The sequence below is a fragment of the Aplidium turbinatum genome, chromosome 14, assembly GCF_918807975.1.
Source record: "Aplidium turbinatum chromosome 14, kaAplTurb1.1, whole genome shotgun sequence".
NCBI classification, from domain to species: Eukaryota; Metazoa; Chordata; class Ascidiacea; order Aplousobranchia; family Polyclinidae; genus Aplidium; species Aplidium turbinatum.
Window position 1 is genome coordinate 2,834,780 of NC_137485.1, and position 288,358 is coordinate 3,123,137.

Consider the following 288,358-nt stretch of genomic DNA (forward strand, 5'->3'; position numbering starts at 1 on the left):
TCAATATCCTAAAGTTAAAAGATCTGTACAACTTTGAAATTGCTAAATTTATGTAGGCTACTGTCACGATTTCTTTCTATCTCTTACCAGGAAAAAGACTTGGAAAGATTCAATGACGTAGTTTTAATGGGTCAACCGAAAAGCAGTCAATTAAATGTCGAATAATTCTACTAGTGAAATGATAATCTGACTTCTTGAAGAACTTTAACGAACGGCTTCTCAAATAACTCTAATTTCTGCATCAACTATACCAATTCACAACTCATAGCACAACTCTCATAATCAACTCGTAACAATCACCATAATAATAATCTCAGAATCTCAGAATAAACATTACACAAACTACACCACTATTTATAGTTGGCTGTTCAGTCCAATAACTTCGAGAAGATTACATCATAAAGAACCATCGTTCGGTCACGTAGCATTTAAATGTAAACAACCGAAGTGTCTAGAAGGTCACGTTCGCAAGAAGATTCTTACATAATAACGATTTCGTAATCAGAGGTCCATTCGTAAACAACCTTGTGACATCATGACAAACGATATTGGCAATTGTGAAAACAACAGAACGTTCCAGATACAGAATAATCTAGAATTACGTTGCAGAACAACGACTTCACAATTGGAGGTTACTACTGGTCATTGACCGATAATAACATACCGCTCAAGAATTCCATAATGAAAACAACACGCTTGTTGAAGTAACAAAGCAAGCCATCGCGAGGCATTTGCACCTTGATTGTGACATACGCCCCCCCTTAGAATATTGTTGCAAACAATATAACAACACAATCAATACAAAACACACCATAAAACAATTAATTACTCAATAATCAGTTCTCATAAGTCTATCGTTGCATGATCTACCAACGATAGCTTTTCTCAAAACAATAGTCACGTTTTCTGCGAAAGTCTCCAACGTCCTCAACATCTTCAGTGCATCGGCGAGCGAGATGACCCATCTTCCTACATCGGAAACATCTCCTCTCCGGACAGTCCTTGGCGAGATGACCTTCTTTATGACAATTATAGCAAGCCTTTTCATCAAAAGAGCAGCTCCTGGCTATGTGTCCAATCTCCCCACATCGGTAGCAGTGGTTGTCACGGCAACGTCTATTTTCCGAATGTCCGCCGTCAGCAACGCACTCCCTGGCGAAGTGTCCGCGTCTACCGCATCTATAGCAAACTCCAAATGGTCGTCGCCTGCCTCTTCTCCTCGGTTCATGGCGCTCGTAATATCCGTCATCGTGAAATCGTTGCTGATTATCTACAGAACAATCTCGAGCAAAGTGCCCATTCTTGCCACAAGAATAACAAGTAACTTCAGAATTTCTCTCAAAAACATTTCCGATTATCAGATCAACTAAAGAGTTTTGTAAACATAACGCTTTCACAGTCCCACTACAATACGGAGTTTCGATAGATATCATCGCTAACGGTCCTTGGATTGAAGTGGTATCTATTTTTGTCACATGGCCAGTTTTTCCCGTTAATTGACTGTCTTTAACCAAATCTCTCCTCACTATTATACCAGTAGAACCAGAATCACGTAAAACTTTTACCTTTTTGTCTCCAACTTTCCCATCCACTACTGGCAGGTGATCTTCAGGTATTATTTTTCCGCAAACATCTTCATCCGGATTCTCCTCGTCAAGCGTTGGTTTAGGAATCATTAACGCACAACCGCATCGATAAACGTCCGTGTCTTCATCTTTTCTAGACTGATTGGATCGGGACAACGACTTGTCCTTGCATTCCTTCGCTTCGTGTCCTTGCCTATTGCAACGATTGCACCACTTCCTCGATTCCTGATGATTTCTGTTAGTCTTCTTCCGGCAGTTAACAGACTTGTGACCTAAGCCATTACAATTAAAACAACGTACTTCTCTTGGAACAGCACTTCCTTTAAAATTATTTGTTTTCTCTTCGTCATTATCGCATGACAACGTTTCTTCAGTCGACAACTTCTCATCATGAGCAACTAAATACTGTTCTGCCACACTGGCTATTTCTTCTAGATTCTTTGGACTTCTCTCCATTAAATAAACAGACAGATCTTTTGAACATGAATCTGTGAATTGTTCCTTAACTATAAGGTTTGCCAATCCGTCCAATGATTGATCGGCCCCCGAAAGCTCAAACCACTTTAACAAAAGGTTTCTTAAACGTTCAATAAATTGACCTGGGCTTTCGTGTTTTTCAGGCTTTGCCTCACGGAATCTTTGACGGTATCCATGCTCGGTAAAGTTGTATCGCTTTAACAGAGCTAACTTCAATCTGTCGTAGTTCATGGCTTCTTCTTGCGAAAGTCTTGAATATACATCAAGAGCTTGTCCCGATAATAACATGCTTAGCTGGGTAGCCCACGTCGACTTCTCCAATTTGGCTATTGTAGCATATCTTTCAAATCTTAACAAATAACTATCCAACTCATCTTTTTCTTCAACAAATGATGGCAAATCTGGACGTCTAACTTGCGCCACAATAACATCTCGAGCATTATCATTAGTAGAATTAGATCGCTCACCAATGTCCAGCTTTTGTCTTTCTAATTCAAGTTTTAACTTTTCCAATTCATATTGCGCTCTTCTTTCTTCAGCTTCTACTTCGCGCTGCGCTTGTTTTTCTTCAGCTTCGCGCTGCGCCCGCTTCTCCTCTGCTTCAGCTTCAAGTTGTGCTCGCTTTTCCTCAGCTTCAAGTTGTGCAGCTTCAGCTTCACGCTGTGCTCGTTTTTCTTCAGCTTCAAGTTCTGCTTTCCTTATTTCACGAGCAGCTCTTCTATCTTCTCTTTCGTCAGCTTCTCGCTGAGCTTTTTGATCCATTATCTTGTGATACTCTTCCATCACAAACTGAGACTTCTCATTACCAGTCAGCCCCATTCGTTCAGCCATGCTCCCTAAGTCTTCAATCATCTCATGTTTGACAGTATCCGCCATCTTGACATTAATTTATTATTCTTTCAATAAATCTTCGGTATTCTTCGGTTTTTCGGTTAAATCTTTTCGGTTTGATCCCGGACGAGCCCCCAGAATGTCACGATTTCTTTCTATCTCTTACCAGGAAAAAGACTTGGAAAGATTCAATGACGTAGTTTTAATGGGTCAACCGAAAAGCAGTCAATTAAATGTCGAATAATTCTACTAGTGAAATGATAATCTGACTTCTTGAAGAACTTTAACGAACGGCTTCTCAAATAACTCTAATTTCTGCATCAACTATACCAATTCACAACTCATAGCACAACTCTCATAATCAACTCGTAACAATCACCATAATAATAATCTCAGAATCTCAGAATAAACATTACACAAACTACACCACTATTTATAGTTGGCTGTTCAGTCCAATAACTTCGAGAAGATTACATCATAAAGAACCATCGTTCGGTCACGTAGCATTTAAATGTAAACAACCGAAGTGTCTAGAAGGTCACGTTCGCAAGAAGATTCTTACATAATAACGATTTCGTAATCAGAGGTCCATTCGTAAACAACCTTGTGACATCATGACAAACGATATTGGCAATTGTGAAAACAACAGAACGTTCCAGATACAGAATAATCTAGAATTACGTTGCAGAACAACGACTTCACAATTGGAGGTTACTACTGGTCATTGACCGATAATAACATACCGCTCAAGAATTCCATAATGAAAACAACACGCTTGTTGAAGTAACAAAGCAAGCCATCGCGAGGCATTTGCACCTTGATTGTGACAGCTACCAGTTTAGTTTTAATTTATTAGCCGGCACTTTTCAAAACTACTTTTAGAAAATGCTAAGAAATTCACAACTTTACTACTCGGAACTCGACCAACCTAAACTACTACAGGGTGACGAAAAAAAAACGGGCCCCAACTCTAATTAGGCCCCGTTTCTTAGTGTTTTGTCCGAATGAAATGAAACTTTGGTTATAACTAGTTTATTATGTTCTATTCTAACCTACGGATGTGAATGCTGGACAATAAGTAAAGATATGAAGAAAAGACTAGAGGCTGCTGAGATGTGGTTTCTCAGAAGGATGTTGAGGATATCTTGGACTGAAAAGAAGAGTAATGACGAAGTTATGAAATTGGCAAATGCAGAAAGGAGATTAATAACAACAGTTAGAAGGCGTCAGATGCAATTTGTAGGTCATATTCACAGACAGTAGCGTAGCCAGAAATTTTGAAAGGGGGGGTTTGACGACCCAGCGGCGGGGGATCTGGGGGGCCTCCCCCAGAAAATTTTGAAAAATTACTTTGAATTTGGTGCATTCTGAGAGCCTTTCAACAAAAATGTGGGTATGAATATTCCTGTAAAATGGTGCTGTCTGGTGGCATAGCAAAAGGATAAGATCATGCTTTCTTCGGCATTTTTCGGAAATAAAGCTAAGTCTCTATGTTTTCTTGTTGGTAATTCCTGGCTGATATGTTTGGTATTGGCAAAACTCGCTCTTTTAATGCAGTTTTGTTTAAATCAGCAATTTTTTTTAGACTGAAAGCATCATTCTCAATATCGTGACGTCACACGCGTGCCAAAGGGGGGGTTGTAACCCCCAAAACCCCCCCCCTTGGCTACGCCACTGTTCACAGACATGGAGATTTGGAAAAATTAGTTCTATTGGGGATGATACAGGAAAAAAGAAGCAGAGGTCGACAAAGATTAACTTATTTAAACAGCTTGAATCAATGGGCCACAAACACAACAGTTAAAACGAACGATTTTATACGAATGGCTAATGACAGAGAAGTTTGGAAGACCATGATCGCCAACGTCTGTATCAGATCAGGCACATAATCATCATCATTATGTTAAAAACATCACATCAAAACACTAGGGTCTTTGGCCTTTTTTTCTCCGTTCTACAGCATTGTTCTAGATGGCCTCCATTTACCTCCGTGCATTTCTTGAAGAGCAGCATGAGCAGGGGAGACGTTAAAACCAATTCCGTGACCGGTTACAACGTCGTATGCAACAGTTACAACGTTAAATTGGGATTCTCATGAATTCGACAAACACAAACTGAATGGGTTCCGGAAGCTCCTACCAAAACGCACCATTTTGGCCTTAATGTGCAAAATTTTGACAAACCAGTTTTCATATCTGGTTGTCTCTTTTTAAACTTCTGATACAACTCATTTAGTGTCACCAAAACCAATCTTTTTTGTTGATAGCATTTTTTGACACAGACACTTTATCTTTTTGACTTGGAAGTAACCTACTAAATTCATCATCTTCATAGAACTTCAAAACAGAACCAATAATCTCTTGAGGGAAAGCCCTTTATTGACGTGGTTGAGGTTTTGGAAGATTGGTTTTGGTGACAATAAATGAGTTGTATCAGGAGTAAGAAACAACCAGATATGGAGATTGGTTTGTCAAAATTTTGCACATTAAGGCCAAAATGGTGCGTTTTGGTAGGAGCTTCCGGAACCCATTCAGTTTGTGTTTGTCCAATGCATGAGAATCCCAATTTAACGATGTAACTGTTGCATACGACGTTGTAACCGGTCACGGAATTGGTTTTAACGTCTCCCCTCAGTCAGTTGTATAAACTGTGCTACCCTTCACTTTAAAAAATACATGATACACTTACTACAGCAAACTACCTCATTTCTACTCAAATATCCCACTTCATATTTGTAAGCTAGAAAGCCAAGAAAATTACCTTTCATTTAAGCCAAGTTGCAGAAAAATCGAAGTAGAGTGTTTTTTGCTATAAGCGATCAAAGTTTCGTCATGCATGACTGATTACAAATAGTCATGTGTGAAACTAGCCACTTGGTGGCCCGTAGTGATATAAAAACAAACAAACAATATATCTTTTTAGAATCTCCTTACTTTGGATAATTCATATGCAGTGGAATTTTCAAGTTACCATTTGAAACACCTTCATAATAGGTCAAACAAAATTTGCAGTTAATGTTTACGCATGAGCGATCACGAAAAGGGCAAATTTTCAATCGCCGATATCTCAAAAAGTACTTTGCCGATTTTGGTAAAATTAGTATCACTTTTCTCAGAATTGCACGGAGGTTCTACATATAAAATTTCATAAAAAATCTACGACATGTAGTTCTACAACTGTACCAGTAGCCATGGAATGACCCCAAAATAACACAAAATGACATAATTTAATCCAATTGTGGTACCCCTAGATGTTAATGAATTCTTCTGAAAAGTTGCACATCTTCAACAATAATAAAAAGGAACATTTTAATCCACTGCAGAAAATCAAACAAAAAAATGAGGGGCAGATGATGCACCCTAGTGCAGGGGCTTGGTGGCTACTTCAGTGGGTCTGGAGGACCCCCAGAAAACATTTGTTTTGGAGTTCGCCTTTCCGTCAAGATGGAAGTGGGCTTCATCTGAGGTCCAAAGGAGGTTAAGGAAACCTGGTGTCCCCTCGATCTTCTCGAGCATTTTGACTGCCATAGCGCTCCTCTGCTTCTTGTCTGAGGCTGTAAGGGTCTGCATCGTCTGTATTCTGTATAGGTGGCAAGCCCTGATATCGTTCACCAGCACACTCCTGCAAGTCTCACGGGACATACCGAGAGACTGGCTTCGTTTACGCACAGAGCGTTTCGGACTCTGCTGGAGAGACTCCCTCACACTTTCGACCAGCTCGGCTGTCCGCTTGTTGGGATGTCCCGAGTGGCCTGGACGGTTCTCACTGGCAGCGTTGAGGTTCTTCACGGTCCCATACTTCTCGAAGTGGTCCACCCAGTTCTGAATTTTGCGTTTGGATGGAGCCTTTTCACATTCGAACTGATGCATGAAACTGTGCTGGGTTTTCTTGAACGAGCTTGTTTTGTAGTAAAACTTAACACGGTGTATTCTTTGTCCCAGCTCCCACTGGGGTCTTGGTGTACTTACGGTCGTTGATTCTGCCATGTCCTATAAGATAAGGGCAATCGGTGAAGAAATAAAGGAGATATGACATAAAGTGTACGCGGGCCCGTTTTTTTGGGTCACCCTGTATTATTATCGATACACAACCACTAAACTACAACGCTCTATAAAATACTCTTGTGCAAAAATTTAGAATAATATACCAAATGAAACTCGCAAATCCTCCTTCACAACTTTTAAAAGAATGTAGGCTACAAAAAGAAAATTATTGAAATGCTAAATTAACCTACTATTCAGACTTACAATTGTAACAAAGGCTAGGTTGGCCTACCTAAACTGTTTTTTTTTTATTTCTTATCATCTTGGATACTTGGACAGCTTCACCGTTATTTATTTATTATTATTTTTTTGCCTCAATTATCCAATTATAATTATCATTGATGAGTTAATGGTGGCTGCTTGACTTGAACACCTTGAATGGTCACTTCGCAGCCTCCCGCTGCTGTGATGCTATCATCATTTTTATTCGTTTTTTTATTGTAATCTTTTCAACAGTTTTACTGTACATTGTGTTTTGATTTGTTGTAGGCTACATTTTTTTTGCAGCGGCCAATAAACAATTAGGCTATCTATCTATCTGGTCACAGCGGTAAACCATAATCTCTTCGTGGGAAAATTGTAACATAAGATTCCCGAATCCGTTCGTCTGTATGTAATGACCGAAAGAAACACTCCTTTGAAACCGTCTATTCAAAATTGTATTTCTGTAAAATTAGCCACCTGGCTGTCGAAATTGGGATGCAACACCGTACACCACTAAAACTTGTCACTACAACAAACTACTTAGATAAAAGACGGAAATTTTATATAGCTGGCAAGCACTAAGGAAACAGTTAAATATGCCTCCAACTTTCAAGCAACCATTTTACGAATGACTAGAATAATTTGCGATATCTCAAACTCACGTAAACAGTAACTGTGACGCAATAATGAAAGACATTGTCACGCAATTCAAACAGGTGTTCAAAGGTGGTGATGCAATGTTTCATCAGGTCTTACGAACGATGGTGCAATATTTGGACATTTTCTAGCAATTTCCATGACGTAAGATGCCAGCTAGGTTAAGTAGACCATAACGGTTTTTATATGACGTTTGATTTGGTGAAAATTGTCTGTAACATAGCGGCCCCTACTTATGACAGTCTAACATGGCATAACTAAAAAAGAATTTAAGAACAATTTTGAGCCAATGAATAAAAACACACGATATATACACAAATTGTTTGAATCACTCACGTATACGTTAATATGCAAATACAAAGGGCATGCAAAGAATGAACAACAATAAGAATAATACACGACGATACATGAAATTGGTACCATAGGTACACGCTAAATGACGCTACCGTATATACAATGGTTGCGATAATAACCGACTGTTCTGGTCTCAGACAAGTGTCGGCCACCGCAGACAAAACCAGGCTCAAACTAGGGATTGTAGATCATAGGGATGCGAAACTTCATCCGCTTTTGGCTTATCCGCAACACTAGAAGGGTTACGTTTTTTTGTAATTTACAAAATATTTTACTTTTTATGGGTTATATAAGAAGAGTGAAGTTGGTTTTAAAGTAATTTAAGGTTTTTAGTTGAAAGCAAGCCAGCAGTAAAGCGTAAAAAAAATGTCAAATTGACAATTGACCCTTCAGTTCAGTTTTCAGTTGTTTTTTTTATTTCTGACCATCATATCAAAACAATACACGTCAACATAGCAAAGGTCGAGAAAAAGGTAGAAGCGACAAAACGCGAACGTTAAAAACGTGCTTGTGACCGAAGTAAGTTATTGAGTTGAAAAAAAATTTGGCACGGTCGCAACACCTTCTAATGTTGAAGGAACAACGGAGTTGCGCGTCTCGTAATATACCGTCCCTAGCTCAAACCCTAACACTAAGGTGTTCGTTCCCTTTATTGTCCGGAGCATTCCGCTCTTTGCAAACATTCTATAAATTCAGACCATAAAATTACTTGGACCAACGCTACCATTCTTAAAACTGAAAAGGATTACACAAAAAGATTATTTACAGAAAAGTGGTACATAAACCAGAAAGCACAACATGCTCTCAACCAGAAAGATGGTCAGAATTTTCCCTCTGTGTACAAAAAATTACTTTAACTTTAACTTCACCTTTTCCATTCTCAGTGCGTCTTCTCTATCATTGTTATTGCCAATTCCCTTGGTTTCTGTCTTGTCTGATGACTTTTCAATGTTTCTTGACGGTGGCCCAATAGATAGATAAATTTACGCTGTTGGAAAGCAGCCTACTGGTTTTAGGCATTCACTGCATTCAGTTTAACCTCTAGGTATCTTGTTGCGTGTTTTAATTCTGATTCTTGCTGCTTACTTTATTCATTTTATCAGTACGTTTTTGTGTTGTGCCATCGTTGCTGAACAGGTTGTGTTAACCTGTTTTAGCCACCTTGATAAAGTCAGTCGTGCTGACTGACGAAACGTCGGAAATACAAAAGCTAGTTATCATCTTTAACATCAGGAGGTAACCTAGTAAATAGTCACCAGAAGAACGCAAATTACTTTTATTATAAAATGCCTGGTGAACAGTCTCTCTCTGTTTTTACTAAGGTGTTCTTTACGGGGGCGAGGCACGAAATATCCCTCAACACGTAGACAAGGCATACGAAAATAGTGGTATGGTAGAAAAATACGTTTCACACTCATTGTTTGTTTTGAAATTGCAAAGATTTTTTTTCATGTCTTTTGCGCTGTGTGGTGAAATAATTAATTTGCGATGTTCTTCAACTGAACTGCACAAATGAAATAGACCTTTTGCACATTCAAAATCACCAGAGCGTGACGTTTGAGTTACGCGGAGTCTGAGGGTTGAGAATCGCTTGTTTACTACGGTTTATGAAGGCGTTTCGGTGCTGGTTAAGCATCGGCCGCCTTGGTCAGTGACGTCATGAAAATGTTTGACGTCATGCAAAAAACGCAACTACTTTTAGGAAGGGTGCAAAAACGCGGAATAGAAGTAAAAGCGGAAAGGCTATTGATTTTTAAATACTTGTAGTGAATAGTGTGATTTGGTATTTTTATTGTAAAAAATGAATTGCGGAGAATTGGTACAAAATAGTAAAGTTTAAGTTAGCGCTACATAAATGTATTGCCCACTTTAGACTGGCAATTAATCCATTCGGGTAAATGAGGCATCATGCTTTCCAACGATAGGAAAATTGTTAAAATCCGAGCAGAAATGAGAAAGCTAGGAGGCACTATTCACTATAAATATTTAAAAATCAATAGCCTTTCCGCTTTTACTTCTATACCACGTTTTTGCACCCTTCCTAAAAGTAGTTGCGTTTTTTTGCATGACGTCACACATTTTCATGACGTCACTTACCAAGGCGGCGGATGCTTAACCAGCACCGGCGTTTCTTGCAGGGTTGTCAGATTGGAATAATTGATTCCAGATCTGGAATCAAAACGAACTGTCTAGTAGAGAAAAAAAATGTCTGGAATCTGGAATAATTTTTAGAAGCAAATTGGGATTGTTTAGACAAGTCTAGATTGTTTCGGTAATTGTCTTTTTTTCATGGCATTTAGTACCGGTAGCTGCAACGCGTGCGCGTAACTTTCTGCCCTAGTTCCGTCTCTTTGATTGAAACTTTGTTGCTGAATTGCACGCTCTCTGGCACGAAAGCCTGTCTGTGAGAAGTGTGACGCAACCTAGTTAGCTGACAGGACTTTCCGCACACTTAACACTGGGTTGTATTTCCACGTATGTTAAGTTTACTTTTAATCTGTTATGTTTTTAGGTTGTTACAGAATGCAGTACCATAGTTATTGTTAAGTACCGCTACGATATTTTGTTGCATCAAAGCAGTTGGATAAGAAGTTCAAAAATCCAAGCGTATGTGAAGTTTACTGTAGGAAGAATATGGCTTTACGCAGTGGCGTATCCTGGTGGGTTGAGCAAGGGATTGAAGGGAAGCAATAAAACTCGTGGGGGGTAAGAACGTTCCGAAGGCACGCGTATTCTAGGGGGTCCGAGGGCATGCCCCCTGGAAAAATTTTGCAAAATTACACTCAAATAATGGATTATATGTATTGCTTTTTGGAAACACTTTTAGGGTAGGCTAATATTTGTAGGTACATACGGTATGAAATTTTTTAGCAGATATACAGCGATTAACTTATTAAAGGTAGCTTTTACACAAACGGGCAAAAACTGGGCAAGGCTTCTCAGCAGGAGGCAACCCTACGTACATTTTTCAAGAATTTTAATGATATAAAAAAAAAGCAGTTGCTCTTTCGCTTGCTGTGTTCATTTGTCAGCATACATCGTTTACACTGCCAATCATTTGACAAACTTTTTCAACAAGCACGCAGGCACAGACATAAAATTGGGGTGAACAAAGGCTACAAAACTTGATAAAAAATGTGCTGGCATCATCTTACCTTAGGGATATTTTCATTTCAACATGAAGATTCTCACCACTACTTATTGTAAGTAATGTCATATTTACAATATACACTGCGTATTTAATGGTATTTTGTTTTAGACTTGAAATGAAATGTCTAGAATAAATTTAGAATAATTTAGAATCAAACTGGCATGCAATCTGGAAGGGAAGGCTACAACTAATCTGACAACCCTGGTTTCTTGTTATTGCAAGCAAGCGTGAGGTCGGTGGCAGGTGAAAGTAAATTTTTTGTGTTTATGAATTGTTGTAGATTATCGGCACACTTCAATTCTTGTTCGTTTTAATCATAGTGTTGGCTAACAGACTAGGAAAGGCAATTTAGGACGCCATTGTGAAGCATGTGCATTTTGACCGGGAATTATGGACCACGATAGTGGCATCTTGTCTTGCAACATTTTATTTTCATTCTGCATAACATAATATGCAACAAACCAACCACATTTTATTGATGATGCCAAGCATAGTCACTGGTATTTTCCTGTCGAAGATGTGAAATTGACGAATTTTTTTATGGTCCTCTCTACATGAATGCGATGGCGTGCAATACTTCGTTTATTCAACACTTCGTCCTCACTCGTTTGAGGCCTTCTACCTAGGAACGGTGAGATAGTCAAATGTAGACCAATACCATGTAGGCTAAGTCTTTTTCTATAAGAAACCCTTTATCGGCCATAACAGCATCATGAAGTGCAGTTCATTAGCAGCTATTTTCTGCTTCAAAAGGTGAAAAAATCCACTCCTCTGATATATTTCTTTGTCACTCACATTACCAGTGTACAACTGAAATACAAACATATTACCCCCATTTGGATCAACTCCCACTAATGACTAATGCCTTTGCAGTGTTCGTACTTTTATAGTTCGAGTACGTTTGTGACTGACGGTGAAGTGAGGACAGTGTTTCGAGACATAGGCCTACTTCAGTGCAGTCGATGATGATCATGGTGCTTGGGTAATGGGTAGTCCTTTTTGAAGTCTGGCTTCATGGTTGCTATGATAACGTCACGATGAGGGAATCTGTTCAAACCAATCAACCTTAAATACATGAGGTGCATTCATGAATGAAAAATACGGTGTACAGTACCTACAGTACGAATGCAGAACTAATACCAAACCTTGTGCTTTAAGTCTGTATAAAACAAACTCAGGCGAAGCTTCAACACCAGCAAAAATTCAATCTTCCACCGCTAATCTATGTAGATGCAGTGCTCCTGTAGCATTTTGAGGTATTTCAAAAACTAGCCTCGTCATTAAGTTCTGCATCAATATTTTGATTTGCATGCTTAGCTTTTGAAGCTGTATAATACAAGAAATTCTTCCTATCTTTGCCTGGCAAGATCGCTTACAATACAGCAAAGAACTGGTCGAAGGTTTACACTTCTGTAGCCTAAGTTTACAACTTAATTTTATTTTCTGGCTAATTATACTGAAACACTGATACACGCCTGTAAAGACCACAAAACAACAGCTCAAGCAAACGTTAAACAATTTATTCGCCTGCAAACTACGCCACTAACCCTATCGCACAGCATTGTGAACAGCGGCTAGTCGTTCACGACTCCAACGTCACGCTCTGTTGGTTTGTTATGCAAAAGGTCTATTACGCACTGCGTTTCACAACAGTGTGCTACTTTTTTTCAGCTATTTTAAAAAAATTCTCCAAAGTTTTCTGGTTTAAACTTTTCGACATGCTTTTCAACACTTCCCTCTCAAGCCGAAGTTATTTGTCCACGTCCATTCCTTGGAAGGTCAGTCGCCGACGGATGACATCAAAAGCATTTAAACTTCTTTATTGGGAAGTGTGATTATTCCTTTTGTCTGCTCTTTTGTTTTAATGAAGCCCAGCTGTGCGAAAATTGGTTGTTTGTAGTGCGCTGTCTAGCACATAAGATTATGGCCTGGGATCACAGACACGTCTTTGTCATCGCATGCATCTGTCTCACCTTTGCTTCATTTCGCCTTTAAACATTGCAGACAATTATGCGTAGCAAAAAAGAGACATTCTCTTTTCGCTTGCTGGTACAATTGTACAATTAAATGAATGAAGTATGTAAACGAGAAGCAAGTCCTGATGCTTTTATCCGACTTATTCTTTTAAGCGGTATACGTTTAACCGATGTTTTTACTTAACATTAGATTGGATTTGGTTTGAGATTTCAGGTTTTGATTCAAATAAACGATTGATATGTTTAAGCAGTATAGACATTCCCCCAACCGCGAATTTTTGGTAAAATTACCCCAATCACGAATTTCAAAATAAACAGGCTAATATTTGTTCAAACTCAAAAACTGAAATAGCACAGGCAAGAAGATTGCTATCCCTATTTCTGCACTAAAAATTAGGCCAAAACCGCTTTTCAGATTTTAGCAATCAGCAAATGTTTGGCCTAGTCCCAAAACCCTTTCCCTAAAAAAATTAAAACTTTCTGACCGTCTGCACTAACTTTGCTGTTAAATCTCTTCTAGTGAACCTACAATGACCATTGAAAGATTAATGAAATCAGAAAAGAATACTCTACCACCTTGCGGCAAATAAAGTTCGAAACAGCAACCACTACATAGCGATAGCAAGAAGCGCGGTTAGAGCAATTTTACCACTGCGCAATAGCGACCATGCTTTTTTCCAGGGATGCCAGGTTGGCATTTGTAATGCCAAATTTCATAAATTTGAAATTTTTTTATGTTGTTTGGCATGAAAAAAATCCTGTTAGGCATTTTTTCAAAATTGTTTTTCTGAAGAATACGGTACTCTCAAGAATGAAGATAGCTAGGTTGTGCAATAGCAGCAAGTGTAGGCTGAGCTTTTTTGCAGTTTTACCCATTTTTTACCAATTCCATTATTTATTAATGAAGAAACCTTTGATTTTGCTCCGATTTGCCTATTTGGCATTTTTTTTAGGTCATTTGGCATTTTTTGTTTAGTTGTTTGGCATTTTTTCCATAAGTGGACCTGGCAACCCTGCTTTTGTCATATCCGTTTTCTTCTTCGTCGTATGAGCTGTTCTTCCTGACTATATAAATATATCCGTTTTGATCAGGTCATAGAAAAAGTGAGGAAGTTGCATGCATGCACGAATAAATGCTTTGGGAAGAATTGTTTTACAAAGAATTAACTTTACGAAGAATTGTTTTACGAAAAGTTGCTTACGAACAATTGCTTTACGAAGAACTGTTTACGAAGAAAACGTCGGACACCGTTTTTGATTGATTGCTTGATTTTGATTGATTGTTTTTGATTGATTGATTTTGATTGATTGTTTTTCTTATGCTGTGTTGTTCATTTTAATTTCTTTAATAAATTTCTTTTTTCCACTGTTGCGTTGTGTAGTGGCGTCCGCCCGATAGCTCTGTTGGTTAGCGCGTGACTTCTGGAACGAAGAAGCTTCAAGATCAAGCGGTGCTGGTTCGACTCTCGGGATGTGCGCTTGAGCAACGCACGTTCACGACTTCTCTCCATTCAGCGGCAACTACTGGATGGAATAATTCCCAGCAACATGACTTCAACAATCGGAAACTTCTCTCTGCCAATCTCGGTGACCGGGCCTGTGTCAGTGATTCAAAGCCTCTGCAAGTATGCGAAACTGCCAGGATTAAGCTCTGCAAGAAGCTTTCCCAGTCCGAGGATAAACATTCAATCAATCAATTGATGAGTAATGTTAACTCTGCTATTGTGTTCTCAAGTCTTTAAAATCTTTGGATTGATATTTTTTCACTAAATAAATAAAAATTAGGAAAATTGCGGATCCGAGGAAATTTATGCATATTTTCCTACCGACCAACATCGTTTTCGGGATCCATTACGCCAAGGTTTGTTCTTTTTTTCAAATGAAACTATGTGAAAATAATCAGTAGGTATGCAGGAGCTAACCATGTCAAATGGAAGCAAATTTATTACGAAATAAACGTGCAATTGAAAAAAACTTATTATCCACGAATTTCCCCAAGTGCGCATTTACGCATTAAGAATTCTTCCTCTTCCTCGAAAATGCTTCCCCCAAGTGACGCTTTTGTTCCGTCTATCCGAAGTTGATGGAGTTTTCGCCTGAAATAAATTGTTTTGTAAGGTAGACGCAACTAGCTACAAGTGGATTACCACCAAAAAAATATATCTTCAGAATTAAAGAGTGGGTGATGAAAAACATTTCGTGCTTCAAAAAAAAAATTCGCGGTTGGGGGATTCACCATATACTATTAACCGATTTCGTCTGTATAATTATTATAATACTTAAAATTTAAGATTTCACTTTTGTGCGCGTTGTTTGTGTTTTTATGAATGCCTATACAAGTATACAGTTGAACTTGCGATATTTTTGGAGATAAGTATTCCACTATTCCTACTGTTCGCAAATATTGAATTTTTCACAGCTTGTTACCTATGTTTCAGGTTATAGGCTGTGTATCCTGCAATATTTTTCATAAGTTAACTTATTTTCCTTGGTCAACTATGGCTAATGCATCACTAATTCAAAGCAATTATTTACTTCACCTTTAACATGAATCAAAGTTAAGCTATTCCAGTAGAGCTTGAAGTACTTGAAGATTGTTAACCATATGGAATCAACAATCAAGAACAAGTGGTGAAATTGAAAATTCATGACAGAAGTGACACTGAAGGAAAACCATATAAATGTGACTTGTGTCAGATGTCATTTGCACTAGGGTGTGGCTGGTGCCTACCAAAAATTAAATATTTTACTAAATCAGCTCTTCTTTTGGTATTCGGTACTCTGTGGATGGGTGATACAAACTCACCTGCAAAATTTCAGCTGATTTTGACAACATTTAGGTGTAGCACACGGGATTTAAAGATTGCGCAATCATACGGCCCAAAAATAGTCAAAAATTGCTTATTTTTTAGCATTTTTCAATAATACAAGCATAATTCTCAACTATAAAATGTATTACCGGTATTGGCCTATGTCAAAGTAAGTATTGTTTGCATTATAATATTTGGGTAATATTGTGATAATTTATTTGCTTTTTCTCCTAATTTTCATAAATTTTTAGTATTTTTTTTCGTCAAAACAACGAAAAACTTTGATTTTTGAAAATTTGTCATTTTATACAGACACAATAGGCCTACTACACAAACACAGTTAAAACCAATATTAAATATAATACACATTAGCACAGCAACAATGTTTATGATGTATACAGAAACCAGGTTTTTAAACTGTCCCCAGAGGAACGTTCCTCGTTCACGCTGGTTAGGAAGAACCTTTCGATCATTTTCAACAACTTGGAGAATCAAAGAGAAATAAAACAAAGTAACTTCAGCGGGTTAATCATGATGTATTGCATACACAAATATAATTATAATTAAAAATAAACTCTAACGTTTTCGACACATCATGTTAAACTTGCTGAAGTTACTTTGTTTTATTTCTTTATGGTTCAACAAAGCAAACTCTCTACCAAAGCTTTAGCTTGGAGAATGTTCTGATACTTTTCTTCAGTTTTGGAGTGATGTAAGAAATCAGAAGCAAGCTTCACCCCTCTTTCAGCAGTACCATTTGAAACATTCACTATTGATAATAGCTTTATACTTTGTTGATAAGAAGCATCAGACTCCCAACTTTCAACGGGTAGTTCAAGGAATGCTGTATCAATTTTAAACAAATCAAAAAACATCCATGAATCAGCGCCGACAAATTGATCTAAAGAAGATGACGATGATACCTCCTTCAGAAACTGGGGTTTTCCATGACCTTTTTCAGCAGCGAAACCTATTCGGTTGATGAATTTTATACCTTTGTCAAAGCTCTTAAAGTTTTGTTGCAATTTTTTCCTTTGAAGACAAGTTAACCTTTGAACTAAACAGGGAAAATGGTATCAAATCTTCTGTAAGGTACCAGTGATGCTTTGCAAATGACACAATTGCGATAGTGGAAATTTCTTCATCAACGTCTTTATATTACATTTTTTTGGCTCGGGTTCCAAATAGCGACTGTCAGAACAGCGACTGTCAATAGAGCGACCACACGACAGCGATTCATTTAAAACAGCGACTGTCAATAGAGCGACTACACGACAGCGATTCATCAAAAACAGCGACTGCCACAACAGCGACCTCACTTCTTTTATTAAATCCAAGGCTTACGCGCACATGCACTCTTTCACCCCCTCCACACATACCTTCCATCCCCCACACCTCTCTACACACGTATGCACGCACAAATAGGCAAACACTGCGTAGTGAAAGATTGAAACCAAAAGGGACTTTAAAACAACATTTTATTTGGGCTATCTATAGAAGTCACATGATTTAAAAAGAAATAGGCTAGTCAAGCCAAACAACAGAAAGTCGTCAAGCCTTGCAATAAAATTCAGGGTCTAGAAAAAGATTGAAACCAAAAGGGACTTTAAAACAACCAAAAGTCTTGCAATAAAAATCAAGCCACGTTTATTTCTAAATTGTGAGCAAGGGCTCGAAGGAACTGCCGCAGATTATACTGGCCTCGATTTTGCTGTACAACAGTGATTCGTGTGTTCATTGTCACGTATCTTTTCATTCGCTGAGTCAGGTCTCTGCCTTGTAGTAGCTAGGTTCGGTTTGCCCGTTGAAGGGCTTCCTCCCGTCTTAAAGCTTCGATGAATCGAAAGATGGATGGATGATGAGTTTCCGTCGATCCCTGAAACGCATTGTGCCAACTCTCTAGCTGGTTGTTGGTTCGTGGCAGTCCCGCATCTTGTCTGGCTTTCACACTCCACATATGTAGATCAACTAGACTACACAGATCAACTAGACTAGGCAATCATTGTCAAGCTGGTGCCATACAGAACCACCCAATTTGGCCTCCAAGTCAAAACCTGCTGACTGGCATGATATAAATCCAAAAACTTCTCGCTATAGCTAAATTGAAAACTAGTTGTGTTCAAATTTGGCGCCTACAATAAGTAAAATTCAAAAATATGCCACATAGGTGCCAGATGGGGCATTTTTATGGCACTTAAAGTGTTAAGTCGCTATCATAACAGTCGCTGTTTTAATGCAGTCGGCATTTATACAATCGCTGTTTGGAATGTCGCTCACGTCATTACGTCGCTATTATGAAGTCGCTGTTTTGACAGTCGCTATCCGGCCTGGATGCCATTTTTTTCAATTCAGTTCTAATCTTGTTTTCAAAAAGAACAATCTTAATTGTATACAAAACTCGTGCCCCATCCACCATGCCTGATAAAGTGCACCAGGCTTCAGCATCGTGTAATTATCAAGTTCCACTAAGTTTGAGCCAGCGTTTATCAATGAAGATGCAACATCTCTCTGTAGTCATCCCTGCACCAAAATCTCGTATTCGCAGCCATCATAGAGGTAGCTGTTTCAATTGGTTGTGCTTTACACAGTCGTATAAAAACTCTGCATTATTAACATCTTTCCAATTGAAAACATTCAATTCTGCAAAATCCTGATTTGTAATACTGTCCCAGTTTGTTCTAAAGCGATTAAATAAAGTTTAATTTGGTCCTCTGGATGCTTCTGATTGCTGCTTTAGCCTTTTCTGAACCCATGGAGACTTCATCAGCTCCTGATGTTCTCTTGTTCAAGCGCTTCAAAACAAGATGGCAGTTTATTGACCAGACTGCATTTGAAGACTTGTCAACTGATGATTATACAGCCAATGCTGTGGTTGACATCAATAATGAGATGGTGAAGGTCTTGGAGACGGCTGTGAAAGTCACTCAGCCAAGAGATGACTACATTGAACTACTGGAGCTGGTAATTATTTTTCTTTGAGCTGTCCCTCCTCAAGGCATCCACTTTGTAGCTCCCGGAGCCATGCACCAATGGATGGCAAAAGTGATCTACACTTTCAAAGTCTGGATTATTCTTTCACAGTTTAAATTGACAGCATGCCAGCGTCGAGGATTGCAGAAACTCTGCATATTTTCCCATATCTACGTTGAAGCATGGGCAACAGCGAGCATTGCTGTAAAAAGGCCCCAAGAAAGGACCTAAAGCTGCTGAAGCAATTGCAGAAGTATCAAGTGATTAATGCCGACATATCCAACGCTACAGTGAAAAAGATTGCAGGTCAACTGTGGTTACTTTCTGAGCAGTTGGTTGCCTTGGCGTTGTTTGATGACGTTTTGGACAATGGCTTGGACAAGATGGTTGTGGCTCAGAAAGAGAAAAAAGGGGAAGAAGAGCCATTTAAGCGTGCAACTATTGACATAAAACTCATTCAAGAGAAGACTGTAATCGACTTCATGATGATGAGGAACTCAACACTTCTTTTCAAGAACTTGCGTCTTTTGGTTGGTTTCCTTGAATATCCGGCAGCTCAGTGGAAGGATCAGCCTAGCTTCAAAAAGCTTCATCAGCACATTGGGGAGCAAGTCTTTTAGGCGCTGACAGTTAGGCGCTGACAGTTAGGCGCTGGTCTAATAGGCGCGCACACTGTGGCGTCTGGATATTTAGGTGCGGAGCACTGTGGCGCCCGGTCATTTAGGTGCTATTCCTAGTAAAGTCTGTAGATTGTATCAGCTTGGCAGCTTGCCAGAAAATTATATCATGGCTTCAGTGAGTGAAGCTGCTAAAACCGGCAATGCTTTTTGTCGTGAAGTTCTGTTCTGTTGCTTAAAGCTTTGTGTTGATTGCAGCGGCGCCGCTGACGTGTAAGGTCGCGTCTTTCTTTACACCTTTGTTGAGTTACCATTAACACACTGCTTGGGTTGAAGTAGGGTGGTGCTAGTATAGTTTTCTGTTGCTGTTACGTGAAGGTATATTTATGTTCTGCTATGTTTTTCAGACGCAGTGCCTATTTAGTGTATTAAAGCCATTAAATGGTGTGACAAGTCGTTCTCACGTTTTAGTTGCCTGAAAGATCATATGCGAATTCACACTGGTGAAACGCCATTTGAATGTGACATATGTGAGAAATCGTTTTCACAAATCAGTAGCCTGAAACGTCATATGCGAATTCACACTGGTGAAAAGCCATATAAATGTAACGTGTGTAAGAAATCGTTTGCAGGCGTCAGTAGCCTGAAGCGTCATATGCGAATTCACACTGGTGAAAAACCATATAAATGTGATGTGTGTATGAAATCGTTTTCACAGGTCAGTAACCTGAAAGGTCATATGCGAACTCACACTGGTGAAAAGCCATATAAATGTGCTGTGTGTGAGAAATCGTTTGCATTCGTTGGTAGCGTGAAAGATCATATGCGAATTCACACTGGTGAAAAGCCATAAAATTTCGGTACACGAAATCTGGGCGGTACCAACTGGGCAATACCAACTGGGTGATATCCACTTGGGCGAGACCAAGTGGGCGACGAACCAAGTGGGCGACGGATCAAGTGGGCAACAGACCAAGTGGGAGACGTACCAAGTGGGCAACGAGCCAAGTGGGTGACTGTAACGAAAGTTTAGCTATTCGGAATGGTGGTGACATATATAATTTATTTAGTTGCTTTGCGGCGTCACGGTTTATCGTGAAGCTTAAAATAAACCCCTCAGAAAAGAGACAAACGTATGGCCCAAGAGTGGTTGAAGTCAGTTATGAACGCTGCCTAACCGTTATCGAAATTTGTCAGTCATAATACCGATGCTGATAATGCAAGTAAAAGTCTTTAAAGTCATATTTTTTGGGTAGTGCAGAAAGTTGTCAAACTGATGACAGTGAACAACGACGTTGCTACGGGGTCAATTTAAGAAGTTATGAAGTCATATTTCTTGTTTTAGATCTTAAAATATGACTTTTCATTTTTACTTTAAAATACAAGGATTGAACCCTAGTAACTTCGTAAATGCAGTTCAAACAGCTCCTGTAGACATTGAAATTTGATAATTTGTGGAAGGGAGGCAATGAGAGTTCTCACGCTGAGTTTCACGAAGCATTGCAAGCAAATTTTCATTATTTTTTGTAGACTAGTAATTGCGCTTGCTGTTTGATGTTAGTTTGCATTGTGACATCATCTTGACAAGTTGACACATTATTTCGCAACACACAATCCAGTCTGAATATTATAAACACTTGCGGTAGGTCACCATATTTCGTATCGAAGTATTTTTCTGACTTGTTTGTTAAGTACCAGTAGCTGACTATCGTTCGAAACTCGAAAGACGCTTTCGATTGTAATGACAACTACAACTTGCCTTGCATGTTTTATACCAAGTATTCAGATCGTTTCAATTCGTGAGCACGCTTTTCCAGGGTGTACGGTCGTTTGGTCGACAGACATTTGGTCGACAGTCATTTGGTCGACAGACATTTGGTCGACAGGACGTTTGGTCGACAGACATTTGGTCGACAAGACATTTGGTCGACAGGACATTTGGTCGACAGGACGTTAGGTCGACAGAACAATTCATTTTAGGGTTAGAGTTAGGGTTAAGGTTAGTTAACTAATCCTAAAATGAATCGTTCTGTCGACCTAAAGTCCTGCCGACCAAATGTCTGTCGACCAAATATCCTGTCGACCAAATGTCTTGTCGACCAAATGTCTGTCGACCAAACGTCCTTTCGACCAAATGACCAGGTACCCTTCTCCAGAATGTCAGAGCACAATGTCAGTAGCCTGAAACGTCATATTCGAATTCATTCTAGTTAAAGGCCATGTAAATGTCATGTGTAAGAAATCGTTTGCACAGGACGGTCACCTGAAAGATCACATGCGAATTTATTCTGGTGAAAAGCCTTATATAAATAATTAAATATGATTTGTGTGAGAAATGGTTTGCAAACTGTTCACAATTTGTTGCCTTAATTTTTGCATCTATTGTGTTTTCAGGTTGTATCATACGTTGTTTACCCTGTAATATATTCCATATTTGTAACAACTGATTTTGTTTGGTCAACTAATGCATTACCGATTCAAATCAATTATTTACTTCACCTTTTAACATGAATCAAAGTGAAGCATATCCAGTAAAGCTTGAAGTACTTGAAGATTGTGATGGAAACAATAACCAAGAACAAGTGGTGAAATTGAAAATTCATGAGAGAAGTCACACTGGTGAAAAGACATACAAGTGTGATTTATGTGAAAAATCATTTCTACAACGTAGTAATTTAAATCGGCATAAGATGATTCACACTGGTGAAAAGCCATATAAATGTGACATGTGTCATAAATCGTTTGCTCAGGTCAGTAACCTGAAGTGTCATATGCGAATTCACACTGGTGAAAAGCCATATAAATGTGACATGTGTGACAAATCGTTTTCTCAATTCGGTACCCTGAAAGGGCATATGCGAATTCACAGTGGTGAAAAGCCTTATAAATGTGGCATGTGTAAGAAATCGTTTTCACAAGACAGTCACCTGAAGGGTCATGTGCGAATTCACACTGGTGCAAAGCCTTATAAATGTGACATGTGTGAGAAATCGTTTTCACAGCTCAGTCACCTGAAAGGTCATATGCGGATTCACACTGGTGAAAAGCCATATAAATGTGATGTGTGTGAGAAATCGTTTTCATTGGTCGGTGGCCTGAAAGGTCATATGCGAATTCACACTGGTGAAAAGCCTTATAAATGTGGCATGTGTAAGAAATCGTTTTCACAGGTCAGTCACCTGAAAGGTCATATGCGAATTCACAGTGGTGAAAAGCCTTATAAATGTGGCATATGTAAAAAATCGTTTGCACTGGTCAGTCACTTGAAAGGTCATATACAAATTCACACTGGTGAAAAGCCATATAAAACTTGTGTTGGTGTGATAAGCCACTGAAAGATTACACTGTATTTCTTTTGTATTGTACTAGTTGGTGGGTCATGGAAATGCAAGATCATGCTTTCGCTTTTAAAAATTTGTGAAATAATATTATGTTTGGCATAGTCGCCGACTTTTCAAAAAACCTTGGGGGGCAAGAAAGGTGGAGACGTCATAACCATAACGCTTTTTTACTGAATTAAAATAGTTTGATTAAGCTTACTGTCTTGTTTATATTGACACCTAGATTGCAAACCGAATTTATTAGAACCGCTGCTTGAAACGATGATTTTTACGCATGCAATATGCCAAGTCGTAAAAATTTTGATAGGCCTACTGTTAGCTCATAATTGGAGCAGTTGGAAAACAATCCGATTCTTTTCGTGTGAGTGAATAGCAACCAGGGCTTTGAAACTGGAGACCCAGAGCCATGCATTTTCAATGGAGCAGGAACTGGAGTCAGTTATTTGTAAAATAGCTCCGGCTCCGATGTATTTCATAAGATGCTACTATTATTGGCTGAATTCACATAATTTAACAGCAACCCTTCACTAAATTAATAAATTATCGGTGTAGTCAGACGTCGAATTAAGGAATATGTTTTGAAACGCAGTTCCGCATGATATTTTGATGTAAATACCCTAAATTTCATGAAGTTGTGCCATTTTTTAGCAACAGTTGACTGCAGGCAATTTTAAGCTTTAGAAATTAAATTGATTGTCGTCATTATTTTAATGAAAGCACTTTTCGGAGCCTAGAGCCAGAGGCGGAATTTTTTTCCACAAACTTTTTGTTACTTTGCATGAAGTTTGTATTAATACCGCATGAAGGCGAACATTTTTTGTTGCGTGTTTGGTTAAGTGGTTTCGTCTTTTGCTTTATATTCGTGAGGACATCGGTTCGACGCCCATCAAAGTCAATTTTGTTTCTTTACCTTAATTTTGCGATGCACAAAAGCTTTTCAAAAAAAGTAAGGTTAGGGTTAATTCTTAGGGTTAGGGTTAAGTCTTAACCAATTTGGAAAATCTTACTTTCAGACTAGTGACCAGTATCAATTTCTTTTCTCAACTTTTTTATACATGATTAGACTAGGTGTGTCTCCAGGCTACGTTTTTCTTCCAAAAGTGTATGAGATGAGTGTGTGTAGATGAGTAGTATGAGATGTAGCCTACATATTTTCACAATATATACATCAATACAGTGCTTATTGCAAAACAAAACATGGGTGACAGTTTTGAAAAATGCATTTTTTCTTTAAGCTGTATTCATGTAATTGTTCATTGTGTTGTAGTTTCAACTCGTTAAAGTTTGCTAAAATGATTTCATGTTTGAAGGCACAAAAAATCTAAACTTTGAACGGACATATTTGTGAAATGGATAATTTGTAAAATGAGAATAAACATTCAACCTCGCATTCGCTTTTTCGCTACCACCACACGTTTTGACTTTGAAGTTGCTCCTCACTTGCGGGAAGATGAGCAGTGTGTGACTGTAAGCATGCAGCGTGCGCATCTCAATAGTAATTAATGTTACAGAGAAAGCCATGCGATCAGCTGCTGTTTTGCAGACAAGAGCAACATAGGCTGTTTTTCGCTTTCGGCATTCTTTCATGCAAGTCCGTTTAAATGATCTATATCTTTCGTGAAGTATTTTATCTTCAAAATTTACTTTTAATAGCCATTTTTGTTGCCCCTCAACCATACATCTACAGGGGGCACTGGCCCCCCGGAAGTTGGCGCGTATGATGTTAGGATTATATTTTTGTGTGTTTTCTTTGTGCTATCATAGATATAAAATGTTAAGCTGTGTTGTTTTTGAATATGAATGTTCCTATTCTTTACCATTATTAAACTTTTCACAGTTTATTGCCTTAATTTTTGCAGCTATTGTATTTCAGGTTGTACGTTGTTTACCTTGTAATATATTCCATATTTTTAACAACTGATTTTGTTTGGTCAACTGCATTACTAATTGAGATCAATTACTGATTTCACCTTTTAACATGAATCAGAGTGAAGCAATTCCGGTAAAGCTTGAAGTACTTGAAGATTGTGAACCATATGGAATCCATAATCAAGAACAAGTAGTGAAATTCAAAAGTCATGAGAGAAGTCACACTAGTGAAAAGCCATATAACTGTGACATGTGTGAGAAATCGTTTGCACGGGTCGGTGGCCTGAAAGATCATATGCGAATTCACACTGGTGAAAAGCCATATAAATGTGACATGTGTGAGAAATCGTTTTCACAGGTCAGTAATCTGAAATGTCATATGCGAATTCACACTGGTGAAAGACCATATAAATGTGACTTGTGTGAAAAATCGTTTGTACGGGTCAGTAACCTGAAAGGTCATATGCGAATCCACACTGGTGAAAAGCCATATAAATGTGACGTGTGTGAGAAATCGTTTGCACGGACCGGTAACCTGAAAGGTCATATGCGAATTCACACTGGTGAAAAGCCATATAAATGTGACAAATGTAAAAAATCGTTCTCATTAATTGGTCACCTGAAAGATCATATGCGAATTCACACTGGTGAAAGGCCATATAAATGTGACGTGTGTGAGAAATCGTTTGCACGGGTCGGTCACCTGAAAGATCATATGCGAATTCACACTGGTGAAAGGCCGTATAAATGTGACGTGTGTAAGAAATCGTTCTCATTAATCGGTCACCTGAAAGATCATATGCGAATTCACACTGGTGAAAGGCCATATAAATGTGACGTGTGTGAAAAGTCGTTTGCACGGGTCGGTCACCTGAAAGATCATATGCGAATTCACACTGGTGAAAGGCCATATGAATGTGACGTGTGTAAGAAATCGTTCTCAAGGGTCAGTCACCTGAGAGGTCATATTCGAATTCACACTGGTGAAAGGCCATTTAAACGTCTCTTGTGTAAGAAATTGTTTGAACAGGTTGATAGTCTGAAAAAGCAAGTGCTCATTCATTCTGGTGAAAAGCCATTTAGTTGACGCATGTGAGAAATCGTTTTGACGGATCGGTTACCTGAAAGTGCATGTGGTAATTTACATTGGTATGAAGCCATATAAATGTGATGGATATGAGAAAGCGTTTTCGCATCTTGCCTAGTTGAAACATCATAGATATAATTTATAGAAAGGTAAAGTCATAAAATGCGATTTATTTGTTATTATTGCGAATCATGTGGCCAAAATATTTCAATTTTCTTTGATTTAATTGTTTGTAGAATTTCCATGTTGGTTTGTATTCCAGGTACATCTTTGTTTGTGATTTTATCCTTCCATGAAATTTTAAGCATTCTTCTATAAATCCATATTTCAAATGCCTCAGCCCTCAAGTCGTTTAACCATTTGTGATAATAGTGTCCCTAGTAACTCTAACCCATGTTTCTGCATTGTAAAGTAACGTAGTCCATTAATAGCATTTCATAATTCGTTTTCGAGTGTTGATGTTAATGTTGCGTGTTGTTAAGGCCTTTTTCTTTTTCACAAAGTTGTTTCTTGCTGTTTCTATTCGTCTCAATATTTTCATGTCACATCTGCCATTTTCAGTTGTTGTGTGTCCCAGATAGGTAAAGCTTTTGACTTGCTCGACCAGCATTCCGTCAATAGTAATATTTACACATTTTGTTCATTTTCTTTTCTTGTAATAATCTTCGTTTTCGTCTTGTTTGTGTTGATTTACATATTATATTCCTTTCCAGTATTGTTCACTTTTTGTATTATTGTTTGAAGAGCTTCTGCTGATTCTGCCAACAAAACAGTATCATCTCCATACCGTAGGTTGGATATATTCATACCACCAATCAAGGCTGCAATTTTTGTCTTTTGCGGCGGCATTGCCGCTCGACACACGCTGTCACTATTCGACAATGTCACGATTTCTTTCTATCTTCTACCAGAAAAAAGACTTGGAAAGGTTCAATGACGTAGTTTAATGGGATAAACCGAAAAGCAGTCAATTAAATGTCGAAAGGTGCACTAGTGAAATGATAATCTAACTTCTTGAAGGACTTTAACGAACGGCTTCTCAAATAACTTTAATTTCGAACACAATTTATATCAGCACCAATTCTCATCTATTTGTATTCGATTTCTTCAACTCTCAATCAACAATAATTTCTGCACCAACTACCAATCCACAACTCATAACACAACTCTCACAATCAACTTGTCATAATACAACTCCCATAATAATAAATGATTTCGCAAATTACACCACTATTTATAGAAGGTTGTTTCGGTCTAGTAACTTCGAGAAGGGTCATTCCATGTCAATTCAACCAAAAAAAAGCAAAATGTTAACCCAAAGTCTCGGATTTGGCTAAAATTAAGCTGAAAAGAAAAACTATGTAATTCTGAGCAAAATAAAGTTTGTTTTAGCAAAATCGGAATAGAGGTCGCGGAGTTGTAGCATTTAAAAAAACAACACTTTTTGTGCTCATTCAACCATGACATGTATTGATTTTGACACCAGTGACATTGAAACAGTCATAACTTTGCTTAGGTGGGAAAATAAGACTTGAAACCAAGTTCTATAGACAGATTATTGATTGATCTTCATGTTAAGCTAAACTTTTATTTATTTATTTTGGAGGTCAAAGGTCAAATATGGCAACAAAATCATCAACTTTTTGAAATCAGTCAAGCGTAACAGAAGTTTGAAGTCGAATAACTTAAATCTAGTTAAACGAATTTTTTTAAGCAAGGTATCATATGAAAGGTCTGTTCATGTAGAATCTATTTAAACTATTGTCATAAGTGATATTAACTGATATCATGTTCATAAGAGGGCGACAAGCAAAAGAACTGAAAAACATAATATTCTAAATTTTGTCAATAAATGATTACGGCTTCAAAGTTATAAGCATCATATCCATACTTGCTGCAAGTTTATCATTGGCATTAGAATAATACAGTACTGAGCATGGCATAGGACATGCATAGTACCAAGGCAAAAGAAATGAACCACTGAACAATAACAAAATGACACAAAGCAAATGAATCACAAAGCATAAACATGGGAATCTAATAACAAGTGAGTTAAACTGGAAGAAGCACCCATAGCAGTACAGCTTGATACCATAACTGAACTTATCAATACTCAGTTTGATGTAGGCTATAATATATACATAGATCACTACAGAGTGGGATCTTAGATATTTGGGTTCGGACCAGTATTGGCAAAGTTATCGCAATTTGAAATTTCTAGTGTTTTCATTGAATTTTGCATAGTATTTTTTGCATATAACATTTCTTAATTACTCAAACTCTTGTAACTTGCAAACCTGTCAACATTTTTTTCTAATATTTTGCAAGGTCACATTTATAAGTAAATGTGCTGAATGAGATTTATAAGTAGTAATCATGAAGTTTGACCTTTAAACCTTGAAAATTGCGGCCAAAGTTATCTCACTTTTTTATGTGCAGTCATGCGTGACAACATTTCAAATGTCTATAACTCAAAATGGATAACTTGGATTTCAAAATTTTTTTTTTGATCGAAATTTCTTGATGACGAGATTACTGATTACTTACACCTATCAATGGTATTGTTTTTTAGAGATGCAAAAATAACAAGATTCAAAATTTTGGTGAAAATATGAAAATTCACATCTCTTGCTGAGGGAATCTATCTTGGTCTTTATGTTAGTCTCTTAAATAAAACATGAAACTTTAAAACTATTTGGTTTTACAAAATGTTAAGGTTAATCACATTAAGAGCTTTTAAGAAAACACAAATAGTTGAGGTTCACATTCTGGGTAACTTAGTGAAAAGCTTGGACACCAACGTCCAACGTCAAGGTGTACCCATTATCCAGGTTTCCTTATTTCATATCCCAGAAAGGAAGCCCTTTCACATCAAATGTGTCAGTGTTGTGTGAAAAGGGAAATGAAACTGGATCCATACAAAAGTCAAAAAGATTATTGGTGTACATTCTCTGCTAAAACATTCCAGGATGAAGCTTTTTCCAAACCATTCTGTATTTTCTTCATGGATGCTGCATCGATGCGATAAAATCCTCTTGTTGTTGCTAATGAAGGCACCTCGGTGATGCAGATAATATGCTGGAATGGTATCCAACAGAAATCATCTTTTTCAGGCCAGAAAAATGACGAAGATGGGCCATTTGGATGCATAAACTTTATAAAACAATCTTCTTGCTCTTGATCAATGCTCTGCACTATACCAATGTACCACTTCCTATCATAAATAGCTGCAATGAAAGAGCCGCTGGAAATTGCTGGTGAAGAAGTTGGTGCCAAAGTTGTTGTTGAAATTAAAGAATAAGCCGAAGCAAGACTAAATCGTTTCATTCCAATTTTATTTGGAGAAATAGGCTGGAAATAGTGGAAACTTCTTGTGCCTTTGATGGTAGAGGCATGATTAAATCGTGTCTGCAATTCTGTCCTAAGTTTTGAGAGAGTTTGACATGAAAGTTCAACAAAATGGATGGCTGGAATCTTGGTTATGCAGTGAGTCATCATATCTTTTACTGTTAAAATCTGGTTTGCATAGGGGCGGCGTAAACTTTCCAGGGCAGTTGAACGCTTGACAGTGCCACCAATCCCATCACAAGGTGACTTGCCATGGCTGGTGGCAAAAAATGACCAAGATGCCTTGATGCCAAAGTCCACTTCATGATGGCAAAGATTGTAGAAGCTCTTGCAGTTTTTGTATTGGGCTGCGCATCCATCAGTGAAATACTCTACTTCCTCTAAGTAAGGAACATAATTTTTCAAAAACTTTATAGTTTCTTGCTGAATACTATAAACCATTGATACATCATGTTCAAGATCTTCTGAAAGAAAGCAAATGCTTTGATGGGACAATGCATCACCAGCACGGTTAAAATAACAGACCACAGGATGTACAGTGCAACCTCTGTGTGTCCAGTGATAACCCTGTGCTTCATCCTGTATGTGAAAGGAGTAGTTTTCACTGAAATCCATAAGAATTATTGCAGATTTTCCATTTATTTCCTCTTTCCTCTTCTTCAGGTATTGGGATTGTAATTTCGAAATGAAGTGATGAGGCACAAGCTTTTGCATCTTTTCAATCAGGAATGAAATATACTCTCGGATAGGCATCTGTTGTGTTATCAAATCAGTCCTGTCTACAGATACCCACTGCTTAATTTCAATGGTTTCATACAAATCTTCAAATTTTGCTTGCAAGAGGTTTTCCACTGTGGCAATATTAGGACAGTTGCTGCATCTCTGAAGCATACAGTCTTGATTCTCAGAAGAACATACCATCATCTCTATTATATCCTTGTAAGTCTCCTCTAGCTGTGCTGCATGCAAGAGCAAATTTACATTCTGGTGAATTGTGCAGACACACACAGAATGAGTACCATTAGATCCAGCAAGGACACACCATTTTGGCCTTAATGTTGCAAATGTAGAAAATCCAACTTTAATATCTGGATATTTCTCTTTAAACGATAGGTAAAGTTCCTTCAATGTACACAAGATCAGCCTTTTTTGTTCATAAACATTAGGAGCAATGCTGACTTTGTCACGAGCACCAGGCATGATTCTTGTATTTTCATTATCACAATAAAAATCAATCATAATCTTTTTTATTTCAGTACTCAAAGTTTTCCCTTTTCTTGCTGGTGGCTTGCTGCAAATTCCATGTGTTGTTGCTAATGATCTAGCAGCCCTGACCATATAATGAGTTACATGGAAGTATTCCACAACAGTATTCCGTGACCATGAGTCTGGAACAAGTGTTAATAACTGTATCTTTTCTGAACGTGTTGTTTCTTTTTTGCTTATTTTTTCTTTTATCTTTTCCATTAAAATGTCAAGGTCTCTAGCCTTACGTTTGCTTTCATAGTCTACCGATTTCTTCTCTCTTGTAACTTCATGCAGGGGCACTTTCAGGGCAATTGCTACTCTTTTTGTCATTTCGTTGTTAATTGAAACAAGTTTACGCTTTCCATAACGAGATCGGCTCCTCGAAGGGACACTGTGCAACTTCATTGGAGACTGCCCAATTTCAGATAAACTTGTATTTAGCTGACTATTCAATAAATCAGCAGCAGCAGTACTTTCTTCACTGTCAGTACTCTGTCCTGTTACGTCAGTATCTGAAGTTGAACTTAATGTTCCCTCACAAAGTTTGTTCAATCTTGTTTTACAGTTTCCACAAACTTTTTTTCCAGGAATTACTACAAATTGTTTTTCTTGCAATTCTAAAGCAAATTTTAAACTAATTACTTGTAAATTTTTTTTGATGTCTTTTTTGTGAATTTTAAAAGGGTTACAACAATTCTTTTGCAGGACTTCATATCTGTCAATTATCAAGGCTTTGTGGTGTGCACAGACAGTTAGAACTTCATCTTTTTCTTCAACTAAATCAGTTCTGTATAAAAGTTTCTTTTTATCTTCTTCTGTAAGTGATGCAAATGATATTAGTGCTTTGGACCTAACTACTGTAAGTTTGTGACACTGTGTTTCTTTATTCTTAAGGATTCCAATGCTACAAAACTGGATTTCTTCAATCATACTCATAATGTCAAAATACTTAACAACATACCTACTCCTGAAAATAGTGGTATTTTAACAAGCTGTGATACTAAAACACACAAACATTAACACATTACAAACACTTACTTGTGTTGTTTAAAAATAGTAGCACACTGAACAAATGCAAAACCATGATTATTTCAACAATTTTGTTTGTTTCTGTTGTTACCCTCTTATGAATATGATATCAGTTAATATCACTTATGACAATAGTTTAAATAGATTCTACATGAACAGAGCTTTCATATGATACCTTACTTAAAAAAACTCGTTCAACTAGATTTGAGTTATTCGACTTCAAACTTCTGTTACGCTTGACTGATTTCAAAAACTTGATGATTTATGTTGCCATATTTGACCTTTGACCTCCAAAATAAATAAATAAAAGTTTAGCTTAACACGAAGATCAATCAATAATCTGTCTATAGAACTTGGTTTCAAGTCTTATTTTCCCACCTAAGCAAAGTTATGACTGTTTCAATGTCACTGGTGTCAAAATCGATACATGTCATGGTTGAATGAGCACAAAAAGTGTTGTTTTTTTAAATGCTATAACTCCGCGACCTCTATTCCGATTTTGCTAAAACAAACTTTATTTTGCTCAGAATTACATAGTTTTTCTTTTAAGCTTAATTTTAGTCTAATCTGAGACTTTGGGTTAACTGGCCTGGTTGAATTGACATGGAATGACCCAGAAGGTTACGTAATGTCACAATGTTCTGTCAAGTTGCATTAATGTAAACAAGCAGAAGCCCAAAGAAGTTTAAAGAATGTCACGTAGGAGTAGAAGATTCTTACATAATAAATATTTCGCAATCGGACATCTACTGGTAAACATCCTTATGACGTCATGACAAACGACGCTCAGAAATTATGAAAAACAATAGAACATTCCAGATTTGCATGCTTACAGACGATTCTGGAAATGCGTTACATAATACAGATTTCTCATTCAAAGGTTACTTCAGGTCAATACCCGATAATAACGCATCGCTCAAAATTCCATAATGAAAACAGCACATTCTGTCAAGACACAAAGCAGCCCGACGCGAGGCCTTGCACATTGATTGTGACATACAAGCTCCGTGCAACTATTCGACAAACTTATGGAAAAAAACAGAGAGAGGACGTCAAGTCAGGTCGAGGAACAATCGGGGAGAGCATCACTTTACGTAATCATAAGAGTGCCGATTTACTTAAATTTCCTTCCGACAGGTAGTTCAAGGCAACGCCTAAAAGCGACGCTTCACATGAGAAATTCCCAAGCCGTCCGCACCGTTATTTTGAATACTGCGGGAAAATGCTTTGATTGAAGTCCTAACGCCTGACATCAAACATTTTGCCACACATGTTTCGTGCTATTTGACACAACAGGTTTCTTTTATCAGTTATCAACGTCTATGCCAATTAGAATTTCGCCGTATGAGCCAATTAACAAAATTACCTCTTTGAGATACTTATTGCAATAGCAGCACACTCTTCAACACCCACAAGTGATGACTGATGAGCTATCTGGTTTTTGCCATCGAGTCCGCGGGTGCGGATGTTAACCAGGACCACCTCATTTCGCTGCACCACACACTCCATCACCGCCTAGCATCTGAAGAACCGTTTCTTTCGATTCAATTATTCAGTTCAGTTGAATTATTCAATTCAGTTCAATTATTTTTGATATTAGTTTGTGTTGTATGGAAATAAAAGACTGCTTTTGTTGAAAGTCTGTGTAATATCTAATATAATTATTACATTTCAAGATTTCATTTTTGTGCTCATTGTTTGTGCTTTTATGGATATAGAATTTCATTTGGGACATTTTGGAGATCAGTATTCAACTATTCAAATATTCGTATTGTTTACCAATATTGAATTTTTCACAGTTTGTTACTTATGTTTCAGGTTATAGGCTGTTTAGTGTTTATCCTGCAATATTTTCTATGCTTTGTAAGTTAACTGATTTTGTTTGGTCAACTATAGCTAATGCATCACTAATTCAAATCAATTATTCACTTCACCTTTAACATGAATCAAAGCGAAGCAATTCCAGTAGAGCTTGAAGTACTTGAAGATTGTGAACCATATGGAATCAATAACCAAGAACAAATGGTGCAATTGAAAATTCATGAAAGAGGTCAGACTGGTGAAAAGCCATACAAGTGTGATTTATGTGAAAAGTAGGGTGGTCCCGAGAGTTTTTTTTTAGAATTTTGTTACAACCACCTTACCTTTTTTTTACATTGCCTAAAAGAAGTTAACGTGCAAAATTTGGTTAAAATTGAACAATGTTTAAAGGTGCCACAAAGCCATTTAATTTTTCTCTCAAGACACAATATAAAATAATGTGGCTTATTAACTGATGCTAAACCCTTCTGTACTATGTTATACTGTAATGTCATCACGACCTGAACAAATGTTTATTCCATGGGCCTTGGGCCAGCTTTAACCAAGGTTTTTAGCCCAGCAACAACAGTTCTTTTTGTTGCATCTGGAAAGTTCTTGCGGTGATCTGCCACCACTTGAAGGAGGCGTTGTCTTTGTTTCTCATCCTTTGTCAGAACATGGATATACTCCTGAATTAGAGCCACTCCTCTCTCAGCTGTGTCGTTAAGCACTCAAAACTGTGCTGCTTTCGTTTTTCCTGCAATGTAACTATCATTTGACAGCCACAGTGACGGTGGCAATGACAGGAAATCTGTCGACAAATTCAGAGCTTTGATGAACTGCATAGATTTTACTGAAACAAAGTCTTCTATCTCACTTGCTTCAATTTCATCCATCTTCAAGCTGGCTTTCACGGCACGACTACTCTTTCCAGGCTTTTTAAGGTTCTTAACCATTCTTTGCTTCCTCTCTTCAGCAACACCATCATCAAAGAATGCAAATGCCACAACTTCTTCACTCAGGTACCAAAGATGGTTGAGGAATTTTCTGCATTTCACTTTGGAGACACTGCTGTTGATGGAGGCATAAGCTTTCAAATTCTTCAAGAAGGCCAGGTCATTGGCTGGTGCTGAAACTGCTACCGGTGCATCAAACCAGGCTCTGAAATACACCAACACTGCGAACAGAACAACTTCTGCAATCCCTTTCTTTTGCTTTGCTGTCAGCTTTACTTGTGCCCGGAACATCCAAATCTTGAGAGAATAAAGGACCTTGCTCATCCACCGTGCTTTGTGGAAAGCTCCGGGCTTTCTGATAACCAAAACACCCTGATCTGGTAATTCACCAAGGAAGAGGATGATCAGGTCCATAAATTCTCTGTAATCTTCTCTTGGTTGTTGTTTGCATAGATATTTCTTTGCAGACATCAACAAGGAATCACGTTCTGGTGCGATATAAATCTCCACTGAAGGTTCACTTGCTGCAGTTTCATAATCATCTTGCTTGAGATGTGGCCAGCGCGCTTCAAACTGCTTGAAAATCTCGATGTCAGGCCCTGATGACGGTCCCATTGCATTGTTGAATACTGCACCTATCACTAGTTCAAATATATGGTGAGTTCCTTCTCTAGCTAGACCTTAGGAAGATGACAATCATGCTCCATTCCTTTTTCCTGTGTTGCTGCTAGTTGTATCAAAACTCATTGCTACAACATCGTCTTCTAGTACCCAATCATTTAGGACTTCTTTGACTGCCAAAGCCATCAATTGTCTAAATTCACTTGTCAACTTTGGTACAGCAAGCAACTTTTCTGTACCATCATACGATACAATTACTGATAACCTATCGTATTTGTAATGACACCCTGCTGTGTCTGGGGTTAGCTTTCCATCCCAATGCACAACAACCTTAACTCCCGGGTCAAGAATGTCAAGACTGAAATTGTCCTTACTGGAAATAGCAGCTTCTTGTCTTAGTGACCTTCTTGACTGACAGATAGTTTTTCGATTAATGGCCAATTCATCCACGTTGTGGCCTAAACTTTGAGCTGTTGCAGCAATGATATGAACAGCTGCTCTGTCACTGACTTTGGTTCGGTTCAGAGCTTGTGCTAGTCCTGGAGAGATCACATTTTGCTCTAGCTGTAATTGTACATTTCCGTTTTTTTGGTGTCTGCACTTCTGAAGCACTGGACTGTTCACACTGTTCAGTATTTTCAGAATCTGATGACGATGTTGAGATATCTTCTTGATAACATGCTTGCACTGCAGAAGATGATACTTTTGCCTTTTCAGCTCGAGCTTGCTCCTCTTGTTTCCGCTTAACAGTTCGTGCTTCTTTTGCAGTAAGTTCGTGATCAACTGAACCTAGGAAACCTCTTCGTCCATCTCTTTGTGCCATAGAAAAGCACGGTCTTCTTCAATAGTAGTCAGATCCAGTGCTTTCGCGTGTGCTATGTCAAACAGTTTGTCAAGATCAGCACTAAACTTTTCTTCTTTCTTCATCTGTGTATCTGTTCTCCTTAAAGCCGCCTTCTGGAGTCCTTTCCATTGCAGAAATAACTTTTCCAGTCTTTCTCTTGCATGTATTTTTGTGCATGTTATAATCCTGAATGGAATCTCCCAGAATGGAATGCACAATTTGATAACTTCTTTGCAACTTTCTTTGATGGTTACCTTTTCAATCTTGTGGAGATGGAAAAACACGCTAAGGACTTCCCTAGCAGAAGCTTTCTCTCAGACAGTTCTTTGGAAGTGGGACCAATCAACCAAACATAATTGTCCTTTCTGGTTTTGGGCTTTGCACCACTGATAGGCCTACTACTATTATTACTGTTGCTAGCCATCTGAAAAACATAGAAAGAAAAACGTTCACAACTTCATCAGTACACTACGATCAGTGCTCAACTGCTCATCATTTAAGTGCATGAAAGTTAACCTTCTGTCAGTCTATAAACTCCTCCTGCCTCTTCTTTTTCATAGAAGTAGCCTATTCAATTTAGAACTGCAACTTGTTCGCTATACTTGCTATCTTGCAAGTTCTTGGCTTCGCTTTCAAATTCTAGCCATCGAAGAAATTACGCAATACTCATTGATTTGGGTGTAAGAAGAATTTGCTTGAAGAGAAAAATTCTGCACTGGGGAATTTTTATTTCGAATCGGCAGTACCAAAAAAAAGATTTCGAATCATTACGGAATCGTATCAAATCGAAATACTGAAATAAGCACCCTTAACCCGATTTTGCAACCTCGTGTGGCACCTCTAAATAGTAACCAATTTTTCTTAAATTTAGCTTGTTACCTTCTTTTAGCCTATGTAAAAAAATTGTAGGGTGGTTGGAATGTTTCGAATAAAAAAAAAAATTTTCCCAGTGAAAAGTCATTTCCACAAAGTAGTAGTTTAAATCGGCATCAAATGATTCACACTGGTGAAAAGCCACATAAATGTGACATGTGTAAGAAATCGTTTTTACAGGTCGCTCACCTGAAAGGTCATATGCGAATTCACACTGGTGAAAAACCATATATATAAATGTGACGTGTCTGAAAAATGGTTTGCACACGTCGGTCACCTGAAATGTCATATGCAAAATCATTCTGGTGAAAAGCCCTATAAATGTAACTTTTGTGAGAAATCATTTTCACTCGCTGATAGCCTGAAACGTCATATGCGAATTCACACTGGTGAAAAGCCATATAAATGTGACATGTGTGAGAAATCATTTGCACAAGTCGGTAACCTGAAACGTCATATGCGAATTCACACTGGTGTAAGGCCATGTGAATGTGACTTGTGTGAGAAATCGTTTGCACAAGTCGGTAGCCTAAAAGATCATATTCAAATTCACACTGGTGAAAAGCCCCATAAATGTGACTTATGTGTGAAATCGTTTGCTTTCGTCGGCAACCTGAAACGTCATATATATATGCGAATTCACACTGGCGAATAGCCATGTATAAATGTGATGTGTGTGAGAATTCGCTTGCACACGTGCATCATCTGAAAGGTCATATGCAAATTGATTTTGGTGAAAACCCACATAAATGTGACGTTTGTAAGAAATCGTTTGCACATGTCAGTAACCTGAAAGATTATATGTGAAAGCATTCTGGTGAAAAACCATATTAATGTGATGTGTGTGAAAAAGAGTTTTCGCGTGTTGCCTATTTGAAACGTCAAAAATAAAATACGATATTGGGGACTTCGCAATACTTTACGAAGTAATAATGCGACGAAAAATGCTGAAGTTGCCAAATAAAGTAGGCTAACCACTGTGACGCAAGTTGCAATAACATAATTACCTTTTTAACGGGTCGAAGTAGCTGATGCCCAGTGCCCACCTCTGATTATAAATACTATTTTCACCTTTTGTTATTAGAGGAAGCCATTAATGATTCATTCTAGTTAAACGTTATGCAAATGTGAATTGTGTGAAAGATATCTTTTGTTATTTCGCATTGAAGATGCTGTTTATTTACTTACGTGAAGAGAACGCATCAGTATAAATGATGAAACAACTTAATTTACAAATGAAAGCCTTTGTAGCCACACATTACTTGTATTGGTGTGATAGGGTCTGCTACTATTTGGTGAGTCCGATTCGGTGAGTTCCTAACTTCTAACCCCTAACCTTAACCCCTAATCCCTAACCCTAAAACGGCAATGATAATTAGGCTACGGTACCCAATAATTTAAAAAAAATTGAAAAAATCCCCCGCTAGGGGATCGGACTCACCGAATCGGACTAACCGAATCGGACTCACCGAAACGGGCCATTTCGGTGTGATAAGCCACTGAAAGATTATATAGTCAGTATATACTGTTTTTCTTTTACTGCATATTATATTAGTTGGTGCATTATGGAAATGAAAAATCGTGCTTTCTCTTTTGAAAATTTTTGAAATAATGTTTGTTAGGATTATATTTTTGTGTGTGTTGTTTGTGCTTTGTTCTGTATGATGTACAATGTACATTGTACAGAATACATGTTGTAAATCATCTCCACATTATTTTAAGTTGAGGTTTCATTCTTGTGAAATAGCTTTTGTCTGTGATGTGTGTAAAATCTTTTCATAAGTAAATTATTTAAAGCGCCATCAGCTAGTTCAATTATGTTTTATATTAGCTTGTGTAACATGGAAATAAAAGACTGTGCTTTACTGTAATATACTTATAATATAATTATTACTTTTCAAGATTTCACTTTTGTGCTGAGTTGAGTCACGTGACTGCATTGAGCTGATTTGTGAGGAATCGTAAATTATGTCACGCATGATTGCGTTATTATGTTGGGAAAATGAAATATGTTAAAGTGCCTACCGATTATTAGTTTTCAAGATTTAACTTTTGTGTGCATTGTTTGTGCTTTTTTGGATATAAAATTAAATTTGGGATATTTTTTGAGATAAATATTTGACTATTCGTATTGTTCACCAATGTTGAATTTTTCACAGTTTGTTACCTATGTTTCAGGTTATAGGCTGTTTATCCTGCAATATTTTTCATACTTTGCAAGTTAATTGATTTTGTTTGATCAACTATGGCTAATGCATCACTAATTCAAATCAATTATTCACTTCACCTCATGAATCAAAGTGAGACAATTCCAATAAAGTTTGAAGTACCGGTACTTAAAGATTGTGAACCATATGGAATCAACAATCAAGAACAAGTGGTGAAATTGAAAATTCATGAAAGAAGTCCAAGGTTGCCAAGAAACGCATCTACTTTGACGCTTGGTCTCCTTGGTGGACGTTCTGCTGTTTCATCTAACATGGTTGCCACTGTTTCTCGGCAGCCGATTTGTAGCAAGAATTGACAGCGATAGACATCGTGTTTCGCCCATCACGGCCATGAGCCATTCACCCATGTTTCGCCCTCATGGGCGATAGACACCATGTTTCGCCCTCATGGGCGAAACACGGTGTCTATCGCTGTCAATTCTTGCTACAAATCGGCTGCCGAGAAACATATCGTTGATTGGAAAGTCTGAATGGCTTGCGTGGAAGCTACACCGTTATGGTTAGCAAATCGCAGCTGCTCGCTGTACTAGCGAGTGCTCAGCCTTGTGCTGATAGCTTGGAAGAACGCCCCTCTCTTCACATGGTTGCCACTGTTAGCTTTTTTACATTCCACAGACAATCGAGAGTCAAACAAGGCTAGTCCAACCATTTTTTCAGACAGATACCATAAATGCAAACCAAGCTTTTTGCTAATTGCAACACAAATAGTTGTATGCGGATAATTAAGAAGTTGATCCATGAGTTCGAAATCATATGGTTCTTCTGTAACATTGGATGATGCAGGCCTCGAAATTCGTTTTTGTTGACGGCGGACAAACGTGTCCGGTCTGAGCAGCTATCTCGGCGGACAAATTAAGTCTCACGGCGGACACACCAGTTTTAACGTCGATCGTCATGTTTAATCGCTATATTTCGATAATTCTTCCCCATTTGAGTACTATAGCTACGGTTTGAAAAGCTTTTTAAAATTTCAGAGAAGTCACTCTGAAAGACTTTCCTCTGACCAATGACGTGCGCTTGAAGAGTCAAAGCGCCGTGTGGCTGCTTAATACGCCGCATAACTGACTAACTTTCACCGAACGAGGTCGTGTGGCTTCTTGCGTCACAATGCTCTGGACACGAGTTGGAAAACTCCCACACTAACTCTACTCTTTTCTGCCGTGCAAAGTTTCACTAGGTTTCTTTTTTTATTAGGTTTATTTTTGCGTGTCATGTGAGTGAAAGTCTCAAAGAGCGAGTAGGTTCATCGCCCTCATTCTCACTTTTAGAATTTTCCAGGTTTTTTCTCTTTCTTACATTAGTACCAAAAGTTAACAAATTTTTTTGCATCTTGCTGTAATAGCGTACTCGTGTAATCTAATTGTGTAACCAACCTTGCCATCAATATTACTCGTTCAAAGCCAGACGTTGTGACGTAAGACCTGAGCTAAGTTGCGCGTGATTAGTGTAAAAGTACGGTACTCCCATCGATTCTTAGCGAAGGATTCACCTTTGTTACGCTGATTCAATGTCATTCATCGTTAAAGCAACGTAAAAATCGAAAGTCTTCCTGCTTGAACGGAAGATAAGGGATACAATATTAACATTTTCTAGATGCGCGGGAAATTATATTCTTGCAGTAATTGTTTGTGCTATACAATGACGATTTGTATCGCTAGTTCCTGTGTTACGGTATTTCTCGGCGGACAAATATGACCGATCTAGATGGTACTTCCCGCGGTCATCACATGCTGTGATGGCGGACATGTCCGCGGTGTCCGCCGTGAATTTCAAGGCCTGATGATGTTATCCATGCTTTCACATGAATCGCAACAGAAAAGGTGGCTAATTCTCAAACGCCTTGTGCTACTTTCTTTAACATATTAAACTGATGATGAAACATTCAAATTTTGATGGCATAAATCGCCTTCGCCATCCAACAAACTCGATGCATGTCACCTGGAGCTTGAAAGCGGATTCCACACTCAGGAGTTTCTCCAAGGAATATGACAAAAAACAGGGACATTTTAGCTATGTATGATTGAATGAATGTAAAAAAGTTGAACACTGGAACACTTATTTCGTTTATTGCTTTACCAGATTTACACGTTAGTTTATGAACTTTGTGAAATGAATACCTTGGGCCACAAGCCCACAATACTAATTCAGCGCTGTTTTGTGCTGGAATACCCAGGTTTTTTCAATAGCTGCTACTCAAGATAGGCACAATCACTGTTCAGAAAGTAGATAGGAAATCATGTTTTCTGCATCTTTTGACACAACAACCGTATCTCTAGCTTATGCAATTTTTTTTAGGTATGCAGATTTAGTATTTTGGAGAGGGTGCAGAACTTTAGGGGGGGCACCCCTAAATTAATTTCAAATTCAAAAAAAATTTTGCACTAGTTTTTTTTTCTGACAACCTCACCATTTAAAAGGGTGTCCTCAGCAAAATTTAAAAAAAAATTATTTTTTGCCAAATAAGAGCCACCCTATTATTTTTGTATGCGTTGTTTGTGCTTGTGCTCTAGGTTATTGTCTTAATTTTTGCAGCTAATGTGTTTCAGGTTCTACGTTTACCCTGTAACCTATTGCAGATTTGTAACAACTGGTTTTGTTTGGTCAACTAATGCATTACTATTTCAAATTAATTATTTACCTCACCTTTTATCATGAATCAAATTGAAGCAATTCCAGTAAAGCTTGAAGTACTTGAAGATTGTGAACCATATGGAATCAGCAACCAAGAACAAGTGGTGAAATTGACATTTCTTGAGAGAAGTCACACATGTGAAAAGCCATACAAGTGTGATTTATGTGAAAAGTCATTTCCACAACGTAGTAGTTTAAATCGGCATAAGATGATTCACACCGGTGAAAATATGGTCATATGAATGTGACCTGTGTGAAAAATCGTTTGCATATGTCAATAACCTGAAAGGTCATATTCGAATTCACACTGGTGAAAAGCCATATACATGTGACGTGTGTAAGAAATCGTTTTCATTGCCCGGTCCCCTAAAACGTCACATGCGAAGTCACACTGCTGAAAAGCCATATGAATGTGATGTGTGTGAGAAATCGTTTGCAAAGGTCAGTAACCTGAAAGATCATATGCGAATTCACACTGGTGAAAAGCCATATGAATGTGATGTGTGTGAGAAATCGTTTGCACGGATTAGTAACCTGAAAGGTCATATGCGAATTCACACTGGTGAAAAGCCATATAAATGTGACTTGTGTGAGAAACCGTTTGCACAGGTCATTAGCCTGAAACGTCATATGCGAATTCACACTGGTGAAAAACCATATAAATGTGACGTGTGTGAAAAATCTTTTGCACAATTCAGTAACTTGAAAGGTCATATGCAAATTCACACTAGTGAAAAGCCATATAAATGTAACTTGTGTGAGAAATCGTTTTCACAGGTTGGTACCCTGAGACGTCATATGCGAATTCACACTGGTGAAAACCATATAAATGTGATGTGTATGAGAAATCGTTTGCACAGGTCAGTAACCTGAAAAAGCATGTGCTCATTCATTCTGGTGAAAAGTCATTTTGTTGTGACGCATGTGAAAAATCGTTTTCACAGATCGGTAGCCTGAAAGATCATATGCGAATTCACACTCGTGAAAAGCCATAAAATTTGTGATGTGTGTGAGAAATCGTTTGCACAGATCGATAACCTGGAAAAGCATGTGTTCATTCATTCTGCTGAAAAGTCATTTAGTTGTGACGCATGTGAGAAATCGTTTTCACGTATCGTGTCGCTACTGATAGGATTAATATTGTGGGTCTGCTACTATTCGGTGAGTCCGATTCGGTGAGTCCGATTCGGTGAGTCTGGTTCGGTGAGTTCCTAACCTCTAACCCCTAACCCTAACTCCTAACCCCTAACCCTAAAATGGCAATGATAATTAGGCCACGGTACCCGATAATTAAAAAAAAAAATTGAAAAAATCCCCCGTTAAGGGATCAAACTCACCGAATCGGACTCACCGAATCGGACTCACCAAAACGGACTCACCGAAACGGGCCATTCCGTAATATTGTACTAGTTAGTGCGTCATAGAAATAAAAGATCGTGATTTCGCTTTTAAAAATTTGTGAAATGTGTGTGAGAAGTCGTTTGCTAAGGTCATTGACCTGAAAGCTCAAATGCGAATTCACACTGGTGAAAAGCCATATAAATGTGATGTGTGTAAGAAATCGTTTGCACGGGTCAGTGATCTGAAAGATCATAATATGAGAATTCACACTGGTGAAAAGCCATATAAATGTTATGTGTGTGAGAAGTCGTTTGCACGGGTCAGTAACCTGAAAGGTCATATGCGAATTCACACTGGTGAAAAGCCATATATATGTGATGTGTGTAAGAAATGAGCATGTGCTCGTTGGTGTGATAAGCGGTAAGCCACTGAAAGATTACACTGTATTTCTTTTATGTTAGGATTATATTTTTGTGTGCGTTCTTTCTGCTTTCATGATTATAGAATGTTATGCTGTGTTGTTTTTGAATATGAGTGTTCCTATTCTTTACCATTATTAAACTTTTCACAGTGTATTGCCTTAATTCTTGCAGCTAATGTATTTCAGGTGATACGTTGTTTACCCTGTAATATATTACATATTAGTAACAACTGATTTTGTTTGATCAACTACTGCATTACTAATTCAAATTAATTACTCACTTGCTTTACAAATTTGAAATCAACTACTGATTTCACCTTTTAACATGAATCAAAGTGAAGCAATTCCAGTAAAGCTTGAAGTACTTGAAGATTGTGAACCATATGGAATCAATAATCAAGAACAAGTCATGAAATTGAAAATTCATGAGAGAAATAACATTGATGAAACGAACTACAACTGTGATTTATGTGAAAAATCATTTCCACAACGTAGTAGTTTGAATCGGCATGATGATTCACACTCAGGGCTGCGATTTTTGCCTTTTTCAGTGACGAGGTCACTCGACACTAGGGTGGAGTAAAAAAAAAATGTTTTTTCAAGTCAAAAAGTCAGATTAACCAAAAGTGGTTTATGGACGTAAAACCAACTTCTGAGAAGGTTTTGGGTTTGTGCCACCGTCCTACACCCAGGTGGCCCATAATTTTTCAAGGTCAACCGAGAATCAAATTTCATGAAAATTCCATAACTTAGAAACCGGTTAAGCTAGAATGTTGGTTTTTGGCTTGGAATTTCCAGAAGGTCCATGTTTCTATATGTTCTAATGCAACTTTTGTCTCTATTTTGACTACATAAGCTGATAATAATAAAAAATGACGTTTTAGTTTAAAAGCTATATAACGTGAAGAAGTGAAAATGCTATATTTGAACTATTTGCACCCATAGTTATGTGTTAAGGCATAATAGGTACAAACTGACTAAGTACTGCTTAAAATACTTTCTAACTAGTTAGTACAAAGGATATGCAAGCAACAATCATGGATATGTGACAAAAAACTAAATCCCAAAAATAAGTAGCAAAGACTCATATGCAATAATGTTACAATGTTATATGACATTAAGTTTCAAAATTTACATCTTTGGTTTCCATGAAATTTATAAGAAACTACTTACAATCAGGGTCGCATTATAAAAATTATCATGTGGTGAAAAAATATTGAAAACCTTCAACCTGAAAACATCAGGATTATCAAAGTCAGAAAAAATATATTTCGACTCTCATCCATTGCAAATTTGGGCAAGGCTGACTGGGCTTTGGTAAAGACCCTTGCCAACTTTAATCCACCACTGTTTGCAATGAGTGTTACAGAAACCATGACATCAACTCATTTATAATTACACGTATCCAATAGCAATACACAGCCAGGGGCTACGAGAGGGGGGAAGTCGGGCAACTTTTCCCCCTAGCATAACATTGTAAAGGAAAAACGAGTAGTTTTTCGTTTTTTCCACGTTTGAGGGGGGGCCATTTTTGCCACTAAAATGATAGTGTACCGACTTAAAAAAAATAAATTTTTGAATGAAATAGGCAGTTCCAAGTATTTTTGATCATAGTATACATAGGCGTCGAAATAGGATGGGCCGGGTGGGCGACGCCCACCCTGCTGTGAAACGAGGGTGGGCAAAATATGTTTCGCCCACCCTGTTTCCATGACACTTGTGAAGGTGTTCGTTACAATTATTTCTGTTTTTCTTAAACGCTGAATTATCCAACCAACTGCAGCGCAACTTCTTGTTTTACGCCATGTCTCTCGCTAGGTATCCGACAGAACAAAGCGATTCCGCAACAATGCTACTTACTGCATTGTTGTTGCTATGGCAACTGCCACAGCTGGCAATTCCTGGTGAGAGAAACCACATTTGAACTTTTCCCGAATGGTTTCGTTACGTCACTATCAAACTTCAGCTCCGGGTCAGCGTAATGGAATGTGAATATGACATCATAATGAACATGACAATAAAATAACCGATACAAACTAAAGACGTACTGAAACAATCGCTTTTTACAAATCAAAATGCGGCAAGTCCGAAGGCGCCACTAGATAACAGGTCACGAGTCACACGCTTTTTAGGTCGCAAAGGAAAACATAAAAGAAGTTTGTCTAGTTTAGCAGCGCTCATAAGATTGCAAGGTGCAAGAAAGAAAACATCCAACCTATTGAAGCAGCGTTTCTCAAAGTGGGCGAAATCGCCCCCCTGAGGGCGATTTTGACCGCCAGGGGGCGAAAAAATCAAAGGGGGCGATTGGGGGACAAAAACACTCAAAGGGTGCAAGTTTCACAAACCACCAATAACAGTCCCATGCGCAAACCCCTTTTCAACCATATATGAAGTAGGAAACGACAAAATCCACATTCTGGCTTCTTTCCAGAGAAGCTTATATTTACCAGAAACCTGGCACCAAAACAAATCGTAGTGATCATTTCTGAATTTCACTCTTGACTTATCATCTGTTTGCATAACAATGAACTGCTCTTGAAGTTCCACTTTTACAGTATGCCTGTAGGTTCGGTAGAAAATGGTTGTACCACCCAGTTTGGAACATGGAGGTCCACGAGATCTGCAAAGCGAAGTTTCATGTCTTTATGAAGCATGTCTAAAAGTGAGCAGTATTTTTGCCGTTGTTCTTCTGTAATAACATTCTCACTCAAATTGGAAAACTGAGTTAAGACATTTTGACCTGCGCTTTTATCTTGTTGACGCATTTTATCACAATATTCAGTGATTCATGCACTTCAGGACTGAGCTTACGGGCAACCAAATGCTGACGGTGAATTACACAATGTATTGCAATAAGTCCAGGAATTGCTCTTTTCATCAGTGCAATAACCCTCGATGCTTTCCAACCATTGCCGGATAGGGTGGAGTGAAAAATATAAAAATCACTAATTCAAAAAACGTCCCCTCTCAATAGTTGCCTTTGGTCCCAAAACTAAGTTTAAAAGTGGTTTTGGGGAGTTGCCTCGAATACTCAGGTGACAACCTTGACATAAAGGTCATGCGGGGGTCAAATCCCATAAAAATGCCATAACTCTGTGAGCGGTGATGTTAGAGAGCTAATTTTTATGCCAAAAGAAGCAGAATGTGCACTTTCCTATCTGTCTCAAAAAAAGTTTTTTTCGAAATTTCGCTAGATATATGGTTATTTTCACAAAATGTAATTTTCAGGTCAAATATGAATAACACATAGCATTATGCACAGTTTAACATCACCATAACATAATCACTCCACAAGAAATCAGCATAATGAGTATGATATATCTCTAACCAATGAAACACACATTTGAGTGGTTTTAGAGCAAGCACAAGCACAGGATGGTAACAACAAACAAATATGAAATTGGGTTTCATAATATTACAATAGCCTAGACGACAGACGTTAAATGCCAGTTTTATGCAGGGGGAAATGGTATGGGCAGGAAGACCTAAGATTGAAATTGCTTTTTGGTATTGTATTGCTTCATCAGTTTTCGTGACCGAATCTTTAGCCTGATCAGACCGTCACGTCTGTTGAAGCCAGCTACTGCTGATGAAGCTTCGGTTACAAGTTTTATGTGGCGCTCCACAGCTTAATTGTGACATGGGTGGCGCATAATGAGCTTTTCTTTTCTGATTTTTTCGATGTCGCAGTTACTCTGGTGTGGAATTGCTGGTGATTCGTTGGTTTGGTCAGAATTTAAGTTCACAAGTTTGTAGTAAGATTTAGCATGATTGAATTTTCTCACATGGACAGAAGCTACGGATTCTTCCCCATCGGATGGCTCATTTTGGACTGGTGCAGCTTCGCTTTGGCTCATTGTAGCTACTGTAGCTTGAGTCATTTTCAAGTGTAACCAGGCCACATAGGAAATTCAAAATAAAGCTGCTTCATTCAAAAAGTCGGCAGTGGCCGAGTGGTTAGCGCGTTGGGCTCGCAGTCGAGCCTGCATGTTCGACTCCAGCCACCCGCACTTGCTGTTGTTTCTCTGGGCAAGAAACTTTACGATAATTGCCTCTAGCCAGTGATCGATTTCGAGTAATGGGTAGTACCAAATTTAAGTCATAAGTAAAGTAGACAACCGGAAACAGACATTGCCGTCGGCTGCAGCGTGGGTCAGGTGTACGTCGGAAGGCGTACACCGATGCATAGCGCTCAAGTCCGCTTTCTCGCAATGCAGGATAAAGATATAACAAACAAACAAAAAGCCTACTTGAGCAGTTTCAAACCCATGCTTCTCTGCATTTTGTGGATTACCGGTACAGGCCTTAAAACTCGTGTTTTTTTCCGGCAGCCATCTTGGCCTACCGGGAGCTCTTTCTCGGCGGCCAAATTTGCGCGCTTGGAGGCCAAAATACAAATAACGATAGCACAAGTAAATAGAATTAAACTTGCAACAATGCTAAAATGATCACTTAGCGTTGTTGAAGTCTGGGCGATGTTTTGCAATAGAATCGTTGTACCATGCAATGACTACTTTATCGGGATTGTAATCCAGTATTGCGGGACCATCTAACGACACTAAATTGTTTCAACTGCATACTGCCTTTCATAAAACCTGACCATTTATACCGATATGATGTCACCATTGAGGTTGTGAAGTCACTAGCCCATAGCGTGAACATTTCTCAACTATGAAGACACGTGTTTTTCCTTTCGATGTCAACTAACCTAGTTCTCCTTTTTACCAACGATTCAATGTCCGACAACATTGAATCAACATAAAAACGACAATATTGTCAGCCGATGTAAATTAGCACTTCGGATTAAGACTTTGTTAAAATAAACGTCGGGAATTACAAACAAGACGTACAGCGCTGGTGATCACAGCTGGATATTCCATACAATAGCAAATGTTCCCGCACAATACAACAGTGGTGATTATGACGTGCTGACTTAATTCTGCGTCACTCTTTGATACTACATATTTTCGACAGTTAATCCACGATCATTCTATTGCGAAATTAAATAATTGGCTAGAAGAAACCGGCGGCCAAACTTGGCCGACCGAGGAGGTAGTACCGGCAGTCATTCAAGCACTACTTAGCGGCCATGGCCGCGATGGCCGCCGGCTGCTTTAAGGCTTGCGGTACAATCCTACATTACAAGCTTCAGTAGATCAATTACTCCAAAAATGATATGACCCCAGAGTCAAACCAGCGCTGTGTGATCTTGAGCCGGGCTCGTAACCACTGAGCTAACAGGGCGGACTTACGCCTGGCCAATGCAGTTTTTGAAGTCAAGGTTCCGTCGGTCAAGCAAAAATAGTAGGCTACACGCTTAGCCAAACGCAGCAGCACCAGTTTTCAAGTTAAAACAATAGAAAATTGATGATGCAGAAATCAGTAGGCTTAAAAGCATCAAATTTTACGTCTTGAAGCAGTTAAACATTGCCTACCTTAATACGAGAATGATTCATTCTTGATGCGATACATTTGAAGTTACATATACTATGATCAAAAAATACTTGGAACTGCCTATTTCATTCAAAAATTTGTTTTTTTTAAGTTGGTACACTATCATTTTAGTGGCAAAAATGGCCCCCTCTCAAACATGGAAAAAACGAAAAACTTGTCTGACGCAAATAAATAATAATAATAATTATGTGAGCAAACATTTTAATTTAATAGTTCAAACATTTTTCGCTAAATTTCATTTTAATTTATTTTTTTTGTCGGAATGGAAAAGAAACGATATTGTAGAATAAAATACAAAATTCTCTAAATAAGCGGAAGGCATCGTTGGATTTGGAATTTTCTAATAGTTGAGGATTCGAATATCAATTGGCTCTCGCCGAATAGGGAACTCGTCAAATCGGACTTGCCGAAACGGGCCATTCCGGAATTCACACATTGGTGAAAAGCCATATAAATGTGACATGTTTAAATCGTTTTAATTTTTCGGTCACCTGAAACGTCATATGTATACTCTGGTGAAAAGCCATATAAAGGGGACGTGTGTGAGAAATTGTTTGCACAGGTTGGTAACCTGAAAGGTCATATGCGAAATCTTTCTGGTGAAAAGCTATATATTTAAATGTGACGTTTGTGAAAAAGCATTTTTGCATGTTGCTTGTGTGAAACGCCATAAGATACTTCTTTAGAGGGTAAACTCATAAAATGCAATTTATTTGTTATTTTGTGATTTCCACTGTACTTGGTGAATGAACAATAAAAGATGTTTTTGTCTGATTGAAATTATTTTGTATGCAACCGGGCATCCTTTTTTTTCCTTTGAAATTTATACTGATCATATGTTAGTTTTGAATGTTTCTTTTTTATTGCTTTTAATATTAATAACTCCTTATCATTTGAAATGGCGACTTTCACAAAGACTGACAAGAAGAAATACTTCTAATTTCTGGTGACGTTTTATAGCACATTACAAAGAACAAGAAACAATACTTTGGACACAAATCACAAATCTTATTGTTCATCGTTTTGTATCAAGTCAGTGTCGGCCTTCTTTTGAGCACTACGACTCCAGATATGCCAAAATCTTTCCAAGTATGATTCCACAGCCCTGCTTAACACCGCCATAGGCGCCGAGTTTTCAAAATAGCTGGGCAGGCGAACACATACTGTCAACTCATAAAGGTTATTTTGTGCGTTTTTCAAAAGGTCGATTTTGCTAGGTTGTTGGGCTAGCCTAGTTTTACATTTAGGTTTATGTCTCCTCTAACACGATTTGGAAACAAGTATATAATAAATATAATTGGTACGCAACAACGTCTGGTCCTGGTAATTCAGTTCCGCATATTTTTAGTGATTGGTATGTGCGGGTTGCAGGACGAAAACTGCAATACTGTACCGATACTAGTTCCATAATTACATTACTATTGTTGATACAACACGATAACACACACACAATACATCGGTGGGTTCATACTATAAATCGCTCCTAGCGGGCGCACAGATAAGAAACAAGATGCTGTAATGCAACGCAGAAGTGATTTTACGACAATTCAGCTCCCGAGAAGCCATCTAGCGATAAACTGCGCTATTGAACCGAGCTTACATTGAATCTACAATCAGAACAGTTATATAACGAAGGAGCTGAATTGCAACTAATGACAACCAACGGTTTCATCCCGCCAAACCAACAGGTGTGCACAGTTTAATATCAGTGACGTAACATACGCAACTGTGATGATTGGAGACGACAAAATAGAGCATTTTGGCAGCAGAGTTAATTGATAACGTCGTTTGAGAGAAAATTACCCTTTTGAGGAACAATGCTACAGTTTTTAAACCGATTTAACATCTGGCGATGTTAAAACGATGTAAAAGCAGTGGAAATTGCGGTCAGACTTTTGCCGCGAATGAAGTTCCTCGCAGGTTTGCGCAATATACTTGATTATAGCACTGGGCAGAGTGGAGACAAACGACGCGGCCGGACACTTTTGCTTGTTTAACGGCGAATCAACGTTGTTTAACGTTGCATGAATGTAACAATGGCAATAATTGACGAAAACTAATCGCTTAATTAGTAGGCCTATCATATGGCGAAAAAACCCTGCGAATAAGGTAAGTAGGCTAGTATTAGAAGGTGGCAGATGGTTACAGAAATTTTGGGACTTTAAATTGCATTAAATTTTTTTTTAAATTCTTGAAATGTTCGGCAGGCGCGGCCCGCCCGCCCGGGACTCGGCGTCGGTGAACACCGCTATGAAGAAATCAAGGAACATTGTTTCCAGGAACATTGTATTCCTATTCTTAACCATTATTAAACTTTTCTCAATTTAGTACCCTAATTTTGCAGCTAATGTGTTTCAGGTTATACTTTTTCCCATTGATATGTTCCATCTTTGTAACAACTAATTTTGTTTGGTCAACTAATGCATTATCAAATCAATTATTCATTTGACCTTGTAACATGAATCAAAGTGAACTAATTCCAGTAAAGCTTGAAGTACTTGAAGATTGTGAACCACATGGAATCAGTAACCAAGAACAAGTGGTGAAATTGAAAATTCATGAGAGAAGTCACACTGGTGAAAAGCCATACAAGTGTGACGTGTGTAAGAAATCGTTTGCACGCGTCAGTAACCTGAAATGTCACATGCGAATTCACACTGGTGAAAAGCCATATAAATGTGACGTGTGTAAGAAATCGTTTGCACGAGTCAGTGACCTGAAATGTCATATGCGAAATCATACTGGTGAAAAACCATATAAATGTGACGTGTGTGAGAAATCGTTTGCACGAGTCAGTCACCTAAAGGATCATATGCAAATTCACACTGGTGAAAAGCCATATAAATGTGACGTGTGTAAGCAATCGTTTGCACGGGACAGTCACCTGAAATGTCATATGCGAATTCACACTGGTGAAAAGCCATATAAATGTGACATGTGTGAGAAATCGTTTGCACAAGTCGGTAACCTGAAAGATCATATGCAAATTCACACTGGTGAAAAGCCATATAAATGTGACATGTGTAAGAAATCGTTTGCACGGGGCAGTCAACTGAAATGTCATATGCGAATTCATACTGGTGAAAAGCCATATAAATGTGATGTGTGTGAGAAATCGTTTGCACGAGTCTGTGACCTGAAATGTCATATGCGAAATCATACTGGTGAAAAGCCATATAAATGTGACATGTGTGAGAAATCGTTTGCACAGGTCAGTCCCCTGAAACGTCATATGCGAATTCACACTGGTGAAAAGCCATATAAATGTGACGTGTGTGAGAAATCGTTTGCACGAGTCAGTCACCTGAAGGATCATGTGCAAATTCACACTGGTGAAAAGCCATATAAATGTGACGCGTGTAAGCAATCGTTTGCACGGGGCAGTCACCTGAAATGTCATATGCGAATTCACACTGGTGAAAGGCCATATAAATGTGACATGTGTGAGAAATCGTTTACACAAGTCGGTAACCTGAAAAATCATATGCAAATTCACACTGGTGAAAAGCCATATAAATGTGACATGTGTAAGCAATCGTTTGCACGGGGCAGTCAACTGAAATGTCATATACGAATTCATACTGGTGAAAGGCCATATAAATGTAACATGTCTGAGAAATCGTATGCAGGGCTCTGTAACTTGACATAGGCGAACTCACACTGGTGAAAAGCCATATATATTTAAATATGATCATGGCCTATGAAAAAAATGTATATATACTGCGTTGTTAGTATGCTTATACTGTAGATTGTGATTTTGTGATGTTTTTATGTTTCTTTTGTACAGTATTGCCAATCGTTGTATAACTTTACGTGATTTGTTTCCTGTGTTTTTGGCAGTAACACAATCATGCGTGACATATGCCATCATTGATGTTTGAAACCACCTCATCGCAGGAAAAAATCGTTTTGCACGTTTAGTGACAGAAGAAAAAAGAATAAAGGCAGGAGGTGCGAGTCGAACCCAAGCAATCAAGATGACTATATTTCTTGCCCAAACTCTAATCCACTAGGCTACGCTGGTGACGGCAATTCGTTCACTCAATGTAGTTTGTATCAAAAAAATTTCGAGAAGAACGTTGACAATATCACATGCTGAATCACATGACTTCATTGAGCTGATTTGCGAGGAATCGTACATTATGTCATGCATGATTGCATTATTGTTTTTGGAAAGTGAAATACGTTAAAGTGCCTACCGATTATTTGCACAGGACGGTCACCTGAAAGATCATATGCGAATTCATTCTGGTAAAAAGCCTTGTAAATATGATTTGTGTGAGAAATAGTTTGCAAACTGTTCACAGTTTGTTGCCTTAATTTTTGCATCTATTGTGTTTCAGATTATACGTTGTTTACCCTGTAATATAAATATGCTAAATTTGTAACAACTGATTTTGTTCGGTCAACTAATGCATTTCCAATTCAAATCAATTATTCACTTCATCTTTTACCATGAATCAAAGTGCGGCATACCCAGTAAAGCTTGAAGTACTTGAAGATTGTGATGGAATCAATAACCAAGAGCAAGTGGTGAAATTGAAAATTCGAGAGAAGTCATACTGGTGAAAAGCCATACAAGTGTGTTTTATGTGAAAAATCATTTCTACAACGTAGTAATTTAAATCGGCATAAGATGATTCACACTGGTGAAAAGCCATATAAATGTGACTTGTGTGATAAATCGTTTGCGGAGGTCAGTAACCTGAAATGTCATATGCGAATTCACACTGGTGAAAGGCCATATAAATGTGACTTGTGTAACAAATCGTTTTCTCAATTCGGTACCCTCAAAGGGCATATGCGAATTCACAGTGGTGAAAAGCCTTATAAATGTGGCATGTGTAAGAAATCGTTTTCACAGGTCAGTCACCTGAAAGGTCATATGCGAATTCACACTGGTGAAAAGCCTTATAAATGTGACATGTGTAAGAAATTGTTTTCACAGATCAGTCACCTGAAAGGTCATATGCGAATTCACACTGGTGAAAAGCCATATAAATGTGATGTGTGTGAGAAATCGTTTTCATTGGTCGGTGGCCTGAAAGGTCATATGCGAATTCACACTGGTGAAAGGCCTTATAAATGTGGCATGTGTAAGAAATCGTTTTCCCAGGTCAGTCACCTGAAAGGTCATATGCGAATTCACCCTGGTGAAAAGCCATGTAATGATGACACCATGACCATTGGAGTGACCGATCTATTTTCAGAAGGAACACTTGTCAGAAGGCCCCCTACCTAGACCTTCTGGCTAGTGGACCATCTGTTTATTGTAGACCATCCAACTTATGTACCTTCTGAGAACTGTCCATAAACCACCCCTTCCGGCAGGGGTTTACATTCACTTTTGCCTCAATATTTAGTACCAGTCCACTTTTTGATATATAACATCGGTTTTATATTTTTCGTTTTGTGAACAGTTTACCATAGCTACTGCTGAATGTGGAGTTTTAAGCGTATTTGAAACTTGTCTACATACGCGCCGACTCCCGGGGGGTGGCGGGGGCGGCGCCTCCCGTAAATTTATAGTTGAGGGGCAACAAAAATGGTTAATTACAAGTGGTGTTTCAAAGATAAAACACTTTGCGAAAGAGATTTAGGTAATGTAAACGGACTGAAATAATACCGAAAGCAAATTGCGGTAAGCACGTCTCTCTTGCCAGCAAAACAGCAGCTGATCGCATGGCTTTTTCATACGGTATGGAAATTTCAAAGTAGATGGTAAAGTATGGTAACTTACGCTGCTGGAATAGTCACGTAACTATTCACTGCAATATTCAGTAAACCAGCTGAATTAGACGCGCTATTTTCAACGAGGTCTTCCCGCTGTGAGAGAATTATGATTCAACAGAACGCATTGTTTTCTTTGCAATGTGTGAGAATTAAATCGAAAACGTTGAAAGAAAAGGTGTTCAATGGTCTTGGTCGCAGATATTGCCTGCATTAACAATGTCTCTTACTGCTATTATCACCTAGCTAACTCATCTGACATCATTGTTTTATGTGGCTGCTAAGGTTTAACATCGACTTTAACAATGGAGTATTACATAATAAGAACGATTACAACCTACACACATAAATTAAAAAAATGGTGTCTTGAAACAGCTCTTTCTGCTGTTTTGTCTCGTAAGCTTTGCATATTTCTCAACAAATGCATAAAGTTAGAATTGACAAACATCATTAAATTTGAAAATTAAGTTTGAATCACTGCAAATAAACGTATTCAAAACTTTTACTTAGGCCGACGCCATTTCACACTCCGTAGGCCGACGCCATTTCACGAAAACCAGCCAGAAAACCGATGCTTACACCAGCGATGAAGAAGAAGGGCCTCCTGTTTGCATTTCAGCACAAAGAGTGGACTTCTGCTGAAAAGTCTAAAAATTAATTTTCGGGCAAATCAAGTGTCCAACAGTTTGGTGCTAGAAAAATAAATGTCCGTCGACTGTCAGGAACACAATTTGATGAAAAGTATACCCGGCAAACGATGAAGAAGGTGTGATGATATGGTGAGCCATTTCGACCAAAGGTTAGGGATGGGCAAAATAGAATAATTAGCTATTCTAGAATATTCTAGAATACTGAAACCGAATATAGAATACAGATATCTATTCTAGAATAATTGACAGTTTTTACCATGACACATTTTAATGATTTTTATGACTTTACAAAAACAATGAACATCACAAAAATGCTTATCGCAGTGTAACAAATTTAGGCTTTCTAAATTTTCACCAGTCAAACGAGATCTCAACTTAGTGGCAGTTAAACCTGCACTTGAAAAACATCTCTGAAGAAGCAGATGTAGCAGGTACCGTACACAAAAATATTTTGAAACTAACTGACCTAAACAAGAAAATTGGTTTTTGTTTGCTTTCCACCAAACAAGGGCATTTTGAAGAGATATAGTCGATGCTTTCAACAACGTGAGATAGGTATCTATTTCTAAAGGTGGTGAAACCAAATTTGCTGATTCATCTTTACTACTGCATGTAGCATCTTCAATCCCACCGCTCAACAAGTCGTCCATGTCACTGTACTGGCATACCAGTAGTAAAAGCTAAGACAAAGTCAGCTACCCGTACGTACTTCTGCGGGGAGGGTCGCTAATCCTCACACCCTGTGGTCGGCGTTGCCCTACATATGTTTTTTTTTTTTTTTTCGCGCAACATTTTTTTACGCCCTACATATGAGAGTGGGAGCTTCCGATGTTGGGTTGCTCAGCGAAGGCAAGTCGACCCTTGTGTTCTACCACAAACAACTTATGTTTGTGGTGCCGAAACAGAGCAAAATCCTGAAAGCGGATTAAGCTGTTTCGTGCCACATAACACCCCACCACCACCAGTGTCTCAGGGCTGGGTTTTCCCGAGACACGCAAAGGTAGAGTGCCCTGCATAGTTCTGAGCGTTACGCAGGGTTACCAGATGTAAATTTGGCAAGAAGCCAACTGCACGTTTAAAAAGGGCCAAAAAAGAGCCAACTTCTAAAACAAGGTGCCAAAAATAGGGCCAGCTCAATTTTCAAGTACTAAGAAGCAATTTCACTAAATTAACAACACATTCTTAGCAATACAGACATTTCAGCACTGAAACATAACATATACAGACCATGCAGCATGTTAGATCATGCTTCTGGAGAGACACAACAATAACAAATAAACAATTTAAAAAAAGGCATGCAGAAAATGTGACCCCAATAAATTCCCCCTAGCAAGTTATCCAACAGTCAAATAAACATTTCCACATTCAATTCACTATCATCCTCCAATTCGAAGTTTCTCCAATTACCACAGGCCTACTATTGTATTTCCTACCGGTACCGCTCTCATATCCTGCTTTCTACTTCTTTGGCATCCTAGTCTTCCTGGATCAAGTCCAAAAGCACAATTGAAATAAAATAGTACACCTGTACTGGTATTACACTGCCACAGTATCCTTACTAGTGTTCTGTTACCACCTTCTCCAGAAGACAAGGCAAAAAGAATCACTTGCAAAAAACATTCCACAATCCCTCACATTTTGAAAACGGCCAAACAAGGCCCAAAAAAGCTAAAGGGCTAAATTAAAACTTAAGAAACCAACTGGTTTTCAAAAAGGGCCAATAAGCCAACCAAAATTGGAGAGCTAACCCTTCAACTCACTAAAAAAAGGTCATGCTGATGTCGAGCCGGGTGTGAAAAGAAAACAGGGTGAAAAATCAGAAAGTCAAGAGTTGCCAAAAAGCACGTTTTGATTGCCATATTGCTGAAGCTTACATTAAAATCTAGAAAATAATTCTCAGCCTGCTTATAAAGAGCCAACCCAAAATTTGGGGGCCAAACAGCCAGATTTCTGAAAGTTTGCCCCAAATAGGCCAACCTGGCAACCCTGGCGTTAGGGGGTCCCCAGTGGGGGGAGGTTGCCTTACATGCGAGAATGGGAGCTCGCGATGTTGAGTTGCTGAGCGAAGGCTAGTCGACCCTTCTATTCTACCAGAAACAAGTTAGGTTTGTGGTACCGAAATAGAGAAAAATCCTGAAAGCGGATTAAGCTGTTTCGTGCCACACTTCCGCAAGATTGTGAGGACTACAAAGCGCTTGACAAGAAAGATCTCTTTAATGCGAACAATGAAACTCGTGCGTTTTTCCTACGCCGCATCGCACTAAATCGATAAACAATTGTACTTTCGCTGTAGCGAATTCGTTGCGATCAAACGGACTTGAACGAAGTCGATCGTTAAAGCGGTTTCAATTATCCGATTTCATATGCATTTTGAAACCGGTTTGGCTCTACAACCGGTTATTCTATATTCGGTATTCTATTTTGCCCATCCCTACCAAAGGTACAGCGGAACTCTTTTTTCTAAAACCAGGAACTACGATGAACTGCCAAAAATACTTAAACTTAATGAAGGAAAGCTACAACTGCACAGTAATGCACATGTCGGTGCATGAGTGCACGATTTTTGTGCAAGATGGAGCCCTATGCAATCGTTTAAAGATGGTTTGTTTGTTTTTTAAAATATGTGAAATTATCTGGATTATACTTTTTTGCACATTCTGTGTGATTTCATAAAGATAAAATGCAACCTGTGACGTTTTTAAATATGAGAATTTCTACTGTTAATCATTATGTGTTTCCATAGGCGTCGATTTTTTCTTAGAACAGAGGAATTCTGGGTGGGCAAGAGTTTTCAAACAGGTTTCATTGAATGTGTGTTTGCAAATTCGCAATGGTTCAGTCTTCGAAATTAGCATATTTTTACTTCGGCAAAAACGTTGCCGAGGCCAAATGGCAAAATTTGAAATTGCCTCGGCAATTACTGTGAATATTTATTAGGAAAAGATTGTACTAAAACATGTAAAACGAAAAGCGAAAAATATACTAGAGTAGTCTATTACGAACGCATTGTTTGATTTATTGTGGTGTAATAATACCAAAAGTAGTGATAAAACGAGCAACGCGATACGCACGCTGTTACGGTAATTCACTTTAAAAAACTCACCGGGAGGGGAAAGTAAGTTAATTTTGGGTTGATTCAACGTTCGAGTCAGCACAAATCGATTTAATTTTTCCGGCGGGTTATATTGCGTAACAACAATGCCCAATACGAAATTTACGTTTGTTTTACATTAATTCGACATCTAGCGATGTTGAGTTATCATAAAATAACGTGAATTACTCAACCAGGTACAGGTAACATATTAATAGCTCCCTGCGAGAAGATCGCCTCGATTTACGTAAGCTTATAAGCCAACATAATTTCGGCACAATTGGGACACTGCGAGCAACACAAAGTCTGTTTGATGAACTAGTCAGAATCGGTATCATCAGATGCTGTATCAGCTGGACGAGATAACGGAAAGCGAGGCGCAACAAGGAGTAGATGCTTACAATAATTTGACGTCTACTGGAGTTAAATCAATGCAAATAGCAGGCCTTGAAACAACTTTTTTTTCCGGCGGCCAAACGTGTCCGACTGAAGCAAGCTGTTCGGCGACCAATCACAAGCACATGGCGGCCATCGGAACTTCGACACACATTTTTACTTCGGCAGAAGCGAAAAATATACTAGAGTAGTCTATCACGACCGCACTGTTTGATTTGTTGTGATGTAATAATGCCAAAAGTAGCGATAAAGCGAGCTACAAGATACGCACGTGGCACGCTGTTGCAGGAATTCACGTTAAATAACTCACGGGGAAAAGTAGGCTAAGTTAATTTTGGGTTGATTCAACGTTCGAGTCAGCACAAATCGATTTAATTTTTCCGCTCGGTTATATTGCGTAACAACAATGCCCAATAAGAAAGTTACGTTTGTTTTACATTAATTCGACATCTAGCAACGTTGAATTATCATAAAATAACGTCAATTGCTCAACCAGATACAGGTAACAAATTAATAGCTCCCTGCGAGAAGATTGCCTCGATTTACGTATACACTAACATAATTTCGGCACAATTGGGATACTGCGAACAACACAAAGTCTGTTTGATAAAGAACTAGCTGTCAGAATCGGAATCATCAGATGCTGTATCGGAGCACGAGGTTGTCGCGTCATCACTGGAATCAGACACATCAAGAGGCTTATCGCTTGGCTGTAAATCTATACCGTCTTTGCCGTTCGTAATGAAGCGTCCACGTTTTGCGGCTTTCGGGCTTTGATACCACTCCACAGGCCTCTTTTTTTTTCATAAAGATCCATCAGGGTGTTGACTAGGGAATAAATCTATGCTGTGCCATAACGACTGGGAGGAATGTTTAACCCTAACATTACAAGCGCTCGTGTGGCCTCGGCATTTTCATTGCCGACGCTAATTTTGAAAACTGAATTTATCGCATTAATAAAGTGTATTGTGGTGTCACTTGCATCCAGCTTATCGTCAGACATCAGCTGCTTGATCACTCAATAATGTTAACAATTCAAGCATAATACAGGGTGTATTGTGATTTATCGAGTGCTTTAACTCTTTTCTAGTCCTTTGTGATTATAAGTGGCAAAGTACTACTACTTTATTTACAAGGCCGCTTGTGTAAAATTTTCTCGGAACTTCATGGCGGATAAATGCGGCCGACGGAAGGGCGAGACCCGGCGGACAAAATGTCGGTTTTTGTAGGTTAATCGCGGCGATGGCCGCCTTCAGTTTCGAGGCCTGAATTATAGGGTGATATTAGTATAAAAGATTCTCCAAGCTGGGCATGTGTCTAAGCGCCGGCGAAGTAGGAAGTAACCCAAATAAACCATCCAGCAATAGTAAGATTGAATCAACATTCTAGTCTGGTGTAGTCTAAGAAAATTAGTTTTTTCTTGTAATCTTGTTGTCCTTACAATCACCTCGGCAATTGCCGACGCTAATTTCGAAAAGTGTGGTTAGTCTTTCTCACAAAGACTGCGTTTAGCGTCGCTGCAGCAATTAAGCTTTAATAGGTTGGATGTTTTCTTTCTTGCATCTTGCGATCTTATGAGCGCTGCTAAACTAAACAAACTTATTTTATGTTTTCCTTTGCGACCTAAAAAGCGCGTGACTCGTGACCTGTTATCTTTAAAGTGGCGCCTTCGGATTTGCCGCATTTGTAAAAGCGATTGTTTTTAGTACGTCTTTAGTTTGTATCGGTTATTTTATTGTCATGTTCATTATGATGTCATATTCACATTCCATTACGCTGACCGGGAACTGAAGTTTGATTGTGACGTAATGAAAGTGAGACCATTCGGAGAAAAGATCAAATTGCCGACGCAAATAATTGTAACGAACACTTCATAAGTGGCATGAAAACAGGGTGGGCGAAACATATTTTGCCCACCCTCGTTTCACGGCAGGGTGGGCGTCGCCCACCCTGCCCACCCTATTTCGACGCCTATGTGTGTTTCAGTATTTCTTGAATTCGTTGAATGATTCATGATGAATGATTCCGGCAGTTATTCGCCTGTGGCTCATCATTCCTTTTGTGTGTGTTTTAATTGTTTGTCAAATGCCTATAGTTTACACCTCATGTGATCTGTTTCCCACCGCAAAATTTACTTGTAATCATTCTTGTATCATTTTTTCAGTTTGTGCTTTTCCGTCCAGAGTGTCGTTACAGTTTAGTGCAAAATCAAAGTTATCTTACGATTTTTTATTTTATTTATATTGCAAATTTAATTCCTGATGAGGACACACATACAATCATACATGTCGAAAACGTTTGAGTTTATTTTAATTATGTTATATTTTTTGTGCGTGATAAAGTATGTTCATTGTTAAACCCGCTAAATTCGTCTGACAGTGAGATATATGACATTACATCTACTGTTAAAGCAAACAAATCTTTCAGCAAGCTTACTGAAAGTTTACAGAGCGTTTAGGAATCACTTGTGAAGTTGCATAGTATGCCTTCAAACAGTGAAATTTTATATGGAAAAAGAAAATTACATCACATTTATGGTAATCTTTCGCGCAAAGATATGCAATGTTCTTAATGTCAGTGATGTGGACCTTCAGCAAGACCAACCTGACACTAAAGATGAAGACAAAATGAAAATAAAATCTTTTGACAACATTATCTCAAAAATGAAAGAAAAAATTAACAACAGTTGACAGTACGAGAGCAGAAAAAATACAAGTCCTCACAATGGCACCGAGCAACTGGTCAAGAGAAAAGACTATGGATGAATTTTCTGTTACTGAAAGAATAGTCAGAGTTGCTCAAGCACTTGAAATTTCAAGTGGCTTATGTTCCTTGCCATTACCTCGAAAGGGAAAATCACTTCAAGAAAATAAAATCGACAAGTTTAAACGCTTTTACCAAAACAATGAAAATACCACAATAATGCCAGAAATGAAAGATCGTGTTAGCATCAAGAAAAATCAATATGAACAAAAAAAGTTGCTTTTGTGCACATTAAAAGAGCTCTACATCAAATATACTGTAGTTATTACTCTCTAAAACCTCTACAGCCTGTTTCACCCTGATATGGAGATCATCAGAAGATCCTTATTCAAATAAAATAAATAATTTTGCAGAGTAATAACTATATATATTTGATGTAATTCGCTCTGCATGGCTTTTTGCTTGGCATTGAGCACTTTTTGTTAATAGTATTAGTAATAATACTTTAATTGCACTTTTCAATACTTTAATTGCATCTTTAATTGCACTTTTAGTTGTTAGGTTTGGTTTTAAGTGCTAAAGTAGGTTTGGGTTTAAGTGCAAAAGTGCAATTAAAGATCACATCGCCTCTTGTGAAACGTGCACTGACAATCTCTCGATCAACCAATTTAAAATCATCTCTCGAGGCAGATCTGATTTTCAGACTAAGATCATGGACGCGTTAAGAATCAAACGTAACGATCCATCTCTCAACTGGCAGTTATTCGCCTGTGGCTCATCGTTCCTTTTGTGTGTGTTCTAATTGTTTTGTCCAATGCCTGTAGTCTACACCTCACGTGATCTGTTTCCCACCGCATAATTTACTCACAATCATTCTCATATCATTTGTTCAGTTTGTGCTTTGAGTCCAGAGTGTCGTTATAGTTACAGTGCATAGTCAAATTTATCTTACGATTTTTCATTTTATGTATTGCAGATTTAATTCCTGATGAGGACACATGTACGTGTCGAAAACGTTAGAGTTTGAGTTTATTTTATTTTAATTATGTTATATTTTGTGTGAAATAAAGTATGTTAAACCCGCTAAAGTTACTATGTTTTATTTCTCTATGGTTCAACAAAGCAAACTCTCTACCAAAGCTTTATCATATTACGGTGTACAAGCCTTAAAGCAGCCGGTGGCCATCGCGGCCATGGCCGCTAAGTAGTGCTTGAATGACCGCCGGTGCTACCTCCTCCATCGGCCAAGTTTGGCCGCCGGTTACTTATAGCCAATTATTTAATTTCGCAATAGAATGATCGTGGATTAAATGTCGAAAATATGTAGTATCAAAGAGTGACGCAGAATTAGGTCAGCACATCATAGTCACTACTGTTGTATTGAATATATCCAGCTGCGATCACCAGCGCTGTAAGTCTTGTTTGCAATTCCCGATGTTTATTTTAACGAAGTCTTAATCCGAAGTTCTAATTTACATCGCCTGGCAATATTGTCGTTTTTATATCGATTCAATGTTGTCGGACATTGAATCGTTGTTAAAAAGGAGAACTAGGTTAGTTGACATTCGAGGGGAAAACACGTGTCTTCATAGTTGAGAACGCTGTGGGTTAGTGACTTCACACCCTTAATGTTGACATCATAACGGAATAAATGGTCAGGTTTTATGAAAGGCGGTATGCAGTTAAAACAATTTAGGGTCGTTAGATGGTCCCGCAATACCGGATTACAATCCCGATAAAGCATTTAATGCGTGGTACAACGATTCTATTGCAGGACCTCGCCCAGACTTCAACAACGCTAAGTGATCATTTTAACATTGTTGCAAGTTTAATGCTATTTACTTGTGCTATCATTATTGTATTTTGGCCTCCAAGCACGCAGATTTGGCCGCCGAGAAGGAGCTCTAGGTAGGCCACGATGGCTGCTGGAAAAAAACACGAGTTTTAAGGCCTGGTATATTAGTTGGTGCATTATGGAAATGAAAAATCGTGCTTTCACTTTTGAAAATTTGTGAAATAATGTTTGTTAGGATTATATTTTTTTGTGTGTTCTTTGTGCTTTGTTCTGTGTGATGTACAGTATATGTTGTAAATCATCTCCACATCATTTTAAGTTGAGGTTTCATTCTTGTGAAAAAACTTGTGTCTGCGATGTGTGTAAAACTTTTTCTTAAGTTAATTATTTGAAGCGCCCTAAGCTAATTCAATTATGTTTTATATTAGTTTGTGTAACATGGAAATAAAAGACTGTGGTTTTGTTAAAAGTTTGCATAATATAGTTATTACTTTTCAAGATTTCACTTTTGTGCCCATTTTTTGTGCTTTTATGAATACACAATTCAATTTGCTGTATTTTTGGAGATAAGTATTCGACTATTTATACTGTTCGCCAATATTGAATTTTTCACAGTCTGTTACCTATGTTTTAATTTATAGGCTGTTTATCCTGCAATATTTTTGTTACTTTGTAAGTTAATTGATTTTGTTTGATCAACGATGGCTAATGCATCACTAATTCAAATCAATTATTTACTTCACCTTTAACATGAATCAAAGTGAGACAATTCCAGTAGAGCTTGAAGTACTTGAAGATTGTGAACCATATTGAATCAACAATCAAAAACAAGTCGTGACATTGAAAATTCATGAGAGAAGTGACACTGATGAAAAGCCATATAAATGTAACTTGTGTGAGAAATTGTTTGCACGGGTCGATCACCTGAAACGTCATATGCAAATTCACACTGGTGAAAAGCCATATAAATGTGACGTGTGTAAGAAATGGTTTGCACAGGTCGGTAGCCTGAAAGATCATATACGAATTCACACTGGCGAAAAGCCATATAAATGTGATTTGTGTGAGAAATCGTTTGTACGGGTCGGTCACTTGAAAGGTCCAATGCGAATTCACACTGGCAAAAAGCCATGTAAATGTGATGGGTAAGAAATCGTTTGCACTGGTCAGTCACTTGAAAGATCATATAGGAATTCACACTGGTGAAAACCATATAAATGTGATGTGTGTAAGAAATCGTTTGCACGGGTCGGTAGCCTGAAAGATCATATGCGAATTCACACTGTTGAAAAGCCATATAAATGTGTCGTATGTAAGAAGTCGTTTGCACAGGTCGGTAGCCTGAATGATCATATGCACATTCACACTGGTAAAAAGCAATATAAATGTGTCTTGTGTAAGAAATCGTTTGCACAGGTCGGTAGTCGGTAACCTGAAAAAGCAAGTGCTCATTCGTTCTGATGAAAAGCCATTTAGTTGTGACGCATACCAGAAATTGTTTTCACGGATCAGTAGCGTGAAAGTGCATGTGACAATTCATTTTATTGAAAAGCGATATAAATGTGATGTATATGAAATATATATGAAAAAGCGTTTTCCCACATTGCCTATTTGAAACGTCATAAGATAGTTTACTGGAATGTAAAGTCATGAAATGCAATTTATTTGTTATTTTGTGATTTCCACTGCACTCAGTGAATGAATATTAAAAGATGGTTTTGTTTGATCATGATTATTTTGTATGCAACGGTGCATCCTTTTTTCACTATGAAATTTCGACTGTTTATTAGTTAGTTTTGAATTTCATTTCATTTGAATATTTTTTTTTACTTTTTTTAATAACTCTTCAGTCTTCATCTTTAGTTCCATTATTCCACTGCACCAAAGCAGTAAGCAATCATATGTGACATATGACATCACTGATGTTTGAAACCACCTGATTGCAGGCAAAGATTCGTTTTGCACTCAGTTCAGTTACAGAAGAAAAAAAAAGACAGGAGGTGCGAATCCGACTTTGTGCACGTAGAAACAGTAAATTAACACGATTCAGTTACAGAAGAAAAAAGATTAAATACAGGAGGTGCGAATCGAACCCAAGCAATCGAAATGACTATATCTCTTGCCCAAACTTTAATCCACTAGGCTACGCTGGTGACGGCAATTCGTTCACTCGGTTTAGTTTGTATAAAAAACTTTTGATAACAACGCTGACAATATTACATGCCGAGTCACAATACTGCATTGAGCTGATTTGTGAGGAATCGTAGATGATGCCAAGCATAATTACGTTATTGTGTTGGATTGGAAAGTGAAATATGTTTAAATGCCTACTGATTATAGACGAATACTTATCTTCAAAAATATCCCAAATTAAATTTTATATCCAAAAAAGCACAAACAATGCTCACAAAAGTGAAGTCCTAATTATAATTTAATCTTAATTATTACTTTTCAAGTTTTCACTTTTGTGCGCATTGTTTGTGCTTTTTTCGATATAAAATTTAATTTGGGATATTTTTGAACATCAGTATTCCACTATTCGTACTGTTCACCAATGTTAAATTTTTCACAGTTTGTTACCTATGTTTCAGGTTATAGGCTGTTTAGTGTATATCCTGCAATAACTTTCACACTTTCTAAGTTAACTGATTTTGTTTGGTCAACCATCGCTGATGCATCACTAATTCAAATCAATTATTTACTTCACCTTTTAACATGGATCAAAATAAAGTAGTTCCAGTAAAGCTTGATGTACTTGAAGATTGTGAACCATATGGAATCAATAACCAAGAACAAGTGATGAAATTAAAAATTTATGAGAGAAGTCACACTGGTGAAAAGCCCTACAAGTGTGATTTATGTGAAAAATCTTTTCCACAACGTAGTAATTTAAATCGGCATAAAATGATTCACACAGGTGAAAACTGAAAAGCCATATAAATGTGACATGTGTGATAAATCGTTTGTGCAGGTCAGTAACCTGTAACGTCATATGCGAATTCATTATTCGTACTGTTTGCCAATATTGAATTTTTCACAGTTTGTTAGCTATGCTTCAGGTTATAGGCAGTTTACCCCAGGGTTGTTGGTATTTTACCCGACCCAAAAAAACCCGGGTGGGTTTTTTTAATAAAACCCACTTAAAAAAACCCAAAAAAACCCATAAAAACACCCAGAGCATCATATTTGTCCAGTTTTCATTGGAAAATTAAAAAAATTCACAAAAACACTATAAGGCACTTACAACAAACTTTAAATTAGGACTTAAGGATGTGATTGTGAAGTAATTTCCAAGAATAAACTGAAAACGCAGTGGATATTGCACAGTACACAAAAATCAAGTAATGTCACTTTGTGTATACGTACTAGTACTACACTAAAACTCATTTATGCAAGAAGGCCTTATAGTTAAATTGGTGAAAGTACTACTCTACTGTAGTCTGTATATATGATGTGAAATGCAATTTAGGAGGCTATTTACCAATTACAGATTCCGAATTCTAACGCATGGCTGTTTCAGAGCATTTGCCTAATTGGCCACGCAATCGCTCAATTGCTCATCCATTACTATATATAATATATATATAAATGATAAAAAATATTTAAACATGATGGCATAAATGCTCCTTGCCTTCAAATTTAAACAAATGATGCAATAATGTGATTTTTACCACAGTAGCATCAACTTGGTATAGAAATCAGTGGATGATGCAACATTCAAGCAACAACAGCCCTAGTGCATTATTTTATTGAGTTATGCAAGCATGTATTATACTGTGAGTGAAAGGCACTTCACTCGTAAAAAGTAGTTTTGAGGTGAAATAAGCACGAATCTACCTTTTCTTGCATCTTTTTTAAAAAAACCCAAAAAAACCCGGGTTTTTTTAAAAAAACCCAGGCGGGTTGGGCTTTTTTAAAAAAACCCGGGTTTTTCTCAACCCTGGTTTACCCTGCAATATTTTTCATACTTTGTAAGTTAACTGATTTTGTTTGATCAACCATTGCTAATGCATCACTAATTCAAATCAATTGTTTACTTCACCTTTTAACCTGAATCAAAGTGAAACAATTCCAGTAAAGCTTGAAGTACTTGAAGATTGTGAACCACATGGAATCAGTAACCAAGAACAAGTGGTGAAATTGAAAATTCATGAGAGAAGTCACACTGGTGAAAAGCCATACAAGTGTGATTTATGTGAGAAATCATTTGCACGGGTTGATAATCTGAAACGTCATATGCGAATTCACACTGGTGAAAAGCCATATAAATGTGATGTGTGTGAGAAATCGTTTGCACAGGTCGGTAACCTGAAAGGTCATATGCGAATTCACACTGGTGAAAAGCCGTATAAATGTGACATGTGTGAGAAATCGTTTGCACTGGTCGGTAGCCTGAAACGTCATATGCGAATTCACACTGGTGAAAAGCCATATATATGTGATGTGTCTGAGAAATCGTTTACACTGGTCAGTAACCTGAAAGATCATATGCGAATTCACACTGGTGAAAAGCCATATAAATGTGACGTGTGTAAGAAATCGTTTGCACGGGGCAGTCACCTGAAACGTCATATGCGAATTCACACTGGTGAAAAGCCATATAAATGTGATGTGTGTGAAAAATCGTTTGCACGGGTCTTTAACCTGAAAGATCATATGCGAATTCACACGTTTTTACTTCATAATAATTAATCTTTGATTGAAATTCAAGCTATATGCTATCAAAACTTTTATTATGAATCAACATAAATCAATTCCTGTGAAGCTGATAAAATAGAAGTATTGTGCAGTTTTTAGCCAGCAAAGATAGCTTGCTTTCATGCGCTCTGATTGGCTGAACGTTGCTAGGCGATGGATCGGTCTATTCCAATGACATTTGATGGAAATACTGCAGTGATAATGTGATGACATTAGAAAACAATAATCCAATATTGTCTTCTCCGGAATAATCATGACAACAATTAAGCAAAATACGATACTAGGGACTTCCCAATTGTTTACGAAGTGATAATGCGACACAAAATGCTGGAGTTGCTAAGTGAAGTACATAAGTTTTGTAACGCAAGTTGTAAAAACACAATCACCCACTTAAGGGGTTAAAGTAGCGGATGCCAACATCTAACTATAAAATATTATTTTCACATTTTTATTATTCGAGGAAGCCATTGATGAATCATTCTAGTTAAACGTCATGCAAGTGTGAAATGTGTAAAAGATATGTTTTTGTTATAACTCATTTGAGATGCTGTTAATTCACTTACCTGAAGAGAATGCATCAATGTGAATGATGAAACAGCTTAATTTACAAATGAAAGCCTTTGTAGCCAGTTGTACTGGTTTGATAAGCCACTGAACGATTATACTGCATTTCTTTTATATTGTGCTAGTTGGTGCGTCATGGAAATGAAAGATCGTGCTTTCGCATTTGCAAATTTGTGAAATAATGTTTGTTGGAATTATATTTTTGTGTGCGTTCTTTCATGCTTTCATGAATATAGAATGTTATGCTGTGTTGTTTTTGAATGTGTGTGTTCCTACTCTTAACCATTAATAAACTTTTCACAGTTTATTCCCTTAATTTTTGCAGCTAATGTGTTTCAGATTATACGTTGTTTACACTGTAATATATTTCCTATTTGTAACAACTGAATTTGTTCAGTCAACTAATGCATCTGTAATTAAACTCAATTACTCACTTCACCTTTTAACATGAATGAAAGTGAAGCAATTCCAGTAAAGCTTGAAGTACTTGAAGATTGTGAACCACATGGAATCAGTAACCAAGAACAAGTGGTGAAATTGAAAATTCATGAGAGAAGTCACACTGGTGAAAAGCCATACAAGTGTGATTTATGTGAAAAATCATTTCAACAACATAGTAGTTTAAATCAGCATAACATGATTCACACTGGTGAAAAACCATACAATTGTGACGTATGTAAGAAATCGTTTGCACGGGTCAGTAACCTGAAACGTCATATGCCAATTCACACTGGTGAAAAGCCATATAAATGTGACGTGTGTAAGAAATCGTTTGCACGAGTCAGTGACCTGAAATGTCATATGCGAAACCATACTGGTGAAAAGCCATATAAATGTGACGTGTGTGAGAAATCGTTTTCACAGGTCAGTAACCTGAAACGTCATATGCAAATTCACACAGGTGAAAAGCCATATAAATGTGACGTGTGTGAGAAATCGTTTGCACGGGTCGGTCACCTGAAGGATCATATGCAAATTCACACTGGTGAAAAGCCATATAAATGTGACGTGTGTAAGCAATCGTTTGCACTGGGCAGTCACCTGAAATGTCATATGCGAATTCACACTGGTGAAAGGCCATATAAATGTGACATGTGTGAGAAATCGTTTGCACAAGTCGGTAACCTAAAAGATCATATGCAAATTCACACTGGTGAAAAGCCATATAAATGTGACGTGTGTAAGAAATCGTTTGCACGGGGCAGTCAGCTGAAATGTCATATGCGAATTCACACTGGTGATAGGCCATATAAATGTGACGTGTCTGAGAAATCGTATGCAGGGCTGTTTAACTTGACATATGCGAATTCACACTGGTGAAAAGCCATATAAATATGATCTTGGTCTATAGAAAAAATGTATCTGACGTTGTTAGTATGATTATACTGTAGATTGTGATTTTGTGATGTTTTTATGTTCCTTTTGTATTGCCAATCGTTGCATAACTTTATGTGATTTGTTTCATGTGTTTTTGGCAGTAAAAGCAGTAACGCAATCAGCGGGACACATGACATCATTGATGTTTAAAATCACCTCATCGCAGGAAAAGAATTGTTTTGCACTCAGTTCAGTAACAGAAGAAAAAAGAATAAAGGCAGGAGATGCGACTCGAACCCAAGCAATCGAAACGACTATATTTCTTGCCCAAACTCTAATCCACTAGGCTACGCTGGTGACGGCAATTCGTTCACTCAATGTAGTTTGTATCAAAAAAGTTTCGAGAAGAACGCTGACAATATCACATGCTAAGTCACATGACTACATTGAGTTGATTTGCGAGGAATCGTACTCTATGTCACACATGAAATCTTGCATTACTGTTTGTGGAAAGTGAAATACGTTAAAGTGCCTACCGATTATTACTTTTCAAGATTTTACTTTTGTGCGTATTGTTTATGCTTTTATGAATATACAATTTAACTTGCGATATTTTTGTATGTTCCGTATGTTTCAGGTTATAGGCTGTTTATCCTGCAATGTATTTCTTACTTTGTAAGTTAACTGATTTTGTTTGATCAACCATCGCTAATGCATCACTAATTCAAATCAATTATTCACTTCAGTTTTTAACATGAATCAAAGTGAAGTAATTCCAATTCAGCTTGAAATACTTGAAGATTGTGAACCATATGGAATCAGCAACCAAGACCCTCAAGCCACTGTTTTAAGTTGTCGTTGTTTGAGGCAAGAAGATGAAGCGTTTGTATTATATTTGAATTTTCGTCATCGTGACCACGCAATGCCAGCCCATGTCGAGCAAGAAAAATTATCACTTTAAAAATCCACTCAATGAGAGAGCAATTCCGTTTCATGTTTCTCAAAGTCGAATGAGATACAATTTTTGATGTTTCTGTGGCTTCTGCTTCTACCAGTCTACCTGTGTGCGGTACTAATATCATGCTTTTTAATGCATCTTTCCCTTGTTTCAATTTGCTGAAACCTTCGATCCAAACCTTCTGTTGTCCTGAAGACAAAACAGATTTTGTCCGTGGCGAGACTTATCTTTATCCACAACCCATTTGTACGATGTGCAATAAGCTATTCCTTTCACGGAGTTGAAGGTTATCCAAGGATGTTCCTTTACCCATGAACACTGGTGCTTTCGACCTTTAGACTGAACATTCAAACCACTCTCTCCCACTTCGTACGAAGTGGTAACTTTCACACTTTCCCGTCTTTCTTCACACACATCTTCACTTGGTTGATATTCACTACTGCCGCTACTTTGTTTAGAAAAAAATGAAAGCATTGATGTTTGTTTGCATCTATCTGCCATTGTATGTCGCCAAGTTTTATAATGTAGGCTACTTCGAATTATATGCTGGTCACTTTAAGCTTTAGCTCTTAATACGCATAGATACTAAACTGAACGAACAGCAAACCACACCTCGTTATTGACACCAAGAAAATACAAAGCAGAAGAAATCAAGAAAAACATTTTTAATCATTGTTACTATGCTTCAACGGCACCATGCTGGCGTTTATCAGCTACCGTACTTCTGTTTTTATTGTTATCTTAGGAGCAGCGCTCTTGTTGCAACAAGTAGATCTTTTAATTGAGATCGATCTGCAGTGAATGTCAAACCAACGCAAATTTGAACTTAGAAACATTTAATTTTAGATTTTTTTTTAAATAATTTGCTGGGGGCCGCCACCCCGAGCTAAATTCGCAGCGTTGCACCGCCCCCCCGGAGTTGGTGCCTATGCTTGAAAGGTCATATGGTTGAAATAGTGGACGCCCACCTCTGATTGCAACATTATATTTTCATTTTTTGTTGATCAAGGAAGCCATTTCTTGCCATCATTTTGATAAATCGTTTGCTCAGGTCAGTAACATGAAGTGTCATATGCGAATTCACACTGGTGAAAAGCCATATGAATGTGACATGTGTGACAAATCGTTTTCTCAATTCGGTACCCTGAAAGGGCATATGCGAATTCACACTGGTGAAAAGCCTTGTAAATGTGGCATGTGTAAGAAATCGTTTTCACAGGACAGTCACCTGAAGGGTCATATAATTTAACAGCAACCGTTCAAGTAGCCTACTGTTGTTAAATGCAGTGCGTAATTTCATTTGTGCAGTTTCGTTCAGTTGAAGAACATTGCAAATTAATTATTTTACCAGACAGCGCAAAGGACTTGACAAAAAAACCTTTGCGATTCCAAAACAAACAATGAGTGTGAGCCGTGTTTTTCTACCATACCACAATTTTCGTAGGCCACGTTCCATACTCAAAACTACACAGCCGGTACGGAGCTAAAAATAACCCGCTTGAATCAAAAACTTCAACGTCGAAGTTCGCGTTGTGACGTCACAGAGATCGGTGATATGAAAGATTGCCGATTTGCAGTCCGATTGCTGCAGTTTGCAGAAAAATGCTTTGATCGTACATGCTCTCCCAGTCAGCAAAGCTGATCTTTTTTACATTGTTTCAACGTCTGCAGACGATAAATCAATGTAAAAAGGACCAGTTTTGCTGGCTGGAACATACAACATAGTGTTATGTAGCATACAACTAGTAAACTCTTTAAATCACAAGGTAGATTTAAACGATCTGTCTTAGCCTGATGCTGCGAGTTTGCTGTGGCAATCAGGCTAAGACAGATCGTTTAAATCTACCTTGTGAAGTAAGCAACGATCATGCTGCTAAAAGCGAAACTCAATCAATTGCAAACTCTTTAAAGTTTAACCAGAATTGTAAACAGTTGTAGGAAGCATCAGTTGTAATGTGCGTTGCCAGTGTAGCGGACGCGTCGGTTAGTGCGCGTGCTCATATGCTGCCGTCCGTGCTGACGGCGACATTCCTGGGCAGAACGAGATTGGGGCTGGCAAGGAATGACCAGGACACGATGGTCTTCACACTGTTTATTTCTTAACTGGCTTGACAGCTAACACTTGACTACAAGATTGAATTCTCCAAGACTCCGTTGTTTATTAACTCGACTTTCAAAGAACAGAAATCCAAAATATAGAGAAATAAGAACACCAAACTAAAAGAACTTCAACTTGCAGAAATCGAGTAACCAGCTTGGTTGCAAACAGAAATAATAGCGAACCTTCTTGAATCGTCTCGAATAGTATAGTAAAGTAAAGGTAAAGTCTAGTACAGTCTAGTAAAGTTGAATAGTAAAGGTCTAGTTGAATAGTAAAGATCATGGTTGCCGTTACTTAAGAAGCACTCTAGCTTAATTGGAAAGACGCAATCTACAGGCATTGCCAATTCTACATGCGATTATTTAACATTATATAACGGTGGATCCACTTATCGATGAAATACAGTGGTACTATGATTCAGGCACGGTACAAAGATTGATTACAGGATTGCATTCCGAACGTCTGCGGTATTTGTTGATTGGAAACGAAGGTGCTAGAATTCCATATGACGTCAGTATGTGACGTGCGTTACGTCAGAGCTCTCGGGCGCCACATACACACCCGCAAGAAGGCAAACGGGGTGAACCGTTTGGCTTCTGATGAAGGTGCGTGAAGCAAACCATGTGAGGCGGAAGAAACGTGCAAGTACGAGCCACAGTATATATATATAATTATATATATAACAAGGTGATGTCTAAATTGAAGCGATAACACTGTGTAAACTGAAAACAAGAACGGGGTCGGATCCCCTCCGCACGGCGCGAGCGCTAACAGTTCCTCTGATTCCAGGGAGCGGCTGGTCGGCTCTTGATTGGTTGAAGCAGAGATCTCGTGCGGTGGACATCCGGCCAGTGACAAGACTATTCTGTGCAACAAAAATGCGGTTAGTGAGGGCGATAACAATCATGAATTACAATTACACAGGTTACAACTACAACAAGGTTACAACTACAACAAGGTTACAACTACAACAAGGTTACAACTACAACGAGGTTACAATCTAAACGTGATAGATAGACTGAAAGCATGGTAGCTATGCGAAGCGATTGCGCGGAGAACCGGTCCAACAGGGCAGGAAGCAGTGGACAGATGAATGCGAGTAGCTGCGACGAAACAAGGCCAATGAGGCAGAAAGCGACGGGCAAGCTAGTCGCAAGCAACATGTCGGCTTATATCTATGACAGCTGGGCAACAAGAGCAGGACAATGCCTATAGAGCAGAAAGCGACGGGCAAGCTAGCCGCAAGCAACATGTCGGCTTACATCTATGATATCACCTTAACAAGCAAGTACCTAACAACAGTGACTACAAGGGTGAACAACGAGGCGCTACGTGAACAAAACAACGGTGAACAGACAAGGATTATAACAAGTAACATATACAGGAAATGTGCTGCGTCGCACGCTTAGATGGGAGAAGCGCATCTCCTAAAGACAACTACAGAGCAGGGAACTACTAAACGAGAGAGTGATTAACTGAGGAAATGTATGCAGTTTCAAGTCTTACCCAGGACTAAGAGGTGGTTAAGAGCTACTGTAATGATTCGATAACTGTATGCAAGAGCGGCACCTAACTGATGAAAGATGGGATGAATGGATGCAGTTTTACGTCATGCCCATGACGGCGAACTAAACAGTGAACGTGTAACAAAGCCTAAGATACCTACAGGCACCACAGTCCAGACGGGGGCGAAACACATTGTCATCGCTGCTGTCAAGACGCCCCGATCGCGAGCCACGAGTGGGGCAACGACCAAGGACGACAACGGCGAGAGAGATTAAAAAGCTTACGGCTACTACGATAATGTAAAAAGCATATTCAATCATCATTAATTAGTGTCACTTAACTTGAGTTCCACGGCATCGTCGTTGAAGGAGCGTCCGATGAAAGGCAGGCTTGTTGTAATCCGTGATGTACTCCAGAATAATCCAGTGCAACCAATGATCAATTCACAGTCAGTCAGTTCACAGTTAAATTAATTCACAGTTTAACAAAAATCACGTCGGAAAGATCACGTCGGGAAGATCACGTCGGGAAGATCACGTCGGGGTCACCATAAATATGTAGCGGACGCGTCGGTTAGTGCGCGCGCTCATATGCTGCCGTCCGTGCTGACGGCGACATTCCTGGGCAGAACGAGATTGGGGCTGGCAAGGAATGACCAGGACACGATGGTCTTCACACTGTTTATTTCTTAACTGGCTTGACAGCTAACACTTGACTACAAGATTGAATTCTCCAAGACTCCGTTGTTTATTAACTCGACTTTCAAAGAACAGAAATCCAAAATATAGAGAAATAAGAACACCAAACTAAAAGAACTTCAACTTGCAGAAATCGAGTAACCAGCTTGGTTGCAAACAGAAATAATAGCGAACCTTCTTGAATCGTCTCGAATAGTATAGTAAAGTAAAGGTAAAGTCTAGTACAGTCTAGTAAAGTTGAATAGTAAAGGTCTAGTTGAATAGTAAAGATCATGGTTGCCGTTACTTAAGAAGCACTCTAGCTTAATTGGAAAGACGCAATCTACAGGCATTGCCAATTCTACATGCGATTATTTAACATTATATAACGGTGGATCCACTTATCGATGAAATACAGTGGTACTATGATTCAGGCACGGTACAAAGATTGATTACAGGATTGCATTCCGAACGTCTGCGGTATTTGTTGATTGGAAACGAAGGTGCTAGAATTCCATATGACGTCAGTATGTGACGTGCGTTACGTCAGAGCTCTCGGGCGCCACACCAGCCTAGTCAGCACAGACATCTTCTCAACAATTACGCCCATTCACAATAAACCTTTTTTAGTAAATTGGTTAAACAAATCAATCGTATAATCGTGTCAAAACGTCTGGCAAATAGGTGATTCGATTAACCGATTTTGTCTGTACTTCCAATTTTCATTTTTTAAAAAGAGTCTTTCTTGCATTGAAAAAAAGCTAAAGGTTTACTTTGGTGGTCAAGGTGTTTTTTTCAAGATGAAGCTGCGAACGAGTTGGTCTCAAACCGTCGTTTCTCAGATTTTAGAAACATATGATGCATTGTGATATAATTTGGTCATTTACTATGGCATCTATAAAGCCAAATTTCAGATAATTTTTGTAATACTTTCTCTTTTTCGCCACTCTTTTTATGTCAATAGAACTGATTAATTAAAAATAAACCTAATTAAATCAATGCTAAAATTAATGAAATAGTTTACGCATGGTACTTTTGTAGTTGGGAATACTGTTGTACTTATATAGTTGTTATAGTTATATAGTTGTTGTACTTTAGCTCTGTCACTTGTTGGTCAATGGTCAGTTGTTGCCATTAGTATTACAACTAAAGCTCGAGGCTGCTGTGTCAGAAAGCCGTTGTGTTACGAGAGTTAAGGTGTCGCGCAAACATTTAGCAACGTCTAAAACATTACAAAGAATGCGAGATGTGACAACAACATGCTCTACGAACACTGTGCCACTGTAACACAAAATTTCAACTTCAACAATCCACTATCCAGCGTAGTTGTGAAGACATGTTTAGTCATAATTCATGCAGAGTTTTTCAATTTCTTGCGCCCCCCTTGTGAGTCTCACACGCCCCCCAAGGGGAGCGTGCCCCGCAGTTTAAGAACCACTGTTCCAGATCATTTAATACGCGGAAAATTCGTCTTGTTTTTGTTCAGTTATGTTCGTCTAGTACTGCTTTATAATCATGCAAAAATTGCAAACCTGCGACTTGTGGTTTCGCGTCACGGTAATTATCGCTATTACTCGCGCATTCACGCACTTTTGATTAATGCCCGTCGTGCGTGGGCTTAATGCGCGGGCCGTGATAAAACTAGTGAATTACGTTTTTAAACAACAGCGAATAAATCTGCCACTTATTGCCACACGTGTTTTAACTCTAGATTTGACAATTCATACTCTAGTTTTGCACAAAAAATACGTTTCTTTAACACAGAAGTTTAATCACGTTACCTCATTGTTGATTGGATTATCTCGTTGTAGGTACAAACAGTAAACAACAATACAGCAATAATAGTAAGAATTCCCAGCAACATGGATCTGCAAAGAGACTATGAGTCTTCGAGTCAAGCAGATACCCTTATTTCTAATAAAAATCTTTATTTGCGATAGCAGTTAATTAACTAAACAGTACGGTACTGTTTTTTTTTTCACTGAGACTTTTCGGTCATTTGTCCGAAATGACTTGAAAAAATTCGGTCATTTTTTATTTATTTTGGTCATTTTTTCTGATGAAAATATTTCCTTTCAAGTTGCTGATACAAACAAAAATTTGTACTTCCTGACTAGCTACAACATGAAGTTTCGCTGAGAAACGTTGTTATGTTATATTTGAGAAAAGTTAGAACAGACAAACGTTTCTTCAACGTTCATCAGCGAAACTCAACCTTGCAACACTCGACTGCAGACATCTTTTATTGCACAACGGAAAGGAATAAAAACAAGGAAGAATGACCAAATAAAAAAAACACGTTACGCTCTAATGGTTCGCAATTACAAAGTGATTTAACTTAACAATTTCACCGCTCACGTTGTAGCGTGCTCGCTTCGCGTTGCTGTGCGAGTGCGCGTATGCCGCGTCATAATTGAATGTTTGGTATGATGCAGCATTTAACCTCAAACGCATAAGTTTGTCTGCAGTTGAACAATGCAAGCGATTTCTTGTTGGAGTTCGCAACCGAGAAAGCAAACTGAATCCACGTTCTGCGGTTGCGTTCTCTTCATTAAAAGTCAGCAAAGCATTAGCAATGCTGCCAAACTTGGTCAATCTATGTCATGCTTCGCAGCTATTGTTAAAACTTTCCGCCAATTGTCACCTGGTTTGCAATTACGCATTACTTCAAATTAAAAATTTTTAATGGAGTGGAGTACGACGTTGCAAAAACCATCACACAAAATCACTACCGTATCTATCGATGTGGAGTCAAACATTTCACAGAGGTTATCACCAGCTCAAAATGCTGGGATATCTTCCCGACTGACAGATCAATATTTTCCACGACTCGAAGGAAAGATTTGAAAACACAGTGGCATTTCTAGAAAGTTGAAGTCTTTGAGTGTGTTACTTTCATGTTTGCATTTATCACAAGCAATGAGACATTGGATCAACGTACAAAGCGATACTTCTTTGTTTATCGAGGTCTGGTCAATAACATTTTGAAAGGGTTGACAACCAGCTCAAAAATTGATAATATATGCAACATACTGAGAAAATGTCCCGATTGACAGAACGGACCGATCAATCTCTACCAAGCGGTTTGACCTTTCCAAGGCAACGCAACATTGCGTCACACTTGAAAGCACCAGGTCAGTCACGTTTGGGAAATGTTACTTTTGTATTTGCGTTATCACATACAATAAGACGTTGGATCAACGTTCAAACATTAAGTCTATGTTTTGTATTTCCGATTGACAAAAAATCGTAGACTGGCGCAAGAAGCTTCTTTGCAATCACTGAAATCGATTTGCATACGTTGACTACATACGGTATTTTTTCGGACATTTTGACCGAATCGACTATATTTTTTTCGGACATTTTGCTAAAAAATCGGTCAGTGACCGACAAATGACCGAAAAAAAACCCCAACCTTTTAAAAAGAAAATCACAACCTCTTTTGTTTAGTGTTTTCACCTATTTAACTGAGCCATGTGATAAATTAATTCCTTCAGTTGCGTCATAATGAATTGTGTAATTCCAACTCCTCGACTGAGGAGCAAGAATACGCGGGGAATAATCATTTTTTTAAACTTTATTGGCCCAGCAGTCAATTTTACTTTTAAAGCTGTCAATTTTACCAACATGGGAAAATACATCTGATCTTTTCCCTTGAAGGATGTTGTTGAATGTGGATAACACATCAAATATTCACGTCGACTGCATAGCCGACTGGTAAGAGCCCTGGAACAACAATCGAAAGGGCGCTGGTTCGACACTGCTCAAGAGCATGCAACCTGTCTTTTTGAGGTGAAAATCACTTGCGAACATCTCGACCTATAACTCGAGTATATCGGAATGGCCCGTTTCGGTGAGTCCGATTCGGTGAGTTCGATCCCTTAACGGGGGACTTTTTCAATTTTTTTTTTAAATTATTGGGTACCGTAACCTAATTATCATTGCGGTTTTGGGGTTAGGAGTTAGGGTTAGAAGTTAGGAACTCACCGAATCGGACTCACCGAATCGGACTCACCGAATCGGACTCCCCGAATAGTAGCAGACCCTGAGTATAGTAGCAGACCCTGAGCCTTTGCAGTTGGCTAGATGTAAAGCAAGTATACGAGTAGTTGAATTAACAAGCAACCATGAGCATGCAGTGAGTATCCAGGCCTGATGCTAATAGCGCAATGCAGATTATCATAACAAGATTTATTAAACTACTATCGGTGCCAATTGTCATTTTAGGGTAAACAGAGATAATTTACGATAAACAGAAGCCCTTCTACTGTCAGATATATTAAAAACCTTCATATCCCCTTCTCTAGATATCCCTGTCTTAACCATTATTAAACTTTTCACAGTTTATTGCCTTCATTTTTGCAGCTATTGTGTTTCAGGTCATACGTTATTTATCCTGCAATATATTCCATATTTGTAACAACTGATTTTGTTTGGTCAACTAATGCATCTGTAATTCAAATCAATGATTTCACGTTTTAACATGAATCAAAGTGAAGCAATTCCAGTGAAGCTTGAAGTACTTGAAGATTGTGAACCATATGGAATCAATAACCAAGAACAAGTGGTGAAATTGACATTTCTTGAGAGAAGTCACACATGTGAAAAGCCATACAAGTGTGATTTATGTGAAAAGTCATTTCCACAACATAGTAGTTTAAATCGGCATCAACTGATTCACACTGGTGAAAAGCCCTACAAATGTAACTTTTGTGAGAAATCATATTCCCTCTCTGATAGCCTGAAGCATCATATGCGAATTCACACTGGTGAAAAGCCATATAAATGTGATGTGTGTGAGAAATCATTTTCACAGGTTTGTGGCCTGAAAGATCATATGCGAACTCACACTGGTGCAAAACCATATAAATGTGACATGTGTGCGAAATCGTTTGCACAGGTCAGTAACCTGAAACGTCATATGCGAATTCACACTGGTGAAAGGCCATATGAATGTGACTTGTGTGAGAAATCGTTTGCACGAGTCGGTAGCCTGAAAGATCATATGCAAATTCATACTGGTGAAAAGCCATATAAATGTGACTTGTGTAAGAAATCGTTTTCACTGGTCGGTCACCTGAATAATCATATGCGAATTCACACTGGTGAAAAGCCATGTAAATGTAACATCTGTGAGAAGTCGTTTGCACGGGTCAGTTACCTGAAACGTCATATGCAAATTCACACTGGTGAAAAACCATATAAATGTGACGTCTCTGAAAAATGGTTTGCACACGTCAGTAGCCTGAAATGTCATATGCGAAATCATTCTGGTGAAAAGCCCTATAAATGTGACATGTGTGAGAAATTGTTTGCACGAGTCAGTTACTTGACACGTCATATGCGAATTCACACTGGTGAAAAACCATATAAATGTGACGTCTGTGAAAAATGGTTTGCAAACGTCAGTAGCCTGAAATGTCATATGCGAAATCATTCTAGTGAAAAGCCCTATAAATGTAACTTTTGTGAGAAATCATTTTCACTCGCCGATAGGCTGAAACATCATATGCGAATTCACACTGGTGAAAAGCCATACAAATGTGATGTGTGTGAGAAATCATTTTCACAGGTTTGTGGCCTGAAAGATCATATGCGAACTCACACTGGTGCAAAACCATATAAATGTGACATGTGTGCGAAATCGTTTGCACATGTCAGTAACCTGAAACGTCATATGCGAATTCACACTGGTGAAAGACCATATAAATGCGACGTGAGAAATCGTTTGCACAAGTCGGTAGCCTGAAAGATCATCTGCAAATTCATACTGGTGAAAAGCGATATAAATGTGACTTGTGTAAGAAATCGTTTGTACGGGTCAGTCACCTGAAATGTCATATGCAAATTCACACTGGTAAATAGTTATATAATTGTGACATGTGTGAGAAATCGTTTTCACAGGTTGGTCACCTGAAATATCATATTATGCGAAATCATTCTGGTGAAAAGCCATATAAATGTGACTTGTGTAAGGTAACCTGAAAACTCTAATGCGAATTCACACTGTTGAAAAGCCATATAAATGTGACGTGTGTTAAAAATTGTTTGCACTCGTTGGTAGCCTGAGATGTCAAATGTGAAAACATTCTGAAAGTTAAATTAAAGCAGTCACAAAAACGTGTTGATGAATGATAGTTTGTATAAAGCCTTCGAAAAAGCATAGAAAATCGTGTGGAGTGCTGCCAATACACAGCTTTGAAACATTTAAGTTTGGTAGCACCACTTTTTTGGTAGCAATGGTTATGAGGTCCGGATGAAATCATTGACCTTGTTAATCGCTAATATTCTCAAGTGTTTTTTAAAAACTTATAAAAATGGCTTGAGGAAATGGAGTTTGATGCTAATGTTGTACTCAAGGTTGCAAAAAGCTAGTTCAGTATATATGGTAGTAACCAGAACTACGGTAGTTATCTGCTTTTTGTTGTCAAGAAAGTTTTTTGCAAAATTTTTGTAAATCTTTGTTTTCATGTTTTGAATTTAACAAGAAACAATACTTTGAGAAAAGATTGGAATAATTTTAATAATGTAGAATTTCATTGTTCATCGTTTTGTATCAAGTCGTAATCGGCCTTTTTTGAGCACTCCAACTCCAGATATGTCAAAATCCTTCCAATTACAATTCTACAGCCCTGCTTAACAGCACTATGAGGAAACAAAGAAACATTGTTTCCAATGACAATTTCTATCTGATGGAAATAATGCAGTGATAATGCGATTACATTAGAAAACAATAGGACAATATTGTCTTCTCCGGAATAATCAAAACAACAAATAAGCAAAATACAATACTGCAGACTTCCCAATTCTCTACGAAGTATTAATGCGACGAAAAATGCTGAGGTCGCCAGATGAAATACCCTAGTTTTGTAACGCAAGTTGCATCAACTTAATTACCCACTAAACGTGTTGAAGTAGCGGATGCCCACCTCTGATTATAGAATATTGTTTTCACATTTTTGTTATTCGAGGAAGCCATTAATGAATCATTCTAGTTAAACGTCATGCAAGTGTGACAGAATGGCCCGTTTCGGTGAGTCCGTTTCGGTGAGTCCGTTTCGGTGAGTCCGATTCGGAGAGTCCGATTCGGAGAGTTCCCTATTCGGAGACAGCCTTTTTCGGAGAGTTTCCTATTCGGAGATTTTTGAATTTTTTTTTTAAATTATTGGGTACCGTAGCCTAATTATCATTGCCGCTTTTGCATCGTTTCAACGTTGCTAAACGTTCAAATCGTGCAGAAAAAAATAGAAATAAAATGTTTGAACAATTAAATGAAAATTCGTCGGTACCGTAGCCTAATCATCATTGCCGCTTTTACATCGTTTTAACATTGCTAAACGTTGCATTTGTGCAGAAAAAAACAGTCGAAGCTTTAGATGAGTGGGGTTTAGGCCTAACCATTGAGATCTTAAGATTAAAAAGCGAATTAAATTTATTTTTGAACTAATAATGTTTGCTCAGATAAAATTGACATGTATCCTGCGTCGCCTTCTGCATGCAAACTTAGAATATATTAGAATCCTCAACTATTACAAAATTCTAAATCCAACGACGCCTTCTGTTTATTTACACTAGAGAATTTTGTATTTTATTCCACAATATCGTTTCTTTTATAGTTGAAATTCTCGATGTAAAAGCGGCAATGATAATTAGGCTACGGTTCCTGATAATTTTCAAAAAAAATTTCAAAAAATCTCCTAGTAGGGAACTCTCCGAAAAAGGCTGTCTCCGAATAGGGAACTCTCCGAATCGGACTCTACGAATCGGACTCACCGAATAGTAGCAGACCCCAAGTGTGAAGTGTGTGAAAGATTGATATGTTTTTGTAATTTCTCTTTTGAGATACTGTTATTTCACTTACGTGAAGAGAACGCATCAATGTAAATGATGAAACAACTTAATTTACAAATGAAAGCCTTTGTAGCTTCACATAACTTGTGTTGGTGTGATAAGCCACTGGAAGATTATACTGTATTTCCTTTATATTGCACTAGTTGGTGCGTCATGGAAATGAAAGATCGTGCTTTTGCCTTTGAAAATTTGTGAAATAAGATATGTTGGGATTATATTTTTGTGTGCATTCCTTGTGCTTTCATGAATATAGGATGTTAAGCTGTGTTATTGTTGAATATGAGTGTTCCTACTCTTAACAATTATTAAACTTTTCTCAGTTTATTGCATTAATTTTTGCAACTAATGTGTTTCAGGTTATATGTTTACCCTGTAATATATTCCATATTTGTAACAGCTGATTTTGTTTGGTCAACTAATGCATTACTAATTTAAATCAATTATTCACTTCACCTTTTAACATGAATCAAAGTGAAGTAATTCCAGTAAAGCTTGAAGTACTTGAAGATTGTTAACCATATGGAATCAATAATCAAGAACAAGTGGTGAAATTGAAAATTCATGAGAGAAGTCACACTGGTGAAAAACCACACAAGTGTGATTTATGTGAAAAGTCATTTCCACAACGTAGTAGTTTAAATCGGCATAAGATTATTCACAATGGTGAAAAGCCATATAAATGTGACGTGTGTAAGAACTTGTTTGCACGGGTCGGTGACCTGAAAGGTCATATTCGAATTCACACTGGTGAAAAGCCATATAAATGTAACGTATGCGAAAAATCGTTTGCACTGGTCTGTAACTTGAATCGTCATATGCGAAATCACACTGGTGATAAACCATATTAATGTGACGTGTGTGAGAAATCGTTTTCACAGGTCAGTCACCTGAAACGTCATATGCGAATTCACACTAGTGAAAAGCCATATAAATGTGATGTTTGTAAGAACTCGTTTTCACAGGTTAGTAACCTGAAACGTCATATGCGAATTCACACTGGTCAAAGCTGTATGAATGTGACATGTGCATGAAATCATTTTCACAGATCGATCTCCTGAAAGATCATTTGCGAATTCACACTGGTGAAAAGTTGTATAAATGTGACTTATTTGAGAAATCGTTTGCACGGTTCAGTAACTTGAAAGGTCATATGCGAATTCACACTGGTGAAGAGCCATAGAAATGTAACTTTTGTGTGAGAAATCGTTTGCTCATCGGTAGCCTGAAACGTCGTATGCGAATTTACACTGGTGAAAGGCCATATAAATATGACTTGTGTGAGGAATGGTTTGCACAGATCGGAAGGCTGAAACGTCATGCGAATTTACACTGGTGAAAGGCCATATAAATATGACTTGTGTGAGGAATAGTTTGCACAGATCGGAAGGCTGAAACATCATATGGAAAAAAATGTGTCCGTATGTTAGCAATTTAAATCGTGATCAGATAATTAACTCTGGAGAAAAGTCATAGGAAGTAATTTATTTGTTGTTATTTTTTTATTATTATGATATATACTTTCCTTTGTTTTTGGTAAATGTAACAAATAATGAAAAAATTATGTGACAAAAATGCTAGAGTCGCCAAATGAAATATCCAAGGTTTGCAACACAAGTTGCAAAAACATAATTACCCACTTAACGGGTTGAAGTAGCGGATGGCCACCTCTGATTATAAAATACTATTTTCACATTTTTGTTGTTCGAGGAAACCATTGATGAATCATTCTAATTAAACGTCATGCAAGTGTGAAGTTTGTGAAAGATGTGTTTTTGTTATTTCTCATTTGAGATGCTGTTAATTCGCCCCAACATGAAGAGAACGCATCAGTGTGAATGATTAAACAACTTAATTTACAAAAGAAAGCCTTTGTAGTCACACATAACCTGTGTTGTTGTGATAAGCCACTGGAAGTTTATACTGCATTTCTTTTATATTGTACTAGTTGGTGCGTCTTGGAAATAAAAGATCGTGCTTTCTCTTTTGATAATTTGTGAAATAATATATATTGGGATTATATTTTTGTGTGCGTTCTTTATGGTTTCATTAAGATAGAATATTAAGCTGTGTTGTTTTTGAATATGACTGTTCCTACTCTTTACCATTATTCAACTTTTCACAGTTTATAAATTTTTGCAGCTAATGTGTTTCAGTTTATACGTTTACACTGTAATATATATATTCCGTATTTTAACAACTGATTTTGTTTGGTCAACTAATGCATTATTAATTCAAATCACTTATTCACTTCACCTTTTAACATGAATCGAAATCAAAGGATTCCATTGAAGCTTGAAGTACTTGAAGATTGTGAACAATATGAAATCAATAACCAAGAACAAGTGGTGAAATTGAAGTATTATGAGAGAAGTCACACTGGTGAAAAGCCATACAAGTGTGATTTATGTGAAAAATCATTTTCACAATGCAGTATTTTAAATCGGCATAAGATGATTCACACTGGTGAAAAGCCATATAATTGTGACGTGTGTGAAAAATCGTTTTTACAGGTCAGTCACCTGAAAAAGCATGTGCTTATTCATTCTGGTACAAAGCCATATAAATGGGTCGTGTGTGAGAAATCGTTTGCTCTCGACGGTAGCCTGAAACGCCATATGTGAAGAAATTCTGGTGAATAGCTATAAATGTAATGTATTAGAAAAAGCGTTTTCGTGTGTTGCCCATTTGAAACGCCATACAATAATTCACTTAAATGTAAACTGATAAATTGCGATTAATTTGTTGTGTTTTCCACTGTTTTTGGTGAATGAATATTAAGAGATGTTTTTGTTTGATCTTGATTACTTTGTATGCAACTCTGCATCAATTTTTTTATTATGAAATTTCGACTGTTCATTTGTTAGTTTTTTTCATTTGAATGTTCCTTTTTTTTGTTTTTAATACCGTTTAATAACTCTTAATCATTTGTCTTTTGTTGTTCAGGCAGGGGTTGTTCATAGTTGCGGTATTTTCTGAAGTTGAAAACACGTTTTAATCTCACAATAATTAATCTTTGATTGAAATTCAAATTATACAGCATATACGATACTATGATAGTGTAGTAAGCAATTTTCAATTTGATGTGATCACCTATTGATACTTGTTTGTTACTTAATTGCATATGATAATTCATTCTGGTGAAAGGCTATATGAATGTTGAGTTGAGAACACGTTTTAACCTCATAATAATTAATCTTTGATTGAAATTCAAACTATATCAAATCCTTTGATATAGTTTGACTTCAATGTGAATTCTTGTGAAGCTTATAAAATCAATAACCAAGATAATTATTTGGTTAATTATTTAAATGGTGATATCAATATATCTGATATATAATTACCAGATCAAGAAGAACCAGATGCTAATATCAGTTTGTGTTCCAAGGATATTGAAACAAATTGTCTGCAGCGAACAACCAATAAACACTTGCAGGAAATGCCAGAGCCATGTACTGGAGTATCTTGTCTCAAATTAGACAAAATGTTTAAGTTATTACTAAAACTCTCAAGAAAAATCTGATAAATAGTCGATCATAAGCTACTAATTACACAATGTTTTGTTTCCATGGAGGCTTATCATCCAAACCCAACAACCAACCCTTGCACACACACAGCCTCATATGCAAGCATTAGCTGCACAGCATACTGAAACCTTGTTCATTTGGCGTCCAACTGTAATTCCTGTGGGTCGATTTAGCCGACAAAACCATATATGCTTGGCGAGCTGCATCCCAAGCCTTTGATGGGCCATGCGTTTACTAGTCAATATGTTGTTTGCAAAGCAGTCGCAAAAACGTGTTGATGAATGATAGTTTGCAAAAAAACATTGAAAAGGCATAGAAAGTCGTGTGGAAGTGCCGCCAATACACACTACACAGCTATGAAATATTTAACAAATACCGTCAACCAGGGCTACTTTGAACTGTAGTCTAACTTTGAACACTAATTTAAAAATCCGACAACCCATTGTATTAAGGCCTGTAAAAGGCACAATTTAAATTGCATTTCTCGGAAAACTTCATCAAATGATCGTTATGAATTGTCCTTTCCGAAAATGGCAAAATAATTGTATTGTTGATAGTAAAAACTGCTTTGAGAGTATTTTCTGAAAACTTCAATTTTTTCCACAGTTTTAAGTAGGCTTGAAACTTTTATGCCGATCTTTGAAAGTAAAAGAGCTTTTAAACCAGTTTTTTTAGAAAAAGGTTGCAATTTCATTAGCATGTCGAAGATAATTGAAAACTGGATTTGAGTTGAGGATATCGATCGTAATTACGAAAGTTTTAGATAGCATAGCCTGTTTAGTTTAGGTTTCACAGTGTTCAAAGTAGCCCGCACATTTTCTTTGGGCTACACCACTGTGATTTAGTGATGTTTAAAGTAGCCCTAAATATGTTGCTGTATTGAGGTTGTTCGTTTGCGCCATGTTTCGAATGCACATGGCATGAACTGTTGTGTGTGTTGTCATTTCAGTTCACTCTTTTTACATTTTGTACATCACGATTGAGTGGGCTGGTGTTTTGATCGCTGTATACAACTGCTTTTTCACGTGATTAAATTTAATACCACTTGCCCCGTAATTTATTAAACCTTGCAAGAAAAGTTATTACTCTCTAATATAGTTATTACTCTCTAAAACCTTTACAGCCTGTTTCACCCTGATATGGAGATCATCAGAAGATCCTTATTCAAATAAAGTAAATAATTTTGCAGAGTAATAACTATATTTCGAGGGCTAAATGACAGAACGAGCTAAGTCCATTTTTGCATTTTTTGTGGTTAGATACTATAATGTTCTGCCTTTACTCACTAGTACACTTTGCTTGCTTGCAGTTTCTTTTTAATAATTCTGAAATCCGTTTACATGTGCGAAGTAACATAAATACACAACGGTTCATGCAATATCAATATGAGAATATAAATGAAAGGGACTCATGAATACTACAATCCTCCCCAAGTTGTAGATTTGGATTAAGGGGTATGCTTTTTATATAACGAGTGCGATAAATTATAGTTGTCACAAATTTTCAGTCTGATGATAACAAAACGTTGCTTACTCGAATTACAGTTTTACACAGAACAAGAATTAATCAAACATACTTGTCATCAATCTATACAAAGATCATTTGTGACTGGTTTGAAGAATGAAGAGTTTCTTGTGACCACATGAGAACCTTTTTTTGCAGTGATCATCGAACCATTTATGTTGGTCACTTTGTAAGGACGCAATCCATAAGGGAGTGACAGTTTACTTTCTCTTTTAACTTTCAACAAAACCAAGTCACCAATTGAAATATCACAATTTTTAGCATGTGTACGTTTGTCTGCATATTTTTTCATTTTACATTTTGCACGAGTGTCTTTCTCTCTCAACGATTGGTCATTTACAGTAGTGAGAGCTTGAGGAATAGTAATATTAGCTTTCCTCCCAAACAAGAGTTCGGCGGGACTTGTTCTGGTCGTGCAGTGTGGCGTAGCTCGATAATTTCTCAAAAAGTTATTCAAGTCAGATTGCCATGAATTGTGCTGAACATTTGAAATGCGAACAGATTTGTTAAGTGTTTTCATGAAGCGTTCAGCTTCGCTGTTGCTTTTCGGCCACAACGGAGTTATCTTTCGATGTTTGAAACCTAAACGTTGGGCAAATTGCTTAAAATCGTAACTATTGAATGGCGGGCCATTATCTGATTTAAGCACAAGTGGAATTCCAAACATTGAGAATATTTTGTCAACTACCGGTATCACAGATGAAGCTTTGGTAGAATTGACAATTTCTACAACAGGAAATCGCGAGTACTCATCGACAATTACTAGCAAGTATTTACCAGTGTTATACGGTCCAGAAAAATCAATACACAGTTCAGTCCATGGTGCGTTAGGCAATGGTGACATTTTTAATGGTTCAACAGTGTTTTTAACGGTTGCAGCTTGGCAATAAATGCAATTTTTAACAGCGTTTTCAACAGTTTTGTCAATGCCAGGAAACCAAACTTTTTCTCGAATCAAAGCTTTTGTTTTCACGATGCCTTGATGTCCTTGATGTGCAAGAGTTACGGCTTGTTTTTCTAACACTCGCGGCATAACGATTTTGTTCTGTTTAAGAATCAAATCAGAGTTTGTTAATGTCAGCTCGTTCCTGATAGGAATGTATGGCTTGATGTCTTGATCTGGGTTCTGCATAGCAGATTTCCATGCGTTGCTTTTGATGATGTTGATGATTTTCTGCATTGTGTCGTCACCTTTGACAGCATTTCTGACATCATCAATTGTCATTGCTAGTGGAATTGCTGATTGAGAAATAAAGTTCACATATTGTTCAGTGGCATCACACAATGAAGTGCAATGTGTGCTTCCCACGGGATGTCGAGACATGTAATCAGCAGGGTTGTCTTTTCCTGGTTTATACGTCACAATGAAATTGTAGGGTTGCAATCTTAGATTCCAACGCTCAATTCTTGCTGGAGGCTTGGATGATGCATTTCTGAATATGAGTTCTAATGGCTTGTGATCTGTAATCAAATTGAAGGGTTTTTGCATGCCATGTAGATACAGATGAAAATGTTCACAGCCCCAAACAATTGCTAGTGCTTCTCTTTCAGTTTGAGAATATCTTTGTTCGACAGGGGTGAGAACTTTACTTGCGTATGCAACAATCCGTGCCGGTTCGTTAACATTGCTTCGTTGAGTGAGAATGGCCCCAAGTCCTACGGGACTGGCATCTACAATAAGCTCTGTTTCTTTGTTCAGGTCAAAGTATGTTAAGACTTCATTCCCTGTCAGGCTGTCTTTGAGAGCTTGTATTGCGTCATCATGCACAGCAGTCCATTTCCACTCTGTGTTCTGATGTGTTAACTCTCGCAACGGTTGAGTGATTGTTGAAAAGTTTCTGATTGTTCTTGCACAATAGTTTGCTAATCCCAGTAGACTTCGCACTTCACCGACTGATTTTGGCGTTGCAGCATTCTTTATAGCATTTATTTTGGTGTCTTGTGCAGAAATGCCTTTGTCAGAAAATGTGTATCGATAAAATTCCAATTTTGTTTTGTTAAATTCACATTTTCTTTTGTTCAGAGTGAGATTCTTTTCTCGCAATCGTTGCAATAAAGCATCAAGATTCTTGTTGTGGTCTGCTTCAGTCTTTCCATAGACAATGATGTCATCGCTAATGTTGAGTGTACCGGGTAAGCCATCGAGTGCTTGCTGAATGGTTTTTTGAAAAAGTTCGGCTGCTGAACTCACGCCAAAGTTTAAACGTTTGTAGCGATATAACCCATTATGAGTTGAGAATGTTGTTATGTATCTGCTGTCATCATCCAACTCAATTTGGTGATATCCTTTGTTCAGATCTAGCTTTGAAAACATTTTGGCTCCATTTAGTGCATGAATAAGGTCATCCACAGTTGGGCAGATGTGTCTTTCACGATGTATAGCCTTGTTTGGCATTCTCATGTCCACACAGATTCTTACTTCTTCTGGGTTGTTTGGTTTTGGTGGTGTGACAATGGGGGATACCCAAGGTGTTGGACCATTGACTTTTTCAATTATATCATGGTCTTCCAAGTATTTCAGTTCTGTGTTGACTTTTTTTCGAATGTGAAATGGTATTCGCCTGTGTGGGATAGCTGTAGGTATCACTGATTTGTCAATGTGGAGTTTGGCTTTGAAGTCTTTGAGTTTGCCTATGCCTTGAAAACGGTCAGCATATTTGTTAATGATGCTAGAATTGGTACCAGTGATAGTTTGATTGATTATGTGTAGCAGGTTTAGATTAACAGCACTGTTGTAGCTCAACAAACAGCCATGTGTTCCTTCCACTACATAAAATGTGGCATAAGTTGATTTATTTTTTGTCTTTATGTCAGCATGACATTTGCCAAGTAGTTTCATTGGCTTGCAAGAACCATATGTAAAAATTTTAACATTGGTTTTGAAAAGTTTGCATTGTATTTTGTTGAAGTTTTCTTCATCAATGAGATTAGCTGATGATCCAGAATCAAGCAAAATTTGATGTTTTTTCCATTGATGTTTAGATTTGTAGTAGGATTCTTTGCTGAATTTACTCTACATACATAAGCAATTTCTTCATTAGAATCTGATGTGTCACTACTGCTTTGCTGTTCAGATGTAGCTCTAACATTTCTTTGATATTGTTTTTGCTTAGTTAAACAGCATTTTTCAAAATGATTTAGTTTTCCACAATTTCTGCAAGTCTTTCCAAATGCAGGGCATGACTGCCTTCCCTTAGCATGAGGATAACTGCCACTGCAAAAATAGCACTTGCTGATGCTTGTTGACTGTCTGAGTTGTGTTGGCCTAGTAGGTTTTGGCTTGAATGAATGCTGTTTATTTGTTGAGAGTTTGTGCATTTTGTTGATCGATTGTGATTGACTGTGAGCCTGTTGTTCAAGATGTTCTGTTTGCTGTCGTGAAGTTTCAAGGGTTTTTCCTATTTCAAGCAAATTTGTTAGATTCAGATTTTTTGCTTCTAGAGCTCTGGTGCGTAGCTTTTTGTCAGAAGTTTTGCTGATGATTTGCCTTTTAATTTCTTTGTCAATTTCGCCACCAAAATCACAAGTTTGAGCCTTTTTTCTAAGTCTGGCGTAAAACTGATTGATGGTTTCATCTGGCAACTGTGCCATTTCACGAAATTGCAGCACTTCATAGTCAATGTTTATCTGAGGCTTGAAGTAGTTACTGATGGCTTGTTTGGCAGCCTCATAATCATTTTCATTACCAGTGTTTGGCTGTTCGACATCTTTATAACTTTACCTAACACTAGCATAGTGCAGTAGAGATGCTCGTTTGATTTTATCTTCTTTAATTTTATTGACAATAAAGAAGTTTTCTAAGCGACAAACCCACTTGTTCCACCGTTGTCCAGTTGATGAAGGATCACCCTCTTCAAAAGATGGAAATGCTTGCGAAAGACCAGTCATCTTGCTGTCTTACGTTGATGTGTTTACGTGGTTTCTGATACTCTACTCGTCGCCAGTTATAATGTTCTGCCTTTACTCACTAGTACACTTTGCTTGCTTGCAGTTTCTTTTTAATAATTCTGAAATCCGTTTACATGTGCGAAGTAACATAAATACACAACGGTTCATGCAATATCAATATGAGAATATAAATGAAAGGGACTCATGAATACTACAGATACTAGAAAGTGTTTCTCAAGCCCCGTATTTTTACTGACAGAAAGAGCTAAGTTCTAGCCTGAACAGGTTTCTCAGAACTGACTGCTCATTTTAAACTAAGTCCAGAGGGCTATACGACACAATGAGCTATTGCTACATAGCTCATTGTGCCGCTTCTGCTTCTATACCATCTCTATTGACAAAATGAGCTAATGTGACATAGCTCATTTTGTCATCATTGCCGACTTGCCGTCACAGGTCCAAAATATAGTCACACAGTAAAAAAGAGTGGTTTGACTTCAAATTTAAAATTAAAATTTTTAAATTTTAAAATGCCATTTTCTCAAAACTACTTTTGGGTGACTTGGCTCGTTCTGTCATTTAATCCTCGATTTGATGTAATTCGCTCTGCATGGCTTTTTGCTTGGCATTGAGCACTTTTTGTTAATAGTATTAGTAATAATACTTTAATTGCACTTTTCAATACTTTAATTGCACTTTTAGTTGTTAGGTTTGGGTTTAAGTGCTAAAGTAGGTTTGGGTTTAAGTAAAAAAGTGCAATTAAAGATCACATCGCCTCTTGTGAAACGTGCACTGACAATCTCTCGGTCGACCAATTTAAAATCATCTCTCGAGGCAGATCTGATTTTCAGACTAAGATCATGGACGCCTTAAGAATCAAACATAACAATCCATCTCTCAACTGGCAGTTATTCGCCTGTGGCTCATCGTTCCTTTTGTGTGTGTTCTAATTGTTTTGTTCAATGCCTGTAGTCTACACCTAACGTGATCTGTTTCCCACCGCATAATTTACTCACAATCATTCTCATATCATTTGTTCAGTTTGTGCTTTGAGTCCAGAGTGTCGTTACAGTTACAGTGCATAGTCAAATTTATCTTATGATTTTTCATTTTATGTATTGCAGATTTAATTCCTGATGAGGACACACGCACGTGTCGAAAACGTTAGAGTTTGAGTTTATTTTTTTTTAATTATGTTATATTTTGTGTGAAATAAAGTATGTTAAATCCGCTAAAGTTACTATGTTTTATTTCTCTATGGTTCAACAAAGCAAACTCTCTACCAAAGCTTTATCATATTACGGTATATTAGTTGGTGCATTATGGAAATGAAAAATCGTGCTTTCGCTTTTGAAAATTTGTGAAATAATGTTTGTTAGGATTATATTTTTGTGTGTGTTCTTTGTGCTTTGTTCTGTGTGATGTACAGTATATGTTGTAAATCATCTCCACATCATTTAAGTTGAGGTTTCATTCTTGTGAAAAAAATGTTGTCTGCGATGTGTGTAAAACCATTTCTTAAATTAATTATTTGAAGCGCCATAAGCTAATTCAATTATGTTTCATATTAGTTTGTGTAACATGGAAATAAAAGACTGTGGTTTTGTTAAAAGTTTGCATAATATAGTTATTACTTTTCAAGATTTCACTTTTGTGCGCATTTTTTGTGCTTTTATGAATATACAACTTAATTTGCTGTATTTTTGGAAATAAGTATTCGACTATTTATACTGTTTGCCAATATTGAATTTTTCACAGTTTGTTACCTATGTTTTAGGTTATAGGCTATTTATCCTGCAATATTTTTGTTACTTTGTAAGTTAATTGATTTTGTTTGATCAACTATGGCTAATGCATCACTAATTCAAATCAATTATTTACTTCACCTTTAACATGAATCAAAGTGAGACAATTCCACTAAAGCTTGAAGTACTTGAAGATTGTGAACCATATGGAATCAACAATCAAAAACAAGTCGTGAAATTGAAAATTCATGAGAGAAGTGACACTGATGAAAAGCCATATAAATGTAACTTGTGTGAGAAATCGTTTGCACGGGTTGATCACCTGAAACGTCATAGGCGAATTCACACTGGTGTAAAGCCATACCAATGTGACATATGTGAGAAATCATTTGCACAGGTCGGTAGCCTGAAAGATCATATACGAATTCACAGTGGCGAAAAGCCATACAAATGTGACGTATGTGAGAAATCGTTTGCACGTGTCAGTTACCTGAAAGGTCATATGCGAATTCACACTGGCGAAAAGCCATATAAATGTGATGTGTGTGAGAAATCGTTTGCACTCCTCGGTAACCTGCAGCGTCATATGCGAATTCACACTGGTGTAAAGCCATATGAATGTGATGTGTGTAAGAAATCGTTTGCACAGGTCAGTCACTTGAAATGTCATATGCGAATTCACACTGGTGAAAAGCCATATAAATGTGACGTGTGTAAGAAATCGTTTGCACGGGTCGATAGCCTGAAAGATCATATGCAAATTCACACTGGCGAAAAGCCATACAAATGTGACGTGTGTAAGAAATCGTTTTCATTTGTCGGTCACCTGAAAGATCATATGCGAATTCACACTGGTGAAAAGCCGTATAAATGTGACATGTGTGAAAAATCGTTTACACTGGTCAGTAACTTGAAAGATCATATGCGAATTCACACTGGTGAAAAGCCATATAAATGTGATGTGTGTAAGAAATCGTTTGCACTTGTCAGTAACCTGAAACGTCATATGCGAATTCACACTGGTGAAAAGCCATATAAATGTGATGTGTGTGAAAAATCGTTTGCACGGGTCGGTAACCTGAAAGATCATATGCGAATTCACACGTTTTTACTTCACAATAATTAATCTTTGATTAAAATTCAAGCTATATGCTATTAAAACATTTATTATGAATCAACATAAATCAATTCCTGTGAAGCTGGAAGTTGGTGAAGCTGATAAAATAGAAGTATTGTGCAGTTTATAGAAGTCAGAAGTACTGTGCAGTTTTTGTTTTTTCCTGTTTATAGGTTTAGTTAACCATTGTATTTTATTCAGATGTAGTTAAGTTGTATGTATATTATTCCTGAAGAGGACATCTTGTGATGTCGAAAACGTTCGATATTTAACTGTTGCGTAGTTTTGTGTTTTTTGTAAATATAATAATCGGCTTCGTAATAATCGGCTTCGTTGCTTGGCTTCGTATGCCTATGGTTCAACTGATAAAATCAATAACCAAGATTATTATTTGGTGGATTATTTAATTTGTTATTCAGATTTCAATAAATCTGATACATATTTGCATCATAATAAAAGAACCAGATGCTAATATTAGTTTGTGTTCAAATATATTGAATCAAATTGTTTGCAAAGAACAACCAATAAACAGTTGCAGGAAATTCCAGTGCATTGTAATGGAAAATCTTATCTCAAATCAGACAAATATGCTTAAGTTATTACTGCAACTATCTAGGAAAATCTGATAAATAGCTTAATATAAGCTAGTAATTACACAATGATTTGTTCCAAGGAGGCTTAACATCTAAACCCAACCACCAACGCTTGCACACACACAGCCTCATATGCAAGCATTTGCTGCACAGCATATGGAAACGTTGTTCAATCAACTGTAGTTTCTGTGGTTCTGAAGGCATTGTCACGAATGCCGCACGATTAGAGTTGTAAATGCAAAAAAAAAAAAAAATTGGGCCAAAAAAAACACGCGTTTTTTTGTTTTTTTTCATATTTTTCTGGAAAAGTTGCAAATTTTTTACAATTTGCAGCTTAGTTTCATTATAGTGCTCTTGAAAAACACTAAACTAGTAAAAATGGTTTATTGGTGTGCTGAAATTCCTAAGTGTTTGTGCTTGTCAGCAGCATATATTTTCTGCATAGCCCTTTGTTGTTTCACTTTCTTCTTCATTCTCAGGCATGTGTTGTGAGCTGTGGCAGTAGACCTGACAAACATTGAATTAATGCAAACCATTGAATAATTGAAACCCCCAAAAACCCCCCTTGGCTACGCTGCTAGATGGCAGTATTCAGAACACACATTACCTTGTTTGTGGTAATTCACTAATGCAAGCTACTGATAGCTTAGCAACGATGTATAAGCTTTATAAATGTTGAAACAGAAGTATTCCTTTCGTGTGTTGTAAGCTCTTTAGAAACACTGACACATTAGAAACACTGACAATGCGATTACTTCCTGATTCGTTGACTGCGGCCCACACCATCACTGATGCCGGCCCTTGTCTCCAAGTAACCACCCCGGACATCAAATTTCTTCTCATCACTTAACACAAGGTTTCGCAGCGTGCCTCGTGCGATTACAAAACATGCGATTACAAAACAGCGTGCCATTACAAAACATCTGATGCATGTCACAGTTGTCATACATGTCATTTTTTGCTCATTGTTTGTGCTTTCATGAATATAGAATTTCACTTGTGATATTTTGGAGATCATTATTCGACTATTCATACTGTTCAGCAATGTTGAATTTTTCACTTTTTGTTTCCTATGTTTCAGATTATAGGCTGTTTTACCTGCAATATTGTTTATACTTTGTAAGTTAACTGATTTTGTTTGGTCAACTAATGCATTACTAATTCAAATCATTTATTTATTTCACCTTTTAGCATGAATCAAAGTGAAGCAATTCCGGTAAAGCTTGAAGTACTTGAAGATTGTGAACCATATGGAATCAATAACCAAGAACAAGTGGTGCAATTGAAAATTCATGAGAAATGTCACACTGGTGAAAAACCATACAAGGGTGATTTATGTAAAAAATCGTTTCCACAACGTAGTGGATTAAATTGGCATGAGAAGATTCACACTGGTGAAAAGACATATAAATGTAACATGTGTGAGAAATCGTTTACACTCGTCGGTAGCCTGAAACGTCATATGCGAATTCACACTGGTGAAAGGCCATATAAATGTGACGTGTGTGAGAAATCGTTCGCACTCCTCGGTAACCTGCAGCGTCATATGCGAATTCACACTGGTGTAAAGCCATATGAATGTGATGTGTGTAAGAAATCGTTTGCACAGGTCAGTCACGTGAAAGGTCATATGCGATTTCACACTGGCGAAAGGCCATATAAATGTGACGTGTGTAAGAAATCGTTTTCATATGTCGGTCACCTAAAAGATCATATGCGAATGCACACTGGTGAAAAGCCATATAAATGTGACACATGTGAGAAATCGTTTCCACGTATCGGTAGCCTGAAACGTCATATTATGTTAATTCACACTGGTGAAAAGCCATATAAATGTGATGTGTGTGAGAAATCGTTTGCAGAAGTTGGTAGCCTGACACGTCATATGCGATTTCACACTGGTGAAATGTCATGTAAATGTGACATGTGTGAGAAATCGTTTTCACAAGTCGGTAGCCTGAAACGTTATATGCGAATTCACACTGGTGAAAAGCCATATAAATGTGACGTGTGTGAGAAGTCGTTTGCACAGGTCAGTAACTTGAAAGGTCATATGCGAATTCACACTGGCGAAAAGCCATGTAAATGTGATCTGTGTGAGAAATCGTTTGCAGAAGTCGGTAGCCTGACACGTCATATGCGAGTTCACACTGATGAAAAGCCATGCAAATGTGACGTGTGAGAAATCGTTTGCAAAAGTTGGTACCCTGAAAAGTCATATGCGAATTCACACTGGTGAAAACCATATAAATGTTTCTTTTATGAGAAATCGTTTGCACAGGTCTGCAACCTGAAACGTCATATGCGAATTTACACTTTTAAAAAGCCATATAAATGTGATGTGTGTGAGAAATCGTTTGCATACGTTGGTAGCTTGAAATGTCAGGTTGAAGTGGTGAATACCCACCTCTGATTATAAAATACTATTTTCACCTTTTGTTGATTGAGAAAGTCATTGATGAATCATTTTAGTTAAACGTCATGCAAGTGTGCAATGTGTGAAAGATATGTTTTTGTTATTTTTCATTTGAGATGCTGTTAATTCACTTATGTGAAAAGAACTCATCAATAGAAATGATTTATTTGAACTTGTACTTCAACTGGACTATGATCAGAGTTTATCAGCTACTTGATACGTTTTGGCTTGTTTTATTGAGTTCTTGAGTCTTGCATGCATTGCAATATTTCATGACATATTAAATTCCAGCAGTTTTTTGCAATTATGGGAAGTAGACGTATTCTTAATAGTATCAGTTTTTCTAGTGTCTCCCTATTTACGTTCTTCTGTAAGTTTCGGAAGCATATAATTTTTCGCAAAAACACTTTGCAAATTAATATCAATTCCAATACGGTCGTCCCCACTTATTAAGGCCACATCGGGACCGGACGATTTTGGCTGCGGGAGACAATTTTCTACCACTCTTATACCTTCAGTAATTCCGGAGTGGACCAAATTGGGCTTAATAAGCGGGTGGACCTATTAACCGTGCGCTTCGTCGTCGTGCAAGCCTCTGGGGCCGAGGGTCTAGGCTACTCTATCCTTTCATCAGCCCAGACTCAAGATGTTCCCAGACTACACTAGAAGGCTACTAGAGAGTAGCCAGTATTTAGTTTCATCATCCATGACACGCAGACTTTCCACTCCGTTAGGTGGCTTGAAGATGGTACAGTTATTGTTGATGTGGTCTGCAGTCTGTTCCTCGGCACCACATTCACAGGAGGAGGAAGAGGCCAATTCCCCAAGGTTGAGCGGAAAAGCCCGACGCCGTACGAAGACGGTTAAGGCGCACCCATGCTTGTCTTTGTAGTGTCAGGCCGATGGGGCATGTGTCGGTGTTGGGGATGAACGAATGAAGTCCAGTGGTACTTGACTTCCTTTCAGAATTCCATTTATAGTCCGCCCAAGTAGCCGCAGAGATGAAGTTCATCTGCTGCGTTGATCAGAAGTTGAGCGGCTGGCACGAATGGTTGTCTTGACTTCAGTCGACTGGGGTGCTGGTTTGGGGAAGCAGAGATCTTGTGGTGGAGAAGATGGTTAGGCTTTAGTGCCCGTCGGCCAAGAAACAGAGTGGTTTCTTCGCGACGAAGCTCAGAAGGTTGGATGCCAGCGAGAATGGCAAAATTATCCAATGGTGTGGGACGCAGGCATCCGGGAACTGTGCGCAGGGCGCTGTTTATGGCAGTGCCAATGTTATGGCAGTGTGCACTGCAGCACCAAACAGGTGTACAGTACTTTGCTGAAGAGTAGATGAGGGCTAAGGCTGCTATACTCAAAGTGTCAGCCCTCGCCCCCAGCTGTGGCCTGCCAGGCGCTTGAGTAGTGCAGCGTGGGATGTCATTTTCTTGCGCAGTGACACCTAATGGTGGCGGTATGTGTACGATCTGTCTAGTGTCACCCCAAGATATTCTGGTTCGGGGCAGAAGGTCAGAGGTTTTCCATTGTTCTAAACATGTAGCTCACGATCAGCTTCCCGATTGTATAGGTGGAAAGCTGCCGTCAAAGTTTTGTTTTCACTAAGTTTCAGTCGCCAGTTCTGGAGATAAGCTGAGATAGTTTTCATGCCCTGGCTCAAGCTGTCTTCCAGGCTATATATATAACCGTGGGCTTAACTACTGTAGCCTACTACAATCGAAAGTATAAATTTTCTTGTAGCCTACCAAATTGTACGAAACTCAGCACATCAAAGACTATATGATTGTATTTATTTTTGCCATACAAGTTATATTTATGGTAATTTTAAACCGTTTTGCGACCCACTGTGAATGGTCTCGCGACCCAGACCCACTATTTGCGGACCCCTGCTCTAGAGCAGGGGTTCCCAACCTGTGGTACGCGAAGGTTTTTCAGGTGGTTACACGGGTTGCTTTCGTTTTTTTCGCTTTATATTTTGTTTATCTGGTTTTGTTTACAAAAACAAATTTTCCCGAAGCCTATTCGTATTGTTAAGTTATTGTTTAAACTTATTGTTATTGTTGCATAGCTATTCCTGTTGTTTCGTATCATTACGATCTTCAAAATGCAGGTAATGTCAATTGTCAACAAGGAGCACAGTTGCTTTGAAAAGTCGTACAACGCTGCGAGACAGTGGGCGTTAATTATGTCAAATGATTGCTCTTGATAGATATCATCCACTGTTTTATAGCTTAAGCTACAAATAGCGTTGTTTGTTTGTTTGTCGTATCCAGGCTTTCACCTGGTGATTGAAGATTTAGATTAAGTGGACGGGAAGGCAAGGAAGCCAATCTTCGTGTCCACCTTCAGGCATGCCTTTAAGTGTCCTGCCACAGACACAGCCGCATGCTCTTGAGCGGTGTCGAACCGGCGCCCTTTCGATTGCCGTTCTAGTGTTCTCACCACTCGACTATGCATGCCGAATAATGCTAGTTGTAAGCTAAAAATAGATCAGAATAAAGTGTTCAATTACAGTTACAAGGAATGCTTCCAATAAACTTCTGGCTCAGTATGGCATCTTCATATTCAACGCTAGCTTCCCATGCTGTTCCACAGCTATTGATTTTCCCTTCCTCATGGGAATGCGAGCAGGGATTTTCAGTGATGATGAACATCAAGTCAAAAAATCGAAACCGACTAGGTGCGCCCGGAAATGACTTTCAATGCGCTGTTGGCAAATTTACTCCGCTCATCGACCAATTGGTGGACAGTAAACAAAAATCTCATTAAATTTTGTTGTGGTGCTTTAGTGTTATTTTAGTAGGCCAATATTATTCTTCTGAATAAAATATGATTCAATCAAGTAAGTTGTTCTGCAAGAAGTGGTACGCTTGGCAGTACAGAACGTGCAAGTGGTACGAGATCGTAAAAAGGTTGGAAACCCCTGCTCTAGAGGGTAAATTCATAAAATGCAATTTATTTGTTATTTTGTGATTTCCACTGTACTTGGTGAATGAACAATAAAAGATGTTTTTGTCTGATTGAAATTATTTTGTTTGCAACCGGGCATCTTTTTTTACTTTGAAATTTATACTGATCATTTGTTAGTATTGAATGTTTCTTTTTTATTGCTTTTAATGTTAATAACTCCTTATCATTTGAAATGGCGACTTTCACAAAAACTGACAAGAAGAAATACTTCTAATTTCTGGTGACGTTTTATAGCACATTACAAAGAACAAGAAACAATACTTTGAAAAAAGATTGCGAACACAAATCACAAATCTTATTCTTCATCGTTTTGTATCAAGTCAGAGTCGGCCTTCTTTTGAGCACTACGAATCCAGATATGCCAAAATCTTTCCAAGTATGATTCCAAAGCCCTGCTTAACAACGCTACGAAGAAACCAAGGAACATTGTATTCCTACTCTTAACCATTATTAACCTTTTCTCAATTTAATACCCTAATTTTGCAGCTAATGTGTTTCACTCATCAAACTTCACAACCTACAGCAGATCTACTCATCAGAATAAGAAAAGTCATTTTATTACACACCATAATCTTCATCAGTTGATTATATCTTCATCTTCAGTTGCTTTGGCCATGTTCGAAAACATGGATTTGCTAGGATTGCACAATGGAACTAGCTATTGACCTAATGGCATCATGAGTTAGTTAGTTAGTTAACATTAGTTAGTTAGCATTATCCATCATGACGTTGATGGCCTCTCTTTTTTGTCCAGCTATAGGCCCGCCAATGCATTAAAATTTTTTTAGTTGATGGGACTGCAAGTCCAACAGACCCACCTGTGAATGGTAATCGGAAAGACAATCACATTGTTTGTGATTGAAAAATAGAGAAATTACTGGGAGGCTGAGTAAGTAATTAAGTCACTCAGTAATGAAAAGTAACTAGCCTAAATGCAATTATTTTGAAAGGTTTTATTATGAATATAGCTTGCTAGTTGACACTTGGCTGCGTCATTGATAACGAAACCTATGTGAGAGGTTTTTAGCTGCGCTGCTATGTGTCAGTTCACCAAGATATCTTGTAGGGTAAGATATTTTAAAAGTCGAACAACATCATCATTGGTCAATAAACACATCGAATCAAGATTGCAGCCTCTCCACTAAAATTGATTATATCAAGCAGCCACTGGTGTATATGCTAAATTAATTTACCAATATCATACCAGGAACAAAAACAAAATGATCCATTTTGCTATCTGAGACATCAGAAATAATTGAAATAAAAGACTTTGCTTTCGTTAAAAGTGTGTGTGATATGATTATTGCGGCAGGCACTTCAACGTATTCCTCTGCGCCAAAGCAGTAACGCCATCATGAGTGACATATGATATCACTGATGTTTGAAACCATTTGATTGCAGGCAAAGATTCGTTTTGCACTCTGTTCAGTTACGAAAAATAAAGAATAAATACAGGATGTGCGAATCGAACCCAAGCAATCGAAATGACTATCTCTTGCCCAAACTTTAATCCACTAGCCTACGCTGGTGACAGCAATTCATTCATTCAGTTTAGTTTCTATCAAAAAACTTTCAATAAGAACGCTGACAATATCACATACTGAGTCGCATGACTGCATTGAGTTGATTTGCGAGGAATCGTAGACTATGTCATGCATGATTGCATTACTGTTTTAGGAGAGTGAAATACGTTAAAGTGCCTACCGATTATTATTACTTTTCAAGATTTCACTTTTGTGCGCATTATTTGTGCTTTTATGAATAGAGAATTTAACTTGCGATATTTTTGAGATGAGTATTGGACTATTCATACTGTTCACGAATATTGAATTTTTCTCAATTTGTTACCTATGTTTCAGGTTATAGGCTGTTTATCCTGCAATATTTTTCATAGTTTGTAAGTGAACTGATTTTGTTTAGTCAACCATCACTAATTCAAATCAACCTTTCAACATGAATCAAAGTGAAGTAATTCCAATAAAGCTTGAAGTACTTGAAGATTGTGAACTATGTGGAATCAATAATAACCAAGAACAAGTGGTGAAATTGAAAATTCATGAGAGAAGTCACACTGGTGAAAAGCCATACAAGTGTGATTTATGTGAAAAATCATTTCCACAACGTAGTAGTTTAAATCGGCACAAGATGATTCACACTGGTGAGAAGCCATATAGTTGTGACATGTGTGAGAAATCATTTGCGCGGGTCAGTGACCTGAGAGGTCATATGCGAATTCACACTGGTGAAAAGCCATACAAATGTGATGTGTGTGAGAAATCGTTTGCACAGGTCGGTACCCTGAATGGTCATATGCGAATTCACACTGGTGAAAAGCCATATAAATGTGATGTGTGTGAGAAATCGTTTGCACGGGCCAGTCACCTGAAAGATCATATGCTAATTCACACTGGTGAAAAGCCATATAAATGTGATGTGTGTGAGAAATTGTTTGCGCGGGTCAGTGACCTGAGAGGTCATATGCGAATTCACACTGGTGAAAAGCCATATAAATGTGATGTGTGTGAGAAATCGTTTGCACGGATCAGTCAACTGAAAGGTCATATGCCAATTCACACTGGTAAAAAGCCATATAAATGTGACATGTGTAAGAAATCGTTTTCATGTGTCGGTCACCTAAAAGATCATATGCGAATGCACATTCGTGAAAGGCCATATAAATGTGATGTGTGTGAGAAATCGTTTGTACGACTCAGTAACCTGAAAGATCATATGCGAATTCACACTGGTGAAAAGCCATATAAATGTGACACGTGTGAGAAATCGTTTGCAGAAGTTGGTAGCCTGACACGTCATATGCGAATTCACACTGGTGAAATGTCATGTAAATGTGACATTTGTAAGAAATCGTTTTCACAAGTCGGTAACCTGAGAGGTCATATGCGAGTTCACACTGGTGAAAAGCCATATAAATGTGACACATGTGAAAAATTGTTTGCACATATCGGTAGCCTGAAACGTCATATTATGCTAATTCACACTGGTGAAAAGCTATGTAAATGTGACGTGTAAGAAATCGTTTGCAGAAGTTGGTACCCTGAAAAGTCATATGCGAATTCACACTGGTGAAATGTCATGTAAATGTGACATGTGTGAGAAATCGTTTTCACAGGTCTGCAACCTGAACCGTCATATGCGAATTTACACATTTAAAAATCCATATAAATGTGATGTGTGTGAGAAATCGTTTGCACGCGTTGGTAGCTTGAAATGTCAGGTTGAAGTGGTGAATGCCCACCTCTGATTATGAAATACCATTTTCACCTTTTGTTGATCGAGGAAGCCATTGATGAATCATTTCAGTTAAACGTCATGCAAGTGTGAAATGTGTGAAAGATGTTTTTGTTGTTTTTCATTTGAGATGCTGTTAATTCACTTATGTGAAAAGAACTCATCAATAGAAATGATTTATTTGAACCTGTACATCAACTGGATTATGATCAGAGTTTATCAGCTCCTTGATACGTTTTGGCTTGTTTTATTGAGTTTTTGAGTCTTGCATGCATTGCAATATTGCATGACATATTAAATTCCAGCAGTTTTTTTCAATTATGGGAAGTAGACCTATTCTTAATAGTATCAGTTTTTCTAGTGTCTCCCTATTTACGTTCCTCTGTAACTAACACTACCGTAATGCTAATAAGCAAAAATGTAAACTACTAATTGGTTTATTGCGCAACACTTACCAATGCGTAATTTCACAACATATAGGCGTGTTTACACTGTCGTCACTATTGCCATGTAGGCTGCTTTTGACTATTCCATGACGCCAGACACTCATCGACTTTTCACACTGCCTTTTTTACTCCACACTGCCGTTCTGCTTGTGTGCTGTTTTAAAACAGCACTTCGTTTTACTATTTGTCTGTATTGGCAATTCAAGAAAAACTCGCGGCTCTACGACGTCACAATCGAGTGTCTCTTTAGTTGTAACCTTGCGCAAAATAATTTACAGCACGCAGGTTTTCCCAATATATTTACACTTACAACAGTCAGCGATTCTGTGAACAGACAACATAAAATACACTTTGGGCAGAAGAAATGCTAAGATATTAGAGAAATTTTTCGTAAAAGCTTTCATGGGAGTGCTGCAGCGCCACAGCACACATTAGCGAGCCGCCCCTGCTGTCTTCTCCGGAATAATCAAAACAACAAATAAGCCAAATGCGATACTGGGGACTGCAATTTAATTTCTAAAAAATTGCACAACTTTGTAAAATTTAAGGTACTTTCTCCAAAATGTGATGCGGAACTGCATTTCAAAACATATTTGTTAATTCGCCGTTTGATGACGCAAACAAATTCTTAATTTTGTGAAGGGTTGCTGTTAAATTATGTGAAATAAGCCAATGGTAGTAGCATCTTATGAAATACATCGGAGTCAGAGCTATTTTTCAAACAACTGGCTTCAGCTCCACTTGAATTTCACGTGGTGCATAAAGTCTTCGAGCATAATATACATACAAATTAACTACATCTGAAAAAAATACAATGGTTAACTAAATCTATAAACAGGAAAAGACAAAAACTGCACAGTACTTCTGACTAGCTCAAACTGAACGATAGGCTCCACTAGAATCAAAGTTAACTGCATCAAAAGGTGTTAAACAGATCGCATGACCCTAACCCTAGTTCAAACTAGTCAGAAGTACTGTGCAGTTTTTTGTCCTTTTCTGTTTATAGATTTAGTTAACCATTGTATTTTTTTCAGATGTAGTTAATTTGTATGTATATTATTCCTGAAGAGGACATCTTGTGATGTCGAAAACGTTCGATACTTAATTTGTTGCGTAGTTTTATGTTTATGTAAATGTAATAAACTTGAAGATGCTAAACTTGATCACGTTGCTCGGCTTCGTATGCCTATGATTCAACAAGACAAACTCTCTACCGAAGCTCTATCAATGTATATTTTATAGGTTATATAAGAAGAATGAAGTTGGTTTTAAAGTAATTTAAGGTTTTTAGTTGAAAACAAGCAAGCATCAAAGCGTTAAAAAAATGTCAAATTGGCAATTGACCCTTCTAATGTTGGCAGAACAACGGAGTTGCGCGTCCCGGTATCTACCGTCCCTAGGGTGGTAGGCTTGAATGAAGAGTAACTTAGATTTCCGTCAAAACCCTGACTAGGTTTATTAACGAGCAAAGTCACGCCATTATGCTTGCAACTTGTAGCCATGCTCTATAGAAGTGTATTCATGTATTAGAGCGTTGTCTCACACGTACTCGCAAGAATTGCCCTACCTGCCAAGCTGATACAATCTGCAGACTTTACTAGGAATAGCACCTAAATGAAAGGGTGCCACACTGCTTCGCACCTAAATATCCTGACGCCACAGTATGCATGCTTATTTGACCGGTACCTAACTGTCTGCGCCTAAAGGACTTGCTCCCATTTTTTCGGGGGTAGAAAATTTGAAAATCAATTAAAAAGATAAAACAGATATGAACAATGATACTACGACATATACGGTATGTTATAAAATAGACATTAAAACAGTCATTTTCATCAATTGTGAATGTTTAAAAAATAAATTTTGCTTGAATAAAAATTGCTAAGCATGCAAAGTAAACTTAAAATCTGGCTTAAAGCCCTGTATGCAATACTACTGTCCATGACCAATTGGATATTTGTATGTTTGCAGGCATATACGCCGCACGCACACTGTAGTGTCAGGACATTTACGTGCGGAGCACTGTGGTGCCCTGGAATGGTCCGTTTCGGATAATCTGATTCTGAGAAATCCCTAATCGGAAACAGCCTTTTTCGGAGAAAGCCTATTTCGGAGATTTTTTGAAAATCCAACCATGCCTTCTGTAAATCCAATGACGCTTTCTGTTTGTTTAGAGAATTTCGTATTTTATTCCACAATATCGTTTCTTTTGCATTCCGACAAAGAAAAATAAATTGAATAGGAATTTAGCGAAAAATAAAAAGCGAAATAAATTTATTTTTGAACTACGCTACTACAGTATCATAGCCGATGCGGCCTTTGATGAACTAGATGCTCAGTTCGTAAATTCTTCTAATTTTCCCATTGTTGTGCAGTGTCCCAAAGTGTTCTCGGTTGGCGGATTGATTTTTGAACTATTAAATTAAAATGGTTGCTCACATAAAATTGACATGTATCCTGCATTGCCGTCTGTATGCAAACTTAGAATATATTCGAATCCTCAACTATCAGAAAATTCCAATCCCTAGTTTAACAAGTCAATACAAAGACGCCGGAGATGATTCAATCGATGTCAAATAGCAAAACAAACAAAAATTATCAGTTCATGCGTCCATTTGGAATTAATGACTGATACAACATAGGAAATCCCACGTGGACTAAGGTGGAACATTGCTATGCCCATCGAAGCAAACGACAAGTTTCTTGATGCGGTCGTCAGCATCTCAATATTTTTGCAACTTTTGTGGTGGACTATGGTCGGCTAGCATGTGGGCTTGCTCTATGTCTCTTGATTTATGGATCGCTTTGAACCCGTCAATCAACTTCCTGAGAGTTGGTTGCTCCATGCCCAATTCGCATTTGAGACGTCGATGAGCTACCCTGCCTCACTTTTTGTTATTCGTGGAAGCCATCAATGAATCATTCTAGTTAAACGTCATGCAAGTGTGAAAGATATGCTTTTGTTATTTTTTATTTGAGATGCTGTTAATTTACTTAAATAATGTATAAGGAAACCACTTAATTTACAAATGAAAGCCTTTGTAGGCGTGGATGACTTGCATTGGTGTTAAAACCACTGAAAAAATATATGTATTTTATATTGCACTATTTGGTGTGTCTTCAAAATAAAAGATCATGCTTTCGCTTTTGAAAATTTGTGAAATAATGTTTGTTAGCATTATACTTTTGTGTGCGTTCTTTGTGCTTTCATGAATATAGAATGTTAAGCTGTGTTGTTTTTGAATATGAGTGTTTCTACTCATAACCTACACAGTTTATCGCCTTAATTTTTGCAGCTATTGTGTTTCAGGTTATACGTTTACTCTGTAATATATTGCATATTTGTAACAACTGATTTTGTTTGGTCAACTAATGCATTATAAATTGAAATCAATTGCTGATTTCACCTTTTAAAATGAATCAAAGTGAAGCAATTCCAGTAAAGCTTGAAGTACTTGAAGATTGTGAACCATATGTAATCAAGAATCAAGAACAAGTGGTAAAATTCAAAATTCATGAGAGACGTCACATTGGTAAAAAGCCATATAACTGTGACATGTGTAAGAAATCGTTTGCACGTGTCAGTGGCCTGAAAGATCATATGCGAATTCACACTGGTGAAAAGCCATATAAATGTGAGATATGTGAGAAATCGTTTTCACAGGTCAGTCATCTGAAAGGTCATATGCGAATTCACACTGGTGAAAGGCCATATAAATGTAATGTGTGTGAAAAATCGTTTGTACGAGTCAGTAACCTGAAAGGTCATATGCGAATTCACACTGGTGAAAAGCCGTATAAATGTGCTGTGTGTGAGAAATCGTTTGCACGGACCGGTAACCTGAAAGATCATATGCGAATTCACACTGGTGAAAAGCCATATAAATGTGACATATGTAAAAAATCGTTCTCAATAATCGGTCACCTGAAAGATCATATGCGAATTCACACTGGTGAAAGGCCATATAAATGTGACGTGTGTGAGAAATCATTTGCACGGGTCGGTCACCTGAAAGAACATATGCGAATTCACACTGGTGAAAAGCCATATAAATGTGACGTATGTAAGAAATTGTTCTCACAGGTCAGTCACTTGAGAGGTCATATTCGAATTCACACTGGTGAAAAGCCATATAAATGTGATGTGTTTACGAAATCGTTTTCACTCGTCAATAGCCTGAAAGGTCATATGCGAATTCACACTGGTGAAAAGCCATATAAATGTAAAGTGTAAGAAGTCTTTTGCACAGTTCAGTCACTTGAGAGATCATATGCGAATTCACGCTTGTTAAAAGCCATATAATTGTTTCATGTTTAAGAAATTGTTTGCATAGGTTGGTAGTTGGTCGCCTGAAAAAGCAAGTGCTCATTCATTTTGGTGAAAAGCCATTTAGTTGACGCATGTGAGAAATCGTTTTCACGGATCGGTAGCCTGAAAGTGCATGTTGCAATTTATATTGGTATGAAGCCATATAAATGTGATGTATATGAAAAAGCGTTTTCGCATGTTGCCTATTTGAACCGTCATAGATAACACTGGTCTACAAATTTCAACTTTTTTTTTCAGGTTTGGGTTTTGACAACTGATTTTGGCTAACTTTGGGGCGCTGAATCCGAAAATGAACTCAGATTTTGTACAGAAAATCGTGTGGAAGTGCCGCCAATACACAGCTTTGCAACATTTAACAAATATGAATGTCCAGTTGTCCACAGTAGCAGTCTGCTTTGGTTTAGCATTGCAAATAGGTCTTGAATGCAATCTAATTTGGCATTGCCGAATTTTCGAAGAAAATACTACTGATACTGTTCCAACAAATTTGACAAAAGATCGATAAGCAGAGACTTAAAATGTTTGATTTCACATCATTGTTACCAAAAAACACCACATATGCTGTAAATAATTTCTACATTACTTTAAGTTAAATATTTGAAGCGCCATACGCGAATTCAGTTATGTTTTATATTAGTTTGTGTAACATGGAACTAAAAGTCTGTGCTTTCGTTAAAAGTTTGTTTGAAATGATTATTACTTTTCAAAATTTCATTTTTTGCGCATTGTTTGTGCTTTCATGAATATAGAATTTCACTGGTGATATTTTGGAGATCATTATTCGACTATTCATACTGTTCAGCAATGTTGAATTCTTCACTGTTTGTTTCCTATGTTTCAGATTATAGGCTGTTTTTCCTGCAATATTGTTCATACTTTGTAAGTTAACTGATTTTGCTTTGTCAACTAGTGCATTACTAATTCAAATCAATTATTTACTTCACCTTTTAACATGAATCAAAGTGAAGCAATTCCAGTAAAGCTTGAAGTACTTGAAGATTGTGAACCACATGGAATCAGTAACCAAGAACAAGTGGTGGAATTGAAAATTCATGAGAAAAGTCACACTAGTGAAAAACCATACAAGGGTGATTTTTGTAAAAAATCGTTTCCACAACGTAGTAGATTAAATCGGCATGAGATGATTCACACTGGTGAAAAGACATATAAATGCAACATGTGTGAGAAATTGTTTGCACTCGTCGGTAGCCTGACACGTCATATGCGAATTCACACCGGTGAAAGGCCATATAAATGTGACATGTGTGAGAAATCGTTTTCACATGTTAGTAACCTGAAATATCATATGCGATGTCACACTGGTGAAAAAGCATATAAATGTGATGTGTGTGAGAAGTCGTTTGCACTCCTCGGTAACCTGCAGCGTCATATGCGAATTCACACTGGTGTAAAGCCATATGAATGTGATGTGTGTAAGAAATCGTTTGCACAAGTCAGTCACCTGAAAGGTCATATGCGAATTCACACTGGCGAAAGGCCATATAAATGTGACGTGTGTAAGAAATCGTTTTCGTATGTCGGTCACCTAAACGATCATATGCGAATGCACACTGGTGAAAGGCCATATAAATGTGATGTGTGTGAGAAATCGTTTGCACGACTCAGTAACCTGAAAGATCATATGCGAATTCACACTGGTGAAAGGCCATATAAATGTGATGTGTGTGAGAAATCGTTTGTACTGGGAGGTCACTTGAAAGGTCATATGCGAATTCACACTGGTGAAAAGCCATATAAATGTGACACGTGTGAGAAATCGTTTACAGAACTCGGTAGCCTGACACGTCATATGAGAATTCACACTGGTGAAATGTCATGTAAATGTAACATGTGTGAGAAATCGTTTTCACAAGTCGGTAACCTGAGAGGTCATATGCGAGTTCACACTGGTGAAAAGCCATATAAATGTGACACATGTGAGAAATCGTTTCCACGTATCGGTAGCCTGAAACGTCATATTATGCTAATTCACACTGGTGAAAAGCCATGTAAATGTGATGTGTGAGAAATCGTTTGCAGAAGTTGGTACCCTGAAAAGTCATATGCGAATTCACACTGGTGAAGACTATATAAATGTTACTTTTGTGAGAAATCGTTTGCACAAGTCTGCAACCTGAAACGTCATATGCGAATTTACACTTTTAAAAAGCCATATAAATGTGATGTGTGTGAGAAATCGTTTGCACACTTTGGTAGCTTGAAATGTTAGGTTGAAGTGGTGAATGCCCACCTCTGACTGTCAAATACTATTTTCACTTTTTGTTGATCGAGGAAGCCATTGATGAATCATTTTAGTTAAACGTCATGCAGATGTGAAATGTGTGAAAGATATGTTTTTGTTATTTTTTTTACGTGAATAGAACTCATCAATAGAAATGATTTATTTGAACTTGTACTTCAACTGGATTATGATCAGAGTTTATCAGCTCCTTGATACGTTTTGGCTTGTTTTATTGAGTTTTTGAGTATTTCATAAGCTAATTCAATTATGTTTTATATTAGTTTGTGTAACATGGAAATAAAAGACTGTGGTTTCGTTAAAAGTTTGCATAATATAGTTATTACTTTTCAAGATTTAACTTTTGTGCGCTTTTTTTGTGCTTTTATGAATATACAATTTAACTTGCGATATTTTTGGAGATAAGTATTCGACTATTCATACTATTCGCCAATATTCAATGTTACACAGTTTGTTACCTATGTTTTAGGTTATAAGCTGTTTATCCTGCAATAATTTTTATATTTTGTAAGTTAATTGATTTTGTTTGATCAACTATGGCTAATGCATCACTAATTCAAATCAATTATTCACTTTACCTTTAACATGAATCAAAGTGAGACAATTCCAGTAAAGCTTGAAGTACTTGAAGATTGTGAACCATATGGAATCAACAATCAAAAACAAGTCGTGAAATTGAAAATTCATGAGAGAAGTGACACTGATGAAAAGCCATATAAATGTAACTTGTGTGAGAAATCGTTTGCACGGGTCGATCACCTGAAACGTCATATGCAAATTCACACTTGTGAAAAGCCATACAAATGTGACATATGTGTGAGATCATTTGCACAGGTCAGTAGCCTGAAAGATCATATGCGAATTCACACTGGCGAAAAGCCATACAAATGTGACGTGACGTATGTGAGAAATCGTTTGCACGTGTCAGTTACCTGAAAGGTCATATGCGAATTCACTCTGGCGAAAAGCCATATAAATGTGATGTGTGTGAGAAATCGTTTGCACTCCTCGGTAACCTGCAGCGTCATATACGAATTCACACTGGTGTAAAGCCATATGAATGTGATGTGTGTAAAAAATCGTTTGCACAGGTCAGTCACTTGAATTGTCATATGCGAATTCTCACTGGCGAAAAGCCATATAAATGTGACGTGTGTAAGAAATCGTTTGCACGGGTCGATAGCCTGAAAGATCATATGGTAATTCACACTGGTGAAAACCATATAAATGTGATGTGTGTGAGAAATCGTTTGTACGGGTTGGTCACTTGAAAGGTCCAATGCGAATTCACACTGGCAGAAAGCCATGTAAATGTGACGGGTAAGAAATCGTTTGCACTGGTCAGTCACCTAAAAGATCATATGGGAATTCACACTCGTGAAAACCATATAAATGTGATGTGTGTGAGAAATCGTTTGTACAAGTTGGTCACTTGAAAGGTCATATGCGAATTCACACTGGTGAAAAGCCATATAAATGTGACGTTTAAGAACTCTGAAAGGTGATATGCGAATGCGAATTCACACTGGCGAAAAGCCATATACATGTGACGTGTGTAAGAAATCGTTTTCATTTGTCGGTCACCTGAAAGATCATATACGAATTCACACTGTTGAAAAGCCATATAAATGTGTCGTATGTAAGAAATCGTTTGCACAGGTCGGTAGCTTGAATGATCATATGCGCATTTACACTGGTAAAAAGCAATATAAATGTGTCTTGTGTAAGAAATCGTTTGCACAGGTCGGTTATCGGTAACCTGAAAAAGCAAGTGCTCATTCGTTCTGATGAAAAGCCATTTAGTTGTGACGCATACCAGAAATTGTTTTCACGGATCAGTAGCGTGAAAGTGCATGTGATTATTCATTTTATTGAAAAGCCATATAAATGTGATGTATATGAAATATATATGAAAAAGCGTTTTCCCACGTTGCCTATTTGAAACGTCATAAGATAATTTACTGGAATGTAAAGTCATGAAATGCGATTTATTTGTTATTTTGTGATTTCCACTGCACTTAGTGAATGAATATTAAAAGATGGTTTTGTTTGATCATGATTATTTTGTATACAACGGTGCATCCTTTTTCCACTATGAAATTTCGACTGTTCATTAGTTAGTTTTGAATTTCATTTCATTTGAATGTTTCTTTTTACTTCTTTTAATATCTTTTCAGTCTTCATTTTTTGTTCCATTATTCCACTGCACCAAAGCAGTAAGCAATCATATGTGACATATGGCATCACTGATGTTTGAAACCACCTGATTGCAGGCAAAGATTCGTTTTGCACTCAGTTCAGTTACAGAAGAAAAAAAAAGACAGGTGCGAATCCGACTTTGTGCACGTAGAAACAGTAAATTAACACGATTCAGTTACAGAAGAAAAAAGATTAAATACAGGATGTGCGAATCGAACTCAAGCAATCGAAATGACTATAGGTCTTCCGGTCTTCCCCAAACTTTAATCCACTAGGCTACGCTGGTGACGGCAATTCGTTCACTCAGTTTAGTTTGTATAAAATACTTTTGATTACAACGCTGACAATATTACATGCTGAGTCACAATACTGCATTGAGCTGATTTGTGAGGAATCGTAGATTATGCCAAGCATAATTACGTTATTGTGTTGGATTGGAAAGTGAAATATGTTTAAATGCCTACCGATTATAGACGAATACTTACCTTCAAAAATATCCCAAATTAAATTTTATATCCAAAAAAGCACAAACAATGTGCACAAAAGTGAAATCCTAATTATAATTTAATCTTAATCTTAATTATTACTTTTGAAGATTTCACTTTTGTCCGCATTGTTTGTGCTTTTTTGGATATAAAATTTAATTTGGGATATTTTTGAACATCAGTATTCCACTATTCGTACTGTTCACCAATGTTAAATTTTTCACAGTTTGTTACCTATGTTTCAGGTTATAGGCTGTTTAGTGTTTATCCTGCAATAATTTTCATACTTTCTAAGTTAGCTGATTTTGTTTGGTCAACCATCGCTGATGCATCACCAATTCAAATCAATTATTTACTTCACCTTTTAACATGGATCAAAGTGAAGTAGTTCCAGTAAAGCTTGATGTACTTGAAGATTGTGAACCATATGGAATCAATAACCAAGAACAAGTGATGAAATTAAAAATTCATGAGAGAAGCCACACTGGTGAAAAGCCATACAAGTGTGATTTATGTGAAAAATCTTTTCCACAACGTAGTAATTTAAATCGGCATAAAATGATTCACACAGGTGAAAACTGAAAAGCCATATAAATGTGACATGTGTGATAAATCGTTTGTGCAGGTCAGTAACCTGTAACGTCATATGCGAATTCACTATTCGTACTGTTCGCCAATATTGATTTTTTCATACTTTGTTAGCTATGCTTCAGGTTATAGGCAGTTTACCCTGCAATATTTTTCAGACTTTGTAAGTTAACTAATTTTGTTTGATCAAGTATGGCTCATGCATCACTAATTCACATCAATTATTCATTTGACCTTGTAACATGAATCAAAGTAAAACAATTCCAGTAAAGCTTGAAGTACTTGAAGATTGTGAACCACATGGAATCAATAATCAAGAACAAGTGGTGAAATTGAAAATTCATGAGAGAAGTGACACTGAAGGAAAACCATATAAATGTGATTTATGTGAGAAATCATTTGCACGGGTTGATAATCTGAAACGTCATATGCGAATTCACACTGGTGAAAAGCCATATAAATGTGATGTGTGTGAGAAATCGTTTGCACTGGTCAGTAACCTGAAAGGTCATATGCGAATTCACACTGGTGAAAAGCCGTATAAATGTGACATGTGTGAGAAATCGTTTGCACTGGTCGGTAGCCTGAAACGTCATATGCGAATTCACACTGGTGAAAAGCCATATATATGTGATGTGTGTGAGAAATCGTTTACACTGGTCAGTAACCTGAAAGACCATATGCGAATTCACACTGGTGAAAAGCCATATAAATGTGACGTGTGTAAGAAATCGTTTGCACTTGTCAGTAACCTGAAACGTCATATGCGAATTCACACTGGTGAAAAGCCATATAAATGTGATGTGTGTGAAAAATCGTTTGCACGGGTCTTTAACCTGAAAGATCATATGCGAATTCACACGTTTTTACTTCACAATAATTAATCTTTGGTTGAAATTCAAGCTATATGCTATCAAAACTTTTATTATGAATCAACATAAGTCAATTCCTGTAAAGCTGGAAGTTAGTGAAGCTGATAAAATAGAAGTATTGTGCAATTTTTAGCCAGCGAAGATAGCTTGCTCTCATGCGCTCTGATTGGCTGAATGTTGCTAGGCGATGGATCGGTCTATTCCAATGGCATTTGATGGAAATACTGCAGTAATAATGTGATGACATTAGAAAACTATAATCCAATATTGTCTTCTCCAGAATAATCATGACAACATCATCATCATCATCATAATCCATTGTCGGTTTGTTCCCCACTAGTGGGAGTGGCCGATTGTTTCCGCGCAGCAATTGTTTTAATCCCTTTTCTCCATTTCACCCTGTCCCTGTCCAAACAATTAAGCAAAATACGATGCTAGGGACTTCCCAATTGTTTACGAAGTGATAATGCGACACAAAATGCTGGAGTTGCTAAGTGAAGTACATAAGTTTTGTAACGCAAGTTGTAAAAACACAATCACCCACTTAAGGGGTTAAAGTAGCGGATGCCAACATCTAATTATAAAATATTATTTTCACATTTTTGTTATTCGAGGAAGCCATTGATGAATCATTCTAGTTAAACGTCATGCAAGTGTGAAATGTGTAAAAGATATGTTTTTGTTATAACTCATTTGAGATGCTGTTAATTCTATTACGTGAAGAGAATGCATCAATGTGAATGATGAAACAGCTTAATTTACAAATGAAAGCCTTTGTAGCCAGACATAACTTGTACTGGTTTGATAAGACACTGAACGATTATACTGCATTTCTTTATATTGTGCTAGTTGGTGCGTCATGGAAATGAAAGATCGTGCTTTCGCATTTGCAAATTTGTGAAATAATGTTTGTTGGAATTATATTTTGTGTGCGTTCTTTCATGCTTTCATGAATATAGAATGTTAAGCTGTGTTGTTTTTGAATGTGTGTGTTCCTACTCTTAACCATTAATAAACTTTTCACAGTTTATTCCCTTAATTTTTGCAGCTAATGTGTTTCAGATTATACGTTGTTTACACTGTAATATATTTCCTATTTGTAACAACTGAATTTGTTCAGTCAACTAATGCATCTCTAATTCAAATCAATTACTCACTTCACCTTTTAACATGAATGAAAGTGAAGCAATTCCAGTAAAGCTTGAAGTACTTGAAGATTGTGAACCATATGGAATCAATAACCAAGAACAAGTGGTGAAACTGAAAATTCATGAGAGCAGTCACCCGGATGAAAATCCATACAAGTGTGATTCATGTGAAAAGTCATTTCCACAACATAGTAGTTTAAATCGGCACAAGACGATTCACACTGGTGAAAAGCCATACAAATGTGACGTGTGTAAGAAATCGTTTGCATGGCTCAGTAACCTCAAAGGTCATATGCGAATTCACACTGGTGAAAAGCCATATAAATGTGACTTATGTCAGAAATCGTTTGCCCACGTCAGCAACCTGAAAGATCATATGCGAATTCTCACTGGTGAAAAGCCATATAAATGTGACATTTGCAAGAAATCGTTTGCACGGGCCAGGAGCCTGAAAGATCATTTGCGAAATCATTCTGGTGCAAACCCTTATAAATGTGACATGTGTGAGAAATCATTTTCACAGCTCAGTCACCTGAAAAATCATATGCGAATTCACACTGGTGAAAAGCCATATAAATGTGACATATGTGAGAAGTCGTTTGCACAGGTCAGTAACCTGAAAGGTCATATGCGAATTCACACTGGTGAAAAGCCATATAAATGTGACGTTTGTGAGAAATCGTTTGCACGGGTTGATATACTGAAATGTCATATGCAAATTCACACTGGTGAAAAGCCATATAAATGTGACGTGTGTGAAAAATCGTTTGCACGTTTCAGTATGCTGAAACGTCATATGCAAATTCACACTGGTGAAAAGCCATATCAATGTGACGTGTGTGAGAAATCATTTGCACGGGTCGGTATACTGAAATGTCATATGCAAATTCACACTGGTGAAAAGCCATATAAAGTGACGTGTGTGAAAAATCGTTTGCACGTTTCAGTATGCTGAAACGTCATATGCAAATTCATACTGGTGGACGGTATCCTGAAACGTCATATGCAAATTCACACTGGTGAAAAGCCATATAAGTGTGACATGTGTGAGAAATCTTTTGCATGGTTCAGTAACCTGAAAGGTCATTTGCGAATTTACACTGGTGAAATCATTGACTTTGTTAATCGCTAATATTCCCAAAAGTTATTTGTAAGTTCATAAAAATGACTTGAGGAAATGGAGTTTGATGCTCATGTTGCAGTTGTTGCACTCTAGGCTGCAAAAGGCTAGCAGTATTGTGGTAACCAGAACTTGGTAGTTATCTGCTTTCTGTTACCCAGAAAGTGTTTTTCCAAAGTTTTTTTGATAGTTGTTTTATTGTTAGTGTTTTATTTGATAGTTATTTCATTTTTTAAATTCAATTTCACGTAAGTTTAGATCGATATTGAAATGGCCACTTTCACAAAAACTGACAAGAAGAAACACTTCCAATTTCTGATAGCGTTTTATAGCGTAATTCAAAGAATAAGAAACAATGCTTTGAAAAACACACCCATTTTATTATTTATCGTTTTGTATCAAGTTGGAGTCGGCCTTCTTTTGATCACTCCGAGTACAGATATGCCAAAATCCTTCCAAGTATAATTCCACACTCCTGCTGTACAGCGCTATGAAGAAACCAAGAAACATTGTTTCCAATGACAATAGACCGATCCATCGCCTAGCAACGTTCAGCCAATCAGAGCGCATGAGAGCAAGCTATCTTTGCTGGCCAATTATGTAGCATTGATTTTATGCAGTTTCTGTCACATTTATGCTGTGATTTTTTCGAAGTAGAATTTTCTTCTGCGGTACTTGCAGGTTTGACAGCAAATACCTATTTGAGATGTCTTAAAAAACTTAAAATGGGAAACTTGCTGCAAATAGTGCTTTCTAAGGCACGATTTAACTGGGTTGTTAGAGCCATAGCCATGCAGTGTTATCAATGTTTTGAATAGTTGATCATATTTTTATAGAAGTTACATAGCCTGGATGGTGTGCTGTGCTGCAACTGCTACCTTGTTTGTTTGATTTGTTACAATTCACTGCCAGAGTGAAAAATTAAATCTATAGGCCAAATCTTTTAAATGAAACCCATTTCTTAGCCTGCAAAGTCAAAAGTGGCTGATTTTAGGCTACAAAGACAATTTCAAACATTTTTCTTTGCATTCTTTGTATTTAATGGCACTTGTGGCATTTTGCGTCAAAAAATCCAACAGGGTTTTAAATTGCACGTGACTTAAACCAGTACAATATGCAAACAATTCATTAACAGGAGAATTTAAAATGGAACTTACACTAAAAAATGACCCTTCTTGCAATTGTAGCAAAAGAAGAGATTGCGCTTCATATTGCATTGTTAGAGCACAAAGTTATTTTTTCAAAGCTTGATTTTCAATTACCAGCTTGCATGATTCTGCAATGAATAGCATAGCCTGGCTGTAAACTATGGTTGTTTAAATTTAATGGTTACATAAGATAAATAAAGGAACCGAAACATAGCCTATAATACCAATAGCCTAGCCCTACCGTAAGCTACTAGTGATTAATTCATACAAATCAAGAAATAAACCAGTTAGCCTAACCCATTGCAAAATGACTAATTGAGATGTGATGGATAATCATAACCTATCATTGTTTTGTGCTTCTGAAATACTTTTTTGCTTCTTTTGTACATGGTCATCTTGTTCACTGTTCATTGCATCATTGTCATGAGACATATCTGGCAGAACTCTTTTTCGGCTTGTTCGAGTTGTTCGTACTTTCATTCCATCAGCTGAAATTGGGTGTGGATGTAGGCTATGTCAGAAGGTTTTCCATCCACAAAATGCTAAAAAGGGTAACACTTCATGTATTTATTGTATTTTAATACATTGCAAAACCACCACTACAAATACACATTAAAATCAGTCTATCAGTAGCCTACCTCCCAGCAGAGCTAATACATTGTTTAGGCAGTTGATGCAGCATTCTAAGACGGTTTCTGTTTTGATAAGATCGCAAACAATTTCAGATTCTAGATAGTTACCACCTACCTTTGAACAAACGTATGAATGAAGGTTAATTCTTGACACGTTTAGCAGCCATGAAGCCGACCATTTATGCTTTGATCCAACGTAAACAGTCTTCCAATCTTGTTTTTGGTTTAGGAAAGCAAATGAAAGTGATATCTTTGCATTTCTCTGGATATTTGTCGTCAAAATTGCAAGTGCCATAACTAAATCTCTTATTTACCATCACAAAAACAGCATAAACGTGACCGAAACTGCACAAAATCAATCCTACATAATTGGCAAGCAAAGATAGCTTGCTCTCATGCGCTCTGATTGGCTGAACGTTGCTAGGCGATGGATCGGTCTATTCCAACGACATTTGATGGAAATACCGCAGTGATAATGTGATGACATTAGAAAACAATAATCCAATATTGTCTTCTCCAGAATAATCATGACAACAATTAAGCAAAATACGATACTAGGGACTTCCCAATTGTTTACGAAGTGATAATGCGACACAAAATGCTGGAGTTGCTAAGTGAAGTACATAAGTTTTGTAACGCAAGTTGTAAAAACACAATCACCCACTTAAGGGGTTAAAGTAGCGGATGCCAACATCTAATCATAAAATATTATTTTCACAGTTTTGTTATTCGAGGAAGCCAGTGATGAATCATTCTAGTTAAACGTCATGCAAGTGTGAAATGTGTAAAAGATATGTTTTTGTTATAACTCATTTGAGATGCTGTTAATTCACTTACGTAAAGAGAATGCATCAATGTGAATGATGAAACAGCTTAATTTACAAATGAAAGCTTTTGTAGCCAGACATAACATGTACTGGTTTGATAAGCCACTGAACGATTATACTGCATTTCTTTTATATTGTGCTAGTTGGTGCGTCATGGAAATGAAAGATCGTGCTTTCGCATTTGCAAATTTGTGAAATAATGTTTGTTGGAATTATATTTTGTGTGCGTTCTTGCATGCTTTCATGAATATAGAATGTTAAGCTGTGTTGTTTTTGAATGTGTGTGTTCCTACTTTTAACTATTAATAAACTTTTCACAGTTTATTCCCTTAATTTTTGCAGCTAATGTGTTTCAGATTATACGTTGTTTACACTGTAATATATTTCCTATTTGTAACAACTGAATTTGTTCAGTCAACTAATGCATCTCTAATTCAAATCAATTACTCACTTCACCTTTTAACATGAATGAAAGTGAAGCAATTCCAGTAAAGCTTGAAGTACTTGAAGATTGTGAACCATATGGAATCAATAACCAAGAACAAGTGGTGAAACTGAAAATTCATGAGAGCAGTCACCCGGATAAAAAGCCATACAAGTGTGATTTATGTAAAAAAATCATTTCCACAACACTTAGTTCAAATCGGCACAAGACGATTCACACTGGTGAAAAGCCATACAAATGTGACGTGTGTAAGAAATCGTTTGCATGGTTCAGTAACCTCAAAGGTCATATGCGAATTTACACTGGTGAAAAGCCGTATAAATGTGACATATGTGAGAAGTCGTTTGCACAGGTCAGTAACCTGAAAGGTCATATGCGAATTCACACTGGTGAAAAGCCGTATAAATGTGACATATGTGAGAAGTCGTTTGCACAGGTCAGTAACCTGAAAGGTCATATGCGAATTCACACTGGTGAAAAGTCATATAAATGTGACGTGTGTGAGAAATGTTTTGCTCGGGTCGGTATAGCCTACTGAAACGTCATATGCAAATTCACACAGGTGAAAAGCCATATCAATGTGACGTGTGTGAAAAATCGTTTGCACGTTTCAGTATGCTGAAACGTCATATGCAAATTTATACTGGTGGACGGTATCCTGAAACGTCATATGCGAATTTACATTGGTGAAAAGCCATATAAGTGTGACATGTGTGAGAAATCTTTTGCATGGTTCAGTAACCTGAAAGGTCATATGCGTATTCACACTGGTGACATCATTGACTTTGTTAATCGCTAATATTCCCAAAAGTTATTCGCAAGTTCATAAAAATGACTTGAGGAAATGGAGTTTGATGCTGATGTTGCAGTTGTTGCACTCTAGGCTGCAAAAGGCTAACAGTATTGTGGTAACCAGAACTTGGTAGTTATCTGCTTTCTGTTGCCCAGAAAGTTTTTTTCCAAAGTTTTTTTGATAGTGGTTTTTCATTTTTAAATTCAATTTCATGTAAGTTTAGATCGATATTGAAATGGCCACTTTTACAAAAACTGACAAGAAGAATCACTTCTAATTTCTGATGACGTTTTATAGCGTAATACAAAGAATAAGGAACAATGCTTTGAAAAACACACCCATTTCATTATTTATTGTTTTGTATCAAGTTGGAGTTGGCCTTCTTTTGATCACTCCGAGTACAGATATGCCAAAATCCTTCCAAGTATAAATTCACACTCCTGCTTTACAGCGCTATGAGGAAACCAAGAAACATTGTTTCCAATGACAATTCCAATGACAACTGATGGAAATACTGCAGTGATAATGTGATGACATTGGAAAACAATAATCCAATATTGTCTTCTCCGGAATAATCATGACAACAATTAAGCAAAATACGATACTGGGGACTTTCCAATTGTTTACGAAGTGATAATGCGACACAAAATGCTGGAGTTGCTAAGTGAAGTGCATAAGTTTTGTAACGCAAGTTGTAAAAACACAATCACCCACTTAAGGGGATGAAGTAGCGGATGCCCACATCTAATTATAAAATATTATTTTCACAGTTTTGTTATTCGAGGAAGCCATTGATGAATCATTCTAGTTAAACGTCATGCAAGTGTGAAATGTGTAAAAGATATGTTTTTGTTATAACTCATTTGAGATGATGTTGCTGATGCATCAATGTGAATGATGAAACAGCTTAATTTACAAATGAAAGCTTTTGTAGCCAGACATAACTTGTACTGGTTTGATAAGCCACTGAACAATTATACTGCATTTCTTTTTAGACTAGTCAATATACGGAAAAAAGGCACCTAACCCCAAAAAATTGATACAAAAGGTTTTTCAACGGATTCTATTACCAATAGGCATACTAAATAACATACTAAAAGTTTACCAAAATCGGACCCCCAGAAAGGGGTCACTTTCAAGGAAATATACGGCATATTTCTAAATAATTTTGCGTATTGGGTAGATGGTGGTATTCAAGTTGTTATTGTTCTTGTGTTTGTGACATCATAATCACATGAATGCGTGCATAGTCGCATGACAATGCAAGCGAAATTATCGTTGTTAAAATCAAAAAGGTTTACTCAGGCAAAGTCACTCAGGGCTGCCAGAGCTTGTTGTTTTAATGCACTTCTGTGGTTTTATTTTTAAGTCTGCGGTTTTTGGACCACAATTTATAGGATTTCATTTTGCTATTTTTAGGATATTTTAAGTGCTAAAACGCTAATAGTGTTAAGAAAGTTAGTTATGAAAAAAAGCAACATTTTTTCACGCCATCGACGCAATATTTGCTGCATAGTTTTATTTTGACCCTCCTGGAGCAACATGCTAGTTGCAAGAGTTTTTCCAGGCGTGCTATTTTCCCCCGACTTTGGCTAGTTTGGCGTTTTTTGTACACAATTAAGCGGTACTTTCGGTGTTTTTAAAAGCTGGGGCTTTTTGTTTGGATCTGGAGTTTTTGTAGGTCTCCCAAGCTGGACATCTATCACTGGAGGAAGTTATGTGTTACGAGCTTAGTCCTTTCCCTCCTGCTCTCTTTGAATCGAGACATGTATTCTGAAAAGCTGATAAGCCACAGTTAGCACACGCGATCTGTGATCACACAAGTAATGCAATCCTACATTCTGTGCCAAAAACGGAGTGCCACGTACTTGATGGCGGTTCACTCCTTCACCACATACCATGCTGGCAGCGTGGACAAAGCTATGGTGAAATAGCACGGTCATATGCTGATTTCACCATCCGGCAATATGGATCCGGTACGACCATTGTGTTTGACGGCTATGAAAAAGGGCGACCATTAAAGACAACATGCATCAAACAAGAGGACGGAATCTTCATCCCGTTGTCAACTTTACAGCTGACACTATGTTCACAGGCAGGAAGGAGGAGTTTCTTCCACAAGATGCCAATAAACAAAATTTGATTTGGATGATAAGTGGTAAACTTCGGAAACAAAATTGCACCTTGGTAAATGCATTTGGGGATGCTGATGTAGAAATTGGGACGGCCGCAGTGGAGACATCTCTTCTTCAGACAACAACGCTGATTGGAGAAGATACCGATCTCCTTGTGTTAATTGTTTACTATGCACAAGAAGATAGTAAGGGCCTTTATTTCAGGTCAGACAAGTTCAAAGCTGATGGCAGTACCAAAGTATACAACATAAACCGTTTGAAAAAAATCTTTGGACATGACAGGTGTTCTGAGTTGATATTTATCCATGCCATGACTGGTTGTGACACTACGTCTCGGATATTCGGTGTTGGCAAGAAGACTGTTTTTCGGAAACTTGTGCATGGAGATCCTGTTCATCGGTCTTGTGCTAAAGCATTCACTGCCCCAAACCAGACCACAGAGATAATCGATGACCTTGGGTGCCAAGTAATGGCTGTCTTTTTTGATGGCCAGAGCACAGATTCCCTGCTACAATGCGATACAACACCTTCAGCAAGAAAGTTGTCTCTGTTTCATCATTTGTAACGCCCGAGCGTCTGCCACCAACTGAATCTGCTACCCAATTTCACTGTCGTCGAGTTTACTACCAGATAATGGTCTGGATGGGAAAAGCAGAGAGTATGGATGTCATAAATTGGGGGTGGAACCTGCAAAAGAATCGGCTCATCCCACTTATGTCAAAAATGAAGGCTGCTCCAAACAGTCTCAAAAGGTCATTCATTACAACTGCTCCACTGCCTGTAAGACACTCCGCTGCTCCTGTAGAGCAGTGGTTCCCAACACATGGGTCACGACCCAAAGTTGGGTCGCCTGATTATATTTTTGGGTCGCTTGTTTTTCAGGCATATTGTATCTTGGGCGAAAAATAACAATAAAAAATTTTTAGAGATCGATCACAAAACTGGAAAATACAACCACAAGTCATGAAGTGTTTCATGTCGAGACATCGGAAAGCTTTGTGGCATGATCGTAGTGCAAGAAGTTTTAACAGTTTTCGTTTTTACTATTGTTATTATTATTATTAAATGTAAAACCAACAAAACTTTCAGTCTCAAACATAAATTAACTTGCCAAAGTTACGGGATATACATTGTAACATGCACTATATGTCACGAACACTATGTAAGACAAACCATGACAAATTTTTCCACACGTTGGGCCACACATAGTCTGATGTGGTAAAATGCATCAAAGACAAAGCCCCAAGTGCTGTATGGACTCATTGCTTTCTTCACAGAGAGGCCTTTCCTGCAAAAAAACCTGTCTCAAGAGCTGCACGAAGTGTTGAATGATGTTGTGAAGTGTGTAAACTTCATCAAAGCAAGTCCACCAAATCGGCGTTTATTTTCGTCTTCGTGCACTGACATGGATTCTGATTATTACCAAGCATTGCTGCTGCACACAGAAGTGCGATGGTTGTCACGAGGTCGTGTCCTGAAGCGAGTGTTTAATTTGCGGGAGGAGTTTGCTTCCTGAGGTAACAGAACTGTGTGAGATTAGCCGAGAAGTTTTTGCAAGAAGATTTCAACGCAAAAGTTGCTTACCTTGCCGATATATTTGACTCTCTGAATTCTCTAAATTTATCTACGCAAGGCAACGACTTTACGGTGATTGATCGTGCCGCAAAAGTTTCTGCTTACTACAAAAAACTCATATTCTGGAAAAGTTATGCCACCAGAGATGAGTACGATATATTTCCTCAGCTAACGCAATATATTTGTGGCAAGGAAGTTGATGTTAAGCAAACCATAATTCGACACCTGAAACAGTTTGCCAAAAAGTTTGTGCACTACCATGAAAAATCTCTAACACCTAGTAGCAAAATGATTAGATAATTGATCCATTTGTTGGAAAAGATCTGCCTCGACTTCCCATCCATGTTGCAGAACAGTTTATGGACATAACGACAAAAGCAGCAAATCGTATTTCTTTTGCGTCCTTCAAAGACAAACACTCCAAAGATTTTGCAAACATCCACTTTTGGGCTTCCATGTACAAAGTGTATCCCACAGTTTCAAATTTAGTGCTTCAAAAACAGATTCCATTTGCAACAACTTGGCTTTGTGAGACTGGATTTAGCGCCATGTGTGTATTGAAAATTAAATGGCGAAACCGGCTGGAAGTTGAAGCCGACATGCGGCTATGCCTAAGCAAAATAACGCCTCGATTTCAAAAACTCACTGACAGCAAGCCAGTACAGCAGCTATCTGATTAGTGATTTGATAAACATATTATTTTTGGAAAAAGTTACTGCTTTTGTAGTGCTGTTTGTTTGCATCGCAATCTTGTATGGCTTGTAAAATACTACGACAATTTGCTTGGGTCGCAAGATTTTACCGAACTGAATTTTTTTGTAAAATGGGTTGCCTTAAAATGAGTTGGGAACCACTGCTGTAGAGGATACGGACTACCGTGTACCGCTGCATGTGGACCATGCCAACTGCAAGAATGTGACAATCCACATAACAAGTTTCTTCTAGACGAGTCGGAAGATGATGAATAGAGACAGCCCTAGGCAATAAGACAACAAACGGGCTGATCACCCTGGTTTACGATTTACCTTTGTAGCCTACCGTTGTAATTCCGATGATTTTCTGAATTTGTCTGTGTCCAGACTTTAATGGTACGCCATTATTTAGAACAGATTAATCCCCTGTATTCATCTACTGTAGGAGGCCAAGTATGAGCCTCCTGTTGGTTGCAGTTTTTCTTAGATGCCTGTATTGATAGTACCTGTTATGCGGCATGTAATATGCTCTTATGATAATTCCATCTTATTAGGGGAGATTGGGGATACTACGGACGGATTTTCGAGTGTTTTGTTTTCGAAAAAATGTTTTATTTTAAAGTGTGCTGGAAACCATTTTGCACCAATACATATGGAATTTATTCAGATGAAAAGTGAGGAGTTGTCTCAAAATTTTACCACTATTCGGCTTATCAAGCTGCCAAAAGTATAGAAACTGAAATGTTGGAAAACCACTTTTCTCAAGCTCGTGTTACATCATGGAAGTCAAGATGATTTTGTTTGCAGTATATCTCAAGCTTCAAGGGAATTTGCTAATATCGTGATCTGCTCTGTCTGATGTTGGCCTATCGCTGCGTCTGAAATGTCCCCGGGCTCTCCCAAGTCGTATATTATATACAAATCATACGTATCTCAGTAGATAATCAGCCTATCGTAATTTAACCTATTTAATTCGATTCATTGACCCCGAAAACTTAGGGATAGACACCTAAACCGTACTTTCGACCTTTAGACTGAACAACAGTTGATAGCCTATTTAGGGAGATTTTAAACTGATGACATCCAAGGTGGCTCTCTATGACCTTTGTGTATTTGCAGTTTGTGTATTTTTTTGTTGTTTTGTTTTGGGTATAGACAGCCTTGTTTCACGCTAATAAATAATAATAATAACTATGTGAGCAAACATTTTAATTTAATAGTTCAAACATTTTTCGCTAAATTTCATTTTAATTTATTTTTATTTTTCGGAATGCAAAAGAAAAGATATTGTAGAATAAAATACAAAATTCTCTTAGTAAGCAGAAGGCGTCGTTGGATAATTTTCTAATAGTTGAGGATTCGAATATCAATTGGCTCTCGCCGAATAGGGAACTCGCCAAATCGGACTCGCTGAATCAGACTCGTCAAAGCGGGCCATTCCGGAATTCACACTGGTGAAAAGCCATATTAATGTGCTGTGTGTGAGAAATTGTTTTCACAGGTCAGTAGAAGGTCAGTATGAAGGGTCATATGCAAATTCACAATGGTGAAAAGTCATATAAATGTGACATGTTTTAAATCGTTTTAATTTTTCAGTCACCTGAAACGTCATATGTATATTCACTCTGGTAAAAAGTCATATAAATGGGACGTGTGTGAGAAATCGTTTGCACAGGTTGGTAACCTGAAAGGTCATATGCGAAATCTATCTGGTGAATAGCTATATATTTAAATGTGACGTTTGTGAAAAAGCGTTTTTGCATGTTGCTTGTGTGAAACGGCGTAAGATACGTCTCTAGAAGGTAAATTCATAAAATGCAATTTATTTGTTATTTTGTGATTTCCACTGTACTTGGTGAATGAACAATAAAATATGTTTTTGTCTGATTGAAATTATTTTGTATGCAACCTGGCATCCTTTTTTTACTTTGAAATTTATACTGATCATTTGTTAGTTTTGAATGTTTCTTTTTTATTGCTTTTAATATTAACAACTCCTCATCATTTGAAATGGCGACTTTCACAAAAACTGACAAGAACAAATATTTCTAATTTCTGGTGACGTTTTATAGCACATTACAAAGAACAAGAAGCAATACTTTGAAAAAAGATTGAGAACACAAATCACAAATCTTGTTCTTCATCGTTTTGTCATCAAGTCGGCCTTCTTTTGAGCACTACGACTCCAGATATGCCAAAATCTTTCCAAGTATGATTCCAAAGCCCTGCTTAACAACGCTACGAAGAAACCAAGGAACATTGTTTCCAGGAACATTGTATTCCTACTCTTAACCATTATTAAACTTTTCTCAATTTAATACCCTAATTTTGCAGCTATAGTGTTTCAGGTTATACGTTTTCCCATTAATATATTCCATCTTTGTAACAACTAATTTTGTTTGGTCAACTAATGCATCACCAAATCAAATCAATTATTCATTTCACCTTGTAACATGAATCAAAGTGAACTAATTCCAGTAAAGCTTGAAGTACTTGAAGATTGTGAACCACATGGAATCAGTAACCAAGAACAAGTGGTGCAATTGAAAATTCATGAGAGAAATCACACTGGTGAAAAGCCATACAAGTGTGATTCATGTGAAAAATCATTTCAACAACGTAGTAGTTTAAATCAGCATAACATGATTCACACTGGTGAAAAACCATACAATTGTGACGTATGTAAGAAATCGTTTGCACGGGTCAGTAACCTGAAACGTCATATGCCAATTCACACTGGTGAAAAGCCATATAAATGTGACGTGTGTAAGAAATCGTTTGCACGAGTCAGTGACCTGAAATGTCATATGCGAAATCATACTGGTGAAAAGCCATATAAATGTGACGTGTGTGAGAAATCGTTTTCACAGGTCAGTAACCTGAAACGTCATATGCAAATTCACACTGGTGAAAAGCCATATAAATGTGACATATGTGAGAAATCGTTTGCACGGGTCGGTCACCTGAAGGATCATATGCAAATTCACACTGGTGAAAAGCCATATAAATGTGACGTGTGTAAGCAATCGTTTGCACGGGGCAGTCACCTGAAATGTCATATGCGAATTCACACTGGTGAAAGGCCATATAAATGTGACATGTGTGAGAAATCGTTTGCACAAGTCGGTAACCTAAAAGATCATATGCAAATTCACACTGGTGAAAAGCCATATAAATGTGACGTGTGTAGGAAATCGTTTGCACGGGGCAGTCAGCTGAAATGTCATATGCGAATTCACACTGGTGATAGGCCATATAAATGTGACGTGTCTGAGAAATCGTATGCAGGGCTCTGTAATTTGACATATGCGAATTCACACTTGTGAAAAGCCATATGAATATGATCTTGGCTTATAGAAAAAATGTATACGACGTTGTTAGTATGATTATACTGTAGATTGTGATTTTGTGATGTTTTTTATGTTCCTTTTGTATTGCCAATCGTTGCATAACTTTATGTGATTTGTTTCATGTGTTTTTGGCAGTAAAAGCAGTAACGCAATCAGCGAGACACATGCCATCATTGATGTTTGAAATCACCTCATCGCAGGAAAAGAATTGTTTTGCACTCAGTTCAGTAACAGAAGAAAAAAGAATAAAGGCAGGAGATGCGACTCGAACCCAAGCAATCGAAACGACTATATTTCTTGCCCAAACTCTAATCCACTAGGTTACGCTGGTGACGGTAATTCGTTCACTCAGTGTAGTTTGTATCAAAGAAGTTTCGAGAAGAACGTTGACAATATCACATGCTGAGTCACATGACTTCATTGAGCTGATTTACGAGGAATCGTACAATATGTCATGCATGATTGCATTATTGTTTTTGGAAAGTGAAATACGTTAAAGTGCCTACCGATTATTACTTTTCAAGATTTTACTTTTGTGCGCATTGTTTATGCTTTTATGAATATACAATTTAAGTTGCGATATTTTTGTATGTTTCAGGTTATAGGCTGTTTATCCTGCAATGTATTTCTTACTTTGTAAGTTAACTGATTTTGTTTGGTCAACCATCGCTAATGCATCACTAATTCAAATCAATTATTCACTTCAGTTTTTAACATGAATCAAAGTGAAGTAATTCCAGTTCAGTTTGAAATACTTGAAGATTGTGAACCATATGGAATCAGCAACCAAGACCCTCAAGCCACTGTTTTAAGTTATCGTTGTTTGAGGCAAGAAGATGAAGCGTTTGCATTATATTTGAATTTTCATCATCGTGACCACGCAATGCCAACCCTTGTCGAGCAAAAAAAATTATTACTTTAAAAATCCACTCAATGACAGAGCAATTCCGTTTCATGTTTCTCAAAGTCGAATGAGATACAATTTTTGATGTTTCTGTGGCTTCTGCTTCTACCAGTCTACCTTCACTGCATTCCCTGTGTGCGGTACTAATATCATGCTTTTTAATGCATCTTTTCCTTTTTTCCATTTGCTGAAACCTTCGATCCAAACCTTCTGTTGTCCTGAAGACAAAACAGATTTTGTACGTGACGAGACTTATTGTTATCCACAACCAGGGTTTTTTTTAAGGTTTGGTTTGGGTGACCGCTAAGTAGTTTTAAGAGACCGCAAGTGTTTCATTTAAATACCAAAAAATAGCCATAACTAGGCCTACATACAATCAACGCAACATAAAATGAATTATTCGACAAGGCACATCTTAAATGATTGTAACAGCGACCAAACAGCCTGCCCAACACGGCCGCCAAACAAGTTTTCTGCACAATCAAACAAAGTGTGCTTGTTGGCTTCTGCTTGTTATGTTTCCACACGTAAAAACTGATCATTATGCGCCATAAATCAGAAATAAACATTGACGAGTATCAAAGGTGCACTTCTTTTGTGAATAACTCTTTGAATCAGCTGTTCGCTGTACCTCCACTTAGGCCTATTTCGTATATTCGTATTTTCGGCTATATTCGTATTATCGACAAGACATAGCGAGAAACAACCATTACTTTTCTACTGTAGTTGCAAGTCCAAATTTTGGGAAACCGCAGGAGAAATTTAGGGGACCGTTTCGGTCCCCCAAAACACCTTAAAAAAAACACTGTCCACAACCCATTTGCAGGATGTCCATTAAGCTATTCCTTTCACGGAGTCGAAGGTTATCCAAGGATATTCCTTTTTCCATGATTGTATGTACTATAATTGTGATTTGTGTAAGAAATCGTTTGCACTGGTCAATAACCTGATAGGTCATATGCGAATTCACACTGGTAAAAAGCCATATAAATGTGACGTTTGTGAGAAGTCGTTTGCAAGACTCAGTATCCTGAAACGGCATGCACCAATTCGTAGCGGTAATAAGCCATATAAATGTGATGTAGGTAAGAAATTGTTTACAGGGCTTTGTAACCTGAAAGATCGTATGCGAATTCACACTGGTGAAAAGCCATATAAATGTGACGTTTGTGAGAAATCGTTTGCACTGGTCAGTCACCTGAAAGGTCATATGCGAATTCACACTGGTAAAAAGCCATATAAATGTAATGTGTGGAAGAAGTCGTTTGCAGGGCTCTGTAACCTAAAAGATCATGTACGAATTCACACTGGTGAAAAGCCATATAAATGTGATACATGTGAGAAATCGTTTGCACAGGTCGGTAACCTGAAAAAACATGTGCTCATTCGTTCTGGTTCAAAGCCATATAAATGTGACGTATGTGAGAAATCGTTTGCACAGGTCAGTCACCTGAAAGGTCACTTGCAAATTCACACTGGTGAAAAGCCATATAAATGTGACGTGTGTGAGAAATCGTTTGCAAGGGTCAGTATCCTGAAACGTCATATTCGAATTTACACTGGTGAAAAGCCATATAATTGTGATCTATGTGACAAATCGTTTAGAAGGGTCGATGCCCAACATGCAATACACAGAAAGTATATACATCTAAGCTACACAACAAATGGTGACTATCCTTATATAACAGCGCAAGGCACTGGAACACCTTGGCCACAAAGACCTGGTGAATACTTACACGATTAATTAATATATACGTCAGTATCATGAGACACACAGTAGTCAAATCAAACGCACTACACAGTAACTAGCCAGCTACTTATAATGACGCAAATTACTGAGATCGTTGGCGAATATTTACATGATTAATATCTACATCATTTGCATGAAACACACAGTAGTAAACAAATCAAAGGCACTAAACAGTAACTAGCCAGCTACGTATAATGACACAAATCACTGAGATCGCTGTAGCATACACTACTTGAACATGTTGACGAGTTACACATATTGGGGCCCTGCGGATGACACATACACAGGCCCGTAGCCAGCTGGTCCTGTGTAACGATTAATATATACTAACGATTAATATAATAACGATTAATATATGTTAACGATTAATATATACGTTGGTATCATGAGACACACAGTAGCCAAATCAAACGCACTACAAAGTAACTAATAGACAGCCTACTTATAATGACGCAAATCACTGAGATCGCTAGTGAATACTTGCACGATTAATATCTACATCATTTGCATGAAACACACAGTAGTAAACAAATCAAAAGCACTAAACAGTAACTAGCCAGCTACGTATAATGACACAAATTACTGAGATCGCTGTAGCATACCATACACTACTTGAACATTATGCATATTGGGGCACTGCAGATGACACATAGAAAGACGAAGGTTAAAACAGATTTGCGCGATACATATCCACAATACAGTAGCCTACACTACTAATTTAGATGAAAGGCAATGGTGGCACAGATGCCTCAACGACACCCGCTAACAATAGACCAGGGGGGTCGGGTCCTGAATGCAGTCAAGCATTCCCCACAGGCGCAACCCATGATATACCTCTTAGGACCAGTTCCACTTTGACCTCACCCGATGCCTCATCCCACCGCTGAGACTGCCACCCTAATGCGCCTGACAATCGGTTTTCGTTTTTAGAGGATGATCTCATGGACTCTCCCCAACCAGTACCTCCCTCTCTTAGTTATATCTTCGGAGAACCAATCACCACTAATTGCCCAGGCTTTAGGTTCTCCCCTAAACTGGCCCACTCATTTCTACCCTGCAGAGAATGTAAATAGAAAGAGATCCATTTCTCCCAGAAACTGTGAGATAGAGCCAGGTTATACCTATAGTCTCTCCGTAACTCATCTCGGTCATGCGGGTTGCCAACTGATGAAAATGGGCTCAAGAATGGATTAAGGAGTGCGGCTGGGGTGATAACAGTAGAATCCTTAGGGTCATCACAGATAGGGACTAAAGGTCTTTCGTTGACTGTTATGGCACTACCCATAAATGTAAGAAGTTCAACAAAGTTGAGTTTATGAGCTGAGTTCCCAATAACGTTGGAAAAGGCAATTTTGAATTGTTTGACTATTGCTTCCCAAGCCCCTCTCTGAGCCGGGTCATACGGAGGGATGAACGCCCAGTTAATTCCCTTTTTTCTCAGAGAAGTTTGAATTTCAGAAGACTCCAAAATTTCTGGTAGTCTTTTAGCTGCCGCTTGAAATGTGGTCCCGTTATCTAAGAGCATGTTACGTATAGATCCACACAAGTCTACAAATCTGGTAAATGCTAAAACAAATTCACTGTAAGATAGTGACGTCACTAGTTCCACATGGATTGCTCTACTCGTAAGGCAGGTAAATAACAATCCCCATGCTTTTTTTTGGCTTCTTTCTTCCACAAACGTCATTGGACCAAAAAAATCTACACCACTGTTAAAGAAAGATTTGTTATAGGTCGTGGTTTTTGGTAATGGTAAATCAGGCATAAGTTGCCTGATGGGCTTTGCTTTCTCTAAGGCACATGGAGCGCAGTCATGCAAATAATGTTTCACCGAAGAATTACCATTTGCAATCCAAAAACGTTGACGAGTAGATAACAGCGTCTGTTGCACACCAAAGTGATAGCTATCACAATGAGCGTCAAGGACAACTAGCCGTGTCAATGCGTTCCTCGAAGGCAAAATAAGAGGATGCTTTGCATCGGCAGTTATTTCGGGAGACTTACTCAGACGACCTTCAATACGAAGTCTACCCTGTTTGTCCACACAAGGACGATACTTTTTTTAGAGAGAGCAACTCCTTCAGGCACTGTTTATCCACTCCAGCTTTGCTCGAAGCAAGACGTTTTGTTACAACATCAATCGACTCTGGCAGACCTTCACAACTTAACAAATCTGTATACACTATTTTCTGCACGTAGACAACCACCATAGTTAAAGCGTCCTCAAGGTAAGAAGCATTTAACTTTGCTTTTGCATACTCATTACTCATGTTTCTTGCATTTAGATGCAATGAACTCTGTGAAACCTACAAGATAGGCAACTTTCTTTTTTTTCGTACAGCGTAGGTGCTGTTTCGATCTTCATGCTAATGGAGCCAGTTGTGTTTTTCTCTCACCGTTATCTCCGGCGACAGTTCAATTTTACGAATAGCCACATCGTTTCCCTTCACTGTTGGGACCTCATTCTCCTGCATGAGAAAGGATGGACCGCTCAACCACATTTTCTTGGAACCTGTTTTGGTGATGGCATTCGGTCTGGTGCCAACGCCTGCCAAGTTGAGATGCGTCGGACAGAAATGCCATTCGCTCACTTCTGACAAGAGTAAAATGCGATTTAACCTACGAGTAACAAACTTGTATAATCGTAGGTCAGGGTTCCTGATCCACTGAAGGACAGTATTCGATTCACACCAGAAATGTTTTCTATGATCATGCAGGTGTAGTGCATTAGCTGCCTGGTTTAACAGTTCCATAGTATTGACCACTTAACGTCGGCTTTATCGCTTACGTCATGATGCCGTACCACCGGCGTTTGTTTTGCGAACAATTTTGCCGGCGTTTTGGCTGTCATATGGGCTTATAAACTGATATAAAACTACATTAAATGGCAAATCTTGTTCTTTAAACCATAAATCAGCCTCTTTTACATAGATTCAACATATTTAGGCCTTCAAGCAATGTAAAATGACTTGTTCAAAAACTATTTTGACGAAACAAGTCTTTGCCTGCATTTGAAACTTCTTCAAAAGCAAGTGAAATGTGAAACGTATTCAGCTCGGCAATCAGCTGGCGTGGAGTAATCAGCAGATTTTTCATGGATATAACGTGTCCAGGCCTTGAATTAACGTGAAAAGACTCATTGAATAGCCAGTTTGAACTGGCTTTTCTTAAACCTCCTTGTAAACAGATCTACTTTTCGCTGAGAAAGCAGCGCCATAACCATGCTTTATTGAAGCCAAACTATTTCTGGTAGATAACAGAAGCTTTAGGGAATTCACCGTTAAGCGATACAAGCTGCATACGACCATAAACGCTGTTCCAACGTTAAGCAACAAAAATTAGCAAAGTGGTTAATGAAACATTCTAGTTAAGCGTCATGCAAGTGTGAAAGATATGGTTTTGTTATTTCTCATTTGAGATGCTGTTAATTCATTTACGTGAATAGCCACTGGATGACTTTACTGTATTTATTTATATTGTTCTAGTTGGTGCGTCATGGAAATGAAAGATCGTGGTTTTGCTTTTGAAAATCTGTGAAATAATATTATGTTACGATTATCTTTTTGTTTGCATTCTTTGTGCTTTCATGAGTATAGAATAAAGCTGTGTTGTTTGTGAATATAAGTGTTCCTACTCTTAACCATTATTAAGCTGTTCACAGTGTATTGGCTTAATTTTTGCAGATAATGTTTTTCAGGTTATATTTCAACCCTGTAATATATTCCATATTTGTAACAACTGATTTTGTTTGGTCAACTAATGCGTTACTAATTCAAATCAATTATTCACTTCACCTCTTAACATGAATCAAAGTGAAGTCATTCCGGTAAAGCTTGAAGTACTTGAATATTGTAAACATTATGGAATCAATAACCAAGAACAAGTGGTGCAATTGAAAATTCATGAGAGAAGTCACACTGGTGAAAAGCCACACGAGTGTGATCTGTGTGAAAACTCATTTCCACAATGTAGTAGTTCAAGTCGATATAAGATGATTCACACTGGTGAAAAGCCATATAAATGTGATGTGTGTAAGAAATTGTTTGCACGTGTCGGTGACCTGAAAGGTCATATGCGAATTCACACTGGTGAAAAACCATATAAATGTGACCTGTGTAAGAAATCGTTTTCACAGGTCAGTCACCTGAAACGTCATATGCAAATTCACACTGGTGAAAAACCATATAAATGTGATATTTGTAAGAAATCGTTTGCACAGGTCAGTAACCTGAAACGTCATATGCAAATTCACACTTGTGAAAAGCCATACAAATGTGACGTGCGTAAGAAATCATTTGCACTTGTCGGTAACCTTACAGATCATATGCGAATTCACACTGGTGAAAAGCCATATAAATGTGACGTGTAACAAATCGTTTGCACTGGTCTGTAACCCGAAAGATCATTTTCGAATTCACACCTAAAAAGCCATATAAACGTGACTTCTGTGTGAGAAATCGTTTGTATCGGTAGCCTGAAACGTGGTATGCGAATCTACACTGGTGAAAGGCCTTATAAATGTGACTTGTGTGAGGAATCGTTTGCAAGGGTCAATAACCTGAAAAGTAATATACAAATTCACACTGGGGCAAGGCCATATAAATGTGACTTTTGTGTGAGGAATAGTTTGCACGGATCGGAAGGCTGAAACGTCGTAGGCTATGGGAAAAAAATATTTCCGTATGTTAGCAATTTAAATCGTCACAACAACTCTGGAGCTAACTCTGGAGAAAAGTCATAGGACGTGATTTATTATTATTTGTTTCATCATCATCAACCAATTTTGATTATACAGGCCATGAATTAATCCTCACGTCGAGGGTGTGGCCTGTCTGTCTGTCGAGAACGAAGTCTTCCCCTCCAAACCTCACGATTGATTGGGTTGGCCGAGTCCATGTTCAGGGCTACAAGGTCACGTTTTATAAATTCTTCCCAAGAGCGTTTTGGTCTACCTTGATCCTGCTGTGCTGCTATGTTGACACATCTGACCTGCGAGATCCAGCTTGAGCTGCGCTCAACGTGACCAAGCCATCTCAGTCTGCCTAATTGGAGGACTTCACTGATGTCTTTTATTTTGAGCTTTGATAGAAGTGTCTCAAACTGGTGTTGTCTTCAGGCTTGACTAGGCAGGTCCATCTTACCATCGCTCTGTCATTACGTTGGAGGCGCGTAACGCTGCTTGCTAAAGTAGCCCATCTTTCAGAGCCATAGAGCATGGCACTCCTCACACAACTGGAGTAAACTTGAACTCTGGTTGCAGCAGGAAGTTGCTTGCTTGTGAGTATAGGGAGGAGTTCTCTAAATTTATTTATTATGATATTAACTTGATTATTATGATATCTATCTTCCTTTGTTTTTGGTAAATGTAACAAATAATGAAGAAATAATGCGACAAAAATGCTAGAGTTGCCAAATGAAATATCCAAGTTTTGTAACGCAAGTTGCAAAAACATAATTACCCACTTACCAGGTTGAAGTGGCAGATAGCCACCTACATTTTTGTTGTTCGAGGAAGCCATTGATGAATCATTCTAATTAAACGTCATGCAAGTGTGAAGTGTGTAAGATATGTTTTTGTTACTTCTCATTTGAGATGCTGTTAATTTGCCCCAACATGAAGAGATCCCGTCAGTGTGAATGATGAAACAACTTAATTTACAAAAGAAAGCCTTTGTAGTCGCACTTAAGTGACATAACTTGTGTTGTTATGATAAGCCACTGGAAGATTATATGTTATTTCTTTTTTATTGTACCAGTTGATGCGTCATGGAAATGAGAGATCGTGCGTTAGCTTTTGAAAATTGTGAAGTAATATATATTGAATATTAAGCTGTGTTGTTTTTGAATATGAGTGTTCCTACTCTTAACCATTATTCAACTTTTCACAGATTATTAATTTTTGCGGCTAATGTGTTTCAGTTTAACGACTATACTGATCAACTATGGCTAATATCAATTATTTACTTATTTACTTCACCTTTTAACATGAATCAAAGTGAGATAATTCCAGTAAAGCTTGAAGTACTTGAACATTGTGAACCATATGGAATGAATAATCAAGAACAAGGGGTGAAATTGAAATTATAAGAAAAATCACACTGGTGAAAGGCCCAACAAGTGTGATTTATGTGAAAAATCATTTCCACGACGTAGTAGTTTAAATCGGCATAAGATGATTCACACTGGTGAAAAGCCATACAATTGTGACGTGTGTAAGAAATCGTTTGCACTTGTCAATAACCTGATAGGTCATATGCGAATTCACACTGGTAAAAAACCATATAAATGTGACATTTGTGAGAAATCGTTTGCAAGAGTCAGTATCCTGAAACGACACTTGCCAATTCATACTGGTGAAAAGCCATATAAATGTGACGTATGTAAGAAATCGTTTACAGGGCTCTGTAACCTGAAAGATCATATGCAAATTCACACTGGTGAAAAGCCATATAAATGTGACCTGTGTGAGAAATCGTTTGCACGGGTCAGTCACCTGAAAGGTCATATTCGAATTCACACTGGTAAAAAGCCATATAAATGTGACGTGTGTAAGAAATCGTTTGCAGGGCTCTGCAACCTGAAAGATCATATACGAATTCACACTGGTGAAAAGCCATATAAATGTGATGTGTGTGAGAAATCGTTTGCACAGGTCGGTAACCTGAAAAAGCATGTGCTCATTCATTCTGGTTCAAAGCCCTATAAATGTGACGTGTGTGAGAAATCGTTTGCACAGGTCAGTCACCTGAAAGGTCACTTGCGAATTCACACTGGTGAAAAGCCATATAAATGTGATGTATGTGAGAAATCGTTTGCAAGGGTCAGTATCCTGAAACGTCATATGCGAATTCACACTGGTGAAAAGCCATATAATTGTGATATTTGTGACAAATCGTTTGCAGGGCTATGCAACCTGAAAAATCATATACGAATTCACACTGGTGAAAAGCCATATAAATGTGATGTTTGTGAGAAATCGTTTGCACAAGTCAGTCACCTGAAAGGTCATATGCGAATTCATACTGGAAAGAAAGCCATTCAAATGTGACATGTGTGAGATATCGTTTGTACTCGTCGGTATCCTGAAACGTCATATGCTAATTCACATTGGTGAAAGCCATATAAATGTTTGAGCAGGATTACTTTGTATGCTGCCTTGTTACTAGGAATATAGATTATGTCTTGTGATATTTTTGAATGTTTTGTATTGCTATTCGTCATATAACTTTTCGTGGATTTGTTTCCTGTGTTTTTGGACGGGAGTTGTTCCTAGTAATTTGTGGTATTTTGTGAACTTAATGAGGACATGTTTTAACGTGACAATAATTAATCTTTCATTGAATTTCAAACTACGCCATGACTTGATATTGCTTTCTTTTGTCTGATTGTTTTATTGTCACATTGCCTTAGGTTTGTTTTAAGTTTCCTTGCTGGTTTGATTCTGTTATTTAGTTTAGTTTGCAAGATTGCTCACTTCTTAGCAAATTGCTTAAGTTTCGACAAAGCTATCGAACAGCTGATAAAATAAATAAGAATGGATTTTTGAATAAAAATAATATATTTAAACTGAATAAGATTTTTTTGATTTAAAAGATTGTTTCAACTTTAACAATATGCCAACAACTTCATTAGCGGCTGGTGTGTCCTAGAAATGGGGGTGCTGCGGAGGGACGAAGCCTGGCCGCGTGTCCGCCGAAAGCGAATGCAACAGCGGGGTGTCTCCCTCAGAAAACTTACATTTGATTTGGTGCATTCTGAGCATATTTTAGCTTTAAATTGTGATAAAGTTTAAATGAAACTTGGCTTATTTAAGAGTTTCGTAAATGTGTAATATTTTGGAGGGGACGATCAACAAACATAATTATATGAATAGCATGTTCTAAATGATAAAGAAGAAAACACTTTTTTTTCATTACCTACTCCACAAAAAATTTCCCGTGGCCTATGTCACTTTACATTTTGGATGTAGATAGATGCATTGCTTATTGCATGACCATATTAAATTCAAGCAGTTTTTTCCAAGGATGGGAAGTAGACCAATCCTAAAAAGTATCAGTTGTGCTAGTGCCTCCTTATTTGCGTTCTTCTGAAACTAATACTACCGCAATACTAATCAACGAAAATGCAAACTACTAATTGGTTTATTGTGTAGCACTTAACAATGCGTAATTTCATAACGTAAATTTCGCTATTGCGACCTAAGCTTCTTTTGACGTTACCGGATGCCAGACACTCAATGACTTATGACAGTATGACACTGCTTTTTTCTCAACACTTGCCGTCCTGCTTGTGTTTTGGTTTAAAACAGCACATCGTTCTGCTATTCGTTTGTATTGCCAATTCAAGAAAACTCGCGGCTCTACGACGTCACAGTCAACTGTCTCTTTAGTTGTAACCTTGCGCAAAATCTTTCACAGCACCCAAAGTTTCCAAATATAGTTTACACTTAGGCCTATAACAGTCAGCAATTCTGTAAACAGAGAACATAAAATACATTTGGGCAGTAGAAACGCTAAGATATTTGAGAAACTTTTTGTGAAAACTTTCATTGGAATGCTGAAGCACCGCAGCATACATTAGCGAGCCGCCCCTGAACAAACTTGCTTTCTTGCATGCGGAATGCAGCCTGTGATTTTTTGTGAATATTCTCATTGTTAACCAATTATTGAGCCTTTCCTATATCAGTTTGGTAGACTTGTATTTCAGGTTTGTTTGTGTTTTTATCTTGCAACATGTCGCAAAGAGACAACTATATGTAACATTGAAACGAAGTATGATTCGTTTGTGTTTTAAAATATGTGAAATTTTCAGGATTATGCTTTTGTGCACATTCTGTGTAATTTCATCAAGATAGAATCCAACCTGTGACGTTTTTGAATAAGTTTTAAGAATTCCTACTGTTAATCATTATGTGTTTCAGTTCTTTAAACTCGTTGAATGAATCATGTACGCTATTGTGAGATGTCATAATATTGACGTGAGGCACACTCATGCATTGTTCATCTTGTTTTGCAATGATTTTCTCGTTACAAGTAACTTGTCCTTTTTGATAACACAGTATTTTGTTTATCTTCAAACAATTCAGACTTTTTCCACTTTCTTGTTCCGGAATAAGATCGTGATCTCGAGTAAGACTGTCTGTGGAAGGGTAAGCTACTAATCAAATCATAACCCACAAATCATTGCAAAAATCTTGAGATAAGCATGTTTTGGAGATGACACCTTGCAGTTTTGAATGCAAGATTGCTCCAATGGGAAAGGGCAGGGCAACGTGTTCGCAATCAAGCATGCAATTTTTCAAATGCATAGATACATGTATGATTCTTTAGTATGTATTTTAAAGTTGTAGGGACTTTGGCTCATTGGGATGCGAAACTACATCCATCGTTGGCAGTGGCGGTTGGTGAGTTGTAAAAATAGCCAGGAGTGCTGCGTGTACGCCGATAGCGAATCCAACAGTGGGAGGGCCTCCCCCAGATATTTTTAAAATTACATTTGATTTGGTGCATTCTGAGCGTATTTTCAGCTCTAAATTGTGATGAAAGTTTAAGATAAAACTGGTTTATTTAAGCTGTTCCGAGCTTTCAATAAAATGTGAAATCTCCTTAACAAATCCTAATTTCTTGCAGCAACCATCGCTGTGAAATTTCACAAGTATCCTGGTCTATTGTGCTGTTTGTACACAGCACAAGCTTTTGCTATTTGTTTGTATTGCAAATCAAGAAAACTTGCGGCTCTTTGACGTCACAATTGAGTGTGTTCTTTTATTGTAACCTTGCGCAAAATATTTCACAGCACGAAGTTTCCAAATATAATTTACAATTTATAGCAGTCAGCAATTCTGTGAACAGAGAACATAACTACATTTTGGGCAAAAGAAACGCTAAGATGTTTGAGAAACTTTTGTGGGAGTGCTGCAGCACACACTAGCGAGCCGCTCTTGTAGCAGTGGCGTAGCCAGAAAAAAATTGGGGGGGGCAAATATTTGATGAAATGATGAGAACAATAAATAGGGGGGGACTTAGACCAAAAGTTCTGCTCTAACCCCCTGAAAATATGGAGAAACATGTAAAAACACCAACCAGCTTACTTTTAACGCGTAAAAATAACGTTTACCCCCTTGAACATAGGGGTTGAAAGTTTTGGAATTTTTTAAAAATTTTACTGTTTGTGGTACGTAAACAGTGACTAAACACTACTTTTTTGATTCAGTCACAATTGTTGTGATTGCTTCACTGAAGTCTTCCATTGTCACATCAGTCTTTGATACAATATTTTCAAAGTATAGTTTCAAGTTTGTTATGTATGTGTGAAGTGGAAGCTTCTTGTGTCCTTTTTTCAGCTTAAAAATATCGCTAGTTTTGGGAATGGATAACGATGTGTCCCTGGCGTAACGTATCCTGTACAATCTGTCTGTCTTGGTCCTTTCTGCTTGAATTGAATTTGCGTAATTGTCGAGCTCCATTGGTGAAGTGAACGGTCCACCTAAGGATTTGAGAGCTGCAAGATCTTTGTGGCGTCTTTGGTCTAGTGCAATATTAGCGGACATTTTGTTTTCTGATATCGTTTTCTGCAAGTTATCTTGAAGTTTTCTCCACTCTAGCTGCAATTCGGGAATAAGGATGGTTTTTTTGGTATAACTTTTGAAAGATCCAGAAGGCATACTTTCAATTAGATCTTGGGATTTATTTTTTACTTGTGATGAAGAGGCTGCTGGCAGTTCTCTGGCCCCTCTGCGAGATAGTTCATAGTTAATGAAGCCAACACTTCTCTCAGAGTCAATGTTGTGGATAGGCACTTTTTCCAGTTTTTCCTCATCCATGTGGGCGAAGGATATATTTGCCTTTGGGTTATGATCTCCGAAGAAGAACTTGTAACATGCTTTTAAGTTGTGCTTTGTATGTGGATGTCACTTGTGCAATGCTTGCACATATTTCTGGGCTGTACTTTGTGGCATGAAAACGATCGGATGACACGAATTGGAATGCAGGGTTATCAAGATCGAATAGCTTTTCAGGATTTGTGTTGTTTAGATCCTCATAAAGTTGGTGAAATGTAGGTGTTAGTTTAGAGTATGTGGTAGTTTGGGACAGAGTGAGTGACAAAAAAGGTTCAACCAGATGTAAACCCAGAAGAGCTCCAATACAAAACATAACCTCTAAAAATTCGATGTCAAGGAAAGACCTAACAATGCATGCTAGCTGATTTGAAACATGACAAAATTTACGCAAAAAATCAGCTACGTCTTCCATATGATACAATACAATAGCGCAGGACAAAGTCAAACGATTAAATCTTTCATCTTTGAGGCTTACTGATAGATTTTTTCTTGGGGCAATGTGAAGGTCGAAGTCTCTGGCTTTATTCCATGGTTTGTGATCAAAATCATGATTAATTAGCCTTGTTATGCAATTAAGAGCTTGTTCAGTGACACTTCGTGCTGATGAAGTTGCATTAACAAGAAAGTTTGCATAAATTTTGTCTCTTCCAATTGCGTTTTCCAAACTTGCCCAGTGCTTACTTATTTCACGATTGAACATCAAGCTTGGATGAACATTGCAGAAGACATGATCTGGTAGTTTTTTTGTTTGAAACTTTTCAGCCACTGTGTGGTCCACTTGAAAATTATGTGAAGTTTGATCAGTCAACACAAAGTCAATCTTTTCATATATATCTTTAGCCTCCACATCACTAGCCACAAAGAGGATCCGTAGTGTATTCATTTTCAAGTCTGCCAAATTAGCTCTGCTTTCTGAAACAATAGACAAGGTAGGCAGTGCTCTATATTTTCCATTTATTATTATTCCCTGTACAATGAAAGAACCAGCTCCTTGTTTTTTTGATCCGTCATTAGCATATGTAATGGCTGCATTATTCTCAGAAAACATAATTTCTTGAACAATGGAATCAAGAGCCATTGTTTCGATGCTTTTGCCGGTTTTCCTTATAATATGTCTGTCCGGCAAAGTGTCCAAATCGAGTTGATCCGGGTCACTACCATGAAACTTCCAAGTTCTTCCAAACATCTTGTTTGCTGTTTCCACGATAGCTGCCTCTGCTTGGAGCTGAGACATATGATAAACACTTTTTAGTTTGTCCAAGGTTTCATAAAATTCACTGCGAACATTTCGCAAAGTAAGTCGAGCATGCTGGTATTGCTTTGCCATAGTGTCATCAACCACATGATTAATAGCTACTTTCCTCCTCTTTGGCTTAGGCTCTTCATCATCAGTTGGAGTGTCGTCTGAAGTGACCTCAACAGCACTAGATTGTTCAGAGTCTGAAAGCATCTCATTTAATTCAGTTAAACCTTCATTATATTCTTCCGTGATTCTTTTTTCGGAGCACCTCAATCGTTCAAGAGCATGAAGATCTTGCTTTCGCCTTTCCATTGTTTTACACCACTGTTTATCAATGTAATCCTCACAATACATTTTTCGTTCTGAGCGTTGATCTTTCAGAAAGTCCCATTCCATACTGGTCATCGTTACTCCATGGAGAGCTTCAAGTTTTTTTCTTTGTACGTTATTTTCACAAAATATATCAAAAACACCACTGGACCTGTCATTAAAGTCATTCACTCGTTTCTGATGCCGATTGTTTTGACGAGATTTTCTTATTCTCAAAAGATACATCAATTCATCATAAATCTTAACAACACGATGTTTAATTGCAATAGTGGAAACTGTATACAAATTGCAGAACAACCAATGTTCTTGCAACATCATTGCTATCATACCAGCAGCATCCAATTTACTTCTCTCATTTGCACCTGCTCTCTTAGGCTGAAACTGCCCAAAGGGTATAATAGTACACTTTCAGATTTCTGTATCTTCAATATGATATAGGTTTATAGTACAGTACATCTGAAAAACAATAAAAATCAATGCTTGCTCTGCGTCTGTTTTGGTTATGGTATACTTGACTGCAATATTAGAACACACCATCAAGGTGTCGGCCAAACAAAAGTTGTTTCAAAGAGCAAATTAAAACTTATCCTCAAAATAAATCAAAAAATCCAAATAAGGTTAAGGGGCAGTGGCCCCTGCTCCATCCCTCTCTACACCATAGTAAAACTCTGTAGATTTAAAACTGAACCAAAATAATCATTTTATTGCAACTATTGTACTGATAGTCACCAATGGCTAGGTTGGTTTCGCCACAAGCTATAGCCTAGTCTTCTACAAGATTGTAGGCTAAAAACTGTCAGGCATTAGGCTAATATGGCCTACTACAACTTTGAATTGTATCTAAATCAGTACTCTCTTTTCAATTGGAAAGGCTTTATACTCATTGATCAGGCAATATTCCAATGTAAAGTAGCCTAGTTGCCTTGCACTATCACCCATACTAACGTGTACAAACAATCAAAAGGCACACGCTTTTATGACATAGTCTCCAAAGCAGAACACATGTTGCCATTCACAAAAAAAATACTATTTTTTAACTTAAATTCAATAAAGTGTGTCACTAAACAACTAAAATATCTTTCTACATACTGGTAAATTATCAAAAACTGCTTAAAACTACAAAGGAACAAGTTTTGCGAGATAAAATGTGTTAAGACTTGATCGTATTGTTTTATATGGCAACACTGCAAGAAAATATCCAAAATCTCAAAGTGGTCATCTTCAAGGGGTATGTTCAAGGGGGTAAACGATCTTCCAGAGGCATAAATTTGGGCTTGTTGGAGTTTTTATATCTCGGTCCATATTTTCAGCCCATTAGAGAACCGTTTTTCGCCAAAAAGCGTTCTAAGTCCCCCCCCCTACAATAAAGTGTTTGATTAAGTCATCGCCATCTGATGTGCAGTGGTGTATCCTGGTGGGTTAAGCAAGGGAAGCAATAAAAGTGGTGGGGGGTTAGAGCGTGCCGAAGGCACGCGTATTCTAGGAGGGTCCAGGGGCATGCTCCCCCGGAAAATTTTTGCAAATTTACACTAAAATAATGGATTATAGCGCTTTCTGGAAACACTTTTAGGGTAATATTTGTATGAAATTTATTAGCAGAAAAACAGCTATTAACTTATTAAAGGTAGCTCTTACACAAACGGGCAAAAACTGCGGCTAAAATTAGAGAACACCAAAAACTCAATAACTACACAAAAACCCAACAGAGTAAGCCATTCTGAAATTGATCCACAAATTAATTAAAAGAAACGTAAATCGCGTAAATTTTTGCGCGATTTACGATTTGCAAAATTTATTGGTGTCTTTCTGTGTGTCTAAACAAATCCTTGGGGGTGTTAATAGCCAGATGTCTTGGAAAATTTATACAAATTTTATTATATTTTCAACAAAGGGCTCAACTTGGGAATCCAATCTTTGAAAATTAAGGGGGCCATAGCCCCTTTCGCCCCCCCCCCCCCCCAGCTACGCCTATGTCCTGCAGTAGGGCAACGTCTTCGTAAGCATAGGCTGCACGTTCAGTTTCTCAAATACATAGATGCTGCGATACTGTAGGCTATGATTCTTTCGTACCGTATTCCTTTAAGATATTTTTTCTTATAGGCTGGAAAAGGGCTGTGTGACTAGCCGAAAACGTTTGTTTATTGTTTTTATAATGTTAAATGTAGTCTTGTTTCTGAGTTATGTCTGCTTATGATGAAAAAACTTAAACTCTTACGTTGTGCGCTTGAGCAACGCATTTCAGGACTGCTCTCCATTCAGCGGCACCTAGTGAAAGAATAATTTTCCGGCAACAAGACTTCAACAATCGGAAACTTCACTCTGCCAATCTCGGTAACCGGCCCTGCGTCAAAAGCTTCTACAAGTATGCAGGAGCGCCGGAAGCAGGGGGGCGATCGCCCCCCCTGCCCTCAAATTTTCTCTGGATGGGGGGGCAATGGCGCCTATTAAAGTCATGTGAGCTACTGCACATTTTTCAATACCGGTATAACAATTTCTGCTGTTCGCTTTTGTCCTAATTACAATCTTTCATTTTTGCCTCAAAATAATACTCACACACAAAATTCTATATCACAGTAGGTTACAATATGCCCTTCCATGCCATTGTTCTATGTATACCGGTATGTAGTTCTTGTATCATTACGGTACTCGAAATGAGCTAATTGTGTAGACCACAAACATAATTTATTGAAATTTTAGCACTCCTATGCTTCTTCAAAGACGGTTTTGTCACAAATATGTTTGATGTTACCACCAGCTGTAAAAATCAAACGCCAATGATTCGAGGCACCACTAACAACCGTTTTGCATTGCATAGGACCAACCAAAAGTAGGGCCGAATGGCCAGATATTGTTGATGGTTGACTTATGAGACAAGAAAATGTTTCTCGTGGTCTTGGTTTTAGTTATAAAAAAGATCTGAGTGATACAGAATTGTAGGAAAGTGAATGATAACCTATAAACGTCTTAGCATAGCAAAGAGTGTGAGAAACTGGAAGTCACAATTTTTTAGATTGAAAAGTGTAAGTAAGCCGTTATGGTATAGGGTCAAATTGGGAAAGATGAATGCTGAACCCCATGGGCTCTATCCAAGGGGGGGTGAGGGGGGTGATCACCCCCCCACTAATTGGAGTGGGGGGGTGATCAATGCAAAATCACCCCCCCACTCATTTGGCTTTGAAAAGGTTTTGTGATATTTTATTGATCAAATTTTGAAAAATATATTTTCGCTGTTGGCACATTTTGAATTTTTTATCAATATGAATATATATTTCATTTCAATATGATTTTTTGGTTTGGCAACCCTGAACTACGAGCCAGGCGTTTACACTGTGTTTTAACTTAGCTTGCTTGGTAGCCACTTTAACAAGAAAAAATTCTGCCACTGCAAATGACTAGAATGACACCGCCAACCAATCAGAACATGTTATAAGAGGCTACCGTCCAATTGTGACTTTCTCGCACTTAGCCAGAGAGTTAATCTTTGCTTTGAACTTTATTTGGTAATTACAGAAGAAAAAAGAGCAATAGCAGTTGTGAGAATCGAACCCACGTCAATGAAATGACTACTTTCTAACCCTAACCCCTAAAAAGCCAACCAGCTGCCAACTTAGTCGGCAGCAGTGGCCGAGTGGTTAGCGTGTTGGGCTCGCAGTCGAGAGCCTGCATGTTCGACTCCACCCCCCCGCACTTGCTGTTGTTTCTCTGGGGAAGAAACTTCACTATGAGTATAATTGCCTCTACTCAGTGATCGATTTCGAGTAATGGGTAGTACCAAATTTAAGTCATAAGTAGAGTAGACAACCGGAAACAGACATTGCCGTCCGCTGCAGCGTGGGTCAGGTGTACGTCAGAAGGCGTACACCGATGCATAGCGCTCAAGTCCGCTTTCTCGCCATGCAGGGTAAAAATATGAAAAACAAACAAACAAACAGCTGGTAGAAAATCCAGCACTTGATTTGCTTTGTATCATCTTCTTTTCGCCCTTTTTCACGTCACGAAAAACGTAGTTTATGATTGGTTCGAGTTTTCATTTGCACTGCCAGAAATATTTCTTGTTAAGTGACTACCAGTTTGCTTACCCAAAAATGCCCTTTCCGAAACATACTTTGTGAAACGACTTGGAAACCCTATGCTTCGATCAGAAAGAAGCTGATGCTGCAATGGGGGGTCTGGGGGGCGCAGCCCCCCAGAAGTTGAAATGACTATGACGATTTTAGCCCACTGTCCAAAAATCACCCCCCCGAATTCTAAAAGTGGATAGAGCCCCTGCTGAACCCAGTTTTAGCGCCATGAAACGAGTAAAAATGTGCCTTCGTACCACAATGACAGACAACAATTTAAATAACTGAATGTTTGCGACTATTCACAAACAGGTGAATGTTTGCGACTATTCACCATTGACTTAGAAGCTGTTGCAAATGAGCTCATTCGAGCAACCGACGCGCGTAAAATGTAGGCTCCTTTGGATTGGTTTGAACTATATTACTGTATACAAATTATCCCGCGGACAGGTTTTATACTTTGCAGCAGATTGTGACGCTATAAACGCGAAATTTATCTTTCGTTTCTATACTTGTTCAAGCTATTTCATTCATTTATTTTCATCTGTCTCACATTTATATGGCTAATAGGAAAAAAACGATTAATAAACTGTCCAGCATTGTCGCTATATCTTATCTTAACACTGTAAAAAAAGGGTGTACGGTCGATTGGTCGACAGGACGTTAGGTCGACAAAACGATTCATTTTAGGGTTAAGGTTAGTTAACTAACCCTAAAATGAATCTTTCTGTCGATTTAACGTCCTGTCGACCAACTGACCGGGTACCAAAAAAAGTGCCCTTTTTTCATAATCCTGCCCCCCCAGTCAAAAATCGTTTCGGCGCCCCTGCAAGTATGCGAAACTACCAGGAATAACCAATCAAGGCTTTGTCAGACCGAGGATAAAGATTCAAAAACCAAACCTTTCTACCCAAACTGCTACGCAGCAAAAAACCAAAAGGCTACGCAGGATTATCATTTTATTGAGGAATGTATTCTTTTTTCTTAGAAAAAAAGCTATCAGCCAACACAGAGTTACCATACTCAGCATACGTCCGTCCAGTTAGCTCAGTGGTTAAACTACGCGTCTGGCGTAAAATCCCGCAAGGCTGGTTCGACTCTTGGGTATGCGCTAGACGGCTAGAGCAACGCATTTCAGGACTGCTCTCCATTCAGTGGCACCTAGTGAATGGATTAATTCTCTTACTAATTTTTTCCAAACTTGATATAAAAAACGTGGCGGCTTCTTGGTCAACCAAATTTTTTTGATGACAGGCCGCTGATGAAGAAAAATGGTGGCCAAATTTTTGACTGAGGGATTTAGAAATTTAATTTTTTTGGAAAGTGGTGCTGGGAGAATTCCTGTAGAAAAATGCTTTTTAACCCCATTCGGACTAGGCGATTTTTGTGAGGTAATGGCCTGACGTGTGGACTTATTCCATCTACATTTCCATTTTCTAATAACTTTTGATATAAAAACGTTATGAGGTTTCTTTTTTCTCAAAGTTAGAGCAAAATTAGGCTATTTGCAAACTGGTTAAAATTTTAAGTAGACACACATACTCTACCAGTTTTTTGCTAAAAGTAGTCATTATTTTTTTAATTTGTCTGATGTCTCCGCCATAGTCTCCTTGAAATTGCTAATCTCTTCGTCAAAGGCACGCACGGTCCAGCCATGCATGTAATCCGAAATGGTCAGTAGTCATATAGGTCACGCAGTAAATCTTGGAACGCACAACACAACAGAAATGTTTGCGAACTTGCTTGTACAAGATGATAAAATTTTCCAGACAACCAGCACAAAACTTCTCACCAACCAATATTATGCTTCGAAAAACATTTATTGTTTAGTATAAAACATTAATCATTACGCTGCATTTACAAGTAATATTTCAGCTAATGCTTACCGCACAACAACGTGTCGTTGGTCCAACGTTAGACCATCGGAAACGTCCCGTGGGCCCTCCGTTGGTTTCCGACGTTGGCGCGTAACAAATTTGGCCAGCGGGCCACCTTGGGCGAATCGTCAGTCACAAAAATCGGTTGGTTAAACGTCTATCCCCCGGTGGCACACTGTTGGCCAACCCTTTCCCAACCATTTGCCACCTGCGACCAAACGCTTTCGTTGGTTCGACGTGGGATCCACGACGCAATTTACAACTATCCTCACTGTGGCGAAAAAAGGCTTGGCTATTCGTAGACCCAACGTTGATGCACTGTTGGCCAACCCTTTCCCGACCATTTGCCACCTGCGACCAACCTGACGACCAAACGCTTTCGTCGGTTCGACGTGGAATCCACGACGCAATTTACAACTATCCTCACTGTGTCGAAAAAAGGCTTGGCTAACCGTAGACCCAACGTTGATGCACTGTTGGCCAACCCTTTCCCGACCATTTGCCACCTACGATCAAACGCTTTCGTCGGTTCGATGTGGAATCCATGACGCAATTTACAACTATCCTCACTGTGGCAAAAAAAATGCTTGGCTAATCGTAGAACCAACTTTGGTGCAGTGTTGGCCAACCTGACGAGCAAACGCTTTCGTTGGTTCGACGTGGGATCCACGACGCAATTTAGCCTACAACTATCCTCACTGTGGCAAAAAAGAGTTGTTTAATCGTAGAACCAACGTTAGTGCACTGTTGGCCAACCTACGACCAAACGCTTTCGTTGGGTCGACGTGGAAGACGCAATTTACAATCATCCCCTCTGGCGAAAACGATTTGGTTACTCGTGGGCCTAGCGTTGGCCATCATTTGCTAATCTACGACCAAACGCTCACGTTTTGCTCTGACAAGGGTTAGACATTACGACCTCACCAAACCGAAAACGTTTCTTAACTTTGACCACATGGTGGCGTGTTGTTAACTCACTTTTTTCAAGTTAATCTGTGCTGAAAATGATGACCACGAAGACGTGGGATCGAGGCCTCAATTCGCAGTAAACCTTATCACCTATCATACTAGCATTCCACTCGGTACAACATTGCTAGAAAAGGCACTCATACAAGCAAAAAGTAGGACAGATGGCAGTTAAGTTTGTTTTTATTTCTAACCATCACAGCAAAAACAAAGAACATGCTAAATATAACAACGGTCTAGAAAAGGGCATGAGGCAAATTAAAATCAAATTTCCTGTCTTCCTCTTCTCAAACTTCTCAATCCTCATCTCTTGCGTATTTCAGCCAGTCTGAAATAGCGGCATGGATATTTCAATTTGTTGCTGTGGACAAGTTATGGGTTCTTCGTACTCCATCTAAAGATAATAATGTCATTGGGATAAATTGCCAATAGCCGGTCCAAACCAATATGTCTAGTGAAAAAGGTTGGTTGCTGAAGCCACGTAACTAACTCTAACAAGCAACTTTTTCCCATAAAGCAATGAACTAATCACACTGAAAAAGCTCTGAAAGTATCTCCCATGGATAAACTCAGAATTACATTGATTACAACAGTCTGGAAAAGAAAATGAGAATTATCCTGCTACAAATAAACTTTGAAATCATTTCTTCAAAGATTTTGCGAATTATTTCTATTACAAATACAAATTATGATTTTTCGTCACTGTAATAAACACCTTTTTCATGCAACCTTGCATTAAATTAACTACAGAAGCTTTGTCGGTTGTTATTATTCATTAAAAATTGAGAGTTTGTTGAAAAAGAAACATAAGGTAAAGGGATAAATGCTTAAGCTGATGAAAAAGGATTATCGAAATCTGATGTAGCCTCATCATCATCCGTCATCATCCATCATCATCAGCCTATTCCTCACAAATAGAGCAAGTTTTCATCGACCTGAATATTCAAAACAATTTACTTTAAAATGTGAAAATGACCTTAATGACCTAACAAAAACTTGACCAAATAATTTAGTGATTTTTTAGATTTTATGTTAAAACTAATTGCTTTTAATCAATTAGATCGTACCAAAATTGCGATACAAGACAGTAGTCTGAGCCACAAAACTGGCGACATAAAAATAAACAAATTATTGAGGGTGAGCTTTTTTTATCAATGTAGGAGGAAACACTTTGCTTACCAGTGTCCATTTAAAACAAACTGACTTGAAATAAGTAATGGTATTGAATTGACTTTTCATTGATCTATTAAACAAGCATTTGGAATCTTTTCGTTACTTTCAGAATCCTTACAAAAAACGCACCGCGCAAGCTTGCTACAAAAAGTTGACTTCATTGAAAAAACAGGAGATAAGCTATTGGTCACAGCGGTAAACCATAATTTCTTCGTGGGAAAATTGTAACTTAAAGTTCCCGGATCCTTTCGTCTGCATATAATGACCGAAGAAACACACACTTGAACTTCTTTTCAAACAGTGTATTTCTGTAAAAATTAGCCCACGGCTACCAAAAACGAGGGGGTGCAACGCGTACACCACTTAAACTGTCACTACACAACAGATTACTTGGTTAAAAGACGGAACCTTTGTCCAGCTAGCAAGCACTAAGCCAACAGTTAAATGTGCGGCCAACTTTCAAACAATCATTTTACGAATGACCAGAATAGATATCAATATCTCAAATTCACGTAGAAAGTAACTGTGACGCAATAAATGAAAGACAATTATGAAGTCATTCCAACAGGTGTTTAAAGCTGATGTAATATTTCCTGTTTAAACAGGCCCAAACAAGTCCAAACAAGTTTGACACAAGTCTATGAACGATGGTGCAATTTTGGCACATTTTCTAGCAACTTCCATGACGTAATATTCAGTAGACTTGAACGGTTTTATATGACGTTTGATTTGTACAGAGATTGGCCGTAACAGCTATTTAGTATTATCGAAACTAACACAAAAATCAATGCACTGCACAGTACACACCCAGGTGTGTCCTAAAATCTAAATTTATGAATAATTATGTATCGGTATTACATTATAATTAATTATAGTAGGCTACTAGGCTACATTGAACTAATTGAACCATCTCATGCTTTATCAAAAATGCTAACAACAATAAAAACAGCGATATGCAGTATTTATGCACTCACCAATGCTTTTCCAGGTGACTAATGATATTATTCGAGGCTGGAGCTTGTAGGCTTAAAATCTTTCGCAATTTGATTGGTTGGACCTTGCTGACATACCAAAGCACCGCAATATTATCTTTGTAATTCGTACAAGCCCTCAAGCCGTCACAACTCACTGTGAATAAATTTGAAAGCAGGGCAGCATGTGAAAAAAATGAAAAAAGAAGAGGATGACCTAATTAACACCAATGCATGACCTAATTAACAAAGAGCTGTTTATTGCCAGCAAGCAAAGCATGCTTTTGTATCAACATCTGTCAACGTTGAATCAATGAAAATCAATTTCTGCTCTGTTGTCCGGGTGAATCTAGTAGTTAAACTTAATTCAATTCAATCAAACTTTGGATTTAATTAAACCACAATTCTATTTGGGTTAAATCACTGGCGAACAAAATCAGGCATTTTACATTAATTCAACATCTTCAAACATTGGATGAATGTGAAAAAATTGGACTTTGCTTTTCAAAAGAAACTTTTAGGTCGAAACGAAATACTTCGAAAATTCGAAGCAAACGAGATGAGAACAACAAGTTTTGTGGCTAAAGGAAGTAATTTGTATTGAACACTCGAAAGTCTGAATGGTTGAGAAATAGTTTTTGCCCACCACAAACATTCATATGATCATTTGTAGGCTACTTTATGGGGGATATTTGCGGTTATTGCAAAAACATAATGAAATCATTTTTTTGGTCCAAATTAAATTATTTTATTTTGATGTAGTTAATTCTAGTCAAACGTTAAATACGGCAGATGTAGGCTAATGAAAATCCTTATCCTCAAACAAGACAAAACTTTTGCATTTTGAGTTTCTTGGTTGTATTTTCAACAAAATATTATTTTTATATGAATTTTTGGCGACGGCTTATATTTCATTTCCAAAAATTTCCGATATCCAACCGATTTAATGACTTATAAACTATTGAAAAGCTGTAAAAACGTTTATCAAAAGATGAATTTCTTTAATCTAATTTATGCAGCATTTGGTCATGCAACATTTTAATATAGGCTATTTGTATGAGTGACTGTAACACTTTGTTTCGTGAGACTTGTGTTTTCTCTAATTGAAAACTATTTGATTCAATTGCGTAGGCTAAGCATTTTGAATTCTATGGACTTTGAGTCTGATTGCAAATAAATAAATAAAATAAAATTAGGATTTTTTGGCAAAAGGTTTGCTCACAACCGAATGCCCACGGCAACGAACGCGCTGTGGGGCCCACCATTGGCTCAACGTCGCGTCAACAAACTATTTTTATATTGCGGTTTTGTTAGAATAAACCTTTGTTCACTTTAATTTCGTCAAATTGTAGCATATACTGGGCTAATGCTTCGAATTATTTTGTTGTGAATACGAAAAATGATACTTGTTGTAGAAAGGTTGCTTCACAACCGAATGCCCACGGCGACGAACGCGCTGTGGGGCCCACCATTGGCTCAACGTCGCGTCAACAAACTATTTTTTACATAGCGTTTTTGTTAGAATAAACCTTTAATTTCGTCAAATTGTAACATATAGCCTACTGGCCAATGCTTTGAATTATTTTGTTGTGAATACGAAAAATGATATTTGTTGTAGAAAGGTTGATTCACAACCGAATGCCCACGGCGACGAGCGCGCTGTGGGGCCCACCATTGGCTCAACGTCGCTTCAACAAAATATTTTTTATATAGCGTTTTTGTTAGAATAAACCTTTGTTCACTTTAATTTCGTCAAATTGTAACATATAGGCCTACTGGCCAATACTTCGAATTATTTTGTTGTGAATACGAAAAATGATATTTGTTGTAGAAAGGTTGATTCACAACCGAATGCCCACGGCGACGAACGCGCTGTGGGGCCCACCATTGGCTCAACGTCGCGTCAACAAAATATTTTTTATATAGCGTTTTTGTTAGAATAAACCTTTGTTCACTTTAATTTCGTCAAATTGTAACATATAGGCCTACTGGCCAATACTTCGAATTATTTTTTTGTGAATACGAAAAATGATATTTGTTGTAGAAAGGTTGGTTCACAACCGAATGCCCACGGCGACGAACGCGCTGTGGGGCCCACCATTGGCTCAACGTCGCGTCAACAAACTATTTTTTACATAGCGTTTTTGTTAGAATAAACCTTTGTTCACTTTAATTTCGTCAAATTGTAACATATACTGGCCAATGCTTTGAATTATTTTGTTGTAAATACGAAAAATGATATTTGTTGTAGAAAGGTTGATTCACAACCGAATGCCCACGGCGACGAACGCGCTGTGGTGTCCACCATTGGCACAACGTCGCGTCAACAACTATATTAGTCATATTAAATTTTTGTTGAAATGAACTTTAAAAATTCTTCATTTCACAGAATTATAATACATACTTGCCATATCTCTTAATTCGTTTGCTAGAAACACCAAAATTGAGATTTATTCTCAAAAGGTTGGCTGACAACCGAATGCCCACGGTGACGTATGTGACGTTGGTTCTTCGTTGGTTCAACGTTGTGTTAACAACCTATTTAGGATATTGACATTTGTTGAAATAAAAATTTATAAAAGCTTCAATTCACAGAATTGTAATGGGTACTTTTCATTATGTGAGATTATTTCACCCGGAATATCAAAATAAACAATCGGTGGCTGGAGGTTGGTTTTCAACTGAATGCCCACGACGATAAATGCGACGTTGGCCCACCATTGTTTTAGCATTGTGTCCACAACCAAGTTTTACACAATATATATTTGGTAAAAAAAATGTTTCATGTGGTTTATATCACCAAATTATAACATGTTGTACCCTTTTTTACTGATTCTTTGTCCAGTTAAATAATGTTAGTTTGCAAATGGTTGTTTTGCGGCGAAAAGCCGACCGCGACGTTCGCGACCGTTGGCCAACGATCAGCCGACACTGTTTGCTGTGCGGGTAGTTATTGCGTTGGCTATTGATTTCCTAGTGACTTCAATCTACTTGTCACTTTGTGAGGAATAAGTTACTTGAAATGTAATTGTTTTAGACTTGCGTTGGAACATGTATGAATTATGAAGAGAGTCGTCAGGAATTACAGCGCAAGCAAACAAACAAACGTCTCGATAATTATTCAACTTAATTATTATTTTTAATTTAATTGATATGGTAGGCACTTTAACATCACACACTCGTCGAAAAAACGTCACGCGATTCAGCTGATTTCAGTCATGTGACTCGACACGTGATATTCTGATCGAAAGATTTTGATACAAAGAAATTTAACTGAATGCCTTGCCACAACCAGCGTTGCCTAATGGTTAGGGCAGAGGAGTAGTAATTTCGATTTCGTGGGTTCGATTCCCACCCTTTGCTAATACTATTTTTCTTCTGCAACTGAACTGAGTGCAAGAAGGATCTTAATAACTGCTATCAACGGAGTTTATAAGGAAAATTGCGACTAAAACACAAAGCAATTTCGCATTGAAAAGCAGGCACTCTTCTACAAGTGATATACGTTAAAGTGCCTACCTGGTTTCATAGTAAATTGTTGATTTTTAGGGTTTCCGTAAGTAATTATCAGTTTCTGCGTTCATACTAAAATTCTCATTCAGTTTACTATGCTCTAGTACACTCCCACCTAATGTATGGTATCATCTGTTGGGGTCGTGCTTCTGAAACGGAACTGTATCCTTTAAATCTGGTACACAATCGCGTCATTCGCTGTTTAAACTTCACCAAGATTAAGGACAGAATTTCCACCAAATCTCTTTTCAATAAAAGCAACTTGCTACAAGTCGAAGACATGTTTTTAATAGAAGTATGCATGGCCACCTAAAGATACGGCCTGATTTGTCACATTTTGCATAAATTTCCAGGTTTTTCTAACTTTGGGCAAACGTTTAAATAAATTTTTCTAAAAATTTGAGTTTTACGCTTTCTTTATTCTTTTCCCCAGACGACACAATAGGTTTTAACATCCTCACATGTTGAAAAACAAAGAAAATTTGATTTCGAAGATTTTAGTCAGACTGTTAATTTTCAATAACAGTCTGATTTTGCGTTTTTCAACTTACTTTTTCTCATTTGCTACTGCTTCCCCAAGGCAACAAAAAAGTTTTATGTCATTAGGAAACCGCAAAAAGTAAAAACATCTCAAAAAATGTCAGTCAAGCACTAGCAGTAGCTGTAATCAAAATGTGACAAATCAGGCCGCATCTCCAGGTGGCCATGAAGTATGTAAGTTTGTTTATAAAAGCAATAAAGGACATCTACCAGCAATTTTTTTTTAATACTTTCGTCCTAGTAATGATACTCATAATTATAATACCAGAGGTGCTAAGAAAGATTTACACAAAGCTTGGCCAACGCTCAATTAAATTTCTCGGAACAAACACTTGGAACAAATTACCGGAACAGATAAGAAAAGTTCAAACAATTAGTATGTTTTGTAAAAAATTAAAACTGCACTTAATGTCTGGGTATAAGTAACTGGTATAGTAGCCTACCATCAAACTGTTTCTACTTATTCTCACCGTATCTCGCTAATTACTGTATATTCGCTTTTGTCTTACCAGTAGCCTGCTGTGTTGTATGTATTGTATATGTCATTTTGTATTTCTGCATCATTTCTGTATTCCTGTTTTCATACTGTACTGTTAAATTTCGTATGTATATTGTTTTTTATGTTGTATATAATATATATTTGCGTTCAACTCCGACACCGTTCTATGTCAAATAGGCTATGACACCACACGGGTGTGGCAGACTTGATGACCAGTTCGGTGCTTCTGCCACTCCCATCATCATCAGCAAACAACCTAACTCACATTGTAATCTTGTACTGTTTTTTTTTGTTTTTTTTCACATGTGCTGATGATGCAAAATAAAAGATCTTCTTCTTCTCCATTGTTTATACGATGGCCAATGTCTCAAGCACAATCATGAAAACTATAAGGGTGTTTCGGTTGACTGAATACTGTGAAAGGGTGCAGTCTAAAATCGCTCAAAGGACTTTTCGAGCAGGACAGTTCAATCCATGCTTCACAATGAAACTTACTTCAAATTTGAAGTGTAAATTTGTGTGGTAACAAATTACGTAACATTTCCACAGCCTGAAGCAATCAGTAGCCTACCACAACAGTTTGAGACGGTCTTTCAACGTAAAACAATGCTACTTTAGCAAAAATATTAATCAAAAAGAGTTTGGTTCCATCGATGCAAATTTGTTTAGTTTTGGATCCATATTTTTAATCTTTTTCTGCATTATCACTAAATGGAAAAAATAAAAATAAACGTATTTGTTAGAAAGTTTACTTCATGTTGATTCAGCGTTGCTAAATTTGATTCAGCACAAAAATTTTTAAACTTGTCTGAATTTGGGTTTTTACTAGTTTGAAAATTGTAGAAATAACGTCGAAAATGTCATTGGTATTTCAAATATTTGCTCTTCAAAGATACAAGACTTGTGAAGTTGTTTTTAATAATTGTGCAAAACTGTCTATACCGTTAGTTGCGTTATATGTTCTGCAACTCAGTTTTACAATCCAATCTTTTTTTGTGCATCAGCTTCCTCTCTACTATAATCAGTAGACGTGTAACTTTGTTTTTCGCAAAAGTTCAAAACAAGTCGGCTGCATACTTGTAAACCTGGTAATGTGCTCTGTCCCATTATAGATTGTCGAACAAAACAAAGTCGAAAGCTGGTTTATCGCACTTTTTAAAAATATAACTTCATATAAAAAAAATATAAAAAAATATAACTTTTGCTTTGATGTGGTAAGGAGAAGTGATTTTATCAGCTTCCGAATGTTGCTGCTTTCATCGCATTGTTTATCGCGCAATTTTTTACGGATTATATTTTTAGGCGGATCGCGCAAAACTATTCTGCCAGAATGACCACCGTCATTCTGGCAGAATAATTTTGCGCGATCCGTCTAAAAAAATGATCCGTAAAAAATTGCGCGGTTAACAATGCGATGAAAGCAGCAACATTCGGAAGCTGATAAAATCACTTCTCCTTACCACATCAAAGCAAATGTTATATTTTTTCCAGAGCCAAATGAACAGTGAACACAGAAATTTAAATAAAAAACTCAACTTGTCAAAAATAAAGCAACTGCAATTGCAAAAAGTTAGACATAAAATCGTATCTATTAAGACTGCGATATGTGATATGGCAAGAAAAGTAAGCATCACAAAAACGACTATAAAAATATTTTCCCGAAATATTTTTCGGAATTTTATTTTTGAATCGTGTTCAGAATTAAATTTGCTTTCCAGGGATGGCAAGCTCGTGGTGGGGCAGACAAAGGAAACGCGAGCAGAATGGTTTAAAAATGGGGTAAATGTCTTACGTATTTAAAAATAAATAGAGATTTTAACGTTTATAGACGCCTTCAATCAAGCGCCTATAAAAATATTTTCCCGAAATATTTTTCGGAATTTTATTTTTGAATCGTGTTCAGAATTAAATTTGCTTTCCAGGGATGGCAAGCTCGTGGTGGGGCAGACGAAGGAAACGCGAGCAGAATGGTTTAAAAATGGGGTAAATGTCTTACGTATTTAAAAATAAATAGAGTTTTTAACGTATATACACGCCTTCAATTAAGCGTCTATAAAAATATTTTCCCAAAATATTTTTCGGAATTTTATTTTTGAATCGTGTTCAGAATTAAATTTGCTTTCCAGGGATGGCAAGCTCGTGGTGGGGCAGACGAAGGAAACGCGAGCAGAATGGTTTAAAAATGGGGGGAATGTCTTACGTATTTAAAAATAAATAGAGTTTTTAACGTATATACACGCCTTCAATTAAGCGTCTATAAAAATATTTTCCCGAAATATTTTTCGGAATTTTATTTTTGAATCGTGTTCAGAATTAAATTTCCTTTCCAGGGATGGCAAGCTCGTGGTGGGCAGACGAAGGAAACACAAGCAGAATGGTTCAAAAATGGGGGAAATGTCTTACGTATTTAAAAATAAATAGAGATTTTAACGTTTATAGACGCCTTCAATTAGGCGCCTATAAAAATATTTTCCCGAAATATTTTTGGGAATTTTATTTTTGAATCGTGTTCAGAATTAAATTTGCTTTCCAGGGGTGGCAAGCTCGTGGTGGGGCAGACGAAGGAAACGCGAGCAGAATGGTTTAAAAATGGGGGAAATGTCTTACGTATTTAAAAATAAATAGAGATTTTAACGTTTATAGACGCCTTCAATCAAGCGCCTATAAAAATATTTTCCCGAAATATTTTTCGGAATTTCGTCATGCCAACAGGCTAACATGCCAACAAATGGATATCGTCATGCCAACAGGCATCGTCATCATCGATTTCCATTGATAGGTAATGAGAACGAGATAAATTGCGAGATACATGATCTAAGATGGAGTTGGCAATGGGAACTCGCAAAGAAGAGTCACCCCACTGCGGTAAAATGCTGCAAACTATCACCTGCAGTAACAAGTTTGGATTTAATTTGCTAAGTAATCGTTCAGTTCAGTTGTTTTTATTTCTGATCATCATATTAAAACAATACACGTCAACATAGCAAAGGTAGAGAATTGGGTAGAAGCGACAAAGCGCGAACGTTAAAACGTGCTTGTGACCAAAGTAAGTTATTGAGTAGAAAGAAATTTGGCACGGTTGAACACCTCTGATCTACACTCTACAGTGATGAAAAAAGTTGTTTTCATTCTTGAAAAATTAAATGTCCCACTCGCAATAATAAAACTCTTACCGGTAGGTTATAGTCTTACTTACACTAAATGTTAGTCAAATATTAGGTACCGTATTGTATATTGCCTGGAAATATTAAGGAACGAGTGTCCTTTTGGACCCCTGACACAAATACCACTTCATCAAAAAGAATATTTCATCGGATCGAGAGGTTTGACGTTAGTTTTATCTAAAGCGATTCCAGTTAACTTACCTTTGCTAAAGGGTAGATGGTTTGAGCCGCTTCTACCAATTCCACAACATCTCGCTGGAAAGCGTCTTTGTCAAAGCTGCCAAAGGAGAGGACATCGTTTGTACCTAACGCCAACATCACAACTGATACATTCCGGAATACATTTCCTTGCAGAATCTCCCTTGTTCCATCACACAATCTCCCACCAGGCAATGACATAGCCGATAGAACAAACGGGCTTGAAGCTGATGGACGAACGACCTGTTGTTGAAAAACATGCTTTACTTTTGGAAGGTCAAAATAAGACGTAGCCCATCTACGGCAATAAATCAATCACGTATTGTCGAATAACGTATAGCTTCTCGTGTAACGTCAACCGAAATGATGTTAATATGCAATTAAACTGATATGTTGAAACGATTTCATACTTTTCAAAACGCGATTTGTGATGAAACGAAAGTCTTATGAAACGAAAGAAAATCGATCGAAACGACGTCAAGACAGAATTTATCTTTGTTGTAAGGCACATGCTCGACAGGCAACTCAAGATTTAGATTAGCCTAAATGGAAAGAAAGGCACAAAATATGATTATATCCAACTGCAGACGTGCCGTTGTGTCATTCGAAACGAATTTGTTTGGTTTCGAATAGACTCTTTTCTTCATCAAACTGCTCGAATATTATTGCCTATATACAAGCGATTGCGATGGTGTGCCACGAAAACAAGTACAATTTTTTTTGGTAGAAACGTTGCAAACATGTTGAACACTATATTCTTACCTGGGGCCGCACGATGTTCCTTGCATTGCTGTCACCAATCAGTAACATGCAAGGTTTACGAGCCGACAACTTGCCATGGAGGGTCGCAACCTTTCGACCTCCAATCCCACAATTATAATGAAGGGGCTTCGTTCTCCGACCATAAGAAGCTCTTCCATGACGTGAATTACGGGGTTGACGCATATCTTATCAAGGAAAGGGAAGTAGTTAACTTTCAAATTTAAATACACTTGACTATAACCTGAGTGATTTCTCTGAAACACTGGATGCAGCTGTTTTAATGTTGCTTAACACAGCCTATTTAGACAAGGAAGCTATATATTTAAAATTTATATGATTTTGTTCGAAATGCCAGTGAATCGATCAGTAGGTTATAGCCTACATACTATGATGCATTTGTAAAATAAAACATAAAGGTATAGTTTTCTTGGTCTAATTAAACGAGAAAAAATGTCTGTTCTTCACTGACAACTGCACTTCATCTTTAATTAAAACTTTAATAAACAATACTTTCAAAGCACGTTCTCACAAATAGCCCACACAAATAATTTCTCGAATGATCCAACGCAAAAGTTCCCAATCAAGTTTGTGAAGTCTACCTGTTTAATTGCGTTGAGTTACAACAAGCAAATTTACTTGCAAGTCACAACTTAGCGCAAAGCTTTTAAACTAAACGAACGAAAGGCCAGTTCATTGGCGAAAAGCATCCTGCATCAGAGGTGCGAAAAGCGCACCAATTAGAAATCTAGGATGAGTTTTCGTATATTTTAACAACAATCCAATAAACACTTCAAAGTCTACAGTAGTAACAAGATGAATCAAAAATAAAATTCCGAAAATTATTTCGGAAAAGTATTTTGACAGACGTTTAATTGAAGGCGTCTATAAACGTTAAAATCTCTATTTATTTTTAAATACGTAAGACATTTACCTCATATTTAAACCTTTCTGCTCGCGTTTCCTTCGTCTGCCCCACTACGAGTTTGCCATCCCTGGAAAGCAAATTTAATTCTGAACACGATTCAAAAATAAAATTCCGAAAAATATTTCGGGAAAATATTTTTATAGACGCTTAATTGAAGGCGTGTATATACGTTAAAAACTCTATTTATTTTTAAATACGTAAGACATTCCCCCCATTTTTAAACCATTCTGCTTGCGTTTCATTCGTCTGCCCCACCACGAGCTTGCCATCCCTGGAAAGCAAATTTAATTCTGAACACGATTCAAAAATAAAATTCCGAAAAATATTTCGGGAAAATATTTTTATAGACGTTTAATTGAAGGCGTGTATAAACGTTACAAACTCTATTTATTTTTAAATACGTAAGACATTTCCCCATTTTTAAACCATTCTGCTTGCGTTTCTTTCGTCTGCCCCACCACGAGCTTGCCATCCCTGGAAAGCAAATTTAATTCTGAACACGATTCAAAAATAAAATTCCGAAAAATATTTCGGGAAAGTATTTTTATAGACGCTTGATTGAAGGCGTCTATAAACGTTGAAATCTCTATTTATTTTTAAATACGTAAGGTATTTACCCCATTTTTAAACCATTCTGCTTGCGTTTCCTTCGTCTGCCGCACCACGAGAGTAACACCCCCCGAAAGGAAATTTAATTCTGAACACGATTCAAAAATAAAATTCCGAAAAATATTTCGGCAAAATGTTTTTATAGTCGTTTTTGTGATGCTTATTTTTCTTGCCATATCACATATCGCAATCTTAATAGATACGATTTTATGTCTAACTTTTCGCAATTGCAGTTGCTTTATCTTTGACAAGTTGAGTTTTTTGTTTAAATTTCTGTGTTCACTGTTCATTTGGCTATGGAAAAAATATAACATTTGCTTTGATGTGGTAAGGAGAAGTGATTTTATCAGCTTCCGAGTGTTGCTACTGTCATCGCATTCTTTATCGCGCAATTTTTTACGGATCATTTTTTTTAGGCGGATCGCGCAGAATTATTCTGCCAGAATAACACCACCGTCATTCTGGCAGAATAGTTTTTCCGCTTTCCGCCTAAAAAAGTTATCCATGAATAAGTGCGAGGCATAAAGTGCGACGTGATATACCTTCAAAAAATCTTAAATAAAACTATATTCCGCAACACGTGCCACTTAAATTGTGCATGCATCGGATTCAGTATTAAAGTACCTTTCCAGGGATGTGCATCAATAGGTGGGCATTTGGGAGGAACGTCCAGCAGAACGGTTCAAAGATGGAGGATATTTTTACGATATTCAAGAAAATAATACGACTTTTTCATAAAAAACACATCTCCAAACATCTTCGAATAGAATTATATTCCGCAACACGTGCCACTTAAATTTTGCATGCATCGGATTCAGTATTAAAGTACCTTTCCAGGGATGTGCATTAATAGGTGGGCAATTGGGAGGAACGTCCAGCAGAACGGTTCAAAGATGGAGGATATTTTTACGATATTCAAGAAAATAATACGACTTTTTCATAAAAAACACATCTCCAAACATCTTCGAATAGAACTATATTCCGCAACACGTGCCACTTAAATTTTGCATGCATCGGATTCAGTATTAAATTACCTTTCCAGGGATGTGCATCAATAGGTGGGCATTTGGGAGGAACGTCCAGCAGAACGGTTCAAAGATGGAGGATATTTTTACGATATTGAAGAAAACAATACGACTTTTTCATAAAAAACACATCTCCAAACATCTTCAAATAGAACTATATTCCGCAACACGTGCCACTTAAGTTTTGCATGCATCGGATTCAGTATTAAAGTACCTTTTCAGGGATGTGCATCAATAGGTGGGCATTTGGGAGGAACGTCCAGCAGAACGGTTCAAAGATGGAGGATATTTTTACGATATTCAACAAAATAATAGACTTTGCATAAAAAACACATCTCCAAACATCTTCGAATAGAACTATATTCCGCAACACGTGCCACTTAAATTTTGCATGCATCGGATTCAGTATTAAGTTACCTTTCCAGGGATGTGCATCAATAGGTGGGCATTTGGGAGGAACGTCCAGCAGAACGGTTCAAAGATGGAGGATATTTTTACGATATTCAAGAAAATAATAGATTTTGCATAAAAAACACATCTCCAAACATCTTCGAATAGAACTATATTCCGCAACACGTGCCACTTAAATTTTGCATGCATCCGATTCAGTATTAAATTACCTTTTCAGGGATGTGCATCAATAGGTGGGCATTTGGGAGGAACGTCCAGCAGAACGGTTCAAAGATGGAGGATATTTTTACGATATTTAAGAAAATAATAGATTTTGCATAAAAAACACATCTCCAAACATCTTCGAATAGAACTATATTCCGCAACACGTGCCACTTAAATTTTGCATGCATCGGATTCAGTATTAAATTACCTTTCCAGGGATGTGCATCAATAGGTGGGCATTTGGGAGGAACATCCAGCAGAACGGTTCAAAGATGGAGGATATTTTTACGATATTCAAGAAAATAATACGACTTTTTCATAAAAAACACATCTCCAAACATCTTCGAATAGAACTATATTCCGCAACACGTGCCACTTAAATTTTGCATGCATCGGATTTAGTATTAAATTACCTTTCCAGGGATGTGCATTAATAGGTGGGCATTTGGGAGGAACGTCCAGCAAAACGGTTCAAAGATGGAGGATATTTTTACGATATTCAAGAAAATAATACGACTTTTTCATAAAAAACACATCTCCAAACATCTTCGAATAGAATATATTCCGCAACACGTGCCACACTTAAATTTTGCATGCATCGGATTCAGTATTAAAGTACCTTTCCAGGGATGTGCATCAATAGGTGGGCATTTGGGAGGAACGTCCAGCAGAACGGTTCAAAGATGGAGGATATTTTTATGATATTCAAGAAAATAATAGATTTTGTATAAAAAGCACATCTCCAAACATCTTCGAATAGAACTATATTCCGCAACACGTGCCACTTAAATTGTGCATGCATCGGATTCAGTATTAAAGTACCTTTCCAGGGATGTGCATCAATAGGTGGGCATTTGGGAGGAACGTCCAGCAGAACGGTTCAAAGATGGAGGATATTTTTACGATATTCAAGAAAATAATACGACTTTTTCATAAAAAACACATCTCCAAACATCTTCGAATAGAATTATATTCCGCAACACGTGCCACTTAAATTTTGCATGCATCGGATTCAGTATTAAAGTACCTTTCCAGGGATGTGCATCAATAGGTGGGCAATTGGGAGGAACGTCCAGCAGAACGGTTCAAAGATGGAGGATATTTTTACGATATTCAAGAAAATAATACGACTTTTTCATAAAAAACACATCTCCAAACATCTTCGAATAGAACTATATTCCGCAACACGTGCCACTTAAATTTTGCATGCATCGGATTCAGTATTAAATTACCTTTCCAGGGATGTGCATCAATAGGTGGGCATTTGGGAGGAACGTCCAGCAGAACGGTTCAAAGATGGAGGATATTTTTACGATATTGAAGAAAACAATACGACTTTTTCATAAAAAACACATCTCCAAACATCTTCAAATAGAACTATATTCCGCAACACGTGCCACTTAAATTTTGCATGCATCGGATTCAGTATTAAAGTACCTTTTCAGGGATGTGCATCAATAGGTGGGCATTTGGGAGGAACGTCCAGCAGAACGGTTCAAAGATGGAGGATATTTTTACGATATTCAAGAAAATAATAGACTTTGCATAAAAAACACATCTCCAAACATCTTCGAATAGAACTATATTCCGCAACACGTGCCACTTAAATTTTGCATGCATCGGATTCAGTATTAAGTTACCTTTCCAGGGATGTGCATCAATAGGTGGGCATTTGGGAGGAACGTCCAGCAGAACGGTTCAAAGATGGAGGATATTTTTATGATATTCAAGAAAATAATAGATTTTGCATAAAAAATACATCTCCAAACATCTTCGAATAGAACTATATTCCGCAACACGTGCCACTTAAATTTTGCATGCATCGGATTCAGTATTAAAGTACCTTTTCAGGGATGTGCATCAATAGGTGGGCATTTGGGAGGAACGTCCAGCAGAACGGTTCAAAGATGGAGGATATTTTTACGATATTCAAGAAAATAATAGATTTTGCATAAAAAACACATCTCCAAACATCTTCGAATAGAACTATATTCCGCAACACGTGCCACTTAAATTTTGCATGCATCGGATTCAGTATTAAATTACCTTTCCAGGGATGTGCATCAATAGGTGGGCATTTGGGAGGAACATCCAGCAGAACGGTTCAAAGATGGAGGATATTTTTACGATATTCAAGAAAATAATACGACTTTTTCATAAAAAACACATCTCCAAACATCTTCGAATAGAACTATATTCCGCAACACGTGCCACTTAAATTTTGCATGCATCGGATTTAGTATTAAAGTACCTTTCCAGGGATGTGCATCAATAGGTGGGCATTTGGGAGGAACGTCCAGCAGAACGGTTCAAAGATGGAGGATATTTTTACGATATTCAAGAAAATAATACGACTTTTTCATAAAAAACACATCTCCAAACATCTTCAAATAGAACTATATTTCGCAACACGTGCCACTTAAATTTTGCATGCATCGGATTTAGTATTAAATTACCTTTCCAAGGATGTGCATTAATAGGTGGGCATTTGGGAGGAACGTCCAGCAAAACGGTTCAAAGATGGAGGATATTTTTACGATATTCAAGAAGATAATACGACTTTTTCATAAAAAACACATCTCCAAACATCTTCGAATAGAATATATTCCGCAACACGTGCCACACTTAAATTTTGCATGCATCGGATTCAGTATTAAAGTACCTTTCCAGGGATGTGCATCAATAGGTGGGCATTTGGGAGGAACGTCCAGCAGAACGGTTCAAAGATGGAGGATATTTTTACGATATTCAAGAAAATAATAGATTTTGTATAAAAAGCACATCTCCAAACATCTTCGAATAGAACTATATTCCGCAACACGTGCCACTTAAATTTTACATGCCTCGGATTTAGTATTAAATTACCTTTCCAGAGATGTGCATCAATAGGTGGGTATTTGGGAGGAACGTCCAGCAGAACGGTTCAAAAATGGAGGATATTTTTCAAATAATGCGATTTTGCATAAAAAACACATCTCCAAACATCTTCGAATAGAATTATATTCCGCAATACGTGCCACTTAAATTTTACATGCATCGGATTCAGTTTATACTCGCAACAATGCTAAAATGATCACTTAGCGTTGTTGAAGTCTGGGGCTGGGCGACGTCCTACAATAAAATCGTTGCACCACGTAATAACTGCTTTATCGGGATTGTATAATCCAGTAGGCTACTGCGGGACCATCTAACGCAGGGGTTCCCAACCTTTTTACGATCTCGTAACACTTGGACGCTCTGTAGCTTACTGCTAAGCGTACCAATTCTTGCAGAACAACTAATTTGGTCGAATCATATTTTATTCAGAAGAATAATATTGGCGTACTAAAATAACACTAAAGCACCACAACTAAATTTAATGAGATTTTTATTTACTGTCCACCAGTTGGTCGATTCGCGGTGTAAATTTGCTAACAGCGCATCGAAAGTCATTTCCGGGCGCACCTAGTCGGTTTCGATTTTTTGACTTGATGTTCATCATCACTGAAAATCCCTGCTGGCCATTCCACGTGGAAGGGAAAATGAGTACCGGTAGCTGTGGAACAGCATGGGAAGCTAGCGGTGAATATGAAGAGGCCATACTGAGCAAGAAGTTTATTGGAGAACATTCCTTGGAACTGTTAATGAACATTTTATTCCGATCTATTTTTAGCTTACAACTATAGCATTATTCAAAGCTATTTGTAGCTTAAGCTATAAAATAGTAGATGATATTTATCGAGAACAATCATTTGACATAATTAATGCCCAGCACTGTCCCACAGCGTTGTACGGCTTTCCAAAGCAACTGTGCTCTGTGTTGACAATTGACATGACCTGTATTTTGCAACAAGAATAGTTACGTACGTACGTACAAACAACGTACGTACAAACAACAAGAATAGTTACGTAACAATAAGTATAGGCCTCGTGGAAAAAAAATTATAAACAAAACCAGATAAACAAAATATAAAGTTGTGAATACAGGTTTTAGTGAAAAAAATGGAAGCTACCCGCGTACCACCTGAAAAACCTTCGCGTACCACTAGTGGTACGCGTACCACACTACCACAGGTTGGGAACCCCTGATCTAACGACACTCGCACGAGTGTCTCCAATGTGGCTAATTTTAAAGAAGTTCGTCACTCCCCTAGAATCCTTTTAAAGAAGTTCGTCACTCCCCTAGAAAAACGACAATATTGCCAGCCCACGTAAATTAGCACTTCGGAAGACTTTGTTAAAATAAACGTCGGGAATTACAAACAAAGACTTACAGCGCTGGTGATCGCAAATGGATATATTCCATCAATAACAAATATTCCCGCACAATGCAACAGTGGCAATTATGACGCGCTGACCTAATTTTGCGTCACTCTTTGATACTACATATTACGACAGTTAATCCACGATCATTCTATTGCGAAATTAAATAATTAGCTAGAAGAGACCGGCGGCCAAACTTGGCCGATTGAAGAGGTAGCACCGGCGGTCATTCAAGCACTACTTAGCGGCCATGGCCGCAGGCTGCTTTAAGGCTTGACAGTAGGTTACATCATTATAACACAGCATGATGCCCTTCTTTGTATAACGGACATTTGTAGGCTATCATTACTCAATACAAAGTGAGCAGATAGATTAGCATTATCGCTATATCTTATCTGAAAACTTGAAAAAAAATTGGTCTTTTAGTAAACAAAAGTGCCCTTTTTCCGTAATCTTTCCCCCCAATCAAAAATTGTTCCGGCACCCCTGCGTGTTGCGGAATATAGTTCTATTCGAAGATGTTTGGAGATGTGTTTTTTATGAAAAAGTCGTATTATTTTCTTGAATATCGTAAAAATATCCTCCATCTTTGAACCGTTCTGCTGGACGTTCCTCCCAAATGCCCACCTATTGATGCACATCCCTGGAAAGGTACTTTAATACTGAATCCGATGCATGCAAAATTTAAGTGGCACGTGTTGCGGAATATAGTTCTATTTGAAGATGTTTGGAGATGTGTTTTTTTGCAACATCTATTATTTTCTTGAATATCGTAAAAATATCCTCCATCTTTGAACCGTTCTGCTGGACGTTCCTCCCAAATGCCCACTTATTGATGCACATCCCTGGAAAGGTAATTTAATACTAAAGCTGATGCATGCACAATTTAAGTGGCACGTGTTGCGGAATATAGTTCTATTCGACGATGTTTGGAGATGTGTTTTTTATGCAAAATCTATTATTTTCTTGAATATCGTAAAAATATCCTCCATCTTTGAACCGTTCTGCTGGACGTTCCTCCCAAATGCCCACCTATTGATGCACATCCCTGGAAAGGTAATTTAATACTAAATCTGATGCATGCAAAATTTAAGTGGCACGTGTTGCGGAATATAGTTCTATTCGACGATGTTTGGAGAGGTGTTTTTTATGAAAAAGTAATATTATTTTCTTGAATATCGTAAAAATATCCTCCATCTTTGAACCGTTCTGCTGGACGTTCCTCCCAAATGCCCACCTATTGATGCACATCCCTGGAAAGGTAATTTAATACTGAATCCGGTGCATGCAAAATTTAAGTGGCACTTGTTGCGGAATATAGTTCTATTCGAAGATGTTTGGAGATGTGTTTTTTTTTGCAACATCTATTATTTTCTTGAATATCGTAAAAATATCCTCCATCTTTGAACCGTTCTGCTGGACGTTCCTCCCAAATGCCCACCTATTGATGCACATCCCTGGAAAGGTAATTTAATACTAAATCTGATGCATGCAAAATTTAAGTAGCACGTGTTGCAAAATATAGTTCTATTTGAAGATGTTTGGAGATGTGTTTTTTATGAAAAAGTTGTATTATTTTCTTGAATATCGTAAAAATATCCTCCATCTTTGAACCGTTCTGCTGGACGTTCCTCCCAAATGCCCACCTATTGATGCACATCCCTGGAAAGGTAATTTAATACTAAATCGGATGCATGCAAAATTTAAGTGGCACGTGTTGCGGAATATAGTTCTATTCGAAGATGTTTGGAGATGTGTTTTTTATGAAAAAGTCGTATTATTTTCTTGAATATCGTAAAAATATCCTCCATCTTTGAACCGTTCTGCTGAACGTTCCTCCCAAATGCCCACCTATTGAGGCACATCCCTGGAATGAATCCGATGCATGCAAAATTTAAGTGGCACGTGTTGCGGAATATAGTTTTATTTAAGATTTTTCGAAAGTAGGCTATGTCACGTCGCACTTTACGCCTCGCACTTATTCACGGATAACTTTTTTAGGCGGAAAGCTGAAAAACTATTCTGCCAGAATGACGGTGGGCAGAATGACGGTGGTGCCAGAATGACGGTGGTACTAAAAACATTGTGATTATAATTTGTAAACAAAACACTGTGAAGTGTTTTGAAGATCAATTATTTTTATTCTAAATTATTTCATTCCAAGGCAAAGCTTTCATTATTTTATGCAGACATTCAAGTTAATTAAGTTTTTAGGGTATGGTTGCTTAGGTTAGTAGCAAGAATAAACAGGTCACTTGTGATAAGAATGATTTTTGTTTTGGATCAAAGCAATTTCAGTAGGCCACCGTACAACATGTAATATGCCAAGTTGATAAGGTATTTGAAGATAAGAGCAATTTCATGTGCATATGTTTAAAAAAAAGTAAATATAGAAGAAGGTTTCTGCTAAAAGTACCCAGCATTCAATAAATAGCAACTCAGATGAGCTATAAAATGTGGATAATAAGTGCTGCAAGTTGCTCAATCGCCTAAATAGGCCCTAAATTTTTTCTAAAATTGGTTTTCGATTAATAAATTCCCTTGCATTTGCTCTGCACTTGTGCAAGTGCACTCTTATTTTTTGTGGTGCAGGGGCAGCGTGCGGGGAGACATGTGCTGTGTGGCAGCAGACAGGTTTTCCTGCTTGCGTCATCACTAGTCAAAGATATTTAAAATTACAGTATTGTAAATGTTATAAATGAAATGATAATTAAACTATCAGAAATGTTATTTTGACTACACCTAACAATTTTATTGATGAAAATAAATTGAATATAGGCTAGGCTATATGTGAATTCACAAAGGGCCCAACTCCACTTTTTTCATTTCACTTTTTGATTTCTTTAGATGAAAACAAATTGAATATGTGAATTCAAAAAGAGGCCTCCAGTTTTTTTTCATTTCATTATTTGTGCTTTCCGATTTCTTCCAATGTCTTCTAATGATACTTTTAAAAAATGGCCAAATGTTTCAAACATATCAGTAAACACATAAAAAATACCCTACCAATATTTCCATTGATTTTGAAATGGGCCCAACTACAGCAATTGCACTTCAACTTCTCCATAGTTTCTCCACAGAATCTTCACCAAGTGAACTTTTTACGTATGATGCTTCTTATCAGTATGCTTAAGCATGTAATCATTATCGAAGTTTCACCACAAAAGTAAATGACCAAAATAATTAAAACAGATGTGCAAACACACTTTGTGGCAATTGGGCCCTTCTTGGATTCGCATCACTTCTGCAGATCATGTTACTAACGTTATCGCATTTTAACTTTCTTTTAAGATAGTAATGGTGTTTTAGAGATGTTTCAGTGTAGTAAGCTAAGGGCCCAAATTTGAGATGTTTTAGTATAAGTAGACCTAAATCATCTTCCTAATTGACAAGTACACGCAGTAAACTTTAGCAACTCAAAAGAAAACTTTACTGAAACGCAAAAGTCTATTATTTGTGGGCCGCCTGAGATAGTGGGCCCGGAGGCCGGGCCCCCCTGGGCCCCCCCCCCTTAACACAGCACTGCTAACAACATCTTAAATTTTTCTGAAGGTGTTGCAACCGTGCCAAATTTTTTTCAACTCAATAACTTACTTCGGTCACAAGCACGTTTTAACGTTCGCATTTTGTCGCTTCTACCCTTTTATCAACCTTTGCTGTGTTGACGTGTATTGTTTTGATATGATGGTCAAAAATAAAAACAACTGAACTGAACAATGCGTTACAAAAACAAGGCATTGATTTCAGATTCTTTCAACACAACAAACAGCTCTGCTCCAAATGACATAAACGTCCATATTTTTTGAGAAAAATATATAGGCCTACACCGTTTTGAGGTAAGCTTTTGTGAAAATAAGCTTTTGAAGACCAACATCTGTATAAAAAGTTTGAATTTATTGAGCTGGTCCTAATAGTGTTTCTGCTGAGATATACCAAAACTTTTGAATCCTTGTGTGCTGATACAATACAGTATGTGCAATGTTTGTCATAAAGCACAATAATGTAGCTGCGCGTGTTTTTTCACAAAAGCAAAGCAGTTAGATAGCCGATATCAAGTTTTCTTCATTATTCTTCAATCTTTATGGCACGTATTGAAAATCCGAAAAGCATCTGGCACTGGCAACACTGGTATGGAGTAGATTTGTTATTGTTGTTTTGAATAGAAAATTATGGCAGTGGTTCGAGATTTAATGATCATATTGGCAATTTAGATTTTCAAAGCTATCATTTAAAACAAATATAAAACACATTTAGGCTAGAGTCATGTCAGGGATATTAATATAGCTCATTTCTTGTTTATTCATGTAACTTTTTGAGCAATTTAAATATTAATAATAATAAATAGGCTGTGGCTATATTTACACTATTTTATAGTGTAATCTGTTTTTTTTTTTCCGGTCATTTATCGGTCATTGACCGATTTTTTAGCAAAATGTCTGAAAAAAATACAGTCAATTTGGTCAAAATGTCCGAAAACAATAATGTTTTAGCTAGTCAGGATGTGCAAATTTTGGTTTGTATCAGCTACTTGAAAGGAAATATTTTCGTCAGAAAAAATGACTGAAATAAATAAAAAATGACCAACTTTTTTGAAGTCATTTCGGACAAATGACCGAAAAATCTCAGCAAAAAAACTCTGAGCGTAATAATAGCCTCAATAGTGTTGCCAGATAAGGAATTCTGCCCTAATTTGAGAAAAGTTTAAAGCTGTTAAAAACAAAAACTTGTATTTTGGAATTTTTTTTAGTCCTGGGCAAAGATCAAAACCCTAACCTTATTCCTAACTCTAACCCTTACCTTAACCCTTCCTAACTTCAATCCTATCTCTGGCAACACTTGATTGTAACCATGGCATTAAGTGTGGTAAAATAGCCACTTCCTAATAAATATTGTGTTGTACAGTATGCGGATTTCGAAAAGATTTTCAATTTAAATGTTTCAAAAATATTGCTTTGAGATTGCAGAAAAATTAATACAATTAAATTGTAAAAACGTGTGTAGGTTAATTTGGGCTTGATATAAAAATATATGTCATAAGTTGCAATGCTGTCAGTTTTTACATTGCTATGTCATTATACGCTGTAGATTGAGTTTTATCATGGTGAATTAGGGTGGAGTGAAATTTTTTTTTTCTTTCAAATCAAAAAGTATAGTTTACCAAAATTCGGAGTTGACCCCAAAAACACCTTCAAACACAATTTTGGGTCCCCCAGGGTGCCCTCCGTGGGGTGCAGGCACACTGTCCCTAAAGTTCGAAAAACCCCAATTTTATAAAAAAAATCAATATCTCATTAACCACAGACGATAGAAAGTCGGTTGATGGCTCAAAATCATCAGAAGGTACAAGTTCATATTACTTTTAAGAGAAGTGTTTTTACTAAAAGCACTACCGTCAACCGAGTGACTTTGTTCACCGGGGTGACTTTGATCAGCACTGTTTTAGCTTTGTAATTGGCAATTTGAGTAACTGGACTTCGCTCAAGTACTTTAGACCCCATCCTTGGAATTTGAGCGAAGTCCAGTTACTCAAATTGGCGATTACAAAGCTAATACAGTGCTGATCAAAGTCACCCCGGTTGACGATACAAAGTGGTCATTTTTGCAATAATGTAATTTTAGTCATAAATTTACGTCAAATTTGGTCGATTTTGTAAATTAAGTTAATCTTTGTGCTTAGTATGTGTCAGCAGATTCATTGTCATTTAACAATATGAATATCCTAAAATGGTAACTGTAATGCAGTGTTCGCTCTAAGGTGCAAAGTTGAGAAATTATTTGAGCAATTTTTTCCTTGATTTGAAAAATGTGAAGATAGATTTGTGTGAAATTTTGGCATATTACTTGAAAAATTCGTGTGTTGACAGGGGTCGATCTTAACGTTTTTTTTCACTAGCCCACCGGACTAGTTGCTTCCGTTTTCACTAGCCCGCACGATTTTTCACTAGTCCGACCAGTTTACTGACTTTTCACTTGTCTGATGACGTATTAAGATAAGTGTTTTGGCTTAGACTGAAACTAACTAAAGGCTTTCGGATTTCAGTACGCACAAGAGAGCAACAATACGCACAAAAACACCTTCTAGGTCACGGAGGCACACGAGCTCTTCAACTATGACAAGGTAGCAATCCAAAAAAGCCTCAATAGCAATAACTACCCAGCTAACACTGAGCGTTAGACACTTTGTAGTAACGTTGAGTCAGCATTTGATCACGATATATCAACAAAAAAACGTTAATTTCGCTAACTGCTGCTTGCTGCAGTTGCTGGGATGCTGACTTCTCGTGCTGACCAGGGTTGCCAACCTGTCTTCACCAAAAAAGCCAGACCTAGTCACAAAAAAAGCCAGAATAAAATAGCTGAAAAAGCCAAGAAAAAGCCAATTAGTATTCATTAACCATACACATATAAAAAGTGCACTACCAAATAGTGTCCCACCGAACTTTGACTTCAGCGACAACGCGGGAAACGAAATGAAAAGACAAGCAACTAGAAAATTTTCTAGTTTCGGCTTCAAAACGACATTCGGTCGGACACTACAACCAAATATAAGGTAGAAATTAACTGCTCCGATTGACGCAGACTGAATTGTTTTTTCTAAAAAAAATCAGGAAAGATAAAATTAAGCCAAAAAAAGCCAAAATTATGTTGGCTTTTTATTAATTTGACAAAAAATCGATGAAACATGAAAAAAAGCCAGAAAAAGCCTAATTTTTAGGCTTTTTTTATTTAAAAAAAATTAAGTCAAGGGAATTAAAAAACAGCCAGATTCTCAAAATCTGGCTTTAAAAAAGCCAAATTGGCAACTCTGGTGCTGACTACTACCACGCGTCGTGTCTAGCGAAAATGCGAAAAAAAAGTAGTCACGTGCTCAGTCGACCAACTTTGCCGCCTTCTTCGTTTGCAGTATTTCAGAGTGACGTCGCCGATCGCCATTTTGTAAACCAAAACTTTTCACCGGCGAATATTTTCACTAGCCAATTGGACTAGTACTGCAAAATGTCTACTAGTCTGCACAAATTTTCGCTAGCCATTGACTAGCGGACTACCGCTAAGATCGAACCCTGGTTGAAGTAAAAGTATGGGCAAAATTTTTCTACAGCAGAAAAAAATACGTTGGGCAAACTTGTATATACTTTAATCTACTTTGGGCAAATACTTACTTTACAATTTTCTTAGCGAAGAAAACTGCTGTAAGAAATGCACTTAACTACAGTGAGCTGATGTAAAAATGTTCAATTACGTGTAAGTTATACAACCAAGTTCAAATTTATCATAAATCAAATTTCAGCAAATTGTTCATCAGACATTAAATTGATTTTTGGTATTGAAGCACAGCATTAGCACACGAGACTTAATTTTTTGTCTAATCATGCCATCTCGTCTGTGAAAACCTTCAACGCTTGCAGCAGCTTCAGTTACCAAGTGCACATGCCTTTCCACTGCCTGGCTATGGCAAGGATGGTTTAGCTCAAGTTTATCTGTGATAATTTGTTGCACAGCTTTATGCGTCATGTTCCTGACTGCAGGCAGCTCGTGAAAATCGGAAAGGTCCAAACTTGACATTACGTAATAGGCTTTGGCTCCCGCATCTAACTTCGGAAGAATGAACATTCGTATCTTAGCAGAACCACTTTCTTGATGGATGCTTTGACTTCTGCTTTGAAGAATTTTTGTTTATTGCAGTGATACGAACGCTTCGGTCATCATCTCGCAGCATTGCCAAAATTATGTTTTCATGGTGGGCAAAAAGGGCATTGTTTTGCAAAACTTTAAGTCCAACGTTGTTTACCAGTACATTTGGAAAATGAGAAATCGGTTTAACAGCATAAAGAAAAAAATTTTGGACCCGTCTGTAATTTTATGATGATATTTCATGAGGAACCAACAGGGAAAATAGACTCGAACAAGGTATTCAGTCAAAGTGCGCGAATTCTTTGAAGGCCTCTTTTTTGAAACGTAATAACGTAGGATTCGACATCCTAAGGTCAACCAACGGGAATGGCATTATCCACCAACTTCAAGGTATTTCAAATCCTGTGTAACAACGCCTGTCATAACAGCTTGACACATTTGCATAGCATAATACTTCTTCTTCTATCGAGTCTTCTAAAGTTTGTTGATACACCACAGATTGACACATTCTTCCGCAACGGAGTTGTACACTGACAGGTCCCACATACTGCACCGGGTGGCAAGCCGAGGGCAAACAAGAAGGTGGTCCGCTGTTTGGGGCTCGGTGCCACAGATACATACAGCAGGGCCCGTTTCGTAGCCCCACTCCACCATTGCAGACTTAGTACGTCCAACACCGGTTCGGAGTCGATTTAATGTTTTCCACTTTGCCCAAGGAGCGTTTGCTCCTGGGGGGAGGGACTCTGATGGTGGGATCTTCATTTCAGTGTATGATGGGTCGTTTTCGAATTGTTGTTTCCATTGCTTAAGTCTTGTTTCTTCTTTTGTTGAGGTTAGTGGCTGAACGTCTGTTAGGAAGCTTTTTCTTGATCAGCCTAATACATGACGCTAAACAGCCCCACTCATTCAATAGCAGAAGATGGAAATCTGGTTACAACCCCGATATTGCATTTTCAAGCCATAGAATTGCAGGAATGTGTAAGAAAACAGTCTTGAATGCTATCCCAAGAACACAACACCGTCCAATCAGCATAAGCATCTCTGCCGCAATCTCACCAACAAGTGTTCCTTTTCAACGACGTTTCAACTTTCAAAAGGCAAACTGGGCATGTTTCACAGAAGAACTTGAAAACAAAATAAAATCAGTTGACCCAGCGCCAGAAAATTATGAATCCTTTGCCAGTCTTGTGCGCCACATAGCCAAGAGAAACATCCCACGTGGATGCAGCTCAAAATATATTCCCGGTCTAAACTGTGAAAGTGCCAAACTGTTGCAAAAGTACCAACAACTGTTTGAAGAAGACCCTTTTGCGGAAGCTACCATCCTTACCGGCGAACTTCTGATGATCTCCATCTCTGAAGAACGGCAACGAAAATGGCAAAACACCATCGAAGCAACGGATATGTCGAGAAATAGCAAGAAGGCATGGAGTCTAATACGAAAATTAAGTAACGATCCATCAGAATCAAAACAGCAACACTATCCTGTCACGGCTAATAAAGTTGCCCACCAGCTGCTAGAAAATGGTAAACCAACAAAGAAAATCCCCAGACCGAAAATCAAGAATGTGGAATATACTGAAAATACTGGTTTAACAAAACCCTTCTCACCAAACGAACTTAAGGCAGGTATTGATACTCTCAAAAATGGCAAAGCTATTGGACTAGACGGCATTTTCACTGAAGAAATAAAACATTTTGGTCCTTTGGCTAGAAAGTGGCTTCTAAAATTGTTTAATTGTTGCATGGCAAAGAAACACATCCCAAAGATCTGGTTGAAAGCACGGATCATTGCTCTTCTGAAACCTGGAAAAGATCCATCTCTAGCATAATACTGATTACTGCTGAGACTTTCAATTACTTCATCAGGAAGAATAGGAAATTTGTCATTTAAGATAGGCAGGAAATTCGCCACAGCCCAAGCTGACACTTTTCCATTCAATTGCTTGCCAATTGTTCCAGAAAACGATTCTGGACCACTTGTTGAGCCATCTAATTCTTGAAATATATGCCTTAGAGGGAGCTCATTGAGATGCAACAAGCACACCACCCATTGCAATGGACGTTGGACGCCCAAGCTTTTTATGAAGGGAAGTAATGAAAACAGATTTTTTCCCTGTCATAGTTGCTGTTCCGTCTGTCCCAATGATGTTTAGCTTGCTTTCCATTGCTGTGCCTTCAATTGCACCATACACGGCTTGAGCAATTTGTTGACCAGTTTCATTTTTTGGTGTGATATGAGTGATGTAAAATTCAAAGGGTTCACCGACAACTACATAGTGCTCTTCAATGATTCTGGTTCGATGATAGTTGCTCCCTTGTTTCACACTGGTAATGGTGGCATCCTTTCACCCATCAACATAAAGTCCATCCACAATATCGAACTGCAATTCTTCTTCCTTCTGAATTACTTCTCTGTACTTTTGTCGTTCTCTCCTTAATTTACTTCGGTCAATAACATGTGATTTATCAATGTCAGTTACTATACCAAATGCTTTGAGAGTGGCAGTAGCAATAGCAGCACCTGCTCTATCCGAAATTCCAAATCTTTCACAAGTTATTGCTACTTCTTATAGAGATGATCGGTTTTGTGTGGTAGATTTGGTTGGCAATATTGACAAAGCTGAAGAACCTCGAGCACGTAATTAATCTGAACAAGTGAACATAGATTGAAATAAATTTACAACTATTGAAGCTACATCCGTGCCTAATCATAACAGATTAGGACTAAGGGAGTCATTAACAATGCGGTTTTGTAGCCAAGCGCCACTGTATGCATTTACACCGTACTAAGCATAAAATATCAACTATCGTAATTAAAACAATGAAAACTAGTAATACTACAAAAAGTGCTCAATGCCAAGCAAAAAGGCAAAGCAGAGCGAATTAAATCAAATATAGTTATTACTATCTGAAGCCTTTACAAATTGTTTCACCTAACGGATCATCAGAAGGTCTTATTCAAATAGAATCAAATAGAATTCAAATAGATTCTATTTGAATAAGACCTTCTGATGATCCGTTAGGTGAAACAATTTGTAAAGGCTTCAGATAGTAATAACTATATTTGATTTAACTATCGTAATTATATACAAAAATCAACCAAATTTGACGTAAATTTACGACTAAAATTACATTATTGCAAAAATGACCACTTTGTAGTGCTTTTAGTAAAAATACTTCTCTTAAAGGTAATGTAAACTTGTACCTTCTGATGATTTTGAGCCATCAACCAACTTTCTATCGTCTGTGGTTAATGAGATATTAATTTTTTTTATAAAATTGGGGTTTTTCGAACTTTAGGGGCGGTGTGCTTGCACCCCCTGGGGGCACCGACCCAAAATTGTGTTTGAAGGTGTTTTTGGCGTCAACTCCAAATTTTGGTTAACTAGACTTTTTGATTTGAAAGAAAAAAAATTTTTCACTCCAACCTAAATTGGTGATCTATACTACTGGCTTTCCCAATCGAGATTTCTGATGACATAATTCTGTCAGCAGATAAGTCGTTAAATGATTCTTGTATTGTGTGATCTCGTTTAATAGGCTGTGGCTATATTTACACTATGTAGTGTAATAATAGCCTCAATAGTGTTGCCAGATAAGAAATTCTGCCCTAATTTGAGCAAACTTTAAAGCTGTTGAAAACAAAAACTTGAATTTGTAATTTTTTTTAGTCCTGGTCAAAGATCAAAACCTTAAACTTATTCCTAACTCCAGCCCTTACCTTAACCCTTCCTAGCTTTAATCCTAACTCTGGCAACACCTCAATGTGTAAAAGTAGCCACTTTCCATTTATAATAACTTGAGGCGTTCTCACGTATTGTTCATCTTGTTTTGCACAGATTTTCTGAAGTTAACTTGTCCTCGTCCTTATCATTGTGTATATCATGTCAGAAAACCATGAATCATGTCATTGAACCATGTCAGAAACATCTCAGTTTCTTGTTCCAAAGTAATGCTATGTTTACCTGATTGACGAAATGAAAATAACCAAAATGAAATCTCAGAGCAGCGTGAAAATTTTTTTGTAAAGTACTCATGAAATCTCATTGCAGCTGCGTTTGGTTTCAGGCGAAAGGAGTAGGCCTACAGCCTCTACGCATGCGTGATTTCCGCATCTGTAACTACCGAGCAGTTGAGTACCGTTCGTCGAAAATGAAATGGTTATGGTTCTCAAAAAGTTGTTTGTTGTTTTGTCACTATTGGTAGATTCCTCAGATATGTTATGCAACTACCACTGCGATGGATAGGCTAACTCTTTCAACCACTTAACTTGAGGCTAAACTGCTGTCATTCATCAATGATTACAGCACATTGCATAGTTCAGTTGTTTTTTTATTTCTGACCATCACAGCGAAAACAATAAACGTCAACATAGGACATACAAAAATACAAAAAACATGCAAGGGTCTACAAAAAGGTAGAAGCAACAAAAGTAGGCATAGAAAATAGGCTATAACAGATGAACCAAGAGGCAGAAAATTTGAAAATCAATTAAAATGAAAGAAAAACATAAAACACATATGAACAATGTACTATGACATATACGATATGCTATAAAATATATAGACATTAAAACAGCCATTTTCATCAATTGTGAATGTTTAAAAAATATATTTTGCTTGAATAAAAATTGCTAACTATGCAAAGTAAACTTGAAATATGGTTTAAAACCCTGTATGCAGTACTGTCCATCACCAATTGGATATTTGTATGTTTGCAGGCATATATGCTGCAGTGCCGCACGCACACTGTGGTGTCAGGACATTTAGGTGCGGAGCACTGTGGCATCCCCGGAATGGCCTGTTTTGGAGAATCTGATTCTGAGAAAGCCATATTCGGAGACAGCCTTTTTTGGAGATTTTTTGAAAATCCAACAATGCCTTCTGTAAATCCAACGATGCTTTCTGTTTGTTTAGAGAATTTTGTATTTTATTCCACAATATCGTTTCTTTTGCATTCCGACAAAGAAAAATAAATTGAATAGAAATTTAGCGAAACATAAAAAGCGAATTAAATTTATTTTTGAACTACTAACTACTACAGTATCATAGCCGATGCGGCCTTTGATGAACTAGATCAGGGGTGGGCACAGTTGTTCAAAGAAAGAGCCGCTTGCGGATAAACCATAAATACCAGCGAGCCGCAAAATCAGTTGACACAAAATAACATAACAGCAATAAAAACACAATGATTGCTTAAATGCTTATCCATATCAGTTTTGTATTTGACTCGCTAATCTCTGAAAATTTGGACGATGATTTGTTAATGCTGTGCGAATTAACTCTTCCCAGTGTTCATTTGTCAAGGTTGCACGATGTCTTGATTTTACCAAGTTCATTACAGAGAATAAAGATTCACACTAATAAGTCGTAGATAATACAAAAGTGAGTCGTACACTAGTCTTTTTGAGTTTTGAATATTTATTCTCAGGAACCTGCAGATTTTTTCAAAAACTGATATTAATTAATTTAATTTGTCGCAGACGTTTGTTGCCTGTCGGCAGGTTTTGTAACCGTTGGGTTGTATGCTAACTAGAGATTGAAAAATCGATGGCAAATTATTCCCAATATTGGTGTGTTCTACTACGAATTGCTTTCCTTTTATCTGTTTGATAACTTGAAGAAGTTAGGTAAAAGTACGGTACCTTATATTCATAAAGCACAGCTCGTGAATGAACCTCAAAACTTCAGACTGCTAAGTGCTAAGCAGTGCCAGCACAGCACGTACAAATAAATCATACTTAGCCAAATTTTGGTCTCAAAATTTAATATACTGTAATCATGCTTATAGGCTCCATAATACTTTAATGCTAATTTCTTCCTAGAACAGACTGAGTGCTCTGGTCAGGCCAAGTTGAATTCATACAAATACAACAGATTAGATTTATAAATTCTTATAAAAATGAATAAATAAGTTCTGGTGTTACTTCTAAGCTTCAACTAATCGCTGCTTAGTGACTTCACTAAACTTCCAATTGTTGCTGATTGAGCGCAAAATGAACCAGGAGAGGCACAATGTTGCTTTTGCAACGTCACAATTCCATTGTTTAACAAAGGCTACAGTAAAAGAGAGACTCCTTTTTGATCTTTGTATTGTATTGGGCACAAATTAGATTTTGAAGAAAGTGTTAGTCACAAACTTTAATTTTTACCAACCGATTTTTGCGCCCCTATCAATGTAGTGCCCACGGCTCGAGCCATGCCTGCCATACCCTAGGTACGCCACTGCTTGGTTCTTCATCTTGCTTATGAGGCAGCAGTTCAGGCAACATCTCCTAATTGTTGTAACCAGAGTAATGTCTTCATATCAGGGTCTATGAGATCCACATGTTCTGCAGTAATTGATTCTTGCTAATTGATTCTTGCAATCAAGCGAATGACAACAAATCGAGACAGCAATTGTAGCTCACAGAGCTCCATGCAACTCCATCCTGTACAGAGTGATGCCGACCCAGAGCATGCGCCCTTCATGTCAAATAGCTGTTCAGGGCGGGCAACTTCAGTTGTCGTATGGGAAGGCATCACCTTGCTGCAGTTGAATGTGGAAGGCCTGACCAAGTCAAAAATCGACATTTTAGAACAAATAGTGAAGGCCAACCAAGTAACTGCTTGGTTGACAGCGCGAGATAACATATTTAAAATAATCTTAATTTTTTTTTGTAATATTACGATTCAATAGAAGAGCCACACAATATATGTTGAAGAGCCGCATGCGGCTCGCGAGCCGCAGTTTGCCCACCGTTGAACTAGATGCTCAGTTCGTAAATTCTTCCAATGTTCCCTTTGTCATGGCATGCAGTGTCCCAAAGTGTTCTCGGTTGGCTGATTGATTTTTGAACTATTAAATTAAAATGTTTGCTCACATAAAATTGACATGTATCCTGCGTTGCCGTCTTTATGCAAACTTAGAATACGATATATTCGAATCCTCAACTATTAGAAAATTCCAATCCCTAGTTTAACAAGTCAATACAAAAACGCCAGGAGGTGATTCAATCGATATCAAATAGCAAAACAAACAAAAATTAACAGTTCATGCGTCCATTTGGAAATTATGGCTGATACAATAGGAAGTCCCACGTGGACTGAGGTGGAACATTGCTATGCCCATCGAAGCAAATGCCAAGTTTCTTGATGCAGTCGTCAGCATCTCAATGTTTTTGCAACTTTCGTGGCGGACTATGGTCGGCTAGCATGCAGGCATGCTTCATGTCTCTTGATTTATGGATCGCTTTGAACCCATCAATCAACTTCCAGAGTGTTGGGTGCCTCATGCCCAATTCGCATTTGAGACGTCGATGAGCTAACCTGCCTCACTTTTTGTATCCACCATCGAATCATTCTAGTTAAACGTCATGCAAGTGTGAAAGATATGTTTTTGTTATTTTTCATTTGAGATGCTGTTAATTTACTTTCGTGAAAAAAACGCATCAATGTAAAATTGTAAATGATGAAACCACTTAATTTACAAATGAAAGCCTTTGTAGGCAGTAGGCACACATAATTTGTATGGTGTGATAAACCATGCTTTCGCTTTTGAAAATTTGTGAAATAATGTTTGTTAGCATTACAGTCAAACAGGCAAATGCGCGGAGGATTTAAAAAAAATTCATTTTAGATCAGTGGTTCTTATACTTTTTAAGACACGCCTCCCTTTTACAATTCTGACAAAATTTGCGCCCCACCTTGTTTCAAAATCAAAAAACATTGGGCAGAACAGCAATTCATTTCCAGGTAAGTTGCAATAATGCGAAGGATGTAACTTTTTCGTGGATACCAAATGTGTCATTTGGAGATTAGTAGGAGATAATGCACATTTCAGATCGGCTTCACATTCAAGATTGTTTCTACATTTTGTCTTTATGTTCACAAGAGTATAAAATCCATTTTTGCACAAGTAAGTGGATGAAAATGGAAGAAGTGTGCGTAACTGCGTATAGCCACATCACCCACAGTCCCACACTCTTGTAAATGTGCACATATTTCTCATCTGTTAGTGGCATTGCTTAAATGTTGTCCCTTACACTAGGATTTCATTTTAGCTTCAAGAATTCCCCTTGTAAATTTCTGGGAAGAATTCGTTCATTTAGACAAAAGGGATGCCTTGTCATCTGCCATTCTGGAAGTTTGGTGTCACCCAAGTCCATGGGCGTCGATTTTTTCTTAGAAGAGAGGAATTTTGGATGGGCAAGAGTTTTCAAACAGACTTCATTGAATGTGTATGTTCACAAATTTGCAATGGTCACTCTTTCTCACAAAGACTGCGTTTAGCGTCGCTGCAGCAACTAAGCTTTAATAGATTTTAATGTTTGCTTTCTTGCGCCTTGCAATCTTATGAGCGCTGCTAAACTAAACAAGTTTCTTATGTTTTCCTTTGCGACCTAAAAAGCGCGTGACTCGTGACCTGTTATCTTTAAAGTGACGCCTTCGGATTTGCCGCAAAATGTTCGGACATGTGACTGTTAACTGTGCGGATATTGCTGCTGTATAACTTCCATTGGTCTGCGGCAGATAACCGGTTGCTTTCCGAGGCCCACAAACAGCAGCTACAGTAACAAGTACCATCAGGGTTAAGACGCATCCACTGGAATTCGGAAAAAAGCTTCCTTTGCAACACACGACCTTCCCGAGCCGGAAGCTGATCCGGCAGCATGCTAACGTCAAATGGAGCAGGTAGAGATCCATGGCTCATGCTGTCTTACTGCAACTACCGGTGCATTGCCTGAGACATTGGCTTCACCACTGTCCATCCTTGAAGCACTGCTTTTTTTATCCTGGGTTGTTTTTTTTCGGTTATTCATCGGTCGTTGACCGATTTTTTAGCAAAATGTCCAAAAAATATATAGTCAATTCGATCAAAATGTCCGAAAAAACAAACTTTCTCAGCGAAACTTAGTGTTGTAGCTAGTCAGGAAGTGCAAATTTTGGTTTGTATCAGCTACTTGAAAGGGAATATTTTCATCAGAAACAATGACCAAAATAAATAAAAAATGACCGAATTTTTTCAAGTCATTTCGGACAAATGACCAAAAAGTCTCAGCAAAAAAAAAACCAGGGACAAAGCCTGGCCGCGTGTCCGCCGAAAGCAAATATAACAGCGGGGTGTCTCCCTCAGAAAACTTACATTTGATTTGGTGCATTCTGAGCATATTTTAGCTCTAAATTGTGATAAAAGTTTCTGTTTTTATACGTCACAAGAAAGCCTATCATTTGCTTTGAGTTGCTTACACTACTCACTAGCACAATACGGAATAAAGTTTGTTTTCCAGCTGGTTTCGAATCAAACAAGATTAGGTGTATTGATGATTCAACAAACTTTTTAATATTGTTGAACGAGTGAAGTGGTTTTCAAGAAATAATGTTCGGTAGGTTGCTATTAGGTTAAGGATCTTCAAAGAAATGCATATCTTGCTCATTATGTAGATGTGCTCCTTGTAATGTTGGGTGGCAAGGATGAAAGTGTCCATGATCATCTAGCAGAGCAGTGAATAAAATACTTTAGTCTTGTGTTACTCTACAACAGGCAGTTGGACGACCATATGACTATAAAATGCCCACATGGTTATTTAGAGCTCTAAAAAGGGCCACTTCTGCCTGATAGGGTTTTCAGATCCTCAAAAGATCTCTGTTAATGGCACCACAACCCTCAAACTTGATTTGACAGAAACAAAGTTTCCAAGTACGATATTACAAATAATCATGTTTTATAAAAATATTCTGATTGGTTTGGATGTCAGAAGCATTCAAAAATTGAAAAAAACACCTTTACGGGGCAAAATATTAGGATTTTAGTGACTCACCTAATAGGCCTACCCATGCATTCAGAAATGTTGTTTTTTATTGTTGAATTGTATAGTAGCCTATAGTTTATAATGACCTAGCATAGCATTATTAGTTTTCCAAATTACGTTTTGCAATAGAAGTTGTGCACTCAAAATAGCAAAATTTGCTATACGCTACCCCCACAAGTCAAAAACGAGGGTGGTTCTCGAAATTTAAATGACCGCCATGGACAAACCCTTTGAGATATTGATCTAAAACTTGGGATTCTTTCGTTTAGTAGTCTAAGGCATATTATTACAACTTTTCACCAAATCTGAGAGGTATCATATTCGAGATATCTTTATATTGCCTGTTTTCATGTGAAATGACCCTATTTCTCGTTTTTTCAAGCTCGATGTGGACCCGGTAGAGTTCATCCAAATTTGGTAATATTTTACACAATTGATTTTTTCTAGAGGTAGCACAACTTTAATATACTGCCATGAGAAAATTTTTTCATGAGGGGGGCTTGATGCACCCTAACGTTCATTCATGCTGGACGTGGCTTCTTCAGCATTATCATCTCGACGCGGTTTGAAAGCTGGTTTTAAGAATGCACGAATAGACGTCCCGGATCATTTAAATCCGGACATCTCCATTTTTGCAGCATGTGACGTAATATCTGTTGCGTCCATGCTGCCTCTTAAAAGGCAACAAATGGCAATGTCGCTGTGTAGTTCATATTATGCTGTGTTGTTGATTTTAAATTCTTTAATAAATTTCTTTTTTCCACTGTTGCGTTGTGTAATGGCGTCCGCCCGATAGCTCAGTTGGTTAGCGCGTGACTTCTGGAACGAAAAAGCTTCAAGATCAAGCGGTGCTGGTTCGACTCTCGGGGTGTGAGTTTGAGCAACGCACTTCAAGGACAGCTTTCCATTATGTGCGCCTAATTAATCGAATAACTCCGCGGCAACAACAATTTAACAATCGGAAATTTCATTCTGTCAATCTCGATGGCAGGCCTGCGTCAGCGGTTGAAAGCTACTGTTAGTATGTGAAACTGTCAGGATTAAGATCTCAAAGAAGCTTTATTAATCAAAGGATAAAGATTTCCTCAATAAATCCTTCGTTCCATTACATTCAGTTACGTACGGTGACCATTTTCTTGGGTGTTTACTTAGTCTACTCGGACACTTCTTCCCTGAGCAACACAAGATCCGCCCTGATAGCTCAGTTGGTTAGCGCGTGAGTTCTGGAACGAAGAAGCTTCAAGATCAAGCTGCGCTGGTTCGACTCTCGTGGTGTGCGCTTGAGCAACCCACGTTAACGACTGCTCTCCATTCAGCGGCATCTAATGGATGGAATAATTCCCCAGCAACAAGACTTCAACAATCGGAAACTTCACTCTGTCAATCTCGGTGACTGGGCCTACGTCAGTGATTCAAAGCCTCTACAAGTATACGAAACTCCCAGGTTTAAGCTCTGCAAGAAGCTTTCCTAGTCCAAGGATAAAGATTCAATCAATCAATTGGTTAGTAATGTTATCTCTGCTATTGTGTTCTCAAGTCTTTAAAATCTTTGGATTGATATTTTTTTACTAAATAAATAAAAAGTAGGAAAATTGCGGATCCGAGGAAATTCATGCATATTTTCCTACAGACCAACATCGTTTTCGGGATCCATTACGCCAAGGTTTGTTTTTTTTTTTCGCATGAAACTATGTGAAAATAATCAGTAGGTATGCAGGAGCTAACCATGTCAAATGGAAGCAAATTTATTACAAAATAAACGTGCAATTGAAAAAATTGTTGCATCCACGAACTTCCCCAACTGCGCATTTACGGCTTACGCATTAAGAATTCTTCCTCTTCTGCGAAAGTCCTTCTCCTATATGACGATTTTCATCCGTCTTTCCGAAGTTGATGGAGTTTTCGCCTGAAATAAATAAAAGTAGATTACCACCAAAAAAATATATCTTCAGAATTAAAGAGTGGGTGATTAAAAACATTTTGTGTTTCAAAAAAAAAATTCGTGGTTAGGGGAATGACTACAATTAAAGAATACTTATTTGGAAAAACAGTTGAAAATTTAGCTGTAAGCTGTTTTTCTTAACAAAGCCTTTGCTGTTGGCTAGATGAAAAACAAGTATACGGTAGTTGAATTAACAAGCAACCATGAGCATGCACTCAGTGAGTATCCAGGCCTGATGCTAATAGCGCAATGCAGATTATCATAACAAGATTAATTAAACTACTATCGGTGCCAATTGTCATTTTAGGATAAACAGAGATGATTTACGATAAACAGAAGCCCTTCTACTGTCAGATATATTAAAAACCTTCATATCCCCTTCTCTAGATTATTAAACTTTTCAGAGTTTATCGCTTCATTTTTGCAGCTATTGTGTTTCAGGTCATACGTTGTTTATCCTGCAATATATTCCATATTTGTAACAACTGATTTTGTTTGGTGAACTAATGCATTTCTAATTCAAATCAATTATTCATTTCACCTTCTAACATGAATCAAAGTGAAGCAATTCCAGTTAAGCTTGAAGTACTTGAAGATTGTGAACCATACGCAAAGAATAACCAAGAACAAGTGGTGAAATTGAAATTTCTTGAGAGAAGTCACACTGGTGAAAAGCCATACAAGTGTGATTTATGTGAAAAATCATTTCCACAACGTAGTGGTTTAAATCGGCATAAGATGATTCACACTGGTGAAAAGCCCTATAAATGTAACTTTTGTGAGAAATCATATTCACTCGCCGATAGCCTGAAACATCATATGCGAATTCACACTGGTGAAAAGCCATATAAATGTGATGTGTGTGAGAAATCGTTTTCACAGGTTTGTGGCCTGAAAGATCATATGCGAATTCACACTGGTGAAAAGCCATATAAATGTGACATGTGTGCGAAATCGTTTGCACAGGTCAATAACCTGAAACGTCATATGCGAATTCACACTGGTGAAAGGCCATATGAATGTGACTTGTGTGAGAAATCGTTTGCACAAGTCGGTAGCCTGAAAGATCATATGCTAATTCATACTGGTGAAAAGCCATATAAATGTGACTTGTGTAAGAAATCGTTTGCACTCGTCGGTCACCTGAATAATCATATGCGAATTCACACTGGTGAAAAGCCATATGAATGTAACGTCTGTCAGAAATCGTTTGCACGGGTCAGTTACCTGAAACATCATATGCGAATTCACACTGGTGAAAAACCATATAAATGTGACGTCTGTGAAAAATGGTTTGCACACGTCAGTAACCTGAAAGGTCATATGCGAAATCATTCTGGTGAAAAGCCATATAAATGTGACATGTGTGAGAAACCGTTTGCACGAGCCAGTTACCTGAAACGTCATATGCGAATTCACACCGGTGAAAAACCATATAAATGTGAAGTCTGTGAAAAATGGTTTGCAAACGTCAGTAGCCTGAAAAGTCATATGCAAAATCATTCTGGTGAAAAGCCCTATAAATGTGACATGTGTGAGAAATCATTTTCACTCGTCGATAGCCTAAAACATCATATGCGAATTCACACTGGTGAAAAGCCATACAAATGTGACGTGTGTGAGAAATCGTTTTCACAGGTTTGTGACCTGAAAGTTCATATGCGAGTTCACACTGGTGAAAAGCCATATAAATGTGACATGTGTGCAAAATCGTTTGCACAGGTCAGTAACCTGAAACGTCATATGCGAATTCACACTGGTGAAAGGCCATATAAATGCGACTTGTGTGAGAAATCGTTTACACAAGTCGGTAGCCTGAAAGATCATCTGCAAATTCATACTGGTGAAAAGCCATATAAATGTGACTTGTGTAAGAAATCGTTTGTACGGGTCAGTCACCTGAAATGTCATATGCAAATTCACACTGGTAAATAGTTATATAAGTGTGACATGTGTGAGAAATGGTTTTCACAGGTTGGTCACCTGAAAGATCATATTGTGCGAAATCATTCTGGTGAAAAGCCATATAAATGTGACTTGTGTAAGGTAACCTGAAAAATCATATGCGAGTTCACACTGATGAAAAGCCATATAAATGTGACGTGTGTTAAAAATTGTTTGCACTCGTTGGTAGCCTGAGACGTCAAAAGTGAAAACATTCTGGTGAAAAGCAACAATTAAAATGTTTATTGACACTAAGTATTATTATTTCACATTTTTATGTGCTTGTTTTTACAATGAAAGTGAAAAAAATGTTAAATTGTTTTTCAATGTTTGCTTGTGTATACTAGGTCTTTCTGGAATGGCCTGTTTCGGTGAGTCCGATTCGGTGAATCTGATTCGGTGAGTCCGATCCCTATTCGGTGATTTGATGAATTTTTTTTTTAGCGGTAAGGGTTAGGGCTTAAGGGTTAGAAACTCACCGAATCGGACTCACCGATTAGTAGCAGACCCAGGTCTTTCAGGGGCAGGACCAATTATTCACTCTTCAAAAAAGTTTGTATAAGCTTTAGCCTCCCAAAAATAAATTCGATTGTCAAGATATTTATACAGTCAATAAACATTGATCTTTGCCGTATTCTCTAAAGTTTTCAAGTGGTCCTAGAATAAAAAGTGTTCTTAGAGCAGATATAAACATGCCACTTCTGTAGCTTTTGATTTTAAAACGTTCATATTTTTATCTTCAGTGGTTTTCGAAATATGACAATTTTTATGAAAATGAGTGCTGGTAACCATAAAAACGCCCTGTGCGACCGTGTGGCGTCTTTTTTTCACGTTTGTGTTTGTAAAAGTCCACTACAAACTTTCAGAAAGTTAAGGAAAAATCCATGAACCTCGCCATTTTTCGGCACAGCCTAATGATCAATTGTACCATCAAAGAATTTTTCAATATTTGTTTTATTCTTTCCTAGATTCTCATGTTAAAATGGAACAAGGAAATATTGCTTTTGCTGTGGCTTTTTAAATTTTCCTTTAAATCCATGTGGGAAAAATATTCACTATTTGAGGTTTTAACTGGTAATTTTAGCGGCAATTTTAACGTAATTTTACGTTTTAGCGTAATTTTACGTTTTGTGGCAAAAATGTACTTTTGGACAATTTGTTACATTTAGACATGTTTTCAAGTGCTTCAGTATTTACAGATCAGATGAACCATATGGAATCAATAACCAACAACATGTGTTAAATTGAAAATGCATGAGAGAAATCACACTGGTGAAAACTTGAAAAGCCATATAAATATGACATGTGTGAAAATATGTATAGTGTAGTTTCTTGTGTTGTCAACTGAGTTATACGCCTGATTTGTTTAACTGACCAAGCGCAACAAGGGCCCTCGAGTTGGGCCCTTTATGAAATCAACGAAAACATTAAAGGGGTATTTTTCATGCTTAGACTTGAAACATTTGGCTGATTTTCAGATATGATTTTGAAGACACTGAAAGAAATTGGAAAAACCTATCGTCTGAAGTGTATTTTTTTTTCGGTTGCTTTCGCATATTATGCGTGCTTACGTTTTAGTGAGCGGCATTAACTGCAATCATCTTAAACAAACAAGAAGTTAAGCTAGCTTAAGCCAGAAAACAGTCGTCGTGTAGACGCACCTTTTTTCCGAAAACTTCAAGCCACAGCGTAAAGTCTCAAATTACATGAGCAAGTTTTTCCAGAGTTAGGAAAGAGGCGTTTAACAGTCTACATTGTGTTAGCATTGCAAATGGGTTTTGAATGCAATCTAATTTGGCATTGTCCAAATGTCGAATTCTAGAATGAAATAATAAAATACTACTGAAACTGTATCAACAGATTTGACAAAAGGTCGATAAACAGAAACTTAATAATGTTTGATTTCACATCGTTGTTAGCAAAAAACCACACATCATGTGGTGGTGTATATTAGGGTGCGGTGAAAAATCAAAATTTTAGAATTTCAACAAAAAGTATGTCTTAAATGGTGGCCCTATACCTAAAAACATGTCTGATGGTGTTTTGGAATTGTTGCACCCCTAACTGTCCGTGCAACCTTGGAAAGTTGTATGCAGGGGGCCCAATATCATAAAAAATAACATAACTCATGATCCATGCGTCGTAGAAAGTCAATTTTTGGCTCTGTGGAATCAGAAACACCATGTTTCTATTTGTTCTAACAGAACTTTTAGCTCTAAGAGCAATAGAATTTAAGTTATGCTCAAGTATCTAAATTTGAGACATATTGTGGGCAAAAATACCACAAAATAGACAAGTTAGGACAAATAAATGACAATATTTAAACAAGAAAAATTTTCATTTCTGTCATGTGTCAGTGCTTGACTGTTGAGCTTACACTTCAAATTTCGATAGTGGAGCACTGGCTTATAGTATACTGTACAAAACAATGATGCAAAATAGTGTATGATGCGCTCAAATATTTTGGGACAAGAAACTTTGTAGTTTGGGCTAATTACCGGTACTTAAGCTAAGCTCTTTAAATGTTGTCACTTGACTAATCAACGTGTGGTACATTAATCATGAGCAATACATTACACAATCATAAGCAGTGCATCAGTACACACAATACAATGTGTTGTCAATTTTTTTCTAAGAGAGTTTGTCGACAGTAAGTTGATGCTTAGTATGAAACTTTTTCAAAAATTTTCTTGATTTGATGCACTGGCATATCATGCCAGATCTCGTTTTTCAAAACCAGCTACTGCTCCAGCAGCTTCAGTAACAAGCTTGACATGTCTCTCTACTCTTTGATTGTGACAGGGATGCTTTAAACTCAAATGTTTGTCATACAGCACGTTTAAATCAGCTTTACTTGAGTCCTTGACAGCAGGTGGCTCTGTGATGCTTTCGAGTGCCAAATCAGTAAGTTCATGATATGACTTTGCCTTGACATTAAATTTTGGTGAAACAAATTTTCGATTTGCTTGGTTGGAATTATCAACATCTTCAACAATCACATCTTCTTCTTCTCGATGCCATCCAGAACCCTTTCCAGAAGTAGAGCTATTTCGTAATGCTCGTATTTTATTTACACCCAATCTTCGAATATCATCATCCTCGTCACACAACATTGCAAGCAAGATGTTTTCGTGGTGGCCAAAATAAGCATTTCTTTGAAGAGTTTTCAAGGTCTCATCTTTTACTTGCTGGTTTGAAAATTTGATAACACGCTGCAACATTCTGAAGAAATACTTACTGCCATCAGAAATCTTGTTGCTGAGTTTGATGTCAAACCAAGAAGAAAAATATACTTTCAAACAAAATTCAGCCAAAACTTTAAGATTCTTGGATGGTGTTGAAGTTGAAACATATCTTCGAAGAATTCGTTAACCACCGATAGTGCACAATAGGTCCTACTTCCATAAATCTCAAATTCTCATCCACTTCTCCTAAAACGATGCACCAACAAATTCTATAAGCCTAGAATTGGTCTGAACTTAGATCAGCAGTAACGTCATTTGGTAAAGTCGGGAAAGTGGAATATGGAAGTGGCTGAAACTCTGCAATAGGCCATTCGGAAACTGAACCGCCAATTTCTTTTCCAATTGCACCTGAAAAGCTGTCCGGACTTTTTGTGCAACCATCTAGTAAGGAAAAAACATGTCGTAATGGCAGTTCATTGCAATAAAGTAAACAAATTACCCATTGCAATGGGCATTGAAGGTGTCTCTCCAGGTTTACAATACAGCCATTGATATTGCCAGTGTTCACAGCAGTTCCATCACAACCAATAATTTTCAGTTTATTTTCCAGATCAGTTCCTGACAAGACATTATGCAAATTTTCAGCAAGTGTTTCTCCTTTACTATTGCTTGTTGTAAAGTGTGTCAAATAAACTTCCTCTGGCTCACCCACAACAACGTAGTGTTCTTCCAATTTTGTAGACATTGAAGTTTTTCCGGTTTATTCTTTTACCAAGGTTCAGTTCAGTTCAGTTCAGTTGTTTTTATTTCTGACCATCATATCAAAACAATACACGTCAACATAGCAAAGGTCGAGAAAAGGGTAGAAGCGACAAAACGCGAACGTTAAAACGTGCTTGAGACCGAAGTAAAGTTAAATCCTTTCTGCCATCAAAATAAATCGCATCCACCAGCTGAAAAAAGTTCTCTTCGTTTACTCTGATTTCTGTTCTGAACTTTTCTCGTTCTCTTCTTAATTTTGATGGGTCAATAACCATTGACCGGTCATTTTCGGTTATATATCCAGCATCCTCAAGTGCACTGTTGGCAATAGCTGCTCCTGCCCTGTCAGAAACTAAGTAACGTTCACACATCTGTGCTAGTTTAGGCCAATGTTTTCGATTTTGATTTTTTTGGACATAACTAGATAAAGGAATGGCATATTCAGATGATGACGAACATACTGACGGTGATGAACCACCTAAAGCAAGCTCATGCGCAGATGCTGAAAAGTAGCATAATATTAATGAAAGTTGTGTGATTGTGATGTAACAAAGTGCAATTGTCAAAATTTCAAGTTATTTGAGACATAAAAAGTGATGAAACATTGAAACTAAATGCAATAATTTGTGAAAATTTATGACAAGTGAGATAATTGGGCACTGAAATTCGATTTTTACGCGTAACTTAAATTCTATTGCTCTTAGAGTAAAAAGTTCTCTTGGAACAAATAGAAACATGATGTTTCTGATTCCATAGAGCCAAAAGTTAACTTTCTACGACGCATGGATCATGAGCTATGCTATTTTTTATGATTTTGGGGCCCCCTGCATACAACTTTCCAAGGTTGCACGGACAGTTAGGGGTGCAACAACTCCAAAACATCATCAGACATGTTTTTAGGTGTAGGGCCACCATTTAAGACATACTTTTTGTTGAAATTCTAAAATTTTAATTTTTCACCGCACCCTAGTGTATATGTTGTAAATCATTTCCACATTATTCTAAGTTGAGTTTTCATTCCTGTGAAAAAGTTTTTGTCTGTGATGTGTGTAAAATCTTTTGTTATGTTAATCATTTGAAGCGCCATCAGCTACAGTAGTTCAATTATGTTTTTATTAGTTTGTGTAACATGGAAATAAAAGACTGTGCTTTCGTTAAAAGTTTGTGCAAATAGTTATTACTTTTCAAGATTTCACTTTTGTGCGTAGGGGAGACTGGGGTAAGATGAGCACCTTTTTGTTCAAGTTGCTTTTGCAAAAAGACGGTACTCTTTGGAAAATTTTAAAAGGGTGGACTTGAAACGCCAGTAAATTAGCTACATTTTAAATTGAGTTTGATCACCATGTGATTTATATTTTTTTATATAATAATATTTATATGCGTATTGCTCAACTTACCCCGACAAAAAAATTTTGGGGTAAGTTGAGCAATGACTTGGAGTAAGTTGAGCAATGGCTGGGGTATGTTGTGCAATAGGTAGTATAAGTTGTGTAGGCTACAGGTAAGCAAGTTTGTGCATATTTTAGATATTGAAGGACCTTTAAAATAAAAAGATCTCTAAATATGATAATTTTGATGCAACAAGTATCACATTTCATAACATGCTACAGTTTGCTCCAGAGACAGAAAACAAGCAATAAATTGCAAATCAAAGTTTTATTCAATACAAGTCCACTTATTCGATATTCCATGGACCAAGGGAAATGCAGTAAAGGAAGGAATGAAGTGGAAGGCCATGATGATGAGTTCTGCCATGGCATCGAAACAGTGACAGACTTTTGTTATCTGGGTGATCGGATAAATGGAAGTGGTGGATGTGAAGCAGCGGTGACAACAAGGGCAAGATTGGGCTGGGCAAAGTTCAGGGAATGTGGGAAAATGTTGTATGGCAGAAAATTTTCACTAAGGATGAAAGGAAAAGTATATCGGAGCTGTGTGCGGCGTGCAATGCTATATGGTAGCGAGACATGGGTATTGAGAGAGAGTGAACTGGCAATCCTGAGAAGAACGGAAAGGTCAATGGTGAGAGCAATGTGTGGGGTGAAAACGAGAAGGGAAAAAAGGACTGAAGAATTGTTGGATATGCTAGAGATGAGAGAGACCATAGACCAAATGGCAAGGGCAAATGGAGTAAGATGGTATGGACATGTGATAAGGAGGGAGAAAGGAAGTTTTCTTAGAAAGGCACTAGATCTAAAGGTGGATGGGAAGAGGAAACGCGGTCGTCCAAGAAGAACGTGGAAACAACAAGTGAATGATGAATTTAAAAAAGTCGGACTGAAGGAGGAAGATGCAAGGGACAGGGTGAAATGGAGAAAAGGGATCAAAACAATTGCTGCGCGGAAACAATCGGCCACCCCCACTAGTGGGAAACAAACCGACGATGGATGATGATGCTGATGATGAAGGTCGCATGGAAAATTTTCCGTCATTTTCCACCACACATTCGTTATTCTCAACAACACATTCGTTATTCTCTACCACACATTCGTTATTCTCAACGACATATTCGTCAATTTCCACCAAACATTCGATATTCTTAACAACGCATTCATTGTTCTCAACCACACATTCATCAGTTGGAGACACAGATCTATCTGTCACAGAAGAAGTAAGAAAGTCTGCATCGATAAAAATGTCTGCATACAAAGGAAAGATTCCTGTCGAAGAAAAACCTGCTTCGATATTAGTTTTGGTGAAAGCCAACATGTATGCTTCCTTAGCTATTGCTGGTATGTCATGGATGCAAACAGTTTTTCCAGGATTACTTCGGATCCAGTTGTCTATGGCTCTGCTATAATAAGCCTTGAACGGGCCATAAACAGTTTTGTCTAATGGCTGCAGACGATGCAAAGTGTGGGCAGGGATCGTTAGGAAAACCACGCCATTGGTTCTACAGAATTCCACAGCTTGCAGTGATATATGTGATGCGTGATTAACCTATATAAGTAGCACTCTATTTTCTGGAGTAGAGTGTGTGTGTTTGACAAAATGTTCCAAATACACCAAAAATAGATCTTCATTCATCCACCCAGACTTGGCAGATTTTCCTACAGACCCCGTTGGTCCAGCACTAACTAAAAAGTCTTGATATCTTGCACGAGGGAAGATAAAAAAGGTGGTAAGGTGTTTCCTTCCGCATTAATAGTGCAGACCATAGTAACTGTTTCACCTCGTTCAGCGGATGTTACTGCTCCGATTTGTTTCTTTCCTTTTTCTTTTCCCTTTACCTGGACCTTTTCCTTGAAATGGCTGTTACTGCACGCACAAAACTCAACCTGCACCTGTGGTACCTCATTGAGCGCCACATTATGTTTGCTTTTGCAAGTGATCGTGTGAGCATATCCACCAAGGTCCGAATGTGGCAAAAGATGCAAACATTTCGATCAAGTTCTGAGAGAGCCGTTATTGGTAAGGACCAGAGGTGGGCAAAGTTACTTTCAAAAGTAATTGAGTTACAGTTACTTGGCCAAAATAGTAACTGAGTTGCCGTTACAGTTACCGATTTCAAAAAAGCAACTAGTTACAGTTACTAGTTACTTCCATTTACTCATAAATCTCAACATAAAGTTCTGCACCTGGCCAGCTCTGCATGTAAGTCCAGTTTAACTGCAATGTTTGATATATAGGCTATTAGGCTAGTGTTAGAGCCCTCCATGCTAACATAACAGCACAAGTACAAAACCAACAATGTTTTATTTAAAAAATTTAATCAGTATAAATATGCTTATTTCTTTTGAGAAATACGAGCATTTCAAAGTGCTCGTCTTTTAGGCCTGCCCTTTTGCGCTTTAAAATATCCTTGCCCAATGAAAACAACCTTTCCACTGCAGCACTTGACGGAATGGGAGTGTTATGTTTTAAAAATAGTTTTTTCATCGGTCCGCTTGTGAATCTGGAACCGCTTAACTTGGGCTCAGGGTCAGCTTTCAAATACTCCTGCAACAGATTCAACGCGCAATGCTTTCTCTTCTTGGTTTTTGTGTAAAGTGGTGCAAAAAAGTCCTCTGTGGCTCTATCACTATCCACTTCAGTGTCGCTGCTGCTCCCCTCTTCAGCAGAGCAGTTTGCTTCTTCAATTGCTTGAAGCATGTTTTGTTTTATTGTGCTCTTCAATTCAGCAGTGTCGCTTGTCAGCCATTGGACACAGGTAAGTCTAAATTGTGGGTGGAATGCAGTAGCAAGCTGAAAGTCGCTGTCGTCGAACCAATGACCAAATCTGGTTTGTATTGTTTCCACAAGAACGTCCACCAACGGCAAGCACACAGCAATGCTGTTGCTGGTTTTGATGTCAGACAACTTTTTAGAGTCATTGCAGGCATTGGTTGCAATACCCATGCACTCATCACCGAAATTTTGTCGGGCGATTCTTATAACTACTAAATCGATTCTCAACAGAACTGGTACGCTCATGTACTGTAGTTAACTAATATAACATTAAAATTATGAATTTCGCTAATATCAGACGTCATATATAGCTTAGTACGAAAAGAGAAGAAAAATGATTCGAATGGTAGCGTCATGCACAAAAAGTACAAACTGCGTTTGCCGGCGCAAACTTCTAACTACGTTGATTCAACGTCAAGAACCACAGAGTGGACAAAATGTAAGATTTTGCTGATGCACAAATAAACAACCAAACAAAGTGGCGCTCATAAATAACAACACACTGGGCATTACGTAGCTGGTTACGTATTGCGTTTTCACACTGGGCATTAGGTAGCATTACGTATTGCAATTTATACATATTTTCAGATTACTCCAAAACTACGGCTCCTGTACACCTCTGGCAGCTATACGACAAGCATGAACTGAGCTATCAAGTGTTGCCAAACACTTTTGCTAAACATTGCATAGAAAGTCACATATTGATCAATTACCAAAAGCAGTTAATTTAGCCAAATCACTTCTCAAAAAGCGCCAAAAAAAAGCCAAATCGCCAAACCATAAATATGAAGCCAAACGTCTTAAAAAATCGCCAGATTTTTGGATTTTGGTGATGAATTCGCCAATATGGCAATCCTGCTCCATAAAATCACAAAACAAGAGCGCTGCGCATGGGCAGTGCTGCTAACCGATACAGCTGCGAGAAGAATGCATTATTGTGCAACGCGCAGCAAACACGCATAAAGCATGACACAAACATGTGCAGAGAAATAGACGGCAATTAGAGACAGAAATTTCAATACAAAAGTAATTTGTAACTGTAACTGTTAAAAAAGTGCTAAAATAGGAACTAATTACCGCGTTTCGTTACTTTTGGAAAATAGTAACGAAGTTACCATTACAGTTACTCAAAAAGCAACTAGTTACTTTTGTAACTAGTTACTGCCCACCTCTGGTAAGGACTTAGTTCAAATGCATTTCTAAACTTCGCTTGCTTGCTGGACTTGATCGGACCAGACTCTTTTGAACTCATTAGAGTTTTTCCCAAGTTTGAATGTCTGACTCATAAAAGTCCCAGATCTTGGCACCATATTGAGGAGTTTTCATCATTCAAAACTCTGCTACAGAACACGCCTGCTACAAATGATGTTGTGGAGAGAGTTTTGGGCTTGGTCACTGATGTTGAGGAAAGGGCTTCTGCTCCAAGGTCTGCTACTATTCGGCTACAGTCCGATTCGGCTAGTCCGATTCGACCAGTTGATTCGGCTAGTTCCCTATTCGGCTACAGTTTTGAATTGTATTTTGTATTTTATTCCACAATATCGTTTCTTTTGCATTCCGTCAAAGAAAAATAAATTGAAACGAAATTTAGCGCAAAATGCTTGAACTATTGAATTGAAATGTTTGCTCACATAAAATCGACATGCATCCTACGTCACCGTCTGTATGCAAACTTAGAATATATTAGAATCCTCAACTACAGTATTACAAAATTCCAAATCCAACGACTCCTTCTGTTGATTTAGAGAATGTTGTATTTTATTCCACAATATCGTTTCTTTTATGGGAGAAATTATCGAAGCTTTAGATGAGTGGGGTTTAGACCTAACCACAGAAATCTTAAATCATATTTATGACATCGAAAACATCCCTAGTGATATGGTACGTTCCATATTCATAACTTTACCAAATAAAACCGTAGCAACAGAATTCTCACTCCACAGAACAATTGGCCTTGTGAATCATCTAACAAAGATCTTACTCCAAATCCTGATGATGTGATTGAGACCAAAACTAAAATTCCAGGTCATGTAACGCCGAAACCCAGGTTTATTCTAAACTGCCACTTAGGTTTTAACTTCATCTTTTATGTCAAACGCTATTTGGCAACTGTCTTTTTTTCGTTGACACGTTTTTGCTGAGACTTTATCTCATTAACCTCTATTGTTAATCATGAAAAATGTTGTTTTGATGTAAAACATTTATTTCAAACGAACCCAGAGAACAAAATTCATCATTTTTACATTGATTCAACGTCTGCAGTATAGCCAATTCATTTTCCACAGCAAAGGTATAAGCTAATTCACGTAGCTTTATTTGAGATAAACCATGAAACCGGTCAGCAAGATTTTTCACGTGATTTGCTAAATCAGATTCATAACTCTCACAAAATACTCTCTTCGAATTGGATAGACTTTTCTATCCCATGAATTTTTCATTTCCATTATCAGCACTTTAGATGTGATTAACACTAGAACGGCCGAAAAAAAAGTATACCTCCAACGGCGGCTGGTGTCGAAATCGACACTTTTCACAAAAACTTTATTTTTCCGCAAAATTTACAATAAGAGTTCGTTTTATTTTACAGTGATGAAATTATCTGAAGCATTTATTACTTTTGTCACCTATTTGCGCTCTTCATTTTTTGGTTTTAGACGAAAATGAGGACGTAGGCTACCAGGTTCTGATCAGTTCGAAGCTTGACTGTATTTGTATCTTGACTCTGCACGATGATCCAAAAATTCAACAGAGCGAAGACATAATTATCATAAACTAGCACAAAGTTTTCTTATTCAGGAGAAAAAATCAAACAAACCAACAAACACTTTACGTAGTACAGCCTTGGCACTCTGTGACTCTCCAGTCACCATTACCATTCTTCCCACTTTTCGACAGTGGCTGCAAATGGTAACTGTATTGTTTTTGCAATAATATCCAGCACATTTTCTGCGTTTTCTAGATGGTCTCCCTGCTCTTCTTCTCTCTGCAGTGTCGGCTTTTGTTTCAACACATGAGCAGTTCTCAAGCTCTCAATCTGGAGGATAAAATCACGTCGGCTAATGTTGCTGCCGAAACTTTTTTCTAAAAATAATCCAAGACTTCAAAGCTGCAATGTCGAGCATATTTGACCAAACTGCAAGAGGCCATCTTTTTGGTGCACTTTCTTGCCATTTGGTCAAACACATCAACTGCTACTTTGTTCTCGCTATAAAAATGGATCACAGAGGGTTTCTTTTTCTCTGTTGCATCAATACTGGGGCTGTCATGCTTTGTGGAAAGGAGATTTACATTTTTTTGCACTGATAGTTTACAAGCATGCAGCTGAATTGTAGAAGAATTTACTGGAAACTCTTTCTCCTCCACCCTTTGATCTCCTTTGTTAGTCCTTTACTGTTAGCTCGAACAGTTCCAACAATGGTTATATTTCTTTCCTGTAGTAAACCAGCAAGATTCACCCTTGCACAGATGTTAACTGTTATGGCGTTGTACCCGCTTTGTCTGTGTAAACTGGTGGTGGTCCTGATCACTACATCTTCGGGGAGAAGCCTTCCATTTCGTTGCTTTATTACAATAGTTCCGAGGTACGATAAGTTCGGTACGGTATAATATTCGTATTTTGAATAAACCTCGGCTACTACCCAGAATTTCATGCCAAACTTGTCTGGTTTGTTTGTCATGAACATGATAAACGGACATCTGTTTTCCATGGGAAATAGCTGTTCATCGATTGGAGGCTCCAATCCGGAGTGTAATTGTTGATGCAATTAGCAACAAGTCCTTCCAGTGGCGCTCGAATATGAATAAACTTATCTGTTGCAAATCGTTAATAGATTTGTGGAAGGTATTTCTAAACTCAGTAGGATGACCTAAAATCAAGCCGAGCGATAACATACATCAAGCCGAGCGTTGGACAATTACCATGAGAAACGCTCTAAGTAATTGTGAAAACTATTGAAATAGTTTTTTTCACACAGAAAATCGTTTGTACTTTACATATCTTATTAAATTTGTATGAGGTGTCGATTTCGACACCTCGGCTGTTGGAGGTATATCCGCACATTGTAGATAATATAAAAAGATTTTTCAGAAAAATAATACTGAACTATAAAGTGTAAGCATAATTGGGAAGCTACTGAAAGTTTGATAACGTTGCGATAACAATTAAGGCCCAAAATAGTGAACTAAATTTCTAAAAGTGTCGATTTCGACACCTCGGCCGTTCTAGTGTTAAGGTATCTTGTAAGAGTCATTCTATTAATTTCAAATTCTTTTGTGGCTCTACTAATTGACTTCCCTTTTGCAACTTCTTCTGCAGCAGATTGAAATAGAGTTTCTGGAATCATTCCCCTGTCAGTCTTTTTTTTATAATTACGAAGCATTGCTTTAAAACAAAACACTGTTTTTTAATTTATCCAATGAAGCTGAAAAACACAAAATTAACTGTTCCACCATCAAGCACAATGCTATTTCTTTTATGGTAAAATTGCACTAAAATTGCACACTTTACCCCACCCTGAGTTTTGCCACAAAAATTTAAATATTTTAAAAGCTACAAGACTAACTAATCTAAACTTTTCATTGAACATCCTCACCTTTTATACCAACCACAACAAAAAAACTGATTTGATTTACATAGTGTAACAACAAAGATATTCAATTTTTTGCGACCAAAAAAAAGTTTGACTTTTCGACATGAAGACAATATTTTCATGCAATTGCATGCCATTAAAAAAGGAAATTCTTACTGGACACAACCAATACATTGATTGAAGTGGCATTATGGGTAATATATTCAGGGCACGGGAATCAAAAATCCGCCGGCTAGTTTTTCCTGAAATAGGGGTTGCTCAACTTACCCCATTGCACACTTTACTCCAGTCTCGCCTATTGTTTGTGCTTTTATGAATATAGAATTTACCTTGCGATATTTTTGGAGATAAATATTCGACTATTCGTAATGTTCACCAATATTTAATTTTTCACAGTTTAATACGTATGTTTCAGATTATAGGCTGCTTTTCCTACTTTGTAAGTTAACTGATTTTGTTTGGTCAACCATTGCTAATGCCTCACTAATTCAAATCAATTATTCACTTCACGTTTGAACATGAATCAAAGTGAAGCAATTCCAGTAAAGCTTGAAGTACTTGAAGATTGTGAACCAAATGGAATCAATAACCAAGAACAAGTGATGAAATTGTATTATTATGAGAGGTCACACTGGTGAAAAGCCCTACAAGTGTGGTTTGTGCAAAAAGTCATTTCCACAACGTAGTAGTTTAGATCGCATAAGCATAACATAAGCATAAGATGATTCACACTGATGAAACCATATAAATTTGACGTGTGTGAAAAATCGTTTGCAGGAGTCGGAAGCCTGAAAGGTCATATGCGAATTCACACTGGCGAAAATTCATATAATGTGATGTGTGTGAGAAATCGTTTGCACTGGTCAGTAGCCTGAAAAAGCATGTGCTTATTCATTCTGATAAAAAGCCATATAAATGTGACGTGTGTGAGAAACCGTTTGAACTAGTCGGTCACCTGAAACATCATATGTGAATTCATACTGGCGAAAAGCCATATAAATGTGACATGTGTGAGAAACCGTTTGCAGTTGTCGGTAGCCTGAAACGTCATATGCGAATTCACACTAGTGAAAAGCCGTATAAATGTGAGATGTGTGAGAAATCGTTTGCACTGGCCAGTAGCCTGACAGATCATATGCTAATTCACACTGGTTAATGGCCATATAAATGTGACGTGTGTGAAAAATCGTTTGCACGAGTCAGTAACATGAAAAAGCATTTGCTCATTTATTCTGGTGAAAAGCCATATCAATGTCACGTTTGTAAGAAATTGTTTGCACTCGTCGGTATCCTGAAACGTCATCTGCGAATTCACTCTGGTGAAAAGCCACATAAATATGACGTGTGGAAAAATCGTTTTCACCAGTCAGTAACCTGAAAGTTCATATGCGAATTCACTCTGGTGAAAGCCATATAAATGTGATGTGTGTGAGAAATCGTTTGCACGGGTCAGTCACCTGAAACATCATATGCGAAATCACACTGGTGGTGAACCATTAATGTGGCATGTGTGAGAAATCGTTTGGTAGGATGGACTAGGAGCGTTAATTACCAGGCAGGTATCGTCTGCAAAAAGTCTTGGAACAGAAGATGTGCAGTTTAGTAAATCATTTACGTACAATAAAAACAGTAATGGACCCAACGTTGAACCCTGAGGTACACCATGTGTTATGCATCTCTGTTCAGATTCCTGTTCATTAATCGCGATATACTGCATTCTATCTTTTAGGTAGGAGGAGAATGATTCGTTTGTTGTATCTCGGATTCTATAGTTGTTGAGTTTGTATAGTAGAATGGGATGGTATTGCCGTGTCAAAGGCTTTTTTGAGATCCAAGAAAACCAAACCGGTGTAGAGGTTGGTTTTTACGTGTTCATAGATGGCACTAATAATATCAATAGCGGCATATAAAGTAGCTGAGCCAGACCGAAATCCAAATTGCGTAGGAGCAAGGACAGAATGTTTATCTAGAAAGGAAGAGACCCTTTTGTACATGAGCTTTTCCAAAATTTTTTCGAAAGACGATAAAAGGGAGATAGGTCTATAATTATTTATCTCAAGTTTGTTTCCTGATTTGAAGACAGGTACAACTTTAGCAAGTTTAAATGTTTCTGGGAAAATACCAAACTGAAAGGAATAGTTAATGAGAATTGAGAAGGGCAGGGCAATAATCACGGAGGCGATCTGTATGAAGTATGCTGAAATGTCATCGTAGCCAGTTGCTTTGTTGGGTTTTAGAGCTCGGATTTTTTTGAGTACCTTATCCCCAGTCGTTGGTTTAACCCTTATTAGCACAGGGATTTTAGGTAACTTAATCGGCACAGATGTTGACAAATTGTCAACATGGCATTTCCTTGTGTTTTTAGGTACAAATGCGCTGGTCTCAAAGTGAAGTTGTTATTTTAGATGATTTGATGTTGATAAAACCTTAACAAAACAACCATTAATCCTAATTGGGAGGTCTGCTTCCTACCCAGGACATAATTTTAGCATACTAGCTCTCAGATAAAATGCAAAGAAATCTTAACAAGCGAAGTTTTGCCACGTATATTTCAAACACAAAAACGAAGAAACGTGCACTACAACAAATTGTTCAGCATTCCAAGCAATATTGGTTCTTCTGAAGTTTTCTGTGTCGTAGGCAAACCCGGCGGCTACAAGTGACACATGCAGATCGAGTATGCTTTGCACATCTGTCGCATCTTCCCCGTTTGATACTTTGAACTGTGCGATTGAAAGTGCTTGAAGTAGCAGCATCGATGAACCCCAACTTTTCGGCAAGTAGTTTAGTTTCTCCGCCAATTTTCTTTTGTTGACATACGGTTGAGCAAGCTGAAAGCTAAGTTGTTTGAGAAATTCTATTTTTTGTTACTTTTCCCATTGCCTCTCATTGCGAGAAATGCGTTGTTATTGGCATTTATCAAATTGTAATTTATAAGCATTGGCCATTGATTTTTTTCCTCAAGTAATTGAATTATTCACAGTTTTCATCAAGAGTGTCAACTCCACCATTAGGCTTGTTATAATGCATAATAACTGTAGGTTTCTTGTGAGAGTCAGTGATGGAAACAGAAGAGTGTGAAGAAGATATCATGAGGACATTCCTGTTTCGTTTTGGTACATATAGCAGAATCTTGTTCAAATGGTCATACAACGCTTCAGTACTTTCCAGCTCTCTTCCCCTTGCTGATTTGAGCTGCGATGGAACTTCACCGCGACTAGCCATTACTGTTCCTACCAACGTAAGATTTTGAAGCAAAAGATTGCAAACCAGACTATGAGATGTAAAACATCTGTCAAAGTATATATCCTGACCAATACCAAAGTAAACAGAACACAGGATCATCACTATATATATCATTTGCAAGATTTCTGTGAGGAGCCGATTCGGGTTCTATTCCGGAATAAATGCTACTTAGAGCAAAACCTGATGTGGCTTCACACAGACAAGAGAACTCTATACCACATTTCCTTGTTTTCGATTGCATGTATGTTCTTCCAGGAATTTTGCCTCGATATCCAACCAGTTGTTCATCCACAGTCAATGCTTCCTTAGGGATGTAGGCGTTGCACAGATTGCTATTAAATGCTTTCCACACCTCTCGAACAGCAGCTAACCTGTCGTCCCTTTGTCTTTCTGGTCGATTGCGATAGTTATCAAAACGCATGCACCATACCAGAAATTTCAATTAATTTATTGCCATATCCAGATCCACTCTATAAAATGGCCTACTATCAAGAGGATCCCACAATCGACGTAAATCGGTGAAGTTATCTCTGTCCAAGCCAGCACGTATCATAACTCCAAGACCTGCCTCAACTTCTTCAATTGTGAAGTTTTTGTGTTTAGAATTAGGCAACAGCTTACATCCGTGTCTCTCGTCCTTTGTTTTTCTGTTCGTCTCACGTACTATCTGAAGTATAATTTCAGGCCAATAAAATAATTTGAAGGCATCCACTTCAAGTTCAGGAGCAGCATCAATCCGAGGCTGTTGCGTCAATATATTTTTTCTTCTGAGCCCGCCTGGAAAATGATTTGCATAATAGATCGCATTGCATTGCCAGCTGTTATTGGTACTTGATCTTCATCTTCTGAGGAACCATCATTAGATTCTTGATCTGCTTCACTACCAGTCTCGTCATCTTCACTTTCTTCCTCAAAGACATCTATATCGGACAATTCCTCTTCTTCCAAAAGCAGTTCATCAACATCTGGTATGGACTCACATTCACTACTACTTGTAGCCTCAGCATTATAGTCGCTATCAACATCATCAGAAGTTATTTGCAGGTGTCTTAGGGCCTCTGAGATGAAAATTTTCTCTGTCTCTTTATCAGTAAGTTTGCACCTTGCTGTAATTAACTGAAACAACCTTTGAATTTCAAATATTTAGCATTTCATGTAAGAGCTAATACACATGTAAAATCTTGTAAGAGCTAGTTAGAGGTAGGACAAACGTTTCCAACACAACTGCTTAGGCAGTATTTTTCTTCTGAGTTATATCAACTGGCAGTCTAACTCCTCCTAGACTGGCAGTCTAACTCCTCCTGGCAGTCTAACTCCTCCTGGCAGTCTAACTCCAGTCTGACTAGGACCTAGTCAAACAGCGATTCACTAAATACACGTGCAAATTTTCTGTACGTCGCCAGTTATCACTTTGTGATAATAGCTAGTTACTGCATAGTGGCTTTAAATTAAAAACTCCCATTGTTTCTGATTGTTGACATTTTGTCAACAGATGTGCCGATTAAGTTAAAACGCAAATAACTCATTGTGTAAACAATTTAACGATTTAAAATTACTACAGCAGTAACCTACTCAGAAGTTCTCCTTCGTCACTGAATGTTGTTGAGCTAGTGCATAAGGGGCGAGAGCAATCTCACACAAAAAAGTCGATGTTGACAAAATGTCAACGCATGTGCTGATAAGGGTTAAGAAAAATAGAAGAAACGTGGTATGTAAGGAAGGATGTGAAGTAGGGTGGTCCAAAAAAAAAATTGTTTTTCTTTTTTAAGTGCTCATTTATTTTTGAGCTTCAATCGGTTAAAAAGTTAAGTTCCCAAAGTTTCATAGTGATTCATTCACTGTAAGTACTGCCTGGAATTTTTCAAAAATCTCAACCTTAAACCATGCGAGAGGAGACAATATATATGTCATTTTTTCAGTACAAATTTTTATAGTCACTGTTCCCTATAAAGTAATTTAAATTAAAGGATGGATACCATAAAGTAAAATAATGATTACTAGGCTATAAAATAAAGACTTTTGCATATTTGTGCATGATTTTAACCCCAATTTGGACAAAATTGGTTCGGCACTCCAGATCCTACCCCGTGCCAGCTAGCCAGTTACTTGAATAAGGACCCCCCTCCTGAAGGTGCCCGTTCTCGACCGTGCCCAACAGGCGAAAGCTTGTGGGGCCGCGTTCCGGCGGCTACCCGTCGTCTAAATGTACGTTGGTCCGCACGCCCGGATGGCGGTCTCGAGTTGACCGCGGGGAGCTCCAAAATCACCCCTCCCCTAAGAAAAAAAGTGGTTCGGACCCTCCACCAACACAATGACTTGTGGTGGAGGAGACAGTGGGAATCCAAACCTGACCAAAGCAAGACGGTCAGTGCCCACTGTCTGTCCGGATTTTCGAACTCTTGGACTCGGACTCGGCGACCTGGATCACGCAAACCGTGCATTTGCTTATAAAGCCCGCCTAAACCTACTTCCCTTGAAATCAAAACCAAGCCATGGCCAGTACCTGCCATATGTCACGCGTGTGGGAAAGCGGAAGAGACTCTCCCTCATATATTGAACCACTGCCCTACCGTGATGCCTGTTGTCACGGAACGACACAATTCAGTATTGTGGGAGATCGTGAAGCATGTACCTGCCGAATGGCAACCCTTGCTTACCATAGATAGTACGGTTCCACAACACGTGGAAGCGGGCGGTGCTGATCTGCGCCCTGACATTGTCCTGCAACGCCCTGACAGTGTCACGGTTGTATGTGACGTCACTTGCCCGTTCGATTACGGCGCGGATTCCCTTTGAAAAGCCGCCGACAGGAAACACGACAAGTACGGCGAGTTATGTGTAAACATATTGGAAGACAGGAAGCGCCCTTGCAGGGACGTCCTCACTTCCGTTCGTCGTAGGCTCCCTCGGGAGCTATGCTTTGTTGAGCTCTCGGGCTTTGGCGGTCTTGGGTGTTCCTGCTCGTGGGGTAGCAGAGGTGGCTAGAAAAGTGGCCTCCCTCTCAATCGAAGGTTCCCTCCGTGTCTGGAAAGCTTGGAACGCTGGGCTCACTCATGGAGGGGCTACGTCATAGAAAAGACGATTCCAGCGATCAGAAGCTCAATTCCCCAACAACAGAAGCTCTGCAGTAAGCATCCGAGCGCGCAAGACAGCAAACCTCAAAACCCGCCAGTAATTGTGTGACGTCATAGTATGTTAAATCCATTGTTTCATTATCAATTTACCTGTAAACAATTGTTGTTTCATCAGCATGCTGCAGCTCAATGAAGAATACAATCATCATCAATAAAATAAAATAGCAATATATGAATTAAGTATATATTGCATATCGTGAATGGACTCATATCATCTATCAATGACGTAATATCATTAACAACACTGGATCTGTATTTTCATATTTCAATATTTTAGACTATCACACACTACCTTCTCCCGATACGCTGCTCTTTCCCGCTCGGATCAACCTCGCGTTGCTTTTAACTCATCGATAAACATGATTTCCTGATCAACTCGATGCAACCTCCAAAGTTTCATCCCACTATTCTATATTTTTCCTGGTAACGTAGCCTAGTCATATCTACGCTTCGATCGCTAGTCCCCCCGACCCATCTGGGCGAACCTGCCTCGTCTGGCCAGTGCACATTCGTGCTCGTTGGTTCAACGTCAACACTTTTTCGGTAGGTAAAGCATACAATATATTCCCACTTACCATCTTTTTTTTTTACACCAATTAATTGAGCCTTTGCTCCAGATTTTATATAATTTTCGTCTCCCACGAGTATTCAAATCGTCCTTGTAGCTAAGCATCTCTTCCTCGTGGGAGACCCCAAAGTTTATCCGGTCTGCCTACGGGCAGACCGGGTATAGGAGTTAAACGTACCTGTGTTACGGTCACGTGATGGAGACGTGGGCGCTGCCTGGCTTTATAAAACTTCTGTCGCCCGGCTCGTCGTGAGCTGACCTTTTTGCGTTTGCAGAAAGCAAAGCTCGTCTCCCTGGCCCGTTCCGCCATTCTAACTTTTGCGGACGAGTCGCACAAAATTCTCGATCCACACTTTCCTTCCACAGGTACCTAGACTCCCCAGCCTGGCCCCCACGACCTAAGCTGGTGGACTTCCGTTCCGGGTGCATCGCCACCCCATAATCACGCCACTCCCCGCCTCCACGGGGCGTGGCAGGCCAGTTCTTTAAAGTCTCTGACCTGGCTATGTTTATTGTGTTCTTCTCGCCGTGTCAATTATTTTGTACTCGTGCGTCGTTGATCAAAATAAAACAGTTCATCATCTTTACAAATTGTTTCACCTAACGGATCATCAGAAGGTCTTATTCAAATAGAATCTGATTAAGACCTAAATAAGATTAATAAGATGAAGAATAAGATTCTATTTGAATAAGACCTTCTGATGATCCGTTAGGTGAAACAATTTGTAAAGGCTTCAGATAGTAATAACTATATGTGATTTAATTCGCTCTGCTTTGCCTTTTTGCTTGGCATTGAGCACTTTTTGTAGTATTAATAGTTTTCATTGTTTTATAAATTTATGTATATAACTTATGATGAAACTATAACAATCTCAAATGTAAGGGGAAAATTATTTTGCCGCGCGCGGGATGAGGCATCGCAGCATCCTCCGATTAAACATATAATACTGATGGATAGTGGATACTTATTAATGTGCTTCCCAAGGCACTCAGATAATAGAAGTTCATCCATTCTTAAAGGCTGGCTGCTATAGCAGTCCTGAAACCAGAATATAAAACCGAGTGACTGAAAAGAAGCGTTGAAGGATGGCAAGGAGTTATGGTTCATTGGGATGGAAAAATTGTTCCATCAATAAACGGGAATGAGGAAGAAGAAGATAGAATTACAATAATTGCCACCTGTAAGAATGATGAAAAGTATTTAGGTGTTTCGAACGTAGAAAGGGGTACAGAGGCTCTGATTTCCAAGCGTGTTTTCGAGGCTGTTGAAGATTGGAGTTGGAATGATGTGATTGTTGAGATGTCATTTGACACTACAGCTTAAAACACTAGGTCTATTATTGGAGCTTGCCACTTGCTAGAAAAGGAAATGGAATGTAAACTGCTTTGGTTAGCCTGTAGGCATCACATACACGAAATTATATGTGGTGATGTATTTTCTGCTGTCTCTGGTTCATCTTCAGCTCTAACCATTTCGTCGTTTAAAAGATTCAAGGAGAAGTGGTCAAGCCTCAACAAAGATGCATATCAAGTTTGTGATGATCCTCGCTTGCAAACCACTCTTGTGGATTTCAAGAAAAAAAATGTAAAATTTCTTCATTTTACACTCAATAGTAGTACCGAGGGATGATTATCGGGAGCTTATTAAAGTTGCTCTAATTTCCTTGGAGAAAGCCCACAGTGTGGCGTACACTTCTGGCTTCCAGGTGCCTTCAACCATCCACGGTGGATGGCCAAGATCATTTATGTTATTTTTCGATAAATGAAATGAAATGGCTTGCCTTGATTTTTTTCATCGAGATATTGAACTGTGGGATGCTCTGGAAAGCTATAAAGTGGCAAAAGATATCGTCAAAGGCTATCAAGTAATAAACGATTCTGCTGGAAAAGCTGGAAAACTATTTAGTGACTTCACTGTGTCGCTGACCCAAGATGAATCACAAAAACAGTTTATTCAAGTTGTGGAAAGACACAGAAAACAATATCCTGGTTTCAATCAAAAACAAAAGTTTAATAATCTGCAATAATCGTTGTTTGTGAAGCGTTTTTTGTGTTCCTTCTAAGTTTCAAACAAGCATGATTTTTGTCCAAATTGGGGTTAAAATCATGTACAAATATGCAAAATTCTTTACTTTGTAGTGTATAGTATCCATCCTTTAATTTAAATTACTTTATAGGGAACAATGACTATAAAAAATTTGTACTGAAAAAATGACATTGTTTCCTCTTGCATAGTTTAAGGTTGAGATTTTTGAAAAAATGAAAAATTCTAGGCAGTACTTACAGTAAACAAATCACTATGAAACTTTGGGAACTTAACTTTTTAACCATTTGAAGCTCAAAAATAAATGAGCACTTAAAAAAGAAAAAAAAAAATTTTTTTGGTTCACCCTAATGTGAAGTTGTTATCGTTGGCAAGCGGAACGCTGTCAAAGATCACCTTTCCAATATTGCAGAAGAATTTATTGAATTGGTTCGCCATTTTGATGGGTTTGTTTGATGACACTCCATCAATATTAATAGAATGGATTGTTTGCTTTGATTTTTGTTTATTTGGCAGCAGTCATGACTTTATCATGACTTCCCAAACTTTGCGTGGGGAAGATTAGTTCAGTTTAATTTCCGATTGTATATAATTTTGCTTAGAAATGTATTTCAATTTGGTGAGCTTATTTGCGTATTTTTTGTACTCTAGCCTGTCTGTTTGATTCCCTTTCAGGTAGTGCAATTTGTACATTTTTTGCTTATTTTTAATTGAAGTAAACAACCTACTGGTAATCTACGGCTTCCTTTTTAACTTGCACATTTTCCTTGACATTTTTTTCAGTGGAGCGTATTTGTCAATTGCATTTAAAAAATCTGTAATAGTTAGCTATATTTATAATCCAGTTCATGAGGTTGTAATGATTTAATGCCCAGCAGAAACGTGCCAAGTTGGGAGTTCAAATTCTCAATGAAGGAAGCCGAATCAAAGTTACGCTTGTCTCTGTAGAAACGAGGTATGCGTTGATGGGAGTTGTCAACAAGGGAAATTATACAAAAAATAGGGTAATGATCAGAAATGTCAGACTTAATTATTCCAGGTAACTAGTACGGAATGGAAAACATCGTTCGATAAAATGTGGTCAATAAGTGTTGACGATTTATTAGTAACTCTTGTAGGCTGAGTAATTATAGGGCAAGTACCATTGCTGTTTAGCATATTTAGATAATTTGTGAAGGGAGAACGTCATTTAAAATATTGATATTGAAGTCACCTAATATATAGTAGGTTTGATTCATTTTGTTTAAGTTACTTAGCACACTGTCAAGAGCATCAACAAAACATTGGAGATTGGTGTTTGGGTGACGGTATACTACGCCAATTTTCATATTAGCACTTGTTGTGGTGTTACATTAACAAATAAGCTTTCACAGTTAACACAAGGCACTTCAAAAGGTTTCAAGGGTGCGATATTATATTTGTCTAATGCGTAAATCAAAACTCCACCTGCAGAAGTAATGGAGTTAACGTATTTATACACGTACCCAGGACCCAGGTAGAGTAATATTTGACAGAGGAGTGACTTTAATACGAGTTTCAGTTATGCAAATAACATCAGGAAGTTTGTCGAAGTTAGCAAGAAAATCGTACAAAAAGTCAAAATTCTTTCCTAATGACCTGATATTTACATAATATCAGATATATACATAATACATAATATCATATTTACATAATTTGTTATTAAAAGTTATTGAATTTATCAAATACAAATAATGATGCACTACGAATTGTTTCAAAAGTAGGAGAGTTGATGTGGTATTTGCAGATATTGAAATTGCGAGTTAGTGACCGATTAAGAGAATCGCATAGGTAGAACGCATTTTCTGCATCTGAATCAAGGACAGTAGCCTCTCGAGGACACATGAGTCTCTAAAATGTCATTATTAATGCAATTAATTACGAGAAATGTGGATTAGGGTGGAGTGAAAAAAATTTTTTTTTTCCAAATCAAAAAACATGGGGTCTGTATACAGGCCAAATGACCCAAAACGGCTTTTCAAAACATTTTTTGGGGGTAGCTGTCAATATTGGCAGTGCTACCACCACCTGGTGGCCACGAGTAAGCAAAAATTCTTAAATACTCCATAACTTTTGATACACACATGCTAGAAGGTTGGTTTTGGTGTCTATAGATGCGTAATACACATGTTTATATGTACTCTAAGAGACATGTTTTCTCTAAAACACTTGTAAATTGAGTTATTAGCAAAAAATGATTTTGACTGAATTTGACTGATCATTTATAAGTGGAATTTACTATGTACTGTAGTGTAAGGCCCTGGTATGCTGGTACTGTATATAATAATGTTGTATGTGTAGGAAAAGTAATTTACATGTAGAATTTTATATATTATAATGAATTACAACTTTTTCAATTCACCATTCTTTTTGTAATCAGTACCACATTATATTTAATCATAAACCCAATTGGCAATTAATGATGTTTTAAATTTTGGCAAATTCAAATTATTTAAATCAATGACATTTTAGATTGTCACAATATAGTTTACTAATTTACTGTGATAGCAATATTCTTAACATTAGCTTACCAAGTTACAAAAAGCAATTTACTATCAATTATTTAATTTACATCAATCGTGTTGTTCATGTTTGTATTATCATTCATAATCAAATTCAAAATATTCATTACTTTCGTCAACAGCAAAATTGTTGTTTCGTGTCATATCTTTTCATTAGTTTTCTTGATTTCAGTTTTTGACGAATCATTCCATCACGTCGAGCAAAACCACAAACAGATGCACTTGCTTCGGTAACAACTTTAATATGCCTTTCCACGGCTTGGTTATGGCAAGGATGATTCATACGAAGGGGTGTTCTCCTAATTTCATCAATGTCGCTATTTGATAAGCTTCTTAGAATGGGTGGTTCTGTCAGCTCCAACACATTCATGTTTACTAGTTTGTAATAACATTTTGCACCAAAGTTTAACTTGGGAATAATGAACTTCCTGACAGTGGCTGTAGAAGCAGGCGTCTCTGATTGTTCATCCTCCTCACTATCTGATTGCTCCAATGCCCCACCATCAAAGTTGTCTGAATCAAAGATTACAGCTGATGTTGTTGCATTACCACGCAAAGCATGTATTTTATTGACGGTTATTCTTCTGGTATCCTCATCTTCATCTCCAAGCATGCCAAGTAATATATTTTCAGGGTTTGCGAAGAAAGCATTTCGTTGCAGAGTTTTCAGAGCAATCTTCTGTACTTTTGAGTTTGGAAAGGTCATTACTCTTCTAATCATGTTGTAGAAAATTTTGGCACCATCAGATATTGAATGTTTGCGTTTAATTTCAAACCAAGAGGGGAAATAAACCTTTATGCAAAATTCTACAATAATGACAAGCTTTGGAGATGGCGTTGATACAGAAACATAAAACCTTAAGATCCTACACGCCAAAGTTAGCCATCTTGAGTGACACAGCCCACCGACTTCTAATAATGCAAGATCTGCATCCACATCGCCAAGCATTACCGCCCAACATATTCTGTACGAATAATACTGATCCGAACTGAGATCATCCACAATAGCATTTGGTAATTCTGGAAAATTAACACTGGAGATTGCTTTAAATGGGACTATATCCCAGTCAGAAACAGATCCAGATAAGCATTTCCCAATATTTCCAGAAAAGGAATCAGGCCCCTTGGTTGAGCCATCAATTTCCATAAAAACATGGCGCAAAGGAAGCTCATTGCAATGGAGCAAACAAATAGCCCATTGTAAAGGCCTACCTATTAGTTGTTCCAAGCAGTGAATTGCCCCTCGATGGGCTCCCGTCATGGATGCTGTACCATCGCTACCTATCACACAAAGATGATCCAAGAGAACAGTTCCTTCCAATTCGTTATGAAGCACTTTTGCAATACTGATGCCCTTTCCATCTTCAGGAATTACATGAGACAAGTAGAACTCGCCAGGTTCCCCTACTATTACATAATGCTCTTCAAGCACAGAATTGCGATAATATTTGCCGTTAATTTGGGTAACACTTTGAGTTGAATCTTTCCTTCCATCTACGTATATTCCATCGACGTTTGAATATAACTCATCATCGTTCTTACGCATTTCTTCTCTGTATTTAGCTCGTTCTCTTCGCAACTTGCAACGGTCTATAACAAACGTGGTTTCTTCATTTGTTATAATACCATGGTCTTTCAGAGCGGCGGTTGCTATTACAGAGGCAACTCTGTCAGACACACCGTACCTGTCACATGCCATAGCCAAATTGTGATAGGATGTCCTATTTTGAAAGCCAATAGCAGGAACTTGTGGACCAATGAATGATGAAGAAGATGAAACATCACCATCATCTTCAGATTGTGATTCACCACTAAGGGATTCCAATGACAAAGAAGGTTGATCATCTGACACTGAAGTACCAGTAGATACAATACTAGCATGTGCTTTTCTAGCAAAAAGAACATCAGACGGTGTTAATATTTCAACAGAAGATGATGTTTTGGCAAGCCTTGGTCCTTTTTGGTCATTGAAGAATGCATAGTCATCGTCTGACATTCTCAGTTGATGTTGCTTTTCATGTTCTTTACGTCGCACAATATCATAACAAAAGATATCGAAAAGTTGGTTTGCCTTTTCCATGAAGTCTTCTATATCTTTCTCATATTTTGCTCCTCTTTTTTTTTTCGGGTATCTGTTTAGACGACAGAACTGTTTTACAAGGTCAAATATTTTGTGTGCAACTGTGGTGTGATGTAGAGTATAAACATTGCAATAGATCCAATGATTAACCAATTCTAGTGCAATTTTACTGGCTGTTTTTTCTTTTGTCCAATTATCTTCGTGTAGTACTCGTTGTAAAACATCTTTTGCAGTGGGTAGCTTCCCATCAGGAAATAAACTCTTACTTCTGAAAACATAGTCTTTGTGCAATACTTTTTTAACTTGTAATTGACTTCTTGTTCTCATCATAATGAATAATAAATAGCTTTAAACAAAGTTACAAGTAACTTATGATAAATTGTATTTCTGCAAAGGAAAAAGTATAACATTAAATGTTATTTTTGTTAAATTTTAATGCAAAAATCAGTTTTTTGCAAATAACTTAATTTAGAAGCATTTTAAAGAAAATATGTCTCTTAGAGCAGATATAAACATATGTATTTTGCATCTATAGACACCAAAACCAACCTTCTAGCATGTGTGTATGAAAAGTTATGGAGTATTTAAGAATTTTTGCTCGCTCATAGCCACCAGGTGGCGGTAGCGCTGCCAATATTGACAGCTACCCCCAAAAAATGTTTTGAAAAGCCGTTTTGGGTCATTTGGCCTGTATACAGACCCCATGTTTTTTGATTTGGAAAAAAAAAATTTTTTCACTCCACCCTAATGTGGATCAGCACAGTTTGACGCAGTAATCAGCACGCAGGATTAATTCAAGATATGAAAAGCACGCAAAAGAATAGCATCACGTGGCATCACGGAAGGCCAAATGTGATGTAGCCAGACATCAATTCAGCACAAAAAAAAAACATTGATGAATCATCATTAATAATCCACGCAGATGCATGAGTGAAAAACATTAGACAAAACTAGCAGACAAAAGAAAAGGATTAGTAAAAAATTAAATGTTACTATTAACAAAAATCAACACAGAGAGAGCAGAAGTTAATCACAGTTTGCAGGCCAGTATGCATCGGCTATTCATGCCAGGGTAATGGAACATAAAAAAGTGTAGTACACATTCGTGTCTACAAAACTAAGCCGTTGAATGAAATGTCCGGAGAATTCAAAGGCAGCTATTTTACAATCATAATGTCCATGTTTTCCATTGCTTCTACACTTAAAGCAAAACAGAATCAACCAGTGCCCACAAACACCGAAGGAAAACTAGTGCCGTAGCACCGAAGGAATCCAACAATGCCTACGGCACCGAGGTAATCAATCAGTGCTTGCAAGCACCGAAAGGGTTCCCAAAACCAAGGCGAAACACACTTGCTTAGTTTCACAAACTAATTTTGCTATGGGATGCAATTGCGTGAATGTTGCATATGTTATACACTAAACACATATCTTAGGTACACTAAACATCAACAAGCTCACCCTTGATATAAGGATTTATATCACCGGGCGAGGTAACCCACTTGAAGCTTTCATTATTTTCTTTAGCTTCCTTTAATCGTGGGAGCAATTTCCTTTTTTTTTAAGTATATTTGTTTCGGAAAATGGTCAGTGAAGAAAATTTTACAGTTATGTTGTTGATTATAACTCTTGAGAACTTTTAGTGACTTAAAAATTTTATCTTTTACCAACACACTAGAAATTTTGAATATGATTGGTCATTGGTTAGACTTACTTGAAGTTTGTTTAGAGCCCAGTCTGTGGCAGTCCAGCAGTTTAACATTTTTACAATCAAGGGTGTTTTCTAATAGTTGTTTGACGATTTCTGTTGTTTGGTGTTTCTTTTCGTCTTTATCTCCTTCGATTCCGTGGATTAAGATGTTCAGCTGTTTTTTGTAATGCTCCTTAGCTAAAGTTTCTTTACGACTTTTTTCTTTAAATTGATTGAGTTCAAGTTCTACAGCTTGATATGAGTTTTCTAACGCTTTAATTTGTGAATCTTGGCCGGAAGTTCTAACTTCTAGGGCAGTAGCAGTTCTGTTCAGTTTCACTATAGACTCCATTTTAATCCTAACCTGCTCCGAAAGTCTACTTTCGATTTCTTCAAGTTTTTTGGTGAACTTGTTCCGGTTCTCAAAATTCTCCAGCATTTTAACAATACTTTCAAATGAACCTTGCTCTGTGTCCAATTTCCTGCTTTTTTGCGACATGGCACAATGCTGGTAGCTTTTTAAATGTTCTCCCTGTCGTGCTGTTAGAGAAGCTAACAAACTATGCGGTCGCTTGATCAGACAAAAAAAATGTCCGCTTGCTAGAACGACTGAATCAGAAAGATTGTTTCAACTTCAACAATATGCCAACAACTTCAGTAGCGGCCGGTGAGTCCTAGAAATGGGGGTGCTGCGGATGGACAAAGCTGGGTTTTTTTTCGGTCATTGACCGATTTTTTAGCAAAATGACCGAAAAAAATATAGTCAATTCGGTCAAAATGTCGGAAAAAATATGTAGTCAACGCACAGCGGCGCAACTAGAAAAAATCAAAGGGGGTCGGCAACGAGAGACAAAACTAACAATAACAGGTATTTGTAGAAGCAGATATATCACAGCTAGATTGTTAGAATTTTAGCCTAGTGTAATTGACAGCGCAATGATCCAATTCTGTGACGTGCGAAGCAACCATTTTCGCTCTGTCTGCGCTTACTACTCACTCTCAAAAAAAGTTTCCCGCGCTTTCGAAAGTACGCAGCACATTGTTTGCTCTGCAGGCACACATTTTAAAAAGTAGTCCACACAAGCTTAGGGCCTGGATACACGTCAGGTTTGACAAGATTGTAAAGAAAATTTATTCGCCGTCTTTTTGAAATCAAAATTGGTTTAAGAATGCGTGAAGTTGCGACCATACAAAGATTACAAATCAGACTAGCCTAAAGCCAGCTGCAGTTTCGTTTTGTGGGTTAATAAGGTTGCATCCTAAGTAGGGATGCCCAAAGTAGAATTTCGAATCCTTAAGATTCCATTCGAATCCATCCAGAATCGAATCTAAAAACTGCTTTTTTATCGGGTAATTGGATTCGGAAATAATACTGCAAAAAGGAAAAAAAATTATATAAAAAGATTTTTGAAAAAATGCTCCGCCATCCGCAAAACGCCCGCAAGTCACATGCGTCGTGCATGCCAATCCGTTTCTGCATGTGATTAACAGAGGTCCGTTACGTGTGTGCGTGCGCGCGTGTGTTGTTTTGAGAGAACAAAGGCAAGAAGAAAACGATTGAACTTGAAAATGAAACTTGTTAAAATGATGGCTTTGTAAAGCTTCTTTTTCATGCCGTTGCAAGCGTAAAGCTGAGCCGGTTTTCCGCACTTCAAATTTTACTACCCTGGAAAGTCAGCTATTTTGTTTTTATGACATCATTATTGCGTAAATAAATGACGGTCTGTTAATATTTTGTATTGCGGTTTATGCGACTTGAGCGTGAAACAAGTTTGGTATGCTTAGAACGTAGCTTGAACTGACATACGTTAAGTAGTATGTAAGTCTCAGTCTAGTTAGTCGTCCCTCTTCTTGAAGTTGCAAATCTTAAAGGGGGCTGTCATGCCGACTAGACAGCCCCCCTAGTTGCGCCCCTGTCAACGCATGCAAATCGATTTCGGTGATTGCAAACAAGCTTCTTGCGCCACTCTACGATTTTTTGTCAGTGGGAAATACAAGACATGGACTTAATGTTTGAACGTTGATCCAATGTCTTATTATAATGTGATAACACAAATACTAACATTTCCCAAACGTGACTGATGTGGTGCTTTCAAGTGTGATGCAATGTTACGTTGCCTTGGAAAGGTCAAACCGCTTGGTAGAGATTGATCGGTCCGTTCTGTCAATCACGACATTTTCTCAGCATGTTGCATATGTTATCAATTTTTGAGCTGGTTGTCAACCCTTTCGAAATGTTATTGACCAGACCTGGAGAAACAACAAAGTATCCCTTTGTACGTTGATCCAATGTCTCATTGCTTGTGATAAACGCAAACATGAAAGTAACACACTTAAAGACTTCAACTTTCTAGAAATGCCACCGCTGTGTTTTCAAATCTTTCCTTCGAGTCGTGGAAAAGATTGATCTGTCAGTCGGGAAGTTATCCCAGCATGTTGCATAATGTTGTTAACTTTTGAGCTGGTGATAACCTCTGTGAAATGCTTGACTCCACAATCCACATCGATAGATAGTGATTTTGTGTTTTTGTTTGTGTTTTTGCAACGTCGTACTCCACTCCATTAAAACTTTGAAGTAATGTGTAATTGCAAACCAGGTGACAATTGGTGGAAAGTTTTAACAATAGCTGCGAAGCATGACATAGATTGGACAAGTTTGGCAGCTATTGCTTTGCTGACTTTTAATGAAGACAACGCAACCGCAGAACGTGGATTCAGTTTGCTTTCTCGGTTGCGATTTACGAACTCCAACAAGAAATCGCTTGCGTCGTTCAACTGCAGACAAACGTATGCGTTAGGGTGGAGTGAAAAAATTTTGCTCACGTTGTAGCGAGCACGCTACAACGTGAGCGGTGAAATTGTTGAGTTAAATCACTTTGTAATTGCGAACCATTAGAGCGTAACGTGTTTTTTATTTGGTCCATTGCGACCTTTATACACAGGCCATGGCAACGTGCAGGTTAAAATTTGACTGAAGGTCGAGTCAGCCCTCCAGTTCGTACGTTGTCAAGGCCTGTGTATACAGATCGCCATGATTTGGTCATTCTTCCTTGTTTTTATTCCTTTCCGTTCTGCGGCCGGGTGTTGCAAGGTTGAGTTTCGCTTATGAATGTTGAAGAAACGTTTGTTTGTTCTAACTTTTCTCAGATATAACATGACAACGTTTCTCAGCGAAACTTCATGTTGTAGCTAGTCAGAAAGTGCAAATTTTGGTTTGTATCAGCTACTTGAAAGGGAATATTTTCATCAGAAAAGATAACCGAAATAAATAAAAAATGACCGAATTTTTTGAAGTCATTTCGGACAAATGACCGAAAAGTCTCAGCAAAAAAAAAACAGGGACAAAGCCAGAACGCGTGTCCGCCGAAAGCGAATACAACAGCGGGTGTCTCCCTCAGAAAACTTACATTTGATTTGGTGCATTCTGAGCATATTTTAGCTCTAAAATGTGATAAAAGTTTAAGTGAAACTTGGCTTATTTAAGAGTTTCTTAAATGTGTAATATTTTGAAGGGAACGATCAATAAACATAATTATATGAATAGCATGTTCTAAATGATAAAAAAGAAAACGCTTGTTTTTTTTTATTGCCTGCTGCTACTCCACAAAAAATCTCCTGTGGCCTATGTCACTTTACATTTTGGATGTATTGTAGAATGTAGATACGTTGCTTATTGCATGACATATTAATTTCAAGCAGTTTTTTCCAAGGATGGGAATTAGACCTATCCTAAAAAGTATCAGTTTTTCTAGTGCCTCCTTATTTGCGTTCTTCTGTAACTACAGACTACCATACCGCAATACTAATCATCGAAAATCTACTACGGTAATTGATTTATTGTGTAACAATTTCGTAACGTAAATTTCGCTATTGCGCTGTAAGCTGCTTTTGACGTTACCCTGACGCCAGACACTCAACGACTTTTGATACTGATTTTTTCTCAACACTTAGGCCTACCGTCCTGCTTGTGTGTTGGTTTAAAACAGTACAGTCAACTGTCTCTTAAGTTGTAGCCTTGCACAAAATCTCTCACCGCACGCAAAGTTTCCAAATATCATTTACACTTCAGCAATTTTGTGAACAGAACATACACTTTGGGCAGTAGAAACGCTAAGATATTTGAGAAACTTTTTGTGAAAACTTTCATTGGAATGCTGATTGCTGAAGCACCGCAGCATACACTAGCGAGCCCCCCCTGAACAAACTTGCTTTCTTGCATACAGAATGCAACCTGTGATTTTTTGTGAATATTCTCACTGTTGCCAATTATTGAACCTTTCCTATTTCAGTTTGGTACTTGTATTTCAGGTTTGTTTGTTTTTTTTTATCCTGCAACATGTCGCAAAGAGACAACTTTGTGTAACATTGAAACAAAGTATGGTTCGTTTGTTTTCAAAAATATCTGAAATTTTCAGGATTATACTTTTGTGCACATTTTGTGTGATTTCATAAAGATAGAATGCAACCTGTGACGTTTTTGAATATGAGAATTCCTACTGTTAATCATTATGTGCTTCAATTTCTTTAAACTCGTTGAATGATTCATGTAGGCTATTGTGAGATGTCATAATATTAACGTGAGGCACACTCACGCATTGTTCATCTTGTTTTACAAAGATTTTTTTTGTCACAAGTAACTTGTTTTTTTGATATCACAGTATTTTGTTTATTTTCAAACCAATTCAGACTTTTTCCACTTTCTTATTCCGGAATAAGATTGTGATCTAGAGTAGGACTGTCTGTGGAGGGATAGGCTACTAATCAAATCATAACCTACAAATCATTGCAAAAATCTTGAGTTGAGCATGTTTTGGAGATGACGCCTTGCAGTTTTGAATGCAAGATTGTTCCAATGGAAAAGGGCAAGGCAACGTGTTCGTAATTATACATAATTATGCTGTTTCTCAAATGCATAGATACATGTATACATGTTACATAGAGTCATAGATACATGTTATTCTCGCAGCAATCCGGCCCTCAGAGAAAAAGTTTGGTGACCCCTGATTTAAGCTATTCCGAGCTTTCAATAAAATGTCAAATCTCCCTAACAAATCCTAATTGCTTACAGCAACCATCGTCGTGAAATTTCACAGCATAACATTTGCCGTTCCATTTGGGATAGTATCCTGGTCTATTGTGCTGTTTGTACACAACTACACAGCACAAACTTTTGCTATTCGTTTGTATTGCAAAGCAAGAAAACTTGCGGCTCTTTGACGTCGCAATCAAGTGTTTCTTTTATTGTAACCTTGCGCAAAATATTTCACAGCACGCAGAGTTTCCAAATATAATTTACAATTATAACAGAACAGTCAGCAATGTTGTTAATTCGCGTGTATTCATTTGTTGTTAGTCATAGCTTCAGTGAGTGAAGCTGCTTCATCTGGCAATGCTGTTCACACAAAATGTTATATTGAACAGAAAAACATATTTTTTTAATGCGCGACTGCGCGTGTTTGGCAATTATTTGTTGTTAGTCCAGGTTTGCGTCGACAAAAGTTTTATTAATAAATTAAACTTTCCGAATATGACTGAGTTCACTTTTAGTTAAGTCAAATAGTAACTAGGCTACACTAAATATCATTAAAAAATATACCATAGCCTATATTCAAGCAGGTGGTAGGCTTGAATGAAGAGTAGGCTAACTTAGTTTTCCGTCAAAACCCCGATTAGGTTTATTAACGAGCAAAGTTGCACCATAATGCCTGCTACTTGTAGCCAGGGTTCAAATGCCCTATAGAAATGTATAAGAGCGTTGTCTCACACATACTAGCAAGAATTGCCCTAACTGCCAAGCTGATACAATCTGCAGACTTTACTAGGAATATCACCTAAACAAAAGGGTGCCACAGTGCTGCGCACTTAAATATCCTGACGCCACAGTGCGCACGCCCATTTCACCAGTGCCTAACTGTCTGCGCCTAAAGGACTTGCTCCCAGTTTTTTTCGGGGGGTAGAAAATTTGAAAATCAATTAAAAAGAAATTAAAAGATAAAACAGATATGAACAATGATACTACGACATATACGATATGTTATAAAATAGACATTAAAACAGCCATTTTCATCAATTGTAAATGTTTAAAAAATAAATTTTGCTGGAATAAAAATTGCTAAGCATGCAAAGTAAACTTAAAATCTGGTTTAAAACCCTGTATGCAGTACTGTCCAGTGTCCATGACCAATTGGATATTTGTATGTTTGCAGGCATATACGCCGCACGCACACTGTCGTGCCAGGACATTTACGTGCGGAGCACTGTGGTGCCCCGGAATGGTCCGTTTCGGAGAATCTGATTCTGAGAAATCCCAATTCAGAGACAGTCTTTTTCGGAGAAAGCCTATTGCGGAGATTTTTTGAAAATTCAACCATGCCTTCTGTAAATCCAATAACGCCTTCTGTTTGTTTAGAGATTTTTTGAGAGCCTGAAGCAAGCCTGCACGCCACTGTCATATTTTGGACAAACAGTGCCAATTGTCATTTTTACGATAAACACAGATTATTTACGATTAACAAAAGCCCTTCTATTGTCAGACGTAATAAAAGCCTTCGTATCCCCTTCTTTAGACATCCCTGGGTGGTGACTAGAGTTCGACCGATGTATCGGTCAGCCGATATGTATCAGCCGATATCAGGTGTAGCCTATATATCGTATCGGCTATATATATCGTATCGGCCAGCAAAAGCACACTCAAAACCAGCCATACATGCCTTTAGAAGAAACACAAGTTGCTCAAACGTGCTTGCATAGCACAAACAATTGCTGTGAGAATATAATTTCCCGCTCATTCTAGTGTGCGCATCTAGAAAATGTTAATATTGTATCCCTTAGCTTCCATTCAAGCAGGAAAAATTTCGAGTTTTACGTTGCTTTAACAATTGATGACATTGAATCAGTGTAACAAAGGTGAATTTTTCGCAAAGAATCGATGGGAGTGCGGGTGTACTTCTACATTAACACGCACAGCTTATTTCAAGTCTTACGTCACAATGCCTGGCTTTGATCTCCGAGTGATATTGATAAGGCAAGATTCGTTACGACCTCTTTCGGTTGAAGTTATGTGGCGTAATTAAGCAAGCAACCACCTGCGCTGAGTCCCGGGCGGGTGGGCCGCGCCCGCCAGACATTTCAGGAATTATAAAAAAATTTAATTCAATTTTAAGTCCAAAAATTTCTGTAACTATCTGCCACCTTCTAATACTAGCCTACTTACCTTATTCGCAAGGTTTTGTCGCCATATGATAGGCCCTACTAGACCTACTAATTAAGCGATTAGTTTTCGTCAATTATTGCCATGCTACATTCATGCAACGTTAAACAACGTTGATTCGCCGTTAAACGAACAAAAGTGTCCAGCCGCGCCGTTTGTCTCCAATCTGCCACTCGTAAGCCCAGTGCTATAAATCAAGTAAATTGCGCAAACCTTTGAGGAACTTCATTTACAGCAAAAGTCTGACCGCAATTTCCACTGCTGTTACATCGTTTTAACATCGCCAGATGTTAAATCGGTGTAAAAACTGTAGCATTGTTCTTCAAAGGAGTAATTTTCTTTCAAACGACGTCATCAATTAACTCTGCTGCTAAAATGCTCTATTTTGTCGTCTAAACCATCACAGTTGCGTCTGTTATGTCACTGATATTAAACTGCACTACTGAACAGTGCACAGTGCACACGTGTTGGTTTGGCGATGAAACCGTTGGTTGTCATTAGTTGCAATTCAGCTCCTTCGTTAACTGTTCTACTGTAGATTCAATGTAAGCTCGGTTCAATAGCGCAGTTTATCGCTAGATATTTGCAATTTATAGTAGTAGGAACTAGGAAGCCTAGATCTTGGACCTTGGTGGTAGGAAAACAACAGTAAAGTTCTACATTATTATTGGTGATCACGACGTGACATGACAATATGTGTTCGCCCGCCCAGCTATTTTGAAAACTCGGCGCCTATGACAGCAACCAATGCATAAACTTTCTTGGACTGGTTTGTTGCTTAATAACCTTGTTGGTAACAAATTTTTCGTAGTTGATATATATCGGTATCGGCCTCAAAATTTCATAAATATCGGTATCGGCCTGAAAAAGTGATATCGGTTGAGCTCTAGTTGTGACATATATAATTTATCTAGTTGCTTTGCGGCATGACGGTTTATCGTGAGGCTTAAAAGAAACCCCTCAGAAAAGAGACAAACGAATGGCACAAGAGTAGAGATGTAAAAAAACGTTTTTTTTGTTTTTACAAAAAACAAGCTCGTTTTTTTTTTTTTATCTGAATTCCGCCCGTAGTGTTCATTTTTTTAGTTTTGTATTTTTTTTTCATTTGAATGTTCCTTTTTGATTGCTTTTAATAACTCTTCTTCATTTGTTTTATGTGTTCTGGACGGGAGTTGTTCATAGTTGTGTATTTTCTAAAGTTGAGAACATGTTTTAACCTCACAATAATTAATCTTTGATTGAAATTCAAACTATATCAAAACCTTTATTATGAATCAACATAAATCAATTCCTGTGAAGCTTGAAGTTAGTGAAGCTTATAAAATCAATAACCAAGATTATTATTTGGTGGATTATTTAAATTGTTATTCAGATTTCAATAAATCTGATACATATTTGCGTCATAAAAAAGAACCAGATGCTAATATTAGTTTGTGTTCCAAAGTTGTTGAATTGAATTACTTGCAAAGAACAACCAATAAACACTTGAAGGAAATTCCAGAGCATTGTACTGGAAAATCTTATCTCAAATCAGACAAATATGGTTAAGGTATTACTAAAACTATCGAGGTAAATCTGATAAATAGCCTAACATAAGGTACTAATTACACAATATTTTGTTTTTATGGAGGGTTAACATCCAACCCCAAACACCAACCCTTGCACACACACAGCCTCATATGCAAGCATTAGCTGCACCGCATACAGAAACATTGTTCATTCAATGTCCGACTGTAGTTCCTGTGGGTCGCATTGGTCGACCAAACTGATATGTGATTGGCGAGCTGCATCTCCAAAGCCTTCGAGGGGCCATGCATTCACTAGTCAATACGTTGTTTGCAAAGCAGTCGCTAGAACATGTTGATGATTGATAGTTTGCATAAGGTCTTCGAAAAAGCATAGAAAATCGTGTGGAAGTGCCGCCAATACACAGCTTTGCAACATTTAACAAATATGAATGTCCACAGTAGCAGTCTGCTTTGGTTTAGCATTGCAAATGGGTCTTGAATACAATCTAATTTGGCATTGTCCAATTTTGGAAGAAAATACTACTGATACTGTTCCAACAGATTTGACAAAAGATCGATGAGCAGAGACTTAATAATGTTTGATTTCACATCATTGTTACCAAAAAACACCACATGTGTGGTGTATATGCTGTAAATAATTTCTACTTTACTTTAAGTTAAATATTTGAAGCGCCATACGCGAATTCAATTATGTTTTATATTAGTTTGTGTAACATGGAACTAAAAGTCTGTGCTTTCGTTAAAAGTTTGCTTCATATTATTATTACTTTTCAAAATTTCATTTTGTGCGCATTGTTTGTGCTTTCATGAATATAGAATTTCGCTTGTGATATTTTGGAGATCATTGTTCAACTATTCATACTGTTCAGCAATGTTGAATTTTTCACTGTTTGTCACCTATATTTCAGATTATAGGCTGTTTTTCCTGCAATATTTTTCATACTTTGTAAGTTAACTGATTTTGTTTGGTCAACTAGTGCATTACTAATTCAAATCAATTATTTACTTAACCTTTTAACATGAATCAAAGTGAAACAATTCCGGTAAAGCTTGAAGTACTTGAAGATTGTGAACCATATGGAATCAATAACCAAGAACAAGTGGTGAAATTGAAAATTCATGAGAGAAGTCACACTGGTGAAAAACCATACAAGGGTGATTTTTGTAAAAAATCGTTTCCACAACGTAGTAGATTAAATCGGCATGAGATGATTCACACTGGTGAAAAGACATATAAATGTAACATGTGTGAGAAATTGTTTGCACTCGTCGGTAGCCTGAAACGTCATATGCGAATTCACACTGGTGAAAGGCCATATAAATGTGACGTGTGTGAGAAATCGTTTTCACAGGTCAGTAACCTGAAATATCATATGCGAATTCACACTGGTGAAAAAGCATATAAATGTGATGTGTGTGAGAAGTCATTTGCACTCCTCGGTAACCTGCAGCGTCATATGCGAATTCACACTGGTGTAAAGCCATATGAATGTGATGTGTGTAAGAAATCGTTTGCACAGGTCAGTCACCTGAAAGGTCATATACGATTTCACACTGGCGAAAGGCCATATAAATGTGACGTGTGTAAGAAATCGTTTTCATATGACGGTCACCTAAAAGATCATATGCGAATGCACACTGGTGAAAAGCCATATAAATGTGACGTGTGTGAGAAATCGTTTGCACGACTCAGTAACCTGAAAGATCATATGCGAATTCACACTGGTGAAAGGCCATATAAATGTGATGTGTGTGAGAAATCGTTTGTACGAGGGAGTCACTTGAAAGGTCATATGCGAATTCACACTGGTGAAAAGCCATATAAATGTGACACGTGTGAGAAATCGTTTGCAGAACTCGGTAGCCTGACACGTCATATGCGAATTCACACTGGTGAAATGTCATGTAAATGTGACATGTGTGAGAAATCGTTTTCACAAGTCGGTAACCTGAGAGGTCATATGCGAGTTCACACTGGTGAAAAGCCATATAAATGTGACACATGTGAGAAATCGTTTCCACGTATCGGTAGCCTGAAACGTCATATTATGCTAATTCACACTGGTGAAAAGCCATGTAAATGTGACTTGTGTAAGAAATCGTTTGCAGAAGTTAGTACCCTGAAAAGTCATATGCAAATTCACACTGGTGAAACCATATAAATGTTACTTTTGTGAGAAATCGTTTGCACAGGTCTGCAACCTGAAACGTCATATGCGAATTTACGCTTTTAAAAAGCCATATAAATGTGATGTGTGTGAGAAATCGTTTGCACACGTTGGTAGCTTGAAATGTTAGGTTGAAGTGGTGAATGCCCACCTCTGATTATCAAATACTATTTTTACTTTTTGTTGATCGAGGAAGCCATTGATAAATCATTTTAGTTAAACGTCATACAAGTGTGAAATGTGTGAAAGATATGTTTTTGTTATTTTTGATTTGAGATGCTGTTAATTCAGTTACGTGAAAAGAACTCATCAATAGAAATGATTTATTTGTACCTGTACATCAACTGGATTATGATCAGAGTTTATCAGCTCCTTGATACGTTTTGGCTTGTTTTATTGAGTTCTTGAGTTTTGCATGCATTGCAATCAGGGTTGGAAGTTGTTAGTCGAAAAGCAATGACTATTTCACTATTCGATAGTGTCCAAAAACGATATCGATAGCGGAAAGCAATGACTTTCCGCTATCGATACTTAAAAAAAGCAATGATTAGCAATTACTAAAAATGTTGCATTTGCGTATTTGAAGACCAGTGATGCCAGGTTGTTTTTTTGAAAACAAGCAATTGAATCTAAAAAACAAGCCCAAAATAAGCAAATCAATTCCAATAATTTACAACCAATACCAAGTAGCATAAAGCACGCAGTTTAACAGTTCAAAATTTTCAATACAACTTTTGCAGTCCATACATCATGTTTATTTCAAGAAAGACATTTGTTTACGCCATTCCAAGAAATATTTATCTTGAAAAGAAAGGATAAAATGTTGACTACAATAAAAACCTCTCAATTTCAGTGTCAAAAACAAGTTAAAAAAAGTTTGACTGGCCAAAAAACAAGTAACCCGCGAACTGAACAAAAGGTACGCAAACTCGAAAAAAACAAGCTAAAACTTGCAGGATAATAAGGTTGGCAACACTGTTAACGACTCTCACTGGCATGGTTTTTCTGAACTGTGTTGCCGCAAAATTTTCCTTATCCCTTTAAAGTTCGAAAATGGGAAGGGGACTAGGTCGGATAGTAATCCGAAAACTAAATCTCGTGAATTCGTTTTGACGACGAAGTAAGTGAACAACAAAAAATGATTCAGCAGTTCTCCTAAATATCGATTAGCAAAAAACGAATAACGATTTTGTTGCTTGCATAAAAAAGCAGTGAATAACGCGCATTTGATATTTATTTTTAAAAGGAATGGGTATAAGCATTCGATATTCAGAAAGCAACGAATAACGCTATCGAATAGTTCCAACTAGTCGTTACTTCCAACCCTGATTGCAATATTGCATGACATATTAAATTCCAGCAGTTTTTTTCAATTATAAGAAGTAGACGTATTCTTAATAGTATCAGTTTTTCTAGTGTCTCCCTATTTACGTTCTTCTGTAACTAAGACTACCGTAATACTAGTAAGCAAAAATGGAAACTACTAATTGGTTTATTGCGCAATACTTACCAATGTGTAATTTCATAATCACAACATATAGGCGGATTTACACTGTCGTCGCTATTGCGATGTAGGCTGCTTTTGACTATACCATGATGCCAGACACTCATCGACTTTTCACACTGCCTTTTTTACTCAACACTGCCGTTCTGCTCGTGTGCTGTTTTAAAACAGCACATCGTTTTACTATTCGTTTGTATAGGCAATTCAAAAAAACTCGCGGCTCTACGGCGTCACAATCGAGTGTCTATTTAGTGTCACAATCGAGTGTCACTTCGGATTTACACTATCGTCACTATTGCGATGTAGGCTGCTTTTGACTATACCATGACGCCAGACACTCATCGACTTTTCACGCTGTCTTTTTTACTCAACACTACCGTTCTGCTCGTATGCTTTTTTAAAACAGCATTTTTATTTATTATTTACACTTATAACAGTCAGTGATTCTGTGAACAGACAACATAAAATACACTTTGGGCAGAAGAAACGCTAAGATATTTGAGAATTTTTTTGTGAAAACTTTCATGGGAGTGCTGCAGTGCCGCAGCACACATTATCGAGCCGCCCCTGTTGTCTTCTCAAGAATAATCAAAACAACAAATAAGCCAAATACGATACTGGGGACTGCAATTTAATTTCTAAAAATTTGCACAACTTTGTAAAATTAAAGGTACTTTCTCCAAAATATGATACAGAACTGCATTTCAAAACATATTCGTTAATTCGCCGTTTGATAACGCACACAAATTCTTAATTTTGTGAAGGGTTGCTGTTAAATTATGTGAATTAAGCCAATGATAGTAGCATGTTATGAAATACATCGGAGTCGGAGCTATTTTTTAAACAACTGGCTTCAGCTCCAACTGAATTTCTTTTCATAAAGCCTTTGAAAAAGCATAGAAAATCGTGTGGAGTGCCGCCAATACACAGCTTTTAAATATTTATCAAATATGCAGATAAGTGTATGGGCAAACTAATATTTACAGACCACATGAATAGATAACATCAAATTAGGCACTGTTCAGGCAAACATTTCAGCTTGTAGTTCTTTCGCTTGTAGATTTGCTCCGAAGGTGTTGTTGCGCAATTCTCCAACAGTAATCTGCCAACATGCTTTTGTCCCATCTCTTTTCGTAGCGATGGTTATGAGGTCCTGATGAAATCACTGACCTTGTTAATCGCTAATATTCCCAAAGGTATTCGGAAATTTATATACACTATTCACTTCACCTTTTAACATGAATCCAAGTGAAGCAGTTCCAGTAAAGCTTGAAATACTTGAAGATTGTGAACCACATGGAATCAATAATCAACAACAAGTGGTACAATTGAAAATTCACAAGAGAATTCACACCGGTAAAAAGCTATACAAATGTAATTCATGTGAATTACATCGACATGAGATGATTCACACTGGTGAAAAGCCATATAAATGTGACACGTGTAAGAAATGGTTTGCACGGGTCGTGGCCTGAAAGGTCATATGTGAAATCGTTCTGATGAAACACTATTTAAATGTTATATGAAAAAGCGTTTTAACGTGCCGATTTGAAACACCATAAGATAATTCACTGGAATGTAAAGTCATATAATGCGATTGGTTATTTTGTGATTTCCACTGTTCTTGGTATGTGAATGTTAAGAGTTGTTTTTTTTGATAGCGATTATTTTGTCTGCAACCGTACATCCTTTTTTTACTATGAAATTTCCAACTGCTCATTTTTTAGTTTTGTATTTTCTTTCATTTGAATGTTCCTTTTTGATTGCTTTTAATAACTCTTCTTCATTTGTTTTATGTGTTCTGGACAGGAGTTGTTCATAGTTGTGGTATTTTCTAAAGTTGAGAACATGTTTTAACCTCACAATATAGGTAATCTTTGAGTGAAATTCAAACTATATGAAAACCTTTATTATGAATCAACATAAATCAATTCCTGTGAAGCTTGAAGTTAGTGAAGCTTATACAATCAATAACCAAGATTATTTAGTAGATTATTTAAATTGTTATTCAGATTTCAATAAATCTGATACATATTTGCGTCATAAAAAAGAACCAGATGCTAACATTAGTTTGTGTTCCAAATAGGGATGGGCAATATAGAATTTCGAATAGTTGCAATCCGAATATCTAATTATTCGAATTGAAATGACATTTCGAATCGAATTTTCCAAACCGAAATAGAAATATCTGCTTTTCCAGCTACCAACATTTTTTATCGATTTTTCGCCGATCAATTACATTCGGCTCAGCGATAGCTATTCGCTCTAGCGAAAACGGCTAGCCAGCTCTCTACCAGTGCGGTTTGTAGACGTCGGAAGGCCGTTGTGCTGTGGGTTTTCATCGTAGGCTACTAAACATGGAACACAATGCAACTCTGGGTGAGGTTGCCACTACACCTAGTGTCATAAGTTCTGCAACAATGCAGCAATCCAATCAAATGGATGATCTATTGAGCTCCGGTGTTGAAGCGACAAATACTTCAGCATCAAGTAACGACAATGAACAGCTTTCAGCTGCCGAAGAAAACCGATCGTACCAAAAAAGTGCCAAACAGCGATGCAATTGAATGGTGGAACAAAAATCAAAAAAAGTTGCCGCTGTTGTTTAATCTTGAGAGAAAGTATTTAGCCACTTCTGCATCCTCAAAAACACCCTTCTCGAATGCTGGATTGACAGCATCAAAATTGCAATTGCGGCTAACTGGCGAGCAAGAAGCTTTAAACATTCTTCATTGCAACAAAGACTTGCTCTCCTAGACAGTTACTGCTGTTTATTCGTTTCGTTGCCACTTTTCAATTATGTGTCTTCAATAAAACCACAATAAAAACAAAGCTTTTTGACATTTTCTGAAATTAAAAAAATTATTCTAGAATAGGTATTCGAAATTCTAAATTCGAAAAATTATTCTAGAATAATTCTAGAATAGCTTATTCTTCTATTTCGCCCATCCCTAGTTCCAAAGTTGTTGAATTGAATTGTTTGCTAAGAACAACCAATTAACACTTGAAGGAAATTCCAGAGCATTGTACTGGAAAATCTTATTTCAAATCAGACAAATATGGTTAAGGTATTACTAAAACTATCGAGGAAAATCTGATAAATAGCCTAACATAAGGTACTAATTACACAATGTTTTGCTTCTGTAGAAGGTTAACATCCAACCCCAAACATCAACCCTTGCACACACACAGCCTCATATGCAAGCATTAGCTGCACCGCATACAGAAACATTGTTCATTCAATGTCCGACTGTAGTTCCTGTGAGTCGCATTGGTCGATGAAACTGATATGTGCTTGGCGAGCTGCATCTCCCAAGCCTTTGAGGGGCCATGCATTCACTAGTCAATATGTTGTTTGCAAAGCAGTCGCTAGAACGTGTTGATGATTGATAGTTTGCATAAGGTCTTCGAAAAGGCATAGAAAATCGTGTGGAAGTGCCGCCAATACACAGCTTTGAAACATTTAACAAATATGACTGTCCACAGTAGCAGTCTGCTTTGGTTTAGCATTGCAAATAGGTCTTGAATGCAATCTAATTTGGCATTGTCGAATTTTGGAAGAAAATACTACTGATTCTGTTCCAACAAATTTGACAAAAGATAGATCAGCAGGGACTTAATAATGCTTGATTTCACATCATTGGTACCAAAAAACACCACATGTGTAGTGTATATGCTGTAAATCATTTCTACATTACTTTAAGTTAAATATTTGAAGCGCCATACGCGAATTCAATTATGTTTTATATTAGTTTGTCAAACATGGAACTAAAAGTCTGTGCTTTCGTTAAAAGTTTGTTTGATATTATTATTACATTTCAAAATTTCATTTTTTGCTCATTGTTTGTGCTTTCATGAATATAGAATTTCACTTGTGATATTTTGGAGATCATTATTCGACTATTCATACTGTTCAGCAATGTTAAATTTTTCACTTTTTGTTTCCTATGTTTCAGATTATAGGCTGTTTTTCCTGCAATATTGTTCATACTTTGTAAGTTAACTGATTTTGTTTGGTCAACTAATGCATTACTAATTCAAATCAATTATTTACTTCACCTTTTAACATGAATCAAAGTGAAGCAATTCCGGTAAAGCTTGAAGTACTTGAAGATTGTGAACCATATGGAATCAATAACCAAGAACAAGTGGTGCAATTGAAAATTCATGAGAAATGTCACACTGGTGAAAAACCATACAAGGGTGATTTATGTAAAAAATCGTTTCCACAACGTAGTGGATTAAATTGGCATGAGATGATTCACACTGGTGAAAAGACATGTAAATGTAACACGTGTGAGAAATCGTGTGCACTCGTCGGTAGCCTGAAACGTCATATGCGAATTCACACTGGTGAAAGGCCATATAAACGTGACGTGTGTGAGAAATCGTTTTCACAGGTCAGTAACCTGAAAGGTCATATGCGAATTCACACTGGTGAAAAGGCGTATAAATGTGATGTGTGTGAGAAGTCGTTTGCACTCCTCGGTAACCTGCAGCGTCATATGCGAATTCACACTGGTGTAAAGCCATATGAATGTGATGTGTGTAAGAAATCGTTTGCACAGGTCAGTCACCTGAAAGGTCATATGAGATTTCACACTGGCGAAAGGCCATATAAATGTGACACATGTGAGAAGTCGTTTTCATATGTCGGTCACCTAAAAGATCATATGCGAATGCACACTGGTGAAAAGCCATATAAATGTGACACATGTGAGAAATTGTTTCCACGTATCGGTAGCCTGAAGCGTCATATTATGCTAATTCACACTGGTGAAAAGCCATATAAATGTGATGTGTGTGAGAAATCGTTTGCAGAAGTTGGTAGCCTGACACGTCATATGCGAATTCACACTGGTGAAATGTCATGTAAATGTGACTTGTGTGAGAAATCGTTTTCACAAGTCGGTAGCCTGAAACGTCATATGCGAATTCATACTGGTGAAAGGCCATATAAATGTGACGTGTGTGAGAAGTCGTTTACACAGGTCAGTAACTTGAAAGGTCATATGCGAATTCACACTGGCGAAAAGCCATGTAAATGTGACCTGTGTGAGAAATCGTTTGCAGAAGTCGGTAGCCTGACACGTCATATGCGAGGTCATATGCGAGTTCACACTGGTGAAAAGCCATATAAATGTGACACATGTGAGAAATCGTTTCCACGTATCGGTAGCCTGAAACGTCATATTATGCTAATTCACACTGATGAAAAGCCATGTAAATGTGACGTGTGAGAAATCGTTTGCACAGGTCTGCAACCTGAAACGTCATATGCGAATTTACACTTTTAAAAAGCCATATAAATGTGATGTGTGTGAGAAATCGTTTGCATACGTTGGTAGCTTGAAATGTCAGGTTGAAGTGGTGAATGCCCACCTCTGATTATAAAATACTATTTTCACCTTTTGTTGATTGAGAAAGCCATTGATGAATCATTTTAGTTAAACGTCATGCAAGTGTGAAATGTGTGAAAGATATGGATTTGTTATTTTTCATTTGAGATTTTCATTTGAATAACCAAGAACAAGTGGTGCAATTGAAAATTCATGAGAAATGTCACACTGGTGAAAAACCATACAAGGGTGATTTATGTAAAAAATCGTTTCCACAACGTAGTGGATTAAATTGGCATGAGAAGATTCACACTGGTGAAAAGACATATAAATGTAACATGTGTGAGAAATCGTTTGCACTCGTCGGTAGCCTGAAACGTCATATGCGAATTCACACTGGTGAAAGGCCATATAAATGTGACGTGTGTGAGAAATCGTTTTCACAGGTCAGTGACCTCAAAGGTCATATGCGAATTCACACTGGTGAAAAGGCATATAAATGTGATGTGTGTGAGAAATCGTTTGCACTCCTCGGTAACCTGCAGCATCATATGCGAATTCACACCGGTGTAAAGCCATATGAATGTGATGTGTGTAAGAAATCGATTGCACAGGTCAGTCACCTGAAAGGTCATACGCGATTTCATACTGGCGAAAGGCCATATAAATGTAACGTGTGTAAGAAATCGTTTTCATATGTCGGTCACCTAAAAGATCATATGCGAATGCACACTGGTGAAAGGCCATATAAATGTGACGTGTGTGAGAAATCGTTTGCACGACTCAGTAACCTGAAAGATCATATGCGAATTCACACTGGTGAAAAGCCATGTAAATGTGATATGTGTGAGAAATCGTTTGTACGAGGGATCACTTAAAAAGTCATATGCGAATTCACACTGGCGAAAAGCCATATAAATGTGACATGTTTGAGAAATCGTTTGCAGAAGTCAGTAGCCTGACACGTCATATGCGAATTCATACTGGTGAAATGTCATGTAAATGTGACATGTGTGAGAAATCGTTTTCACAAGTCGGTAGCCTGAAACGTCATATGCGAATTCACACTGGTGAAAGGCCATATAAATGTGATGTGTGTGAGAAGTCGTTTGCACGGGTCAGTAACCTGACAGGTCATATGCGAATTCACACTGGCGAAAAGCCATATAATTGTGACACGTGTGAGAAATCGTTTGCAAAAGTCAGTAGCCTGACACGTCATATGCGAATTCACACTGGTGAAAAGCCATATAAATGTGACACATGTGAGAAATCGTTTCCACGTATCGGTAGCCTGAAACGTCATATTATGCTAATTCACACTGATGAAAAGCCATATAAATGTGACGTGTGAGAAATCGTTTGCAAAAGTTGGTACCCTGAAAAGTCATATGCGAATTCACACTGATGAAAACCATATAAATGTTTCTTTTGTGAGAAATCGTTTGCACAGGTCTGCAACCTGAAACGTCGTATGCGAATTTACACTTTTAAAAAGCCATATAAATGTGATGTGTGTGAGAAATCGTTTGCATGCGTTGGTAGCTTGAAATGTCAGGTTGAAGTGGTGAATGCCCACTAGGGTGTACCATTTTGCAAAAAGTTTTTAGAAATTAGTGCGGCTATGTATTACGGGTTTCCGCTTCTGTTAAAAAGTATTTTGGTAGAGTTTCAGAATTTTCCCGCCAAAACTGTGGTTCTGCCGCCATTTTGAAAAAGTGGCGGCCATGTAAGATATCATGAAAATCTACAGCCTTAAACTGGCGTAATGTGATCATATGATATGTCGATTACGGGGTTTTTGGGGTCACAGAACACGAATTTGGAGTCAAAAATACTCTACGAGAACAATTTTGGAAAGTGAAATTTTATCACTTGAAATTTATGGTGAAATTCTACAGACATGGACACAACCTGACCAAGAATACCTCATCCCAGAATGAATAATCTTTAAATATTGTCAAACTTTTGAAATAACAACACGATTCATTTACAAACAAATTGAGTTAATCACTCTCAAACATGATCCATCCCGGTTTCTTCAGTCTTGATTGATTTCACTTCCCAGTATTTCATCAACGCAACAGCCTACCACAGTTATGCAAACACTCATTTCACTGAATTCTTCATGCATTTCTTTAACAATTGAGTTTGGCTAAGGTAGCTTTTTTGTAATCTGAGAACTGTTCTCTGTGCCTTTGCACGACAAGAAAGATAGCTTGCCGGTGGCTCTTGTCAGAACACTTGTCCATAAAATCAGTGATTAGCACAACCCCGCGTTCCGCAATAGTTGACCACCCTTGACCACCGTTGACCACCCTTACGTTCAAAACAAATTTGTTTAGTTTCTTATAGCCTAATTACTGAATTTTTTCCATTCTGATACTGGTATTTGTTGCCACTCTTTATCAGTAAGTTCCGAATTGCTTTCCCAATTGCTGCCTCCAGCAATGTACAAGCACCTTGCCACTTCCCTGAATTGGCGGCAGTCGTATCAAACACCGGCACCTTTCACTCTCCAGTCTTCCACCAACTTTATTACGGCCTGTTTCTGAAATGATCCGGTGCCGTCTGGTAGCTCAGGCACCCCCAGCAGCTGCTTTATTTCTGCATTACCTTCATCATCAAAACTAACGCCAGACACATATACACAGCACTGTTTTGATGAAACATTTCCTCTCATTTTCAGAATGTTACAGTCCCAGTGAATTATTGCCAAATCAGAGGCCTGGAACTCATTTCTGACATTTTGGGAATGAGAGGACCTAGTCTTATTAGCCAGTCTATGAGCTGTTGTGACTGAGATATTAGTATCTTCGACTTGTATGCCGGACGCTTGAACTGCAGCAGCCACGAACATTGTTCTTTGCCTATAATTGCTGAATCCAAGTCGACCAGATGTTAAAGCTGTAGGCGACATAATATCCATTTTCTTTCTCTTCTTTTCAGGAGTTTTCCTGTTGTCACTGTCACTTTCTGTTTCTTCATCTGTACTTAAGTCCAACTTTACTGTTTTCAGATTGTCAGCAACATCGTCTTTCTGTTTCCTTTCACAAGCTGCGCTGTGTCGTTTTTCTTTAGCTGTCCCGTCTTTTCTACAGAGCATCTCTGCCTAATGCGCAACCTACTTGATCTCGCTGGAGCTGATTTTTCAGATGTTCCAGATCTGTCTCCCAGTCAATGATACCAGAATGCATGAGAATTGACCAAGTAGTCTTACAAATATCCAGAGGATCCTTGAGATTTTCTTCCATATCATGGAAACGTTTTTTAAATGAATCACTATTATTCCTCTCCCGCCTGGAATCAAGTTCTACAGTAGTTGATACCAAGTTTCATACAAATTCTTCAGATGTCGGTCTATATCCGAATTTTTAACAATAACCTTACACGATTCTTTCTCTGTTCAGACTGTTTCTCGTTTTGCTTGCCAAATCCACGCTAAAATGATGTTTCCATGCCTGGCGAATTTCCTCCCTTGCTATCACGATGGATTGGTTGATCGGTCTGTGACTTTCGTCTCTGAGGAACAACAGCCTAGCAAGAACGTCAGAGCTTTTAGGAAGCTTAGAAACACCTAGTCTTTGCTAGTGTTCCCAATGAGGAAGTACTTTCTTTTTGGTCTTTGTGCCAATGACCGGTATGCTTCACCAGCCGTCTCATTCAGTGGCATAACGGATCTGAATCTTGTAACTTGCGTACGATCACTAGCTATACTCTTCGAGTCAATGTAGCTAATGATGATCTTCGTCGTGTAGAAGTACAGCATTTACCCAGTTGGGACAGTTCACTTCGGTTTTTCGAACCTTTTGGTCTGCCGTCCATTAGTTAGTGAATAGGTAGGTTAGTAACTAAGTACGGTTAGTAACTAAGTACAGGCTACTGTAGACTAGTTAGTAGGTTTTCATCGGATGTGAAAGTACACGAGAAAGTACATGCTAATTTTCCCCTCATGCAGATTGATATAATCACACCGACTAGAAAAGTTTATGCATACATGCATTTCAAGGTTAAAATGACAATAAGATGCTCTTTTTTTGTAAATCTGCAGTCCAAAACAGTGTGGTCACATCTATATGTCAAAATTTACTTTACAAATTTGTTGCCGTAGAGCATTTTTGACTCCAAATTCGTGTTCTGCGACCCCAAAAACCCCGTAATCGACATATTATATGATCACATTACGCTAGTTCAAGGCTGTAGATTTTCATAATATGTTATCTGGCCGCCATTTTTTCAAAATGGCGGCAGAACCACAGTTTTGGCGGGAAAATTCTGAAACTCTACCAAAATACTTTTTAACAGAAGTGGAAACCCGTAATACATAGCCGCACTAATTTCTAAAAACGTTTTGAAAAATGGTACACCCTAATGCCCACCTCTGATTATAAAATACTATTTTCATCTTTTGTTGATTGAAAAAGCCATTGATGAATCATTTTAGTTAAAACGTCATGCAAGTGTGAAATGTGTGAAAGATATGTTTTTGTTATTTTTCATATGAGATGTTGTTAATTCACTTACATGAAAAGAACTCATCAATAGAAATGATTTATTTGAACTTGTACTTCAACTGGATTATGATCAGAGTTTATCAGCTCCTTGATACGTTTTGGCTTGTTTTATTGAGTTCTTGAGTCTTGCATGCATTGCAATATTGCATGACATATTAAATTCCAGCAGTTTTTTTCAATTATGGGAAGTAGACGTATTCTTAATAGTATCAGTTTTACTAGTGTCTCCCTATTTACGTTCTTCTGTAACTAAGACTACCGTAATGCTAATAAGCAAAAACGTAACCTACTAATTGATTTATTGCACAACACTTACCAATGCGTAGTTTCACAACATATAGGCGGATTTACACTGTCGTCACTATTGCGATGTAGGCTGCTTTTGACTATACCATGACGCCAGACACTCATCGACTTTTCACACTGCCATTTTTACTCAACACTGCCATTCTGCTCGTATGCTGTTTTAAAACAGCATTTTTACTTAATATTTACACTTATAACAGTCAGCGATTCTGTGAACAGACAACATAAAATACACTTTGGGCAGAAGAAACGCTAAGATATTTGAGAATTTTTTTGTGAAAATTTTTATGGGAGTGCTGCAACGCCACAGCACACATTATCGAGCCGCCCCTGTTGTCTTTTCAAGAATAATCAAAACAACAAATAAGCCAAATACGATACTGGGGACTGCAATTTAATTTCTAAAAAATTGCACAACTTTGTAAATTTAAGGTACTTTCTTCAAAATATGATGCGGCACTGCATTTCAAAACATATTCGTTAATTCGCCATTTGATAATGTACACAAATTCTTAATTTTGTGAAGGATTGCTGTTAAATTATGTGAATTAAGCCAATGGTAGTAGCATCTTATGAAATGCATCGGAGTCGGAGCTATTTTTCAAACAACTGGCTTCAGCTCCAACTGAATTTCTTTTCATAAAGCCTTTGAAAAAGCATAGAAAATTGTGTGGAGTGCCGCCAATACACAGCTTTAAAATATTTATCAAATATGCAGATAAGTGTATGGGCAAACTAATATTTACAGACCACATGAATAGATAATATCAAATTAGGCACTGTTCAGGCAAACATTTCAGCTTGTAGTTCTTTCGCTTGTAGATTTGCTCCAAAGGTGTTGTTATGCAATTCTCCAACAGTAATCTGCCAACATGCTTTTGTGCCATCTCTTTTCGTAGCGATGGTTATGGGGTCCTGATGAAATCACTGACCTTGTTAATCGCTAATATTCCAAAGTTATTTGAAAATTTATATACACTATTCACTTCACCTTTTAACATGAATCCAAGTGAAGCAGTTCCAGTAAAGCTTGAAATACTTGAAGATTGTGAACCATATGGTATCAATAACCAAGAACAAGTGGTAAAATTGAAAATTCACAAAAGAATTCACACCGGTAAAAAGCCATACAAATGTAATTCATGTGAATTACATCGACATGAGATGATTCACACTGGTGAAAAGCCATATAAATGTGACACGTGTAAGAAATCGTTTGCACGGGTCGTGGCCTGAAAGGTCATATGTGAAATCGTTCTGATGAAACACTATTTAAATGTTATATGAAATAGCGTTTTAACGTGCCGATTTGAAACACCACAAGATAATTCACTGGAATGTAAAGTCATATGATGCGATTGGTTATTTTGTGATTTTCACTGTTCTTGGTGAATGAATATTAAGAGTTGTTTTTGTTTGATAGCGATTATTTTGTCTGCAACCGTGCATCATTTTTTTACTATGAAATTTCCGACTGTTCATTTTTTTAGTTTTGTATTTTCTTTCATTTGAATGTTCCTTTTTGATTGCTTTTAATAACTCTTCTTCATTTGTTTTATGTGTTCTGGACAGGAGTTGTTCATAGTTGTGGTATTTTTTAAAGTTGAGAACACGTTTTAACCTCACAATAATTAATTTTTGATTGAAATTCAAACTATATCAAAACCTTTATTATAAATCAACATAAATCAATTCCTGTGAGGCTTGAAGTTAGTGAAGCTTATACAATCAATAACCAAGATTATTTAGTGGATTATTTAAATTGTTATTCAGATTTCAATAAATCTGATACATATTTGCGTCATAAAAAAGAAGCAGATGCTAATATTAGTTTGTGTTCCAAAGATGTTGAATTGAATTGTTTGCAAAGAACAACCAATTAACACTTGAAGGAAATTCCAGAGCATTGTACTGGAAAATATTGTCTCAAGTCAGACAAATATGGTTAAGGTATTACTAAAACTATCGAGGAAAATCTGATAAATAGCCTCACATAAGCTACTAATTACACAATGTTTTGTTTTTATGGAGGGTTAACATCCAACCCCAAACATCAACCCTTGCACACACACAGCCTCATATGCAAGCATTAGCTGCACAGCATACAGAAACATTGTTCATTCAATGTCCGACTGTGGATCGCATTGGTCGACCAAACTGATATGTGTTTGGCGAGCTGCATCTCCCAAGCCTTCGAGGGGCCATGCATTCACTAGTCAATATGTTGTTTGCAAAGCAGTCACTAGAACGTGTTGATGATTGATAGTTTGCATAAGGTCTTCGAACAAGCATAGAAAATCGTGTGGAAGTGCCGCCAATAAACAGCTTTGAAACATTTAACAAATATGACTGTCCACAGTAGCAGTCTGCTTTGGTTTAGCATTGCAAATAGGTCTTGAATGCAATCTAATTTGGCATTGTCAAATTTTCGAAGAAAATACTACTGATATTGTTCCAACAGATTTGGCAAAAGATCGATGAGCAGAGACTTAATAATGTTTGATTTCACATCATTGTTACCAAAAAACACCACATGTGTGGTGTATATGCTGTAAATCACTTCTACATTACTTTAAGTTAAATATTTGAAGCGCCATACGCGAATTCAATTATGTTTTATATTAGTTTGTGTAACATGGAACTAAAAGTCTGTGCTTTCGTTAAAAGTTTGTTTGATATTATTATTACTTTTCAAAATTTCATTTTTTGCTCATTGTTTGTGCTTTCATGAATATAGAATTTCACTTGTGATATTTTGGAGATCATTATTCGACTATTCATACTGTTCAGCAATGTTGAATTTTTCACTGTTTGTTTCTTATGTTTCAGATTATAGGCTGTTTTTCCTGCAATATTGTTCATACTTTGTAAGTTAACTGATTTTGTTTGGTCAACCATCGCTAATGCATCACTAATTCAAATCAACCATTTACTTCACCTTTTACCATGAATCAAAGTCAAGTAATTCCAGTAAAGCTTGAAGTACTTGAAGATTGTGAACCATATTATGGAATCAATAACCAAGAACAAGTGATGAATTTGGAAATTCATGAGAGAAGTCACACTAGTGAAATACCACACAAGTGTGGTTTATGTGTAAAATCATTTCCTCAACATAGTTTTTTAATTGATTGAGTTTCGCTTTTAGCAGCATGATCGTAGCTTACTTCACAAGGTAGATTTAAACGATCTGTCTTAGCCTGATGCTGCGAGTTTGCTGTGGCAATAGTAAGTTGCGCAAGCTTTCGGAACACAGTTCCCTAGTCATGTGCTATGATGAATGGTGTTGAAGTCAGTGAGTGGTTCTTTAGTGTGGTTCTTTCGTTTAGCTTGAGGCTGCTGGTTGTTGAGTTTCTGTGTTGTTAGGCGTTTTATGTTGCAAAATTTTTTGTTTTCAGTTGATTAGTAGATTATATGACGTAGTTCTTCCCTTTCGGCACGGTTGTTGATTTTAGGATTTTGTCTACTGATGAATATGGCCTCTTTGAAACGTAATTTTACTGCGTCACTTTCTCGGGCAATTATTGTAAATTCAAAGTCGGTGTGACACTGTTGTTGATGATTAAAAACCGAGCTTTTGTCTGAGCTGAGGTGTTCTTTGATGCGGGAGTGTAGTGGTCGAATCGTGCTGCCTATGTAGCTTTCCCTGCATTTCTTGCATGCGATCTTGTAGACACAGTTCTTGGTGGTACATATGTCATCGTTCCGTAGTGGGCAGTTTTGTAGCCGGCAAGGTTCGTATTTTTTTGGTTTTTGAAGGGCGTTTTTGAGGGTTCGTGAGCGTCGAAAAAGGCGGACTGGCAGATCCAGGTCTTTGAAAACTTTCTTTGCTTTACGGTCCGCGTCGTCGCTCATATATGGAAATTAAAAATGTATTGGGTTATATGGTGTCTGGGGGGTTTGTCTGTTTTGCTGGTGTCGTCGTCGTCTGGGTGGTTGTTTAAGAAAGTCTTTGGGGTATCCGTTTTCTTCGATTGTCTTCTCAAATTCCGTCAAGTGTGGTGTTGCTTTATTGGGCGAGGAACATCTATCTTTTCTTCTCTGTGTTTCGTTTAAGAGTATGGTCTTCTTAGTACTTGTGGGTAGGGCCGAGTTGAAGTGTGGGAGTAGCTTTGCCTTTGCTTTTTTCTGGTAGAACTCGTGGTGGATTGTACCGTCTTTGTCGATTTTTATGGTGAAGTCCAGTAGTGAGATGGCGTTGTCTGTTGTTGGTAGTTCTATTTCAAAGTTAATAGCTGGGTGCGCTTGGTTGAGAGCATTTTGGATAGCTTGGGCTTCCTTGTTGTTGACTGTCAGCAAGAATGTGTCGTCAACGTATCGTCTGTAGAGGGTGAGGTTTGTCTGGTTCCGTAGTGTCTGTTTTTCTAAGGTGTCCATGAAGAGGATGGCGAGGACTCCAGATATTGCCACAGCAAACTCGCAGCATCAGGCTAAGACAGATCGTTTAAATCTACCTTGTGAAGATAGTAGTTTAAATCGACATAAGATGATTCACACTGGTGAAAAGCCATATAAATGTGACGTTTGTAAGAAATCGTTTGCAGGGCTCTGTAACCTGAAAGATCATGTGCGAATTCACACTGGTGAAAAGCCATATAAATGTGACGTGTGTGAGAAATCGTTTGCACGTTTCGGTAACCTGAAAAAGCATGTGCTCATTCATTCTGGTACAAAGCCGTATAAATGTGACGTGTGTAAGAAATCGTTTGCACAGGTCGGTAACCTGAAAAAGCATGTGCTCATTCATTCTGGTACAAAGCCGTATAAATGTGATGTGTGTGAGAAATGGTTTGCACAGGTCAGTCACCTGAAAGGTCATATGCGAATTCACACTGGTGAAAAGCCATATAAATGTGACGTGTGTGAAAAATCGTTTGCATGGGTCAGTATCCTGAAACGTCATATGCAAATTCACACTGGTGAAAAGCCATATAAATGTGACGTGTGTGAGAAATCGTTTGCACGTGTCAGTGACCTGAAACGTCATATGCGAATTCACACTGGTGAAAAGCCATACAAATGTGACATGTCTGAGAAATCGTTTGCACAGGTCGGTAACCTGACAGGTCATATTCGAATTCATTCTGGTGAAAAGCCATATAAATCTGAATTGTGTTAGAAATCGTTTGCAGAAGTCGGTAGTCGGTAACCTGAAAAAACCTGTCCTCATTCATTCTGTTGAAAAGCCATTTAGTTGTGACGCATGTGAATAATTGTTTTCACAGATCGGTAGCCTGAAAGTGCTTCGTCGTTAATAAACTGAATTATTATAACTCCAAAATACAGTTTTGATAAAATTGAATTTTAAAGTTATACCCTGTCTTTTTTGTTCATTGCATGATCTTTCTAAAAGTTCTCTAACACAAGGCATAACAACTAAACATCGTTTTTAACATAGAGGTTTGATTTTAAAAAAACGATAATTCATTTTGGCAAAAATTGAACGTTAAGATCAAAATAGTTGTGCACATTGCGCAACAAAATGATGTACACATAAACATCGCAGTTTCAACACAAGATGTAGACAAAGTATTTTAAAAGTAACTAAAAGTGCCGGGAATGTTAACGTGAAACGTGTAAAATTGCATTCAGAGCGGAGTATCGTAAGCCTCATTTTTTTTCTTTTTTGCAAAACTATCGTAACTCCTATTTACTATAGTTCAACAAAATGTAAAGTAGACTTACTATAGTTGATCGTTTTGCAGTCTGCATCATCAAAACTAAAGTAGATGGAGTTACAATGCTTTACCAAACTAAACTATAGTCTAAAGATACCAAATCAGTCCAAAACGCAATTTTGAAACGTTTGGACTTACGATAGTTCAGCTTGTTAACGACGATGTGATAATTCGTTTTTGTGAAGAGCCTTATAGATGTGATGAACTGAATATGGAAAAGCGTTTTCGCGTGCCTATTTGAAACACCATAGGCATAAGATAATTGACTGGAATGTAAAGTCATAAAATGCGATTTGTTATTTTGTAATTTCCACTGTTCTTGGTAAGTGAATGTTAAGAGATGTTTTTGTTTGATCGCGATTATTTTGTATGCAGCCGTGCATCCTTTTATTCACTATGAAGTTTCGACTGTTTATATTTTAGTTTTGAATTTTTTTTTCATTTGAATGTTCCTTTTTTATTGCTTTTAATAACTCTTCATCAATAATTTGTTGTTTAATGTTTCTGGACAGGAGTTGTTCATAGTTGTGATATTTTCTGAAGTAGAGAAGACGTTTTAACCTCACAATAATTAATGTTTAATTGAAATTCAAACTATACATACAGTATATTATGATTATGATACTATGGTAGTGTGGTATAAGCAATTTTCAGCTTGATATCATCGCCTTCTTGTCGTCGTCGCTTTCTGATGTACTTGTTTGCTTCTTTGGTCTTTTGGTGTAGTTTCTTGTGCTGTCAACTGAGCTATAGACCTGATTTGTTTCACTGACCGAGTGCAACAAGGGTCCTATTGCTGGAGTTGGGCCCTTCATGAAATCAATGGAAACATTGAGGAGGTATTTTTCATTTTTAGACTTGAAACATTTGCAGGTATTCATATATGAGTTAGAAGACACTGAAAAAAATCGAAAAAACACAAAAAGTGCAATTAAAAAATAAGAAAAGAGGAATTGGGTCCTTTTTAAGTTCATGTATGTCCTGACATTCATTTTTGACATTGATCATTAAATGTAGACTATATAGTATATAGCTATATAGCTGAATAGTTGGAATATTTGAAAGCTGTTCTAGAAACATTCCGTTTGAAGTTCCTTCACACTTTTCAGTCTCGATTATGACAAAATGCCGTAAATGCAACAACAACACTGACAACATGCAACAACAACGCAGTTAAAAGACCTACGTCCACTGCGATAATTTTCAGACAGGTAATAATTTATTAAAATAGGTTTCCTCGGTGCAGTAAATCGTGGGCAAGGCTTTTTTTACGACTCCGTCTCAGGACACGTCAAAATACCTCTGACTCTAGTCTGAAGCTCTGGCTACAAAGCAAGTACAGCCATGACTAAATGTTTTTTGCTGCTGGTTCCAAGGCAGTGGTATTGTTTCGTAGGCGTGAACGGTATTGTGCTTTGATTGCTGCTAAGTGCTAACTTTGAAAACGCTGGCCCGCACAGATATAGCAATACTAACGGCAGGAGTGCGGTTGCTGCTGAGTCAGAAGATGATTCGCATTCCGCTCTAACATCAAAAAGGTGTGAAGCATTAAGCAGAAACTTTAAGCCGCAACTTACATTCAGAAATTACATGGGCAAATTCTTCCTGAGAGTTAGCAAGGAGGTGTTTGGCAATTTGCTTTGGTTTAGCATTGCAAATGGAATTTGAATGCAATCTAATTTGGCATTGTCCAACTATGGAAGAAAATACTACTGAAACTGTTTCAACAGATTTGACAAAAGGTCGATAAACAAAGACTTAATAATGTTTGATTTCACATCTTTCAGTAACCTGAAAGGATATATGTGAATTTACATTGGTAAAAGGCAATATGAATGTGACGTGTCTGAGAAATCGTTTGCACAGGTCGGTAACCTGAAAGGTCATATGCAAATTTACATTGGTGAAAGGTCGTATAAATGTGACGTGTAAGAAATCGTGGTCACACGTCGATCTCCTGAAAGGTAATATGCAAATTTACATTGGTGAAAAGCCGTATAAATGTGACGTGTAAGAAATCGTGGTCACACGTCGATCACTTGAAAGGTAATATGCGAATTCACACTGGTGAAAAGCCATATAAATGTGAAGTGTGTGAGAAATCGTTTTTACAGATCGGTAACCAGAAAGATCATATACGAATTCACACAGTTCGTGAAAAGCATTATAAATGTGATGTGTTTGAAAACTCATTTGAACAGGTCACTAACCTGAAAGGTCATATGCGAATTTACTTATTACCGTATAAATGTGACGTGTGTAGGAAATCGTTTTCATACATCAATCACCTGAACGATTACATGCGAATTCATTCTGGTGAAAACCAATATAAATGTGAATTGTGTGACAAGTCGTCTGCACTTATCAGTGGCCTGAAGCGTCATATGCGAATCCTCACTGGTAAAAGGCAATATAAATGTTACTTCTATGAGATTGTTTACACTCGTCAGTATCCAAAAACGATATATGCGAATTCACACTGGTGAAAAGCCATATAAATGTGATGTGTGTTAGAAATCGTTTGCGCTAGTCAGTAACAGGTTATACATATTTGTAACAACTGATTTTGTTTGGCCAACTAATGCATTACCAGTTCAAATTAATAATTAACTTCACCTTCTAACTTTACTTCACCTTCTAACTTAACTCACTTTACCTTCTAATTGTGAACTATATGGAATCAATAACCAAGAACTTGTGGTGAAATTGAAAATTAATGAGAGAAGTCACACTGGTGAAAAACCATACAAGTGTGATTTATGTCTAAGATCATTTTCACAACATAGTAGTTTAAATCGACATAAGATGATTCACACTTGTGAAAAGATGTATAAATGTAACATGTGTGAGTAATGGTTTGCACGGGTCGATAGCCCGAAAGGTAATATACGCTTTCACACTGGTGAAAAGCCATATAAATGTGATGTGTGATATAAAAATATAAACGATGAAACAACTCAATTGACAAATGAAAGACTTTGCAGCCACACATAACTTATTTTGGCGTGATAAGTCACTAGATCAGTGGTTCCCAACCTTTTTGTTGTCACGGACCCCTTTGGACAAATTATTAATTCTGCGGACCCCTACCTAAATTTTTCCTGAAACTCAATTAACATACTATTGACTATTGTAATAATTATGCTACTCAACTACTGTACTGTGTCATATTGCATTGCCGCTATGACTCCTGCTGCGGCAAACATCAGGTTAAACTGTTGCTCAAATAAGAAAATAAATGAATTGTTCAAGAAACGTCAGCAGTATTTGAATATTAAGGTGACCCAAAGTGCCATGCCGAAACTTTTTCAACATAAGCAAATTTAATGAGAAGGCTGTTGTTGCCTTTCCTGAACTAAACGACTGAAATGTGGTTGAGTTTTTGACAATGCAACACGCATGTCATCTTTAACGTCCAAGTGATTTCAATGTTTAGTTTTTATTGTAACAAGAGCTGAGAATCCTGCCTCGCAAAGGTAAGTGGTTATGAATGGTAACAAAACTACAATCGCTTGCTTTGCCAAGAATGGGTAGGTTTGCAGTTGTGAGCACCAAAACACAGTTATTGAATGAAATTCAATACGTAATAACTTTTTTGATCTCAAATCAATTAGGTCATCTTTACTGAGATCGTCATCGCTAATGTTGTTTAAGTCAAAAAGAAAAGGATTTCGAATCCATGTTTCAACTTCGTTCGGCAGGTGTTCTAAATTAAAATAACGTTGAAATGAGATTTGCAGGGTTTCCAAATGTGCGCAAAATTTTTCTCTCTGCTTTCTATTACGGAACGTAATAGACGAGCCAACCCTGATTTGACTGTAATCGACATGCATTGTGGTAGATGTAGTTTAAGGTCAATGTACACACTGTAGGCAGCAGCAGATTTATTTTAATGCATGCCGGTACAGTTTATCTTCGCGGGCTTGAGCTTGACACATTTGCATTTAAAGAAAGAAATGAAAGTAAAAAGGTCGCTTTTCGTTTTTTTTTCAAAATTCATCAAGGTAATCGCGGACCACTAAATGCTTTCTCACGGACCCCCAAGGGGTCCGCGAACCCCAGGTTGGGAACCACTGCAGTAGATGATTTTACTGTATTTTTTTTATTGTTCTAGTTGGTGCGTCATGGAAATGAAAGATCGTGCCTTTGCTTTTGAAAATCTATGAAATAATATTATGTTGGGATTATGTTTTTGTTTGCGTTCTTTGTGTTTTCATGAATATAGAATAAAGCTATGTTGTTTTTGAATATAAGTGTTTCTACTCTTAACCATTTTTAAGCTGTTCACAGAGTATTGACTTAATTGTTGCAGTTCATGATTTTCAGTTCAGTTCACGCCATATGCGAATTCACACTGGTGAAAAGCCATATAAATGTAACGTATGTGATAAATCGTTTGCACTGGTCAGTAACTTGAAACGTCATATGCGAAATCACACTGGTGAAAAACCATATAAATGTGACGTGTGTGATAAATCGTTTTCACAGGTCAGTCACCTGAAACGTCATATGCGAATTCACACTGGTGAAAGACCATATAAATGTTATGTTTGTGAGAAACCGTTTGCACAGATCAGTAACCTGAAACGTCATATACGAATTCACACTGGTGAAAAGCCATATGAATGTGACGTGTGTAAGAAATCATTTTCACTGGTCAGTCACCTAAAAGGTCATTTGCGAATTCACACCAGTGAAAAGCCATATAAATGTGACGTGTAGGAAATCGTTTGCACAGGTCTGTAACCTGATATTTCATATGCGAATTCACACTGGTGAAAAGCCACATAAATGTGACTTGTGTAGGAACACGTTTTCACAGATCGATCACATGTAAGGTCATTTGCGAATTCACACTGGTGAAAAGCCATAGAAATGTGACTTTTGTGTGAGAAATTGTTTTCTCATCGGTAGCCTGAAACATCGTATGCGAATCTACTCTGGTAAAAGGCCATATAAATGTGACTTGTGTGAGGAATAGGTTGCACGTATCGGAAAGCTAAAACGTCATATGGGAAAAAAATGTTTCCGCATGTTAGCAATTTAAATCGCGATAAGATAATTAACCCTGGAGAAAAGTCATAGGAGGTGATGTATTTGTAATTATTTGTTTATTATTAAGATACCTATTTTCCTTTGTTTTTGGGAAATGTAACAAATAATGAAGAAATAATGCGACAAAAATGCTAGAGTTACCAAATGAAATATCCAAGTTTTGTAAGGCAAGTTGCAAAAACATAATTACCCACTTACCAGGTTGAAGTAGCAGATGGCCAACTACATATTTGTTGCTCGAGGAAGCCATTGATGAATCAGTCTAATTAAACGTCATGCCAGGGTAAAGTTTGTGAAAGATATGTTTTTGTTACTTCTCATTTGAGATGCTGTTAATTCGCCCCAACATGAAGAGAACGCATCAGTGTGAATGTTGAAACAACTTAATTTACAAATGAAAGCCTTTGTAGCCACACATATCTTGTATCGGTGTGATAATCCACTGGAAGATTATACTGTATTTCTTTTATATTGTACTAGTTGGTGCGTCATGGAAATGAAAGATCGTGCTTTCGCTTTTGAAAGTTTGTGAAATAATATATATTAAGATTATATTGTTGTTTGCGTTCTTTAAGGTTTCATGAAGATAGAATATTAAGCTGTGATGGTTTTGAATATGAGTGTTCCTACTCTTAACCATTATTAAACTTTTCACAGTTTATAAATTTTTGTAACTAATGTGTTTCAGTTTATACGTTTACCCTGTAATATATATATTCCATATTTGTAACAACTGGTTTTGTTTGGTCAACTAATGCATCTGTAATTCAAATCAATGATTTCACGTTTTAACATGAATCAAAGTGAAGCAATTCCAGTAAAGCTTCAAGTACTTGAAGATTGTGAACCAAATGGAATCAACAACCAAGAACAAGTGGTGAAATTGAAACTTTCTGAGAGAAATCACACTGGTGAAAAGCCCTATAAGTGTGATTTATGTGAAAAATCGTTTCCACAACGTAGTAAATTAAATCGGCATAAGATAATTCACACTGGTGAAAAGCCATATAATTGTGATTTATGTAAAAAATCGTTTGCACTGGTCAATAACCTGATAAGTCATATGCGAATTCACACTGGTAAAAAGCCATATAAATGTGACGCTTGTAAGAAGTCGTTTGCAAGACTCAGTATCCTGAAACGTCATACACCAATTCATCGTGGTGATAAGCCATATAAATGTGATGTATGTAAGAAATTGTTTACAGGGCTCTGTGACCTAAATGATCATATGCGAATTCACACTGGTGAAAAACCATATAAATGTGACGTGTGTGAGAAATCGTTTGCACTGGTCAGTCGCCTGAAAGGTCATATGCGAATTCACACTGGTAAAAAGCCATATAAATGTGACGTGTGTAAGAAATCGTTTGCAGGGCTCTGTAACCTAAAAGATCATATACGAATTCACACTGGTGAAAAGCCATATAAATGTGATGTATGTGAGAAATCGTTTGCACAGATCGGTAACTTGAAAAAGCATGTGCTCATTCATTCTGGTTCAAAGCAATATAAATGTGACAGGTGTGAGAAATCATTTGCACAGGTCAGTCACCTGAAAGGTCATATACGAATTCACACTGGTGAAAAGCCATATAAATGTGATGTGTGTGAGAAATCGTTTGCAAGGGTCAGTATCCTGAAACGTCATAATCGAATTCACACTGGTGAAAAGCCATATAAATGTGATATATGTGACAAATCGTTTGCAGGGCTCTGTAACCTGAAAAATCATATACGAATTCACACTGGTGAAAAGCCATATAAATGTGATGTGTGTGAGAAAGTGTTTGCACAGGTTAGTCACCTGAAAGGTCATATGCGAATTCACGCTGGTTAAAAGCCATATAAATGTGGCGTTTGTAAGAAATTGTTTGTACTCGTCGGTATTCTGAAAAGTCATATACTAATTCACATCGGTGAAAAGTCATATAAATGTGACGTGTGTGAGAAATCGTTTGCATGGATCAGTGACCTGAGAAATCATATGCAAATTCACACTGGTCAAAACCATATAAATGTTACGTGTGTGAGAAATTGTTTGCACGGGTCAGTACCCTTAAACGTCATATGCGAATTCACACTGGTGAAAAAACAATCAAGTGTGACGTGTGTAAGAAATCGTTTGCCCGGGTCAGTAACCTGATATGTCATTTGCGAATCCACACTTGCTAAAATGGATATAAATGTGATGTAGGCTTATAAGAAAAAATGTATACCAACTTGTTAGTATGAATATAGATTATGATGTATTTGTATGTTTCTTTTGTATTACTGATCGTTGTATAACGTTTCGTGGTTAGTTTCCTGGACAAGAGTTGTTCATAGTAATTTGTGTTATTTTGTGAACTTGATTAGAACACGTTTTAACCTCACATTAATTAATCGTTGCTTGATTTTCAAACAGCACCATGACTTGATATTGCTTTTTTATCCTTTGCTTTTCAACATTTTTTTGGAAGTTAACTGCTCAAGGGGGTGCCGTTTTTGGATCAAATTCAATCAGGAGTTACGTGTTATCCGCTGGTGCTGTTTCAACAGAAGTTGCAATGGTGTGAAAAAAAATCATTTGTCTACAAGTTTGAAAAGTCATTATTCTAAAATTTTTTATGTTAAACTTGATATTTCAATTTTTGCAAAGGTACCCAAAAACAACAATTTTGATTTATCTTGCCGCTGTTTAATTGCCGTGCTAATCCGATTTCATGCAAAGTTCTGAATAACAAAAAGCTCGATCAACCGCACGAAGTGTATGTGCGGTGTGCCGAATCATTGCATTGATAAAGATTTACGACTTGCTAGCAAATCTTATTGTAGGCTACTCATTGATTCTAAAATAGTTACAGTCAGAGTAATATTGTTGCACAAATTTGAAAAAAACAAATTGCGTTTGTTGTTTTCCATTTTTGTCTTAAACTAATGCTTTCCGAAACTCATGGCTAGCTTCTAGTTTTATGGAACCAAACTTCTCATAAGTAACACCTTAGCCTGCTTGAACAGCTGTTTACATCTTCGTTTGTGTATTTTAGGTCTACAATTGAGTATGTGGTATGAATATTGTTAGTAGAGAGAAGACAATTGAACAAGTTGTTGAAATTATCTAGAATTTCTAAGTTCAAATTGGGTGCTTTTGGAATTGTGGATTTGTGTCAAGTTGCATCACAAATATCATGCAGGTACTACATCATAAGTCATTTCGCTTACGGGTGTTTATAAACATGACTCATAAATTACATCCACAAAAAATACAGCATTTACATCAACAAAGCTAAGTTCGAAGCTCACTTTTTATTGAAGATTGTGTCAATCAATTTGAAAATACATTTTTAGTCCACCAGCGTCGAAACAATGCAACAGCGAATTGAGGAACATGCGTAAACAAAGGAAATGTGAAATAACCCTCAGTCAGCAAATCTACATAAATTTAACGTTTACAAATGATGAATCAATGTAAAAGGACTGGATTGCTGACTGGGTCCTTATTGTTTGAAGCACAAAAAATATGCATAAAGGCGACAACATCAGCAAGGCAGCGATTATGTTTCTGGCCAAAAAGAAATTAACTTTTGAACTTCAAAGCTATAAATGATTATAACGATGCTTCAAAGTTTGTCATAAAACATTTTGCAGAGATACAATAAACATAATCATTTTCTGCCAGATTGTGAGAAGACTTCCTAGATTCTTTTCAAACATTTGCATGATTGCAAATTATTTTCTATAACTTTATATTGCCAAAAATGGCTTCTTTGTTGAAACAACGTGGTTACAATTCTATAAAAAATTCTTAGGCCTACTACATTGAAGTAATGAAATGTTTTTTTTTGTGATTTTGCTGATGACGTTTTACAATATCCGAGAAGTAAAAAATAATAATGATGAATTATTTTACAAAATCGTGGTTTGCAAGCGCTTCACAAAAATTGTTGCGGAGACTTTACTATTAGACGAAAAACGTTTGTAAAAGAAAATTGTCGGTTTACGTATTTATAATATTTATTGCGCTGTTATCGAATTATAAACTACCTGTATTGTCTTCCTTTGTGGTTGCCGGCCAGCTTAGAGCAGCATGCAAACTACGCGTTTATGATATTTGCATCGTGTTATGATTCTTGAAAATTTCCCACAAGGTCTTTATTTTTATCTTGATATTCTTGTGCCTTTTCTGTCCTATACTTGAAGTCATTGTGAAGCACAATCCACATCGGTTTTTAGACTCAGTCTTCATTGAAAATCTTTTGTGTGGTGCATCATTTCAAGTAGTGTCTTCCTCTAAACTGTTATACAAACCGCTCAGAACCAGGTTGATTATGTATCTTACAACCGTTGAGAGCCCGTTGTTGTATGTGTGGAATTATTAGATGTTTGACTAAATTCATGCCAAAGTCGAGCAAATTTTGCTTTCGGGATCCTTGCCGTTATTTACGGTATTTTTTGTTGATAAGTTTAGGCAGCATTTTTCCAAGATAAATGAAGACATCGGTATTGTCCGTCACTTACATTTAGTTGTCTCAGCATTGTTTATTCATTCTTTGATCCACTAGTTTGCACACTTTTGGTATAATCGAATCGTTTATAAATGGCAGATCTTCACAATAGCCGGCCTCTTATACATTGGCGCAACGTATTCAGATGTTGAATCAATGATCAAGAAAGCTGATTTGTTGTTTGTTTTATGTGATGCCCAGTTTTATGCCTCATCTACATTACAAAATATTTTGTAATGTAGACGAGGCATTATAATCTCTATTTTGCGCTCTTTGGAACAACACACAGTGCACTGTGAAACAAAAATGCAGGACATAACAACAAGTAGGCGACATAAAGCAAGGAAGGGACATGTAGCCATCGAGTTAGCTGCTACGTGTAAATGGAGCCTATCTCATAATTTTGAGTGTATCTCACAATTACTGTTTGCAAAAACGCTATTTCTCCGGCTTCTCCCAAAAGCATTTGCAGTGATACATTTCCTCAATTGCAAGTTTTGTCAATGAGAGCATTTCCATAGAACGTTCATTTCAAAACCAGGTTTTTCGTGTCTTTACCCAAGAGAAGATGTCTTATTGTAACGTTTTTTATTTGTCAATGAATATTATCTGCTTGAAACAACTGTGTTGAATAGTTTGTGGCCTACATAGCCTACTATTTTGATCGTGGATTGCTATTCTTCGTAGAGCTGATAACGCAAAAAAACGTTTGCTATTATTGTTTCTAATTAACAGCTTTGTGATCACTGGCTTTTCTTTTGTAGCATAAGAAATAACGCGCTTTGTGTTATTGAGGTCAAACCAAACAAGAGGATGTTTCTTTCTGCTCGCGCATATCTATGCACGAAGCAATTATGAGCTTATGGCTTGTTATCGCAATGTAATTCATTTCACGCTTTGCTGGAAGTGAGCTAGAAATAGCAAAACTTCACCAAAATCTTGAATTTACAAGAAAACTACACAACTTTTAGCATCAAATTTAATATCATCAGATCCGCCTGGCAATTTTAGGAAATGTCAAGAAAAACCAAGTGCATGGCGTTACTGTGCTTCAAGTAATCAAAGGAAATGTGAGGGGGCAAATCTGGCCTCTTTTTGAGGAGCAAAGTGTTAAGCAATATATACAGTCGTGTATATGCAGTTAACACGAAACCCCGAATTTTGAAAAAAGCAGTTCTCCGTCCTATTTCTTGTTGCTTTTTCTGATTTCTTGCTAAACTATATATAAAACAAAGTAATAAGCATTTATATTGTATTTTCCTTCAAAATCTCAAACTTTTAGTATTTGATGTGTCCTCATTTCGCTTTGACGACGGCCTTGATTCGTCTTGGCATACTTTCGATTAAATTTTTCCAAAGTTCCTCAGGAATTTCATGGATCCAGACTAATTTGATTGGTTCAATTAGGGAAGGAATACTCGAGGGATGTGTTTCAGCAACTTTATTTTTGAGAAAATTCCAAAAGTTTTCGATGGGATTAAGATCGGGACTGTTTCCCAGTCACTTTAAAGCTTGGGATGCAGCTCGCCAAGTATCGACTTGATCGGCCTAGTCGAACCACAGGAACTACAGTTGGACGTTGAATGAACAATGTTTCCATATGTTGTGCAGCTAATGCTTGCATATGAGGCTGTGTGCAAGGATTGGTGGGTGAAAAGAATTAAGTTGAACATAGCCTTATTAAAAATTAATTCATTTTATTGACATTTTTTTAGTTATGAAACTAAACCTTTGTGCAATGCTCTTTAAAAGTTCAAAGGACATCGCACCAGATGGTTTAGAAGTACAGTTTAAAAGTCACGCTAATACACAAATAAAGCACAACCAACCAATTTTTTAATTTCGCAATTTATCAATCATGCTGCAAACTCAAAAAGTTTCACCGACCCCCTAAAATTGCTTCGCGAACCCTTTCAGGTCCGCGGACCTCCGGTTGAGAACCACGGTTCCAGAGCATAGTAGTCTGCTGGAGAATCTTGTCTCAAATCAGACAAATATGATTAAGTTATTACTAAAACTATCGAAGAAAATCTGATAAATAACCTAATATAAGCTACTAATTCGCACTGGTAAAAAAACATATAATAGTGATGTGTGTGAGAAATCGTTTGCACACGTTGGTAGCCTGAAATGGCATGTGCAAAATCATTCTCGTGAAAAGCCAAGTGAAATAACTAGTGAACCACTGTGATGCAACTTGCAAAAACATAATTACCCACTTAACAGTTTGAAGTAGTGGATGCCCACCTCTCATTATTTATAAAATACTATTTTCACTTTTGTTATTCGATGAATTGTTCTTTGTGAATTTTGTACACATAAACTGGTCATTTTTCTACCTTCCTGCCGTTCACAATAAGCATTTTGTCTCAGGTGACTAGACATTTTCGTGCAATGGTAGTTATATTGTATATATGTTAATGTTAGTGCATTATAAATGGTAATGCAATTACTTTGGAATGTAGAAACGTTCAAAAATGCTTTATGTTAATGAGCACAAATGTTTTTTTGTTTAGTTTAGTTATAATTCAAAATTTCAATTTTGAAGCTATTTTCGGGAAATTCGTATAAAAACCGACTTTCTGACGTTTTTTTCATCTCCAACGCTTTATTTCAATAAATTTGTTGAGTAAAAATTTAATTTCTATACGCACAATACACATGGCTATTACCTTTTAAAATCTTTTGGTTCTGTGATTTTCATAGCTCCGGTTATTAGCATTTAATTAGCCCGTGACGTGCTTTCTAATTGACGTGCTTTCTAATTGACGTGCTTCCGCATGCGGCCCGCGTGCCAGGGTTTGGACCACCCTGCAGATAGGGTTACAAATGAAAGCCTTTGTAGCCACACATAACTTGTATTGGTTTGATAGGCTACTGAACGGTTATCCTGTATTTCTTTTATATTGTGCTAGTTGGTGCGTCATGGAAATGAAAGATCGTGCTTTCGCTTTCAAAAATTTGTGAAATAATGTTTGTTAGGATTATACTTTTGTGTGCGTTCTTGTGTAGATTGTTAAGCTGTGTTGTTTTTGAATGTGAGTGTTCCTACTCTTAACCATTACTAAACTTTTCACAGTTTATTGTCTTAATTTTTGCAGCTATTGTGTTTCAGGTTATGTTTGCAACAACTGATTTTTTTTGTCAACTAATGCATCGCTAATTCAAATCAATTATTCACTCACCTTTTAACATGAATCAAAGTGAAGCCATTCCAGTAAAGCTTGAAGTACTTGAAGATTGTGAACCATATGGAAAGAATAACCAAGAACAAGTGGTGAAATTGAAAATTTATGAGAGAATTCACACTGGTGAAAAGCCATACAAGTGTGATTTATGTAAAAAGTCATTTACACAACGTAATAGATTAAATCGGCATGAGATGACTCACAGTGGTGAAAAGCCATATAAATGTGACGTGTGTGAGAAATCTTTTGCACGGGTTGGTTGCTTGAAACGTCATGTGCGAATTCACAGTGGTGAAAAGCCATATAAATGTGATGTGTGTGAGAAATCGTTTGTACGGGTCGGTTACTTGAAAGGTCATATGCGAATTCACACTGATGAAAAACCATATAAATGTGACGTGTGTGAGAAATCGTTTGCACAGGTCGGTAACCTGCAGCGTCATATGCGATATCACACTGGTGAAAAGCCATATAAATGTGATGTGTGTGAGAAATCGTTTGCACAGGGCAGTACTCTGAAAGATCATATGCGAATTCACACTGGTGAAAGGCCATATAAATGTGACATGTGTGAGAAGTCGTTTGCACAGCACAGTAACCTGAAAGCTCATATGCGAATTCACACTGGTGAAAAGCTATGTAAATGTGACGTGTGTGAGAAATCGTTTGCACATGTCAATAACCTTAAAGGTCATATGCGAATTCACACTGGTGAAAAGTCATATAAATGTGACTTGTGTAAGAAATCGTTTGCACAGGTCAGTCACCTGAAACGTCATGTGCGAATTCACACTGGTGAAAAGCCATATAAAGGTGACATGTGTAAGAAATCGTTTGCACAGGTTGGCAACGAAGCTGATGAATACGACATCTTTGCCGCTACTTGGGCGGACCGTAAATGGAATTCTGTATAGAATTCAAGCACCACCAGACTCCATACGTTCATTTCCGACGAAGACACATGCCCCATCGGCCTGACCCTACAAAGACAGGCATGGGTGCGCTTCAATTGTTTCCGTACGGGCGACGGAGTTTTACGCTAAACTATGCACCAATGGGAAATAGCTTCTTCCTCCTCTTGTGAATGTGGTGTCGAGGAACAGACCGCAGGCCATATTATCAATGACTGTACCAATACCATGATGAAACTAAAGACTGGCTGCTCTCAAGTAGCCTTCCAGTATAGTCCGGGAACATCGTGAGTCTGGGGTGGTAAAAGGATAGACCCTCGACCCCAGAGGCTTACATGACGACGAGTCACCTAAAAGGTCATACGCGAATTCACACTGGTGAAAAGCCATATAAATGTGACGTGTGTGAGAAATCGTTTTCACAGGTCGGTCACCTGAAAGATCATTTTGCGAAATCATTCTGGTGAAAAGCCATGTAAATGTGACATGTGTAATAAATCGTTTGCACAGGTCGGTAGCCTGAAACGTCATATGCAAATTCACACTGGAGAAGCCATGTAAATGTGACGTGTGTGAGAAATCGCTTGCACGGGTCGGTCACCTGAATGGTCATATGCGAATTCACGCTGGTGAAAAGCCATATAAATGTGATGTAGGCCTATGTGAAAAAATGATCCGGTGTGTTAGCAATTTGAATCATCATAAAATGGAGAAACACTCTGGAGAAAAGTCATAGGAATGTGATTTATTTGTTGTTGTTTATTTTTTATTATGTTATCTATTTTGCCTGTTTTCCTTTGTTTTTGGTGAATGGATATTAAGGGACTGTTTTGTTTGATTGGGATTACTTTGTATACCACCTTGTTACTATGATTATAGATTATGTCTTGTGATGTATTTGTGAATGTTTTGTATTGCTAATCGTCATGTAACTTTTCGTAATTTGTTTTCTGTGTTTCTGGACAGGAGTCGTTTATAGTAGTTTGTGGTATTTTTTGATGTTTATGAGAACACGTTGTAACCCGACAATAATTAATGTTTGATTGAATTTCAAACTACACCATGACTTGATATTGTTTTAAGCCATGTTTTTGTTTTCTGATTGTTTTGTTGTCACATTGCCTTAGGTTTGTTTTAAGTTTCCTTGCTGTTTTGATGCTGTTGTTTGATTTGGTTTGCAAGATAGCTTTCTTCTAAGCAAATTAGACACCTAATTGAGGAAATGTTGATGTTGCACTACAGTCTATTTTGCTTAGTAAAGTATGAATTGAATCATTCTGGTGAAAAGCCATTTAGTTGTGACGCATGCTAGAAATTGTTTTCACGGATCAGTAGCCTGAAAGTGCATGTGACAATTCATTTTGGTGAAAAGCCATATAAATGTGATGTATATGAAAAAGCGTTTTCCCATGTTGCCTATTTGAAACGCCATAAGATAATTTACTGGAATGTAAAGTCATAAAATGCGATTTATTTGTTATTTTGTGATTTCCACTGCACGTAGTGAATGAATATTAAAAGATAGTTTTGTTTGATCAGGATTATTTTGTATGCAACCGTGCATCCTTTTTTCAGTATGAAATTTCGACTGTTTGTTTGTTAGTTTTGTATTTCTTTTCATTTGAATATTTCTTTTTACTTCTTTTAATAACTCTTCAGTCTTCATCTTTTGTTCCATTATTCCACTACACCAAAGCAGTAACGCAATCATATGTGACATATGACATCACTGATGTTTGAAACCACCTGATTGCAGGCGAAGATTCGTTTTGCACTCAGTTCAGTTACAGAAGAAAAAAAAATACAGGAGGTGCGAATCCGACTTTGTTCACAAAGAAACTGTAAATTAACACGATTCAGTTACAGAAGAAAAAAGATTAAATACAGGAGGTGCGAATCGAACCCAAGCAATCGAGATGACTATGTTTCTTGCCCAAACTTTAATCCACTAGGCTACGCTGGTGACGGCAATTCGTTCACTCAGTTTAGTTTGTATCAAAAAACTTTCGATAAGAACGCTAACAATACCACGTGCTGAGTCACATGACTGCATTCAGCTGATTCGCGAGGAATCGTAGATTATGTCACGCGTGATTTCGTTATTGTGTTGGAAAGTGAAATATGTTAAAATGCTTACCGATTATTACTTTTCAAGATTGCACTTTTGTGCGCATTGTTTGTGCTTTTTGGATATAAAATTTAATTTGGGATATTTTTAAAAAGCAGTATTCGAAAACAGTATATTTTTGAAAAATAGTATGGAATCAATAACCAAGAACAAGTAGTGAAATTGAAAATTCATGAGAGAAGTCACACTGGTAAAAAGCCATACAAGTGTGATTTATGTGAAAAATCTTTTCCACAACGTAGTAATTTAAATCGGCATAAGATGATTCACACAGGTGAAAAGCCATATAAATGTGATATGTGTGATAAATCATTTGTGCAGGTCAGTGACCTGAAACGTCATATGCGAACTCACACTGGTGAAAAACAAGTGCGACTGCAAATTTGTGCACGGTTGTGTGAATCACTGAGGCTCATCTGTACAAAACAATAAAATTTAGTAGTAGCCTACAGTTAATTTTCAAGCTTATTTTTTTATATGTTGCGCTGATATTCATCTTGACGAGGCCTCTCTGCAGATTGATTACAAAACTTCATCACTTGAGCGTCTTTTAACTGTATTAATATGCCTGGTGGGCCACCAGGCTACTACCACAATACCGTACCACATTACTACTAGTACTACTATACCACTCTACCACCACCACCAGTGGTGGCAATTATCACTTATGCAAACTTACGTTTAGAACATTTGTAGATTGTTGATGTAAATGTGAATTTTTGTGCTTCTCTAAAGAGGAGATTCCTTTGCGAAAAGTTTTCCATGCTGAACGTCTCAATATCCATTGCGTTGATGTGCCGACATTGACACGTTTATTTGTATTGGCTCAGTAACAGAAGGAACAGTAGCAGCTCCATCATCGTTTAGTCTCAACCAGTTATATTGAGAAAACTATTTTTTTTGCGCGGATCGATCTGCGTTGTCGTTTCTTGGCATAACTTCCGGAAAATTTGTGAGAGGAGAAATATCGGGCAAACTAAGCGTATCTTCTTTCGTTTGATTTTTGCAGCTGTCAGCTGATGAACCTGGGTTACTACTTGTACATGCTGCTTCATTAACGCTTGGGCGAGGCCACTTGGGCGCAAAAAGACCTGCAATGCTTGTCTGATTTGTTTTTTTCATCTTAATAACACTTGGTATCTGAAATACAATCTCTGATTCTTGATGCAACTGATTTGGATTACAACTAGCTTGAAATGAGATTTTATTCGTCTCTGACTCCTTTATCCCTGAACTTTCTTTCATTAACTATCTGTTGCGTCACAAATGAACCCTTGTCGCTTCGCCGTTACATATTGCATCGACGGGAAACCAATCGATTTTCCAGCCAGAGCCAGACAAATTGTTTTCTCTCGAACGGCACTTTTTGACGCAGTGCACATGTGTATGCTTAATTGTTACGCAATAGTACAATCATGTCTGCCTTTGATATGTGTGGCACTGCGTGCCACCCGCAAATGTAAAACACTGAAAATATTGCGCTTTGGTGAAACGACTTTCAAGAAAGAAAAAAACCGTTATTTAGCAATGCAAATTTCCATTTGAATCGGTGTATTTTGTATGCAAACCAGGGCCCAGTGGTGCTCTCGCATTTATGTTGTTACCTCAGATTTTCATTTTGGGGTGCTCAAGCACCATTTGCACCCCTGAAATGACGCCTATGTACCTAAGCACAGTAGTTTAAACGATCATCAAGAAAACGTGTCGGGTGTATGCTGAAGGCCATACACCGCTGCAGAGCGCTTCAAGTGCGCTTTCCTGCAATGCAGGGTAAAGATATAAAATTAAGATATTGGATTCATGGTGCGTTTCCAAACCTCATTTTTTTGCTAAACAGCTCAAACAATTATCAGCTAATTAACGCTCAGATTGCAAGAAAAGCTATAAAATCTAAGGCATATTTGCAAAATTTCCCTAGGGGGGCATGCCCCCAACCCCTCTACACTGGCTATGATCCTCCTTCCATAGCATGCCTACCAAAATCAACCAGGATACGCCACTGCTTTGTAGCCACACATAACTTGTGTTGGTGTGATGAGCCACTGGAAGATGATTACGCACCGGTATTTCTTTTATATTGTACTAGTTGGTGAGTCATGAAAATGAAACATCGTGCTTTTGCTTTTGAAAATCTGTGAAATAATATATTAGGTTTATATTTTTTTGTGTGTTCTTTTTGCTTTCATGAGTATAGAATGTTAATTGTTAAGCTGTGTTGTTTTTGAATAATGAGTGTTCCTACACTTAACCATTACTAAACTTTTCACAGTTTGTTGCCTTAATTTTTGCAGCTATTGTGTTTCAGGTTATACGTTGCTTACCATGTAATATATTCCATATTTGTAACAGCTGGTTTTGTTTGGTCAACTAATACATTACTAATTCAAATCAATTATTCACTTCACCTTTCAACATGAATCAAAGTGAAGCAATTCCAGTAAAGCTTGAAGTACTTGAAGATTGTGAACCATATGGAATCAATAATCAAGAACAAGTGGTGAAATTGAAAATTCATAAGAGAAATAACACTGGTGAAAAGCCTTACAAGTGTGATTTATGTGAAAAATCATTTTCACGACATAGCTGTTTAAAGCGGCATAAGATGATACACACTGGTGAAAGGCCATATAAATGTGTCTTCTGTAAGAAATCGTTTTCACAGGTTGGTAGCCTGAAAGGTCATATGCGAATTCACACAGGTGAAAGGCCATATAAATGTGACGTGTGTGAGAAATCATTTGCACTGGTCAGTAGCCTGAAGCATCATATGCGAATTCACACTGGTGAAAAGCCATATGAATGTGATGTGTGTAAGAAATCGTTTTCATTTTTCGGTCACCTGAAAGATCATATGCGAATCCACACTGGTGAAAAGCCATACAAATGTGATTTATGTGAAAAATCATTTGCACAATGTCGTAGTTTAAATCGGCATAAGATGATTCACACTGGTGAAAAACCATATAAATGTGTCTTGTGTAAGAAATCGTTTACACTGGTCAATTCCCTGAAATATCATATACGAATTCACTCTGGTGAAAAGCCATATAAATGTGACGTGTGTGAGAAATCGTTTTCATTGGTAGGTCACCTGAAAGATCACATGCGAATTCACACTGGTGAAAAGCCATATAAATGTGACGTGTGTAAGAAATCGTTTGCACAGGTCAGTAACCTGAAACGTCATATGCGAATTCACTCTGGTGAAAAGCTATATAAAATGTGATATATGTGAGAAATCGTTTACACGTGGCGGTTGCCTGATACTTCATATGCGAATTCACACTGGTGAAAATACATATAAATGAACTTTTGTCAGAAGTCATTTGCACAGGTCGGTAGCCTGAAACGTCATATGCGAATTCACACGAGTTCGTGAAAAGCCATATAAATATGTAATGTGTGTGGGAAATTGTTTGCACTTGTCAGTAACCTGAAGCGTCATGTATGCAAATTCACACTTGTGAAAAACCATATAAATGTGTCTTCTGTAAGAAATCGTTTTCACAGGTTGGTAGCCTGAACCGTCATATGCGAATTCGCACTGGTGAAAAGCTGTATAAATGTGACATGTGTAAAAAATCGTTAGCACTGGTCAGTCACCTGAAAGATCATAAGCGAATTCACTCTGGTGAAAAGCAATATAAATGTGACGTGTTTGAAAAAGCGTTTTTACGTGTTGCCTATTTGAAACGTCATAAGATAAATCACTACAGGCCTGAGTTAGGGTGGTCCAAAAAAATTTTTTTTGTAAATGTTAATATCTCACCCTAAAATATTGTTACCATTGATGAGAAAATGACATATGTGAATTTTCATAAAGATTGGTTGATATTTAGAGTTTGCTACCGGGGTTGAAAGTTTTGTCGTTTACCCCTATTTTAACGTTTCGAGAGGATATGATATGATACGGTACAGTAAAAAATAGGAGTAAGTAGGACATGCTTGACCGCCGGAAAAGAGTACAAATTTCGAGGCCTGTTTGCTTCTTTGTTTTTTTGGTGTAGTTTCTTGTGTTGTCAACTGAGTTATATGCCTGATTTGTTTAACTGACCAAGTGCAACAAGGGCCCATTTGCTGGAGTAGTATGAAATCAATGGAAACATTGAAAGGGTATTTTTCATGTTTAGACATTTGGCCGATTTTCAGATATGATTTTAAAGACACTGAAAGAAATTAGAATAACACAAAAGGTGCAATTTGAAAAAAAATGTAGAATTGGGCCCTTTTTGAATTCATGTATTTTCTGGCGTTCGTTTTTGACATAGATCGTTAAATGTAAACTATAGCTGAATAGTTGGAATATTTGAAAGCTGTTCCAGAAGCTTTCGGTTTGACGTTCCTTAACACTTTTCAGTCTCGATTATGACAAAATGCCGTAAATGTGTTCTAAATGCAACAACAACCCTTAAGAAATTTTTTGTATGCAGCTAAAGCAGTTTGAAGGCCACGTTTACTCCGATGATTTTTAGATAGGTAATAATTTACTACGATGAGTGATGGGTCTCCTCGGTGCCGTAAATCGTGGACTAGGCTATTTTTACGACTCCGTCTCTGGACACTCCAAGATCCCTCTGACTCTAGTCTGAAGCCCTGGCTACAAAGCAAGTCCATCCGTGACTAAATGTTTTTGGATGCGAGTTTCAAAGCATCGTTTCTGTTTTGTAGTCAGGAACAGTATTTTGCTTTGATGGCTGTCAACATTTGTGAAATAATCTTTGTTAGGATTATACTTTTGTGTGCGTTCTTTCTGCTTTCATGAATGGGTCTGCTACTATTCGGTGAGTCCGATTCGGTGAGAGCCTTTTTCGGAGAGTTCCCTATTCGGTAATTTTTTTAAAATTATTGGGTACCGTAGCCTGATTATCATTGCCACTTTTACATCGTTTTAACGTCGCTAAACGTTGAAATAAGACCCTAACCCTTAACCCCTAATCTCTAACCCTAAAAGCGGCAATGATAATTAGGCTACGGTACCCGATAATTAAAAAAAAAAATTCAAAAAATCACCGAATAGGAAACTCTCCGAAAAAGGCTCTCACCGAATGGGAAACTCACCAAATCGGACTTACCGAATCGGACCTACCGCAAGCCTTAAAGCAGCCGGCGGCCATGGCCGCTAAGTAGTGTTTGAATGACCGCCGGTGCTACCTCCTCCGTCGGCCAAGTTTGGCCGCCGGTTTCTTCTAGCCAATTATTTAATTTCGCAATAGAATGATCGTGGATTAAATGTCGAAAATATGTAGCATCAAAGAGTGACGCAGAATTAGGTCAGCGCATTATATTCACTACTGTTGTATTGAATATATGCAGCTGCGATCACCAGCGCTGTAAGTCTTGTTTGCAATTCACGATGTTTATTTTAACGAATTGTTAATCCGAAGTGCTAATTTACATCGGCTGGCAATATTGTCGTTTTTATATCGATTCAATGTTGTCGGACATTGAATCATTGTTAAAAAGGAGAACTAGGTTATTTGACATCCGTGGGTAAAACACGTGTCTTAATAGTTGAGAACGCTGCGGGTTAGTGACTTCACACCCTCAAAGGTGACATCATAACGGAATAAATGGTCAGGTTTTATGAAAGGCGGTATGCAGTTAAAACAATTTAGGGTTGTTAGATGGTCCCGCAATACCGGATTACAATCCCGATAAAGCATTTAATGCGTGGTACAACGATTCTATTGCAGGACGTCGCCCAGACTTCAACAACGCTAAGTGATCATTTTAACATTGTTGCAAGTTTTATGCTATTTACTTGTGCTATCGTTATTGTATTTTGGCCTCCAAGCACGCAGATGTGGCCGCCGAGAAGGAGCTCTCGGTAGGCCACGATGGCTGCCGAAAAAAACACGAGTTTTAAGGCCTGCTACCGAAACGGGCCATTCCGTTCATGAATATAGAATGCTAAGCTGTGTTGTTTTTAAATATGAGTGTTCCTACTTTCAACCATTATTAAACTTTTTACAGTTTATTGCCTTAATTTTTGTAGCTAGTATGTTTCAGGTTATAGCCTACGTTGTTTACAGACTTACAGTGTAATATATTCCATATTTGTAACAACTGATTTTATTTGGATGCATTACTAATTTAAATCAATTATTCACTTCATCTATTAACATGAATCAAAGTCAAGTAATTCCAGTAAAGCTTGAAGTACTTGAAGATTGTGAAACATGTGGTGAAATTGCAAATTCACGAGAGAAATAAAACTGGTGAAAAGCCATACAAGTGTGATTTATATGAAAATTCGTTTCCACAACATAGTAGTTTAAATCGGCATAAGATTATTCACTAGGCTGTGCCAAAAATGGGATAATTTTTTTTTTTGATGTAGGATTTTTTAACTTTCCTAAAAGTTGTAGTAGACTATTAAAAACATAAGTGTGAAAAAAAAAATTGAAAATGATGACGTTACACGGTCGCGCTGGGCGTTTCTATAGTAACCGATGGCCATTTTTACTAAACTCGCCATATTTTGATAACCGCTTGAGATAGAAAGTTAAAACACAACAAAATCTGCAAAAGCATCGTGTTTATATGTGCTCTAAAAGCACTTTTCACTGTAAAAAGTCTAGAAAAATAGTTATCAGCAAAAAAACGAATTTTAGTTACTAATTGCGTAAAAAGAATACCGGTAGTCTAAAACAGTCCAATATAACATTTTTTTGAAAAACAAAACATTTTACTTTTCACTTGCAGGCAATACTGTTTAGCGTATCAGACATTCTTACAGTTAAGATTGCGGGTTATCGTAAGCGTAACATAGGCCTAGTCCAAAAACAGAATCAAAAGTAATCGAACCATGATCCAAAATACATGCCAAAACTTTTACGATAAGGACAGTCCAAAATTATTAAAAACTATTCGACGTGCGAATTGCATAATTTGTCACATTAACACTGAAATAATTTCACTTCAATTACCATGTAAAGAATACGCTTTTACACACACTCTCTATCGAAATTGCTTAGCTAATCAAGTGATTATTCAACCGCATACAAAGTAAATATAGCCTATAGCTTGCAAATGCAATTTCAAGATTTTAGCACTGACAACAATGTTTTTCGTTTTATGTCTGTCAATAAAGAGTTTACATGAAGCAATACTTCGAAAATATGTCTTTGGTATTTGTCACCTCAACTCCAGTTATAATCAACAACGGAAATGGCTTTTTTAGTAATCTGCTCTGATGATGCCGCCAAACTTCCAAGCTTTTCCCTCACATCTTTGAAATGATCTTTGAAGGACCTATTAAACAGCAACGTCCAAGACCTATTATACACAGGCCCGGATTTAGGGGGGGCAGAGGGGGCAGTTGCCCCGGGCCCCCCGACTTTTGAAGGGCCCCCTATGTGAAAAAAAATGTGATTTTGTGTTATTTTTTCCTTTTGGCCTTTAAAGTTTCTGCAAAATGCTGTGCAGTACTGGACTGATGCTACTGAAGACGTAGAGGTGGTTTTTCGCGCCGTAGGCTTAAAAAATTTTTTTTGCACGGGGGCCCCCCGATCTAAAAGTGCCCCGGGCCCCCCATCAGCTAAATCCGGCCCTGATTATACAATGAGTTAAGGTACTTGAAGAATTAACTTTTGTACGTTTTAAAAATAAAGCTTACTTTTCTAGCAACATTATATTACATGTAAGCTGCAAAAGTCATTTCAACAAAAATAGTGAATCTTGTCCGTGGCAGAAAAGAGTTTAACACCCCCTTATGAAGACGCCTCTTCCCCAATTGAGAGCTATTGATGTAATGCTAATTAATCTTATTTTTGCAACTAAAATGTTTATAGACACTAAGTATTATTATTTTACATTTTTATGTGCTTGTTTTAGCAATAAAAATGAAAAAACATTTTTGTTTTTTAAGGTTTGCCTGTGTAGCCTATAATATGTCTTTCAGGGGCGGGACCGATTATACAGTATACACCAGACATGGGCAAACTACGGCCCGCGGGCCAAATCCGGCCCGCCGGCTCTTGTATTCTGGCCCGCCGGATGTTATCGACATGTTGCAAGTTTTATTATTGTGAAGTTTCAATAGGAGGATTAGATACCTCTTGTCTCTAAATAGCGATACAATGTAGAATGTAGAGCATTATGATGTCACAGGTACATTTGTGCGTCGCTTGACGCAACAGTGCTTTCTGCTTTTAACCAGTAATGTCTCGTTCTGTTGCTCAACACAACAAACAGTTTACCAGCCTCATTTTTTTAAAAAAATGAGGCTGGTAAACTGTTTGTTGTGTTGAGCAACAGAACGAGACTATAGATAAGAGACAGTCAACCGCTTCAAGTGGACAGTTTGCTGGGAGGTTCACTAAAAACAGAAAGTTTTATTAGTCAATTTAACCAGTAATGTACCATATTTCTTAGTTTAGTGTTTTTATCAACAGTTTCGTCAGTGTGGAATGCTAAGCGAAATAGACATTGCTAAGTTGTTAATAAATTATATTGTTAAAATGAGTGCAGCGAAGAAGCGTAAAGTCGATAGTGAGCGCAGAGTGTTCAAAAAGGAGTGGACGACGAAATACTTTTTTACCGAAGTGGGATCAACTGCGGTATGCCTTATTTGCCAAAAAAACGTTGCTGTTTTGAAAGAATACAACATCCGCCGCCATTTTGACACCAATCATGCAAACCATCATAGCAGCCTGTCAACTCAGCAAAGAAAGGACGTTTCTCAGAGATTAGTGGCAAATTTTCGGATTCAGCAAAGCACTCTTTTTCAGCAGAGTGCAGTTTCTGAGTCAATCACCAAGGCAAGTTTTTTACTGGCTTTCAAAATAGCACAAGCAAGCAAACCATTTTCCGATGGAGAATTTATCAAGCAGTGCATGGTAGAGACAGCAAGTCTCTTGTGTCCAGATGCAAAAAGCAAATATGAACAAATCAGTTTATCACGCAGAACTGTAACTCGCCGTATAGAACAAATTGATGAGCACTTAGCTAACGAGTTGAAAGGAAAAGCAGATTCTTTTGTATTTTATTCGTTAGCGCTGGACGAAAGTAATGACGTAAGAGACACGGCACAGCTTTTGATTTTCGTCAGAGGAATTAATGACAAGTTTGAGATAATAGAAGAACTTTTAGCAATGGAGTCGTTAAAAGGGACTACTCGAGGAGAGGACCTTTTTCTTAAAGTCACTAGTGTGATCGACAGGTTTAAATTACCATGGAACAAACTTACGAATGTCACCACTGATGGATCACCAAATTTGACAGGAAAAAATGTTGGACTGCTAAAAAGACTTCAAGATAAGATGAATGAGGAAAATGCTGGGGTGGATATAACTTTTTTGCACTGCATTATCCATCAGGAAGCCCTGTGTAAATCTGTACTGCAGCTCAATCATGTAGTGAAGGCAGTAGTAAAACTGATCAACTACATAAAAGGGAGAGGACTTCACCATCGCCAATTTATCAAGTTTCTTGAGGAAATTGATTCTGATCACCAGGACTTGCTTTATCATTCTCATGTGCGCTGGTTAAGCTTGGGTAAAGCATGTAAACGAGTCTGGAACCTTAAAGAGGCAATTACCTCATTTTTGAAGTCAATCGGGAAAGCTGATGAATTTCCTGAGCTGGAGGACAGAGATTGGCTCTGTGATTTTGCTTTTTCTGTCGATATATTAACACATATGAATGAGCTGAATGCAAAGCTGCAAGGGAAAGAACTCTTCGCTCACGATATGTACACAAGCGTTACGGCTTTCAAATCAAAATTGGCTTTATTCTCAGCACAAATGTCCAACAATTCTTTTGTTCATTTCCCCACATTACTGACGATGAAAGAAGCCCCTAAACATGCAAATAAATACAGCAAATCACTAAATGATTTGCACCACGAATTTTGCCGTAGATTTCTTGATTTCGAAAAACTCCAAAAACCATTTCAGATTATTTCGGCTCCACTTTCACAAGTCGCTGCAACAGCACCACAAGAACTGCAGTTGGAATTGATCGATCTTCAGAGTGACTACGTTTTAAAGGAGAAATTCGAAGCCCTGAAGCTAAATGAGTTTTACGCATCGCTAAGCAACACCAGATTTCCAGAAATTCGAAAGGTGGCACAAAAAATGCTGGTATTGTTTGGTTCCACATATATTTGTGAACAGACGTTCAGCTTGATGAATTTTAACAAATCTAGCCACAGGTCTCAGCTGAGTGATGCGCACCTCAAATCTATCCTGACTATCGCCACAACCAAAATGATGCCAAATTTCGATGCTTTGGCAAAAAATAAAGCTTGACAATCCTGTCAGACGTCGTATTTAAATTCGATTTTGTTTTTTGGTTGTATTTTTCAGTTATTTGTTAATTTAATCTTCCGTTTTTTTTGTCCCTTTGTTATTCGTGTGACAAACTATATGTAAGTGGCGGCTCGATCACTTGGCCCGCCAGTCTAAGAACAAAATAATTTTGGCCCCTAATTCAAAAAGTGTGCCCACCCCTGGTATACACTCTTCAAAAAGTTTGTATAAGCTTTAATCTAACAAAAATAAATTCGATTGTCAAAAGTTTTAGAGAATATTTACACAGTCAATAAACATTGACCTTGGCCGTATTCTCTAAAACGTTTGTCTTATTTTGATATGAGCTGAAGAAATGAGAGCAAAAAAGAAAAAAATGTGAAGTAGGTCCTGCATTTCCCCTAGGCTACCGTACTACAGAAAAATAGTAAAATTCAGTTTTTTGCTTATAAATGTTTTTCAAATAGTCCTAGAATAAAAAGTGTTCTTAGAGCAAATATAAACATGCCACTTCTGCAGCTTTTGATGTAACGTTCATCTTTTTATCTCCAGTGGTTTTCGAAATATGACAATTTTTATGAAGATGGGTAGGCTACTGGTTAAAACCATAGAAACGCCCAGCGCGACACTGTGACGTCATTATTTTCATTTTTTTTTTTCATGTTTGTGTTTGTAAAAGTCCACTACAACTTTTCAGAAAGTTAAGGAAAAATCCATGAACCTCGCCATTTTTGGCACAGCCTATTATTCACACTGGTGAAAAGCCATATAAATGTAGGCCTACCATATTTTGATCGCCTAAAAAGAGGACACGTTTCGCCAGCAAGTAGAATTTTACGCTTGAAGAATCGTTTACATTATTTTAGATCATTACAGTAGGCTATAGGCCTACGCAGCAAAAGCAGGGATATCTATAAGAGCAAAAGTTACCGAAAAAAAAACAAGAAACAAATTGACTGAACGTTTAACTTACCGGTATTTTTTTTTCTTATATTTAGCGCTTCCTTAAGACAACAAATGGTTTTATATAATTAAGAGTCAGCAAAAAGTGACAAAAAATACCTAATTTTTGACAGTTTCAGGCGGACAGCCATGATCGCACAAATCTGCAAAATGTGACAAATCAGGGACGATCTCCAGGTAGCCAAGCCTTAATTTTTTCAACAAGGAATGGTCAGCCTTAACGAAATTGTTAAATTACTTGCAAGAAATATGATTAAAACAGTAAGCTGCACATAACCGTTAAGATGCTAAAAGCGGCGTGAACTAAAAATCTATCCCTTTCCTTGCAAAGTTGTAGGTCTATCCATGCCACAACTTCTTTTGCTGTAGGCAGTGATGGGCATTATCGGCGATAAGTTATCGGCGATAATTATCGGCGATAAATTTTTATCGCTTATCGTTATCGCTTAATTATTTTTTCAGTTATCGTTTATCGTTATCGCCAAAAGCAATATTTGATTATCGCCGATAATTAATCGCCGATAAATTGTATTTCGGATCAACACACAAGTGAAAAGACCATGAAAAGTAATATTTTTACTAGCCACCTAGTTAATGATACTAAAATTAAAACCAGTTCTTCTTCAGTGCCTGAAGTGTGTGTGCACAGGTCGTTGTCAGGGAAGGGGGCACGCCCCCTGCAGCGACGGCCCTGACAGCACAATAATTTTTAGAGTTGCAAATTGCAATGCAATGAAATGCATGCAACCAGTCTCTTGTTGTTTTGCTGCAATCGGCAATCGCGAGTGAATTTTACAATTAAAATGTAAGCGCACGGGCGGTACAGATTCCTTTGAAGCGAAGCGAAAGAAATTGGCAAGTGGTTTGTGAAAGTGTCGCAACACGAGGCCGCTTTTACATCGGAAACATGGTCTTTCGCGCCACCTCACGATTACCTATTTTATTCTTGTGTTTTCTTTTTTCGTTGGAATTGTTAGTTTTTAGTAATTGTCGTAAAAAAATAAAATCTCTCGCGTCAAAACATAGACAAAATTCATACACAATAACAACACAAGATCGGCTATAGACTGTAAGATCGATTTTTTTCTAGCTTGGCGATATAACTTTAATCCAACAATAAAAACCAAATGCGTAAGTGCCATTTAACTTAAAAAGTTAACCCATTTGTGCCGAAAGTGAAAGTAGGCCTACTTAAAAAATTTTCGGAAAATTTAAATATTGCATAATTATGACCTAAAAAACATATCACAATTATTTTTTTCCTAATTGTGTTTGCACTTTTTGAGAAAAAAGCCGTCCTATATATAAGATGCTAGGCAAATCCGTTATCAAATTTCACAAGTTTCTTGTGCATAATGCTTAAGCGTTATTACATTTTACTTATCGCTCAAAGTGATAAATGGGAAATGTCTTGTTCATGTCTTGTCGTCATTATTGTCATCGAGCATTTTATTGAAATGAAAGTTAAAAAAATATGAAGATGAGAATTAGCAAAGTAACACAACATTTCTGAAACAAGTCATTGCGGAATCGGCAATCGATATTGCTTGAAGCATTTGACATGCAGACCGACATCACCTTTTTTGCATCTTGTAGTAGTTTTTGCATGACAATAGGCGCATCGAGTTGCGTGGTAAAATTATGCTAAATACAGTATTACCTTTCTCATTTACCTATGCGACATAGCCTACCTCAATCAAATATTTTTATTCCCCCTAATACAGTGCCTATATTGTAATTCTTATCTCAACAACTCAGCGTTCTGCCATTGCTTTAATGATCACAAAGAAAACAAAAAAAATTATCTGAAATTATCAGTAAATTACGATAATTATGTTATTGTTCTAAAACAAACACGACTAATTTGACAAGCTTGATGGATTTCACAGTACCGTATGCACATTTTTACTATCAATAACGCTTAAGATTACTGATAAATTTTCAAGCATTTTGCGTTTTTTGGAATTTTTTCAATTATTGCTGACTTTGCTGTAAACAGCCCTTTAAACAGAAAGCTAAATACCAAGTTTGGAATTTTTTATGGTATTTTCATTTGATTTAATTATTTTTCCTACTGCACGTAAGCGGCAGTGTAACTCAATTGATAAAAGCATCCAGCTGGTATCTGAAGGTATAATTATAAGCACGGCGGTTACCTCAGTGGTTTGATTCTGGATCAAGAGATTGAAGATTCGATACCTACTGCCGCTGTTGCGATTCTATTCATGCATAACTTACAAAAAGTTTTGTCCCTTTACACTACAGTATATTATGTTCGATTTTTCGTCATGTTGATGAAAACAGTTCATGCTGCATGGGATGAGGCAGCGCTAATCAAGAAAAAAAAATTATCGTTATCGGACATTATCGGCGATAATTTATCGTTTATCGTTATCGCTTAAATTTTTTTTGATTTATCGTTTGTCGTTATCGCTTTAGGCATTTTTCGTTTATCGATTATCGTTATCGCTTAACTGAAAAATGAGTTATCGCGCCCAACACTGGCTGTAGGTTAGGTGTTATACACATTGCACTTTTAGGCATTCGTTTCGATTTGTTTTAAGTAACAAACGAACCAAACTGAGTTGGTAATCAACAACGTCTACAAGCGTTGTAGGCTATCATTAATCATTATAAAACGTATGTAAGTTAGATAAAAGAATAATTTTTTGTAAAAGTGTGAGCAAACTGAGCATGGGCTTTATAATGTCGTTTAATATCTTAGAGTGAACCAGGCAATGAACGTTCAACAACAGTTCCATAAAATGCGCCAATTTCTTGTAGAGCTTATAAATCAGCATGTTACATTGATAGCCTATACAAAATGTTTTGAAGACAAATACCCTACTAGCCGTCGCTGAAACGTCATCAAGCAATATAATCCTGTTGAAAATATAAGCAAGAAAACCCAAACTGTCAAAAAAGAGGACATTTGAGCATTTTTTAGTGTCCTCGGAGGACAATTCATTTTTCTTGAAAAAAGAGGACAAATCCTCTTAAAAGAGGACGTATGGTAGCCCTATATAAATGTGACATGTGTAAGAAATCGTTTGCACATGTCAGTAACCTGAAATATCATATGCGAATTGACACTGGTGAAAAGCCATATAAATGTGTCATGTGTAAGTAGAATCTTTCACAATAAAAAATTGTACACTTGGTTTCGCAACCCACAAGGTTGGTTCCATTGTCAGAGAAGACTTTCCTGATGGGGCTTCTTAGTCTATTTGTGCTTTGATATTTCAAATAAAACGTGTCAAAAGTTTCAATGGTAAAAAGGCTAAAGTTTCGTCGCCAGTCAGGCGAAAACAAAATTACTGATCAAAATTTGAATGTTCAGGCAAACTGTGTGCACAAGCAATGTTAGGCTATTCAGAACAGGACTTGGTTTTGATCAAACAATAATTCATTTTAAAACGCAAACGTTTGATATTAATAATAATAATGCTTGCTCTTATATAGCGTTGCATCCATCGCAGAATGCGTTGCTCCTCAGCGCTTTACAAATCAGTCAGTGTCAATGCAGCCGTATAGAGGCACAACCTACTTGGTGATTTGTTCCTAAAACGGTCAATAAAGATGGTGAGTCGGCGAGGCCCCATTGGAACATGTTGTTGTTGAAACGGCCCACCCCAGTGTGTAGGCGATTGAGCTTCACCCAGTCCTTCCGAGGTAGTTCTGCTCCAGGTGGAGTGTTGGACTGTTGGTATTGGAAAGGACTGTGAATTGGGTTGGTCTCGCAACTTCTCTCCATTCACTGTTCCAAATTTCGGAAATGTGGAAGTTAGATTTACAGATGCAGCATGTTGGAAAAGAGGCGTCGAGATTTCAAGCGTTGGGCTTTTGGGAGTGCGAGTTTATGACAATCTGGTTGAGGAGATGGTCATCCCTTGACATAGCTTGTAGGACTAAACTGCGTACGTGGCTTTCCCTACAAAGTCTACCCGGGGCCAGGGGCGCCGGAACGACTTTTGACTGGGGGGGCAAGATTACGAAAAAAGGGCACTTTTGTTTACTATAAGGCCAATTTTTTTTGAAGTTTTAAGATAAGATATAGCGATAATGCTAATCTATCAGCTCACTATGTATTGAGTAATGGTAGCCTACAAGTGTCCGGTATAGGCTACAAAGAAGGGCATCATGCTATGTTATAATGATGTAATCAACTGTCAAGCTTTAAAGCAGCCTGCGGCCATGGCCGCTAAGTAGTGCTTGAATGACCGCCGATTCCACCTCTTCAATCGGCCAAGTTTGCTCGCCGGTCTCTTCTAGCCAATTATTTAATTTCGCAACAGAATGACCGTGGATTAACTGTCGAAAATATGTAGTATCAAAGAGTGACGCAAAATTAGGTCAGCGCGCCATAATCGCCACTGTTGCATTGTGCGGGAATATTTGTTATTGATGGAATATATCCATCTGCGATCACCAGCGCTGTAAGTCTTGTTTGTAATTTCCGACGTTTATTTTATCAAAGTCTTAATCCGAAGTGCTAATTTACATCGGCTGGTAATATTGTCGTTTTTATGTCGATTCGATGTTGTCGGACATTGAATCATTGTTAAAAAGGAGAACGAAGTTAGTTGACATCCGAGGGGGAAAACATTTTTGGTCATATTTTGCAAAAAATTATGCTTCTTTTTAGTAATGTCCTTCACATCATTGAAATACTTATTTCATTACCTTGCGGTCATCGTCAACACAATCATGTCGAACGTTGTTTTTCGTTGCTAAAAAGAATTCTAGGGGAGTGGCCAACTTCTTTAAAATCAGCCACATTGGAGACACTCGTGCGAGTGTTGTTAGCTGGTCCCGCAGTACTGGATTACAATCCCAATAAAGCAGTTATTGCGTGGTGCAATGATTCTATTGTAGGACGTCGCCCAGGCCCTGCCTTCAACAACACTAAGTGATGATTTTAGCATTGTTGCAAGTTTAATTTTATTTACTTGTGCTATCGTTATTTGTATTTTGGCCTCCGAGCACGCAGATTTGGCCGCCGAGAAGGAGCTCCCGGTAAGCCACGATGGCTGCCGAAAACAAAACTAGTTTTAAGGCCTCTACTGTGTTGCAAAATTTTGTGCCGTAAATATTATTTTGAGGCAAAAATGAAAGATTATAATTAGGCTAAAAGTGAATAGCAGAAATTGTTATATTGCGAAATGTGCAGTAGCTTACATGACTTTAAAAGGGCACCATTGCCCCCCTGCCCCTCCATCAGCAGAAAAAATGAGGGCAGGGGGGCATCCGCCTCCCTGCCCGTGGCGATGCCTGATTGTACCGATTGTACGTTTCTTAAGAGACAGGGTCGACCGCAGTGCCAGTGCCAGTCAGTCATCTTCAGCAAAAAGGTTTCGCGATTTGCCAGAATGTTTGCGAGAAATCGCACTACCTTTTTGTCTGGGATCATGTGGGTAGCTTTAGGGTCAGCCCTTGGTGCCACACAGTGTCATATGCAAAAGTATAAGGTCCACTAAGATTACTCTTGCATCTTACTTTTACAGTTAAGATTACTTTTTACTTTTAACTGTTTGAAGGTTGGGGGGGGGCTGTCAATTCAACTTTTTTGCATCAACAGTTGTATCTCTAAAACCACTGAGGCTGCGACTACGAGATTTCTTGACTTTTCCTAACTTTCATTCACCTCTATTGAGCTGAAATTTTGAGCGAATAAAGGTTATAAATTGAGAGATATAAGGCATTTCTCAGCACATCCTCTGAAATATTTCATATTCTATTGTTCAAAACTTTCCCACCAGTTGGATGAAAGTAATTAATTTGGTCCATGTCTCGTTAATCCTAACTGCTTCACAGCGTGAAGGAAATTGGCAGAATGCGTGGATCTTTTGTTCTCACCACGGCTTATAAGCGACGTCGATACAGGAAAAGCTTCAACTTTGATACGATGATTTACCGTCGCTTACGGTTGAAATTGCGTAAAATTAAACATAAGACTTGGTGACAATACATCTAGCGCGACAATTGTTTTTCGCAGAAAATGATGTCCTTTCAATCAAACAAAGCATAGGCTACAACGTTATTGCAATGACTCAGCGTCATTTGGAGTAGATTTGATATAAAATGTGAGATAAGTATTGAAAGTGATTGGCTGGTTTCTTTTGATTGCATTTTCCTTTCTCGTGACATATTCAACGTTGTGGACTGGTTTTAGATTGTACTGTTTGGGCCACAACGCTTTTTTGAATAATTAGAAATTTAGCTACTGTAGAAGCTGCGCTGTAACATATCATGATTTTGGTTTCAAATCTTTCCTTTTGTCCGACACACTATCAAAAGCAGAAAAGGCGTCGATGTTCCCAAAGCTTCTCACATATACTTGTAAACATTTATTTCCAAGTCGACATGTAAAGATTTGAAATGCAATACGCTTCTCATTTGTGTAGGATAAACCAGAACATCACGCTTTTGTGAAAAGGACGATCGTTCCACCACGTTTATACGTGATGCAGCTTAGTTGAATCAATATATTCGAGGCTTCTTGTACCAGGTTCACTGTCACTGATAAACTAAACCACAATGCAGTACCTTCCAAAGCAATTGTAGCGTAACATTTCCATGTGCTATAACTCGTCGTAAATTGTGAAAACTTGTATATTTACTTGTCAAGTTGTCTCATGTGAAATATAAGTTTACATAGCAATGTCACAATGAAATATTATCTCTGTTTACCAAACTAAAGATATGAACTTATGCGACGTCTTGCAATGTTGAATCGACGGAAAGGCGGGTAACTGCCAACCTGAACTGAGAATGCATGAAAGAAATCGTTTGTTGTCGAATGGACGTGACGTCAGAAAACGGTGAATCGAGATAGGCTAGCGGCGAGAGATATTTTAGTTAGATAATGACACGCGGCAGCGCGTTTACATTGAATAAAAATACCTTTATTTTATCCATTTCTATTTCCATTCTTCCTAGTTTCGTCTCACAATAACAAACAGATGAAGTTACGCATATTTACTAAATTATTCAATAAACAATAATGCATCATCCAGCATTATGTCAGCGCTGATTGACTAGACATATTCACGAGTTGTGTGAGAATTGTATTCGATTAATCGCATTATTTATTGTAGGTCACACCTGCAAAAATTCAAGTAATTGCAGACTCTGCCTTCATAAGTGTAGTTTAGAAGTAGCCATCTCATATTGAGCCAATCGAATCAATGTAAAATAGAACGCTTTTACTTGATAGCGCGTGTGATATATAGGTTTTATCTAACAACTATTTTCAGTTACATTGCAAGTGAATGAGTGAGCATTATGCAGTCTGTGACAAGGACTGGAAATGTATAATCAGAAAATATAATATCATAAAGTATATTGCGTTATGCAGGCTACATCGAGTAATTTTTATGAACATGGTATCATCTTGCAGGCAGGCGTTTTTATAGGGAAACAAACTTATTCCATAGTTTGATTTATGGCACTTATCCAACTGTTTCATAATGCGAATAGCTGTTTTAGTTCAATTTAGAAAAAAATATAACTTATAACCGCAGACAGATGCAACTTTTTTCATGCTTTAGGCAATCGGCAGTACGGTGAACCATAGTGGTACATAACATACCCCATATGCGGATTAATTGCAAGGGTCAACCCAAGTAATGGAAAGGTTCTTTTTGAATTATGGTGATGGAATTCTTGTAATGCTATTGAACTTCATCTTGTTATGAAAAAACTTATATTGTTTGCATTTGCAAGAAATATCAAACTTTTGGATTTTTTTTATCACTGAATTGTCCGTTAGTAGAATGTTTCTTTATTACCTTAGTTAGGCCTATTTGTAAGTCAGGAAAGTATTTGTTGATGTGACATATGAGGATATTCTAAGAGATCGAGTTATTTTGTAAATAATATTTGATTTTTGGACACCATCAAAATTTTACACAATACACAAATGCGCATCGAGATATAGTGCTCATAGTTGGGAAAAGTTAGATTGTGATAATTACAACTTGCCTAAGTACGCCTACAGCAAGGGACAATCAAAATAGATGAAACCGCATTCATGGTAATATAGACGTTTTGCAAACTTTTTTTTAATTTTCAATATAATAACAAGAATGACAGCTTATTTTCACTAAACATATAAACAAATATCAAAAATTATGGATGAACAGCGCATCTATATTTTTCGGTTTAGGTTCAACAATGCATTCTAGCCGTCAAAATGATGGAATATTTGGTAATTTTGTTGAGACATACCATTGCCCAATCGTTGAATTTACATCAGAGATTATTTTATTAGATAAATTATCAGCTTCATGCACATGGTTTCATTCAGCGTTATAATGTTGTTTTTCAAGCCACGTGGCGTTCATGGTCATAACGCAACATTGCAGAAACAGCCAATATTGATACCAGGTAGGCCTAATAATTATTACGCCGCTTTCGTCAAATCTACGTCGCTAAACGACGAAATTGTGCAAACGCCTGTTGGATTTCCCTTCTACGTGTAGTTTATCATAAACGTGAAGCATTGCTCAAGAAGCTAATCTGAATCACCATAGATAACCATAGCATTCATATAGTTTCATCATCAGTAAATATGTAAAGTGCACTTCACAATTTTTGACAACGGTCTGACAATTTATTATATTGCAAAGTTTTGGTTTATTCTTGACTTTTATAATTCTGTGTAAAAATTTTTTTCTAACTAGTTTCTACGTGACTAACAATTTGTTTCATTATACATTTTCTTTAGTATTTCAACGCCATTATTAAAAAAATTACGTCCTTTTCACTTTTAAATAAAACATGGCAAGGCAAGGATTCAGTGCTGAAGAAATATTGCAACATGTTTTACTGGATTCTGACGACGAAAGCCAGGCGGATGATTTGGAGGATTTATGGCACTCCGATTCAGATGAAGAAGCGGATTCTTCTCCGTCAACTTCCGCAACAGCGATTCCGATTGAGATTGACGACCAGTTACCTTCCATGGGCGATGTTCAACCGGAGTTTGCGCCACCACGACGGATTATAACATCGAAAAGACTGGTGAACAGCATAGATTCCTCTCTCGACATGAACAACTACGATGCTGTTGAGTTTCCCGACACACTGAAGTCTTATACAACTTTTGTAGAAAAGCCAAAGAACAGACAAGAGGGCGGCGTCAGCATTACTTGGTCTAATGCGAGACCGGTGCACAATGGGAGAAGGGGTCGGGCTAACATTATATCTGGCCCGACTGGTGTTAGAGGAGAAGCCAAAGAAGCCAAGACTCCTCGGCAAGCATGGGAACTATTTTTTTCTTTAAACATTTTGAACATTATTGTTCAAGAAACAAATAGAAAAATTGCCACACTCATTTCTCAATTGCCAGAGAGAATTTTACATGACAGCAGGTACTGCTATTTTGGCCCAACCAACAACGAGGAGATGCTGGCTTTTGTTGGATTGTGGTATTTTCGGGGGCTTTTAGGACAGGCTGGTCATTCCACGGATGTATTGTTCAATCAACTGCAAGGGCATCCCGTGTTTAGTGCAACAATGAGCAAGAACCGCTTTAAATTTTTATTTTCGAACATTTCGTTTGACGACCAAAATACTAGGCCGCAACGTTGGAAGAATGACCGGTTTGCCGCATTTCGAGTCATTTTCGAAATGTTTAACGAAAACTGCGGCAAACATGTCATTCCAGGTGACTACTTGTCGTTGGACGAAACGCTATACCCCATGAGGACACAAATTGCCTTCAAGCAATATAATCCAAACAAGCCTGCGAAATATGGCCTTCTGTTCAAGTCGGTAAACGCCAGCAGATTCCCATACACATTTACGGCATCGGTCTATTCAGGTAAACCGAAGGAAGAGCCATTTCATTTTTACGTTCGTGGAACAGAAGAAGTGGTAAAAGGAATAGTGATGAGCCTGGAACAACACGGTGACCTTCAAGGTCGGAATATTTCGTATGACCGCTTGTACACCTCCATACCACTCGCGCAGTGGTTGCTTGACAGGGGTATAACGTCAGTGGGAACCCTCAACGCTATACGTAGAGGAATACCCCTGGAAGTGAAGCAAGTGAGTGGTAGGGAGAAATTTTCGTACGAAATTTATTGGCAGACGAGTGAGGCTGATCTTAATCTACATTCTTATGTAGTAAAAACGAAGAGTTCTGGCATGCGGAATGTTTTGATGTTGACGACCATGCAACCTCTATTGGGGATTACCAAGGATGACGGCAAAAAGAAGCCAGGCTTGTATAAGCTTTACGACTTCACAAAGGGTGGCACCGATATCATCGACCAAAGGATGGGTTGGTTCATTCACGTGCAAAGCGAAGTCCCCACGGCAAAGCGAAGTTCCCAGTGGACAACTACTGCGTTTGCTTATTTTTTGGATACTTGCCGCGTCAACGCATCTACAGTTTTAGCACTAAATGAAGGGACTGATCCACGCAAGCGAAAATCCTTCGACTTCGGTTGGGAACTGGCCATGGAACTCGTGAAGCCATTCATAAAGTCGCGATCTCTCCAGGGCCTGAACTATCACACCATACATAAGATTGAAGCAGTAATAGGGAAACAATCTTCAACAACAACTCCAAGCGGCAGAAGGGCCACTCTGCCCCAACTATCGTCGACACGACGTAGATGCGACGTATGCAAACACGCTATTATGGGAGAAGGTGCCAAAGCCAGAAAAAATAAACTACCAAAAAACCGTGGCCAATGTCAGTGCTGTGAAAAGCCTTTATGCCCTGCACATTCCACACGAGTATGTCAAGCTTGCTTTTGGGCAGAATAAACTATTTGAATGATTGCGGTTTTATAAACATTGGCTTCAACCACAGCCTAAATAAAACGCGGAGCTCAATGAAAGTTTTTCCTTTCATTAGACAGATAGCTATTTTTAGGTTGATTCAACATACCAAGACGTTGAATATTTGTAAACATGCGCGGTTTTGCAATTTGATTGCTTATCAAAATCATCTATCCTTCTTTGTATAAAAAGTGGGTCGTAAAACTAATCGTAATACTGGATGTAAAATTCAGCATTTTTATATGCTGAAACAGTATTGTATTCATATTTTATAAATCCATTTTCTATTTAGAAAATATCAATATAATGCGGTTTGAACATAGCTGAATTTTAGCACGGATACAACGACTGATTTTATGACTTTTATACAAACAAGGATAGAAGAGAAGTAATCTAATTGCAAACCCGCGCATGTTCACATTGTCTTGCAATGTTGAATCCACGTCGAAATGATTGTATTAGCGTTGTATTCAATTTCTCGTATTATCAAACTGTAAATGTGCAGCCACTTGTAATTTCAATGTGCCTCATTGCATATTCCTAAATATTTCTGAACTTGTGTGTACATAACCTGACAGAACACAAGTTGCTTTACCATTGAATCAAGTTGAAAAACGTTGCTGCAAGAGCCTTGTGCCAATTGCTGCAGTCCGGTATTGCTGTAACCAAATCAAAATACTTATCAATATTTTGCTGCCAAACTGACATTTTTATCGCATAAACGCCCATTAGGCAGCTAATTCTTTGTAAAGTATTTCTCCAGGTTCACAATGATTTGACGCATAATAAATACTACTTTGAATAAATCTAAATATTGTTTGGATTTTAGTGTGTGGCATATGAATCTTAGAGAGCTTATTAAATCCACAAGAAAATGACCCGAGGCATTACAGATTTTCCTTTTGGTGAAAAGCGTTGTGACGTTCTGTTTATTAATGAACCGTAACTGTTTTATTTTGAATTTCTTTCTGACTTCTGTTTACGTAGAGCATCATCGACTTTATCGGGTAATCTTACTCCTAGTACTAGCCTTGTATGTAGCCGAGTTCACATTGAACTTACATTGAGAGACGCTGTTGCAACTACAATACATTGCATTTAAACCGCGTTTTTTGTTGCATGATCTTCCATTCGTTTCGTGGATTACATAATAGTATTTGATAAACGCGACCCTGCTTCTTCAGCTGGTCTACATTTGTTAATAAAGCGTAGGAGTTGCTGTTCTTGGAACCGAGGTCACAAGATCATAATCCAAATTGGTGTGACACGCGTTCAGAAATCTCATTACTGCATGTAATAGATGAAGCATTGTTCTTTTAGTCAAGTAGCGAGGTTTATTTTGAGCGTGGGAAAAGTTATTATTTTGCATGAAAAATATAGATTCAAATTGAGATTATGTAAAAAAAATTTAATCACAACATTGCAATGCATGTTCTTCATTACTCTATCAAAAAATAATGTGTAAACTCACGCTACAATCGCTTTAATCGCAAAATAATCCAAAAGTCATAAGTCACCTCAACATTTCAACGTCTATGAGCAGTTCTAAAATTCACATAGGTTTAATTTTCGGATATGCTCAGCGTAAATAATTTTACAAAGTGAATCCCAAAGTTTGAAACCGTACCTTAAAAAATAACAGAGATATCACTCCTAAAGCATAAGAAGAATCGACAGCCCCCCCCCCAAACTGAGCAAGACTCCAGGGAGCCCAACCTCGTAAGGGTTAAGATTACTTTTACAGCTTTCTTGTCCTTCTCGAAACTTTCCTCAATATTCTCGGTTAGCTTGATGAGTCATACAGTGTTCGTGCCGAAATCCAGCTTGTTCCTTTGGTAGCTGGTGGTCACAGCGGTAAACCATAATCTCTTTGTGGGAAAATTGTAACATAAGATTTCCGGATCCGTTCGTCTGTATGTAATGACCGAAAGAAACACTCTTCTAGAAACGTCTATTCGAAAATTTTATTTCTGTAAAAATAGCCTCAAAGCTGTCGAAAATGTGGTGCAACACGATACACCACTAAAAACTTGTCACTACAATACAAACTATTTAGATAAAAGACGGAAATGTCGTCCAGCTGGCAGCACTAAGCAAAACAGTTAAATATGCGACTAACTTTCAAGCAACAATTTTACGAATGACGAGAATAATTTGCAATATCTCAAACGCATGTAAGCAGCTATGTGACGTAATAATGATAGGCAATGATAAGTTATTCAAGCACCTGTTCAAGCTTGGCCCACACCTGCTCAAGTCTAGCTCACACCTGCTCAAATTTGGCTTACACTTGTTCAAGTAATTAAAGATTTAACGATGATGTAATGTTATGTTGCAGCTGCAAATGTTTTACAGGTCTTGCAAACGACAATCTGCTCATTTTTAGCAATAGTCCATTACGTCAGACGCCAAGATTCAGTAGACCTGAACGGTTTTATATGACGTTTGATATGCAAATTGTCCGTAACAGCTGGAGATTAACAACTGGCTTGTCTAGTTAGCAGGGGCCGTTCCAGGATCTTATATGGGACCCAGAGTAGTTATATTAGGCGATAGCTCTTGGGATCATCAACTGGCTTTTTAGTTTAGGTAGTGCCACTACAGTTGCTTTTCGCCAGATTTTAGGTATGGCCTGGAGGGTCAGGTAAGCAGAATAGAAGCCTTTCATCCATGCCAGACATTTGGGGCCACAGTGCCTGGCTACTGGCCCCTGCTGCAAAGCAAGTCCAGCCATGACTAATTGTCTACAGTGGGATAGCCTACTTATTACACAAATTGTTTAGGCTACATCAAGAAAATAGCCTAGTTTTCGACCAGATGTTCAGAAACACAGTTGAGGAAGGCCACTAGGCTATATATAAGAGTTCGCTTCTAGTAGAACAGTAGGTAATCACTGGGCGTGAATAAGACAAGGTAATAGGCAAGTTGCAAGAGCAGCATAACTCTGCCCAACTACAGATAGTCTTCAGCAGGGCCTCCAAGAGCCCTGCTGGGCAGGGTTGTTGGTATTTTACCCGACCCAAAAAAACCCGGGTGGGTTTTTTTAATAAAACCCACTTAAAAAAACCCAAAAAAACCCATAAAAACACCCAGAGCATCATATTTGTCCAGTTTTCATTGGAAAATTAAAAAAATTCACAAAAACACTATAAGGCACTTACAACAAACTTTAAATTAGGACTTAAGGATGTGATTGTGAAGTAATTTCCAAGAATAAACTGAAAACGCAGTGGATATTGCACAGTACACAAAAATCAAGTAATGTCACTTTGTGTATACGTACTAGTACTACACTAAAACTCATTTATGCAAGAAGGCCTTATAGTTAAATTGGTGAAAGTACTACTCTACTGTAGTCTGTATATATGATGTGAAATGCAATTTAGGAGGCTATTTACCAATTACAGATTCCGAATTCTAACGCATGGCTGTTTCAGAGCATTTGCCTAATTGGCCACGCAATCGCTCAATTGCTCATCCATTACTATATATAATATATATATAAATGATAAAAAATATTTAAACATGATGGCATAAATGCTCCTTGCCTTCAAATTTAAACAAATGATGCAATAATGTGATTTTTACCACAGTAGCATCAACTTGGTATAGAAATCAGTGGATGATGCAACATTCAAGCAACAACAGCCCTAGTGCATTATTTTATTGAGTTATGCAAGCATGTATTATACTGTGAGTGAAAGGCACTTCACTCGTAAAAAGTAGTTTTGAGGTGAAATAAGCACGAATCTACCTTTTCTTGCATCTTTTTTAAAAAAACCCAAAAAAACCCGGGTTTTTTTAAAAAAACCCAGGCGGGTTGGGCTTTTTTAAAAAAACCCGGGTTTTTCTCAACCCTGCTGCTGGGCCCCGGTGCAGATGTTGCTGCCGGGCCCCCCAGCGCGACATGTCGTGTGATATCTCACCAATCACAAGCAAAAT

The 288,358-nt window shown here is 37.6% G+C and overlaps 8 protein-coding genes and 7 pseudogenes across 8 annotated transcripts; all 15 read left to right on the forward strand.

Moving 5' to 3' along the window:
• The first annotated feature begins 20,247 nt into the window (after positions 1–20,247).
• LOC145783462 (uncharacterized) lies at positions 20,248–70,348 on the forward strand. Its single transcript, XM_082595348.1, is given in 13 exon segments — positions 20,248–20,478; positions 22,427–22,862; positions 25,177–25,896; positions 33,424–33,431; positions 36,777–36,938; positions 37,006–37,174; positions 41,787–42,260; positions 43,057–43,262; positions 51,358–52,375; positions 53,357–53,899; positions 62,331–62,343; positions 67,293–67,802; positions 68,952–70,348. Coding segments are annotated over 13 exon segments (5,253 nt in total). The 3' UTR covers positions 69,715–70,348.
• LOC145783547 (uncharacterized) lies at positions 63,946–65,723 on the forward strand (annotated as a pseudogene).
• A 9,088-nt stretch (positions 70,349–79,436) lies between the features above and the next one.
• LOC145783641 (uncharacterized) lies at positions 79,437–83,984 on the forward strand (annotated as a pseudogene).
• A 906-nt stretch (positions 83,985–84,890) lies between these two features.
• On the forward strand, positions 84,891–95,076 carry LOC145783469 (uncharacterized). Its single transcript, XM_082595354.1, has 3 exons — positions 84,891–85,421; positions 90,374–90,379; positions 93,744–95,076. The coding sequence occupies exons 1-3, from the start codon at positions 85,066–85,068 to the stop codon at positions 94,609–94,611; spliced, it is 1,230 nt and encodes a 409-aa protein (XP_082451480.1). The 5' UTR covers positions 84,891–85,065; the 3' UTR covers positions 94,612–95,076.
• A 1,302-nt stretch (positions 95,077–96,378) lies between these two features.
• On the forward strand, positions 96,379–111,329 carry LOC145783642 (uncharacterized). Its single transcript, XM_082595532.1, has 5 exons — positions 96,379–97,327; positions 102,800–103,543; positions 103,623–103,796; positions 107,663–108,498; positions 109,511–111,329. Exons 1-5 carry the CDS (start codon positions 96,388–96,390, stop codon positions 110,624–110,626), a joined length of 3,810 nt encoding a protein of 1,269 aa, XP_082451658.1. The 5' UTR covers positions 96,379–96,387; the 3' UTR covers positions 110,627–111,329.
• A 57-nt stretch (positions 111,330–111,386) lies between these two features.
• On the forward strand, positions 111,387–112,136 carry LOC145783470 (uncharacterized; annotated as a pseudogene).
• Positions 112,137–112,355: 219 nt separating this feature from the next.
• On the forward strand, positions 112,356–120,220 carry LOC145783468 (uncharacterized). The gene is made up of 3 exons (XM_082595353.1): positions 112,356–112,556; positions 114,496–114,994; positions 116,285–120,220. Exons 1-3 carry the CDS (start codon positions 112,367–112,369, stop codon positions 117,105–117,107), a joined length of 1,512 nt encoding a protein of 503 aa, XP_082451479.1. The 5' UTR covers positions 112,356–112,366; the 3' UTR covers positions 117,108–120,220.
• Positions 120,221–120,343: 123 nt separating this feature from the next.
• LOC145783643 (uncharacterized) lies at positions 120,344–121,123 on the forward strand (annotated as a pseudogene).
• A 4,983-nt stretch (positions 121,124–126,106) lies between these two features.
• Positions 126,107–141,343, forward strand: LOC145783644 (uncharacterized; annotated as a pseudogene).
• Positions 141,344–177,679: 36,336 nt separating this feature from the next.
• LOC145783645 (uncharacterized) lies at positions 177,680–178,537 on the forward strand. Its single transcript, XM_082595533.1, has one exon. It carries the CDS (start codon positions 177,680–177,682, stop codon positions 178,535–178,537), a length of 858 nt encoding a protein of 285 aa, XP_082451659.1.
• Positions 178,538–189,178: 10,641 nt separating this feature from the next.
• Positions 189,179–190,375, forward strand: LOC145783647 (uncharacterized). The gene is made up of 2 exons (XM_082595534.1): positions 189,179–189,490; positions 189,560–190,375. Exons 1-2 carry the CDS (start codon positions 189,179–189,181, stop codon positions 190,373–190,375), a joined length of 1,128 nt encoding a protein of 375 aa, XP_082451660.1.
• Positions 190,376–203,605: 13,230 nt separating this feature from the next.
• Positions 203,606–251,359, forward strand: LOC145783648 (uncharacterized; annotated as a pseudogene).
• A 1,126-nt stretch (positions 251,360–252,485) lies between these two features.
• LOC145783649 (uncharacterized) lies at positions 252,486–261,931 on the forward strand. The gene is made up of 3 exons (XM_082595535.1): positions 252,486–253,527; positions 259,398–260,209; positions 260,789–261,931. The coding sequence occupies exons 1-3, from the start codon at positions 252,486–252,488 to the stop codon at positions 260,837–260,839; spliced, it is 1,905 nt and encodes a 634-aa protein (XP_082451661.1). The 3' UTR covers positions 260,840–261,931.
• Positions 261,932–262,833: 902 nt separating this feature from the next.
• Positions 262,834–268,703, forward strand: LOC145783414 (uncharacterized). Its single transcript, XM_082595286.1, has one exon. It carries the CDS (start codon positions 264,820–264,822, stop codon positions 265,630–265,632), a length of 813 nt encoding a protein of 270 aa, XP_082451412.1. The 5' UTR covers positions 262,834–264,819; the 3' UTR covers positions 265,633–268,703.
• A 2,165-nt stretch (positions 268,704–270,868) lies between these two features.
• Positions 270,869–272,659, forward strand: LOC145783650 (general transcription factor II-I repeat domain-containing protein 2 pseudogene; annotated as a pseudogene).
• Positions 272,660–288,358: the final 15,699 nt, after the last annotated feature.

Bases quoted from the DNA above. Each gene is read 5' to 3' on its own strand.
- LOC145783645 (XM_082595533.1), top strand. From the start codon at position 177,680: ATGTGTAAGAAAACAGTCTTGAATGCTATCCCAAGAACACAACACCGT.
- LOC145783642 (XM_082595532.1), top strand. From the start codon at position 96,388: ATGAATCAAAGTGAAGCAATTCCGGTAAAGCTTGAAGTACTTGAAGAT. The intron at 97,328-102,799 runs GTCATATGCGAG...GTGACCTGAGAG, and splicing joins AGAAGTCGGTAGCCTGACAC to GTCATATGCGAATTCACACT. The intron at 108,499-109,510 runs GTGTAAGAAGTC...TTTGTCAACTAG, and splicing joins AAAAGCCATATAAATGTAAA to TGCATTACTAATTCAAATCA.
- LOC145783468 (XM_082595353.1), top strand. From the start codon at position 112,367: ATGCGAATGCGAATTCACACTGGCGAAAAGCCATATACATGTGACGTG. The intron at 112,557-114,495 runs GTAAAAAGCAAT...GTGACACTGAAG, and splicing joins TCATATGCGCATTTACACTG to GAAAACCATATAAATGTGAT. The intron at 114,995-116,284 runs GTTTTTACTTCA...TCATGAGAGCAG, and splicing joins GATCATATGCGAATTCACAC to TCACCCGGATGAAAATCCAT.
- LOC145783469 (XM_082595354.1), top strand. From the start codon at position 85,066: ATGAATCGAAATCAAAGGATTCCATTGAAGCTTGAAGTACTTGAAGAT.
- LOC145783647 (XM_082595534.1), top strand. From the start codon at position 189,179: ATGATTCACACTGGTGAAAAGCCCTATAAATGTAACTTTTGTGAGAAA. The intron at 189,491-189,559 runs GTCGGTAGCCTG...GACTTGTGTAAG, and splicing joins GTGAGAAATCGTTTGCACAA to AAATCGTTTGCACTCGTCGG.
- LOC145783414 (XM_082595286.1), top strand. From the start codon at position 264,820: ATGAATCAAAGTGAAGCAATTCCAGTAAAGCTTGAAGTACTTGAAGAT.
- LOC145783649 (XM_082595535.1), top strand. From the start codon at position 252,486: ATGAATCAAAGTGAAGCAATTCCAGTAAAGCTTCAAGTACTTGAAGAT. The intron at 253,528-259,397 runs GTTAAAAGCCAT...AAGCCATTCCAG, and splicing joins TCATATGCGAATTCACGCTG to TAAAGCTTGAAGTACTTGAA. The intron at 260,210-260,788 runs GTTGGCAACGAA...TCGTTTGCACAG, and splicing joins GTAAGAAATCGTTTGCACAG to GTCGGTAGCCTGAAACGTCA.